At 38.6% G+C, this 288,358-nt stretch overlaps 1 protein-coding gene across 11 annotated transcripts; it reads left to right on the forward strand.

The window, feature by feature from the left end:
* The first annotated feature begins 34,352 nt into the window (after positions 1–34,352).
* MEF2C (myocyte enhancer factor 2C) lies at positions 34,353–170,257 on the forward strand. Of its 11 annotated transcripts, none has more exons than XM_082301759.1 (13): positions 34,354–34,530; positions 44,230–44,328; positions 57,613–57,663; positions 59,838–60,083; positions 92,719–92,916; positions 105,127–105,330; positions 133,038–133,175; positions 139,438–139,624; positions 140,727–140,774; positions 155,179–155,351; positions 157,505–157,634; positions 158,548–158,683; positions 165,521–170,257. In XM_082301759.1, exons 5-13 carry the CDS (start codon positions 92,863–92,865, stop codon positions 165,840–165,842), a joined length of 1,392 nt encoding a protein of 463 aa, XP_082157885.1. In that variant the 5' UTR covers positions 34,354–34,530; positions 44,230–44,328; positions 57,613–57,663; positions 59,838–60,083; positions 92,719–92,862; the 3' UTR covers positions 165,843–170,257. The 11 variants fall into 11 exon arrangements, with proteins under 11 accessions (XP_082157882.1, XP_082157885.1, XP_082157883.1 ...); XM_082301757.1 differs by having other exon boundaries at positions 59,861–60,083; XM_082301758.1 differs by having other exon boundaries at positions 59,861–60,083; positions 92,722–92,916.
* Positions 170,258–288,358: the final 118,101 nt, after the last annotated feature.

Below are 288,358 nucleotides of genomic sequence, written 5' to 3' on the forward strand. Positions count from 1 at the left end.
ACTACGTGTTAGTGTGTTCTTCTGTGTGCCAAGCCCACAAAGACAAGCAAGAAGCAGCAAATGACACACTTTCCACTGCTCTTGTAGGTAAGATCTGGCTCACAACTGACTTCAGAGTAGACAACCCACCCAAAATCCTGCCTGCAGACGAGAACATTACCAGTCCACAATGGTGTGAAGAGTCCTAAAGCAATGTCATGGCTTTGGGTCACACCAGCCAGCAGTGTTCAGCTTCAGAAGAACTCCCCTATACATAAATATGAAGAGCAAGTGCTTGATTAGAGGTGCTTCAGCCTCAGGTGAAACATGCTGCTCTCATTCAATCCTGTCCTGCTTGTACTTCTGCATGGGGTCATCAAAAGCTTTTTGTGATGGGTCATAACCCTCTGTTGACTCATTTTCAGCTCATGGTGGAGCAGCACTCAGCTTTCTATTCTATAGTCTGGGAGTATCAATATAACCAAGGCTGTGCACTCTTTTCAGGTCTTTTAAAATTGTGGGATGAGTCGTTAAAGTGGCAAATTTCCTTTTTCTTTGGTGCTAATGCTCCTAACCAAGAAAATGGCTGGATATTTTTCATTTTTTCCTTCACGCATGGTCTCCACTCCCTCAGACTCAAATGACTCAAATATATTCTCTGTCTGCTGGACAACAGTGATTTTCTGGCAAAGGTGCTGACATTGTCCTGCCCCTGGTAAGATTTTGCTGCCCAGAAATTACTAATTCTCTGTGTACTAATTCTGGAAAATTGCACAGGGTACTTACTTGTATGTGCTGAAGATGTGAAAAAACATTACTTAACCCTCTCTCTGAGCTAACATGAGGAATTACAACACCTTTACTTGTGTGAAGGTCTAAAAATGGAATTAACAGCAAAGAAGTGTGATTTTGGCTGGTTCCAAATATTGCTATTATTTCTTTTCTGTCATTTCCATAAATTTGCTTTGCAGTATTTACTGCAGTGTGTCACAGCGACATTATGAATCCTCATTCTTTCCTTATTAGTACAACTTGAATGTTTTGAGAAGTTCAGATGAGAAGGACAGCAAAAGGATGTCCTGAAATGTCATTTTAATGGAATGGTTTGGAAACTATTACTATTGTATAATTTAGAGGCCATTCTGGTCTTGAACTGCTGGTATAACCATTAGGCATTGTGAATTTTGCTTAATTATGGCAGTATCTCACCACATACAGCTTATATCTTCAAGTACAGTAGAAAAATATTAAATACTAGTAGATCTTTCCATTTAGGAGATTATACGGAGATTAAGCTACAACGAGATTTAAAATTCAGATCATCTCTGATCCAACCAAGACAAAATACCACTAAAATAAAATTGTGTATGACATCTGTAATTCCCCTTTAAGGTCTTTTGGTGATTTCTATCTTTTATATACAGCCATTTTAAAGTCTCATGAATAATTTTAAAGATTTTCTCATCTCTCAGATTAACTCTCCACCCCCTGGAGGGGACAGGGCAACCTGCCTTTTCTAAATATTTTCCTGTCTTCTTCCTTTTTGCCTCCCAAAACCACCTTTCTGCTTCTCCTTCCTACCTCTCCTGTACTCTTTGTGCACTCACCCCACATATATTCTCATTTCTTTGTGCCAGAACTAGGTAAGTTTCAAAAAAGATACTATCTGCTTTGACGGGTGACATTTAGGATTACAAAGTTAATCTGCAAACAATTTTTGGACAAGGGTGAGTGGGTTTGTGCTCTGTGATGCCTCAGAGCCAGCCCTCATAGATTCCCAGCTATCCCACCAAGCCATGGCCAGGGTCAGAGCAAACACATGAATATCATACACAGGGACACAAAAGGCTCGGTTACTCTCCCTATGAAGTCAATTGCACTTTCAGGAACTGCACTGGGATTTCAATAATATGGCCCCACGCAGCTAGGAAGTCACATCCTCCATGGTTCCCTGATCAGTGATGCCCCATCCCAGCAGAGCTTCTCATGGCTCCAGTTACCACATCTTGAAACTCATTATTAACCAGAGTTCATCAAGCAGACCATATCTTGTTCTCCCTTTGAGCAAAATAGAGTTAAAAGTGAAAAAAAACATTGGAGAGAGTGAGGTAAGTGACAAAAATTCTTTCTCCATTTTTGCCAACCTGGCATCAGAAGAGCTGTCACCACCACTCACATTGTGTCCAGGATATGGGATATGCACACAGGCTGAGACACGTTACTGAGCCTTCCCCAGGCAACCTTGAAGCTGACAGGCCTTTTTTGGCCATTCTTGTGGTCTAAGTGTGCATGGCACGATGGAAGGACACATGCAATGGCACAAAAGATGTTGAGTCAATATTTTAATTTTATAGAATATTGATTTGCCATATTTTATTTTTATAAAACATTTAATTATTTTTTGCCTTCTAGCACAACTGCACTCAGATGTAGCAGTGCCCAGTACCAGAAATGTATCCAGAGTGAGCTGTCTTCTGAAAGAAAAGTGCACATGAGAATTCAAGTTATTTCATCTACCACAGATACTGCTTGTACTCTTAAAGGACAACTGCAGCTGATGACAAGGTGGTGTGGAGTGTGACACCTCTGCTGGTCCCCCTTCAGGAACACCAAGGTGGTCTGTGACATGTGATAGGTTTCTTAATTTTTGATAGCATGTAATTAGGGCAACCTAACCCTTGTTTAAAGATTGCAGTATATAAAATCAAAATGCTTGGATGGCCTTTTCTGGTATTAGAGCAGGCAGCTGCAGAGTGAGGTGGTATCAACCATGTAAAACAGAATTCCTCCTCAGTAAACCACAGGACAGGAACTATAGCTGGACTTGTCCTTTGTGTGCTTCTTTCATCATCATGACCTTTGGGCTTATTTTGGTTGGTAATAAATAATATTCAGATTCAGCCCTCAATAGAGATTTGATGTATGCTGGACACATATGCTGAAACCACAAGTGATTGGCAAAGATGCCTTCAATATCTCAATATCATCAATTACTTTGACCTTCTCACAGTCTACTTTGCAAATAGTAGTAGCTTAAATACTCACATGATTCAGAATGAATGATTTCAGCCACATTTTTACAAAATCTTTCAAGATATTACCATTTGCAAGACAAAGATATTTGTTTACAGCACAACAAAGTAGAAAAGAGGTGAAAAAGACTATATAAGGAATAAAGATCTCTTTATTTATTCATCACATACTTTCTAGGGAGTTTTGATCTTTAAATTTGTTCTAATATTATCAGAATTGATTTCTAGTCTCTCTGATCCCAGAGGAAATGTTTTCAGTGAAGCTCTCAGTGGATTAACTGTAATGAAGAATCAGGTTGCAGAGCTGTTACTATGGTGCTCTTAAGTGTAGAGCTTCTAAAAAATTAACTGATAAGAAAATTCCAATGCACTAAATTTAGAAACATTTCATTTTCTAGCTTTTGACATAAAATAATTTAGTAATTGAAAGTCTACATAGAAATTGTTTATTTTTTATTATATCATGGTATCTTCTGATTCTCTTTTCTGGCTTTATTGGCTTTTAAATAAACACCAAATTTAGAAAAATAATTTAAAAATATTCTCAAAAAATAAAATTCAAAGAGTTATGTTATTAGTTTCTCTGAGGGTTTTTTGGGTTTGGTTTTGGTGGTTTTGTTTGGGGATATTTTTTTGTCATTCTGAGAACCAAATCCTTTGGGCTCTACTAGAAAATATTTCTTTATAAACAGCTCCACTTGAATGTTTACCTTTACTTTACAGTCTAGAAATACGTTTTAAACATACTACTTTCTGACTCTTGGAAAAAGCCCGGGTCTATTTCTAGATGCCAGCATCCTAAATTGTTTACTGTATCACAGAGCACAGTGCAAGAAAAAAGGTTAAATTCTGCTTCCTATTTTTTTTTAGCACAAGCCACCTCTGGCCCATTTCAGCAGGACAGCCCAACTAAAAGTTCTCTACAGTCACCACTGAAACCATTACGAGGATTGTTACAGGAGCAACTGTTATTTCACATATGCAGTTTAACACCACCTGAAGAAGAGTGAGTGGAAAATAGCTGAAAATAATACCAATACACACATACACCTGTGCGGAAATCCCTGTACTGTTATAACGAATCCGTTTATATTAACACTGATGTTCAAATAGTTCCTACTAAAAAAAAAAAGAAACAAAAACAAAACCAACAACAAAAAATCCCCAAATCAAACCAAAAAAAAAGAAAGGTAAAAAAAAGGAAAAAGTCACCCCTTTTCACACTGCTTATAACGAATTACCTGCCAGCTCATAATTAATTTCCTGAAAACCTGCTCGGTGGTGCTGTCCCCACTTTGTAGGCCCAACAGCTGAGTGATTTGTTGCCATAATGGCTTTCTTGTACCACTTATAAATGAGCTAAAATGCTTGACAATGATATTTTTTAGTGCTGACCACCTGCACTTGTCTGCAAACACTTCAAACTCTACTCACAGCTCTGGCAATAAGATTCTACCCTAGTGATGTTTCATAAATGCACAGATTCCCAAGCAGTGCAAGCAAATGGATATTAATAAAGCTACTGCTAATAATTAGACTGAAAAGATAATTTGAAGGAAAAATCTACCATCCAAATGACACTCTCTGTGTCTTTTCATCTTTGCAATACATCTGACAATAATTTTACATTCAGCATTCTCACCAAAAGAGGACATCTCATCATAAAGGTTTTGCACTTCTGCAAAGGTTTTGTATTTTCAAAGTCACTTGAAAACAAAAATCAACTGCATGGCTTTGTAGCAGCCAAGGGAGGCAAGCACTAGCAAGACAGGAATGTCCTGTAAAAAGCAAAAAGGCATCTAATTGGTGGTTCGGATAGTATTACTTTCCTCCTCTGCAGAAACCTGGAAAACAAGAAATTAAAAGGTCCTATATAAAAGATTATCAGTTGAGTATATTGCCACCATGAGTATTTTTACCTTGTTATGAGTTATGAATTATTCCATGCTGTTTTCCCTTCACTAACTATTCAATAAGAGAACTGAACTGCCATTTGTAATTGTGTAATTATACTCTTCACGAACAAAATTCACCTATTCTCCCCTCTGCTTACCCTGAAAGAGATACAGTTTTTGAGGTGCACACAGAGCAGATCACAGAGGCCCTGCTTCAGCCCTCTCCATGCTCCCAGCCTGGATAAAACTGTATTGTGTTACAGCATGTTTTGCATGGTTCAGAAGCACCAATGCTGTCTGTGTGATCACCCTGCTCTATAGCCTGTGCTATAAAGATCATACTGCATTTTCCAAGCTCACTTCCTCTTCCTACTCATTAGCCTAAAATATTGGACCTTCTGAAAAGACAGCTTTAACAAGCTGTGGTTTTTGTTTCCAGTTTCTAGTGCTTTGCATAAAGAAAAGATGTGAAGGACAGTTATTTGAATGTGGAGAACATAGTAGGGTGAATCACAAGATTTTACGGCTAGTACTCATTTATATTTATGTGTGTGTATATATATATGTGCATATGTATGTTGGTATGTATTTGCATGCAAGAATTTACTTTCTATCAATTTTTATTATCTTAAAATTTCTTTCTTTCTTTAAATATCTTTTCTTTGGTATCAGAGAAGAGAAAAAAGAGGTTGACTTTCTCCTTCCAACTTTTTGTCGAGCTTTAAACTGGTCTTGCACTAAAACTGATCCAATTTATGCGGAATTGATTGTAGTAAATATCACTAAGAGTATAAGGTTTCAAAAGATTGGAATCCTAGAAACTACAGCACAGGATAGAGAATCAGGAGTGCTTGATCAATCTACTGTTGATTTCTTAACTGAACTTCTGAGTAAAGAGTAGTTATTTCACCCATTTCTCAGTTATTTCACAAGTCTGTTGTAAAAATTGAGTTTTGTAGTCTCATGAGAAAGAGGGTTATGAGTTTGCCAAGCACTTTTATGGTTTTTGTAACTTTCAAGAAGACCAAAAAACCAAATCCTTAACAAGTACTTTTCCTTCATTATTTTTCCACATTGTTTAATTATTCCAGGGAGTGCTGAGATGTATACACCAGTGGCTTTCTAAACCAAAGTTTTGAAAGTTTAGAGGTTTTGCAAGGGGAGAAAGACAACAAAAAAAAAATACATAGGTTCATACAAAAACACAAACCAACTTTTTTAGGGAAACTTTTGCCTTCATAAAATGTAGCTTTTGTTCCTGTAGACATAAAGAAGTCTGTGTGCTCCATACATGTTGCTGTTCATTCTGCTAGCCATGGAAAATGAGCACCAAGCCCAAGTGCTCAGGTCATAATATCTATCTATATGAAGATTTTTTATTTTTTGAAAAAAATAATACTTCTTCCTTCCCTACAGCAAGCCTGAAAGCTTTTACTAGAAAGTGGAAGATATTTTTCTCCTGCTAGTTTTGAAGATTTTTTTGAAAGCCACTTTTGGATCAGCTGTTTTCAGTGGCTGAGCAAGAGTCTTTTTTTCTTTTATTTTGTGCACTTCATTTTGTTCTCTTTATTTTCCTCAGAGTTCAATGCAAGACCTGTGCTTACCAATGGACCACAGAGTATCCCATCAGATCTGTCTTTGACATGGGAGCACAGTGATCCAAGATTCCAAGCCTACCTTCCCTGATCAGCCTGGTGGATTTTTGTAGGAAGTCTGCAGATGATGGTTTTTGATGAACCATAATTGCAGAAACACACATGTATACACTCTGCCTCACAGGCCTGGCTCCTTCATCAGCAACGTGCACAGTTCTCATCACATCCAGGGAGAGAATAGACTCCCGGGTGTATAAATTCATTGTCTGCTTCCTCCTCTTTGAAATCTTACATTTTTAGAATCTTGGTCTTAAACATGCACTATAAATCTGACAAAAAGTGTTACTGAAGTTCCATCTCTAAATAAATAGTTTAAAATAAAAGTTGTATAAATACCCGTCTGTGCCAACAATACGTTTGAAAAGGAGCATGGTAAACACGAAGTAAATTAAATGGGATTCACTTTCATGAGGTGGATGGCTACTTAAACCAGTTATTATAAAGAAGATTTTGTTGTGTGGTGTGACAGCACGTACCCATGTGGCTAACCAAGAGCTGGTTGAAAAACAAACCCCACCCATACCTAGGAGCAGTGCCATGACCAAATCACAATTCCTGTGAGGAATAAATTTAATTTGCTGAAAATGAAATACAGGCACTATTGAGTTCATTAGGCAGTAACAGACATATTGCAAGAGAAGAAAGTGGAATTTGGTGGAAGCTCCAAGTTCTACATATGCTATGAATAAACCAGACTATTGTTTTTTGATAAAGGAGTATTGTTTTGAATGTGCTAGGTAACTAAGTAAAGCCAGCAGAGTTTTTTTGCCAAATATAGTCTCTTGCTCACTGCTAAAAATCCTAGCTTTTAAATTAGGAGCTGAAGTCATTGAAAAAAAAGTTTACATTCCTGCAGCCTGCTGCAGCAAAGCCAACCAAATGTTTGGCTTAATATTCATCTCTTTAATGAACTTTTCTTAAACATCTAAGACAGAAAATACCATTTCTAATTTTTAGTAATTTGATGCTTAAAATTTTGGGTTTCTTCCCTTCTTTTTCTGTTTTTATATTATGTTTTCTAACTTGTTTAGAAAAGACCCAGCAGGGTCACTGCTGTGGTATTAGGCTATGTGAAGCATTTAATAACTTAAAGAAATCATGCTTTCAGCTTCGGGCACCAGCTCCAATTGTAGGACACAGTTACTAGCAGTATATTTTTTGTTGGTTCTTTTTTGTGTTTTTTTTGGTCATAGACCAAGCCAGTGTAGAGGAAAAGAAGGTTTTGTTTTTCACAGTAGCTCAATGCAGTGGTGATATGGGCCTAGAAAACCAGCCAATCTTAGGAGACCTGACTGTTAAAAACAGCACAAACTGCTACAGTTCTTTAGGGTAATGCTGTGCAAATGATACACTGAAAAATTATTAAAATGGATAGAGCAACTGCTGGAAGATTGCATTATCTTCTAGTCCTTGGATATATTTGGTGCTCGTTGCTTCTAGCCATTCCAGCAGGCCAACATGGGGTTTTTGGATCCTGAATCTGGGTCTGAATGGGCCAGCCCCTTCATGTCCCAGCAGCAGTGCCAGAACCAAGAGGGAGGGATGCAGCCTGTGCTTTGTGCCTTCAAGAGACATAAGGGAGTGTTTGACCCCATGAGGTTTGCCCCCACAAACTGTAAGAGCTGGCATCTCTCACTTCCTTCTTCCCACCCACAGGCTGAGGGCATCACTCAGGAAAACAAACTCTGAAGTAAGTTCGGTTTGGGGTACATTTCTATCCAAACAAACAGTAATCAACTTATCTGTTAATAATTTCATCTACTTTCTCTACACAATATTTCACATCTGTAATACCTATTTGTTCTACCATTGTTTCCCCCAGAAGCAAGATGTGGTGGGACATTCAGGGTCAACCCCACAGGGATCACCAGTGCAAACACAAAGGCAAAACCAAGACCATGCTGGGGTCCAGCCGCTGAATTTAGCTTCCCTAAACTGCCAGAAGCATGACTGCCACATGGAGGAAGAGATCAGCTGAAAGTAGCCAAATTTTGAGGCATTTTGGATGCTGTATTAAGGCAATATGCAAATAAACATGTTGGTACTTTCTAATATAATTGGGTACTGGTGTACCTCAATTGGTGTCTTGCTTTTCTTCTTTCTTAACCATACTAGAATTGTTTGATGTCCAGGTGATGGGTACTTCTCCATACACAGTGATGGACAAGAAAGGGAATAGAAAAGGTGGATGTACATGACTAATCCTGTTGATGGGATCCAGTTTAGTAGGGAACACAGAGATTATCTCAGAGGATTCACATGGCAGCAGGCAGACCTGTTTTCTAAAACAGGCAGGTGCAATCAGAGCAGAATCATCTTTTTTCAGCTTTTTCTGATGTGGCCATACCTCAAAAGGGTGGAGTGACTCAGCCAAGCCCTCTGACCCCTGTCACCTTCTATTGCCTGTTGTAACAGAGGATAACTTGTCTTCTCATGTCTATCAACTAATTTATCTACGACTGAGATGCCCAAGTATGAGGGACACTTATAGTGAACATTTTCATAAAATAACATAATAACATTCTTAATAACATAAGAACTCTTTAAAAATTTTAACTGACATATTTAGTAGGAATATTTAGTACATATTTATCTAAATGTGTATTGTAAGTAGGGAAATCTACTTCAGCAGATAAAGCTGGGATACCATTTTATTTACACTAATTTCCAAAAAGTATACAGTTGACTCCCCTTTGTTTCCTCTTCGCCCATTTACTTTCCTTTTCAAGATGCATGAGGTGCAAAAACATGCCTGAAAATACTGTGTCAAAAGCCCACCTTATAAGCTTATATCTTCTAAAACACCTTTTACTCCAGGCTTGGCATGTGTATTGTTAACTCTCCCTTACCTCACGTGCTTGATTGCCAGATTTGAAGTCTTGAACTTATCAGGTTTTGAAGATGTTCTTCAACGTATAATAGTTTAGGTGGTTTTAACGAAATTACTTCAATATGTAAAGAAAGGTATCTGCATAAAATATTTCAACAATTAAATTTTTAATAGACACCACAAAAGAGACACTGCACATGCTGAACAGTTTAATTTTTTTTTTTCTGCTGTAGGGAATAGCTTTTTTCCTGGACCCTTTATGTCATCTGTAGAAGGTAGGATCATTTAAACACCCATATCTTTCTCTTTTCAAATGATACAAGGGTTACTAATCATGACTTTGACTGAGAATCACAATGAGTATAAAAAATTTTCCTTCCAGTTATATTCAACACTAATCAAAGAAAACAAAATACCCAATGTAATGAATTAACTAAATTAATGGAATAAGTTTAACCTAATCAGTATTGACAGCACTTGGAGATTTATGACCAGGCACTGAATATTAGGAGGATTACATAAAAGGAAACCTTGGAGAATTAGATCCAGCATCTTTAAGTCTCAGCCCCTTATAACTATTGAAAAATCATGAGTACTAACAAGTGAAAAACTAGAAGACAAATTTAAAAAATGATGAATGCATGGAACAAAACACTGTCATTTCTGGCTTTGACTAGCACATCATAAGGTTTCTCTCTCTATCTCTCTTTTTAATTTGGTCATTACTTTTTTTTTTTATTCTAAAGCCAACCTCACATTTGAGGATCTAGTCTACCATTTCTGAAAAACTGGGAATTGCAATGCCAGTAATTTAATACCATTTCACTGGTTTCCACCCTCCTTTTATTATTTTGTTTTAATTTTCTCCCTTTGATCCTTCTCTCCCCCTCTGTCTGCCCCATTTCCAGGGCCAGCACTGAAGCTTCCCTTCTATTCCTGCAATGTCTGATCAAAGACCCAGCGAAAAGCACCAGTATCTTAAAAGCTCAAGTCACGTCAGATTAAAAGTGGCACCAAGATAAAACCAAATGCTTCCTGTGCCACCCACAGCCACTGTCACTCATGTCAAACTTTCACTGACAACAGCTGATCTCTGACAGGCAATGGAAAATTCAGAGAATTCAGAAAGAAACCCAAGCCAACAACAAAAAATCCCTCCTAAAAACTAAAAAACCCCAATCCACTATTGTAAAGATCAAAAAAAATGATAGTGACATGGATCACTCGTGTTGATTCAGTATATTGCCCTAGTTTTTTAGCATGGATGACTTTATAGCCACTGCTATCCCAGCATAGCTATTATTGATCATCTGCTCTGCACTTTAAGAAAAGTAGGACTTCAGAAAGAGGGATGGTGGAAATTTCCAGAATGTAGATTATCTGTTTGGATAAAGACAGGCTTTTTATACCTAATTGCTAGGCCTGGGAAGCTTAGTTGCCCTGCCCACACTCTCTGCCTGAATACACTCAAAGGGATTCATGCAGGTGGGATTCCACGTGAATAGGAGCATTTCCTTCCACTACTGCCACTTGCTTCTTTCTTCTTGCTGTACAACTATTGAAAAGGAAAAAAAATTCCATCAGCTTTGTTGCTAACACTTCTGGTCTTCTTAGTTCTCAGTGAGGAATGGTTTTTTTGTCTTTTGAGGAAGGCAGGACAAAGAATCAGCAAAATCAACACATCTCACGTCATTTTAGAAATTAGCTCTATTAAATATTTAGGTACTTTTCAAGTGTTGTCTGAAGAAAATAACTTCTGTGGCATAAACAGGACTTGTCTTAAATGTTCTGCAGAGATAAAGGACCTTCATCCATCAGCAATTAAATATGACAGGAAACAGTCTCCTGAAGGCCATGGCATATTTGCATGCAAAGGATTATTCCAAAATGTATTAAAGTTAATAATGTATTTTCAAATATGCTTGAGGATTTTCATGAATGCAGTAGGTAACACAGTTGCAAGGTTCCAACCTATAACAGCTCTGGATTATCTAAGAATAGACCGTCAGGTTCTATTTGTAACAACAGTGATGCAAATCCAAAGAAAACTCACTTAGTTCAGACTAGAGGTTTTGTATTTACACTTGAATTAAAGATGTCAAGTCATCCTCTCTTTTATTGCTGCACACTACTAGATGCAAATCTCTGATTCTGCAAACAAAATCTGTATTAATTCACAAGACTGGAAATTCGTTAATTCTGTGCATCAATATAATAATATTAACATTCTTAGGTAAAAAAAGGTGAATGTTCTTTACGACTAGTCTGTTTTAATAGTATCTTGTGGATTGGGACAGCTGAAACAGCAATTGCTCAGAATGCTCTTCAAGCCACAATGTTTTGGTTACCTCATTTACCTCAAAATATTTTCTTCTGTGAATTAGAAACTGTCTTATTCCTTATGTAGTTTTCAACGATTTCAAAGATTCCTTTGCAATGCCAAGGTGCAGTAAAATCCAGTGTAATGCAAATCACTCTCTAATCTTATTTTTCCCTTCTCTTTCTGGATAGAGCTATAAATGCAATGAAAAAAATATTATTTTGAATGGTACCAGTGGAGAAATTGGTATCATAGATGGAGTTTAAAAGTCATATCATCTTGCTAATAGCTAAATAAGGTATTTTCTGTTGGGGAAGATGAAACAGGAAAGCCTTATAAATATGATTGCCTGACAAAAGATTTTGGGAATATGAAAACTATAAGCGACATTGAAATGAAAGCCACCTTTGAGATACCAAATCTTAGTTACTGAACAACTGGAAAACAATGGTATGGCCGACTGAAGGTAATCCCCTCTTGATTGAACAATACCCTCTGCTTGCAGGCAGGTCCAAGGGTCAGAGCAGACCCTACTAGCTCAGCAGAAGGGGTCCAAAGAGTAGTTTTTAGAAGTTAAGATGTAACACTCTATGGTAATATAAGAACTCTTACAGGCTGTATGTAAATGCTATAGGATTTGTATCTTGTATTAGATTGGTTAGTGACAATTAGAATATTCAGTACAGAAGATGATTTATTGTATTGTAACCAGGACTTCAGACACTCTTACTACACACACTCTTAATACACACTCTTACTATACTCTACACACATTCTCTCTCACTACTTCTTCACCCTCATTCCTCTCTCTCCCCCTCTCTCTCTTTGCTTACCCGCTTACTCTCTTGCTCTCTTGGGCCTGCTCAGAGCTGCAGCTGCAGCTCTAAGCAGTGCCCCTGTACCCACGCCCTTTGCAATAAACCGCATGTTCCACGATCTGACTACAGAGATCTCTCGTCACCGTCTCCATCCGTCTACACCCGGTCCAGACTGAACACCCTGCACCTACAATTTTCTAAGTTGGATTTTGGCTATGCTACTTTGAATATTTGAAAATTTTTAATTTTAATAAGGAGAATATTTTGACTGCTGAAACTGGGGATAATGTAACATTATCGTCTTGGCACATTCAATAATACATACTAATGCAGCCTGTACTTCCAATACAACCCCTCTTCCTTGTCTAGTATTATTGCTTCAACTTGACATATTTTTCTGAGCAGCAAACCCAAACAATAATGTGGTCATGGGAAACTGGAACAAATGACCACTTGCTCTGGAAAGCAGCACACCACAAGTTTGAAGTCCTTCATGTTTACACAGTGGCTTGACTCTCAGCAACAGGTCATAGCCACGAAACAAGAGCTGCATGAAATATCATGTAGAGCCTGTAAACCCAGGAATGTGCTACGTGATGCCAGCTGTGCCCTACAGGATCTCAAGCAGCCTGTCCCGCACACCTGGGAAGACTGCAAATATTTCTGACCAGACCTGCTGGGCTAAGCTGGCTTTGGCAGAAGTCCGCTCATTAAGCTAACAGGGAAGCCTGTTTTTAAGTCTTTCAACTGCTAAATATTGTAGTAACTCCAAGACAAAGATGTTTCGCACAACAATAATTCCACTAACACTGTTTCCCATGTAAGAGTTAATTAAAAATTAATGCATTTTGTTTTGATGTCTTTTTTTTTGGAAAGCAAATAACTCGATCAAACTTTAACCATGTTGATGCTTAAATAAACCAAGATACCAGTCTGTGCTTTCTCACCAAATGGAAAGGCAAAAAAATCACCAGATTGTATCCAGTGAGATATGTGTAATAACACAGACAGAAGGTGCTATATTGAGACTTTGAATCAAAACTCCCCTTTCTTAGACTTCCCATGTACCTTTATTTCCTGTTTAGAAAGCAAAAGAATGACAGGCAATGCAATACTGATGAAGAGTGATTCCCTTGCAATATGCGGACCCCCAAGACATCATCTCTGTAGAGCTGGTTTACCTGTAGATGTAGCCAATCATCTCAAGCATTCCTGCATCTGTTCCCAAAAAACCCTGCCAGAAACCTTGTCAATGGCCTCAAAAACCAAGTCTTTGGTGCTTTGGAAAACATCATTTCTAGTTCCATGGTCTGTCCTAAGCATATCAGTAGATCCATTTTACTTTACATAGATATTTCTACTCTCTCCACTCACACATAAATCTGACTTTTTATGGTTAGCTACCAATTGGCATTTTCAAGTGCACCCATCTCCACCCACCCACAAAGTAGTCCAGGATAGTAGGGTACCTATTATGCAAGCCAAACCAGTCAATCTGTTCTAGGGTGTGAAATCCTGAGCTGGCACAGATTAGTAGCAAGGAATTATTCAGAAGCACCCCAATATACACATTTTAAATAAATTTAAATTCTCACCTCTTAGAGTTGCAAAGACTACGCTGAGATGTAATTAAATAAGAATACTGCTGTCCGTAATTATAAATTACTCTTTTAAAGATTTTCATTTAAAGCCTAACTGTGGTGGCCTTAAAACAACCAACAATAGTGTGCATGGATTGATTTCAAACTTCTATAATTACACAAACAGAGATCAGAAGAAACAAGGAACCTTGCCCCTCTTTTTGTGCCAGGTGAAGAATGTCCAATCTCATTTCTACAATAAAATCGAAAAGGCATATTATATTCCTTTCCATACGGGGGCTTGAAGGAGCAGACTAGATGGCAAGGGTAAGCCCAGAACGTGTTAATTTTCCTCAGTAATGTAATGGAAGAAAGCAGTACTCTTTATCCACTGAAATTAATTTTGCTGACACGTGTTTGAAGAACTTGGCCATTAGGTTTTAGTCCTTGGTTTTCCAAACTGCGCTTGATCCTTTGAGAAAAAAAAAGACTGTAACTGAGTAAACTAAGTACTTTCAAATAGTTGATGTCAGCCTAGTTTTCTATCAGCTTATTATCTTAAATGAAAATATAGGTTTTGCCATTGCTACAGGATCCCTTGTACCCTTAAAGCGCTACCTATTACTGTTCAAGGTACACTATTTAGATTTAACAAACAGATAAATTGTATTCTCCTTAACAAAATGCATTAGGCTACACATTAATAAAATACATAAATAATAATGAAAACACCTTACTATGGACCAGCAAATCTTCCACTAAAATTAAAGGATATCTGTACTGCAGAGCCATAAAATACGCATTTTGTACAGGATTCCTTCAAACCACAGCCCAGTGAAATGCATGGATAAACTTCCATTGGCTTTAGTGACTTTTACATCAGGAACTATGGCACTGCATACATTACATCCTCTTAATGAAGAATCACAGAGAAAGAAAAAATCAGATTTATTATAAATGAAGACGTTCTGAAAGCATTTTTTTACCTATATTAGAAATCAGCAAGTGAAAAGTAGGTTCAGCATAATGTGTAATACTTTATCTTACCCCAATCAACTGCTAACCTGATTCTCCATAGTTTTGTCAGTCGCCTGAAGATTTGAAAACTTAAGTGAGGGCACAAGGTCTTGAATTGCCAACAAAGACAAATTTGTAGCATGCCATTTTTAACAAAGAAAAAAGTCATTATCAAACCTTTCAGACAATTGAAATAAAAAATCACTTCCATTTCAATTAGCTTTTCTGTTCTTTGTAAGGCATGTCTTTGAAAATAGATAATGCTAAGTTTCCCTACCAAAACTGGGTGCGCTGGGACCCACTGCTCCATGTCCAGCCCTGCATACAGGCAACAATGATGGAACATAACAGCAACACTCAGACACATCATTAGTGCCCAGGTGTAAAATTAATACAACAGTGTGAAAGAGCAAAGGCTTGGAGCCTTAGAAAACTTCATTTCCAACTTGCCACACTTGGGGGAAAAGGAAAAAGTCATAAAAATTGTTTAATAATACAGCTTTCTGAGGTCTGAGGCTGATGAGTAAAGTTTAGGCTTCCACCTATAATCCTTCTGATACTTATTGCCCACTCAGCTACTAACACATAAACCACTCTGTGTTGTTGCTGTTACTTCAGGTGCATGTAGGGCACTTTGCTGCTAAAGAGCGATCTACATAGACCAGGGAAGTACAACATAAGTTTGCACAAAAGCCAAAACAAATCCTTTGTGTTATTGGCCCTGCCAGTTTTTTTGCCTGCAGAGGGGGCCAGTATCAGATGTAGCAAGGAGACATTCAGTAAAGGACAAGACACTCAGCACTTCATTTTTCTTAATCTTCCATCACCTGGAAGTCAGCTAAATTACTTGTCTCTGGTCCTAAAATGGCCTGAATTCTCCCTTGGATATAGTTCCTTGAAACCATGCACTGGAGCCAAGACAGTGTCTTTGAAACTACACCACCATTATTAGCACCATTCCTGGGTCTGAGGTGTTTTTCTTTTACATCAGCTAGAAAAGTTGGTGTATGTATTTCTTTCCCAAATTCATATATCCCCACCCACCTGATGGACTCGGATATCCTGATACGGAGCCTGGAGCTGCCACAGCTACACCTGCAACATGGGGCACAAACCCAATAGCACACTGCGTTCTGCAGCTCTGCCCCAAACACCCTCTTCCAAGCATCCCAGCAGGGCTGGAAGTACCCCATGCCCCCCAAACATGTGTTTTCCCTCACTGTCCATAGCACAGTTATGTTTTTACTACCTCCCAGGACAAATACTGTGATTTAAGCAAAGCTTCAACTCTGGTGCTCTGGGGTACTGTCAAGATACTTAGAAGTCCTGGAACCAGCAAAGCCTACCCATTGTATTAGGCTGTGCAACAGATCTGAAATGGCTTTATAAATCAGCATACAGAAATGAAGATACTTGAGGAATAATCTTCCAAAGATATTCTTGTGAGTAAGTGTGTATTTTAAGTATGATTAGATTTCTGAGGCGGAAGAAGTTCAATTAATTATGCAACTCTCTAAACAACAACAGATAAAACAAAAAAAATCATACACACACAAACCTCTCATCTTTTCCCTGCAGAACTTTTTTTTTATACTTTTACTTGGTCACAATCACAGCTCTTGAGGTGGAGGGCAGATTCAACAAAGACTGATACACTGTTTTCCAAAGTACATAGTTTTCAAACACGGGTAAAAACTGTGTTATTTTAAGATTCAAATGAATCAAGCAAGTCAAAGAAAATATTGAAACTTTGCCTGAAAACAGATACTTTCAAGCTTCTAAAGAACTTGTGAAAATGTAACTCGTGCATGTACCTTCCTCTTAAAAACACAAAGGAATATTTTTAGCAGTTGCTTTGTTATTTTCACTACCAGGATATAACAAAAAATTCCAGGTGTTCTGTAAGGAGGATTCTGTTTTAGTCTATCAAACAATCTGCCCTTCAGACTGAAAACTTGCTGCATTTCCCTGACCACTTTGGGAAAGATGAGGAGTCCAAGGATCTCGAAATCCATACAAGAATAAACCAGTATCTGACATGTCTGTAAGACCTTGATTTAGGGGTCACATAATTTATTTATTTTTCACACTTTATCTGAATCCATTTTATCAGTGTCTTAAATCTTCCTTGAATACGTGCAAAACTTTTTTTCATTGTGCAAAAGAATCCTCAGATTCTTCTTTTTTTCCGCACTGACAAATCCAATAAGAATCTGCTAAATCTGAAAAGCTCCATCTTTCCCAATAATTTTTTCAACTAATCACTATTCGGTCTATACTGTTCAGAGACAAATATAGAGAGGTTTCTCCTGGCCCACAGGAGGTGTATATTCTGGCCTTGTTTTTCTTGGGCAAATACCACTCAGTAGAAAAAATATTTTCTGGGCATAGGTTTACAAACATATATTCATTAAATCACCGTATATCTGATAAAAGTTTGGGGGTTGGTTGTTCTACACATTTATAACTGGTAAAATGCTCATGCTGCAGAAATTTAAGTTGTATTTAGTCCTGCCTTACCTGAGCCTGTGTTTGTGTGCAGAGTTGGAAGAAGAGGCACAGAGTTGACTAAGTTCAATTATTTACTCTGTGTGGAGAAAACCCTAAAATGTAGTTCAAAATATGTAATGCATTTTCTATATTTATTATTAAGCCTTAAAGTATGAGCAGCACTGATAGAAAAGGAACTCAAATGACAAGATTAGACTCCAAACTCCCCTGGTGAGAAGAATCCCATTAACTGGGTTCAAAAATGCCAGCAGTGGCTTAGCTCCTTTTCCACTGTTCCTGTGGCTTCAGCCAAAGAAAATGAACTGTAGAGGTGGAACATCTAAGCAAGGCTTTTGCAGGGATTTGTAGTGACTTCCCTGCCTTGCTCTGTAATGCAGGCTTCGTCCAACATATGTTAAAAGATTTGTCCCAGAGTTTTGGAAACCTAGCTTATCCAAGGCATGGAAAGCAGAAAATCAAAGAGAAATTTCCCTTATCAGTTGTGATAAGAAATTCTTGAATATTTTGTCTTTAACTTCAGGTATGTCCAGAAAATAAATATTTTCTTCTTTGCACACTGTTTCTTCATTATTGAGTATTATCAGTGTTATGTCTTCTAACCAGTCAGGCTTAAGTACTGAGAAAATTAAAGTCCATGGTAATACTGAAAATGCAGACTGACTGTGGTAGAGCAGAGGTCTGGAGGGCAGCTATGTCTGGTGAGGTCTGCTTACAGAATCAGGGCCCTATTTATCACCTTGTATGTTTGTATCTACAGTTGTTGTGTGTCAATCTTCAGCCCTCATCTTCCCAGTGGTATCTAGGCAGGGTAATTTGAGGGAGAACATAACGAGGTTGTGAGCCAAAACTTGTTCATTTTGCGGCAAAGGGGGAAAGTGACCCATGAAGACTTCATGTCCTGTCCCTTGAAGCCCATTTTTTTTTCCCTTTGTCTTGTTAGGAAAAGAAAACAAAAAAAAATTATTTGTCCAAAACTTCAGTTCTTTAAAATGTTTAGATGACAATTGCAGGGAAGCAATGTGTTTAAATACTATTTTAATTGCATCTACTTAGATTTCCCATAAACGAAATTTTGTTAACTTTTCAAATTATTCAGTGTTACTTTGACCTATCTTTTTAGATGCCTGAAAGGAAAATAAAGGGTCTGAAAGGCAGTAATTTTGGAAGTAAAGTTTTACCCTTCGATGCATTTATTTTTTAGTATATAATGTAACAGATGCTTAAAGAAGGGGGGGGGGGGGGGGAAGTAAACCTAGGTCAGGAATGAAAAAGTGTTGTTTTGGGAAAAGCAACAATCTCTTTTGGTTTAGTTTATTGCTCATCTTGTACTTTTTTCAAGCTGCATTATTGCTTTTTTTACATTAATCATTTTGTGGTATCATTTATAGTCTGAGAAACAAGGGCAGCAATTGCTGCTAAAGTTAGTGGGATTTCATAGTCTCTTCAGATCTTGTGAATGCTCTAACTGTAGCAAAGAAAGCACACACATGTTAAAGACAACAAGCTAACATAAAATGAAATAATTACTTTAAAATTCATTTTCAGAGCCATCTGACTTTCTACTCAAAGCTTGTCCCACCAGGCCAAAAATTATCTGGCTATTCTTTTGCTAGCCACTTGAGAAATATTTGGGATACAGGAGACGATTCAGGAGACAGAAGACATGCAAAGTTCTTGGAAACTATGTGTCAGCCTCCATGTCTCCAAATGGAAAAAAAAGTCTGCAGAGAAACCTGACCAACACCAAGCAACTGTTCTGAAGAATGTGGCTTTAGTTTTTCAAAGTGCAGTCAGCCTGGTAATGCTTGCAGCTGTAGTGAAGGAGAACACAAAACAGAGAGCACAGCGGGTACAGGGAGAAGCTGCCCTGTTTCACCAATTCTGCATGAAAGATTTCCTTTAGTAATAAGTCCAGATTGAAAAGTTCTTCATTCTAATTGACCTTAAATAATAACTGCTGAGAAAGAGATTTACTAGCTGATAATTGCAGCCCTTCTTTTATGAGATTTAGGTTTTCAACCTGAGAACAAAATATAAGTCAAACTGCTGCTCTCTGAGCTCAGAATATTGGGGTAAAAATATTTATCCAAAACAGTAGGGAAAAAGAAGTGTATTGTCACCCTGAATTTCACAGGGGGCACAAAAATGAATACATCTTCCTGCAATGTGGCTTTTACTGCACCACATCCTTTTACCCTAATGATGCAAAAGGCTAAACTAATATTGGTTTCTGTTAAGACAAAAGCCCTTCTTGTTACACTTGCTATTACTTTTATTTTAAACATGATAATTATAGGAGGCATAGATGGTGCTGCCTATGGTTTACCACAATAAGATTTTTTTTTATAAAGATGTTTACATTATAGCATCAAGTCTTAAAATACAGGGAAATACTAGAATTAAGATGAGAAGCGAATCTCTAAATTATCTCCTTCCCCCCTTTGTTGCATGTATTATGTCACGGTCTTCAAATACCTTGTCAAAGACTTCTGTTTCTATCAAAGTTCAGCCTCATTCTGTATAGAATAGACCATTTTCTAGGTTTGAGTTAGGCTTGTTTTTTGAAGACGACTTTTTTCCAAGGCATTTTTTTAGAATTCTGTTGGAGAACAGAGAATGTGTTACTGGGTTGCAAGAAGAGGAAACATAGTTTTGTAATTAGACACTATCAAATGCTACACTCTCAGATGCTGCCCTTCAGTACCACACTCTGTCACTGTATGAGCTTCAGTTCATAGCTTCAGTTCACAAATATTTCCGTATCACTTCCCTGAGACGTAGGCTTATCTAGATTGCCCGTGATGTGCAGAGCATCACACAGAGCATCTGAGAAATCTTGAACTGGTCACCCTGAGTCTACCTGAAATCTGTGCCTTTCTCTCCCTCAGGGTATTTTCAGAAATCCAGATTTTTACAAAGTGTTTTTAGTAGATACAAAGTGGAAATCTGAGTGTGTTTAGACTAACAAAGTCTACACTAATTTATATGAGAAAATCCCCCTGGGTTTGTTACGAGATTATGTTGTTGAAACTGGTTTCTTCTTACTATTTCCACACCCAGATTTATTGCATGGCAACAAATCTGCTGAGTCCCATGGCTTTGACATCTTACATAAAGAATTCAGGGTCAACAGGATGGAATATATGACTGTGTTAATTCAGGCCCATTTCCCTTGACAAATGCTAAAGAACTGAGTTTTTCACTCTTTTTATCTGGTTGATAGTGAAAAAAAAATGTGGAAAAGATGACTGATGTTCTAGATAGATCACAGGCATTGATTTTCATGTATAAATATGAAATATTCTCAGAATAGAATACAATATAGATTATTTGTCCAAATTAAATTCAACATAAGGTGGACATAAATTGCAGTGGCAAGTGACCCTAGAGGAATAATGGCATTTCACTACTGTAACGCTTAACAGAAGTATATCATGCTTTAGACTGTTGTCTAGACAAGTATCTTCTTACAAAAATACTTTGTTATATCCTTGGAAGTGCATCATCTAAACCAAGGAATATGAATTTGAGTTACAAATACGAGCTGCTCTTATCTAGAATTCAAGGTCAGTAGCAGATGTTACACATTCCTATAGATGTATGCCCAAAGACAAGGATTTTTTATTTTAATGGCAGAAATCTGCCAGCTATTCTTGCCTTGTCTGCAACAGCTGAGCAATCTTTCAGTGCCATGAGGAGATTGAAAACTTGGCTCATATCTAGCATGGACAAGCTTGCCTTAATCACATTGCTCTTTTACATGTGCACAAGGACATCAACATTGACAGTGCTACAGTAAAGCAGCCATTTGCTGAAAACAACTGTCAACATTGTCAAGTTTTTTGGAACCTTTTACAATGTGATTTCGGTGACAAAGCTTGTATAATTCTCTTTGTCAGCTGCAGTAACAAATTTCCATAAAAGAGGTACACGTAGAAACATACTGGAGCGGGATTTTCTATTACTAGTTTCCACCTGACATTCTAAAGCAAATGGATTAGAACACATTACAAGATAAATGAATTGCAACATCCAGAGATTCCAGTCTTATTTAAACCAATTTCAAGATTTTACACAAAAAGTTGCAAAAACAAAGTAAAATATTTTGTCTATGGCTCGCAAGTCAGGCTTATTCTAAATTCTTCATGCATTTTTATTTTTATACTGATCTTGCCATTGAACCTGTAAAAATATGCTTGAAAAAAAGAAACATAATTACATTATGTTGTGGTGCTGACTGATATCTGGAATTTTTAAAATCCCAGCATGTAAGACTCAGAATAGTCACAGAATAGGTAAATACTACAAAGTGCATAGTAGAATGCTACACAGGGTAGGAGAGAAATATTATTTAGGATTAGATTAATTTAGGCTTGGGACTGGTGCCTAACCTGTGCCTATACCAGCTATTGGGAGTTCTGGTTCTTCCAGCACCTCTCAAGACCAGTCTCTCAGTATATGCCACTCTTTAAGTTACTGGACCATTATCACAAGTCTGCAAATAGGTCTTGGTATTCTTGGCACTATGACGGCTTCAGCATATTGTATTCTGCTTTCATGCTTTTCTAGGAGCAAGTATGACTTAAATAAATCATAAAATAAACAGTATTAAATAAACAGTATTAAATAGATAGTATTTTGTTGATTACAAAAATACTTACATGAAAGCATATGAAGTTATTTCCAGCCAAATTTCGTCCCACAGTGGTCTTTCTGATTACCCAAAGTCATAATTCCTCTAGCTTGCCTTACAGAAGTGGGATTTTTCTCAGTTTCAGTCAATCATTCTTCCTAGTGACCCATAAAGAAGAACAGGGTACGTTTGCTCAAGATCCTGTCTCACATCTGAGATAGGTTATGAGTACAGCTCTGTGTTTGTTCCTGCAGTTCTCTTCAGACTGAGCACTAATGCTGGAATTTACAAGCCCGTGAATTACCAAACTGTCCCTGTTGAATGCTAATGAGGGCTCTGAATGATGCTGTCAACAAAAAAATTTCTTTGTATCATCTTAATCACAATTTCTAAAGAAGATTTTTATGTATGTGTTAGCTGCCAATACTCTTAGTTGTTCCAGTTCATTTTTCTAATATGTACTTGCAATGCCTGGGAGATATCTCAGCACAAATGTTAAAATTACCGGTATTTATCTTAAATTAAAGAGAAGGAGGGGGGGGGGGGAAGGGGGGAGGGGGGTGGAAGAGGATGGGTTGTGGACACAGTATGCATCAGACCCTGGGAGTTTCATAACTCCCAGGAGAACCTAGTTCAATGTCAAAGTGAAGGGTGACTCGCAGTTAATTTGGTTGGTGGCCTGAGGCTACAAATAATACTCTTGCCCACAGCCCACGTTATTCAACTGTATAATAAGGCTTTCATCCTTATTATGGCTTCGGCAAAGACTCAAAATCATTGATACGGTTTTGCCATGCAGGGGAAGCGTTAAGTGATACAGAATTGTATGTGTGTTGCTCTGTGCTTAGGATGTGTTTCTAACTGTTCCTAAAGTTTAGGAACACTAAAATAGTTAATTTTCATGATTCCAAAAGGAAGCAGGAAAATAAAGTGACACCCTTGAATGAACTATGAGGAAATAAAATACACAACATGTGATAATGCCATTACTCTCTGTTACCATGTATTTCTGGGCTGAAAAGATATGGCTTGATGGGTAATTTATCATGCTGTGCAATAGAGAACAACAGTAAAGAGACTTCAGACAGAAGAAAATTACACAAATAGTAGGGTGGAAAGGTATAATTGAAGATGGCAAGAATCTGAAAGAAAGACATTTAAAATTATTGTACTGACCTACTAAATGCAGTTGGGCGTGGAATACTGGCCTCACAAGAAGAGGCATTAAATGACTGCAGGCTGTGACATGACTGCAGGATAATGTCAATCTTGTGGAGCTCTTATAAAACTTTTTTTTAAAATTGTTAGATTAAATAAATTAAATCCTTGTTTTACACTTGCATGCACAGCCTGAACAAATAGCAAACTTACAACAAGGATAAAGTTCCCTATGGTCAAGCTCGCAACTGGCACCCAGATGCATGGAACCAAGACCTCATCTTCTTCTCATGAACTGCACTAGGATTCATTTTCCACCACTAGGTTTGTGTCTGTAGACAGTCCTAGATGTAAGTGAGCATTTCTGCTACTTCAGATGATTTTTTCACTTGTCTCTGAAGAGAGAAATTATACCCAGTGATTTCAATGCTCCAGAGAAGCCAGCAGAGGCAAGGACCACCAGAAGTGTGTCATTTTCTGCTCAACAGGTCCACTGTTGCCCAAACTCTTGTTTCTTTATCAAAAGCTGTTGAGAATCAGAAATTCAGAGAATCAGAGAAAAAGAGAAGGGACCTGTAAGGATCATGGAGTCCAAATTGTGGCCCTGCACAGGACACTCCAAGAATCACACCATAGGTCTGAGAGCATTGTCCAAGCACTTCTAGAACTCAGGCTTGGTGCTGTCACCACTTCTTTGGGGACCCTGTTACAGCTCTGGGTGAAAAACTTTTCCCTTTTACCTAAACTTACTCTAACTCATCTTCATGCTATTTAGTCAAATTCTGTCAGTGGTCATGACAGTGAAGGTATCTGTACCTGCTCCCCTTCTTTCCTTCAAGAGGAATTTCCGCTCAGTCCTCTTCAGGCTGAACAGACCAAGTGACCTCAAACACTCCTTATATGGCTTCCCCTTCAAACCCTTCATCATCCCCATGGGACTCCTTTGGACACTCTGCAATGGCTTTATATCTTTCTTATATTAAGGCACCCAAAACTGCACACAGGATTCGAGGTGAGGCCACACCAGTGCAAAATAAAATAGGACAAACACCTCCCTTGGCCAGCAGGCAATGCTGTGCCTGATGCACCCCATTAAGAAGTGTTTGAGTCTCTCGCTCAGACATGGAATCTTGCGCTATAGAGACAAAATCAGATGCCTTCCCATAAGGTATCTACAAATGACCTTCCTTTCATCCTTCTTTCTCTTCTGCTTCCCATACCATCCCAGCACATCAGTGAAAGTGCTCTAAAGGAAGCAGAAGGAGACTTTGCTTTTCCTTTTGATTTATTATGTGTTACTTACTCATCTCAGAGAGATGCTGTGATCTGAACCCTTCAGAAATATTAGGGTGAAGTAGGCTACCAAAGATTGATATGACATCTATTACTGACTGCTCTGTGTCTCCATGAATGTGAAATGTTCATATTACTAGCCAGATTCTTACCTTCACTGATGCACTTCTGTGCTTCACAAAGAATACCACTAGCACACTAATAGCTTTGTCTCCTCTTCAGGATACTTTTGAATTCTGTTTCATATCTGCATACTCTTTTATTCAAGACAAATCACAGAATACATCTCTTTCTCCCCTCAGGCCTACGTGAAATACCAGAAAATCATCCTGAAATGAGCTTCAAAAGATTCCCTCATTGTGGATACAGCACACAAGGAGAAAATGGAAAACACTGCTGAGTCAACAGTTTCCCAGCTTCCTGAAGCACCCACTCTGCATGAAGCCTCAACTACAGAGAGACAGAGCAATCGCAGAATGAGGCACCATTCCATTGCAGAGATACAATAAAACATTTTACTACAATACAAGCATTTTGGCCATAAAAATAATCAAAGATGTGAAACTGCAGGTAGTCTGCTTTCAAGTTAAATAAACAATGAAGCAATCCAGATACTCCAATAGCAATTGTTCCATGATCTATGATATTCAAAAGGCTAGTTCCCAGGGCATTTAAGTACTAAATGAAGATAATACTTCAGTGAAATAAGTTTCTGTGTTTGTTCATCACACATCATTTGGTAATAGTCAAGGGCTTGTGTGATTCTGTGGCAATTAAATTTGCCAGAGAATCCATCCACTGCTGCAGGCTGCTGCAGGAAGCAGATTGTCATTTTTAAAACTAAAATAGGGCTTGCTAGAAAAGAAAATCTTCCAGATGTTAGCTGAAAAAAAGTCATGGGGAGACACTTGCCCAAGTTTTCAGCAGTTACATAGTATCTCTAATACGCATGAATTGCCCTTTGACTTTAATTTTTATTAAACCAAAAACTTCATAGCCATTATTTTAATAGTCAGTGATGGTAAGTATTTCTTATCTGGTTTCTTATCTGTATCTGTACTTCCCAGACCATATTCATATTCTTGACAAATTTGATAAATTTCCCCATATCCACTCCTCAAGCCTTCTGTTTATTGTGTTGACAACTCTTGGTAACAACATTGCAGTCTGCAGCTTGCTTAAAATGAAAAGTTAAATCTGGCATAAAATCAATAGGATGCAATATAAGATAAAATGCCACACAATGCTGAACTCATGGTAACATTTTTTGTAAAGACTTCAATTTTTTTAACTTGTTTACAGCAGTGACCAAAATCTCAAACTTTTGCAAAAGAAGACTGCAGCAGAATTTAGGGCAAGTGAACTGCAGCATAAGATGGGGTTGTAAAGAAAGAATATCATAGAATGCCAGTCATAAGTAACAATTCTGATCAAAGTCTTGTGTAAAATGGGTACATTTCACTCATATATTATCTCATCCATTTCAAAGCCCATGTGCTTTATTAACATTTGCCAAGCTATGGTATAAGAACATTTTCATTTTGTTGAAGAAAACTTCTTGTAGTCCAATGGAACTGTGCATGAGATGTGCCCTCATGACATGTGCAGCTGTGTCATCAACACGTATTTTCTCCCAATTTGTTGTTGTGGGTTGCAGCCATGCTTGAAATAAGAGGAACTGAGGACTCTTCATCAAATATGTGACCTTTCTCACTCAAAAAAAATAATCTAAACTCCTCAGAGTCTGCATGTGTGATCTGTACTGTACTTCTATGAACACACCTGCAAGATGAGGACAGCTTTGCCACCCCCATTTGTAATCTCAACCTGAACTCTTCCAAAACACATCACTCCTTAGGACCACCATGAAGAAAGTGAGAGGCAGATGCATTTGGTGAACCCTGTGTGTGTGAGCATTGATACAGGAAAGGGAAAGGAAGAAGCTGTCAAGGCTCTGATTGTCCTGACAGGCTGTATTATGCCGATAAACTTCCCTTTCACTCATGGTCCCAGACATAGGAGCTCCCTTTAAGTTCAGTCCAGGGCCTTAATTAATCAGAGCTATGTTTTAAGTGTAGTAGTCTCTGAATGGACTAGTAGGCTTAGCTCTGGGTAGCTGTTTCCTGGATAAACAGACCCCTGCTTTTTTACCAGTCCAACTTCACTGTTCCCTGAATGGGTTAATGAGCCATGGTGTAGCCTCATCTCAGCCCTGTCCCTGGTCCACCTCCTCCTAGTCCTGACTGTGCTCTCAGAGTGATCCGTGGACCTGAATGATTACCTCACCCTGTGAAGACTCTCTGGACTACTTACAGTCTTCACCTGAACCATGTGACATTCCCTTAAAATCTAGTCAGAGCAGCTCATCAGAAACCTGGAAGCTTTAATAGCCAAGCAATATTCACCCAAAGTAAAGTCATTGAATGACCAAGTAAGATGATCACAGTAAACACCTGTTTCCATTTTATGCATCTTATCTAATGTATTTCAACTGCAGTAAATAATCACTCCAGCTTCATGCCAGGTGATGTGCCCTATATGTTTGAGAGAGTGATATCAATTAACTATGTTATCTATAATGCCCTATCAGCAATTACTACTACTTCACAACTTATCATTAATGCATTTGATCAGGGTTTTTCCAAAGTAGCACTTATTTAACACTTATTTAGAGGTTAATCAAAATTCCTAAAACTGCTGTTTATTATAATCTGATTTTAGATAATTGTTCAAATCAGTGTTCCTAGAGTCATCAGTTTTGTTTCAGTCTCAATGAATATGGTACATTAATGCCAAGAAACAACAGAGGATTAGAATTATATTTTTGTACATACAAGTGCCTGTTGCAGAACTCAATTCTTCAGAATGTCTGAATTCTACTAGACATTTCTCTGCCTACTGCTGTGGAGCACTGGACAATGTTTGCTGTCATACTAAGAACTGGGAAGATGGGACAAAGAGAGAAAATCAAGGTGAAGTTAGTTCTCTGTATCATTCCAAGGAGCAGGAAAAAGGTGCAAAGAGAGAAGAAACAATGTGTATATTACTCCTTTTGTACTAGAAACTGTGACCAAGCAGGTAGGGAGCAGCCAGCAGCCAGCACATCAATCCATACACAATGCAAAACATACGCACCTTAGTAATGCTCAGATTCTGTGATAATGTTAGGTGTTTAGAATACCACAGATATCAGAATTAGCTGCCATGCGGCTCTAACCAAGTTGGCTCTATGCATACAGGCATGACAACAGATTTTAATCACTCCCCCTCTTTGGTGCCAGTTTTCCAACTGAAGTCTCAGACAAGCATACACAACCTGATGTTCTCCTGGCAAACATCTTTTTGGCAGACACACTATTTGAGCAGACAGTAGGTACATTATTAAGACTATCCCTGAACTTCTTCCATTATTCCAAAAATCTGTAGGTATTAGCAATTCCCAGTGAAACAATTTTACAAATTTTCTTAACAGACATAATCTAGAATACCATTCCTCCTGTTCATTTCAAATTACTACTAAATCATTATAGAAAATCCAGCACAAGGTACATACCCCAAAACAGTAACTTTAAATTTGAATGGTTGAAATTTGACAACCCACAAAAAATGAAAAAACTCAGTGCAACTTGTGTATGTCTGTGGTACTGGAACCGCCTCAAATGGTAGCTTTCAAAGCAACTGTTCATGTAGAATCAAAGCACTAAAAATAAAGGAGGCCCACTTACTCATTTATTAATAAGCATCTTTTGTAGTCACCAGGACAAATGCAAAATAAATCTCTTAACTATTGAACAGAATGTACTTATAAAACTGTAGCTTTTATGAGTTTGGGAGACAACAGAAAAATATGAAAAATTACTTGTGGGAAGAGGAGTTGAATCATTTTTACATGAAACTGGGAATGTTTAGTGAAACCCCTTATTTCACTGATCCTTTCCAATGTTTATTATAAATATTCCTTTTCAAATAATTAATTTGACAATACACCATATTGCTGATTTGCACTAAAATGTTTTCATTCTAAAACCTCGTAACATTTTGAGGATTTTGTTTTGTTTTTAGATACTGTCTATGAATCACTCCCTATTATATTTACATTTCAATTCTTGGGCAACTATACTGGCAATTACTATGTAAAAGAGTTATACAAAACAGCATATCAGTCTGTAACAAACCATACTTTGGCAGAAAAGGTCACTATTAATTTATTACTTTAAAGTAACTTATAATCAGTGTTAACTGTTCTGCAGTAAACATTCCTGGGGAAGTTTTCATGTATTTTCTCTGTTGACAGAATCCTGGAGTACATTTAAAATAATGGCATATACATACCCAAGTTCCTCCTGACTGTAGCTGTTCACACTGCTTTCACTCCAGTGGCATAGATGCATTCATATTTGTCTCAGAATTGTTTTTCATTATTTTTATCTTAACTGTGAGAGAACATAACAAGACAGGCTTGTTGTGAGTTAGGTATTTGTAGTTCCTGGAACCAGCTTTCTTATGGCACCAGTCTGTCACCTTACAGGTGTGTACCTAGTGTGTATCCTCTATGTGAACCTCATGTGACTGAGGCAGTGCTACAGCCTTCACAGAGTTGCACAGAGGCTGCTGCAATTGAGATGCCAAACTTGGGCACTGCCATGTCTTCTCCTCCCTTACTGCCCTTGTCCTCTCATATTGAATTACACAAGCACACTGGCTAGCCAGTATTCATGCATGTGTCAGAAAGTACTTCTGACTACATGAATAAATTCTGCCCATTGTTTCTGTTACGCTTTTTAAACAAAATCTGCAAATAGGAGCATTTGAGGTGCTTGCACATATGTGTATACATTTGTCTCAGCATTTCAGTAGAACCAGTAACTCACTGAAAGATCAGATTCTTCTCTCTAATTCACTCGCCTATACTTCCCCTACAGTGCTTTTATTTTTCTTTTTTGAGAAGTTGTTCTCACTTTAGGGCATAAAAACTGAAAAAGTAGAGAAGCATGTTCCAAAGTTTTCTTTTTCTCCCACCCCCATAGACATGCTTTTTCCAAGACAGGTTGGGCCAAATGATCCTTGAGGCCCCTTCCAACTTGGTATTCTATGATTCTGTGATTATCTTTTTTCCTGCCTTCAGCTACATTTATGCCAAATCTGACTGTTTCTGCTGCACAGCATGCATCTGCCTCTGCCTACAAACAGCCACAGACATGAACAGAATTATTCCTACTTAAACGCTGTCTCTTCCCTCTGTTTCCTTCTCTACCTCACTACATGAGGTATTTCATAACCATTCTCTTTCATAACTTATGGACCTACCTATTTCCTACATTTTACTATGCAACTTCTTTCCTAAATATAGATCTTCATTGCAGTGAAATGTGGCTCACCACCATTGCAAACAACCACTTAAATGGACAGATACCTCACATTATCTACCTTAACCGTGCCCTACATTCTTTTCTCAAAATTGTTCAGAATGCTGCAGCTAAACGGACCCTTTTCCTACCATACCTCTACTGTCTATATACCTTTCAATTTACTTTTTCTTTAGGAAAAAAAGTTCAGTTCCTCCTCTGTATCAGGAAAACCCACATAACCTTGCTCTCTCTCTCACTTGCCAAATGTATATTTACATCCTCTGTCCTTTCAGAGTTTGCACAGTGATACAGGGGAGGCCACATGCAAATTTGTCCATGTATATTTACTGCTGTATTACACCTGTTTGAGTAAATTTATGAACAGGGAATTGCACACTCCATCACCTTGCTACTGTAACTGTGTACTTCCCTCCTGGAAAATCTCTGCTCCTACCAGTGGAAGCAGACTCCCACCCATTTTCGAGCCCAAATTTGAACCAATTTTGTTCTGTGCAAGTTCCTCAAACATAGCTGCTTTTTAGTCAGTCAGGTTTCTTTCTCAATCCTTTTCATTTGGGTGTGCTTCGGGTATGTAAGGTTCAGAATTTAAGGCTTGTTTTTGCTGTGATAACTCAAAAATAAGAGGAGGATATTCTATTCCTTGTAGAATTCCTTGTACACATTTTATTCTGCTGATGATCCATAAGAGCCTTCACACAACTCAGCTCACTCTTCACAGCAATACTACCTACTTCTTTCCCATATTCCTAAATTTTTCCTGTTTTTTTTCCCACTTATTTTTATTTGATCTATAAATTCATAAAACATTAAATTAGCCTTTATTTTTCTAAAGTACATCTAAGTTGATGTACTTCACTAGAATAGTGATCTGTGGAAAACTAAAATAGTAATAATAAGTTAGGCATATGATGATCTAGAGTTGTATAATATGCCCATTATCATACGATCTGTGCAGTTTTGTCATAGCTTTTTAGCACCTGAAAAACTGAATATAGGCCAAATGTTGAATCTCTATTTTGCGTGATGGAGAAGGGAGACAGATTTTATCTGCAATATGCTCAGGCTGACTTTCTAGCATTTTGGAAGTGATTCTTTAACAAATGCTAGGGGGAAAAAAAAGACATCTTGGATTAAAAAGCTAAAAATCATAAAGCTGAGAACATTACTTAGATGAAGATTTATGTGCCCAAGAGATACCACTACCAATTTTCCTCATCCCTTTCTCTCCCCAAGGTCTGTGGCTAAGAAGAATTATATTTTTGCCAGTTACCTAGAGTCAACAGGGCAAATCTAAGTTTCATCATTTCAAAACAGCAGGGTTAAGCCCAACTTTCGCTGTATTTTGCAGTGCACCTGAGCAATCCTTCAAGTGTGTAACTGAAGTTTTATTTGTTCAGGATGATGAGCAAGGTCAGAGCTTGCTCGTCCACCTCAGGCTGAACACATAGAGGGCTGAGTAGAGATTAGGTTCTCTTTCTACTTCCCCATTTAGTACCCCAGAAACCTTGACCTTGTAACGAGGTCAGGCACACGATGAAAGGGAAATGAAAAAACAGCCATGTGTGCTGCATCCTTCTCTGGAGGCTGAAAGTTTCACCTCTCTGATATGCTTAGTTGGCTCAGAGTAAAAGTTCTTGAGGGCAATCACAATCCTAGGTCTCATGTGGCAATTTGCAGAGCAAACAGGCCAGCCCACAGGAAGATTACTCACTGAGGTTTTCACAGGGGGTCAGGCTGCTTCAACTTGCCTACACCATGATCGTACTTCGTAAATAAAATGATTGCACATTTGTAAACAGATATCCATAAATAAAAGTATAAACCTGATATGGAGAATCTGTCATGTAAAAAGGTAACAATTTTCATCATATAACAAAGTTTTATAGAATTTCTACACAAATACTACAGCCTAATCAGTGGAGAAGTCATTTGTGTTATCTGCACTCATCAAGGACTGCATTGTGGACACAATGGGGCAAATAAAAACAGTAACAGTGGTAAATGAAAATAATATGCAGGGATACAAGCTTAGCAAACCAAGATTCTAAACCCAGTAGGATTTCAGTGAGAAGTGCTGGATCTTTGCAGACAGAAATGTGTTTTACTGATAGCAGTTGTAGTTAATAAAGTATTCTATTGTTACAGCCTGGCTCAGGTGAAGAAAATGCTTTTTATAAACAAAATTAAGGCAGGATTTTTTAAAAATACATAGAAGAGGTTAAGTAATGGGTAGCAATAACCGATTTTCATATTTTTTAAATCAAAGTACATTAAAAATGTGCATCAGTTGTACCAATTAATAGGTGGAATTACAAGAGAGTCTTGAATTTGAGCCAAGGCCATGTTGAAATAGCTACATTTGATCTGCAAAGGATCTTCTTCAGAATGATAGTTTTGAAAATAAATGTAGTTCATGCCAATTTTTCTTTTTCTGCATGGAAATATAGAGACATAAAATCCTGTATTTCTCTTAGCTCTATGCTTTGATATTTTAACTAAGAAGTGTGGCAGACACATCTTAAAAGAAAAATTATTATTTTGCTTTTCAATTATTTCTGTGTAAAAACCCAGAATAAGCTCCTTTGTTTTCATTCTTTTGGTTCAGTTTCAAGACATTTCCATGACCTACTAAACAGTGACATAGGTGGGTATGGCTGTTGCCAAGAGAAAATAGTCTGATTTCTTATTAATTTTCCCTATTTCTTTTTCAGAAACACAGAAAAACCAGACTAGTTTAATGCAATGAGAGCAGTGATTAAGTCTGATGATAATGTGAACTACGATCCTTGTTTTTCAAAGAGTAATGGATAACGAGAAGTTTCAGAATTTCCATTCATTAGGACTCTTAGAACATTAATTTTAATCTAAGAATTAGAGCAGATAGGAGACTTGAAATTAAACACTTGATTTTAGCAAACATGAAGAAAGTACAAGATCTTTATTATGACAGATATGAACCCCACAAAACAAGCTTCCACAAAGAAAATAATAAAAACACTTACTTATTTGGTACTCAGCTCCTAAACCCTGAATAAGGGAAGTACATATTGAGAGAGAGGTACTTAAATGTTTCCATGGTTACAAGATGATGCCAATAAGGTCCATGTTTCTATCTGAAAGGGTGCCCCTGCAGAGACATACAGCTTGGTGAGTGGTTGTTTATACAAGTAAATAAATAGGAACCTTGTTTTTCTTACAAAGAGCTCCTGACCCACAATTTTTGTCTCATTTGTTAGAAGGAACATTTTGCTCCTTCTAAATAGCATATTAGAGCAAAGTAGACACTATGGAAATTTTCCCTTTAAAGCCACTTGAGTTTATGGCATAGTTTTCAAGTAGAAAATGGAGTATCTAGGTATGCTACCAATCCTGGCAAACCTATGTTGGTGACTCTTTTTAATTCTGTGAGAAGACACACTGGTGCAAATTACACCTTTCTCTTTCAATTACCAGAAGCCATCTCCAGGAAGAAAAAAAGGAAAAAAAAAAAAACAAGGGACAGATATAAATTATAAATACCCCTATTATGAGTAAATTATAGATATCCAATAAGGACAAGCATAACAAGTTTTGATCATTTCTCTCAAAAGAGCCTCCATTTACTTTAACTCCCATTTTAAAAGTGGCTGGTTCCTGGATAACCACAATATAAGTATTACAAACATGTAATTTTGAAATTCAAACTCTCAATTCTGTATGCTTTCTAATTTGGGGAATGAGATTAATATCTTCTACATGATACATTTTAGTTTTCTAATACTTCTTGGACAAAAAAGCACAATGAGTTACAGAAGAGAAATACAATCAATTTTAACACCTAGCACAATTTAATAACCTGAATTGAAATTTCTGTGTGGTGTGTTCCCATTTTAAAAAAGTTTTTTTCCAGCCACATTTAATAGAACAAAATCTCATCTTGTTCATAGATTCTCCTTGGAATAATGTGATTTTAACATCTATTTAAAGGAGGAAACTTTTTTGCCATATACAAGCCTCGTGTCCTTTCTTCTTGAAGAAGCAATTCCTGGTTACTGGATAAGACGACCGAGTAGATATTTTCCATTTTAACTTGCAGGGTACTTTTGAAGGGGGATGGCAATGCTCTGTTTATTTGCCAGCACTGACAAAGGTCTGCTTGTCAGTGATACCTTTTACAGCTAAATTTACTTGGGAGTGACAGAAGCAGGTGCACCTTGGCCTGCCAGACACTTGTGCGCCCACATCATGCAGCCTACAGGTCAACATCCAAAGGAGAAAAAGCCCGGGTCTGCAGAGCAGAGGGTGAGTGAGGCAAACACAACCCAAACTGGGGGGGCTTCTCTTCAAAGCCAGCTGGTCTGGCTTTATTCTACAGGAATTTTTTTTACCTGCCAGTTTGATCAACAAAGCCCTCAGCAGGTGCTGACGGGTACAACTTCCTGGAGAAGCAGAAGGGCACTGGTGAGTTTTAATAGAAAAACTTATTAAATAATTATTCTTATGTCTTTGGAATGTTCTGCTTGCCACAGTGATTCAGCTCCAGGCTCATGGTTACTCTCACAAAGCTTTCTTCAAGAGAAAGCAGATAAGCTTTGTAGCGTGCTTTCATTTAACTTGATACAGTGCTTGATTTTAGCTTCTATCGCCAAGAAAAGTTTATTTAAACTAAATGCATACTTATAGTCCCTTTCTTTCAAACTGTTTCTATGATTCTGAATGGAAAGGACATAGAGGATTACATGCAGGAACAGCAGAAGCCAGACAGTGCTGGCTGAGGGTGTACTCTGTACTCTCCATCTTCCTCCTTAAAAATAAATGAGTTATCCTGATAATTCTCAAATAAATCAAAAGGATTTGTTGTCTGTAGACTGCTTGGAGCTTCAACAGCCATTCTGAGCTTAGACATTCCTTCAGAACATCAACTAAGTTTCCTTTGTAATAAATGAGTGAAATTAACACTGTTTAGAGCATTTTACAAGACAATCAAGGGGTTATCAAACAAAACCATTGCCTTATACTAAAGTGAAAATGTAAGTTGCAAGCTAGAGGCTTCATGAGAGCAGAGCTTGACATGGTGCTTTTTAAAGATATCATAAATTTACACATTCCCTTGTTTTAAAACCACAAATTATGTCTGTGTGTGTATTCTTTAATTTGAATAAGATTTGGGAAACTACATGATGGGGGAAAAAAAATTATTCTTTTCCTAGAACAATAAGATTTCAATTAATGCAAAAATGCAGGAAAATGTGACCACATGTTAAAATAAATATTTTCAAGGGGAGAAAAGCATTTTTATTATTACTTCTATTTCAAGAATTCATTCTTTTAACTGTGTTTCACAGTATTCATTACAAATTGTTGTGTTAAATTGAAAACATTTATTTGAGCAAACAGACAGAAAACTTAACCGTATGAATCTTTTTCAGCAAACAGATTACATAGGCACAAGTCACTGCGCAGCATAGAAGGCACTAATGGGGGAGAAAAAGGAATCACATGTCAATATACTTTTAGATTATTTCTGTAGTAGGTCTTCCCCATAAATCAAAATAAATTATATATCAGCAATGCATAGTCTAAGATTAGGCTGAATAATAATGACCTTTCAAACACCCATGACCTTTGATTTTGTTTCTGCTAGGCTGGTTGGTGTGGGACCCACACAATTGACAGGGAAGTTCTACCTCAGCAGAGGTAAATCAGGCATAGTTTTCAGAGACCAGAAAATGAAGAAGATGTTGTTTCTGTTTCTGGAATGTGCTATATTAAAATAATCACAATTTTGTTTGCTGCAAAGATATCCTGCTGTATGTGAGAATGAAAGGCCAATAGCTTAAAACATTACTAGTCAAAGCATAAAGTAAACTTCTAAATATGAAAGATACACTTTAAGATCAAGTATGAAATATAGAACAAAATGAAATCCCCAAAACTAGATCAGCCTTTAAAATGAGCAGTGCCTGTAAAACACTGCTGTTTCATGCATAACATGTAATATATGGAAACCAAATCCCCTAAATAGTCATTAAAACCAAGCACTGTTAAATATGAACTCAGTAAATAGTAATAGCAGTTCCTGGAGTTAACTAGACTTTGTACATGCCACACTAAACACGAAAAACATACAGCCTGTAGTTTAGAGCCTTTAGTTCTGTATATTCTAAGTTCATCAGCATTTTACCGTATTGATTTAAAAGGCTTAGAAACAGTAAATAAAGTGACAAACTCTTGGATAATTTCATGAAATTACAGGTAAATTATTCTGTATTTCACTGAGGGAAAAGAGTATTTTGTGAAATGAAAGATGCTTTCCTTCTCTAGAAAAAGATTGTTTAATGCTTCAAAAGGTAGAGATTATCACCATTAGACCATTATATTTAAATGACTGTCCTTAACTGGACTTTCTGGTTTCTTATTTCTGTCATCAACAGATTTCAGTATACTAAGTGAAATTCTGAAATTATTCTGTTATTAATGAAGTACTAACAGATTAAGTAACAGAAAAACCTAATTTAATGCACTGAAACTTTATAACTATTTCAGTTAGAAACAAAATTACCCCTAAAATGCCTGGTACATTCCTTTATTTTTGTACCAACTATTCCCTATTAACTAAGACCTCTGTGGTCTGTTTTGTAAACTACGACAATTTCTTCTACAACTATCTTTTTATCATTTTTATTTTGAAAAGCTACAGTGTAGCTCAGCTTTCAACCACATGTTTGTCTTTTCCAGTAAATCCAAGTCTTAGTGGCAGGAGGATATCTGTATTAGTTTTTTCCATCGTGCATGTAAATAAAAAATGGGATTTGACCACAAAGCTTGGCCAAAAATCTCTTTAGGAGATCCACAGTCTGGATTGTGCTCTTCAAAAGTTAATTTAAATTTTTTCATATACTGTTATGTGGTATTTTAAAAGCATCTCATGACCTTCCACTTACACTGGTGAAAACTGGACACTTTCCACCAAAGACAATGAAGTTCTATATAAAAGTTAGATAAGAAGATGAGATACTGATAAAAAATCAGGAAGGGAGTAGAATGAATAGCCTTAAGTACCTCTTTATACAAGAGTATTTTAAACATGAAAATTTTCCATTTTGTATTTCTATTATAAAGTGTATTTGCATATATACCTGTATACGTGTGCATATAACGTGTGTGTATGCACAAATACATATATGAATGAATACACACTTTAAATTTATAATTATTTTCCCTTGGTACAGTAAACAAAATCTTATTCTAAACGAGGCATGTAATTTTCTTCTTGGACTTTTGTTAATTAATGTTTTTGTTCAGAAATAATTGGTTATTTGTCCAAGACAGTCACCATGGAAATCAAAGGATCAGACTACCATTAGGAGTAGTGGAGAACTCTCCTCTTTGCCAGTGTGCTGGCAACATAGGGAGCCACTTGGAGCCTTGACTGAGGGCTCCATGCCCCTGAGCTGTCCTGGTGACTGCAAATGGATGGCTTTGCAGCTGTTCTCCACCCCTGCACCCCACTGTGGCTCATTCCCAGGTGAAGATGCATTCACACACCACTCTCCATGACTGCTTGGAGCTCCACCCTCCTATCCCATTTCAAATATGCTGTTGCACTCTACACTCACCATAAACTAGGTAATGAGGATAGGTCTCAAAGTACACCCCTTGTCACAGTGTATAGGTACACAAACAGTTAACGGGAGTTGTCTTCTCCAGTTAAAGTACTGACAACCTATTGCATAGTCAGATATGGGTTTGTTCCTTTGAAAGCAACTAAGCATTATGAGACAAGCTCTGAAAGCACCACTTAAGAAATCTCCAATAAAGACAAAAGCACTGTGCTTTCTATGCATAACTCTAAAGGCACTGGATTCTAAATCAAGTCCAATAAATACAAAGAATAAACATCTAGATTTAAGATAACATACACAACTTTACTGGAAGCACATAAAATAACTGCACAGGAAATAATTTTTAAAATAATAAAATAATAGATGAATAAAACAGCAATTACAGCTTTGTTCGTAAGTATAGCTATATAGCATTACTGATTCTACATAGGTACTTAGAAGTTGTACTTATTGCATATGAAGTTCAATCTAATGTTAATGTAGCTGATGCACTGTATCCCAAAACACAGAATCATCTGTCAGGGCAAAAAAATTAAGAGCTGAGCAGTATGATAACCAGTTGCTAAGGACTAATCCTGCAAAATAAACCTTTCTGTTTATCGGTCGCTACATTTGATGTTCTGTTTTGGCTCTTTTTTAACAAAAAACTCTCCCCCAATAATTTTCATTTCTCTCTATTTTATTGCTACAAAAATAACAATAGAGAAGTATAAAAAATGGGTGCTTCCTATAGTTTTTGCTATAGGTACCTGCACCATTCATTCTTTTCCTTTACTTTTTAAAGTCCTATATAACTATATGCAAATAGCCCTTTCCCTAATATCAATCCATCTCCTGAATTTAAAATTATTGTAGAAAGAATGCTTGGCAATAACAATTTTTTTATGCGTGTAATAATTATAAAAGAGTACATTGATACTGAGAAAAATAGAAGAGATTGTGAAACAATCTACCTGTGTATCAGGAGATTGTTCCTATCCTTGTGAAAATACATCTGGCCATTTAATTTTAAGTCCTTGCACTAAATCAATTCATTAGCCATTTAATACCCCACCTCAATCTCACTGAAATAAGAAAATACACAGGAATACAAGAGAACTGGCTCCCACTTAGGGCAAAGAAGCACTTGGTTCCTTTGTTCCCAGGAGAAACCACTCCTTAAACACTTCTAAACTGCTAGTTTAATCTGCAAAAAAGGATATGTGAACTCCTCATCCAAAAATTCTTAACCCTTCTATCTCCACTAGCAACAGTCCTCTTGAGTTACTTCTGCCTATATTCCTTTTGTCTTATCTTCCCCTGCATGAATATGTAGACTACAAAAAGACCCTTTGGTCTCACTTAGGAGCTAGAAAATTTTCCAAACCCCTTCCAAATATGTACCTGTTCCCCAGCTCCTGCCCCTTTAGCTGAGCAACAGCAAAGAAAACAATTCAATCACATCCAGAGACAAAGAGGTTTTACAGCACAGACCTTCCAACTGCTGTAGATTTAAAATGTAAAGAGAGATACTAGGGCCACCATAACATATTTATTTGTCACTGAGTGCTTAAAACTAAAAAGGCTAACAATATAATAGGTCAGTTCAAGAAGTTCCAATACATATTTGGATGAAGTTAATTGAATTTAAAAAAAAAAAAAATTCCAAATCAAGGAACTTCTTGGATTCAGTAATCAGGTTTCTTCTCCTTTAGCCATGTTAGGGTAGCTATCTGTAAAGTCATTGCTGAAATCGGATCTCACTGGTCTGATTGGTGCAGGCTTGCAAGAACATAACAGACCAGAAATGGGAACTTAAATCTGTCTGCATCATACATGAGCTGTATAAAGAAGCTCAAACTAGATCACATGGCAGTAACAGCAACTTCAGATGAAATAAATCTGAACCAAAATACATATCCAAACATGACCTGAGGTTTTTTTTCCTTTTAACCTCAATAATATCAACTTTTAAAGTACTTCCATGGGAAGACTTATAACCAATGACATCACAGCAGGGGCTCATGGAAGTTTTAAATAGATGTACGTAAGTGGCACAATCACATCTAAAAGCTGACCCAACTCTTGTGCAATTACATTTATTGTCACAGAAGTTACAACTTCTTCTTCCCTTATCAAGAAGAGCTGTCAACTTTCAAAAGGCCTCTCTAAATCATCTAATAAAAATTTGTATTAATTATTGTTTTTACAGCAGAGATATTAGTATTACAGCAGCACTTAGAAAACATATTTATAGATCAACACTTGGGTTTGGAGCTGTTCAAATGCAAAACAAAAACATGAATTCAGTACAGAAGAGTTTGAAAACACATAAAACCACTGCATTTTGTCAAAATATCAACAGAATAGCCTATTAGTTCTCGATATCTGCATGCAAGCATATCTGTATAAAAAGTTTGAGACTAATACCTTCATACCCTCATTCCATGTACTGATCTATAGATATTGTATTCTATATTCAATTTATGGTGTAAATATCTCTGTTAGAACAGGTTGGATCATTGACCATTAAAATTTGTACATCATTTACTCCAACTTTGGTTCCAGAAAGTGGTATGAAATCTGAAATAGAGGGAAATTGTCAGAGAAACAGCAAAAAAAACCTGGTCACTTACCTAAAATATAGCTCAAAGTCTAATCTGGAAAACTCCTGAAAATTATTTTTTAGGGAAAAAAATCAACAATTTTGAATACTGTAAGAGAAATGTTTCATGTGTGACATTGGAATACACGTCTAAAGCCAGAACGGGAAACCATAGTGGCTTTCAGGAGATGAAATTGACCAACCTTTTTTTTCTCATGGAACATGTTTCATTCAGAATTTTGTTTGAATTGTGGCTAGGGGTCCAATCCAAAACAAACCTCTATTTTGCTTGCCCCTCAAAATTACAGTGAATTTCATTGTCTACACAGATGCAGATGCTGATCTAATTTGTAGCAGCTGCAGAATACTTAATTAAGGCCTTTCTGGCCATCTTTGTCTGTCTGCTTCTGTATCACATCATCGCTCAGTGCAAAATAGACAAAAGCTTGAGTGTCACACAATGAGCAAGGGGATGCAATCATATTTTTTGGTTTGGGTTGTGGATTTTTTGTCAAAATATCTGAAAATATCACAATACCTTAGTCAGGCAATTCAATTTCTGGAAAAGAGAAGGAATGCGCAGCCTAAAAAAAGCTTTTCCCTGTTCCCTCCCAGCTTTTTCCAAAATGAAAGTGAATCACAGAGACATTTTCCTTATTCAACGGCACACAATCACGTGGACAAATAAATGTGGTAGAAGGAATAAAAAGGGTGGTCCTTACTTAAATGCTAATTCTGAAACAATTTCTGACAGCCTTTCCCCTTAGAAATAAGTAGAAGGAACTGCCCCAGCAGGAACTTCTTTAGAAACACCCAGCTAATGGTGCAGAGGTTTAAGACTTCTAAAGCCACATAAATTAACAATGAAATACAAAATTATCTTCCTCTGCATCAATTCTAGAAGCTGTGAGAGATAGCTCTGCTATATTAGCAATCAAGTTGAATGGTAAAGATACTGTATTTCTTGGGTGAAGGCTGTTTAATAATCTAGATAGACTTTAATTACAGAGGTATTAAACCATAAAATAAATTAGAGTTCCACCAAATGCTTTGCTTTCAAAAAAAAATTCTGATGCTTCTGCATATGAAGATGCAGAATTATCAGACTGATGAACAGCAGTTCATGAAAATGACAACATTTCCAAGATTATTCTTCAAATATATTCCTGTACTTAAACCCTATTAAGATGGGGAATTGACTCCAAAGTTCCACTCTAAGCTCATATTTGATCTATTTTTGTATATTTGCATAGGAAAAAAGAAAGCCCATTTAGCTTGAAATTTTACCTAATTAACTTTATGTCAGAAGAGACTGGGGAAGGGATGTAGAACTGAAACTAGTTACGGAGCTTTTGAGTTTGTCTGAGACTAAAGTTTTGCTTGACAATTTCTTACTAGCACTGAAAACTTCAAAACCCTTGATGCTTTTCTTTCAGGCAAGTCTAGACCCAGATTTTTAGAGTCCCTAAATCTCAGCAAGGGAGAAGTTAGTAGGTTAAATTCTTCCTTTATTTACACTTAAGATCATGGGCCACAAGAGTTGTGCCCCTAAGATGCATATGTATATATACAAACTCCACACATTTGGTGGAACATCGTCATACCATAATAAGTATCTCTGAATGACTTGCAGAGAGAAAGTGGCCGGTACAGGAACTGGAGTTAGAACATACCCTCAGATTAATTTTGAAGCAGAAGTGGGATCTGGGTGGCCAGTGGCATAGGGCTGAGCTTCCATTGTAGTATCTCAGCCTGTCAGAGAACATTGGATTTCAACAGACTTCAGGGGACCTTTGGACACACCACATAAGCTCCACAGCATCCATGTTCCACACCAAGCAGGAGATTCAGGATTTCTATAGATGTTAACTTCCTTCAGGTGCAATTTCAGTCTCATTTTGAAGAAAAATATAAAAAGATACATAGCTTAAGTATTACTTATTTCTAAAATGCATGTGTGGCAAGAGTGGTTATCACTAGACTCAGATTTAATTCTAATATCAGTCTGTGTTGTCATTCAGAAAGTAATAAATACTTTTTTTACACTCTTTAGGATAATTTTAGTGATGCCTAATCCTTGAAAGAAAATGTATTTATCTATGAAGAAGTTATCTCCTATCTCTAGTCTGAAAGCAGTTTTAAAAGAAACTACAATTTTAAAAAGTCTTGGATAAAAATAACCTTTGGGCGGCTGTTTATGAGGTATTTAAAGGACAGTATGAACTTGCAAACTACAGTTTCAGAAACTGCCTTTAGTAACAATGAAACACTGCAGATTACTAGAACAGGATCAATTTAGCAAAACAAACAAAACCCCTTTTCATTGTTGACTTAACGCATTTGGCAGCCTTTTTCCCTTAAAATCAATCTCTTCCCTGCAAAGGTCCTTGAAAATATCAGCAGGAGAGCATAAAAAAAAATCTTTTCCAAAAAAAAAAGCCTAGTAGAGGACAGGGGGAGTGGGGAGTTGAAAAAACATCTTTCCAAAAGGCTGGAAACTAACAGATAATGCCCAGTATTAATTAGTCAACCTCCAAGCCCTCCATCCAACATCAGTCCACGGCTTCAACACTGGCCTGCTGGACACTGATCTGTCCCCTTCCCAGGACTGCTATATGCTGCTGGAGCTTCCCGAGCCTGGCCCTACGTGTTTGGCCACTTCAGCCCTCTCTGAAGCCCCGGGACCGTGGCTCCGACCACTCACCACCCACCTCCTGTGGCTGGCGGGCAGCAGCCCCTGCTCCAGCCTGGCCCTGAGCTGGCAGGATTGGCAACCCGGGTCCCGCTGGCACTGCAGAGCTGTGTCTAGGCCTCCCATAGTGGCGACACCCACTTGTTCCAGAGGTCGGAGCCGTGGGCAAAGGCTCTGAACCGGCTCCGGAGGGGCCCGATAAGGGCAGTTCTACCGGGGGACGCGGGGCAGCCTTCCCCAGAGCCACCCTTTGGTCTCGACTTCCCAACTCTTTCTTAATCCCTGCCAGTCCCACACAGCCATAGCTGCAGTGGAACAAACACCGTTCCCTCTGGCCCTCCCTCGCCGGGACCACCCGCTCTGGCGTCAGTCGGCGCCCGGCCGGCCTTACACCGCCGCCGCACTGCCCCAGCGTCTTCCCGTCGGAGCAGGGACGAGGAGAGGGCGGTGGAAAAAGCACCGGCAGCGCCGGCGCGACCCGGGAGCCCCTGGCACTCGCTGTCCCGGCCGGCGCCGCCAAACCCGCGGAAGAGATGGGGTAGGGGTCCGGTGTCGTACCTGTTCCTGCCGTGACTCACGACCAACGCACCTAGGAACGCCCCAGCACCTAGAAATAATGAGTCAAAAAATAAATGATGAGAAGCCCGGGGTAGTGATGTGTGCAGGTGCGAAGGGTTAGGGCAGAGGCCAGAAAGGTCGCCCCTCAAGACCAGTCGTCCTGGTTGGGACCCGCTCTTCACAACTACAGGTGCAGAGAAAAAGGAATATTTGAGGTAAAAAAAAGTTCTGCAGCTGCTACCTGGTGTTGCCTGCCTGAAAGCAGAGCCGAGGAGATGCATGTCTGGTGTTGGCATCACACGTACCAGCCCTTGATAAAAAGAAAAAATTAATATTCCAAGTTTTACTACTTTATAATTCACCCTGGCCTTTTAAACAGGCATTTATTAAACAACGAGATAGCTGTGTTTTCCAAAATGCATGTCAACGCACAAATACCTATTGGAGGATAAGTACAGCCTGTGATCAATAGTTTTGTAATTTTATTGATAGTGTAGCATCCCCAAGGTAGTATTTAGATGGCGTTTATAACAGCTTCTGAAAACATCAAGTTACTTACAAGTAAGATAGGCCTAAGTGCACATCAGCAAAGATTTGTATCCTTTTTATAGAAATTGTTTCATTAATTGCTTTAAATATATTGAAGTACTATAGGTTTGCATTTTAATAATATGCTACTTTTGTGCTTTTAAACATCCAAGGTGCCGAACAAGAATTGTAAACTCCGAAGTAACTACTATGGGAAAGATTAAGTAAAGCATTGGAGGTGGATCATTTTGACAATAAAGAGGGTGTATGTGGTGAGTGTTTAATATTCCTTACATTTAATATTACCAAGTGCTATTTATTATTTTTAGGGTTTTGTTCAAAGCAAAACCTGGAAAGCAAAACTCTATTATATACTTACAGATACACCTGTGACAAAGGCTTTCTGTAATCATTGTTTGATGTGTATGACACCATTTTAGTAATGGCATGCCATTTTATTTAAAGTTAGTATGCCAGCTGTGCCTACCTTGCAGATTTTTTTGCAATTAAATTATTTTGTGAAGAATCATGTGCATGTCATCTCACTGCAGTGGTTTACAAAGCAATTAAATTATGCTCTTGGAATATATATCCTATTAGCTTTGAAATTATCTGAGTTTATATATTTTTGTTCATTATAAAAGCATATAGATTGAGGGAATATTCTGAATGAATGAAGAACAAATACAATACTGTTGAATAATCTTGTGGGGTAGATTAATCTATAGCCTCGATTTCTCTCAGGGTGGGTTGCTGTGGCAACCGCCCCAGCTCACTTTAAAATAATTTCATAAAGCTCACTTCAAGAGCTGCACCCAGCGTGGGCCAAGTTTAAAAGCAGCCAGACATGGGAAGAAGAGTTATACTGCATTGCTCGTACAAACAGGGAGGTGGTGGAAGAGAGCGAGGTGTAGAGTGGAATGGGTTTGAGCAGAACTTTAAACAGAAAATAGAAACAAAGCCAGCCCAGGGTTAAGATGCAAAGGAGGTGGATCATTTCATAGTAACCTCGCTGCTTTTCTGTTTAAACACCATGAAAGGATTTAAACTGGCGATCTCATTTCTCCTAAGGGAAAAATATGTTCTGCATCCGCAAAAGAACAAAAACGGACTTTGATAATCATCTTGAAAGGAAATGTTACCTTGAGGTAATCACACTTGTAATGGAAAGAGATACTCGGATACACTCTTTAATAAACCTTTGGAGATCAGATTTTATAATTATTACATTTTGACTGATGTCTCATAGTTTAAAACACTGCATGCCTCAGGTGGTAGATTGGGAACAAAAAACTGTGAGCGGACCTACACATGGACTGTGGACAGCAAAAAAGTCTAGATTTGAGTCTTGTGCCAGAAATTTGAAAAGGGTGCATTTATGGAGAATCAGTACAAGAACAGACACCAGAACAAAGGTTTTTTTACTGTTTGAAATTATTCCAGATTTTTAAATGAGATGCAAAGATAGGGAAAAAACTCCTAAACCTTTCAAATTATGCTGCATAAATTCATGCCTTATCTAACCCTGAGATGAGTGACAAATTTTGATCCCTCCCCTTATATCTGTTTGTCCATCTAGCATCTGAATCCTGTTTTAAAAATCAAGATGTCCTTTACATGAATTTGATGAATTGTACTCATGACAAAAACTTGGCATGGCTTTAAGGTGCTCCAGTACGTGAAGGTCACAACTATAAAAAGATTAGACCACAAGTGCCCACATGGAGGTGTAGTTGATGTTCTAAACTGCTGTATACTTTTATTTTCTGAAATACTTGCCTACTGTAATAATTACTTTCAAAATAGGGCAGTGTTCATGTTCTGTCTTGCCAGTTGAAGGCCTGTGTTACCAACTAACCAGAAACCAGAAAACTTACACATCCTGCACAAAATAAAGCAGATGAGAGTAGGTTTCAATTAGAGCACAAAAGTGCAAAGTTTTAACACAATTTTCTATTTTTGCCACTAAGAATATACAAATACTATTGGATGGGTGGCCACACTGAGAGACCAAAATTGTCTGCAGAAAAGGCATAGCAAGGGTACAACCTGTGTAACTGCTGTATTTCTTTCCTGCTGCGCTTCACAGCAGACCTGAGCTGAGAAAGTATTTTTTTCTCAATGTTTTTTGGGTTCTGCTGCCACTGCCAAGAGTATGTGCCTCTCTCCACCGTGTACAATGTGCTTGGCTTGTATCTGGCTGCCAGGTGACTCTGGGCACATCAGTATCACTGTCATTATTGGTGTGGGTATATTTGTAGCATGTCACTGAATGGAGAGTTGTGCACTCTCACCCAGACAGACCAGGAAATGATGAAACCCACAGTATTCTCTAGGGATTTGCAATGCGATCAATTGCAGGGTGCTTGTTAGAACTACCTGAGCTTTGTTTTACTCCGACCAAGCTTTGAGCATCCATCTTTTAAAATGCAGTGGAACTGAAAAGGTATTTATTCACTGTCAAATACTTGGAAGTAGGTCAGTGGCCCAATGAGATGATTCTGGGGGAAAAGAGTGTAAGACCAAGGACTTGTATTAAAATAACCTAAATATATATTTATCACTGTGCTTGAATTCAGTCATTTGGTTTTATCACGTGTGCTGTTCCTATTTCCAGTACCTTAATTTATCATAAGAAATAATAGTCTGAGCCTTTACAAACTCCCCTGCTGCTCCCAAAGGATCATAAAAGTTGGCTATCTGCATAAAAATTAAGACAAGTATGTGCAAGGTCCAGTCTTACTCACAAATTACTGCATGTGCTTAATCTGGATTCAAACTCACATACAGTGCAGTCCTTTCAGTCCAGTTTTAGAAGCAACTGGACCTATTAAAAAAATAAAGCCCTGTCCACACAGAGCGTGCTGTCAATGCTGCGTTTCTGCGAGTGAGTCTGAAACGAGACTGTCTCCGGCAGCCGCCCGCGGCCCGGACTTGCTGGAGGAGGCGAGCGGGCCCGGATCCGGCCGCCGCTCTCCTCAGGGGAAGCACAGCTGCACCGGCGCTGCGCCGGGACCGCTCCTCACGTCGCGGGACGCGGAGCCCGATGAGTTGGGGAAGTTGGACTGCTCAGCAGGCGCAGGGCTCGGAAGGGGGAGCCCCGCCAAGGTGCGAGGGGCTGGGCAGGAGGTGTCGGGGGGAGGGGGCAAGTGCCGGAGGACGGCAGCCCCGCTCCACGCCGGAGCCGGTGCAGGGGTCGGCGCCCTCCGGACTGCGCGGGCCGCCGCGGGCCGGCTGCCCCCTCTCGGCGCCCGCCCCTCCTCGCCGGAGGCGAAGCCACGCCGGAGGTGACGCCTCGGGGGCGCCGGGGGTGAGACACGCAAGGATGTTCCGGACCCTGGGCCTCGCAGGTCCCCGCGTGCAGGCGGGCTCGGTCACTGCCCCGCAGCCGGGCCCTGACCGGCCACGCTGACCGGCCGCAGATGCGCTGCCGCGGGCACTGCGCGCCTCCCCACCCCGCAGCCCTTCCTGCCAGCCCCCGCACGCTGCGGTACCTCGCCAGGAGGGAAAAAACACGCACCGGCTCGCCGCCTTGTCTTCGCTTTGTATAATAAAAGATGTCATTAGGTTTGCGTGTGGCATATGCCATTACCCCCACCGTAAAACTAAAATTAGCAAAATGTCAGGAATGGAAAGATTGATTCACCCAAGATGCAATTATCATTTAAAAAGTGCTTGATTGAGGTGCTGATGCTCGGTGATTTATTCTGCATACCATATACATAATTAAAGTAGTGTAGTGGAGCAATTTATCAATCTAGTTTAGACTAGAGGGGCAAGGAGCTGCTGCTGCTGCTGCTGCTGCTGCTGCTGCTGCTGCTCTATGTTTGTTTTATTAAAACGCTTTCGGGATCTGATCCCGCCCCCTTTTTGCAAGAGTGAAACTGGTTATTTCTCCGTCTCGGGAGGAGAGAGTCATTCGTTTGGGATTGTGCGAGAGGGAGAGAAATAGAAACGCGGAGAAAGAGAAGAAAAGGGAGGAAGAAAGCAAAGCAGAAAAGGACGCCTCATCTGGCGTGTAGTTTGAATCCCTTTCTCGCCTCCCCCTTCCCCTCCGCGATGTTACAAAGGCTGTGAGCTGTTCGCCTTTTCCCATTCGCTCGCTGTCACTTCCTTCCTGGACGATCTCAGGACGAGTCCGGTTACTTTTAATCCGACCAGCAGCTCAGCCACTTTCTCCTCCTCCACGCCGCGCACACACGCGCACCACACACACACACATACACACACACACACACACACACCAGGCATCTTCTGGCTGCTTATTGGATTGACTTTGAAGGTTGTGTGTGTGATTCAAGGCGGCTGCATGTTGAACCAGGTGGTGAATATTTAAGGCTGGAAGAAGTAAAGGGATTTTTTCTTTTTCCTATGAAAGAAAAATATCTGAAGGACTAGTCTGATCAGCCAAACGGCTAACTGTTTATAATGTAAGTACATGTGAAATTCAGCGTCGGAATGAAATATAGTGGGCATGGTACAGAAACCCTAGGTACATTTCCTATCACCGTTTGAAGAATGTATCAGTCATTTTATGTGAACTGGGACTGAGATTGCTTGCAGACTTTTTAGTGTGTGATTGTGAAGTTGCTTAAAAGTAACTTGTTAGACAAGTAACATAGTTAAATCTCTGTCTAGTAAATTACTGCGGACTTGTCTCTATCAGCGTCATAAGTGTTTTAACTTTGATGAAGTTAGTTTACATAATTTATGTGCTTGATATTATGAAGTATTGGAAGCTTATTTGATTTAGATGGTTCTTTTAAAAGCTATGACCTTGTAGTGCTTGCACTCTGATTTATCAGACTAAGGAAACAAACAGGTTTCAGTGAAATGCTCTTAAACTTCGTGGTACCACAGGCTCTTCAGTCCTCAGTTTAGGTAGTGCATGCTTGCAAGTGTTTAACTTTGTGCATCTTTCATCTGAATTACTTACATTTGAGATGGAAAGACCCCTTGTATTTATGTGGGAACTTAAGTCATGGGCTGCAAGCCACTTTTGGAATAGCATGCTTTGGTCTTTACACAGTACTTTGAGTAATCTTTAAATTTTTTAACAAAAAGGAGTAGAGATAATCAGAATTACATAACTAGCTGGTGTAGTTGCAGTACAGGCTAATCGCTTACAGGCTAACTTAAAGTTTAATGTACATGAGAGACTTACAAGATTATTGTTGCATTACTTTATTATAATACTTAGTATTTCCCATAAAACTTAGTGTGACTTTCTGTCAGCCTGAAAAACAAAACAAGTATAAAGACAAGCAAATAATCCCATTTCAAAAAAAAAAAAAATGAGAGAGAAAATAATAATAATAATAATTAATAATAATAATGATTAACAAAAAAAGCAATGAAGTATGGTGCAAAACAAAATCTAATGAATCATTGTGGGTATCTAAGCATTGTCTTTTATAGAAAAGTTCTATTTTCTTTATTGTATATAATGATTATTATTACCAAATAATTGCATACTTAAATAAATACTGTAATACACAATTTAAGACTACAGATTTAAGAGAATTAAACAAAGAAAAGCACTTTACCGATACTTTACTGGTGATCAGAAAATAACTGCTTTGACACAAAATTTTCCCTGTACATATCTGACCATCACCTTAATGGCAAATGTCCTAGTTTCATATCTTTACTTTAAAATGATTATAAGATGAATGATAAGCCGATTGTTTTAGATGTAACTGTGATTACATTTCTTTCATTAGCGCTTTCCTGGCTATTGTGTTTGAAGAGTAAAGATGTTTATATGGAGTGTAATAACTAATCCCTAGATGCTGGGCAAGGCATGGAAATATTACCACCTGTGAACCAGTACTACAGCACTTCTGTATTGCATATGTACTGATTTTCAATTCAAATGATAAGACAAATGGTTTCTCTGGGGATTTGTTATTTTGTGAACTACATTTATTACAGAATTTCAATTACCTTACATTAAATCCAAAACCTGCAAAACTTTCTTACTTTATCAGTTTTCTTAAAATACCCATTATATTATTCTTTCTATATTAATGAGTACATAATTCATAACATAACATTCAATTCATAACACTGAAATCTCTGCCCACACTTGTGTTCTTTTGGAAGTAACAGAAAAATTCCTTGTAGAACAACCTTAGACAATGGGCCTTAGTTCCAGGTGTCTGTGTTCCTGATTGTACACATACATTTATTTGAAAAACTTGTTCATACATATTTATACTAATATGCTCTATGTAGTATGAGAAGATGGTTCTGGGACCTGAACTTGGAAAGGCTCTTTCATGCAAGCGGTTCTTACACAACTAGTCCTGCTGGCAATGCTGAGACTACTTGTGTGAAAACGAGCAAGTCACAGAGATAACAATTTACAGGATCAGGACCCAAAGAGACTAAACCTCTCGCCTGTCCCAAAGCTTTCACAGGACAAAGATGTAAAGAATGTCACTTTCAATGTCCTCTAAAAGCATACAGGGATCAGATACTGTCTGTATCTTCTTAAGATTATTTGACCAACAAAAAGGGAAATTTAAGTTTAAGAGCCTTATTAAAATTGGTAGTAAATGATGAATAGTTTGGGAGGTTAAGTTTTTTACAGTTATGTTCCTGAGCTTCAAGTTTTGGACCATAATAAGAAAATTCATGCAAATACTTTCTTACTGTGAATTTTCTTCCCATACGGGATCAGGAAATTTTTCTTCCTTTTTTTAAACCTTTCATCTACCTGCAACATGTATATTGAAAACCAGAGGTAACTTTCTTAAATGGTTCTGTCTTTTAAAACACCTAAAATATTTTAGACAAAGAGAAATGAAGCTTCCCAAAGCTTCTCACAAAAGTTTGACTAAGAGATACTTTGGTAACTCATTATTCAGTAGATTAAAGTAATTATATAGAAACTTAGGAACTGGGAAGGAGTTGTGAATAGAATACTTTTGCCAACTTAATTTCTTTAATTTTACTTTTCTCTATAACAGGTAAATTTGTTGTTCACCAGGATAGTTTCGTTCATCTTCAGGGACAGCTAAAGTTATGTCGTTAAGGAAGAAGTCATTAATTTCTATTATGTTCTTGAAAGAAAAAATGTTTGGTGTTTGATACACTGCGACCCATTTTTACCTGTTTGATATTGTTATTCAAAATTACATGATAATGATTCCAAAAATCAAGTAAGGTGTAGTGGTATTTTTTCGAAAACCCTGATGACGGAAATGAATCTACATAAGGTGCTATGTAATTTCAAAGAGTTAATAGTCCTTGCTTCAGCATTCTGAATAATAACTGAAACACTTATATTTGTGATGTATTCTAAGTTTTTTAATTTCGCTATATGATATCAGTAGAGAGATTTTGCTATATCCTCATTTATTCTCTGTAATGACTTGGTACAAAATATTTTAAAAACTATATATTTAATTCCAAAAGCTAGAAAACTTCAAGCTTAGCAGCAGAGTTAAAATTCTGGTATTTGAAAAGGATGAAAATAGAATTTTGCATCCTGGTTCAGAAGCAAAATGGATTCAGAAGAACTTTGGTCAGCAAACACTGGTGGTACAAGTGAAAATTTGAAAACCTGCATTTTTAAACTATTTTTAGAAGTAATTATTTGAGTTCTCTGACCAACTTTAAGGTCATTTTCTTAGAACTGATGATCAATGTACATGTTGACAGGTGGTTAAAAGCTAGTGTCTTCAGCCCTCCACTTTAATGTCACTGTCTCATTGACTGCAGTGCAGTAGAGCTTGTCTATTCACTGAGATCTGTCATCTTTAGGAAATCAGACCAGCTTATAGGGGCGATTCGCAAAACCAACAGTAGCAACAAAGTCTTATGTGCCTTAGAAAAGAGGATTAGGCAGTTCACATGTCGTTTTGATTGGGCAGAGATAAAAGCTGATTGCTGCTGCATAGCAAGGCACACTTCAATTTTAAGTGATTATTGTATGAGACAATTATAACTCTATTGCTTAGTCATTGTTAAGGGCAATTTGAAGCAAGCAAAGCTCAATTTTGACATTAGTGGATTTGTATGACTTTATAGTGAAAGTACAGCCACTTGTAGCATTGATACACCAACTTTATAAAAAATGTTTAATACACCACTATGGGGAATTAAAATTAAAATGTAGTAGATTATTGTTCTGGGATTTGTTTAAAAATATGCTTCTCTAGATAATATCCTGTAATCACAATTAAAAGTTCTTAAAAGTGCCTAGCACTTAAAAAGTGCCTAGGCTCTAAAAAGTGCCTAGGACTATACTAAATTAGCAGCACTTAACCCTATTAAGAGCTTACAAGCCGAGAAGAGTGCCTAAAATGTGCCAGGGCTTTGCAGATTTAGCAAAAATTATACACAACTAAACCATCTTACTTTATTCTATTATTTTTTAAATGTAATGTGTTGTAAAACTATTGTGTCGCGTGTGTGCAGTTTGATTTGAAAATAGCCAAGAAATTAAGTGCTGTCCCTATATTATCAAATATGTAATTTATCAGCGAGAATAAAGAGTTTTTCCTATTTGCACAATTTAGTTATAACATACAGCCTTTAACATTTAGAAGTATGAAAGTAGAAAGCTGATAACTACTTCTATGGTAATTTCTTAGCATTTTTCAAAAGAACTACTTTTTTTACCCAACTGATGCCTCCTAGTGTTTCACATAATAAAACACTAATGAGTCAACCATAAATGTAAACATTGTTCTTTCATTTTCTTCATCTTGTGTGGTACATAAAATTAATATTTATGTATTTAATTTTGTATGTTTTATTGTAATCAGGCAGGAAACTCACATAAATTCAGATGTCTCATTTTAATGCATACTGAAGGTACATTTTTAGTTTCTTTCATTATAGCTTTGCCTAGCTGTGTTTTGAAATGTTTAAGTTATATAGAGTACATTTTCTTTTTTTCCTTTTGTTTCCTATGTACATTAAACAAATTTGTCAACAATGTCTTATTAATCTCAAATGGTAATTTTAAAGATTTGCTAGAATAATGCTTTGAAAAGCAAGCCCTTCAAAGTAGGCAATTAATGCAGTTATAGAAACGTTTGAAATATACTAAGGGACCTCACAGCCACAAGACAAAAAACACTGGCCAAGACATACACACTGACTACAGTCCTCAAAGAATAGTTATCATATTTTGTAGCTGTTCCTGATTATTTTACTGTTGAATAAGCAAGAAAACTGTATTAAGACAGTTTTCAAATTCACAACAGGTACACCTTGCTCTTTTGTATGTATGGATGGATTATCAGTACTTCTGATAAAGGATTCATGTGCATAAAATACTGAGTTGGATCTTGAAGTAGTAAAGACAGTGTCCTTTTCTTACAACAGCAGTCTGGTCATGTAACTCCTGAATGCCACAAAAAACCACATTGTCTATCATACAACAGTAGAATATTTTACCTTTTATTTTATAGGAGAGTTTAATTTTCAAAAAGTTAGTTAGCATCATTGTGCCAAACAAAACCTATGGACCTCAGCTCTATATTGGATCTGTCGGGTATGCTCTTCTAATGATAAAGAAGCAGCCAAGTCTGAGCATACTTTGGCACAATTTAGTGGCACAGTTTTATCTAAAGTATGAGATCAAGTTAATGAAAATTGAATTGGAAATAAAGCCATTATTCTAAGACTTTCAAGAAAAGCAATGAAATTCCTTGGTACTTACTCTATTCAGGACATTTTAAAGCAAAGTCAAGTCAGTTTGCAATTAAAAAATCAAAGTTTAAGCATTAATATGGGTCATAAAAATTTATGTGTTCTTCTCAATGTACATATGGTAAATTTAGGGGCCTGCTTACAGAAAGATTATGACTGAATGCAGAGAGTTAAATCTATATATGCAGATCTTGGGAATTAGTATTTAATTTTAGAATATTTAAAAAACGCATATTTTAGGATTGTGTTTTGCCATCAGCCCTGTTAATATAAATTTTTTCTCCCAGTAGTTTTAAAGTGCAAAGAGATCTTTTTGAGATCAGTCATTTATTTAACCCAAGAAACATCACATAGAAGCCTAGCCTTTAAACTTTCTCGCATCTTGAAAGTGTTTCAAAGTATGCAAATGACACCTGGTATTCTGCCAGGAAAGCTAACATGCTATTGATATAATTTTCTGATATAGCTACATTGCAACTTCCATTGTAAAGAGAAAGCAAATGTGGAAGAAAAATAGAGGGAAGCATAACGAAAAAAAATCTTTGAGTCATTTCAATTATAGGACTGATACTCTGAAATTTTGCCAAAGAGAACCCCACCCAGCCTTTTTTTTTTTTTTTTTTTTAAAACAACTGAACATTTAGATTGCAGAAATATGTCCTAGGAAAGCCTACATGTGTGTTATCTGACTTAGAACAAGTTCTGGACAAATTGTCTGAGAATTATTTTAACACTGTAATATACTCTGTGACAATATGGATTCAGTAATCACACCAGTGAGGTCTGATAGACTATGCTCCTTTTGTAATCTTCCAAACAGGTGCTTTAGCAGTTACCTGCTCCAGCAGGGTAGATGTACTTATTTCTGCCTTCTGGCACCTTCCCCGATATTGGAAGCCTGCAAGACTTTGAGTGAAGAGAGCTCCAGAGATCTTGGCCAGTACAGTTGGTCCTGGAAAGTCAGTCAGTATCTGCTGCCTTCGTTTGAGTTAACCATAAGGCAGCCCACAGATTAAGGACAGAATTGAGCAGATGGTATAAAGCTACTCTGTCTGCTTTTCCCAGGTTATAAGCTGATACAAAACTTAGATTCAAATCTAACAAGTCTTATCTTACTCTATTTTCTTCAACTATGTAATTGATTAGGTGATGTTTATAATAATTATTAACCAAATACCAGTGCAGGAATTCACTTTAAATATTACCATCTTTTATTTCTTATACTGTAATCAAAAGATGTAATTGAACTGAATTAGAAACAACATTATTTATGTTTGCTTTTATAGGTATAGGGTGCATGCCACTTGTGGAAACCATGCTCAGTTAAATTTCACTATTTACTTTTAAGTTGTCAATCAATAACTGTTAGCAAAGTATGTACAAAGGGCAAGAAGGGAGGATTGTGAAATTGTTTATAAAACACATCTGCACAAGTCCACAAAGTGCAGAACGTTGTCCACGTGGTACATTAATTTTAGCAGTATAAAAAAACAAGTAACACAGTAGCATGTGCTATTTATGTGGTTTTGAATAAATTCTTCCCCCTAGTGAAAAATATATTTTGGTATGACATTATATTTGAAAAAGTTGTGCATTCTTTTAACCACATAGGGTAGATATTGTTAAATCATCAGAGAAATTGTAGTGTTTCAGAAGATGTTCACACTGTAAGAAGCTTGACTGCAGGACTTTTCATTTAAAAATTCAATATGGACTTCATGGAAAAAGTTGTCCCTAAAGATGGGAGCTAGGAGAGGAGGACATTGCAGAGAAACAACAGGACACTGAGGTTCTGTGACCATCCTATAATGCTGGCCCATATATCCCCTTCAGACTGGCATTTAGCTTCAGACTTCTACTGCCAAGAATTCCCCTCTGATTGCCATATCCCATGGGAATGCCTAGGCAACTACTATAAAAAATGTTAATACGGTCTGGGAATATTCTGTGAAACCAGCAGGAGACAGTATGTTCTCTAGACTTAGCCTCAGGGCTGCTTTATGTCTGTCTATCTGTGTCCTGAATGTGTTTCTGCCTATACTGAGTATGATAAGTGGGAGAACTGCAAAAGAAGAAGGCCTTTAGCAAGATTAAGAGGAATGTGGATATGGTCTATTTGGTAAGATGGGTTATAAATGGAGGAGAGTGGACAACACATGATAGCCAAACTTAAAACATTAATCTTGGACAATTTTTTCATTAAAAATTCCTGTTGAAGTGTATTTAATTAATCTTGCTGTGAATAATCTTTAACTGTTGTAGACATAGGGCAGTGGTCTTAATGACTGTTGATTGAAATAAATCGTATAGTTGTAAGGAATGATCTTTTGAACAGTATTTGATGAGAACCTGTTTTACCGACAGTCTTGGAGAAATCATCTGTTTTTCCTTCATCTTGTTTATGTGTTGTGATGGAGACAAGGAACTGATATAGCAGAGGAATGAGAAAAATTCTGTGTTAAGACCCCAGTGCAATCTATGAAATAAGTGTGAATTTGCGTACTTACTAAACTTCTTCATGACACATTTTTTTATTTCAGAATACTGGGCCAGAAAATGCATCCATGCAGTGGCATACAAAATGTATAACTTTATCCAAAACACATATATACAAATTTTAGAAATTATAAATATGACCATAAATGTTGGTAAGAGCCTATGAACTGGTATGGTCATTTAAAACTAAAACAAATTTCATTCATGCTCTTGAGTATACACATTTAAAAAAATACAGCCTAGGTTAGGTGGATTACTAGTACTCTTAGCTCTATGATGAATGGTTAGCAATTGGAAATAATATGGATTTACATTTAAAATGTGTGTTAAGTAGAAAATAGATTTTCAGTTTATCCTTAAAACATGATTAAATGATTGGCAAGCTACCTAATTGAAGCAGAACTTCCCACAGTTGTACCTGTATCCTGGGTAGGTAGAAATTTGCATATCTTCACAAGGAAAACAATAGGATCTGGTGTTTCTATTTTATTTTTGATGCTGCAGTAAAAAAGATTATGCGTAGGATAGAAACAGAAGAATATTCTACATATCCTGTAATATTGGCATGCAAGTGGGACTAATATTTTTGTGGGTTTTCCAAAAATTGTTATTGACAAAGTGAAATGAGAATCTATTTTCAGTACATGTTTCAGTACTTAAATCCTCATCCAGAACCTTGCATTTAGTTCAGTTATGCTTCCAGTAGAAATTGTCACAGGCTTAGTATTACATTCAGTGGTGACCTGCAAAATAGTCATCTAGAAAGCATCCTTCCTGGGTGCTATCTTTTCTGGAATTTCATATTTTTTAAAATTGTGTAAGGGGTGATACAGTAGTGATAGGCATAATGTAAATCCTATGACAGATACAAAGCAAGCAATAGAAAAATTACTAATTTTGCATCACAATTCTAAAGCTATTAGGATTTCTTCCCCATGTTCCTAATCGCATAATAATATACATAACTGACAGGGCAAGGATTTCTCAATGGAGGCAGGGCGTGTTTTTTATTTTACTTTTTTTTGTCAATAAATAACAGTATGAAGCAATATCTTATGCCGCAAAGAGACATGACATAAAAAGAAAGATATTCTGGTCTGGTTTTAGGAGCAGTACTTGTCGCATATCTGGACAAATGGTGATTTTCTTGAGCTGCTTTCTGTTACAAGTCTCTAGAAGTCACTAGTGTAAAACAGTAGCACTCTGTTCTAACATTTTTATATACATAAAAATGTATATGATTACAAGCAAACCTGTCATGAGACCACTACTTATTTGAATACTCCAATGGGCCACTGAGTAATGCTTCTACAGATTTCGGATAAAAAGTAATTTTAAGAATAGTCAGGAAGAAAGTATTCATTCTCTCTTCTTGCTTTATTGTTTTCCAGATGTGATCAGAAAGAGAAAATTGTTTCACTAATGGATCAGAAAATTGCCCTGTGAGTTAAATATCATCTAAAAATACAGGTCCCATGCTTGATAGCTATAAATTCAAAATATAATGTGGATATATCAAAAAGGCCTCTTTAAGATCACAAGGAATCTAAAGACATATCGTTTTGTGAGATTCTGATGATGATAATTTGTGAAAGAAAGAATCATCACCATTCTATTTTCATATGTTGGTCTAAATCCTATTCTTATATGCAGAATAGTTAAATCAATACCCACTATTATGTCCATTCACAAAGACCATTTTGAATATCTCATGATCTAAACTAGATATCTAAAACTAAAATACAGGTTTTCTACTGAAAAAGTGAACATAAGGCACATTCTGTTCCAAAGTGTGCTCCAAATTTTGAACAAATTTCTTGAATGTAATAATTGCCAGCACCACATGTAACCCATTGGTTACAATTTCTAAGACCAGGGAGGAGAATCCTTCAGTATGAATTCCAAAACCTAAAAATAATGGGAGCATTTAAAAAATTTATGTTTATTCTTAATGTACAATTCAGTAATTATCATCTCCCAAGAGATACATGAACTTTATTTGAGGCAACAGATGTGAGGTAAAAAAATTGCAAGTGAAGCGCAGAAGTGAACAACAGCTTAATATATACAGTATAAGAGAAGGGAATCAGAAGCCCTAAATGTAAATTTTAATTGGAACTGCATACTTTTTTTTTTGGTGCAAGTTCATTATGCAATGCCTCAGTTGAATGAAATAATCAACTTTATTAGAACCTTAAATTTGTGCTGGGACTTACTAAAAAAATTAGAGAGGACTTAGGGCAACACCTAAAAGGGGAATTTAGGTTTTACTTTGCTGTGTCCTGTTGTCTACCAGAATCCACAACCCTAGATTAAGTCTGTAAGTCCTTTATAAACACTAGTTTAATTTTTACAGCAGAAATTCAAGAATTGAGAAATCTGACTGGAAAGACTTCCTAACCTTAATATAGAGCAGTTAATGGCAAATTCTGTCTTCCACTGGTGGTAGAATATTCTGGGTGAAAGCTACTCTCTGCTTCCAAATGTCAGGCCATTACATTTTTGTATAGATAATGAAATAGTAATTGAATGAAGGACTGTAACTGAGTCATGTTTCCCTGGAATGTCATAGTTCCTTACCTATTGTTTAAGTCTCTTGTTCTCTTTTATCTCTCTTACTAAAAAATGCAAGCCTTTCTGTGTTTCTAGTCTGTAATATAGCTTTAAACTAGTTTAAACAACAAATTCCATGCCATTTTTGCTGTTGCATTGTCTGAAAAGTTTTACTTTATAAAGTACAATGTATAAGAAAAAAGTTCTTTTGATTTTATCTTTAAATTTGCAAGTCCATTCATCTAAATATGTAAAACTAGATTTTAATCACCTCTGTGATAGTATTTCATAATTTTTAGTGACCTCATTCTTCCATTTGAGTTTGTTTTTGAACAGAGATATACCATGCCTAATGAGGCTCTGAAATCTAGGATAGGAGTTAGAAACATGAAGAGGTGTTTGAATATGAGGACAGTGAGCATGCTGTAAGTGAGAAATGGATTGATTATGGGTTGGCTGAGACAGGAAGTACAGCTTCAGAGTGTGATAAATCTCTCAGTCTACCTAGGAGTGTTTAATAAACCTATATGAGAAAAAGTAGTTAAAAAATAACCATTTTTTGCATGTTCTCTCTCATCTTCAGCAGAGTTTGGGTGGTCCTTTAGGAAAGACCTTGTGGCCTAGCATGCATGCCCTTTCAGCCAGTTTCTTGTGTAGTTAATGTGCCTGTTGAATGTGTGGGTGTGAGTCCAAAGCTAATTTCCTGACCACATTATTGTGCTTGAATTAATGAAGAATAACAACTCTGGTTAAAAAGTTACGCTGATATTCTGCCTTGACTAGTATTTATCCAAGATTATGAAGCAGCTCATAAGTTATAAAAGCATGCTGCTGTTTCCTTTTCTTTTACTATAATTTGGAACTTCTGATTTCAGAAATACGAAGAGAACTTACATCCACATATAATATATTTATGTAAAAGTATTTAAGATATAAGTAAATACATGGCACTATGTCCTTTGCTCATGTATTCGAACATAACTTCACTGACTCAATGGCCTACTAAAAACTGCTTTATATACAGACTTCATGCTATTAATTAATATCCACCTCTTTTTCTCAGTTCCACTCTGACTCTTTTTCCAGACTCATTAGAAACAAAGATACCATTTGAATAGAACATTTCAAAAGAAGATCTTCTTATCTTCTCTTCTGGACCACCTTGGGAAGAATGTATAAAGATCTACCACTTCTTTGATCAAGAACATTATAAGCAGACTTAAGCAGTTTTCTAAGTCATCCTTGTGGGTTAAAGTCTGCGTATGTAGGCTTGCCATTCACACATCCTGAAAAGAGATGGAATGTGAAGGTACATTTTATGCTGTTCTAGAGCTCTTCTCTAATTAGGAGAGTATACTTCAGCTTCTGTCCGCTGGATGTTAATTATATTATGTAATGATCTGTATGAGTTTTATAAAGTCCAAATCATTCCATTTTTCTAATGTTATTCTGAAGTACTGGCAGAATACCAAATAATCACTGTATATGGTATACATATACAGTATGTATACTGAGACTGCTGGCCTCATGAGAATTCCAGATGTTTCACATTACTTGAGGTGCTCAGAACATTAGATGCTGTATTAGTCTTTACTCAATTGGCAGTCCCATTTTATTCCTGATGTATAAGACAAAATAGTGTGTAAAACATCAGAGCAAAATTCAGAAGTGTTAGTACGTTCTTGTTACTGGAACACTATTTTCTTTGGAAGGAAGGAATTTGGAAGGAAGGAATTAGGAATTCGGAAGGAATTCGGAAGGAAATCGGAAGGAAGGAATTAGGAATTCGGAAGGAATTCGGAAGGAAATCGGAAGGAAGGAAGGAATTCGGAAGGAAGGAATTCGGAAGGAAGGAATTCGGAAGGAAGGAATTCGGAAGGAAGGAAGGAATTCGGAAGGAAGGAAGGAAGGAAGGAAGGAAGGAAGGAAGGAAGGAAGGAAGGAAGGAAGGAAGGAAGGAAGGAAGGAAGGAAGGAAGGAAGGAAGGAAGGAAGGAAGGAAGGAAGGAAGGAAGGAAGGAAGGAAGGAAGGAAGGAAGGAAGGAAGGAAGGAAGGAAGGAAGGAAGGAAGGAAGGAATTCAGAAGGAAGGAAGGAAGGAATTCGGAAGGAATTGGGAAGGAATTCGGAAGGAAGGAATTCGGAAGGAAGGAATTCGGAAGGAAGGAAGGAATTCGGAAGGAAGGAAGGAAGGAAGGAAGGAAGGAAGGAATTCGGAAGGAATTCGGAAGGAAGGAAGGAAGGAATTCGGAAGGAAGGAAGGAATTCGGAAGGAAGGAAGGAATTCGGAAGGAAGGAATTCGGAAGGAAGGAATTCGGAAGGAAGGAAGGAAGGAAGGAATTCGGAAGGAAGGAATTCGGAAGGAAGGAAGGAAGGAATTCGGAAGGAAGGAATTCGGAAGGAAGGAAGGAATTCGGAAGGAAGGAAGGAAGGAATTCGGAAGGAATTAGGAAGGAAGGAAGGAAGGAAGGAAGGAAGGAAGGAAGGAAGGAAGGAAGGAAGGAAGGAAGGAAGGAATTCGGAAGGAAGGAAGGAAGGAAGGAAGGAAGGAAGGAAGGAAGGAAGGAAGGAAGGAAGGAAGGAAGGAAGGAAGGAAGGAAGGAATTCGGAAGGAAGGAATTCGGAAGGAAGGAAGGAAGGAAGGAAGGAAGGAAGGAAGGAAGGAAGGAAGGAAGGAAGGAAGGAAGGAAGGAAGGAAGGAAGGAAGGAAGGAAGGAAGGAAGGAAGGAAGGAAGGAAGGAAGGAAGGAAGGAAGGAAGGAAGGAAGGAAGGAATTCGGAAGGAAGGAAGGAAGGAAGGAAGGAAGGAATTCGGAAGGAAGGAAGGAAGGAAGGAAGGAAGGAAGGAATTCGGAAGGAATTCGGAAGGAAGGAAGGAATTCGGAAGGAAGGAATTTGGAAGGAAGGAAGGAAGGAAGGAATTCGGAAGGAAGGAAGGAAGGAAGGAAGGAAGGAAGGAAGGAAGGAAGGAATTCGGAAGGAATTCGGAAGGAAGGAAGGAAGGAAGGAAGGAAGGAAGGAAGGAAGGAAGGAAGGAAGGAAGGAAGGAAGGAAGGAAGGAAGGAAGGAAGGAAGGAAGGAAGGAAGGAAGGGAGGGAGGGAGGGAGGGAGGGAGAAGGGAGGGAGGGAGGGAGGGAGGGAGGGAGAAGGGAGGGAGGGAGGGAGCATGCTGTTCTGGTGCCATGATGAGTCAAGAGCTGGGGAATACTTTTAACCATTAGTGAAGATCAGGTTCTCCTATTTTTGTTGCCAGTTCTGTACTGACAACTGTAGCTCAGTGATCCTTTTTAGGGCCATCTTGGATTCTCAATCCATATATTCGAGTGAAACTTGAGAAGATGCAAGCAGCAAGAGCAAAGCTGACTCAATCACCATTTATGCTAATTCATATGGTCAGACACTCTAGTCCTGTAATGCTAGAGTACTAGCAGGCAATTTGCTTAGTATCAATTTTAGGTATAATGCTACTTTTGTCTGAGAGCACAACTAAGCAGAGGTAGGATATTCTAGCATCTACAATGGCAGCCTGGATTTAGGCCGTGTGGAATTAATTCTTCCAGAACCCCTTTTATATCACTGTGAAGATTTCACTTTGCTCATGCATCAATTCCCTGTCTGTAGAATGAGGTGATATTTCTATGAGACAAATTCTGTGGGACACAGACACTGCTGTAACAGTGTCCATATAAGTACCATAGGGAGTAAACAAGGCAATGTAGACTATAAATATGTAGTGACTTTTAGAGAATTACAGTCTAAAGCAAAGCAACAGACTCTTAGATAACTTCACTTTTGCTAGAAATCCATTTTAATTAAAGTTCAGAGCTTTCTACTTCTTTCTGTCCGTTCTTCTACTTCTTTAGTAGTTGTGCCAAGGTATCCATGTGTGTTTCTTCCACTGTCATCTGGCTCATTCCCAGCAGATGCACACAATCTGTTTTGCTGTCATTGACAGGACTCAGTTTATGAAAAAAATGTGGCAGAACATGCTGCCATAGTCACTTATACAGGATTCTCTTTTCTAAGTAACTGAGAAGAAATTAATTCTTTTTGGGGTTTTTTACATATTGTCCAGTCATAGGATTTTATCCGGACTACTTTGCATTGGGTTAAACAGAGTGTTTGTTTAACATCTTAGCTTTCTTTTTAAATTCCTATTTAGTAAAATTAAAATTTGCCAATAATACGAATGTATAAAATCACCACAGAATGTTGACAGACCTAATTTCAAGTGGTGGCAGTAATTCTGGTCATTCTGGAATACATGTGCTATTCCCAACTATTTTAGAAAATATTATAGTATTTCCTTTAAATTTTATAATATAAATACAAATTTTCCAATTTATAAATAATCCTGATCATCCAAAGATGGGGACTCTTAAGTATCCTGGATATATGTGAATTATAGAAAAGGATTTTGTATAAGGAGATGTGTGCTCCTTCTCATGCAAAGTTCTATTCAGTAAGAGGCTGAGTAGAAACAAATCAAAAAATGAATTTTTTTACTTCATTGCCTACAGAAAAAAAGCTCTAAACCTTAATGTTATCACTTATTGTGATATTGTGGTAACAGGTCCTAACAGAGATTAGGGCCTATTGTGCATGATGCTTTGCAAACACACATTAATGAGCAGCTCTACCTTTGGACTTAACAGCATGAACAAACAGGATAATAAAAAAGATGGTAGATGAAAAGAAATGAAGATTTTTTACTATTACAAATGTCTTGCTGTTCTTCTCAGTGTTCAGTAAGACTTGGTGTAAGTAATAAAACTTTATGGAAAGTATCTAACCAAACAAATACTATTTATTAGATGCCGGGGTGTTCCCATTGTCTTCACCAAAGACAAAATTAATCAATAGCTCAAATTTTGTGTTCCTTCTTTGCTGCTTTCTACCTCTATCCCAACGAAAGCAGGGATGACAACAGCACTTTCCACACTGGGCTACTAAGCTTACAGCCTAAGCCATTAAAAACCCGCTAATGTTAAATGTGTATGGGCACTCTACATGTTTATTAAAAAACAGAATTTGCTTTACAAGCTGATGTTGTCTGTAATTCTTTTATTTTGATCTAAATTTTCTCTTTGAACTGTACTTTGTTTGGATGGGTTGATGGCTCTGGCTTCATTTTTTTTACTCTACAGCTAAGGGAAAAAAAATCTTCAACAGCTAGAATCTCCATTAATTCCCCAACATGACAACTAGTGTAGTGAGTCTAGTGCCTTGGCTGGCTTTGAAATAGCTATATATATATACATTAACACAAATTAAATATATTTAAAGAAAGTTTATCTGTATTTTCAGGACATATTTTTAAACACTATTTCATTTTGGGAAATGCCTTTAATATTCTTACGACTCTCAATTCACGCTGTTGTCCCTCACATAGGTGTTTGGTTTTGTGCCATTAATAGGGTATTATGCTAAAAAGGCTACCTGGAACTATGCTACAATGGCAGACTGACGTGTTAACTAGGCTTGTGGGTTTTTTGTAAAATTGTTTCTTATGAATATGTACATATATTTATACGTACATACATTTCTCTGTATATGTGTGTGTGCTTTTTATACAAATATATATGGTTTTCAAACTATGATTACATGCTGCTGGGTATGCCTTAAACTGTAAATAAAACTGTCAAAATGTCTCTTCACAGTTAGACCTCAGAAAAATAATCAGTCCATAATCACATGGTGTTCTTTCTTCACATATATACAGTTGCTACATAAAGTGAAAGACTTTCTTCTATTGTTCTAGACTTGAAATCCTCTGTATTATGGGTTAGAAATACAGTATTTTTTAGTGGGTTCTTCGTATGTGCTTTTATATATGTTGGTGTATGCCAGTATCAAAAAAATAAATGTAAGAATACCAAACATAATTTCTCTTGATTTTATAGACAGGGTGAATTAGAAGATGACTGTAACCCAGTTTTTCATTATAATATTTTTAATTTTTTTCATGTTTTTTGAGGTGAACATTTTTGTATTTTGCGGGGGTCTATTACAAGCTAGACCTTTAATGTTTCTGGAATTAATGTCAACTTTTTAATTAGTCCTAAAATTACTTTAGGATGCGATTTGTAATATGGGCATTTCTAGGAGACAAATACTATCGGTGTATCAGTTATGACACGTAATGTAAAAAGAAGACAGAGAAAATAAGATCCTTAGATGATTTCATTTGCTACCTCTATGCCTTGATTACTAGGCTCGGTTCAACTCAACAAATATCATTACCACTTATCTATTACCCTTTTAAGACCCTGATTACAACACACTTATTAGTTGTTTGGGCAACAAGAAGTGAAAGGAGTAATTTAATACATTTGTAAAAGACTAGAACTTATATCCTGGTATTTGTCACAAGAATTGATTCTTCTCTGAAGTGTCAAGAAAGATGGCAAAGACCAAATGAAAGAGTGTAGAATGCAACACTTTCTCATTATATCACCTGTCAAACTTCATTTTTTTAAAACCACTCTGTTTTAAATTTAAGCATATTGATTATGCTACCTTTGTTAAAAAAAAAGCCAAAACAAACAAGCAAACAAAAAAAACCCAAACACCCTCCCCCCAAAAATAAAAACAAAAACAAAAGGAACTGCAGCTAGCATAGCAATATATTGCTTTTAGATCTAAATGCTAAGTGCCAGAATCTCAAAACCGTTTGCCTGGTATTTCATGATCTTACTTGGAATCTGATGTGATAAAAAAGATGAAATTTATACACTTCCAGACTGGACAAATTAGATGATAAATTCCAAAGCTGAAGACCTACTATATAGAACTCTGTTCTATACATTAAGCAGTTTCAGATTCTGTTTCAGACATCAGTGCTGATCTTAGCCATAGATGCTTTGCAAGTAAGAAGATGAAATAAAGAGGATGTTTCAGTTTTTTCTTCATTTTACACAGCTGATCATTTTCCATGGAAAAACAAACAAAGAAACAACTAAAAACTGTAAGAAAACTGGTAAAATTAGCAGAAAAACAATAGGCTGAGAGCTGCTTTTTCATAGGTGCTTCGGATTTTAGTTTACATAAAATAGAGCACTTAGCTTTGTATTCCATTTATTTTCACCACTGCTGAATAGGCACTAGCATTTTCAGACTCCCAGTAATGTTTCAAAAATAAATATTGATACTTAAGTGATAGTATTGCATATCTTCAGGTAAAACAATATATAGAATAGGTCAGTAAATCTTGTACATATTTCCATCTTACACTTGAATAGTAACATAAATAACTTGCAGATATCATTAAAGGTATCAGTTTTATGTATGATTATACACTGGAAAATTAGGATAAAATTAATGTTATAAGATTACATTTTCTTGCTGTTTACAAAGTAGGATAGTTGGGGCTTTTTCCCTTGAAAATACTTTCCAGTGCCTTGCCAATAGCATGTTTCCAATGGGAGGAGAATCACCCTCTCTAGTTGACCGAAGCAGATTTTTTACCTGTGTCAGGCTAGATGTGCACTTTTCATGAGCAGAAACAGCCTATTTTTGTGATGTGAGCTGGCCTCAAAAATGTATTATTCATAGAGCTGGGTTCTTCACCAGTAATGATAGTTTGGGCTAGTACAGCCCTTCTGAAAGCACTGTTTGTACGGGGAATTTTTTTCCCTATAAAAATACACATATCCTTTTTTAAATCTGTTTGCCCCCAGATGCAGGAGAAACACATAACTTAAGAAAAAATTATACTTATCCACAGTATAAGAGGGAAGGGGACTGTCTGGATGGAGACAGGGCTGACCACTGACTCTTACAAGGCATACAGACTTTGCTGTGGTATACAGTCGCACTCCACCTGCTTAAATCTCAGAAGCTGGTCTCAGAATCTCAGAACTGCATCTATGCAGTGCAAGAGATACCTTAAAAATGAGTAATTTTTAATCCCATCACAATACTCAATATATGAAAATGTCAGTAATAAATTATATGGTCAATTCTATTATGGCCTCTGTTTCTGTTACAATTTGTCCTTGGCAAAAATACAGACAGTGCTTTAATTATAAATTTATCATTTTGAAGAAAAGTACTGTAATTTCTAGTGTACTTTTTTGCATTATTCAGAAAATTTAAACATGTTGACAGTGTTAATATGACTGAGGACAAAGCAGTTCTTTGGTGGTAACCCTTCTAAATTACCTTAAATTGAGCTTAATTGACAAAGCTATCTAATAACATTTTATTTTTTATTTTCATTGGCAGTGTCATTAAGCCTTCAAATACACTATCTCCATAACTGTTTCAGTTTTTTATTTCTGTTATCTAAAAAATGTAAAAATATGAATGGACAGAGAGCTTTGTTGTTTTCAAGGCCTTATAATTCCGCTTTAGTTTGTTTGAAAATATGAAATGTAAGTAGGTGAAAACATAAAGTATATTATATCTTCCTGATTATGTAGATTCTGTTGTGTAGAAAATATACATTTGATGTGATAGAATGAAACCTCTCTCTTCAGTATGTTAGAAATAGCAATTTAAACTGCAATCTGCTGTATAACTCCACTTTCTTTCACTTTCAATGACAAGTCAGCAGTAAGACATAGAACTCTGATTCCAAAAAAAATTCAAGCCATGAAAGCTCTTATTCAAATGCTCAGTTAAATAATTTGCACCCCACTTAAAGTAAGGCCTATACCAGACCCACTGGGCAATTCAAGCACTGAAAGATCCTGACATTTTGTTGAACAAGAAGAGGCAGGACATTTCTGGAGCTGAGAAGAGAAACAGTTCAATACAAGAAGGCAAAGCAGATGTTTAAGGAGCAGATAGTCCCTTGGCAACATGAACACTTTCAAATCTTCAATATTTTCTTAATTTTTATTGTGTTTATCTTTATAGGGCATGCAAGGCAAGGGGTTTTTCGTCTCTTGTGCATACAACACGCTTCCTACAAGCAGAAGCTGGGTTACGGGCAGAAATATTCTGTATTTTTAAATTATATATAATATATATCATTTTAAAATTATATATAATTTATATATTTGTTAAAAAAAAAAAAAAGGGAAAGCATCAAGTTTGTGTCATCAAAAAGATTTTTTCCACTACAGCTTTCAGTCACAATTGCTGCATACAACAGCTTCTCAGTAAATCAGAAAATTTTAGCTATTTCAGCATTACATTGAGCTAATATTTTCCTTCCTTTAATACACACTGTTACATAATAACACTGAAAAATAGTCAACTTGTTTACACAAACTACTTCTCTGAGAGATCTATTCCTTTAAGCAGTAAGGCCTGGTGACTGTAAAAGGTCTTTTTCTGAGTGAGTAGAATTTATCTGATTTTGGTTTCTTTGCCTATCTTGCTTAATAAGAAAAAAAAAAAAAAAGCAGATTTATACAGCCTCTATTCTGAATTGTTGAAGTGTGAGAAGACATTCTATGAGAAGACATTCTATGAAAGCCTCTTCCTAAACTGGACAAGTGGGACAGGCTGTTAGTTGCACAAGGAAACTTGTGTTGCTATCTCCTTCAGCATCTTCTCCCATTTACCGAAGTCTTTCTAACTCAAGAGAAACTCTTTTCCACATCAGAATATTCACCAAACATGTTGTATTTTCTGGCATCCTTAAGTGTGACATTTTCACACAACACATCACAGAAAACATTAGACACTAAAACCTCAGACCAGAAAGTTTCTTCCCATCTGCATGAAGCCATGGCAAAGGTACATCTTATGAAAGCGTAATTTTGTAGCCTACACATGTACAAAGCTGCTCTAAATGAGGTTTAAGGAACGCAGTAATCTGGGTATATTGTGTAGTTGTGTTAAGATAAAGGACCAAATTTTTAGTAGAAGACCTGAATTCTTTTCCCATTATTCTCTAGACCTGCTGCATGACTCCAAAAATTCCATTTGAAAATTCCTACTTTTGCTGTAAAACTTCACCAGCGTCTGTAGGTTATAAGTGAAAAGCAGCGAGAGAAAATTTTATTATATACATTATTTTATAATCAGTCTACTATTTTCAGAAGCTTCCGAAAAAATAGCACTTGTCATTTGAGAGCTGCAGCTGTTAGTCTGTTGAGACATAGAGGGGATGGGGCAGATATTGAATTATTCATGAAGGCTACTGCTATAGTTGACATAAGTTCACCAGCTAATTCCCCCCCTCCATTATGAACTTTCTTTCAAATTTAGTCAGGCTACAGGGGTACAAGCTGTTACTTTTAATAATCATGCTACCAGAAGTTTCATAAACTGTATCTATCACATAAGCTTTCTCTTTTAAGAAAGTTACTTACTGTTATTTGGGGGCTGATAAGTGCTTAATTTTTAATACTTTTAATTCATGGATAATGTGAATAATCTGATGTGCTTTCAAAATGTAACTGTTACAAAAATGTTTTAAAAATGCACGTAATCATTTTCTTACCTTAATTTAGTTTGATGAACCAAACCCACTGGCATTTTCATTATATGCTTATTTAAATTTTTTGTGATTTATGAACACAAGGAGGTTTTGTGTATTGTTACTTACAATACATTTTTCAGTTTACAGGCCAATTCAACATGTGTAAATGCAAGAAAATCTTAGTTTGCCCAAGCATGAGGAAATAAAGTACTTTATATTCCAAATGCTAATTCATTTGCTTGCATGAGGGAGTTGAACTAGACGATCTCCAGACGTCCCTTCCAACCTTAAGTATTCTGGGATTCTGTGATAAACCAACTATTTTGTGGCGCAGGCTATCAGACTAATAATAAAATATTTTATGCTCCTGCAAAGCAGTGCTGACATTCAAGGTTAGTTTGGCAGACACCAAAACCATGTCATGAAGTCATGGTGGGTGTTGTGGGAATGTTAAACATCAAAAACTTTGTCCCAGTTTGAGCAATAAGGAGCTGGGTGACTGTCACACAAAGGATTCCACAAATGTAACTCTTCACATAGGCAGTATTATCAGCTATCTCTGCCTTGGCCGCAGCAAAAGGACAAATCCTACCAGCATGTATTTGTTTTCTTTAGGAGATTTCTCTCTCCTTTTACACGTCACTACAGTCTGATTTGGGGATTTGAGAGCAGTAAGAAATTGTAGTAAAAATTTCATATCCAGTTCATCCCCCTCTTCTCTGTGGAGATTTCTGCAGTGAATGAGATTGAAAAATGTCTTTTTAGTGGTGTGCTTGATGCAGACAGTGCCCTTATTTATCCTGTGATGACCTCATAGCAGCAGCACATGCCCTTTTGATGGAGAGGATTATTGTAATTCTCTCCCAGAAAGGCTTCCAGCAGCTCAGCTCTGTCACTTGCAGCCTGTTCAGAATGCAGTGACACACTCTCATCCTGTCTTGAGCAAGTACCTTCGCTCATTTACTTAATCTGCTATGAAGTAGCTGTTTGATTTTAAAGTTTGCTGCCTTAATTTTTAAATTCTTAATGGTTTAGATCCTGGCTATTTTCAAAAACTCCTCCACAAACATCATCTTGACAGATATCACCACCCCCACAGCACATTTTAGGAATTTCAGCATCACATCTTAGGTTGGCAAGTTATGTCCTTTGCCGTGATAGGTCTTCAGTTAAGGAACTCCCCCAGGAAATCTGTCTTGAACCATATCTCCTTATCAGAAAACATTAAAATTAAATATACATTCTTGGCTACTTTTTCTTCTCTGTTCTTATTGTTCAGTGTAATTTTTATTAGGATCATATTTATTCCAGTTTCTCTCAGTAATTCTTGGAATTGTTCTTTCAAATTTTATTTTTCCCTTATTTGCAGAGTAACCTAAGGCTTTTTTGTGTTAACATAAACCATATGTCAATATAATTGCTTATTAAATAATACACAGGCTGCTTTTTAAATTTAATGTATTTTTTTAAATTGTATTTGAATCTTTATTCCTCTTCTTTAAAAGGAAGTATGCCTTTCTTCTTCCCATTATGCATTGTAAGTCTTAAATTATTTCTAATCCTTTGAATTTTACATTGTCTCATTGGTGCAAGTTTCTTAAATAATCTGATTTAAATTATCAGGGTTTAGAATATTTTCCAGATTGTAGTATTACAAAGTGAAAGCCAGTCTGAAGTGGGGAAAGAAAGTTATTGGTAGGTGGTTTCTTCTTCTTACATCAAATTTTACAAATTAGCTATTTTTCAAAAAAAAAAAAAAAAAAAGAAAAGGAAGTGAGGGAATTTGGCATGCATACCTGAAGCTAGCTTCATTACATTTAGATCTTTCTAAATTTTACTTCAGTGCAAACTCCTTGCTCTGTAAGATTAGCATACTGATGATGTTTTTCACTTTTTTTTGTCATGTTATTTTTAGTAATCTTCCAATGGATTACAGTCAATGGCAATGCCAATGAACCTTTTAGCCCAAAAAATTTTTGAAACAATCTAGAAGTGTTACATATTATTAAAATGGAATTTACAAATCCTTATTATTGGGTAGTCTTGAGGGTAACTTAATCATTAAGCTTTGAGCCACAATCCCAGTAGAATGTGGTGTTTTTAATAGCACTGGTTCCTATGAGCAAATTTTATTGTGGCATCATGGAATACCATGCATTCTTTTGCTTATGATTTATTCTCCCTAGATACAAAATGGTAGAAGAGATGTGTTAATCTATTTTTATTCAAAGGACAGAAATAGCTCTGTTACAGTTCAGGGATAGAATAACCAATATTAACATACTACTTGTTCATAGTCATGCTATACCTGATCCTCACAATGAGAATATTGATCAATTACTAGGAAAGATATAGACCACATTTTACAGACTATTGTTAAATGTTACTTTCTTCCATTTCAGTGTTTCCTAAAACACTGCTGAAAATCAAAAGCATAACAATACTACATTCAAAAATAGATAATGTGTTTCAGTGCTGGTTGCAACTTTGTGCTAGATAAAGAATCACACTGAGATGACCCAAAATTATCCTTAAAGAATGACAGTATTTTATATTATTTTCCCTCTTGTCTGGATACTTAAGTGACTTTTTTTCTGGTGTGAATATGCCCTACATATGTATAAATTCATACAACTGACAAAGAAGTGTGTCAGAATGCAAAATTTATCTCAAACTTGAGGGAAACTGTTACTTGATTACCTGTTTTTCAGCATGCCATTAGAAACTGGATGCTAAGCAGTACAGAAAGGAGAAAAAGGCAGCTTATCTTGCTTGTCTGGCACTTAACCAGTCTGTGACTGATAACTCAGCCTGACCCTGACCTTGGCAGCATTGCACAAGTAATCTTTATGAGAGGATAAATTTTTAACAATTTCTCTAATATCTTAGATATAAAAAAAAAAAGCCATTTTAACAAAGGAGTGCGTATTTTCTTTTTTCTTTGTACATTGAACGAATGTATTTGGACTAGCATCTGCCCAGGACTTTAAATGCTCTGTTTCTCATTTGATCTCAATCCTTATTGTAGTACCCTGGGACTTGATGAAGTGCATAAGTGAAGATTACTTCTGAAGTCTTTTTCTGTCATTAATTTTGACACGTTCAGATTGTGTTGCTTAGTGACCTAAAGCTGGAATATTGCATTAGAATTAACAGTGTGGCAGCAGGGACATATTTTTAGTCTATTCAAGATGAACTAAAATGATGAACTTATCTCCTTTATCAAAGGAAATGCACTACTACAAACAGAGAAGGTAGGATAAAAGTGGTGCCGTGAGCATTGCCATGAGTTCAGATACTAAGATGGAAAACATCAGAAAAGTCAGTTGACTCTAAAAATCAGATCTGTTCAATTGCTTAAACCTGTATATGTTTGGTGCTAGTGGAAGCTTCATCTCTTCAGGACATTGCATATAATGTTCATTTAAACTCCAGTTTTACTTAAAATATATGCAAAAGTTAGAACATTATTACATGTTTTTGAAGTGTTTTCCTTTTCTGCCTCATTTTATTTAGCTAATGTGTTTATCTTTTAAGGACAGCAAAAGGGTAATAAAATACATGTGCATGGAGGCAAAAAGTCAGAACCGATACTTTAAACTGTAATAAAATCAAGGTAACCTGCTTCATAATCTCAGATCAAATCACTGATAAGCAGCAAGAGATTAAAAGTGGACTCCAGTTGTAGAAAATATTTTCTGAAGAGCTGTGCTAATCTTTAAAAATCTTAGGTTTCAGTGAAGACAGAAATAGCAAAATGTTATACTGCAATATTATCAGATTTTCTGTTACAGAGACTACATAGTCACTCCTAAAATGCAAACTAGGAATTTTTTCATTATTTTCTAGCTGGCAGAAGAGAAAAAAGGGTGTAGAACTAAATCACTTATTACCAATCATTATTCCATGAACAGGGAAGAATTTAAAAAATCATTGCACACTGCAACAGGTGCACAGAACTGTTGAGATGAGTCACTATTTCTATGTAATGCACATATTTACCCTTCACACTTCTTGTTTTCATAATGTGCATGACATGTAATCCTACTACATAGCTACAAACCCCACAGCTGTGACACTGGGCCTGCTTTCTGCAGTAAAATGTAAAAAGTCCAGCAGTAGTCGAAACCAACGTGACAGTGAATTTCACAAAGGATTTAAGTTAATAATACTTATAAAAAATCAATCTCACAACATATATTGACTAAAGTACATGTAAATTCTTGCTAATAATCATAATACACTGAGTATGTAGTACCATATTTTTCACAAGTTACTTTTCTTTCAGTGAGACAGGCTCAAAACATAACCGTCTTCATGTAATTTTACTTACTGTATTCCAAAATTATTTTTACCTTGTCAAGTAGAAAGTTTCACATATTTCCTTTGAAAGATGGCCAAAATTCAGGGAGAAAACTCCTTAAAAATATAAACAAATATATCAATACATTCTCATACAGATTTAACAGCAAACCAGAATATAAAATGTAGTGATGATTTTTTTTGTATGTGTGAATTCTGCCATGTGTACCTTGGAAAATGGAAGACTAATTTGGTTACTTACAGGCTATAATTTCAGGCTTAAGTACAGCCAGTAGCAAACATTAAACAATCTACTCAAAGTCAGTGTCTGTATTTGACAAAACTGGACAGACAATTTTAGGTTTATTCAGAAAATGCTCAAGAATTAATTAGGTTTAGTCTATAGTTTTCTTTCATGGCATTGTTATAATCATCCATAAGTTGGTATTTCAAAAAACTCCGTGTTGTAATCAGTTTTATCTGAATGTAGATATTAATTTCATTGTTAGGGGGAGGTGGATGCAAAAAATTCATGTCTTCACTAATGTTCATTAATTTGAAAGTAAGTTCTTATAAGCTTTTTTTTTCTGTTATTTTTCTAGAAAAGTAAAAGAGAAAGGCTGTGCTCACTTCAGATAAGTTGAAATTCCTGTTAATAAAAAAGCTCTCTAATTGCATATGAAATAGGCCTCTACAAAACTTACTGTAGGCAAAATATGAGCAAGGAACAACATTAGTTCACCCGATTCTGAAGGCAGAGCCGTGGTGAAGTGTTAACACTTCAAAGAGGACAAAATATTATGAAATCTGTCTAAACCAAAAAGCAAAGAGTGTCTTCTTCATCTGCATTGCAATTTGTATGACAGAACAAATTCCAATATGGAGTTTGACCAGTATGTTAGGCATATGAAAATCATTATAGAATTAATTGCTATCTATAACATTCTCAGTGATCAGGATCTTGGTTGCAATTCATTAATAACACACTCTTTTCTGTTCGCATAGTGCCTTCAAAACATCATTGGTTGAAACGTCTTTAATTTTATTACCTGTACAGGTTTGAAGTCTAATGACTGAAGGCCCATTATTTAACCTGTTATTCTTTGCACCACTGGAGTTTATAGGAAGATACTGTCCCTGTCCTAAAGAACTTGCAATACATAAATCTGACCCAGATTGACCCTGATTAGTCAGGATCAACAGGGTCACAGCACATGCTGGTTTGAGTGTAGCAACTCAGGGAAGTGTCTTTTTCATTAATGAGGGTGGCCATACACCATACAGTTTAAGAGTATTTGACACCTCTTTGATTGAGGTTGACAAGTCTTAAAAAGATGAACATCTAATCTCACCCTCTTACATGGCAGCAGAGCATGGCTCTGACTTAGGGTTTAGGAAACAAGCAAATACTGCTACTCTATCTCTCTTGATGAAGAACATACTTTGTCTGTGGCAGATGCAAAGCCTGTTTAATTTTGAAAGAATCCTTACATTCTGTTCCAGGTAGTGTAAGACTCTCTGTTCTTGCTGCTCTTCTGCTTTTTATCAGATAAGTCAGGCTGAGCAGAGTGAGCTGTTTTAAAACTTCGCATTTTAAATCCATCTAAAACCAGCCTACCATGGACATGATTCTGTACATAATGATCAGTGTATTTTTGATTGATGAAGGGAAATAAGTGGTACAGTAGCTTAACCAAACTTGCAAAAGAACTCACAATGTCATGTTCCCTTGTTTTTTTAGGAGACAAGGTATTGTACAGTAAGGCTTACAACTACCAGTCTGTACACACCTGAATTCATACCACAAATTCTTGCATATGTCTTGTCAGTGGTTATTTCTACAGACTTATGCAGCAGTGGGGTTTTCAGAAACAACCTCATAGATTTGCTGCAAGCTCTATTTATCCCTGCAAGAGGTTTCAGCAAGAGCTACAGACATGCTAACGCATGGTTCTCATCTGAAGAATCTGCTCTGTGAACTGGAACAAATTATTCGGGAATCTAACATCAAAGGATGACAGACAACAAACAAAAAAATGCAAAAGTAAAGACTTTGACCTGAAAAAACAGCCCCAAAACCACACTAAACTTATAAACCAGCAAGAGATTTGCCTCCATTTATTGGAGCCAAGAAAAAAATGACAACTGAACAACAAGGTCTAACATGGGAAATAAATCAGCTAGTTCTTGTCTCAGGGTGATGGTGTTGAAAAGTAAATTCATGAGCTGGTATGGGAAAATGTTGAATGATTAAAATTACATGACAGTATCCAAAGTATCCCAGTAATTTTATCCCAAATTTCTCAGTAATTTAGACATTTTAACAGCAAAAGCTATAGTTGTTAAACTTTCTAATCTATTCTTGAATATATTCAAACTATTTTATAGCTGTTTCATGCAAAATTGCAGAACAGAGCCTTTGATTCCTCAGTGTTCATCTCTAAACAACATGAGAAGAACCTTTGTAGTAACATTGCATGTAGAGAGTAAGAGGATGATGATGATGATGATGATGATGAATATTACTATTTCAAAGATTTGTGCTCAATTTTTGTGATGCTTTATTACTGTATAACACTGCTGTAATCTGTGAGGATTTAGAGCCTTCCACAGCATGGCAACTCATCTCTCCCTTCCAGAACCAACCAGTTGACTTACTTGAGAGAAGCACCAACATATTTTTCTTTTATTTAAATGGGATAATACCATAGAGATGTGTGGGTTAAGCCCATTTATAGTCTGCAACCTTGATACTAAAGTGATCTTGGGCATTTAATACGGTATTTCTCAATTTTTTTTCCAAAGTCTCCACTTGTAAAAATCAGTAGAAAGATTCCAACAGAATTCCATATGCACAAAAGCAATCAGGAAGTGGGATATTATTTTCATGAACTCTGTTTGCATGCTCTACATTCTGAATTTTGAAATAATTGTAAAAACATATTGAATTAGGTTATGGCATGTTGTTGTCATTTCCATTTAGTAGAAGCCATTACTGACTCAGATAATTTTCACTTTTGCAGCACAACATGGATAGATAGCAGGATGAATGTACTTACAGTATTTCATCATGCATAATTTGTTATATCTGAGATACAAAAGAGTATGCTGGAGATTTTTTACCTGGAGATATAGTGATAAGTAAACCACAATTTGATACATTTTCTTGGAAAATATGCTGTTTAGTAGCAGTGCACTGATACTTACTGGTCATTTATGCATGAGCTAGTTGTAAAATTATCTTCATATTACCTACAAAGAGAGGAAATTTAGGTTTACATGCTAGGAAATCACTCTGACACAATATTTCCATACAATTAAGAACTTGTTATAATTATTCTGCTTTTACTGTTTGCAGATTTTAAAGCAGATTTATTATCAGGAAGACATATTAACTTGAATCTGTCTTATCCAAAATGTGGTTTTATTCTAAAAGAACTGTAAGAAAAAATATACAGTTCTCATCTGAATCTTGTTTATTGTATCACTTGTAAAGTACTGCTTGTTTTGCACCTTGAATATTATTACTTACCCCAAGCTGTCTCTAGGACCAAAAGTGAATTTTCTGTTATAGGCATAACAATTAATAGATATGGAAGGTATTTTGTCCAGTCTTTTTGTCGGTTCATTTCAAAATTGAAATTAATCTCTTTTGCTTGAGGCTTCATAGTTTACTGTCATTAGTTGGGGACAGTCCAAGTCATGAATTTTCAGTAGTAGAGAAGCCTTGGGATTTTCAGCTGTTTCTGAGATCTTAATCAAAAATGTTACTGATTGCTTGGGAATCAATGAAAACCCTCCTGAGGAAAAAAAAAAAAAGGCAGCATAACCTTAATATTATTCACAGTGTTTTGTTAAAAGGGGCAATGATTCATAATGATTATTTTTTTATCATAATGTAACATTGTGAGGAATGCCAAAAAATATTATCCATTTTTATTCTAGGTGAATGGGTCAGAAGTATCAGTGCTTTTAATCTTTTAGAGACAGTCTTGCTCACATGAGCATGCTCACATGCTCACTAGCTTTAAACACGTAGGTTTTCCGTTTGACCTCTCAACATATTAAGTTTTAGCATATTCAAAAATCTTTGCCAATTCAGGGGTTGTGAATCCACAGCTTTGTAGTTACTGGACACTTCAGTAACAATGTAATAAATTCTGGTTTAAGAGAATTAACTTTGTGCTGATGACAGAAATTCCAGCCTGTAACATTACCGGAAACAGCATTTCTGAATCATTGAAGAACTTACAAGGTGAGAAAAGGACCTTAAAAATAATCACATTTCACTTCTGGAGAATACCATTGTTATTATACTATTCTTGTTAGCACCAACTAAAATTTGTCTGGTTTTAACCATGTATAACTGAATAGAAGTTGAGCGTTTTTAAAAATACTGGACTAATGTCCAGTCAGATTACTGAGTTTCAACTTTTGGATCTCTTTCAAACTCAGAAGCGGAAGCACTTCTTTTTACAACACCATGTTAAGACAAGGACACACTCTCACATATGCACACACATACAAAAAAGGTACTTTTCAAGTTGCTTCAGAATTTGCTGGTTGCTACATGGTATCCTAAAGGATAGCAGGAAGAAAAATGCATAATGTTTTGTAAAAAAATAGCAGCTTATTTATGCAGTGTTTCAGGAATTAAAATATTGCTGTGCAAAATACGAGTAGTAAAGATAGTTGTTCAGATTAGGCATCACAGTCAAAGTTCTATCTTAATAAAGCAACAGGCTTCACTTTCCATGCATATATATGTGTAAACTATTTTAAATCCTTCTCTTTATACAAATAACTGTTGCAGGGAGCATAGAGATTTCATTTTCAACAGTGTAAATACAAAATAACAGGACTGGCTAGGGTGTAGTTTCACTCAGGGCCATGCAATTGAATAGCCAGCACCACAATGCTGGCCCTGGGGCTACAATGCGCATCTTTACAGTGCATTTTTGGTAGAAATAAGGAGATGCTGTGTTTTCGGAGGATTGTGTTGACAGCAAAGTACATCAATGAAGGCCACCTCACTCACAGTGAAGGTTTGCATTTTAAAACAACACTAAAACAAAATAGTCATTGTGTTTTGACAAGGGTCTTAACTATTTACAGCACAACAGCCAGAACTGCAAGTAGAGCTGGATCTCTCAAAACTAACTCCAAAGCTGAAGGTAGTACTATTACTAGGGGCCTCCTCTTTGTAGCTTTTTAAAATACAGTCTCCATTGTCAATGTAAACATTCGGAAGCCCAGGCTGATACTTCTTTTTAAAATGCAGACTTGATTTATGACAGCTGCATTGGATCGTTAATCATATATTATCTTTATGGGAGCTTTTTTCTAACATATGTTAATTGGCTGTTTTCTGTGACAAATTATGAGCTCTTACTTTGATGAGGTTCAATTGCAATCATGTTGGAGTAGAGTATGTAGAGTTTCCAGCCCCCACTGGCTCCTTAGACAACTACAAACATCTGCACATCACTGCAGTGCTGAGTAATGGCAGGATTTGGGTTGATCTGATCTCTGTACTGAGTTTTTTCCACAGGATATTTTCAGCTCATGACACTAAATCTGTTACAGGGTTTGCTGGTTTCAGCAAAAGGGCTAAAAATAATATCTGATATGGGATTATTAGAATACAATGAGAAATAATTAGCAGTATACTGAAATATTTTTTAATATTCAGAAATTTCAATGACTTATTAGAACTCAACTTTATTGCATTCAAGTTTACTGATGTCATATAGCATTTCCAGAAGCAAAACTGCTGCCTGCTCTTTGAAACCCAAGTTTTTTAATTCCTAAATGTAATATTTGCTAGTTTTAAAAAAAGAAAAATATTTTACTTGGGAAGTGGTTGGCCTCACTTTAATTTTTTAAATTTTTACCAAAGAAAAGTGTACTTCCCAGCTCAACAGGAAATGTATCTAATTATGCCTTACATAAAATTGCACATCTTTCTGTTAGTAAAGAAATATTTGCACTGAAAGTTACTGTCTTTCTATCTTTTTTATGTTAAGGAAAATCATGCTTATATTTGTTCAGTATGTAAATTAAGGAAATTCAGAAAAAAAATCACCATAATGAAAGTTGCTGTGTTTTTAATTTGGTACTTAATCTTTTAATGATACCTGTACACATAATCTTATTTTATACAAAGTTTCATTGGAATTACTGAGACAAAAAATGTGTGCTGTATTTTAATATTTTTACTCAAAGCTGTACTTAGGGTGAATGTGCAAAAATATGAAATCTTATATATTGTAATAGTGAGAGAGCAGCCTGGTCATAAAACTGTGTCAAACAATATCAATTACATTGCAATTAATTTAGCGGAACACTACACAGCTCAGCTTTGACCTAAACCAAATGGCATTAGATAAATCTGTCCCATTTGTTCTTCAGAGAAAAGATGGGAGTTAAATTTCCAAGCAGGTGTTAGAGTTTAGAATAAGAGCCAGATGTGTATGGAAGCTACTTCAGTCCCATGAGGGTGGTTTTAATTCAGCTATTTCCCTGGAGTACCACACAATCAATGAGTTTCAAATCCTCGGGCTACCTGCCTTTGTGTGAAAACATTTCTTCGCAGATTATCACTGAACATGCGTGCAAAAATTAGAGCAGAAATTAAAGGTAAAAAATTTTAACCTCAGAATTTACATGAATATCACATTTCTTTGAATTTCTGCAGTAGAAAGGCGACAACCAAGTGGAAATGTTTACAGAAGAGATGTATCACTATAAAGATAATTATAAGCAGTGCAAAACTCAGACCATGGGTATTTAATATGTTTCTCTAGTGACCGCTTGTTGTAGGCAGTATTTTACAAGTAAGCATATGTAGGTCACATGCAGCACAGTGAAGAGCATTAAAAATAGGTGAATTGAATTAGAGAGAGGTTTCAAAATGATGATTTTGAATGTGTTGGCCCTGCTTCCAAATGTCAGTGAAAGTAAAGTGATGCATTGAATTAGTCTACCAATGGCATTCAGTTCTACTTGTTAACATGAGCTTAGTTGGCTTTAAGAAAATAAAACAAGGTAAAGGGAGATATACATGTGAATGACAGGGCTTGGCACTTTCTTGAATTTTGAGGCCTGTGAGCCATGTGTCTTAATTGGGGCCAGTTGGGATCATTTAATAATTGCTGTCAGAAGATCAAATTTAATTCTCCTTATAAAACGACCACAGTGGGATAGAGTTAAAGAAATTGTCATCTGAGATTTCAAATGAACTAAGCTTTAATTAGGTTGATTAGGATGCTGTAAGAGAGAGAGAGGGAAACAGGAAATTGATGCATCTGCTGCGTATCATGCTGGACCTTATATGACAGTACTGCCAAATGTCTTTATTTCAAGAAGATACACATTAGCATAAAGGATGATAGAGCTAGAACATCATGCATATATAAATGTGTTAGGTATGCAAGGTAATTATAACTTTCTGAAATTAGTGGTTTCAAATACAGGTATTAATGCTTTTACAATCATAATCTTGGCCCTTAAGATTGCTTTTATACATTTTCACATACTTTAAATTATCTTCTTTATTTGCTTACATACTCACTGGTTATGCCAGAGGAGAAGTACAGCCCTCAAAATTTCTCTATTGCGTAATACATATTCACTGTACTTAGTTCTCAGGACACTTGCATGACCAAATCCACAGATTCCAACAAAGAAACTGAGTAAAACATGAAGGTGACATGAAATATTTTTGACAGAAAAAGGAGCACACCTCAGACATGCTTGCATTCCCACCTTGAATCCAATTCTTTGAACTATGCTGCCTGCTACTTTTGCCACAGCCACCTGTTTCTAAGGATATATTTTATCAGAAATCATCTTACATATCAATAGACCTCAAAAAGTGCCATTTCTGAGAAAATGTAATGCACTTTCATGGCCACAAAAAGATTTAGCTTGATTAGTATTAGATTTAGTATTGATTACGTTTTTGCTTTTTTTGCATGCTTTTAGGATAATAAGATGAGCAATGCTGGCAGTGATCCTGTTAGAAAAACAAAATGCTCATTGAAGATAGAATGGAGACTATCAAGCAAATTCCTCTGTATTTTCCTTCTGCAAATTAAGCATATTTTGTATATTTCTGTTCTGATATTTGTTAAGAGTGTTGACTTTCTGCATTGGCTTCTGCCAAATGCAGTGTGTTGTATATAAATAAGAAATAAATAAATCCAGCTGCATGTGCTAATGGAGTGGTTATAGCTGAGGTTCTGTAAGCAGGGTGTCATGCTCACTTGTGGCTTTTGTAGTTACAGACAGTAGCAGGGGTACCTCTGTGGTAAACACCATCCCTTTCAGTAGAAATTTTGCTTTTACAAGGCTTGAGGTGAGAGCTGTTAGACTCCAATTCTTCAAAACATCAGAAGATCAAATCCTCATGTGGAAAGTATGAATTAGTTACCTAGCACAGTTTTCAAAAATTACATATGAACTATGATGTGGTTGAGCAGCACACTAAATTAGACGAGGCTATTTATGTCTTTGTAACTAATGCAGATACAAAGCTGCAGCTCTTCTAGCTCTTTATCATATCACAGCATAATTCCTCAGTGTGTTGATTATCTTAGGTTTCTCTCTCTATTTTCATGTGAATATTTTTAACAGAAATATATCTATTGTTTGCCTAGTTTTTAACCAGTAAGGAAAAAAATGAAATTTATAGATATCACACTAAGCTAGAACAGAAATTTTTTTCCCCAGTAGAGATTTTAAGCCAATTATTTCAGACATTTTTTCTCTCATAAGGCTTTTTTTTTTACTTTTTTTACATGGAAAATTCCATGTTATCTTTCCTTTCTTACAAGCAGCTTTATCTGTTTATGCATTTTCCTAGTTTCAAACCAGTGGGAATCCAGTTCAGATCTTCGAGCATAGAGAGATCCTTCTTGTCAAGATGCAGCCAGGACGTAGAAAACAAATAGCTTCAGCCAATGATTTGTGGCGTGCTAGCACTAACAGATATGGCCACATACTTTATTTCTCGGTAGTCAAAACATTCCATTTTTTCCATCAGATGCTTCATCCTGAACATGCAGAATTGCAGACATGAGGCACAAGGCAATATATGTGCAAGGTTTATTTCCTATCAAGTGGCTTGTGAATTTTTTGTAATTGTAAGTTCTTCATTGCTATAGTGCCACTGTACATTTTTTTCCTTTCTTTCAGAGCAAATCCATTCCGAATTTGTGTGTTTCTCCTTAAATTGTCTGTGTTTTGTATGTTTAACAGCAGTAACCTGTCCTAATTTATGAGCTTTGCCATTAGGAAGGACATATATTTCACAGGGGTGGTTCCTCACTTCTCTGCAGTGAAATGCAGGTGTGGAGTTTCTTTTTTTTTATTAGCCTTATTATGTACCTGACATACATTTCATCTCCTTTTGTCCTTGGGAAAAAAAATTATCTGAGTGGGATTGGAAGAATTAATGTAGACTTTTGAGTTGTCATGGTCATTGGGAAGATAGATATATTTTCCTTGCTTTTTTTTTTTTTTTCCCCTTCTTCCTCCTTCTCCTGCAGACAGCCTGCAGCTGTCTCTGGGTAAGGAGTTGAGTTCAGGGAGTGTCATAGTTCTTATACTCATATTTATCATATTAGCATTCTCACAAAAAGACAGCTTAGCAGCTCTCCACAATGTTGTGCAGTCTACATTTCAGAAGAATCATATTTAATTCTTGACATTTCTGGGAAGGTCAGGAATTAAAGCAAAAAAGATGTGTTTCTATAACCGAATACACAAAAAAGAGAAGCAGAACATCTCTGTGTCTAATCATTCCTCTTTAAGAAATTACCAGATGAAGGATATACTGATCTGAGGTTGCATTAAAAAACTAATAAAGGTACTTAAATATGAGTTATGTGTTTAGGGCTATATTATAAGAAAACAAACCTTTTGTTTCTGTGGTAGTATAGTTGTAGCTAAAATAGTCTAGTACCATGGACAAATTATTTCTAGACAGAGATAATATATCTCATTTTCCAGCTTCTATAGCTGGAAACAAAGGATCAGTTTGGGGTACACTGAGGAGCCAAAGAATTATACAACATAAAGGATTTTTTCCAAAATTGTTAGTCTTCCTGAGGTACTAACTCTGCTTACATGTTTACCTGACTTCATTTTTCAGTACTAGTGGTGGATCTGTTCTAATGTTGGTATGATTTAAAAGGCGTAGAAATAAAAATCATTAACATAGAAATCTGTAATATTCTCTAAATTTAAAGTCACGTCTGTCTGAGACTTGTTCCATCTTTGGTGAGTCAGTGATGGATTTGGATGCCTGGTTGCATCATACAAGATCTAATAGCAAAAAGTAAATTAAAAAATATCTAAGCCATTATAATCAAAATTTTCAAGCCTGGGTAGGTGTTATCATACAGCAAAGTACTATCAATTAACTTGAGATTCTGGCATACACAGATTCCATGGGACTCCAAATATTTGTACAGATTTAGTGGAATTTCAGTGGCTCAGGACACCTGTGAAATCTTTCATGTTTGATTACCTCATTTCTCTGGTAGGAAGCTGAACCATGTTAAGAGTCATTGTCCATTTTTGGCTTGAGTAGATAACCAAATTCAGGGTATTATACAGGTGATTGCCATTAGGGCAGGGAAACTGATAAGTGACTCAAACATTTCCATAATACTGTTTGTTTACAAAGCTTTACTATATCTCTAAATGCAACAAGCCTTGAGAATTGATGTCCATTATCAGGTATTAATGTTTGAGTTCCCTATTCTATCAGCTGAGCCCTTTTCCAATGTTTCTATATATTCAGCTTCTCCTTATCATCACAAATTACAAACCTTTACAAACTAATACCTAGTAGAGCTCTTTGCTGTATTTTTTTCAAGTTTTCAGGACTATAAGATCACAGAAATTATGCTTACTAGCAATAACCTTATAAGTTCTATCTCTTTCATCTTCCAGACATTACTCAAATTACTCTTAAAATGGCAATACCATAAGCCACACTTCCAATTCAGAAAAAAACGTTATGCCACCCCAACATATTTATACAGTTTTCACATCAAGATATTTCCCATCACAAACATGAAACAGTTTTAATTTGGTTCAAGCTTTACCTTGGCAATTTTTGTCACCTTAATTATGTTGGAAAGGATTCCTTTTATTAACCCCATTGACAATGTTTCTATAGAGTCTGTTTTCTGGTAGAAGTATGTATTTTCTTACAATGAGGAACTTATTTGCATCTCAGTTTTTTTCTCTTAATTTCTACATTCATGTTCCTGGTTTTATGGTATTTTCATCCACAGTTTCTTCCTCTATTCTACCTCCTTAGATCATCCTCCCTAATTTTCATCTTAAACTTTGAACCAACTATAGTCCTCAGTCATTTATTTGTTTGGTAATTTAAAGACACTCTGGGTTCTTATTGTGGTTTTTTTCTATTTATTTATGCCACAAAAATAGTTTCTAAAAGCATTCTCTTTTCTCTAAAATCTTCCTGTGATGATTCATTTGCAAATGTGTAAGATATTCGTTTTCAAAATATGATTATGAGGTTCCTGCAATCCAAGTCTTTGTTCCTCCTCACAGAGATGACGTGGTAGTGCAGCACAAACCTGGAATAGCAGAACTCAGCTACGTTGTTAAACATAGATATGTATGATTACAGTGAGAAAAGGGAGGATTCCTTTGGAGGATTCCAAAGGAGGATTCTTTGAGTGAGAAGAGGATCCAGGGTCAGAGTGTGTAAAATTTCTCTGAAGCTTGTTGGATGAAAACAAATGAGACCAGGCCTGTGTAGATCTTGACAAGTCCACCTGTTCTATCCAAAATTTACTTCTCTTCTCCATCCATTCCATCTATTGCTTCTAGGCTAATCATTGATCATAGTTCAGACAGACACTGTCTAAGTGCATATACCAAGCTTCCTTGCATTACTGCAATTCAGCAAATTATAAGCAGAAAGTCTTACCCCTTAGGAATCTCTTCGGAAATAATCCTTTTCAGAATTAATCCATAACTTCTTCAATAGAGGAAATCTAAAATTGCCTGTTACTGATATTGGCATTACTAAGCACTTGTACGCAAGTTCAGACTATGATTTGCTATTGTACTATACAGCTTTTTCCAATAATACCTGGAATTATCCCCTGATTCTTAAAAGCTGCTTTGGGGATATAAGTTACACAGACTTCCTCACATACAAACATTACTAACAAATCTGTACATCTAGATCTAACCACAGTCAGAGACTGCTTTCAGGAGATGCAATAACTTAACACTAGAGATCTTACACTTTTCCTGTAATAAGCCAACACTCTTTAAAGTCCTTTGTGTTTAAGAGTGCTCCCACATTGTAGCACTAGTATTTTACCTTGTGTGCAAGATGTCTTTCATTACAAGTAGACCCAAACCAGAGTAGCTCCAAGACCTTTTCAGCTCACAAGATGCTGAACCTTACCCTGATAAATGCTGAAGTGCTTCCTCTTTTTAGCTCAGCAAATGACAGACTGAATTTGTGAAACACCTTTCATTATATTCTTTATGCCTCTAGTAACTATAATGCAATCCAATCAAATTATTAGCTCAAAACTGTCAAGACTCCTATGTGAATTTGCAGTGGTCCAATTTCTCGACTCCATTTTCAGTCAGGTTTCTATTCGTAGCCAGTCTCCATTTCAAAACAATTAGATGATTCACTTTTCAGGCCTTTATTTTTTCCCCTTTTATTATTAGCATGTCTAATTGAAGAAACTGCTATGCTTGAGCCAGTCTCTGAAGTACCTTATGGATCTTATTCCATTTATATTGGTCACACTCCCATTATGTCCATATAGCTGCTAAGGGTACATCATGAATCTAACCATAAACATGTAGACCTTTTCTTCAAACTATTTACTTTAAATTTTTTCTTTTGGGTGATAGGTACACATGCAAATACCACCCAATAGTCATTGTAGTTTTAAAATTGACTCTTCACAGGTATATATATTTTATACCATCATTTGACTTAACTGCTTTCCTTAAAATCTGCATTAGTGTCTGCATTCTTTGCTTCACAAATCAAATAGTCCATTTTAGCCATCTTTAGAAATGTTGTAAATTAGCCAAGTCTTCCTTTCTTCATCAAGCATAGCAGGCACATATCTTATGCCTGGAGTCCAGGCAAACAGTTTTCATCTGGTGGTTGCTTCTTTTGGTGTACTGCTGCAAGGAATGACTCACCATCTGTGGCAAATTCCACAATCACTTGGATGTATTTTGGTCTTCTGTCATGTTTTTTTACCAGCATGACCAGGTTTGGTATAGCATGCATGCAATATTCATAAAATCCTTCTTCACTATGCTGGATGGATGCTTCTCAGCACATTCTGTGAAAGGTAAGATAAGTCACTCTTTTCCTTTCATACAGCCATGAATTGACTTAAATAGAGAAGCAGCTACAGACAAGGTATTCTGTGTCTGGATATCTCAGTCTCTTGAAAAGCAGGTTCTATGGCATAGAGAAATAGGGCAACTGTTAAGTATCATCTTCTCCACTGTTTTGGCAATGATATTTAGTTTTGCCCCAGAAAAATTTCAGGGGATCTTTGCAAAACAAGAAACTCTTCCACCCATGCTGCACAAGTTCTTGCTCTGTGAGATAACTTGGTACTGTATCTGAATTATAAGCTACATAGACCACAGCTGTCTGAAGCATTCTTACAATGAGTCTTCAAAATGTTTAATTCCAAATTGAAAAAAAAAAAAATGATAATCACATTGCAAAATATTCTCATGGCTTTTCCAAGGCATAGAAAATAATGGTATTGATTAAGCCAGTAACTCAGCTGCAAGAGAGGAATTTTTCTGCAATTCATTGCTACATTGTCATTATACTAGGAATATGTTGAAATGTAAACAAGAAAATAAGGTATAACTCTGGAAGCTCAGATTTAAAGTAAACACTTTCTACTATCCTTTATACATAAACACGCAAACTAATAAATGGAGTGAAATAATCTTAAAAGTCCAGTAGGTGTTTTCAAAATCAGTTGAAAAATTAATGAAATATTAATTCAAATCAAATTATTTAAGTTTTCTCTTAAACTTCTAAGTAACAACTTAGATATAGGGAATGATTTTGTAGTTTGCAACTTTATGAACATTTTACTCCAGCTGTGGTTCAGAACTTCATTGCCCTTGAATTATTCTCCATTATAAATTAAGCTCATGCCATAAGTCAGAAGTCAGGTTGGATAACTGAAATGATAACAAGCCTTGGTAGTTACAGATTACAAATATTTTCTTTGTGTACAGACTTTTTGGTTCGACTTACTGTCTCTCCAGTAGTCTCTAGTACTTCATCTATTATAATATATTCATTATGGTGTAAAAGTTTGTTTTATATTTCCTGGAGCCAAATGATCTCTTGAGAGTTAAATTTAGTAGATTAAAATGAACTCTCTTCCAACCTTTTCATATGGCAGCCTGCCCATAAGATCAAAACACATAAGTGTAGGTTATGTTTAATTTCTAAATCAGAGTGTTGTGGACAGATGTTTGAAAGCTTAAGATGACTCAGATTCATTTTTCATGGCTTTCTGCCTGGAAAACCATACTGTAGATCATACCATTTTTGCTTTATTGGTATATTGCCATGGTGATGACATATATAATTTTATCATAACCTTCTGTTAATGGCCCAAACTGTATCTTTTGTAATGACCATGCAACAAAACCACCATGTAAATGTGAAGAACCACTTCTCTCTTTAATGTCAGCTGATCTCAGTCAGATAACATGATATATGCTAATTATTTTCACCCTTCTCTGCATTTCTTTAAACTATATCCAGCTCAAGGTGACAGACACAAAATGAGTAATGTCTTCAATTGATGCAGTATGCCCAGCTGTTTCTTCACTGTGTAGCTGTCTTTGTCTGTGTGTGGAACATAGCCGGGGATTTTACAGAAAAATTTGAGTGACCATTTTATCTTAATATGTGTCCCTCACTGTTGATGTTTATGGTTATGTTGCAGTTTTTGGAGCTAATTTTTCATCAGAAAAGTCGACGATGTGCGCTTACTTAGTACATTCACATTATTAGACAGAGATTCAAAACTTGTTTGAGAAAACAGGTTTGCATAAAAAGATTTCATAGACCTTTAGAGTTACTTATATACATCAAGATAAGAAAGGGAAGAGAAAGGGAACAGCACTTTTTTGTTTACTTCCTTATATCAGCATAATAAAAAAAATATTGTTTTGTTCTTCAGTTTTAACCTAATTAATCCACTCAGAATGCAAGCTGTTTAAAGTAACAAGGACATCCTTATGACAAGTTTGTTACTTTTGTAAAGCCATGAATATCCTAACTTCTAGCACATTTTAACTTGGTTTTTCTCTGGCTGCCTTCTTGTTTATAAATTAAATATTGTTACTGTCTTGTTTTGATACTCCTTATTGCTCCTGGTGTAACTTCTCAAAGGACTCTCTGTCTGGGGTGTTGCAGCAGAGCAGATTCAGACAGTTCTGCGCGGAGAAGGAAGTGGACAGTTTTGGTTCCCATTTTGCACTTCTGGAACAGTTTAGGGAAGGAAGCACCTTTACACCTTTTATTGTTCGTGGTTGCTGACATAATATCCTTCCCTGACTGCTCTGTGCGTGCTTCCTGCCATTCTGTCGAGATTCTTCTGTGCTGCAAAGAAAGGATAGCGGGTGTGCATGTGTGTATATGTGTGCACCTATGTCTGTGTGTGAGTGTTCAAAAGAGAGACAGGAGCAGTCAAGTGATTTGCTGCATTTTTCCTTTAGCTCTTTTCCCTTCTCAAGGCTCAGATCAATCTTCTGTCAGCTACCACTACCTCTGCCAAATCATATAGTGAACAGAAGCCCGCCAAAAATGAAGTTCCTCTTTTTGCAAGCAGTCTGTTTTGGTTTGGTTTTGGTTTTTTTCCTTGCTGTTTGGCTTTGCAAAAAAAATGCAGAAAACTATAACACAATAGCATCTAACTGTGTTTCTTTAAATGCAACTTTTTTGCATGTGATTATATCATTAAGTTGGAAGGTTTCTTTTATGTGGAGCGACTTCAACAAAGTTTCTTTTTAGATTCTGTTGGATAATTGAAGCCTGCAGTACTATTTGACTTTTATAGTACATTCAGCTTTTCTAGTCAATGTGCTTTATTAGTGTTCATGAAATAAAAATTTACCAGTTAACAGGAACTTTAAATACTTAATACTGCAATCGTTGATCCTGCAAAAACTTTCAAAAGGTATTGAGAGCACTGATGAAGTCCCAAGCAGCCATGGGGATTTGTTGGTCTCCAGAGTTCTTTACATTCTGTTTGACTTGGAAATTACCAGCCTTTGAAGGTTACAGCCCTTGCATGAGATGGCTTGATTTACTTATCTGAATTTCACTGAGTGGGAATCAGTCCAGCTATCTTTTTAATGTATGTACTAATGAAATATATAGAACTATGAACAAACGCATAGTAAGAATAGCGCTTGAAGGACTGTGTGTTGATAGGTGTGTGTGTATATATATATATACATCCATATATGTGCATGTCTGTGTCTGTGTGTCGGTGTAAAAGACTGAGATATAGAGAATGCCACAGGCTTCCCAGTTTGTTTGCAGTAGTAGTAAGAATAGCAGAAATGTGGGGGTTTAAAAGGAAATAGATTTGCTACAAAAATTGAAAAACTTTTATTTGAAATTAAACTGGTAGGAAAAATGCAAACTAGGACCTACAGGAAGACTTCTTTTTTTTTTAATCCATGCAAGGAAACTTAACTCACTGCCCGTTTAAGCAAATTTATGTTTCTTTGCAAATTATATATTTTATGCGGATGACCTAATTATATGTTATATGCAAAATTCTGCTTATCAAGTCTTGCATGAATTACTTTAAGATAATTTTGTGTAGATCACAGGAATTTTAAGGTTCTGACTTTAAACTGTCTGTAAAAGCTGTTGTTGTTTGAAGACTGGTCTTAAATATGGAACTGGTAATTGTGTGGGAGGGACTCAACACACTGCTCCTCCGCTAAGATTTTTATCCTTCCTGACAAGAGTTTTCTCAGTACTGAGTTTTTTCTGAACTCACTCAGCATCAGCATCTTGATCTGCAGAGCAGCTCATCCTCACTAACCTCACCACTGCTCTAATCTGCCCACCCTGACCTTCCACCCTGCAGTGAATAGAAGCTTAGGCAGACAGAGGGCTGTAAACCGATAGCACTGGCCTCAGCTAAATGAAAGGAAAGGAAGTTGTTTCATATGCATTTGCTGTGGATTAGAGAGTGGGTTTTCTGCTACAGGGAAAGCCTTTTAGGCTCCTTTGAGTCCTGCATGTGCACGGGAAACACCATTCTAACTTGTGATTTGTGTCAGGGGTAAGACTATAGGAAAAACAGGAAAGAAACCCAATCCAAGGAAATCTAAAATTGTTTCTAAAAATACACTGGGTTTGTTTGTCAACACTGAAAATCAGATAAGACTATCTCCTAGCTTTGTTTGGAAAAAGACTTTTAAAAATACATTTAAAAAATAAATTTATTTCAAAGTTTTGGACTTTTTAAACTCTTTTTTTTGTTGTTGCAAATATAACCACAACCTTTGTATCTTTTTAAGCAGTGAGAAGTTATTGTTTTCAAATATAAAAAGCAAAAAAGAATTTTTGCAATCTACATTTTATTATATTTACTGTATGAATTGTTCAACATTCTGTGTTCTGCATTACAGTAATGATATATAAATATGCCCAGAAAATAATATAAAAAGACATTCATGTACAGAAATGCAGTAAGTATTATACTTGAACATTTGTTTTGCTCAACAGATTTATTACATCATAGTGGCTAGCTAGAAAACTCAGACTGACTGCTTATTCATCAACCTTTTTTTTCTTAGAGTGATAAAACACTTGAGCAGCTTAAAGTTTAACATATGCAAGGAAAATCAAAGGAGAATTGAGGATCAGAAAGAGTGAAATCTAGCTTTTCTACCTCAATAGCTTTGAATCAGAGCCAAATAATGGATTAAATGACCAGGATATCAGCTTAGTGTTATGTAGCATATTGTGAGAATCTATCAAGTTGGCTGAGAGATGAAATAGGATAAATAAGGAAATACCAGACTCTGTTTTAAAATTACTAATTTTTTATTTCCAAGGCAATAGTTTTACTGCACTGTGGAGCTAATACAAAAACTTCAAAAGAACAGTTAAATTCATGTTATTCAGATTTCTTTTTCCTCTTCCATGTTTCAGAAAACTTTGTGCTGTTCTATTAAAAATATATAAATATACAAATATGGTAAATTAAGATTATAAATGGGAAAAAACTTGTGTCTTTTACCTTATAGTAGACTAAATATTTTTTGTATTTTTTTTTATTTCCATGGGCTCTTGTATGGTTAAAAATACTTTGTATATGATAGAAATTAATTATGTGGTTTATAACATTTTGTGAATATTTTCCTGCATGGTGTGTTTATATATGCTGTACGTATCTCTACAAGCTCTGTGACAGAGCCAGTATTGTAAAGCTCATGCATTAATAAAACAGTGAAAATATTTTTCAAAACATTCTTAAATTGTTGTCTGCCTCTATTATTCTGTTTTTATAGAAAATATATGTTTGCAGGTTATAAATCCTTTGTCAGAATATTTTAGAATTTACACTGAAATGAAATGAGGGAAAAGTGCACTAGTGTTTTCTTCAAGTATCTTCAGTAATACTTTCACTGATTTATATCCTTAAAAAATAAGGTTAAGAATTTTGGATTTAAAGTAGGTAATATCTCTTATATATCAAGTAAGGCTTTAATAAATGTCCATCATATTTGCATAATGAGGGAAATTATCACCTCTGCTGTCAAAACACAAAATTGTTTTCCCTTCTGAAATGAATTAGCTGTCCTGCTGAGCATACATAGATACAGAATGGTTCATTAACGCTCTGATTTAGGTAATTTGTCATATTAGAGCTGTGAATGATATTTAAAGGAATCCAATTCCATTAAAATTTTTTACTGTGTATTTCAATCTTTTTCTTTATTTCTTGATCTATTTATGTTTGGGGCTTTCTTTCACAAAAATAAGCCTTTGAATAAAATTTTTTTCTCCATGCATTATTTATTTTATAGGTGCAGTAAATTTTTATTATAATTTACTTGTACACTAAATTATAATGAGGATGCTTGGCCAGCTTCATACAACAACTTTCATGTGGTTATCAGTTTCATAGTATCATTTGATTTCCTTTCTGTGTTTAGCAGGAACGGATGCAGGAGACTGTGAACTGAGTAGTGCAAGTGCTGAAGAAGGAGGTTTGTTTTGAGGAAACAGGAAAGAGGAAGAAAAGAGAAGGGAAAAATACGTAATTTTAAGGAAGAAGGAGAGAAAAAAAAACGGGGACTATGGGGAGAAAAAAGATTCAGATTACAAGGATTATGGATGAACGTAACAGACAGGTGAGTTTCAAAAATACCTGACTTGAACCTTATGTTATATTTATAAGGTGACTTATTATCAAAAGTGATTAAAAAGTTGATAACTTAGTGTATTATGCATATGGTAACATATGTGTATACATATACAAAAAGTATTTTAAAATACCAAAGAAAAAATACTTTTGTAAACAACCTGAAACACAGTGTTTTCAAGTTTAGTAACATGCACAGAAAGGAAGTTTTTACTTGAGGACCTGATTCTACAAAACTGCGGTGTGTGCTCTACTGCACACTTGCTTTGACTTCATTCTGGAATACACATGGTTAACCATATCTGTGAGTTGTTACAGAATACAGGCTTTTAGTACTATATTTTGTGAACTGTTATAATATGATTTATTATAATATGAGGACTTTCATTTAAATTCAGACATCCCAATTATTTATGCTTCTTCACCTTTGCAATGTCTTTATTTTTGTCTCCTTCATATAAAAAATTACACTGCTTCATAAAATGTCTCATCTTTTCCTGTCTGAATTTTTAAAGGAATTTGAGTAGCCTAACATGTTCTAAAATCCACATACAATAATATTAGCCTGTTGTAGTTATAAAACCAATCACTGTTTAACTAGGTCCAACAGGACCGGTTAATTTTTACCTCTGCTTTAAAAAAAAAGGCTAAGGAGCTGTCCCATATTATCAGCACTATGGCTGCTAGTTAAAATATGGTCATAAATTAGAGAATTTGCTTCCCTGTTTTCACAAAAATGAAACTCAATAGCTGACATCTTCAAATATAATCAGTGAAAGTTGCTGCTGTTTACAGCTGGTGTAAATGAATGGATGTTTTGTTGAAACTGGAGATTCACAATTATGAGAATCTCTCCGTATAATTATTTAATACCATGATTAATGTTCTTCATACACCTGGCTACAATTTAGAAATAATCTTCAGTAGCTGATTTTTAAGAGCTTGATACTGAGTTACTATTAATATAGCAGTACTACTAATTTGATCTATAAATTTCTTCATATATTCAGGGATTTTTTTAAGAAGCTGTTAGTCTTGGAGGATTTTAAAAAGCCATAAAATCTCAGCCTAAGCATAACAACAAATTATAGTCCTTAAATATGCTTTCCAAGAATTTTAAAATTTTGTGGTGTTAGTAGTAACTTGTGATCTCCATAGCAGAAAATCATGTGTAACAGCAAAATGTTCTTTATGATGGATACATTTAGTGTTTTCCCTAAAGGTTGGCTGTTCTTGTGAGACAAGCTAAAAAGCAATAATTCTAACAATATAGAATTATCGTCATATTTATTTTGATTGTCTTATAGCTCGGAGTTGAAATTGGATTTGAAATATTGAACTTAATCTATTATTAAATATTAAGTCAGTAGTTGTTTGAAACTTGCCCATGCTACAATGGTTTCTTTTTGAAGGGAACCTGAATTATTCTGTAAATGATAACACAAAATTTTGCCACTCATAACATTAGTTCATACAACAGCTTCAATCTCAACTTGTTTACTCAAATACAGGATTCGTAGAGATTTTAGCTCCACTTTTTTCAAAAAAATATCTTTCAAGGCCTTAAATATACTTTTAAAAAAGAAGACACCTAGTCTTCCAAAGCTTTCACAGTAGAATTTCAAGAATTCCAGAACCAGCTTTCAGACCTAATAATTATGAATAAAACCATAACATTAGAATGCTAACAAGTGCAGTGTTAATGTAGGAAGTGTTTGTGTTGCTAGTATTTCTTAGACTCATAGAATCACAGAATGGTTTGGGTTGGAAGAAACCTTAAAGACCATCTAGTTCCAACTCCACTGGGCAGAGAGTCCCTCCAAAAGACCAGGTTGCTCAAAGCCACACCCAGCCTGACCTCAAACACTCCTAAGGGGCAGGGCAGCTGCAGCTTCTCTGGGCAACCTGTGCCAGTGTTTCACCACCCCCACAGTAAAGAAGTTTTTCCTAATGTCTAATCTAAACCTACTCTCTTTCAGCTTGAATACATTCCTTCCCATCCTGTCACTCCATGCTCTTGTAAAAAGTGCCTCTCCATCTTTCTTGTAGACTCCCTTCAGGTACTGGAAGGCTGTAGTTAAATTCTCCCAGCCTTCTTTTTTCCAGGCTGAACAATCCCAACTCAATATTTGCTAATGTTGATTTGCCACTATGAAGCTGGAGGTATAGATTTACATTATTTTACTCTCCACATCAAAAAACTGGCTTGATTCTTCTTTTTATTTTTACTAATATATTAATGATAATTTAAAAAATATTTCTACTGACTTTATCTTGCATTTAGTGCCCTGATAAAAAGCTCAATGAAGCCAGTGAAAAGGTTTTGGAGTGTGGGATCAGGCTTTTTAATTGTAGTAATATATATGTGATCAAATAATATTTTCAATAATAGTTGATTGAGGTTTTAACCACTTATATGAGATGTACTCTTTCACCAGAACCTCACTGTTTCTTAAAATATCACAAGGCATTGCTGTTTTAGTGTAGCAGCATCAGTTTATTTGTTTTCTAACTTGCACACTTCCAGTAATCTTAAAATATTAACTTTTTTATATTTCTATATTTTCTTCTTATTTGATTGCATAAATATATAAATATATACAAAAAAAAAAGATTAAAAGGTTGCAAAAGAAAAAAATTGTTAAAAGTTTTTGATTAGTAAAGCTAAGATAACAGCTCAAGCACAGTTCTACAAAGCCTCTTTTTAGCTCCATTTACAGATAGAGACATTTTCTTTCTACCTCACCAAAAAGTGTTTGCAAGAATGGCAGCAAGTTAGTTGGCTAGAAACTGCCTTATTGATGTATATATTTAAACATAGTGTGGTTTCACAATACAAGGTATGTTACATATGATATACCTGGATGGTGCATCCTCAGCTGTTCCCAAGCACGTAAATCCTCTGCAGTACTGCACATGCTGGTAAAAATATGTGGAACACATATCATATGAGGAGATATAGCAGTAGTTTAATTATTCTGTCTCCTCTCCCAGTGCAAAGGTGAGTCTGTTTGGAAAGCAGGACATTTGCAAAAAGGTTCAAGTTGTTAAAAGACCTGGGGAACAAAATTTTTGTCCTTGCTTTCCCAGCCTCCTGAATAGTTATCTATGTCAACCATTTAATGGTGTATTTGTTCTATCAGTGAAACAGCTGTTTCCTTGCACACTACTATCTGCTACAGTTGGAGACTCCCCTATTCTTCAAAGGGCTTGTATGAGTAGATTGGGAAGGACAAAAATAGTGTTGATTTCCCTTCAAGAGAATTTCCTCTGAGCAAGTCTAGTTGGTTGGATTTGTGTACTTTAGGGATCATCCTGGTAATAAATAAGTTCAAATTATCCAGAGTCAGATTTCTCACTGCAAATCCCACAGAAATATGCAATATGAGGATACAATCTGTGCTTTTCCAAAAACTATTTGAAACTTTGATTTTTGGGGATAAATTAAAGGAAATCTACTGCAACCTAGTCATTAGAGGCCCAGTCCTTTTACCCTGGCCTGCTTAAGAGTTCTCATATCAAGTTTAGTGAGTGCAGAATTCAGGCTTCTAACCTGGAGGAGCCATTAATTTAATGTTGTTTCATGTGGGCTGCAAGTTGGCTGTATTTTTCTAGTGCGCATTGTTACCTTGTGGTGACAAAGGTGGCAAGAATGTTTGACTCTATGAAGGATCATGAATTCTCTTTGGTTGTAAAAGTTTCAGAGAAGCCTATCTGAAAAATTCCCTTTTACCGCTCTTCGGCACATGTAGAATGGGTATGAATAACTGCCAAGGCTAGATTAAATGTTTATTTATTTTGTTTAGTTTGGTTACCACCACAGTATTAAATGGAAATAAAAACTCTCAAGTGAATCCTGCTATAAGCAGCCAATGTGACAAAATACTTTCTTTTTATTCCTGTGATAATTCTTGGATAATATAGTCTTCATAAATGTGGAATGAATCCCTGGTAATATTGTTCAGGCTCATGAGGTTGTGCTAGCCTTGTCAACAGACCATTCAAGTAGACTGTGACTGCTTGCATGATATTAATTGCAGCATCAGCAGAATCGATAGTCAAAAATAGCATTGACATCTGATGCTAGATGTTTCTGACTACTACTACAAGTTCTTTATGCAGAAATTTCAATTGAACAGATTGGAGAAGGCTTCTGTGAACACTTCTACGTTAGTTAAATAAAAGGAGGAGGGTCATTTGGAAAAAATGTGTGAACTTTATTTTCCTGTGTTTTCTTAATTGAAAGAAATAATTCAGCTACCTTTACCATGGTAAACACATGAGGGTGAAATTGTATTCATCTGCCTCAGAAAAGTCCTTGTGTTTTTTCTGTGCTTTTATAAGTTTGAAATATTTTGTTAGTTTTAATGATAGCCTTTTGCGGTCTGCTTTATATGGGGACAATCTGAAACTCTCTTTGCAGCCATCCAGACAGGGCTGTCCAGGCCTAAAATAAATAGGTGTAATGACATAAATGATATTGTATTACTCTTATACAAGGTCTCTCATAAAATATCTCATTAAGTCAATGGTCTGAGACCTAAATCTAGAGGTTTGACCTAGGAATGAGGGCATATTGACCCAATGTTTTTTGGTGTCGGATCTGGAACACTCTCTTGCATTTGATCCCCAATTTTTTTCTAATTAGTATTAGGAAATATGAAGTCTTACAGGGTAATGCACCATTTTTTCTCCCTATGATTTTCTTGCTCATTAGTTTTGCATTTTTTTCCTGCTTGTGAAAAGTCACAATTAAAACTGAGTTTATCTTATCTCATGATTCTGCGCAGTGTTCATTTATTTCAATTTTTAATGAGCTGCCTGGGCCTTAATTATTATTAAATACCATAGTAAGTGTACACTTCAATATTAAGGTGTTTAACATTGAGACACCCTTTTTAAAGCATCATGTCTGTGTAATTCAGTAGGGTATAACAGTAACAAACACTTGCTGTTTAATTTTTTGATGCCCAGACTTTTTACCATTCTTTAATTTCAGAAAATCTGTAAAGCTATAAGTTAAGAATTACTGAGGTATAAATCAGCTCAGTAGAGAACAAATCAAAGCAGATAAGTAAAGCGAGGTTATGGGTCAGGGGAAGAATATCCTGGAGGGAAATGACCATTTGCAGGAAGACCTAGATTTGTTCTACTGACTTCAATACCTAATGCTGCTAGTTTCAAAATTAATTTCAGCCTCATGTATCTATTTTCATCTGTGTCTCAGCACTATTTAAAAGGAAAGGATAAGAGACTATCATCTGAATCGGGAGCTTCCCTGTTGAAAGAGGGAAGAACCTTGAATATTAATGCTAACATGAGCACAAGACAGATAAAAAACATTTTTCCCACCTATTTACTTATATTTTCGGTATTCTTTCACGAAGCATTTTCATTTTATCTAAGATATGAGATTTCCCCATCTGCCCCCAGGGAAGTGTTTTCACATGAAAACGTAACTGCTTGACTATGCAACCAAGCATAATTTTCATCAAGGAACTTTTGTCTTAAACATCACATGCTTTATCTTTTACACATTTTAATTCATCGCTAATATTAAATTACACACAGATATATACTTGAAATATAGCATTAAAATTAGTCATTGGCCTTGGTTTTTTAGAGGTAAAGTTAGGTTTCAGCAAGAAAAGAATTGCACCCCAATTTTTCAAGACTCCTAATTTGTAGTGATCTGTACAACTCTGGCAACACTTTTCATGTTATGCCAGACTACCTGAGAAGTAACATTTTAAGAGAGCTACTGAAATGAACCGTGAATTTCTAGAATGCAATACTTTAAGGTTAAATATGCTTCTATTACAAATTGATATTCTGAGCATAATTTAGAGTGAATTATCATACGGTAAATATTTAGTCAAATTACTTTTAATTTGAAGTGTGAGCAAAAAGCCTAAGTAAAGAGAGTGCAGTAGTGAATGAGACATCTGCCAACACAGCAGAGCTAAAAAATAGTGCAGACAAAGGCACAGCCTTGCTGTCTTGCAAGGAATAGTTTAGAAAACCCTGGGGGAGAAAGAGCTGGAGGTGGTAAGCAGAACTGAAGCCATTGTGGAGAGGAAGAAGTTACACTCTTCCTGTTATGACAGGAAATGCAGACAAATGTGCTTCCTGACCATTTGCTCAGCAGGGAATGAAATATTCTTTGACCTTTACCTTATGAACATTTCAGCAGCACAGAACTAGTAAACATGTTTTTTACAATAAACATCTGTTTGTACCTGCCAGAACTAGTGATAGCATACCAAAAAAAGAGTCAGCTTTTGTGTATATTGTATTAGCTACTGTGTTTTTGAGATTATGTTTTTTGCCTAGAATGTGTACATATCTGTAGATCTGTCTATAAAGGACTTAATCATGTCTCTCTGGTTCAACAAAAGGAAGTGAAGCATCAGAGATTAGCTGTGATTATTCTTTCATTCCTGTTTGGTCATAGATCCTAATTTATAAGTTAAAATGGGAAGCTTACTGATACTGGCTAACTTCCTAATTTCTTAGATTGCTGGATCATCTTTAATTAATACAGCTTTCAATTTTATCCCTCCTTTCTTTATTTTACACGGGAAAAACTTACAAGATTGACCCTCGTCTTGGATTTGGGCAGATTGAATATTATCACTACTTTAAGGATTCAGTCTGTTATTTTCGTACAAAGATTCTAAAAATGTGGTGCAACATAAAAAACCTTCTTTTTTATACAAGTTAATCATGAATATTTTATTTGTTATGCCTATAATTTTACGGCATCCTCTTAGAACTCCTCTTTATCTGGACTACTTAGCAAGTCATAGCTCAATATGCTTGAGGCTTTCTGGGGCAATAGCTCATTTACCAGCATAAATCAATGCTGTCTTATCCCTGTAAGTTATGTTGGAGGTTTGTAAGAATATGGAAGCAGTCTGATGAAAGTCTTTCATTTAATATGGTATGCCCAACTATTGCATAAAAGAAGGTTTGTCTAGGTCAAATTCTGCACTGGTGCTGTTTGACAGTCCCATTTGAGATTTATTGTAAAGATAGTTTCAGCCAGACCTCTTCATACGACAAACAGTTCTAGACAAAAATCAGCAGAATTTCCTCAATAAGAGGAAAAAGGGAAGAGAGAATATGACAACAGCTTTTGCCTCTCAGTTATTTGAGATTTTGAAAGGATAGGCTTAGGTGCCTGGCAGTGACACTTCAGTGAAGAGCCCCTGTGATTATACATGGCCAACTTGACCTTATGTTTGAAGTTGGGTAGACTGCTCATGTAAGTACCTCCTGTTTGTCACATACATCGTATCTACTGTGCTTGCTCTAGTCCTCATATCAGAAATTTAGACATTCCAGATGAAATAAGGAGAAACAGACAACACTTCTTTTTGACAACATGGTGCCACTATCAGATATTTGTGTGATCCCTCTTCTTCACCTGTTTAATGGCAGGAAATGTATTTGGGAAGGATTGTGTGAAAATTCTGTTTGTCTCATTTTCCTATGTCAGCAGCTATATATCTGTATAGCCAGAATAGAAAGAAGTAAGGAGAGCACTGATATTCTGACACTGGCTGGACCGAATTACATGAAACATCACCAGACTCCTACTTTGAAAACATAAAGTGTTAGTACATATGCTGTGACTATTAGTGACAAATAAGGAGTGATGTTATGGTTCAGCCTCTCGTAGTTTGTGAGATTTCAGAAAAATTACTAGAAGGATATGAATTAAAACTAAAACTAAACTAAACTGAACTAAACTAATCCCAAACCAACTCCCACCATAAGAAAGAAACAATGACCACATGGCAAAAAAGATAGATAATGTATCCTGAAGCCTGTGTTCATTAAATGAGAATATTTTTGGATGCATCTGTTTCTTCACTGATATATTAAAATCTATAAGAAGTAAAAAATTGTCATTACAAATTTAGTTAAATAAAGACTATTTCCAGTGGCCAGCATCCCCATTCACAAATCCAACACAGCTACATTATAATTTCAGCAGATGAATTTGTAATTGCAAACAAGCAACAGTACCTTTTAATTAATATAGCTTGAGTAAGTTTAACTTAATAGTGATTAAATAAGAAAGTCTTCTCTGCACCAAATTACCCTATAAATGGAGCATATGAGTGTGTGACACACACACACTTGAATTGAGGCTGTTTACACCTCCACTTGCATATATATCTTAGTCTATTTGAAAGTTGTTTGCATGGAACTGAAGAAAAGTCAGGGTTGAAATGGAAAAACATCCTTTTTAACAGTTCTCTTTTTTCGATGCATTTCTTTTAACACATGTGTTACACCTTTAGTTAGAACTCCATCCAAAATGCATGAAAATCTCACCTTGATTTATATCAAGGAAATTGAAAGTTGGCTACTTCACTATAAGTATTTTATAATCAAGTAACATCTTGATTAGCTCACACCATAAAAAATCACCAGCATTAATGCTTATTCATACACAAAAATGCTTCAGACTTCAGTAACCTACCTTCTTGGTACCACCATTCTTATTAGGACAATTACATTTAAAATAAATAGATAGAAATTAAATAAGTAGAATGACCATAGTTCTAAGACAAATATAAAAGACTAGTGGGTTTTGAGTTAATACAAAGGGATAGAATTAAGTTATTTTTGGTAGGATTCAGAAATAATTTTGGTGTTATCCACGCCCTACTCTTTTTCCAGTATATGTAAAACAATGCATTCAAGCATCTCATACAAGTATTTAGAAATTGCATAGTTGTTGAAAACCTTGTATTTTATATACACATGCTTAAAAAGGTTTTAAAGACCCTTGAATGTTACCCTCCTATCTATTCCACTTTCCACTCCACTTTAATTTTTCATCATTTTCATGCTGTCCTTATAAAATATTCTATCCCAAAAGGAAAACCTAAATTGCTTATCTTTCTCCTAAAGAGAAGTAGGTTTGTTAACTGGAAAACTTACAAATTAACAATTATTTAGATAGGGGGTAATTAAGCATACATTGACTAATATTGTGAGGAAATGACATGTAGTGATTTGATTCTTTCTGCTGAAAAAACTAAATATTAAAGAGATATTGAAGTGTATGCATTTTTGGGGGTGTCTTATTTGAAATATGTAGATGGATTTTCTCACTGTGTGTATGTTTTCCTTCAGTGTCACTAGCATTGTTTATGTCAAATGACAAAGTGACATTGTCAGTTGTTGTAAGACACTATCAAGACTGAGTAATTTGAACACAGTACATAATTATAAGACTATGTGAACACGTGAATTTTTTGGTGATGTAGCTACAGTTTGTGCTCATGACAATGTGAGTGTCTTGCTCATTCTCAGCACTAAATCAGTTCAAGGGTAATCAGAGCTTCTACAATTGAGTTGGAAGGCAGTTGCACACTGCCTTTCAACTAGACAAAAGAGAACAAATCTTTTACATAATTTTTGCTAATTTTTACCGCTCAACAAATCTTGTTCAGTACTAGAATATTGTCTGCTACCTTAGAGAATATTTATTAGATACCTTTAGTGTGGACGAGTATAGTTAACATAGCAAATAGTGAACAAATTGAAGAAATAAAGTTAAGTAATAAACATTCTGTTTACTTACATTGCTCACAAAAGTATTTTAGCATATGGCATATCCATCTTCCTTATGTAGCCACATAGAAGAATGTATCCAAAGAGGTAATTTTGGTAATTTTGGCTTGAAGAGTATTCATAATCTTTTCTGAAGTTACTGACAGGACATTTCACTATAAATTTGAAATGTTCTCTATTATAAACTCTTGCAAAAGCATAATAAATTTACATCTGTGTATATGGATAATGTATATGTAAAGATAAACCACTATGAATGACATATTTAAAAAGAAGTGGAACAGTAGTAGATACAATTGCCTTTAATTCATTAATCAGCAGTTACAGAAAGGATTATCTGGTACATTCAGAAAATATTAGGAAGATCAAGAAACTGAAACCAAATTAAATTCAGAGTAATTAAGATTATGTTTTAAAGAAAGAGAAAAGGAAGATCTAGATGATTTGTTGTTCTGGTTTGTGGGGTTTTTTCACTGTCCATAAAAAGGAACTCTAACCAGTATCATTCTGGTAATAAGTATTATGAATTAAGTATCTGCTGTGCAGCAGAGCTGAGTGGTTTTTCAAAATGTGCAGGAATTTTACCTAACAATAGACACAAACAGTGGCTTTAAGGATATTGTTGTACTGGAGTGGACTTTAATGGTGAAAAGCATGCTAAATGCAGAGATACTCCACCTACAGCACGGTGGTCAAAAAATTGATTGAAAGGCATGTAAGATGCAGAAAAATATGTTGAATTAGTATATTTTATTTTCTGTATCTTTAATTATTTCTAAAACAAGCTTTTATATATATATATGTATACATGTATCTTTCAACCATTGCATTTCATTTTTCTGTAATCAGAGAAACCATTAAAGGAGTATTTTGAAGACAAGGATTTTATTATCATTATTGTTATTATTATTATTTAGAATTTGAGTGAAGTTTTGTTACCTGTCTCATTATTCATTCCAAATATCAAAAGCCATGATTAACAAATTTAGAAAGAACTATCAATTGTGCATGCTTGAGACCAGTGCTGTAGAAAGTGGTTTTTTAAAATGTTTGAATAATTGTACTTAATGGCAATCCATCTTTTCTTAACAGTATGTTGACAGAGGCTAAAATGATACAATAAAAGGAATAACATTCTGTATGCATTTGGGAGAATAAGTGTTCACAGTATGGGCACAAAGCCTCATCTTTCTGAAACAGTCTAACAAATAGGGATTAGCAATACTTAAAAAGTCACGTTTTCCTTGGCCTGACATGCTGGGATTTTAAGGTAGTCTGTGGTTGCACTTAGCATTAACTTGTATTAGAAGTGTGGCAAGCTAAAACAGCACCCATCTGAATCACAGACAGACAAATGTTGCCTCAGCATTAAAGAGCAGAGGTGCCACAGTTAATGGGTATATAAGGGATGGTAGCAACAAATTCAGAATGAGGCAGACCAATAAACTTAGTTGTGTGCTTGTCCTTGACATGCAAAGTACCTTGACTACGTTTTAAATTTGATTAATTGTAGGCTTAGCAAAACCATTTTTTGTCTTAAAAATTCCTGTAAATGAAAATTATTTAATAGAAATTGCACATATGAAGAAACAGAGAAGAAAAATTCAACCACACAATTTGCTTAAACAGCTCTTAGTAGTTTCTTATTTCAAGTCACATGTCTTACTGGAACTTGTAAGCTAGTAGTAGACGAAAAAAAGTCATTTGGTGTGTAGGTCTTTCATTGTCAAAACAGTCCCAGTGGAAAATTATGGTTTTGTAGACTATAATTATAATTTTCATACTGCATGGATTTTGCACGATGTCAAGGCATTAGTTGGCCTACTGAGAACTTGTAAACACATCCCTATTTCTTTCCTATATAACATGATCTAAAGCCCTTTGTACTTAAAAACGCCAATTCACATTCCTAAGCATATGGCTTGAAATGAAATACGATAAGTGTCTTCAGAAAAGACTTTGTTTCAAAGGCTGCTGACCAGCTATTGTTTTTTCTTCATTCATGCTTTATAATTCTCATTTCTCACAGGTGTGAATTTTTAATACTAGATATTTCTTTAAAATTATTGTGTTGTATTGTGAGCAATGTATCTCTTTTGCACTACTTAAATGCTTATGAAATAATTTCTTTGCTTCGAAGCTAGCAGGAGTTGGGGGGCTTTAAATCAAAGTCAACTGCTATCAGAAAAAAAATCAGAATTGACTGCACTTGTTCAAGCTATTTACAGCTGCTAATCTGAGGCGCAGTTTTTAAATATTGATGGAAAAGATGTATGCAGTCTAAAGGGTATCTGAATTTAAAAGTTACAGAGAGACATGCAGTATCAACACTTCATAGCACCACTAAATGAAAATACCTCATAGTCCTAACCTGTATCTCAAGTTTCATGGGGTGATAATTACATATTACTTCTCCCTTGTGTAATACATACACACACACATATATAATCTATTTTGGAGCTGTATTTGTATTTATGCATTTGTTTCCTGAGCATACTAAATTCAAAGACTACAACAGTTCCACATTATATTTCAGAAAAAAAGGAGAAGGACTAAGAGAGCAACTGGTGGATTTCTGATGGACGTTTTTTGCTTTTTTTTCCAGGTGACTTTTACAAAGAGAAAATTTGGGTTAATGAAGAAGGCTTATGAGCTTAGTGTTCTATGTGACTGTGAGATTGCTCTGATCATCTTCAACAGTACCAACAAACTGTTCCAGTATGCCAGCACTGATATGGACAAAGTGTTGCTGAAATATACTGAGTATAATGAGCCGCATGAGAGCCGAACGAATTCAGATATTGTTGAGGTAAGTCTTCATCTTTTGCTCTGAGATGGAGGTGCCCCAAGTAGATTATACCCTCAAGAGACATAACAGCAGGAGAGCAGAACAGGACAACAGGGCTTGGACATTGGAGTCCATGAAGCCAAAGCTGCAGGAAATCCATGTCTTTTGTGAGCAGTTTTATCCTTCTGAGTCTTGCAGAAACTTCTGCAAAGGGATTTCTGCCTCCCTACTGTCCAGCTTTCTGTGCTGCTTTGTCAATTTGTCCCATTAATCCTCCCCATGCCTTGACCACTACCTACCAGCTGAATCTCCCTCTTGTCTTCTATTATCTTCCAGGCACATGGTCTCTGGAAAGCATTGCATAATTTGTCTCCACAATCCAAAAGTTATAATATTGTCTGTCCAGAAGGAATTAAGAATAGATTGTAAAAGATGTGGGAGAAGATTTAGAACTACTTGTTGGAGGCGTTTGACTGACTTTTTTAGCTTTTTGTTTGTTTACAAAGAGTGTCTAAAAAAATGCAAGTTGATTTACAATCTGCTCAGTAAAAATATATCAGCTACCCACACAGAATATTGTTACCATAATATAACAGGAACTGTATCAAAGCAATAGTGTCAGAATGCTAGAAACACTTTTTATTTTTTTTAAATTATAAGGAACAATTTTTATTTACAATTACTGAAAATTATTAATTTAAATTTAAGATTTTAAAAATTAAGTTTATAATATTTGAAGAAAAGTCAGTTTACTTTACTTTAATTTGGATTCAAACCATGAAAAGTACATGAAGCCTTCAATGATTTTTTTGTTATTAACAAAGCACACTATCTTAGACAGATATCTAAAAGATGGGTTGTGTGACCTACACAACTCCCATTTCTAAAGCACATGACTGATTAGGGATCTAAAGGCTCAATTAAAAATGTAGTGGAAGGACGACAACCTATCTGGAGGGTCAGTGAAAATTTATTCCTGAATATATTAGTGTACGCCTAGTTTACTCCAGACCTTTATAAAGTTAGTTTCAGATTTTTGAATGATCTGGATGTTGTCTGAAATGATACTTTGATGCTTTTAGAATCTTCACCAGGGTTAGCCATGTTTTTGAGACTAGCAATGTAAGAAAGTGAGTTATTTCTATATAAAATGTTTTTAAAGGATAAAAGATTCTGCATAATTAATAGTTAAACTTGTTACAAGGAGTTCCAGTCACACCACCTTAGATGGGCAAAGATTACACAAACGAATATATATCTCTTCTGTCTATCCTTATGTCAGTATCTAGGAAGTTACTGTTTTGCTTCCCTCATTATTTCCCTCCGGATTCTCTCCCCCATTAGAAGAAGGTGAGGTTCTGACAGCAGAATAAAATTTAAGTGAGGTATGACCAGAAGGAAAGTGCATAATTTCTTCTTCCTCTCCATCATCTTTCCCCTCTTATTTCAAATATTTTGTACAAACATGAAGCCTTTCCTGTCACCTAGATCTAGGAAGTCATGTCCTGTCCAACAGAATTCAAATTTTATGCCCAAAATAAAGTCCTGTCCTCTTTTAGTGGCAAAAAGCCAGAATATTCTTAGCAGAAGATATCCTGTGATATCTTTACTTCTTCCTGCAGGCTTTCTTGTGAAAATAGGTGACTAATCCAGTTAGGGATTTATTACTTGCTTTACAATGAATGAATACTTTTGATCATAAGGACTATGGCTTTTCAATGAACTTGAATGAAAGCTTAAAATTTCAAATAATGTTGACATTTTCAGAAAGAGCGCTCACTGCACCAGTAAAATCCCTTTCTGCATAAACAGTGGGCCAATTTAGATAGGCTGATCAGCAGTTTTGCATGCAGATGTGTAATTTTCTGGCTATACCAAAAGTTTGGTGGGCAAATGTTTTCATTTCTTTAAAAAAAACAAAATAAAAGTAGGTAATTGAAATAAATGTTATTTAAATTGAACAGTAGACATAAAAGGCCAAATGAAATGAATGTTCTATCAGCTCTGAGTTTGATTTTCTACTTGTCTATGTTCTCCCTGTAACATAAAATACTTAAACTATATCAATATTTGTACAGTTTCAGAATCCAAGGAGTACTTCTCCAGGGTGTAGGTTTGAACTAGAATTCCATATTAACATGCTTTTACTGGATATTGAACATCACAGTTACAAGTACAGTAGAGGACAGAGCCCATGAAAATATGCAATCTGATAAATGGCTTGACCCTTAGTGTAGTCCGGGTATAGTTTTAGGTACAGGATATAAATCTGCCACACATTTAAGTATTTTAATTGATCAGTTAAACTGACTACATTACGCATATTTTCCTTGTAAGGAGTCCATCTTCTTTTCACTTTCAGAGAGCTAAATTTCACACTTACAATTTTTAATCTTGTTCTTCCAGAGCAGTCAACAGAAGCTGAGAATAAGACAGCATTATTAAATCTGATAATTTTCAACTAAATGTCTGTTCTATAACTATATTTCAGCAGAAGAAAAGGGCATAGCTGTGCTCATAGATTTCTGCACAGTATTAGAGAAAGAAAACTTTTTTAGTCAGACCTATGAAAATTTGAAATTTAACTGAAAACCATATAAAAGTCTTTAATTTAGAATCCAATTTTTGTTCACATTCAGCATAATATTAACTATTTTGTTACTTTTCAGTTTTGGTAGAACTGTGTAATCAGACATTAGAATGTGGTGCAACTTCTTTGAGCTACCTATATTCAAAGAAAATTAAAAGAGCAACTCTCTAATATGTAGTTAATTACTTTAAAGTTAAACCACTGCTATTCAAGTAGAAAAATGACATAACTTTTCATGTAGATCTGGATGAAACTGTTAATTTTATAAAGCAAATATTTTCTGTGTAATTACTAGAATTAATTATATTTAGCATTTCTGAAGAAGTGAGTATTCAAGCCATAACTTGTTATTTAAAGTATCAGAAGAAAACAAGGTCATATATCTAACAAACATCACACTGTTTTTTAATGGAAAATTAGTTCCACCCAACTTACAGGTATATGATCTCAATAAATCTATCTTGATAAAAAATGGAATGCTAATATTAAGAGAATTGTGTGGCCAATTACTGCTCTTCGAGCTTTTGTAGTTTAATGATTTAAACAAATAACACTTTCTTTCCATATGTAGCAATTTTATTTACATGTAATAAATATAACTGAGATGTTTTCCCCTTACTTCATCAAAATGGAGTTGATTAACATGAAATTTGATATATCTGAGTTTTTCAGGTCACAAAAATTGTCTACCAGCTGAATGTGTTTCAGTTAACACGTAGTAAATATACTTACAACATACACAGGGAAATAAAAGTCAGTAGACACCCATGAAGGAGAAAATATATGCATTCTATACTCACATTTATCCATTTCAAGCAACAGTGACAATTACTGTGAGTCTTACCAAAATCTGCATGGAAATATGCATACATTCTGGGAAACAAACAAACCAAACAAAAAAAGCCAACAAAACAAAAACAAACAAACAAGAAAGGTACATTCTGAAACTTGTGTTTAGCATATAACTTGATTCTTAAAATTGAAGCTATTATGGCCTCACCCACCAAACTACTCATACTACAGTCGTTCATTCAATTTTCCTTCAGTTAAAAAGTGAACATTAGTTGCTGGATTTAGTAATTTCTTTTAAGGAACAGAAGAAACTCTGGAGAGTTCATTCAACACAGAGAAAAAATATAATATTTCATCTTTGTGCTAACCTCCAAGTGTGTATGTAAATTCCAACAATAATATATTCAGCATAATTGTATAAGACTAGGCAATAACTCTTTTGTCAGTAAGGAAATGGGGAACAAAAAATGTCAGCATTTTACAAAGTCAAGTATATGCATTATGCTTTCTTTGGATTTATTAGAAATTAGGCCATATCCTTTTCTTGTTTCTGTAAAACAGAAGTAGATATAACACAACTTATTTTAGTGATATCTCACCGCCATACTGCTGTGGTTAACAAGAATCTAGTTCTGAAGCACTATAAGACCACTACTCAGAAGCTCAGAAAGGACCTCATGCTTGGAGTAAAGGAGGCAGATTTCAGAGCAGGAATATGGGGAAATGTTTTGCTGCAAATATAATTAAAAGTCTAACCATGCTACAGAACTGCTGTGATTCTTCAGCTAAGCCATCAAGCCTTTGCTGATTTAAGGTGAAACTCCCTGCCTGTTTTCTTTCTCATTGTCCCTTTTTCCTTCTCATTTCTTTCATGTCAAAGCATCAGCTACTGTCTCAGCTTTAGAAAATCTCTAGTGAGTTTTCACTAAGTCCTAGTTTTGATTCAGTTTCTGGTATATTGAGTTTAATACACTGAGCCTTGCTCTGGGTGTACATAAATCATTCCTTCACAAATCACTCACTATTTTATCTTTCAGCTCTCTTTAAACCCCCAATCCATCAATTGCTTTGGCCCTGGTGCTATTATTGTCCCTCTTTCTCCAGCCGACTTCTATTCATCTGCTGATTCAGTGGTCACTTCCTTTAGTCCAAGTTCTCCTATTAGTAGAACTTTCAAATTCATCCCATTAAACATATCTTCTATTTTGAGGCAAACTCATTTCCATCTCCTCAGTGCCCCTTTACTATACCACTAATCGCTAGTAGAGAAAAAAGAGAAACACAGACTTCATTCATCCTTCTCATTGCTAACTGAGGTTCTAGATCATGAATGCTGATCATCCACCAAATATCTTAATTTTGCAAAGTTTGCTGCATAAAACCACTAATTTGTACGCTTGCACAAACATCTGTCTGATCTTTGCAGCTCTCCATTACCTTACAAAAAATTCTCCCATAAACTCAATGTCTTTTCTGAAATGTCTCTCTTGTTACCAGCTTTTTGATCTGTCTTTTTCTGGCACCTGTCTTCAACTGCTCCTTCATTTGTCTCTCTCTCTCTCTCTCTCTTTTTAATCAAGTCTTAGAAGGATTTAATGGTCCTCAACATAGATTTGTACATATAGGAAGATATCAGCCCCTGCAATATGCGGTCGTATCTTTCTGCTTCAATAGAACCTTAATCTCACCTGGCTTCTCATCTATGCATTATCTTACTCTGTTAGGGATTGATTTTCCGTTACACTTGATGGTACTCCATCCTCTCTTGCCTCTTCTTTCTCATGGAAATTAGGTAAGTTTGGAAAACTTGAATTCAGTGAACTCTTGCTTTTAGTGATAGTGAAGACTTAATCAAGAATTAATCTGAGCTATTCTAGGAGTTTATTTATTTTAGGGACATTTTGATGGGGTTGCAGGTTTTGCATGGCAAAAAAAACCCCAAAAATGTAGTTTTAATTTGCAATAATATGTCCCATTTTAAAATAATTTGCACATTATAGATTCTTTTTCATGGATAATGAGCATCTAGCATGGTCCTTTTAACTTGTGTTGCATAGGGTCACACATGTTCATTCTCTAGTAACTGCTGCTGAATTGACCTTTTACAGAGTATTTTTCCTTTTCCAGTGGACTTCTGTATTTGGTAAGCAAGAACAGTCTGAACATAGAAAAAGAAATATGTGCCATTTGCAGCTTCATTTTCCCCTAAGAGCAAGAAGTGAGGTTTTGAACATGTGAAACTCTCCCTGCAGATTGCTCATCCTTTGTGTTTTACAACACATGGAGAAATCTTCACAGACCTTAATGTTAAGAAGGCAAGGAAAAAAGTATTACCAAGCCCTGTAGAGTGGTGGAATTCAGAAATTTTTTTATTGTGTGCTTTTTTGTTTGTTAATGGTGGAATTCAGAATTTTTTTTATTGTGTGCTTTTTTGTTTGTTAAACAACCATTTTTACTTTGTGCCTAATGAAAACATGCAACTAGTGATAGACAGCAGTTCGTTCTTCCACTGATCTGTAGAAAAGTTAGTTTGAACTGAAAATCTGGCCGTTTTTTGTATGGCCAGTCCCAACATGTTAATTGGCATACTTTTAAATCTCCTTGAGGGACTTGAGAGTTAACACTTAGTACAGCTTTAGCACAGTAGAAGGTTGGAGTTGATAAGAATGGCACTCAGGTGGCTATAGGCAGTACTTGTGCCTGAGAGGAATGCCGCAATCCTGTTTTGCTCATGGACTTACTGCACATTATCCCATCAATCCTTACAGATGTGCTGTGGGTCCTATAGCACATGTAGTCACTGGATGTGGAAGTTCCGAATGAGATAAAGAGAAAAGAAAATTTCTTCTGTCAATTATTTCTAAAGGTCACAGAGCTAATGACTAGCTGGGAGGTTAATTAGATTCTGAAAGCCTCTTCATATCAATTAAGATTCTTATCTGTTTATTTGTGGTAAATAAGCCCATACAACACTCTAAATGTTCTCTTTTTAGGAAAAATAAGGCAACTGTTGTAGCTTGTTTAATGTAATAAGTGTATTTTCTTCTCTTGTCATCATAACATAATACTGGGTATAAACAAGCCATGAAATACACATCAAGTCAGCTCCTGAGCTGCTGAAATCAGGGGATTTCTTTCAACTACCATGGGCTGAAGATCTGGGACAGTATGGAAAGTAAGCCTGTATGTAAGAAAGGTTATTCAGGGTGATCTAAAGACAGTACAGTGTATTGGATACTGCCCTGGACTAGGACTCATGAGACCTGGGTTTTATTAATAGCTTTGCCAAATACTGTTGTGTGACCTTGGGTAAGTCACATTTCCTCCTAATGCTTCAGTTTCCCTATCTGTGAAATGGGGATAGCACTATTGATTTCCTTTGTAAATTGGTTGAAGACCAGTTGCTGAAATAACAGTTACCATTTACACAGGACAGATATTTGGAAAGAGTCTGGCCAAAAAATTTCCTTTGGATGATTATTTAGGCTTTTTAAATGCCTTTGTCTTCTCTCATTTTTTAGAAAATACAAGCCAAACCACTATTGCCAACATCATGTATGACAAAACCATGGGACTGAATTCAAGATCTTCAGCATTTTTCCTTTGTCTTTGTTTGCCAACTGAGTATTGAGTCTTTGAATAATATGTTTGTAAATTAATGTGCTCTTCTGAGTTTTTTCTGGTTTTTTCCTAACCATGACTGGTTAAAAAGAAATCTCAGAGGGAAAAATATCTTGGTTTCAAAAGTAATACAAGGCTGTCCATTTTATCAATCTTGAACTAATTTTTTAAAGCAACTGCTTTAGAAATACATCTTTTCCAAACAAAATCTGATATTCTTACCTAATCTTATTATTTCATCAATTTGGGATTCATGTAAATAGTAGCTATTACAAGACCACAAGAAAAACTTCAAAGCTGTAAAACTGTTTGGTAATTCTACTCTGTCCAAAGTAACCTCTCCGTGGAACTGCTGTTTCAGTCAGTGAGAATGTCCAAATTAGTCCTTCTACTGCACCCAGTAGGTAGCAATTTATTCCCTTCCTCCCAATTATCCTCATGAGATTTTTGATTCTTTATCTTCCCAGGCTATTTTCAAGCTCTCCTTGATAATTCTGCATCTTCCTGTTACTGTGCATTTAATAAGTCAGAAACTTTGGTTGCTTTGCAGTCTAGAAGAAGACAAGTAGAGGGTCAGGGTTTTTTTCTAATATTTCAAATTAATTCAATACGTGAAAAATGCAGCTAAGGGAAAGTTGCATGATGTGTTGTTTAATTTTGCTTTATCTCAAAAAAAAAAAAAAAAACGTTTTCCATTATGATTTATTTCAGCAAGGATTTGGTTAACATGAAATAAAGTTTGTAATCTGTGTTGGTTTAACAAAACCTGGTTGGTGGAGGCAGGGAAAAAAACTCTGGCGTCCCCCCCATATATATCTCAAATGAAAGCAAAGCCACTCACCTGAGAGCTACTTTTCCATATGTGGAAGAAGAGAGAAGGGACAGAAAAAATAAAATGGATCCAGAGTTAGTTATTCTGAAGCACATGGCATATGAGAATCATCTTTTGAGTGTATTTAGGGGGTGGTCTGGGCCTCCTATTTTAACCTTGTTGTGGATCGTGTCATTTTATTTTTCATTTATTCTTCTGTACTTTTTTAATAGTTTTTAAAATATTTTAATAACTTAATAAATTTTTGGATTAATTGTTGCAAAAATACTGAAATTAACAAGGTGAAAAATATGTGCAGAATATAAATATGTTTCAAATTGTTCATTGCCTTTTTTTGTCAAACTGGGATTTACAGCTGTATTTCTTAGAGCAAAGTCTATTTCGCAGATCATGTTTTGTTTCTCCAAAACATGATATATGGAGCTGGAAATATCTTACATGTCTGTGTAACATTCTTAGAACTTAATAGCTCCAAAGTTTTATCCCAATGTAACCACTGGAGAACGTTCTTTGTTTTTGTAATCACTGTTTCACATAGTAACAGCTTGTTGTATTTTAGTCTGTTTGCCAGAGGGTAGGTTTATTTTTAAATGCCTGAACTCTTTTCTTTATTTTTCCAAGATTGGAAGCAGCTGAAATGCCTGAAGTTACAGGTTGAAGGGCTTGCTTCACAATATGAGATGAGAAGCCTTATTCCCTCCTCCTTGTGTTTTTCTTTTTTTAAATTTTTTCCTAACAATGTCTCTTAACTGATATTTCTCTAAAAATAGAACACTGTCTAACTAAAAATAGCTTGGTGCTCAGTCTTGCCAAGGAAAATGGAGAGGAATAGGCGTGGAATAGAAGGCTGAGTAATCCAGCTCTATTCATTCACAGATCCCTTTGAGAATATGGGCAATGATAAAGTGCCCTCAAAAAACCACAGGCCTGACTTGCTCTCTTCAGACTCTTAGGTGCCAATAAACATTTTAGCCCAAGGATATACTTTTTTTTCCTCATGGATCGTAAACACTTTCTGAAAGACAAGGCTTTGTTTCACAGAAACTAACTTACTGTCAAAAATAGCTGACTTTCCTAAGGTCCATTTTTTTTTACATTCCACATGTTTTTAATTTATTTTAAGATAAGCAATGACTGCAATGCTCTGTCAAGAATTACCATGAAATGTCGCGTATCTAGCATGAATGAATGAAAAAAATAGACGCTTTTCAATTATTTCATGTGCCCTCAAAACTTCATATATCAGTAAGAAGGAAAAATTTATCACTCTGATTCAGAGCAGCAAAAGTAAATTGGTAGACATTATTTATTTCACTGAAAAATCAAACTTTAGCTGCAGAGCACTTCTGCATATATATAAGCTTTTTAATTTCTAATTGTTCTGAAACTCAGATTTCACCAAGAGAGTATGGAAGATTGGAACAGAAAAGGGCAGGATCTAATTTACTTTAAAATAAACCTGTTGAGAACCCTGCAAAGCAGGAACTTTTCATTTGAAAAGCTGTCAAATTAGAGAAAATCGATCTTGTTCTGTATTGCAGTTTTTCGTTTCACATCTCCATTCTGGTATTGCAGTGTGAGATACCAGTACTACTACATGGCAGAAGAAACAGCAGGAATTGTTGAGCATGTTATGTAAAACAGGAGTGTTTGTTGTTGTTCTGCATGGAGTTTTCTTCATTTGGGTTTTTGGTTGTTTTTTTTTAACCTGAGTAACCTGGTCAAACACAGCAACAGGGTGTGGAAATGTCAGCGCAGTTCACAGGGTTATTTGAGTGTGAGTATTGTTTTGTTTTGTTCAGTTCCTGTAATGCTGCTTGTGATAAGACTCTGGAGACAAAGGACGATAATTGATGGAAAGGGACTTAAATCACTCCAAAAAGAATCAAGGTCCTTGTATTTGGGTACATGGACTCTTCTGGTCTCCTTCCTCCTTGTAAAGCATTTTGTCTTCTTGCATGTTGGCCCCCCTCTGCTCTTTGTAATGGAGGCAGGCCACAAGTAATTCCTTTATGCAGTACACAGGGTGTTATTGTGTCTGTGTGGTGTATTAGTAACTACCAAGGCTGAATTCTACTATTGTATCTTCACTTCAAGCACAGAAAAATAGGACACACTACCCTGCATTACCATTTTCAGCCTAGATAGTGAGCTACTTATAGCTGTGTTCCAGACACAAAGATTTTTGTAAGCAAGTTCGTTTTTAATTTTCATCATTGAAATACCCCTGCTTTGTAAGACAAATACAAAATATGGTTACTACCCAGATTTGTATGCAGTAGTGATAATGACAAGTGTAAAAATACTACATATTCTCTTACCTCATAACTGTTTTTAATATAAATTTCTGACCTTGCCCTCTTTTCCCCCAAGATTTTTGTTTTATTTGTTTTCTATAAGCTCTCAACTGTTCTTTGTTAAATCAATGTTGAAGATTATGCAACGTTGAGTTTCTAGCAAAATCAGTTACATGTTGCACAGTTCTTCATATGCTTACACATGAGTAAGGGGTTTTTAGATGTATAAATATTTCCAGATGTGGGCCCTTAGCTACCCCTCATTAGGTTAAAAGAGCCGTATGGTATCAAAAGCCAGAAAATTCTGCTATGCAAAGCTCACTATTCATGTTTTATTAGATCCTTGATTAAAGCCTAGAGAGGTCAATGGGAGCATTCTGACTAAATTCACATCTGCCTTGTTACAGTTTCTAGCACAGACAAAAATTTCTATGGATCCTGTCACCTTTTGTAGTAAGCAATACTAGAATAGGTCTTACTTCTAAAAAGATTTATGGAAGTCACCTTTTAGACACTGAAACTTGTCACAAAAAGAAAATTGAATGCTCCTGCAAATCTCTGCAGAACCATGGCTCTTTTTCTGAAGCAGTCAGTAAAGGTGACAGAGCTGGGACCTCAACAGTTCGTAACATGAGTGGCATTTATGTATCAGTACTCAGAAGTAAAACTCCCTGCCACAGAGTTGTGAATTATGTGAGAAACAAAGGCACTCTGAAGTAGAACTTCATCACCAAAGAGGATAGAGATGAAAAGTCAGTCTAATCTTGGCTTTATGCCTACTTTATTCTCCTGATAGGGAGCCAACTCTTAAATGTTCTGCTCAGGATGGAACACCTTACTTACGTGATTTGTATGAAGCAAAATACCTGCATACCTCTCCTTCCCTAGACTGCACACAAATAACACTATTTTTGTGAGATGCCTTTCCACAGTTTTCATGGCTGTGGCAGAAGTTCTGTTAAACTTCAAAATATGCTGACTTTTCTTCCTTGTTACAGTAAGATGGTATAAATTAATTATTTATTTGTGTATTATAAAATTTGCATCGATCCTCTATGCATTATGTACTTCATATTGATTAGACTCCATTTGCCCTGAATTCAGAGAGGCCTCTATGTGTCTTTTTATATGACAGGTGAAATTAATGTAAGTTACCAAATTTGAAGTGCTATAAAACCTCAAACACATATGCTTTGTTGTTCTACATTTTTAATAATCACAAGTCTATAGTCAGGTATGAATCAATGTCCATATTCCGGAACTGTTAAACTTTGTTAAAATCTTAAATAACCATTGCTCATTGCATTAGAAAAGAGCCATTTAAAGAGCTTCAATCAACATTTTCTTTATGCAGCAATCTATAAATCCAAAACTTTATGTAGTTGTGTTTTCCTTACTTAGTTTTGCCATGAACATTTCTATATATGGTTACCATTAATGGAGAAGTAAAAACTGTTAAAAATTGCATCATCCATGTTCTAAACATTTAGTTAATTTTTTGTGTAATAGACAGTTATGTAGAAAGTAAAAAACTGTGACATATTGGATATGCTTGCATTAAAAAAAATCTCAAACTCATTTATTTATATCATCCTGTGTGATCTATAGACAATTATAGTGCAGAGTTATAAAAATGATCATGCACTTTACTTTGGATTGTTGAAGCAACTGTTTATTTCTTTGATCAAGTGTTACAGCACACAGGTTGCTCAAAGAAAACAAATTATAGAAGAATCAATAAGAGTACTTTAAACAACACACAGGAATTGGTTCAAAAGAGATCAAAATCTTGACAAAGAAGCAGTACCTATTGGAACATCTCATTTAAAGTATATTTAGGTTACTACAATATAACCGTGGCTGTAACACGAAAAGCATAAAAATATAAGAATTTTCCTTTCATTTTTATAATCCAAGGCATGGTTATTACATCTAACTTGTTCAAACATATATCAGTAAAGTGGAAGCTATATGGATTCCTTCCAATATGTGCCTTAGCATCTGAGCTACATTTCTGTAACCTGTCTGAAAAGAAGCTTGCCATCCTAGACATAAATTTTCACATGACCCACATATATTGTTTAACTCTTGAATAAAAGCTTGTAATTATGCTCAGTATTTTCCATCCTGTATCTGAAAATGTTTCACAGGAGTGACTAAACTTGCCTACAATATGGCAACTTGGTCACTTGTCCAAAAAGCTCATCCAGAGGCACATGAACATTGTGAAGGATCTGTTACTTGACCTTCAAGATTACTAGGGGCCTGTACTGTGCTTAGTAAGTATTGACGCAACATGGGTCAAAATTGACAGTCTTTCCCAGTCTTAGTTTAAGACTCAAAGGATTTCAACAGGTTTTCCTCAAACAAAAATGCTGTTACAAGTCAAAGAGCTCTGTCTCCTGTCAAGTTCTGTTCCTCTGGCTGAACAAATGGTGCATTTGTTAATGCTCAAAAGCAAAATATTACAGTGAATGGTATATAGGGTTAACCATCTAGAACTGTCTAGAGCATAGGAAGCTGAATAAATCCTATCCCTTCTAGGAATACAGCGGGCAATAGTTTTGAGCCTATTCAGATAAAAGAAGAAACAGAACCTGTGTTTGCAGTTAGCATGCTTCTAACCACTAGCTGTTATATAGATAAAAGATCAGGAACAGCAACGTTTTCTTAGAAGGGAAGAATGAGTGTTCCTTGAGCCTTTGAAATGTTGACTGTAGGAGGGGACAGTAAGTTTCAGTCAATACCTGAATATCCAGTAGGAATGTGGGTGAAGGCATTTCTGTATCTGTGGGTAAGCACCTGATGCTTCTGATGAGGGATAAGATTTCTGAAATCCCATTTGCTTGGTCTGGGTCAATCACAACTTCATCACATTCTCCTAGGTTTGGACCTTGTTCTGCAGCACCAAACCCTTCTGGTGCCTCAGATCCCAACACAGTGTGAATTCCACTGTGAAGATCAGGTGCCTAAATAGTTAGTATTGCCAAATTGAGCTTTCTATGTTCCTAAACCCTTTATTAGACCTATTCCATAGCCCTTTCCTATAACAAGGCGCTTCTTTGCAGCAAGGCAATCGCAGCAGGGCGTGGACTGCTCTTTATGGTTTCAGGGTAAGCTCAAAGCAAGAAGGAACACCCCTCATTGACTGTTTTCCTACCCTAACACTTTAAAAATTGCTTCTGTTCCAAAGGATGCTTAGAAAGAAGTGCTGTCATTTCACTGTCCTGGAGACATCTTCGCGTATAGCTTTCAAGTGGAGGGCAGGAAGATGTGGGAGTTCTTCCTAATTGGCTACATTAGTAGAACCCTTGAACAGTTAGGACCCCTTTAGATAACTACATATATGTAAATATAATATGACAATTGGGAAATGGCCTTTATCAATAATAAAGTTTATCTAGTAGGACCAAACCCACCTGGTACTAACACTTATGAGAGATTCACAACTCTAGCCTGAACTAGGGAGATCCTTCTGGGCTTGGATTTGAGGTGAGACACTGGATACCAAGGGTTATAGAATCTTCTTTTTTCTGTCCCACAGATTAACTTTTTCATTCCATTCCCATTAAGGAGTCTGAGAAATCCACCTACTCCTGTACAGTGTTTTTCATGGAAGAAATTTTCTTAATTCCACTCTTTCTTCATGAAGGGTAATGGAGTTAAATCACTGACTAAACCTAAAAGTTCTGAAGTTAAGTCTGCTTCCTACTGATATCCATGACCAACTGAGTGGCAGGAACAAAAGAAGTACTCGTTGATTCCTGCTACTGCTATTTTATTTGTGGTCTTGAGATCTACCATACCCAGGGAGAAATAGGAATTTTGCCAGTTTTACAATCTATGTAAGTAAGCTTTTCTGCAGTTTATTTGGAAGTTTCACATTGTTGAGAAACTCTAGACAAACCTCAGGACTTTGAACCCCTCTGCAGATTCTAGGACCAAAATTTTGCACTTCTGAACTGGAGAAATTCTTTGTACTAGTCTGAAAGCAAACCAGTGACTTCAAGTCAGAGATACAATTTAATAGGAAAATTAAAATAAATGCAATAGTACAGAAACATCACACCCTGTTGGTCAGGGTGGTGGTAGCAGTCTGATTAAATGGTGGCTGCAGTCCTCTTGAAGTGATGGATATGGCTTTGTCAAAGCCGTGATCCTGTAGAAAGGTCTGGTCTTCCTCTGAAGGTCCAGTGGTGGTTATGTAGCTCTTGTCCTCTGGGAATCCAGTAGGTAAAGGCTGAGCGTGGTGTTACAAACCTCAGATTATATCCAGGTAGGAATGCTTGGTTGGAGGAACATCTCACAATGGGACGATGTAATTTTATGAATCATGCAGTGAGGCTAGATGGCCCATTAACAGAAGATATCTACAGGAGAGAGTTATCAGGGATGTGTCACGAAAGAGATAAAGAACCCTGCCCCACCTGGCTTTAACAGACAGTGATACAATACATACTTTTAGTTACATCTTGCATTGTAACTTAAGGCATTCTTGTATTGTGGTGTATATGCCCCTTGCCCCCTTCACAGAAAGGGTTTTCTAGCATTACTGAATTGAAATTTTAGTTATTTAGGAGATTGTTGGCTTCTTTCACTAGTGTCAAGTGCTGTGTGAAAGCCTGAGCCCGCTAAAATCAGTCAGGATCACTTTGCCAGACCTTTAATTGTAATATATCAAGAGTAAGAGGCAAAGCCATGTGTATTTTGAGGTAATCCCAGCAGGCAGATGGCTGCATACAGCTTAGAAGATAGCCAAGATAGGGGAATAAGTAAATGAACTCAGTTTTCTTGCTGAAGAAATATCAATAGGAAATGCTATTTTTCCATCTCTCATCATAATGGTTTCAAGATTGGTCTGTAGTTTTGTAAAGCCTCCAGCACAAGAAGACTGGGAATAGTGCTTTTGCCCTTGTGGATTTCAACTCATTGCTGGGTAAGAACTCTGTATGGCTCTTCCTTATACACAGGCTGAGCACTTTAGAAAAAAAATTGGAATGCTACTGGCTTCTGAATATTTTTCTCAGAGAGACAGAAATCAATATTTACCTTTTTCTCAGGAACACAATCCTCAAAACACTATTCATGTCCATGGTGCCAAACATTTCTGAAGTGACTTATCACATAGGTCAGTTCACTAAAACAAATGCAGACCACCAGGCTGCTCTGGATTTGGGATTTTTAATTAGAAAAACTTTCTCATATAAGAAAAAGTTCTTATATGTGACATAACTTTGTGAGGGTCTGAAAAAACACCTGTGTTATCTAGAGTACCCCCAAGCTATTTATTGCCTTTCTTGCGTTGGAGGTTGCAACCTTCACAGCAGAGTCAGAGGAAGAGAATGCATGCCTAACCCTTGACTACTCCATCTCCATGGCTCTGGCATGGGGTGAGTAGTTTCTCATGGCAGGGCAGAGCAGGCAGCCCTGTACAGTGATTTATGCTGCAGTAGCAAGAGACATCATAACCGGTCATGAACCCACACATAACTCTTCACCAAGTGAAACAGTATCTGTTATATCCACCTTCACAGTGCTCTTCATGTCTACTTCTACCATGTCTACTTCTACCAAAAATTAGGCGGGCTGAAATCTTGTTCCATTTGTTCATCTCTCCCGTGGAATTAGGGGACCCAAGTGGAGATGTCTTTTGTAGCCCATGGATCTGTCTCTGTAAATACCATATGATTAAAGATTTTAGATCTCAGACAGTAGATTTTGCCAGGCCAATATACCAATTCATCCTACAAACCTATAATTTTGTCCAAAAAAAGAAATCCAGTTTTACAACAAACACCCTAACATTTAAAATGTTTTAGCTGTGTCCAGAAGAAGCCAGATTTTTCAATGTTATATTCTGAATTAAGAATTTTTTTTCCCTTTCATTTTCTATTCTATCTTCTCAGCCATGATTTTTCTAGTACCTGTGTAAACTGTGTCCTGGCCAAAATTTCTGACTAGATCTTGAGTCTGCCTCTGACATTCCTGTTTCCTCAAGCAGTGATAACAACTAGAAGCTGCTCTGTTTCTAATGCTTTCTTCTTTCCCAAGCAGAGCACTGAAACTGGCCGTCATGTTGTTAATTTGACAGCTTCAGAGGGCAGAATGTAAAGACAGGTTCTGCAGGTGTATGTGAGGGTCAGTCTGTTTCTCTATACCAAATTTAGACTCCTGACTGAGTATTTTACCACTTGCTTGGGGTTTCCTTCTTATAGTACCCCAATTATGGTAGTGGTAACTATTATCCAGCTTTTTATAGAGGGAAAACTATAGAAAAGTGAATTTAAAAAAGCCCATGCAGGAAGTCAGTAAGAGAAGTGGGAGTTAAACTGCATCTTCTTGGGCTATACAGTAACAGCTTAATCCTTGGATAATCTTATGTAAAGGGGCTTCTGCCTCCATGATGGCACAGTTTGTCGTAATAGAAATTTAGAATACCCTTGACTGGAAATTATCAAAAAGCTTTTCAGAATCTGACAACTTTTTGCTAACTTTGTCATTTCTGATTATCTTCTTTTGAGAGAAGTACTTACTCATCTCAAGGGAAGAGCAGAGTGATAGGAGAGTATGACTTTTAAAGAAGTTATGCCTGAGGAAAACCATTGTTTTGAAGAACCAGCTTTGGAAGATAATCATCCAGTTCCGGAGTTTCACTGAGCTTCTCCATACTTCTGACTGCACTTTCTCACTCCTTTTTTTGGCTAGTGTTTAGCTAATGTATCTGCAAATTTCAGCTCGTAAAGTTCCTGTCTGCATCTTACCACTCCTGTAGGCTTTTCCATGGGAAAACAAAATCCAGTTCTTTGTTTCTATCAGATGACACTTTGATAAACTGACAAATACATATCATAGTCTAGAGATTTTAGCAGCTGTTTAAAGATAGATACAATTTGCGCAAATGTTTCTGGTAAATAACAGAACTTACATACAGGAAAAAAGCCATCTTAGATATGAAATTCTGCATCATTTGAGTTATCTGTTTTCATAGTTAAAATCATGGGCCAATTTGGATCGTGAAATCCTGTAACTTGCTTTCTCTAAACTTAGTGAAGAGCCTTCCTTCTCTTTCTCCTTGGTGACAGCACTCTCAGCAGAACACTCAGTTGATGGTTGTTGTTTTGTGCTATTTAAGGCCTCCGTGCTGCAAAGAAAGAGGAGGCCAGAGTTTCAGGGATCTAGCCTCTATTGTAATTCACCATTTTTGAAAAATATATTGGTATGGGCATTTTTACCAATGGGTAAGCAATTATAGTACTATGAAGATAAAAGGAAGCATTTTTTTTCCTATAGAAGAAACTGCTATTCAGCAACATTTACTCATTGTCATGCTGGTACCTTTTTTTTTTTTTTTAATTTAGTACCCTGTCATTGGATCTGTTATAAAATAAATGTTCCAATTTTGAGAGGAAAAACAAACCTGTTCAGAACATTGATACATTCAAGATTTTTTGGGAGACCTCCAAAGAAAACCCAGGCGCTGAAGGAAATGGTGTTCTTGTCTCACTGGGTGGCATTTTCACTGCTGAGCCAGTGCTGCAGAGTTCAGTGCTGCTGGAAGTGTTCTGTTTCATATGAAATAGAAAAGCAAAATGTCGTAGTCACCTGGCCCCATGGTTGAGGGTAAAGGTGTTTGCCTCATAATCTGGGAAAAATTGCATCCAAAGTAACTTACATTATATGTTACACTTTTATTTGTCTGAGGGATGCATCATTTCTACTCCTGAAAACTTCAGTGGCTAGTGAAGCTACACAGGTTGGCGATATATTCTCCCCAGGATGGTTGCATTTTAATACTGTATGAAGCAGTCACTAAAGATATAATTTCAGAATCTCTTATGGATCTTTTAGAACATAAATAATGCTCAAAATATATGCAAAGAATAATTCCTTACAGCTGTTATTCTTTCACATAACAGGCTTTTGTAACAAAAAAAAAATTCTTTCAAATATATGTGTCCTTCTGTATGCCACATTTCTCAAGTTCTGTATTTCACTTTTCTAAAGTATTTTGAATATGTCATTTAGTATTAAAGGTTACCATTTATATCATGGAAAACACCATCTGCCTTTGAAATAGTTAATTTTTTCTGCAGCTGTTTATATTAAGCCCTGCATATTTCAAATACTCTATATTTCAAGAGCTAGCAACAATGATGTAACAGACTTGGTAACACCATTGTACATCTAGAATATCTTGACTGGTATCTTTACAGCTGTTCCAAATTCAGCTATAAATTTGCACTACTGTAAGTGAGATCTGACTTCAGCCTTGTATTTGTGTATATGTCTGACTAAATTAGACACAAATGAAAATGTTGAGGATGGTGCTCCATCTGGAAGGGCTGGAGCCAGAGGACAATTATAGATAGATGAACATAAAAAGAAAGAAGTGAAATAACAACCTGTTGATGATTACAGTGTTTATTTTTAAGGAACCTCATATTCCCTAATGAAACTGAAATTATTCTTCTGCACTACTGTAAAGTTTCTTTTTCCATTCATACACTTTCTGTGTCTGACAGCAAAACCTAGTACAAATCAAATATGCTGTGTCTCACCAATATCTTGTTCTCTTTCAAAGATGCTCAATAAAGCTTAGAGAAAACCTGGCCATTTAAATACTTTGTGCATTTCAATGAGATTGAAAAATCAGTCAGGTATATAGTGAACTGATATTTTGCAGTGGTCAAGGGCAAAAGGTGACTCAGGAATGCAACTATTCTGGCTTTAGGTTATCTTTGCACCCCTCAGCTTCCAGGTCTGGCTACAGAATGGTGGTGCTCCTGCCAGTGAACTAGTTGAAGCAGTTAAAATATAGAAGCTTTGTCTTCATGGAGTTAGTTGTTCTGCAAATATTGTATCTGAAAAAATAATGGGAGTCTATTTTCTGTAAAAAGATAGGGGATGCAAAATGGAGACATTTGCCACTAGGCTATGATGCTAGCCTTCATTCTTCAGAAAGCATGCAGTCATGGGAGGACACCATGCAGAAAGAATGGTGGGAAATACAGGAGAGTAACCTCATGGTTTTTACCTTTACCTACATCTTCCATGTTTCCATAACTCAAAAGAAGTGCCTGGGCCTTTGAGCCCTCAGTAAGGAGTTAGAATCGCTGGGGTACTCAAAAGGCACTCATAAGTATTTCATCACTAAAACAAAAATATCCTGAGAATACCTGTCATAAGGTAAATAATCTGCTAATTTTGTGCATAACACACTGACAGCCAGTCTCTGGGCTGTTGTCCGGTGTTTTTAATACAACAGAACAGAATTTGAGTTTCTTTTCAAACACAGATTTAGAATACATCTGCACAGAAGTTTCATTTGAATGCCATCTTTAGGTGTAAAGAGTGCATTTTACAGTGAATTGTTACTAACATTTATGAGAAATTCTGTTCATTGAAAGCTGGGGGTTTATTTCCTTTTTAACCCTCAGATATTTACAGAGGGGATTGCATGAGAAGCTGTAATCACAACTAGGTCAGTATGACATTTATGTCACTAATCTTAACACCTCCAATTAATCTCACATGTGAATCCATTATTCAGAAAATGCCAGTCTTGTCTGAAGAAACATATCCCTTTTTTAAACTCCACTAATGCAGCACACCAGCAATATTAAGGTAGTATTATACTGCATCAGAGCAAATGGAAGCTGGTCATGCAAGTGTGAACCCTTCTAAAAAAATCCATCTAGATTTGAACAAAAAGGTGCTGAGATGTGATTTAGTAGAGGGTATGCATATATATATATTATTTTTTAATATATATATAAATGTATAGATACACACGCATATATTTATGTGCATATATTTGTAAGGAGCAAAGACTGCACTCCTGTAGCTGCAGCCACATGAGAACTGAGAATTGTGACAGCACCATGGGTGAAGGAAAGACGAACTCAAGCAGCCAGGAGCGGAGTGTCCCCAATCAGCACCGCAGCCCTGGGAACAGCCATCTATGGCCACAGGGCAGCAGCTGCTGGCACTGACAGGTGCAGATGGCAGGGCTGCATGACATTTCTGGGGACCCGCTCCCTGCTGGCTGCAGCCACATCATGCCAGCCAGCACCACTGGTCATTTGATGCTCCTCTCCCCCCGTGGATTCCCGGGTGGCTGGGATCAGCAGGTGTTGCTGCCATCTCCTCTTTCAGAGCCCAGGAAATGCGATCCCCTCCATTGACAGTTGGCATAGGAATCCTACGTCAGCTGCCATGGGGGGTCTCTGGGTTGTCAGACCTTTTGCACCATGATGATGGATAGGAAAAAGCCCAAATGATGAGAAAATATCCTTAATTAGAACCTCAGGAATTATTCAGATATAAATTCTTTTAAAAACAGTTTACAAGTGATGGACAGAAATCTTTTGCGTGTCCCATGAAATAATTGTGAATATAGGGGGCTGTAAGTTTACAAGGAATCACAGAATAAGCTGAATTGGAAGGAATCCACAAGGGTCATCAACTCCAACTGTGGTCCTGCACATCACAGACCTAAGAGTCACACCATGTGCCCAAGAATATCGTCCAAGCACTTCATGAACCCTGTCAGTCTTGGTGCTGTGATGACTTGCCTGAAGAGTCTGTTCCAGTGCACAGCCACCCTCTGGGTGAAGAACATTTTTCTAATATCCAAACTAAGCCTCCCATGACACAACTTCATGGCAGTTATTGGAGTCCTGTCACTGGTCACCACAGAGAAGAGATCAGTGCCTGACCCTCCTCTTCCCCTTATGAGGAAGTTGTAGACTTCAATTAAGTCTCCCCTCAGTCTCTTCTTCTCCAGGCTGAACAGACCAAGTGACTATGCATTAGCAGAAATTTTAATATAGAGCTTTAATGCTGGAGTCCTCATGTGATTTGCTTTTGTTTCTTTCAGAGAAAACCCCAAAAGATATGTGGCTTTCTTTATCCACTGTGAGATCTCTGAATCTGACGTACACTTCTTATACTTAAAAAGCCAAAGTTACCCAGTCTAATTTAACTCTATACTAAACAAAAAGCACTTGCAAGTTGACAAGATCGAACATTAAAGAAAGGGATTTTGCATGATCTGTTTTAGAGAGCACACAAACCTCTGCCATCTTCCCATCTCCAGCCTCACCAACTCTCCAGAGGGGAGATGTAGGCACAGCAGCCCAGCAAGGTGAGTTCTCTCATACAGATAAAGGAGAGGCACTGCAGAGAGGCACTAGCAGATGTGGTGGTGCTGACCAGTCTGCTCCAGGCTGCAGGGTCAGCACAAACAGATAAGTCCTGGATGCTCTGGGGCTGCCCCAGGTGCACTGTCTTCCAAAGGTCCCCCATACCCAAGTTAGGTAGCAGAGCTATAGGTAACAAAGAAACAAAAATCCCACTATCCCATTGCCCTTTTGAAAAAACAGATTTTGTTTGTACCCACACTGCAAAATGTTGTAGAGATGCCTTGGTACACAACAAGAGCATGAGTGGAAGAGGATTGACTGAACTCTTTAGTCAGGTAGAGATCTCATGCCCTGCTGAGCTTGCAGTACACATGTACTAATACTGTCAATCCATTGGCTGATCGTTTGTAAGCAGAGAGAAGCAGGTGTTACTGGCAAAGGCTGTTGGTGCTGTTTGGTTTCACAAGAGGTGTGATTAGAGAAGGTACTTGAAGGAGGAGAGAATAATCACTTAGCATGTGAAAATCAAAAGCAAATCCAAGCAGAGGATTTGGTGTATTGTTGTGAAAAACACATTTACATGTATTCATTTGAAGACAGACATATAGTACCAGACAACTGAATTTTTTTCTTTGAAATTTGGTAAAAACAAAGTAGTAACAAAAAGATTAGCATGGAGCTATAGAAGTTCAGCTTAATATAAGCTCTGTAGCTTGTTTCAAAAGGAATGCAAACCACAAAAACATTTTATGATTTTTGGAAAAGAGGTAAGAAATGTTCCATTTTTCTGTGTTACTGGTATACATTTTTGTGTGCGTGGAGTTTGATAGATAATAATATTTTATGTGATTCTCCTAAATATACAATTAAAGTACATTAGTACCAGCATACTAGTTTATGTCCATTATTAAATGTAAAAATTTATGAACTCTATGTTAATAGAACATAAAATATGAGACTTTAGTTACACATGTTAGGAAATTCAGAAGGGTGGTTCCCATAGCAACCCATCTCTTCCTCTGTGTTTTTCATTTGAGTAGAACCTTTCATTACTTGATTGCACCATACATTGTATCATGCAATTTCATCATAAAATTTCATCATTGTATAACCAAGAAGATAGTGGAGGTTTTCTTCACTCAACACTTTCTAACTTTAATATCTCTGTTGCACAGAGAGCAAACTGATGCTTAAATGAATCACGCCCATGTCTAAATATTTTCTGCTCTTTTGGGCCACCACCATAAATGTGGCCAGGTTCTTTGAAATCATAGAATGATTATAAATGATACAGCAATTGAACACAATAGCATATAATTCCTTTGAAATTGGCTATTGTCTTCTTTACCACGTAAATATGTAGGTCCAGTGAAAAGAAGAGAGACAAAACCATTTTTCATTTGTGGCTAAAAGATTTATTCCATCCAGATATGGGAAAGAAAGCGATAGTGAAAATTGAGGGCACTTGAAGGTTTTTTTCTGACAGTGAAATGGCAGTGAAATGTCAAATGTATTTACAAAATTGCAAGTCCGTGGATTGTCGCCAGTCAGTCTGTCAGTTAAAGATCATTGTGGTGGCTTCTAGACAACATAAAAGATATGGGAATTTGTAGAAGTAGACATGCAATTCTGAATTTTTCCATACTGTAAAGTTTGATTACAGATGAAGACCCAGTGAGATCACACTTTTTATTACACAAATGAAGATAGTGATTAACCTAACCTTGTTAGGTCTTCATTGCAGAGGATATCAGAAAGGAACATAGTGGGTTGGTCAGAACCTTTTGGGAGCCTCATCAACTGACCTAGCCTTTTAATTTGGCAGCTACACTGTGAGCAGTTCCAAGCCCTGGAGTGCAATGAGAAGCACTTCCACAGCAGATAAACCTATTAAAAATATGAATGAACAAACCAAATGATGAGAAGGAAAAAAATAAAATAATTTCTAACCTTCTCCACTCATTCTGTTAAAGAAATGTTAAAAAAAACAAACAGAGGATAAAACTGCAGAAACAGAGACTAGATTAGGAAAATGAAAGGCTTTTCCTCCTCAAAAGTCTTCAAAATTACAATGATTTGCATTGCCTTGAAAACATCAGACCTGGGTGTTACTGCCATATTTTCTTTTGAGCTTCCATAATGATGATAAGTTTTGCATGAAATGAAAGAAAATAGTTGTTTATACTTCATTTTACAGAAGTCAGCATGTCACTAAGTTAGTACTTCTCCTCTGAGGTTTACAGAGTAGGATTTAGACTAATTGCTGGCAATGGAGATTTCAGTCAAAGGTTGTTTTCCTTTAACCATTTTGTTTTTCATATGCTTTGGCTGATTTTAGGTTATTGGAGTCCAATATAATTACTTGTTTGATTGCTTGGAAGAAGTGGAGCTTCCGTAGTTGAAAAATGGCTTTCTTTAAAAATAACTGAAATCTGGCTTGGAGCTCTCTAGAATGCAATGTGCTACACAATTGTGCTATTTTATCCTTTTAAAAATTCCCTGAATAGTCATTAAATCTTTGGAAACTAGCTAATCTCTAGGAGAATGTGATAAGTCTGGCTATTTTCCAGGGTTTGCAAAAGGCTATGACAGCTTAACATCATAAGAAAAAATGTTTCTAAATCACTGCAAGACTGGGTCAAAGACTCCAGAACCAGGCTCTGCTTTCAAGAGGTTACACAAAATAGGGGAGAAGAGGAAAACTTGACACAAAGTCCAGAGAGCTTGTGAGAAAGGATTAATCAGCTTAATATTGGTCAGCACCACTTTTACTTGTGCTGTATGAACGTGTGTTGTGTTGAAGCACAACAATAAATGAAGAAAAAAAAATGAGAGATTTAATGTGGTAGTTAATGATGTGAAGGAGAGTAAAATAACAAACAAGGTAATACGATAGGGAAAACTGTAGCCTGCATGTTGAGATGCCAGAGATAATACTAAGATGTTCAGGGTCATTATTTCTGTCCTTTCTGTCTGATACAACTCATTGCCTTAGTGCAGAGTTTGTCACTTCTAGCCTTCTCTCCTCTCCAGTGGAGGACTGTGATGTGAGTGTGTGTGTTCCAGTCCCTGTGTAATCTATCAATCTGTTCTTCTGTCTTTTCCCTTAAAACTTCAGTTTTTATTCAATGCCAAGCAAATCTAGTGCAAAGAGAGAGGTCTCAAAGACAGTGAAGTTTCATGAAAATTATACGTTCTTGTGCAAAAAAAGAGAAACCAGAAATTACTCCCAGAAAGACTCCCCACTGGAAGCAGCATTGCAGCCTGAGTCCTGACAGAGAGAAGCAGCAAAGATCAGCAGAAGGATGGGTAGAGGAGATCTTCTCTGCATATTGCACTTTACCCCAAAATGCAGTTCACAGGAGACCAGACATTAGTTCCAGCACTCACAAAGCTAGGAGCTGTGCCTCTGAGTCCAGCATATATGTGGAAATTCCTGTTGCTTAGCCTTAACCCATCTCATTGAAATATGTCTTGTTTTAGTTTGGGATTTGTGTGGTGTTTTGTTGGCAGTGGCTGGGGGATTGTGTCTGTGTTTGTTTGCTTGTTTGTTTGTTTTGATTTTTTTTTTTTTTTTTTTGAGATGTGGTGGTCTGCATTACTGAGCTTGATTTGCACCATCAGCCAAGGTACCAGCCAAACACACTAGACTGATGTTCTTTGCAAGGAAAAAGTTTGCCTCTACTCTTTAGGGCTAAAGTTATTTTTGGGTAGAATATCAACACAATTTTATTAAATTTGGTTCTTGTCTTTTCTGGTGAAAATAGAGATTGGTTTTTCTCTGCCTTGTGTGGCAAGCCACCTGCTTTCTAAAAGCATGAAAATAATGTAAAAGTAAATATGTAATAAAAGCATGGGAGGGATTCCAGTCTCTTTGGAAATTGTTGCAAGACATATGTTGGCTCACATTGCCTTTCCTCTTTTGAGCATCTGAAAGGTGCAGTGCATCCCTGAACCTCTACAAACCATAGTAGCAACTGTTTCACCTGAGTGCTACGTAATCGTTTGCAGAGCTTTAGGTCATTGTGAGTATGCTAAGGACAAGATGCATCTACTTCACCCAGACACAGTCTTGTGAATGCAGTAGACAAGGATTTGCGAAGGATAGGAGGGGAAAAGATTCAAATAGGCTACAAAACATTCCTCCTGTTCTTCTGTTTTCATATTTCTTTTTGTCTGTCATCTCAAAGCCTGGAGTTGAGGAAGCCATTTAGTCCAGCTCACATCCTCATCAGTCCTCAGGGACTCCATGGGAATCAGCAGGACTCCATCAGTGAATCAGATGAGCTCAGGAAATGGTCCCAAGTGCGCTGATCTTGGTTTCATGTCTGGACAGCTTGATCTAATCTTGAAACAGAATATTGTATGTATTTAGAGGACAACTGTTTTGTCCTTACATGAAGAGAAGAATGTTAGTTGAGATTACAATGAGACATTTTGCTTTTACTATATCTTGTTGTGTCTATTAAATGTATTAAACAGCAGCTGATTGCAAAACCCTCTTTCTAATTGGCTTGTTTCAAGCTACTAGCAGTAGATATCATGCACAACTATGTCTGTTTTGCTAACTGAACATTTAACATTTAAAAGAAAAAAGAGAGAGAAGAGGGAGAGAAAAAAGTTGTAGGGAATCATTCAGGTTGTTTTAGCATCTCAAGGTTTTATTCCATTGGATTATAATTTTATTGGTGTGTCAGAAGTAGCTTGTGGAATTGACTTGAAGTGTCTATAGACATGAAGTTTGAAAAGAAAGACCTACATTAAGCCATCCTTCCACAAATGTCTAAATCTGTTTCAGAGGTCTACAATGTGAGATTGGAAGGGTCAGAGCTCTTAGGGCAGATCACTATGACTTTGCTTAGTTGATGAAAATGGAAGGTTCAGGGTTTTTTCCATAGTATGAGAACAAGGTATGACATTACAATACTTAAGGGTAGTAACAGTAGCAAGCCAAACATTTTCATAAAGAAAATAATTATGAAATATGCCATTCCTGAAGGAACAAAAAGCTCAGATGATACACAACCATTCTAAGAAGGCAAAAAGAAACCAGAGTATCCCACACTGACAGACAGCACAAGCATAGCCACTTATTAACACACATTAGGTGTCATGTGATATTTTCGTTGTACTTGATATTGCTCAGCCAGGTTTCAACACAGAATGGACTGCAAGCTGACTTTAAAAGTTTGTAGACAGCCAACTGGACTTTGAAGAGTTTTTGAGTGAGATATTCTTGAACCTAAATATGAGAATCATTAATATATTGGCTTTATGTACTATTGCTTGTACTTGAGGAGTCCACACTTTTTTCTCATATTCTTTTACCTTAATATGGCCTGTGGCTGTTCTTTGGTGTTCTGTAAAGGTAAATCACTTAAAACCTATTTGAAGCCAGACAACTATTCTGAATTGCAAGCTACTGATTTCATTCTGTTTTTAAGATTTTTCAACTCTGCTTAGTGATGATAAACATGGTCGTGAGTATTTGAGTAGATGAACATGAAATTCTTTCATTTTGACTTCTCACTAAGCATCTGTTTTAGCAGTGCTTTTCCCAGTACATTAAGCTTCAGCCCTGTGCATTTGTAGCACTGTAAGTGTAGTCAATAAAAAGTAAACACTATGTCTAGAAGATCTTCATTGTTATTTCATAGCCATATTATCAACTCTGCCCTCCCTCTTGTACCATCAAAAGCATACACACTTAGGAATGACATTGCTAAAGTAATTCCTAGAATTCAATTTAGGCAATTATTATTCTTCTCTGAAGAAATCTATTCCTAAATCTGTTGCAGGTTTGATTCTTTTTTCATTTCCTCCTCCTGCATCCTTCAGAAAAGAAAAGAAAAACATCAGTGTATTCCACTGTAAACAGTATGGATAGATGTGTTAGGTTTGGTTTATGTCAAAATAAATTTCATTCTGTGTGTTTAGCTTAAACCCTAAATGCTGTGGGATATGGTGATCATGGAGCAGGGGAGATACTAGCATAGGTACTTTGCTCGTTGCCAGATTCATTCTTTATTGATTGGCTCCAGCTTCAGCAGAAAGGTCCTGTATGGTCCTCACTTGGCACTCATAATTGGAGACCTACAGCATCAGTGTGGTGGATCATTAGTCACCTTCTTTCCTTAAAGCATAATGTAAAACTTTCCTATGATGAGCCGTTTGTGTTTCTTTAACACTACTGAGTCTTTCTTGCAGCCTGTGTCAAGGATGGAACTTTCCAAATTATGTATTTCAGACATTGAGAAAGAAAGGACTTAATGGCTGTGACAGTCCAGACCCTGATGCAGACGATTCAGTAGGTCACAGCCCTGAGTCTGAGGACAAGTACAGAAAAATTAATGAAGATATTGATCTAATGATCAGCAGGCAAAGATTATGTGTAAGTACTCTGAGCTCCTTTTCATTTTTTTTACTTTCTGATATTTCTCTGAACCTGGCAGGCATTGCACAAGAAAGAAAACAAAGGTTGTGAAAGCCCTGATCCTGACTCCTCTTATGCTCTCACCCCACGCACTGAAGAAAAATACAAAAAAATTAATGAAGAATTTGATAATATGATCAAGAGCCATAAAATACCTGTAAGTACCAAAGGTTAGATGGCTGTCTGCTGGTAACTGCTGCAGTAACAAACAATAACCCTTTCAGTTCTGGCTTCTTAAGGAAATAATTTCGGCTAGAAAGAGGCTTTAATAGCCAAATATGTAACTAAACACTGTGGTCAGAAAATTTCTCACAGCATACTTTTCTTTCAAGTCTCTAACTCTGACACACAGACAAAGTCCATTATGGGTGAAACCTACAGAAGGAAGTGAAATATACATATATGAACTATATTCACTTTATTTACAGAACTGTTTTACCACACCACTTGCCCAAATTATACCTAAAAAATAACAGTGGAAATCTTTCTTTGTGGACAGGCTAACAAATCCACACAATACTTTCTGTGGTGATACAGAAAAAAACAATGTGGAAATGAAATTCCTTTTTATATAGTAATTAGTGTGTTTTGTGTGTGTAACTTCAATTCCCAATTGTCTCTGCTAAACTCAGTTGCAGCACTGAAGGGTTACAGCTACTTGCTCACTGCAGAGAAACAGACTGCATGAGAGCCTAATGGCAGGATTCAGACATGTTTGTGTGTTGGGGTGATTTTACAGCTTTATCAGAGAATTTGCTTTGACCTCATCAGCATTTCTCTAATGCTTTAACATGAGATAAATTTTGTTTTAACCAAGTCAAAATTTCTAACAGTCATATGCCTTGCCAGATATTTAAGAGAAATAACTCTGCATGTGCTATTTGGCTTGCACAAGACATACAAAGGATGAATACTTGGTCATTATGTTTGATATTACATTTATAAAGCAAACAAAAAGAATATGGAGGTTTGGAGGTTATATTTAGTTGATCTTCCAACTGTCTGCGGAAGTAGGAAACCAGATATTGACTCAGATCCAAAGAAGCATTTGAATTTGCATAGGTAACTGCTTATTTCTAAAAGACAAGAGATTATTTGTCTGTGTTCACTCGTCATTCCCATACAAAAGTTGCATGGTTACCTACCAAAAACATTGTCTGGATACCCAGAATGAGCAGTGTCTTCTGTAGTGTTAGTCATTTGCACATACAAAATTTGACACCTAAGATGAGGATACTTCTTAAGGAGGCTCAGATTCTGTCTCAAGCACTCTAAGTGTTCTTTCCATTAATTCACAGCAGAAGAATTTTTCACTCAAGGTAATTAAAATTTGAAGGAGTTCTCACATCATGCCAAAAATATTTTGGAAAAAAATAAGAAGACTAAATAACACTTTCCCAGCGATCAGAAGGGCACCAAATTTGATAAAGTAATATTTGAAATGGCTGGTTAAGGATGCCCAACATGTATATAGAATATCAGGAAGGAATACAGATATGTCCCAATCTTTTTACGTCCTTTTTTATTTGCTTCTTTTGGAAAACTGTTTTTCTCATAACAAAAAGCTCTAAAGCTGTCACCGTGCATTTGGTTTCTCAGGATAAAACTCAGTTTGACAAATGACGACTGGAGCATTTGGGGAGACTGTAATAAGCCAGAATGCTTACCCCTTTTTCACATCAAAATCTCACCAATTGTCATTCTTCCATTTCTTTTCTCTTTCAAGGATGACTTTTGGCTTTTTCAAATCAAACTGACAGAGTTTTCACCAAGCTACTTTTCTGCCTTAAAAATGTACTTGGGATGACCCTTCAGAACCTCTGTTTATCTTATGCTAGCTGCTTCTTTTCTAACAAAATAGACATGCTATAATCATCTGAAATCTTAAGACAATTAAAAAAAAAAAAAAAAAAACCTTGAGAAAAAACCTTCGTTCCTGTAGTAGTGAGTTCTGTCACTCCTTATCTCGATAAACATTTTGGGAAATGGTCTTTTCTGTAAACTCAGGAAACGAATAAGATTTGGAAACAACACAGTTAATCTGAGCATGATACATGAGTTTTGTTTTCCCAAAATTAATAGGATTTCCTACTGGTTGCTTTCATTAAATGTAACTTTTTGACATAAAATATAGTCCTACTTCAGCAATTATTTGGTGATTTAGGGTATAACTTCCTACCTTTTGGGATGTTGTGAGGTGCAGTGTATTAATATTTTTGTGAAATTACTTCAAAGATGTGTCAGAGATGAACTGCCAAAAGTTAGCATTTTTTCATGTAAGACAGAATAGCCCTTCTCTAAATACTTCATATGCAGAGCTCAGGGTCTGTATCCTCCATCAAGCTGCTTACCTCAAAAGGAAGAAACAGTAGATATACTCTACTAATGCAATAGGAACTCCTTCTCTTGGCATAAGCTAAGATGTAATGGGCAAGATAGAGCTCACAACTAGTGCATAACGGAAATTTGTAACTACCTGGTTTTACATATATATATACATATTGTATAGAGTAATATCCTTAACTGGACAAATCAGAATAACTAAGTCAGGGAAGATATATTCATTTACTTGTGATCATCAAAGTTTACCAAGAAATCTGTGGAGAAGAAAGCAAAATTAATCATAAAGTCACCAAGTCTCTAAATCACTACTGACAGAATATATGAAGCAATGCCTTGCCTGGGCCTGGTCTTGTAATGTAAAAAAGCTGCTGCCAAATGAAAACAACATTGGCTTTTGCTCCTAACAGCCAAGCCCAATAATGCTCCCTCAGATAATTTTCTGGGGATAAGTATATTGTTCTAAACCATCTGATAATAATTAGACATTTATTTGTAATTTTCATAAGAGTGATGAAAGCAGAGGAGACAGAAATAGCCCTCTAGAAACCTATAAGTATCTCTGTCTCTGAATAAATGAAGGCCTGGTTGAACAAGGGAGGAATAAAACCAACATTTAACACAGAATATTTGGTTATTAACTTCCAAGGGGGTTGAGTGTCCAACATTTTGTTTTGCATCATGTACCACAGCTTGTGGAGTGTGCATTTTACACTGTGCTGTACACTGGCAATATCATCTCTGGTGAGCCATCTGCCCCTTTGGCAGTGGTGTCCAAAGGAGAAAAGACAAAGGGAGGGGGAAAAAAGGCCAAATGTGGCCAAAAAACAAAAAAGCAAACATGCTGAAGCAGTGGGAAGTGTACTTATCTCTGAGGTGCATCCTTTGAACAGTACCCAGCAGGCTTTTGACACCTTTTGATGTCAAATAACAGTCTCACAGACAATTTCTTAGCTTTGTTTGGTTGTTAGTTCAGGCCAGGAACAATTCTCAGTAGTCAGTCTATATGCAGTTATGATTTTTTTGAGGTTGAGAAAGCTTAATGGTATGGACATGAACTGCTCTGTGGCCTCAGCCGGCCTCAGTTCCTCCCTAGTTCCTACTAATACAGATATTACACAAGTGCACCAAAAAATTTAACGTCCATCAGGCTGAGATGGAATCAATGTGTCCTGTGGTTTACCACCAGGAATGACTAGGAAATCTGCATGAGGTTGCAGGTCTTGGTAAGAGACTTGTAAGACTTTATTACAGTCAGACAAACAGAGCAAACTGTAGTTAGAGGTGTAGTGTTTAATACTGATGTTTATCCAGTCAAACTACTCTCTCTAACTTTTGACTACGTAGAAGAAAAAATAAAAACTACTGTATTTCAGATATAGTACATACTGTGCTGAAAGGCAAAGAGTAAACTGACTTCGCCCTGATAAAATTGCCTATGAAGTGCTAGGTAAATAAATGTAAGTAGATCCAGAGAGTAGATAAAATGATGAAAACTAGACTATTAGTACAGAAATTAAACAAATAATTCAACTACTTTAAAAATATGTTTTTTAAATGGCAAAATGAAAGCTAAGTTTCAGATGACTAGGGAGACTGGCAACCTCAAAAGCAACCAAGAGTGGAGTTCTTTTGTGCTGTACTAATGTACAAAAAGAAGAATCTAGCTCTTGAACACTTTGGTTTGTAGATGGAAGGAAGAGCATAGTGGTGAAAGCAAACAAGCTTGTTGAATTCTGGCAAGACCTTCAGTTCTGCATTTGTTTTAGTTTATATAACAGAAATTTAGATGAAGAAAAGATGTTAAGAAAATAGAGGCAATAATAGTCTCTACCGCTACTCAGAGGGCAGACTACATAGCTTTTGTGACATGGGTGAAGAAAATATTGTGCGAAGTGCTCTCCTGTGGGTAACAGTCAATGCAACATGGACTGGCACTCAAGCAGGCAGGACCATGGCCTCAAAGACACCAGGGAGAGAACTCCATCACAGCCCTGAGTGCTGCAATAACAAGAAACTCCATATTGGCTTATTCATGTCTCACATAAGGCTGTAATTCGGGCTGAAACATGAAGAGCTAGTCAGATCCTCCTGTGAATTCATGGGCTAAAACCTTTTGAAAAGGTAGGAATTAGCAGCAGCTGACTTTGAGCTCCACAAACTGTCATGTGCTTCTGACTAACATGAGATTTAGGAACCTTTTGGGTCCTTCTGTGGCCAGTAGAAAGAATGACTTGCTTCAAAACATACCTTCAAGCTGATAAAATGCTTCAGATTATGCTATATGAACCTATTTCCAAGGAGCCTAAATCTCAATTATAAGGATGCAGATTGCATGTAGATTCTTACATCTGTAGATTAGATGTAGAATATGAGGATTCCCAAAACACCTCGCCTTCCTTTCCTACCTCTACTAAAATCAATCAGCTCTATGAAATATACAGGTCTTGGAGTGCACTTCAGCTTCTCAGCAAGGGGAAGCAAATTCCCGTGTGCAGCCCCCAGGCTGGGGAGCAATGCCAGCAGGCCCATCCACTGAACTACTGTTATAGCCATCTCTTGCAGAAAGGAGGCCACAGGCTACTGAGAAGGTATCAGAGATAAATTAACGCCTTGAAATAATTCAAAGGCATTTGTGTAAATTATCCTTAACCTCATAACCTGAAAATTTTGATCTGTGTTTCAGGGGTTAGGCAAAATAATTCCTCTATATTTAGAGTAAAATTTTCTTTGTCCCTAGAGAGGACCAAGAAAGAAAAAAAATAAGCTTAATTGATAACTGTAATTTGATGGATAGTGCTGTAATACACAAGGCATAGCCAACAGCTCCAGCCAGAGAAGAGACATGGGGGGCACCAGGTCAGGGCGCCTCAGTTGCCTGACTAACAGATAATATGTCCAGCTCTCCATGTATTCCCTCCAGGTTCTTGAAGACACACCAATACTACCAGCTGCCAACAATAAAATTAAAACCTGTGATTTCCTCCCTTGGAATATATTACCAGGCTACTTTAAAGAATTTTTTTGATATGTTTAAGCTCTTGAAGCTTATAAGATTGCTAAACTGCAAATCGAGGGGTACTTAGCTTGCATTCAGGTATTGACTATTTAAAATCTCAGGTAATTCTGAAAAGGTTTTTCTGATCAAAAAGGCAAAAAAATAATAATTTTTAAAACAAATAAATTAAATACAAATTTCTAATGTAATCATAACTTTTATAGAAATACAAGCAACTGCTACCTGAGAAAACCCCAACCAACCAAGGAGCTTCCTGAGAGCATAATCAGATATGCATCTCCTCACACACTCTGTTAGTGAGGTACATTATTTGGGGTTTTTTTTTGAAAAGCACTCTTGCAAAGGGAAGTGGCTCAGGAGAAGATGTTGAATTTAAGTATGAAAAGAGTATATTGAAAACGCATCACTAAAAACCACCTCCTCCCCCCCAAAAATAACCCCACAAATACTAGTGTGTATCTAAATTTCTTGTATTTGTTAGCTGTCTCTGAGGAGAACTTTACTTCTTTTAAGACCTTACAAGCTAAGATAGAAACTCAGTAAAAAGTGATTTGTTGGTGTCTCTTATGTGATTTGGGGTAATTCTGGTTGCTAAAACAACACAAGCTGAAATTAAAGTCTTTCCTTTTGCATTCTGCCCCTTCTAATGTTTTTCCATGCAATGAAGTCACCATTGTCATGTACCCTCAGTCTTGCAGTCATCTGTGACACTAGATTAAGGTATGACAAGTGAACAGAATTTCTTTCACAGAATGAAAGAAATAGAAAATTAAGTTGCATTAGGCAGAAGGTTTTTTTAAACAAGAAAAATAGAGAAAAAAAGAAAAAATGTTTCCACTTCTTACAAAGTAAATATGCAAGCTGCATTAAAGGAAGATAGAATCATGATTCGAAAAATCATATTGAAAAGCCTTGGTAACTCTTTTGAAATTCTTTTCTTGAGTCTTGGGGGAAAGGGACAAGCATAAATATTTTAACCACCAAGTACAAAAGGCTGTACTTGAAGTCTGTTGCATTTTTGTACTATCCTCGTCTTTGTTTTCCTTTTTTCCTTGTACAGGCTGTTCCACCACCAAACTTTGAGATGCCAGTTTCTATCCCAGTGTCCAACCACAACAGTTTGGTGTACAGTAACCCAGTTGGCTCACTGGGAAACCCCAACCTTTTGCCACTGGCTCACCCTTCTTTGCAAAGGAATAGCATGTCTCCTGGTGTGACACACCGGCCTCCAAGTGCAGGTAACACAGGTAGGATCTGTTCAATCCTATCCCTTCAAATGCTCTACTGTCAGCTGCTTGCATGCTTTGGGTCACTTTAAACTGTACTCCAAGAAACAAAAACTCTATTTTTAACAGTCGTAACAGTTTGTCTAAAATTGCTGTGTTGAAAAATCAAAAGAGACAAAAAAAAAAAGAAAAGCTGAATGTTGACTAAGACTGAAGAAAATCAATGGAGGTAAAAAGGGTAAAAAGGGAGGGTAAAAGGGCAGACAACATGTTCTTTCATAAAAATCAGCTTATCTATTTAATTAATGCAAGAACTTACTATACCATAAAGCTGAGGAGAAAATGTAGCCAAAGCAAAAAAATTGAAGCAAGTAAATTAGAACACTCATTACTTTAATAATCAGTCTACAGGCTAAATGCACAATTTATTTTTATTGATTCATTCACAAGTTCCTTGATGGGTTAATGTCAGTTGAGCTCTGTAGTTCAGGCCCTTACATAGCAAGAGGTTGTGCTTTGTTCTGGTGATGATGAGGGCACATCTCTGAATAGGATAAATGGGGATTAGGTTATTTCAATCTGTCTGGCTCCAGCAACATCAAGACCCTCAAGTACACCAGGTTCAACAAATCATTTGAAGTCTCCAAGTGCAAAGAGAAGTTTTAAAAATCCTTAGTGTGAATGTTTGTGAAAGGCTGAGGAAATTAAAAACTATGTAAATATATATACCTTCTGAGTTCCGTTCTTGTCCAGGAACCTTCAGCCTCTTCCTCCCAATCATTTGCTTTTCTGACTAACATTCAACTAAAGACAGTTTTCAAATTAAGGACTACTATACATATCTTTCAAAAATAATTTTTCATATGCTGTGGAAGTATGAAACTAAAATAAGGAAATTACGGGTACTCCATATTTTGTGTGTCCTTGAAAGGCAAGTGTCTCATACAGGTAACATTAAACTTTATGATATTATAATTATGGGCTGATTCAACTGCCTGTTGAAGTCAGATGAAAGAAATGGTGGGTACTGCAGCAGGCTGATTGAAGGTAGAGAAAATGCTTTGAATGTTTGAGTGTTGTAATTTATTATGCTCATTTACAGCATTTCATTTCAACCCCGTAGGTGGCCTGATGGGTGGGGACCTCACAACCGGTGCAGGCACCAGTGCAGGTAAAGAGAAGAGAGTTTATATTTATTTTTCCAAGTGAATAAAGGACTTACTTCAAAAGCTGAGTTCTAAAATAGCTCCATTTTGGAGGTGGGATATTAAAAATTGATTGGCATTTGTTTAATTCCCTCAGCTGGGTTGTGGAGAGTTCATTGATATTTGTGCTTCTCTTATTAGTAGAAAGAGCCTTGTTTTCCAGCAGCATCAAAAATCTTGCACCTCAACAAATTCCACAGAAACAGATGTCTAGTTTCCTTCACATTAGCCTTTACATAAAAACTTTAAGGTACATTGCTTTGCCCTGTTCAAGGAAAACTCCTAGTGGAGCCAGTGTTAGAAACCCTGATCCTTTTTGCATCCTGGGAAAGTTTGCCATTGACTTTAGTGGAATTGGTGTTTCATTTTATGAATTTAAGCTTGAATTATGATTTCAATATTGAGTTGCTCATTGGACTTCTGTGTACTGTGTGAAGATTATATTTCAAAGCCCTGCTCTAAGACCATTGCTAGTCAGCAAAATCTGTTAGCATTTACTTAAATAATTAGTAATTAACTTAAGCTTAGTTATACATGTTTGCTTAACTGGTTTGAGACACAATAGGTAAAGGATTTTCAAAATACCCAGGCAGAGAAAAAGATTAGCCATTTAGTCCTGCTCACTTAGAACTACTGAGAACTGTACTTGCTAAGGTCTGTGTTATCAAAGCAATGTTATCAGAGTAGTCCCCTTTGCTCAGTAAACTCAGTGGTTTGTAAGAAATATCAGCAATGTTACATTTGACAAATACACATTACAAAAGGCAATGGCAAAATTAATTTTGCAATTTGAGAAGTAAACACATATGTTCACAGAAAACAAGCTGAGTGGCAAAGCATGGTATTTTGCTGCGGTAACTGCTCTCAGAGAAAATTGTGTGGGAAAATAGTTGGAAGATTCATTTTGTGTCCTATAAACCAAGGCAGATATAAATGGCAATTCCAATATTGTCTCTTAAAATTACTGATAAAGAAATTTTGGATATAATGATTTGGGTTTTTTTCTCCTTTGTCTATCCTCAACGTGAATTAAGGACCCCCACTCCCCTTTTATCTTCACACATAGATGAGTCACAGATATTTGTGCGGTGCATTCATAGTATAATTAGAGCTGCACAGCACTGTACCAGAAAGGCACTTTCTGCTAAAGTTTTGAGGAGTCATTTTGTATTAATTTTGGAGTAGGGAAAGCAGACCATGGAAACTTCACTATCAGTCTCCGTTGTTCTCAAAAAAAGAGAAAGCATGACAGAAAATTATAGTTTTGTTCATTATCTCTAGTTAACCTGCAAAACAGAGGTAAAGAAAGATTCATTCTGCAGTGTTCGCATTTCATCTTACTTTTAACCTTGTGTAGAATTTCAGAAACAGCGGCAGACAGACTGGCGTAGGAATTGACCGCCCTATTAAGGGGCTCCCTCTCCTGGCTCATTTAGAAATATCATCACCTCGTTACTGGTCTCCCGTTCCTTTAAATAGACGCTGAAAAGCCGTCAGTAAAAGCAATGTTTTCTTTTAAAACACGAGCATACTAAAATTAAAATTCATCTGCTTGTGCGTTTCTCATAATAATCCTTGTGCTTAAAAAAATCTGAGTATCACTACACCAGTTGAAAATTTATATTCTTTCTAAATAATTTTTTCTTGGAAATATATAAAAAACATATATAAGCATAGAAGACAATGGTTTGATTGTTTACCCACAAATTAAGAATTTGCATTATGCTCTCAAGCAATGTAACTTTGGAGTAGGCAATTGATTTGAGGGGCATATATATGAGGGACATTGCTAGGAATGCATCATAAATATTTAATTGCAGTAATAGTCTTTGTTCTTTGTTAGGCAATAAGAGCTTTAAACGTCATTGAAGAAGAGCTTTCTAAATCTCTTCAATGCAGAACAATAGGAAGAATTTGATAAAGGGCTGAAGGAAGATGGAAAGGTCATTATAAGGTTGAATCCTCTGTCTTAGTTGCATCATTCCACAAAGGCACTATTTTGGACAGTCATCTTTCTTTAGGGTGCAGAAGAATAAACATCAAAAGTTCTCTTTGTTCATCATTTTTCACAAGAAACAAAGAATTCTCTGTTTTCTTCTATTTAGCATCTGAGAAGCTGGTAGCATGATCATGTTTGGGTTCATATTTCTGGCCAAATTAGAACCTTCTGAATTTGCATTTTTCCACAATATCCAAAAATAGCATATATTCAAAATAATATACTCCAAGAAGAAGAGTCTCAACAGTTTCATTTCTGCTATTATAAAATGAAACTACTTTTAGTTACTAACACCAGACCTCAGTTTCTGCACTACTTCAATAAACTACAATAAAATAAATTGCACTATAACTGCAATATCAGAGATGGAAAAAGATTATTTAAGCCTGTGTTTTAAGAAGTATGTTATTTCATTGGTTTGGATTATTTCAAATAATAACCCTGGAATCATCCACAATTTACCTTGGGAGTCAACCTAAGACAAAAACAGATCTTAAAAAGCTGACTATTTCTTTAATATATTACACAACTAATTACCATCTATGGTATTTTTAAGTTAAACAAAGGTTGTCTCAGGTTTGTTGGAGGAAATTTGTTCTTAGCCAAACACTGATTGAATAGTTTCTATCATGTGATAGTAGCAACTGCCAACAAAATTGGAGAGAACTTCACACTTATTATCATTGCTAAATTATAAATACAGCAATGTCTTTGACACTATCCTCTCAAAACAGAGGCTTTTGATTGAAAGACAGAGCAAGAACTTTTTGGACCCAAATAGCCATGGTCTAAATCCATTTTAGTTTACTCTATAACTAATATGAAGGCTAAGTGATATGTTTACCTGTTTATATAGTAGAATATGTGAAGTTCTTTTAATTCAGACCAACAATTGCCTTCTTATCTTCTGACAGCTGAGGTCCTGAAGTGCCAGCCAGTATCATAATTTTCTAGCACTTTTGTTCTCTTTTTTCTTTTCTGGGTCGTGTACTGACTGTGGGTGAATGTATTATATATTCTACTAGTATTTCAAGCCACATGGGAATATGTGTAATAGTAGCAGTTTTTAATTTATATGCCCTCAGGGTAGAGGCAATCTGGATGTTATATCCTCAAAGAAGTGTGGTTTAGTAAAAAGATCTGCAATCTGCCCAATTAAGCTGACCAGCAGTACCAAAAATAAGCAAGGTTTTCAAAGACATCTAGCTGCATTAAAGACTTTTGGAACTATAAATACAAATAAACAAATGAATTTTTTTAAAAGAAATTAAAATGTAACAGGAATATTCTTCACTCTGCCCTGAAATCATGTTTGGCATAGTCAAGAGAAGGTAATTCTTGGACTACAAGTGTGGAATATGTTAAAAATACAAATGAGCTTGGAGAAATATTTCTCAAATCACAGTTCATGGGCAACCTGTTAGTAAGACAGAAACTGGGTTTGCCAGGAAGAGCATGACAAGTTTTTGCCTGTCCCTTATTACTTGATGAGTGCAATGACCCACAGACTTCTGATCCAAAGACTGGAAAAAATGTGGTACAGAAGCATAGTAAACAATACTTCCTGTCCAAGGAATCTCACAGTACAAAAGAAAGGACACACAATCATTCATAACAGAGTTTGTGATGCAATAGTGCCAAATCCAAACAATAAGAATTCATAAATTGGCACATTGACTTAAAACCATGGAGGGGATAAGAAATGAAAAACATAACAGCTCTGTTTTTCCTTTTCCACTTGTATTATGCCTTTAAGTGATCTTCTTCCAAGCTTTTCTCCATATAAGGAGATATAGATAGATAGATAGATGATAGATAGATAGATAGATAGATAGATAGATAGATAGATAGATAGACTTTTTTTCTTCATTGTGTTAAGGGAAGCACCTACAGGTAGGAGATTATGTTAAAGCAGGGAGAGCACTAGAACTATTTGACAGGTCTAATACATAGTATGAAGGAAATAGCTATCTACTGAATTTCATATCTAAGTAGGCAGTCAACACAGGTTTTCCCAACTCTAATTCCATGTAACAAAAAACCACATGAAAGTCACATCAGTGAAACTTTGAGAATAAGTCTGAAAGGCTAGAAGCTGCTGTCCATATAAAAATAAAAAAATCTTGCAATGTGTGTCATATGCAAAGGTTGGATGTGTTCAGTTAACATATGTGGCCTCTTACCAAAGAAGAGATCCATGCAAGGCTATTCTCAGTAGACATCAATGAAAATCTGTAAAAATTTGGCCTTTATTAGTTTTCCGCCAGTTGTGTAATTGTTGCCTTAGTAGTTTATTTAGGTATTCTCTGTCTCTTCATCTCTCTAATAACAATGTTTCAATATTTGTATTTACCAAAAGACAGCCTGAAAGGTTCAAAAAGGAGAACTCCCTAAGTTCACATGTAATGAACAATTGAGTGAGTCATACGAACTGGTTCTTTGAAAATGGGATTTTAAAGACAGGCATGATTTACTTCCTTTATTACGAGAAGTTTCAAATGTTCCTCAAGACTAATTTGGGTTCTTTAGATAAAATCCCTTTCCTAGTGAAGTCTGGGGGAATTTTATGCTTGCTTTAAATGAGACAGGGATTTCACTGTTTTTCCTGTCTGTGCATTCTTGCTCACTAAGACACAACACTATTTTCTGTTGCACACTGCAGTACATATTCTTGTTCAAATTCAGAAAATAGAAGGCAGCATTGCAAATTAGAAAATGTCTGGATTTCATGCCTGTCCTGAGTTCTGAATGGGATAGCTGATGCCTCTTGGGTCTGGACTGCAGCAATGACTTTGCTGAGAGAAAGAAAGCAAGAATTGCTTTTAAACTTTGGAAGCTATGACTGCAGCCTCACATGGAAGTTCCTGACAGTATTAAGTTAACATGACCCCTGCCCTTTAACTTTTGACATGATTCACCAATTAAGATTGAATCCAACAGTTCCATTTGTTTTCCAAATCTCTTAAAAGCGGATTTTTCCTGTGCTAACAGTTGGAGCAATCTCCCAGTAATAGAAGCCAAAGGGTTAGTTACTGATCTTTTCAAATAAGGCATTCTATTTATTCTTGTCTTGAAACATTTTTCATTGAAAAAGCAGTTTCTGCAAAATGATGATTTCAAACAGCCCAAAAAGGAAATCATTTGTTATCAGCAAATAATTTGTTAAAAGCAGATGATTGACAAAGAGGTCATGGCTTCAAACTGAAAAAGGGCAGATTTAAATTAGGTATTCAGAAGAAATTATTGACTGAGGATGGTGATGGTTTGACACAGGCTCTCCAGAGAAGATGTGGATGTCCCATCCCTGTACGTGCTCAAGGTGGCAGCCTTGGGTGGAGTTTTGAGTAACTTCTAATGAAAGGTACCCCTGCACTTAGCAAGGGGTTTAAAACTGGGTATCTTTAAGGTTCTTTCCAACCCAAACCATTCTGTGATTCTGTGACATGATTTGTCAAAAGCCTCCTGCCGGCAGTCAAAAGATGTAAGTCCTCTTTTCTTCCCAGGCATATATTTTTCTCCTATGTATTTTCAGAAAGCAGTGTATTTTTCAGCCACATAGTTTTCTCTCTGACGTAAGTCACATTCTGGTGTTGCTTTTTTTTCTCAATTACTGCATATGCTGAAACAACCCATACTAAAAAGAAAAAAACACCTGTTTATTTTTTGCATAAACAGGACTAGAATGGAGAATCTTCTCAGCTAGCATACTTATAAGAGTACCATTAAGTCCTGAAAACATATTTAGGGTAGATGGTTATCTCAGACCTTGGGGGAAGGCCATGTACGAATTTTTCACATGTTAAGAGATCAGGGCTATGCCAGTAACTGCAAGATTTTTGGAAAATCTGTGATACAAGATAAGTTTCTGATAAACATGCTCAATACTTGGCACTGACCTCTCCTATTAGACTACATCTTAATGTGGAAGACAAGTGTATTCCTAGTGCAGAACATGGACTAACATTTGCAAATGTCAAGCAAGAACAAAGAGGGAGAACTATGCAAGGTCAGGGACATTGCGCTGTGCCAGCTCCTCATGGTAGCAGGTTTGTACCACACAAGTGGTAGGGGCAGGAGATGTGTTTTACCTTAGTAAGAAACTTTTTTACCATGGTAAGAGCCATTACTCTCTGATCCCTGACATTTTGCTTGGACCTTACAAAACTATGACACAAGAATACATTCCTGTTGCTCATTGTGCAGTGCCCATGTGTTTAAACTACAGCCATATTTATAAAGCACTGAAGACCACTGTATAATTAAGCAATTTTTCTCAATAACTGCAACTTAGTCACTCTTTTGATTAGCTGAAGTTTCAATCAAAACAAGATAAGGTGAAATATATGGGTTCTGAAAAGACCATAGCTATTCATAAATGTGTTAGAACAAAATAGTGGAAATGGAAATAAATTAATCAATAAAATGAGAAGTAATGATAACAGAAAGCTAGTGTTTCTGCATGAAAGCTGCGTGATCTAAGATTCCTGAAGTGAGATGCCATTAAAGAATTATGAAAGCAGATAATAAGATGCTATGATTGGGCATTATATTATAAGAATACTGGCAATAGTAATTGTAGTTCAAGATTAAAAAAACACAAACAGGACCTTGATTTGGAGTATCTATTGCTCTGCTTTGTTGAGTCAAAACAAAACAAAACAAAAGGAATAAGGATCATCATCCTTGAAGAAGAAAGTACACTTCCCCTTCACTCAGTGTATAACTTAACTACAGACCCTCGCTGTCTGTGATATACATCACTATTCCAAAGGTTGCAAGGAGGGAATCCACGTGCTGAAATACCTGCCTACCACTTGGGAAAAATAATTGCAGTGAGAATTGTTTTGAAGGGTTTCTCACAGTCACTTGTGTGGGTAGCCACAGGCTAATTCAAAACAGTCAGGTGCCACCTTTACATTTATTTTATTAAGGTGTGAACTCCTAAAGTGGGGAAATACTTACTGCAAGTACTAATTTAGAAACATTTAAATACAGACCTTATTATAGCAATAAAACATAACTGCAGTGTTGGTGATCAGGTTAGATTGCCATGCACTTGACTCAGCAGTGAAGTGTTTGCATGGGGTGTGATGCACAAGTCAGGTTTCTGTTCTCATCGTCTTTCATGGTAAATCTAAATAAGCCCACCTATTTCTCCATTCAGCTGAAAAATCATCTCAAATTTCTAGCCACCTAAATTCACAGCTTGCTCTTAGACTTTCAGAAATTTATTTTGCAATATGTCTTGCATTGTCAAGTGACCAAAGAGCCGCTTCTTTTACTTTGAACCTTCCTTCTTTTACTTTGAACCTCTGCCTGAGAAGCAGAGGTTCAAAGTAAAGAGGTTCAATGTCCTGATGGAAATCTGGGCCAAATTTCTGCATTATGGGATAAAAATGACTTCTTGCAGCAAGAGGTTTGTGCACCAGCAAATACTCCACAAAGACTAGATTGTAAGGATGTTCCAATTGGGTTAGAAATAATTTTGACTACTTCATCCACATAAGCAGTTCAGTAAGACAGCTGGCAGTACTCAATATGAAGCATTGATGATGTGAGTTGGGTTTTAATTCCTATGCGAGGAACATGCCACCAGGACACACTGGGGTCAGAAAGCAGCTGGAAGCCTGGAAGAGCAGAGGTTCCTGGGGCTTTGCAGCCAGGACCCATCCCACTGCCCCAGGCAAGGAGCAGGGCCAGTGAAAGTATGGAACAGACCCAGATGACATGGCAGACCCAGACCCAGGCATCCAGAACCTCCATGTGGATGGGGTTGGACCAGGATGTTAGCCTATGGATGGGTATCTGGTCAGGCAAACCATTACACTGGTCAGAGGACTATTGGCACCAAACATGTCTTTCAGTAGTAAGACACATGTCACAATACATAGCATCTGAACCTAAGAACTTGAACCAGCACAGGGACAAAACAAAACTGAGTAACTGCACAGAATCACAGAATAAGCCAAGTTGGAAGGGACCCACAAGTATCATCAAGTCCAACTCCTGGCCCCGTAAGTCATGGAACATAGAAGTAACTTCCTTCATAATATACGGCAAATATAAGCAGATAATACACAGTTTTCCTAAGGAAATTTGAAGACACCATTTACCTCAGCTGCAATGAAAGAACTGGAGATTTGCTTGACTTCCAAAATGAGACCTCACCCAGAATAATCAAATGGGATGCACAATGTGACCTTTAGCTTTGTTCAGTACAGGTGGCATGTACACCTAAATTGCCTACAGTATTGGGAGTATTTTAGTGGTTCCCAAATACCCTCTCATTTCCCAGCCAGGACAACTGTAGTGCCATCAGAGAGAGCCCTTTTCATCTCTTTAGACTTAAAGAGCAAGAAGTTCCCATTGACAGTTATAGAACCTGCGTGTCAAGAATGGATGAGTTAGAGAGAGTTGACTTAGATTTCTGTTGATGTGGAAATCTCTACCATTTATTTATATTATTTCTAAGTGGTTGGTTCTGAAACTAACAAAGAGTTGTTGAGATAGTTTTCTTCTCATTCTCCTCCTATTCTCCCAAATGTCTGTGTGTTCTCTGAACTGCCATCCTGTTTCAGTCTCCTCAAAAAAGTAGCTGCTGCTTTCACAAGATGTTTGAGAATTCTTCCACACAAAGTCATTAGGTTTTTTATACCACATCTCTCTGAGTTGGCTTCCCATAATTCAGTAAAGAAGGTCCATTAGTTCAGTGCAGTGGGAACGGGCAGCTATTTTAAAGTGAAGATTTTCTTTTTCTCTGGATTAGGGTAGCAGCATATCGGTTTTCTTCTCCCATTTGCAGCTAGTAACACTTGTGTGCTGTGAAATGTGACACACATGTGGCATATGAGCAAGAACTTTCAATTACCTCTTTTTAAAATTATATTTAGGTGAACAACAGTACAGCTTCCTAGCATTAGTTCTTTGTTGTTGGTATCTTTTTATTTTGAGTGATAAACCGTAGCCTGTTTCAACAGTGTGTATGTGTAAAAAAAAGACACATAAAATGTAAGAGAGAAAAGGAAACTTTTATTGCCTTTTAATTAGTATTAAGAATGATTACCATTCCTCCAGAAAATAGGAAAATAAACCAAGTGATGAGTGCAAAACTGGGTGCAAATTTAGCAAAATTTCTATTGATTCTTTCATATATATGCATATATTTTGAAGTTATAACTTCTGTCGATAACTTGCAGAATAGTTTACTCTTGTGTTCATATAGATTAATTCCATATTTAACATTCTTTTTGAGAGCCTTGGTGATCAGTCAATGGGGGAACCCAGAATACAGAGAATACTTCTCTGCCTGTTTTGAAGGGTTCTACCCCCCTGGACAATACTGGTTTTGACCTTCATCCATGGAGAAAATTACCTACCCTCCGGGAAGAATTAGAATCTACAATGGTGTGAATTAGGTGATAGAATATTATGCAAGATTGTCACAAGGTGAAAAATTTAGTGTTTTTGGTTTTAATAGTATAGTAAGTAGATAAAAGCAGAAAACATCAAAATGGAGGATTGTTATTGTTCTCCAGACCTTCTTCTTCTTCTCCATCTACTCCATATTCTGCGGTAGAAGTGGTCTGGGATGATTGGATAGAGAATTCCACAGTTCCTGCCTGTGTGAGTAGAAGATTTATTAGACATTGGTAGAAAAGTGAAAATATCTTGCATTTTAAGATTTCATTGGGCAATTTACCTTTAAAAAGGCTGTGTAATCTTGATAATTCGGCTTTTGCTGCATTCTCTGCTTCATTCTATGTCTGGGTTCACATCAGTGGCTTGTACTTTCCTGATAAGACTTAATAAACAACTATCTGAAGATTGAGAAAGCAAAAGGTCCCGTTCGTCTCTAACTCCTGGCAAAGACTCTAAAAAGTCTCTCCCAACAAGGGGAGACACAATTAAAGGCACAGACTGCGTCAAATCAACATATCGTATATATGGGATATGCATTTAATATAACCAAGCAAGAAGCAGATATCCTCCATGAAATCCAATGTACATATGCATCTTGGAAGAAATATGAAAGTTTTCACAAGAGCATACACTTATTGGAAACTTGAAATGAGCGTAAGTATTTATTAAAACTTCTTCAAGAATTTGAAAGTTCACTTTCTATTAAAATTAATCCCAGGTTCCTAAGGATCTTGTAAATTCTCAACCCATATGTTCCGTGAAAAGCACTAGAGTAAACAAAAGAGAGATCAAATAAAGGACATATAAATTGTGTGTCTTGTTCTTCGTTCTCCCACTCTACTTCTTCAGACTACCATAGAGGATTTTTCATTCAATATATCTCTATATCTTTGAAGTCACAAAAGATTAAAAACAAAAAGAAAGAGAAAAAAAAAAAAGAGAAGAAAAAAAAAGTAGGAACATGACAGTTTCAAAAGTTCAAGAAATCAAAATACTAAAATTTTCCAATTTTTCCAGACTTAAAGACTTTGAATTATTAAAATGATGTTCAAGAATGTTGAGAGGTAAGGAAAAAAGTTATTCTTTTCTCATTTGTGTTATCTTAACACGTGGAAACCTTCCTGGCTTAAATACTCAGTATAGAATTATTGTTCTAACTCTAAAACTATTAAGAATTGCAGTCACTTTGCAACCCCTGTAACACCAATGACCAAAACTCCTTAAAAGGTACAGGTGTTAATAATAGAGGATGAAAGGAGAGAAGTAAACTGCTTGCTCCCTGTTCTGTCCTGAGTAAACTTATGCCCTTCTGGTATCCTGAAAATCTTAAAATATGGAAGTGATTGTTTAAGGTGGTATTACATGAATTTGTAACATAGTTAATATTGTAGTTTTCCATGATTAAATGCATTTTTTTAATAATTCTTCCTGATTGAATAACTGTCAGTGCACAAATTCTGAGTTTTTTGAAAAGTGATATTACAGGGCTAATCATGCAGTTTATACTTGGACAGAATTCATTCTAAAGTCAGTGGCACTTGCACCTAAATGCAAAATGTGGGAGCATACCCAAGAGGAGTGTTCTGTGCTCAGAAAGCATTTGACTTTATATTCTGCCATTAGTCTAAATACAATTTCTGGCACTGCATTTCATGACACGTGCTGCTCCAACAGTCCATCTAGAAACAAGCTCTTTCCTGAATAAAATATTTTTGCTCCTACAATTCAGTATAACAAACAATACAAGGAAAAAAATTATTTTTCTGAAAATTTATGGAATTGAAAATGCTGTAAATTTACAAATTCTGACATATGCCCTTAAAAACTTCTGCATCCACTGTTTTTATTTTCGTTATGCATTACAGAATATATTCATAATGTTTAAAAATGTTCTATTCCATCAAAAATATGGCTTTTAACCAAATAAAAATGTAAAGCCAACTTGTTCTAAAATCCATCTGGTTTTCATTTTCTTATGATCTATAATCAGGAAATCCATTCATACACGACATATAATTTTTGTGCTTTCAAGTGGATAGTGGAATGAGATGTTCTGCATATGGTCACATCTAAATTGATAATTGTCCAGGCAGAGTGCAATTTTAAAGTATAGCATGAAGGAAGGTTTAATTTGTACATTAGAAGTCTTATACATTTGTTTTGCCTCTGAATGTAAATGAGGCCATTCTCTTTGGTGGATTTATCTGAAGGTGGGACAGCTGCCTCAAAGCAGGCCACAGCCCTCTCGAGTTAAAAGGATACAGTTTAAAGAGCTGGTTTAAATGCAGACTCTTCTTAACTGTAAACCACATGCATGCATTCATCACTGATTTCCAAATGATGGGTTTCTGTATTACTGGTTTAAGGTCCACAGTCTTACATTCCTGAATCCTCATTATACCAAAAGAATAACAAGTTGGTGACTGGAAAGAAGAACTGTTATTATATGGCTCCAAAATGCTAGCTGGCATAATATGCCATGTACAGCAGAAATCACCTGGCAAAGAAAAGATTGCAGTAGTTCTTAAAAAGCATTTGATGTTTTTAAAATATATATGTAAGAAATCTAATCATTGTTCAAACTATTTTACATCAGTGAAGATGTAAACTTCAGATGAAAGTTTCTGAAGAATAAAGCTTCATACAGAAGCATTCTTTCCCCTAATGTTTAATAGTAAATTATATTAAGTAAATCTTATGTAGGAAATAGGAGTTCTTTCTTGTAAGGTCCTTTGTTCTCCAAAAATCACAACTAGAAACAAACATACATTCTGTTTTGCTATATATCTTAGGTCCTATATTGTACAACTGAAAAAACTGCTGCTTCAAACAATTTCATTGTCACTCTGAACAATTCCTTGTCATACAACAGGTTTCACAGGCAGTTTTACGTCCTGCTGGTAAAATACCTCCTGTATGAAACTGACACCAGAGAAACCCTCCTTTTGCCTCAGTTTCTGCTGTTGAACACTTCATGCTTTGATTTTCAGTATTCAGTTTGTAAATGATGAACTTTTCAAAAATGCAGTGTGGTTTCTGGCAGAAAATATTGTTGTATATTCAAAATGCCCCTTCTAATTTCACTGCCTGTAGTAACACACAGCATTAATTAGAGCATAATAGATAGCTAATCTACATTGAGAACAATTGCTCATTTTGAAAAAAAAAAGCCTACTGACACAAAATGGAAAATTTTGACATCATTCTGCTGAGCTTGCTTAGCAAATCAAAAATACATTTCAATAACCCATTTTATCTTACTAACTGTATGATGTTATTAAAGAAATAAACAACAAGATTAACTAAATCTCTAAAGTCATTTTAATACAGAATATTGGCAGTGATCTGAGTGCTCTTCAGTTTTCATTGTTTTGCAAAGACTTGGGAGATCATGATAATAAAAAGCGTGAGAACAAACAAGCCAGGCCAGACCAGTTACTAAGGATACCTGACAAATACAGATTTCAAGCAGTTTTGTGATAATTTTCCTCTGCCTTAATCCTGGTGTTCACAGTTCAGGGTCTCCAAGAGCCTAAAGCGGCATACTTGTATTTAACAGCCTCTGACATATTTTATTTCCATGTATTTGTTGATTTGATAAATACAAGTAGCTGATGCGCTTGAGGATTAAAAACATTAAAATCTTAGTCATGCTTGGACACACTTCATTATCCTAACCAGAGGAGCAAATTGCTGTCATGTATTGTCATTTTTATGCCCGCCTTATAGACATTATCAAATTTAGTTCCATAATCCATTTATGTTCTTTAGGGCTATAAACCCCATTTCACATCTGGGGAAAGAGGCAGGAGGAAGTGAGATACCGTGTTCTTCACTGACTTTGGGACTACAAAGGAAATTTGAAGGTCCAGGGTTTTTGACCCAGACGGCTCTGCCACACTCACTAGCTCATCTTCTCACACAGATTCTAGGCTGTCTGTTGCAGCTCATGAACAAAGGCTGAGCACAGAACAGAAAGCCTTCCCTAGTGTTTCTTTGGTATTTACCCATGAAGGTTTTCTCTTTCCATACTAATTTTCATGCTATTCCCTCTCTATGACTGGGCAGTTTCTGTACCTCTCCTGAGATTGTGTAGACAGAATTTCAAGGTTACACTAAAAAGTCATCTTTTTCCGTAGATTTTATGTGGGTAAGAGGTGAAATCAAGTGAATGAAATAGGAAGGTCTCATTTTTATTGGTATGGTAGGTCAATAACCTTATGGATACATAGTAGTCAATACCATGCAGTGAGAGAAGAAAACCCTTTTTAAAAAAGGCAAAAGAAGCATTTGCTTGTCAGAATTGTTCCTGGGGCCTGCAGAAGAGAGATGAAGATGAAAGATATGGTGGTGTTTTCCAAATAAGGTTATGATGTGGCTCCCGTTGACTTTAGTGTCGACAGACCAGGTCCAAAAAGTGTAGTGAAAAAGACCCCAAAGCATTTATGAATCCTCCTGGTCCTCCCCCCGCCTTTTGAGGAAATTATCGTTTTGTTATACTCATCCTTTGTTTAAAAGCAAAACAAAATCATGACCTGCAAAGGGCTGAGTCATGAAAGGCACAATCTTCTGTAGTTGTCAAGAAAACATGGAATAGCTTTGACAGTTTTTATGCCCTTAAATTATCTGACTTTCCTGCTTCTTGTAAGGCAAATGCCAGATGTTGGCTGCTACTAGGGCATAGTATATCATGCTATATACGACAGTGCTGCAAACAGAGTTGTATCATTGAGTTAATTTCAACACATCACCGAGATGGCAGCAGCCATGAGAGAAAGCATTTGAAGACCAGTTGTTCCAAATATGGCACATGTTGTATTTTCCTATAAAGATACATGACATAGATATTTACCATGAGTTTTGTATTTCACAGCTTTAGAAAGGCTAAAAAAAACCAGTGGACTTTATCAAACTTCTCTCTCTTTTTTTTTTCTTTTTTTTTACCTTAATAGGAAATGGATATGGCAACTCCCGCAACTCACCAGGTCTGCTGGTCTCACCTGGCAACTTGAACAAGAATATGCAAGCAAAATCTCCTCCTCCAATGAATTTGGGAATGAACAACCGTAAACCAGACCTCCGTGTGCTTATTCCACCTGGAAGCAAGAATACCATGCCATCAGTGGTAATGCATTTTCAAAGCTCTTCTTTTTGTCTCCTTCAGAAAGGAGTTACTTAGGAATTTCAAGGCTGGCTCAGGCAAATAAATTCTTGATTGTTTGATTTTTTTGACTTGGGCTTGACATCAAGCTGAGGACATAGGCTGAGCCTCCTTGATTGCTTTTTTTAAGTCCTATTTACTTCCTACTTTTTGTCTGTTGGGTTGCTGAAGAGGAACTGCGCCCTGCAGAGTCTAAACTTCTGCAGTGTCTTTCCCAGTAGGTGAAAGAGTCTTTCCTGAATTTTTTATAAAGGGTGACTTTAACCCTGAGGATTCCTAACTTACTATGTTTTTCTTAAATATTTAGCCACACAGACTCTTAGCAGAAGGCATATTAACAGCAATAAATTAATCTGAGCCCTATCACTGTGAGTTCCAAATTTTGTAATGATAAGAGGTAGTAAATAGAGCAAGAGAAAAAGGAGTATGAAATTTCTGTATCTCCTGTCAGAACTAGTGAAATTTAGGCAATATACTATGCTAGAATGCTGAATTGGGAAGGTATCGTGTCCACGCCTAGTAGTTCCTTTCCAAAAGTCCGTTTCCACGTAAATCTTTCATGAGTATTTTAACATTAAAAGTGAACTTAATTTTAAAAGATGGTAATGTAAGTGATGCAGCTTTCCATTTTGTAACAAGCATTATCAAAACATCTTCCATGTTGGCTTCTTCAGCTTGATGCAAAATAAATTAATCATCAAACTAAAACTGTCCATAAATGTGATGCTGCCTCCTAAGTGAAAAAGTGACAAATAGTCCTACACAGCAGTACTCAAAGCTGACCAAGGCAGTGACAAGCAGTCTGCATCAAATGAATTATTCCAAGCCCTTTAAAAATTATATTTTCCAAGGGACTCTTTAAGTGGTCAGGTATAGCAAGACAGTCTGCATCCAATGGCACTGTGGAAGAAAAAATTAATTCTTAGAGAAAGTCTTGTGCTGAAACCTGGATAGGTTGTTCCTACAATTGAGACAAACACTCCATTTGAAGGACAAATAAGAGATCTATGAGGTGTATTTTTTCCAAGCTATGCTCAGAAGTTGTTTATTTTGCTGCCCCTATGAGATGAAACTATTCTGTAAGCTAAAAACCTACATCCCGGTAAGTATTTATATTTACTAATTTTTAACACTCCTTTCCTATGCAATCAGTCTGAGGATGTTGATCTGCTTCTGGTAAGTGGCAATGATGTTCATCTTAATAACAAGGAAAAGAAAACCAGTTATTTTTCATTATGTAAGTGAAATGTTGGTTGAAATAAAATGGAAAATGCTACAATAGCTATGTTGTAAACAGAAAATTCATCACAATTTTTAAATATAGCAATAGAACGCCAGATGCAGTTGTTGTTCATATTCAAATTATGCATGCTAGAATTAAGCTTTCATTTTGGTGGTGGTGGAGAGCATGTAAACTTACGTTGTTGAAGATGGTGGAGCCTTATGACATCTTTTTTGGTGGCTCTCTAATCATTTTTTCCTGCCAGTCACATAATTAGAGTTCTCTAGTGTAATTTTTACAGTGCAACATCTAGTGCCCTGGAGTTAAAGATAACCGAGTAACTGCTGTGTAATCTAACAGCCTTGAAGGCTTGGGGCTTTTTTTTGCACAAAACGAAGTAGTCAGAGCTCCATCTCCTGGTAAGAGTTCAGTGTTCAGCAATCTGGGGCTGCTCCTCACTTTCAAAATCCAGAAGAGCTGGGTTTGGGGGTTTTTCTTTTGCCTTTTTTGTTTCATTTTGTTTTGCTTTGTAGGTTTTATTGGTTTTTGTGGTTGCTTTTTTTTCCTATATGAGTGAAAAGGAAAACGATGGGAGTAGAGCTTATATATTTCATTAGTTTCTCACATGATCTGTTCTACCAACAATAAAAGCAATCTTACTAGTTCAGTTACCTAGGAGATACTGATGTAATGGGTTACTATGGTGACAACTGGTCTCTTGAAAGCTTATAAATGATAGGGTTGGCAGAGTTCATCAAAGCCACATGTTAAATGATTAATTTCTAGAAGTTTGTTACAGTCTGTATTTCTCATGCACAAAACATTCCCAGAAAGCAGATACACTCAACTGACTTAAAACTGGTCAATAATATGTTTATTTTACTTACTTTAAAAGAATCAAAGGATAAATAACTCCCAGTCTGCTCAGTCATTGGCTACTCCAGTGGTTTCCGTAGCAACTCCTACTCTACCAGGGCAAGGGATGGGAGGATACCCATCAGCCATCTCAACAACATATGGTACTGGTGAGTATGAGTGCAGGATGCAAAGGATTGGGAAGGGAGCAAGGTGCCGACAAGTGTTTATCTCAGTATTAATGAATTAGCTAGTGTTCCTTGGGAGAAACTGAAATATTCATAGCTGTTGTGCCTTTGCACTACATTTGCTTATTTTGTACCTGTCACTAACTACAGACATATCTATTTTAAAGTTAGCTGTCTTGTTTGAAGAAAAACTGATTTGGTAGCTTTATTTCATTGGCTTTAATTTAAAAAAAAAAAAAGTGAAACTTAAAACAGTTAACAGTTCTTAGTCTTCCTTGGAGATAATTTCATGCAGTTGAGTACACTAGTACATCCTAAAGCCATGAGGGTAGTGGGAATAAGCAGCTTCACTATCTCCACATCAGTGTTCAGTAACTGTCGGCTATCACACCTCCCTACCTGGGAGGGCGCAAAAATGAAGCCTCAAGGCATCTTTACAGTTCCTGTTGTGAATTGCTGCTGTACAGAGTGCACACAGTGACACACAGATCCAGTGATATTAGAGAACACGTGTTGTTCAGAAATAGGCTGCCTGCTGGATTCTTCAAGGAAGACTCTAACCAAAATGTTTTACTTTCCAAGTCTTTCTGACAGTGTATTTGTAGTTAATTTGTAGTTATGCATATGTAGTTATTGTGAATTTACAGGCCAAGAATGCTTTAGATCTGCCAGACCCAGTAAAGCCCTGCTAGATTCCAGAATAATTATTAGTGCATTACTTGCTCCCAAGTTAATGAGTTGAGGGAAGAGGAAGATCTACTTTTTCTGCTGTAACTTAAGGTGATTGTGTAATTAAAATTAAAAGGCTTACAAAGTGACATGAAAATTACTGTGTTGTTTAATTGCTTTCTCTTTAATTCTCACTTAATTATTGTCTTTCTGTTTTCAAATCTAGAATATTCTCTGAGTAGTGCAGATATATCATCTCTCTCTGGTTTTAATACAGCCAGTGCTCTTCATCTTGGTTCTGTGACTGGCTGGCAACAGCAACACCTACATAACATGCCACCATCTACCCTCAGTCAATTGGGGTAAGCAGTGTTTTCTTTACTTTACTGTCCTACTGTGACTTCAGTCTCCCCAGTAATTCCAAATGTGAAATATGTCAAGTAACATACCAGAACATAGTTACTGTGTGTAAAAACTAGATTTTGCAAAACTGGAACAATGCAATTCATGGAAAGTTTGCTAGGGAGCTACAATGAAATATTCTGTGTCCATATATTCTCAGTAGTGTATTGTTTATGTTTTAGTTTTTATTTCTTTAAATAGCATTTTATTTCACTACTAAAACCAAACACCTATATTGTACTGATGCTATATTTACTATTTATGCTTTTTATTTCCAGTTACCATCACACAAAGACTTACAGTAAACTAGAATTTTTTCTAGACATTTTAATAAAGTAAGATTTACATAATTAATTGACCTGAGATTAAGACTTAACCTTATATAATAATAACATACTCCCTTCTGCTCAACTCTGAAATTCAAGTTTCATTTCTTTGGAGATAATTTTTAGAGAAAATACCATGATTAGGCCAAATAACTGAGAGCTCACAAAACTTAATTTGATGTGCCTGTACTGAAGAGGACAGGTGCCCTCCTGCCCTCTAGTGGCTAATTTTACAATATTTACTCAAGTTTTGGAGAAACGCAGCGCTCTATCATCTTGGGATCTTTAGAAATGTGAAAATTCACACAGGCAAATCACCTGATCAAGCAACCTCTTGGCTCATTGAAATGAACAAGTGTATGACTTTCAAATATTCTGATATCTGCAGTTTCTATTGAGTAAGACCATAGGCATGCACCAGTGTGGCACAGTAGCCTAATGTATGGTTAGACATGTCAGAATTTTAAAAGGTTTAATCATAAAAATAGAAGCTGAAAACAGCTGGAGTGTATTTATGAGGAAAAATTTTAATTCATATATATTTGAAAAGAATTTTTCTTTTCAGAAAGAAGTGTTCCACATATGCACTCTTTTTTTTTCAAGATTGTTGCCATAATGTGGAACTATTTAATACTCTAAATGCAGCTTAAATTTCAAAATTCTCTTTCTACTTTATCTGACCATTTTTTGTAACTTATTTTAATGTCCTTACCATCTAGAAGATTTGGGGTTTTAAGGACAGCTATACAAGTGTTTCAAATGAAACAATTTTTTTAAACCTCATTCCTGTATGAATAAGTATATAGAGATACAAATGACATAAAAACATACAGCTGAAACATACACCTGCCGTGCTAGAAAAAATAGTCTTAATATCTTTCTCTTACACTTTTCTTTTTGAGTTTTCACTATTTCTGGGGCAGCATTCAGACTTACTGAACAATCAGTTATAAACTCTCAAATAAATTGAAAGCTCGCTTGTTAGATATCACTGTATAAACAATCGGTACCATACCAAGGAATGTAATAAGGCTATTTGGTTAGCCAAAAAAAAAAATATAAATTAACTCCTAAACTAACTACATGCCTTTTCAGATATGTCACACATTGTGATCTGTTTCTGATTCATATTGCAGAATGTCAAAGTGTAGTGACTGTGGCTGTGGATTACATTCTGAGTTGCTACTCTTATTACTATTCTTTCAATGATTTGTAAATGAATTCAGCTATGAAAGCTGCTTCACAGGCAGCTCTGAAGAAGTCTTCTATCACTGCAGAAAATCATAAGCCTTTATTTTATTCACTGAGTTCTACATGCAAAAACATTTGTTTTAACTTTTGGATTACTTGATAAACTTGAAATTCTGTAGAATATATTCAGTCCATGTCAACCTGATCTAGAATTTGCAAAAATATTTTTAAAATGAAACAAAATTATAGTCATCTTCACATACTTGAGAAAAAAACATCTAGAAAGGTTTTGACAACACAAATCTCTGTGCTGAGTGAGGTCATACACTGAAATATTTGGCAACTGTGAGATGCCTGTTGTTAACAGTAGGCTACAAAAGCCTGTGGGAAAACAAAGCTAATGGAAGAGACGTTACAGCTCTCCTTCAGGTTTTGTTTTTCACCAAAGTCTAGAGGTGAAAATCAGCTCTGCTTCCTCAATGCATGACAGAAGAATGTGGTTAGTAGTAGAATAAGATAGGTTAGATGTAGTATCTTGCTCCAGATCAGTCCTCAGCAATTTCAGTAGCACTGTCTGAACCATCTTGAAGGTAATTAGAGATCTCTGCAACCTAGCTCTTAGTTCTTCATGCTGACTGTGCAATTTGGAGCCACACTAGTGCTGGTGAGCTAGAGGGTAAATACATGAGTACATGGAGTAGTTCACTTTCACTTTCTGTGCACCTTTTGGCCTTCTGCTGAGCCTGGTGAACAGCATTACAATGTAGAGCCCGTTTAGACATGACTGGGACATTAAAACAAGCCAGACTTTTCAACTTTTTGTGTTAAAAAGCAAAATAGTATTTTCATGGTCTTTTAACTGTATCTACCTCTGGAAAAAATACACATACAAATTCTACTGAAAATCAGTCCCTCCCAAAGCTTTGGGATTTGGCCTGAATATTACGTTGATGTCTCTTACTGCTTATTTAACATGTTCCAAAAAGACTAACAGAAGTTAACTGCTGATAACCAGAAGGGAAATCCTTCTCAAACTTTGTAATAAATTATCAAAATTTTTATGCAAAAATCCAAAGTATGAGAAATCTTCCTAGCCTAAGAGACAACATTTTCATCTAAAAGTAACATCCACAGGTGAAGTTTTCACTTTCCTAAAATATGAATGCAAGCATAGAAACAACATTTAATCTGAAGATGCTTCAATATAGATAATTATTTAAGAGAAGTAAGAGAAGTTTCTCTAAACTTCTACACAGATGAACAAAAAGTTGTCCAAATTCATACATAATATTGACTTGTTCTGTGATCCTTACGCAGCAAGATTATTACTTAGCAATAATTACTTTTGATTAGATAATAACTATATCTAGATATAGGGAAATATTCTCCATTAAACAATTTTTATTGAAAAATTTGGAAACAGTTACATCATGTTTAATGAATTTATATCAGTTCTGACAATTTCCTTGCTTTTAATAAAACCTTATGTATTTCAGATTGAGCCTTCTTTTCTTATGCCACAATTATAAATAAGATGTTCTAGTAATTCATTTTCATGTTATTCTTTGTTTTAAAATTCCTTTTTAAAAAGTGTAAACCTTAACACATGAGAGCTAAACAAAATGTCCTGATACAGAAGTTCTTATTCTGCTTTTACGTTGATCAGAAAAGTATTAAAAAATAAACAAAACCAACTAAAAACCACTTAGCTTTTACCTAAAATAAAAACAGAGAGGAGGGAAGAAGTTGAATCGCTAGTAAGTCAAAAATATCTTCTCCTAGATACAAATTAGCACATAACTAAGGTTACATAAATAAATTTAGCCATGAATTTTCAATGTTCGTTTACATGTATTTATGGGAGAAAATTATATGAAGTAAGGAAATAAACTGATTTAGAGAAGCAAGTGTAGGCATAATAGAAAAGGTGCATGAGGCTCTCTTCCTTCAATAGACCACTTTCTCTCTCTAGAAAACCCTACATTGTCCATGTTCATGTCCTCATCACTTACTCAGACCTGCACTTCTACCTGTGTCATGCTGAGTTTCAATACCAGTTGGAGATTCAAGTAGAAGGAGATGCATACAGAGTTGGCATCATCCCAAGTTCATGGCACCCTGTGCTCCTCCCCACTTCTCACACAGCAGAGCTGCGTTGTTGTTCTGTGTCGAAACCAGATAGGAACCAACATTTCTCCATGTGGCCATCATAATCTGAATAAGCATCGAATTTTAACTACACTGGCCTCAACAGGGACCGCTGTGCCAAGTTAAAACATTAATTTTCTTCATTGTCCCCATAAAATGAAGTGTCTTCCTACCATATGTGGAAAAACGTCATGATGTCAGAATAAGTGGTCTGCCTGGCACCTATTCAGTGCACATAACTATATACAAACCTTTGAAATAATTTTCATTAGTTTCTCAGTAGTTTTTCCATATCCAAGACCTGTTTGTTAACGTAATTATATGAAGCAGCAGTGTAAAATATGCATTGATACATATAAGTGCAAACAGCTGTTTCTACACTCACACACACATATACAGGAAATTAAACCATTTTGCAGCAGACTGAACTCTCATTTCTTATGGCGCAGCTCCCATTCTAAATAGAGGTCAATCTTCTGTTTGGAATACAGATTTATAAACTGCACCTTAGCACCTATTATTTCACCATTCACATGTATGTGTAACACTATGTTTCCCATGTAAGTGACCATTTTAGCTTAGACGAACTTCTCATAAAAATGTTTCAGAAAATGTTAATGAAATATTGCAAATTATAATGAAATAAAAATATATCAAATCACAGAAATACTTTCAGCAGAAAAAGTTTATATTTTGAAAGAAAAAAACGGTGACTCAAAATAAGTGCTACAATTTATTTATATTGTTACAATTTGTTTATATTGCTCTAAATCTCAGAACTTCAGTCTTGACCTGCCAAAATGACTTCTTATCCTTTTTTAAATGTACAGAAAAAAAAGGGGGATTCAAAATTCAAATCAACCTGTAGCATTTATAGAACTGCCTCTAATTTGTATGCCAGGTGATTATGTAATAATGCCGGTGATTCCCAAGGAATCTGTAGAAAAGTCTATAGAGATGCATTCTCATACTCACTTCTGAGGCACTATTAAAAAGGCAATATTCCAGCACAGCAATACCAGCTCTGTATCAATGACACTCAGTTCATCCCTCTAGATCTGTTCCCTTGGGTGCTGTCACACAATAGAATGCTAGTATGTTCCATGTGAACACATTTAACTGAATATAGTTCTTTTTATCTATTTTTATCTTTTTTAATTATCCCCAGCTTTGCAAAGTGGCATGTCATTTGCTCAAATCAAACACTTCTAAATCAAATGCCCAGGCTCCACCATCCTTTATTACAGGACTTTCAGTTTAGCTATAAGCTTGGCATGTAAATTCATGTGTTATCTTATCGTACTAAACTGACAGCCTGTTTACTCAGGTGAAGTCCTAGGATCTCCTAAGCAACACAAAAATAAAGTCACTGGAAATGAAAAGAAAAAAAATGACAGAGATGTATATTGGATTCTCGTTGGATTGTTTTTAACAAATTTTCAGGAAGAATGGAATATTTCACTACGTTGGAATGGCAAAGTCTTATATTTACAGTTTCTTATATGTATTAATTTAATATTTACAGAAACAATACAAAGAAAATATCCTGCTTGAAAAAAGAAAAAGGTTACATGTTTTACTATTGAAGGTTATTATTCATGAACTTCGTAACTTAAGAAAGGGCTTATTGCAGGTTTGAGAAATACATCTGTATAAGACTGAGGGGTTGATGAAAAACTTGGAGGTAGAACATCCTGTTTACTTTATTTTCTAAAAAGATCCATTCATTATTAAACACTGCAGTAATTCCTGATAAAAGAAGATTATATCATTCAATATTGAAGCCTTATAGTTTCATTTTGAATCTGTCAGAAGAAAAAAAATTCATCCAAGTAGTAGTAAATGTTGTTTCAGTAACGCTTAGCTTTCAGTTGATGAGATACCAGGGAAAGTAGAGTATTTCAATAAATGAAAAGACCACACCTAAACTTACCTCTGTCTTCTACATACTTAGAAATTCCTTACAAATCCCAATATTGCATCTTCTTGCATTAAATAATGCCTGCATATCCATTTAGGTTTAAAATCTTGCAAAGCCAAGTGGTCTGTTGCCCTTAATGCCTTCCTACCCCTCTATAAATAAATATGAATAGAAACCTTGAAATGCTGTCTCTAGGGTAATACACTAACTTCAGCTGAGCAAATGGTCCCTGAACTGGAACATAATGGCAACTGCATGTTGAGAATTCTATTTCAATAGTGAAAAGTCAAGTTTTGCCAGGAGGTGGTGCTTTTGTACAAAATATTCTGCAGATGAAAGTAATCTCATTTCTCCCATAGAGATAAAGCATGTTCTCAGTATTCACTCTCGTCCCTACCTGTTTCCTCTTTCCTCTGCCACTACCTGCCCACAAAAATGCACAGGAAAAAAAAAAAAAAAGCTTAGAATAGTTATACGGCCTACCTTTGAAAAAGTTTCAGCATAGCGGTCTGTCTGCTAATATCATCCTTTGAGCCTGGCTTTCCAATGGGCAAGCAGAGTCGTCCTCTATCTTCTCCTATTCCTCTGCTTCCCTTTTGTAGTTTATCTAAATGCATTCTGGATTGAATTATGGATTTACAGATTTAAACCATAAATCATATCTAAATCCTTGCCTGCCTGTGCTATTTTGTTGATGTCAATCCTAGGACCAGTAATTTCGACTTTATTCTGAAAGGTATAAAAATTACCGGACCAGAATTTTTTGTTTCTGTTTTGCATCTGAAGTCACATGTCAAAACAAACCACAATAAAAATAGTTGTGTGCATTCAAATTAATGGGATTAAACCCAGAAGAAAGTCCATGCTTCCCCTGTCTCAGCTAATGCATACACACACACAAGTATTAGTTACACAGAAACCTGCAGGTGGTTCCAACAGTGCAAAGGCTCACCTTCCCAAATTTGTGATGACATTTGATTTAAAAAAAGGAGAGAGATTGAAAGTGAGACCTCTCTCCAAATTGAGGGCTTGTCTGTTGTGGTGCTTTCATCTCCTCGAATTTGTGAATTCTGCTCAGACAACAGTGCCCAAGCTCTCTGCATGTGCTGTTCCTGGCGAGCTTTTACACTGGTGTTTTGTGTGAGTGTTTGTGCATATCTGGGGGCTCCATGCCTCCTCCGTCTGTAACTGGGTTTCCTTTCCTCCTACAGAGCTTGCACTAGCACTCATTTATCTCAGAGTACAAATCTCTCCCTGCCTTCTACTCAAAGCCTCAACATCAAGTCAGAACCTGTTTCTCCTCCTAGAGACCGTACCACCACATCATCGAGATACCAACAGCACACGCGCCATGAGGCGGGGAGATCTCCTGTTGACAGTTTGAGCAGCTGTAGCAGTTCCTATGATGGAAGTGACCGAGAAGATCACCGGAACGAATTCCACTCCCCCATTGGACTCACCAGACCTTCGCCGGACGAAAGGGAAAGCCCCTCTGTCAAGCGCATGCGGCTCTCTGAAGGATGGGCAACATGATAGCATTATTACTATTAGTTGGGGTTTTTTTCTTGCAGTGTGTGTGTGCTATACCTTAACGGGAGGGGGGAGGGGGGAAGGGTCGATATGCATTATATGTGCTGTGTGTGAAAAAAAGTCAGGTACTCTGTTTTGTAAAAGTACTTTTAAATTGCCTCAGTGATGCAGTATAAGGATAAACAGAAATGCTGAGATAAGCTTAGCACTTGAGTTGTACAACAGAACACTTGTACAAAATAGATTTTAAGGCTAACTTCTTTTCACTGTTGTGCTCCCTTGCAAAATGTATGTTACAATAGATAGTGTCATGTTGCAGGTTCAACGTTATTTACATGTAAATAGACAAAATGAAAACATTTGCCAGAAATGGCAGATCTTTACTGAGAGAGAAAGCAGCTGTTATGCAACATATAGAAAATGTACAGATGTTTTGACAGACCCAGAAGTTGGGTGGCCATGAATTGATGCTAGAAAGAGACTGGGTCACCTAACATACTGAAAATGCTCACAAACATGCAGGCATATTTCTGGAGTATGGCACTCAGTTAAAAAGGATCAGACCATTTCAAGAGGCCCATACTTCTAAAAATGTTGAGTTCGAGGGCTGACATATTTAATTTTTAAAATGATGGGTCTGCATCATTTATTAAATAAAAAAAATATAAAAATATGTACATTACATTTTGCTTATTTTCATATTAAAAAGTAAGACAGAGTTTGCAAAGCATTTGTGGCTTTTGTAGTTTCCTTAAGCCAAAATGTGTTCTTTTTTCCTTGATAGCTTTGCTAATCTTTTAAACAGTCCTGAAGAAAAAAACAAAAAGGACTTTTTGTATAGAAAGCACTACCCTAAGCCTTGAGGAACTCCATGCTTTGCTAACCAAGATAACTGTTTTCTCTTTGCATAAGTTTTGTTTTTGAAATGTGTATTTCTAATTATATAAAATATTAAGAATCTTTTTAAAAAAATCTGTGAAATTAACATGCTTGTGTATAGCTTTCTAATATATATAATAATTATGGTAATAGCAAAAGTTTTTGTTCTCTTAATAGTGGGGAATTATATTTGTGCAGTTGCACATTTAACTATTTTCTTTCAGTTTTATTTTACTGGGTATATGTTTTACAGATCAAAGTCAGCTGTTGAAAGACTGATCTGTAAACAATTACACTTTACCCATGGTGTAACAACTTAAATCATTTTAATACAGCATTTTACAATCAGTTGGGTGAACTGCCATCCATTGTATATACTGATTAGTTCTTTCATGCTGTTTTGTGCATTGTAACAAGTTAAGGGCCCTTCTATTTCTTAACGTCCTGCGTATCTTGTAGTTTTCCATGGGTTAAATGACAAAGTGGCGTAACTTGGCCCTCTCATTAATGAAGCTGGTATTCTGCCTGTCAGAATTGAATGTACAGCTTTAACGGCTGTCAGCTACGTGAGCGCAGGTGAATATGTGCTGAAGCAGCAGGGGAGACAAAGGGAGGGATTGGCACAAACATGCCGGTTGTATAGATTCCTCCCCTCTCACAGACATAAAACTCTTAAAGAGATCATCAATTAAAAGGTCATTCAAAACTGGTTGATTTTACACAGCCAATATTGGCCATCTGGTCCTTGGTTCTCATGGACCTCCACACGTCATCTCACAGTGGGCATGTTGTTGAGCAACGCCCCCTGTGTGTTTACACCAGAGCAGGACTTGCTTCAGCACACGACATCCACATTTTCTCCAGCCTCATATTGTTCCTCTGACTAAGATAGCTTGACCAGAGGGAATGTGTCATTTTCAGTCCCTCTTTGTCCCTCTTGTATATTAGAAAAAATGGTATATTCAAGTGTTTCAGTTTAACCTTTCTGTTGGAGGGAAAAAGTGTTTAAGCAAAATGTTAGTGCCATAGTAAAAGTGTAATATTTCTCCTTTTTTCAAGAGTCCTTCTAGGTCTCAACTACATACATTGACATTATGATGAAGAATATAGCTGTGACAGTGAAATGTCAACACAAAATACTTTGAAGTGAAATCCACACTCTTTTTTCCACCTATATATGCAGTTGCTGTGCACTGCTCAGTGATAGAGTGTACCTCTCTGTAGTAGAGAATGATGATCAGACTACAGTGTGCATTAGGACACAGGCTCTTCACTTACCATGACTTTACAGAAGCCTGCCTTACAGGCACTTTCAGCCATGCAGGGGCTATAGCATCATCTGGAAACTCTTTAAGCAGAATACTGTGCTACTAATGTGTCCATCTTATCTCGTGTAGCAAACTGCAGGGTAAACAAAGATACGCATGTTTTAAAAAAAAACAAAAAATAAACAAAAAAAACCAAACCAAACCAAACCAAACAAAAAAAAAGGTAAAATGGGCCCCATAATTAATTTCCAAACACAAAACCCCTGTGTCTGAAACCACTTTCTTCACCCTCAGATTAATCTGTATTCATATTCTCGTCTGAGAATTTTGAACTTTGGTATGTCAAAAATATGCAAATATATCACAAATGTACCTTGTAATTTCAAGAAAAAATACAATTTTATTGGTATCGTAGTAGAAACTTGTCAGTGGGGAAGGGGATTTGGTCTATTGATATATTAAGAATAGCCATATTAAGAGTTTACCTTGCGATTTGCCTCAGCAACACATGAAAAAAATGAAAGGTATCATATTTAATGAAGATGCAGTGTAATATATTACTGCAAGTTACTAAGAAGAAAGTAGCGTGAAAAACATTGCCTGGGCAATTTATATTAACTCTGACAGTGATTTTTTGTATAAACACAAGTAGAACAGAATCACGTGAAAATAAATGCCAGTCAGCCCTCTTGTTCCTGCTGCAGAGGGCAACTAATTTATACTGGCAAAATTGTGGGGGATAATGCATATTTGCAAACTGATCTAATGATAAGAAGCACAACTTTGATTGTGAAGTCACTTTCTGTAAACTATAACTGTCTACCTTTCTTGTTCCTTTATCTGTACCTTACCATTTATTGTATTTGCAAAAGCTAATTTGGGTTTATTGTGTGATTCCTTTGTATTTAAGGAGTTTGGGGCAGAGCCCTGAAAGAGTATTAACATTTACTTTACCTTAACACATGCTATATGATGTTTTAGGCAACATTCTTAATTGCAAGTTCAAACACCTGAAGTGGCATTCTAGACATTTGCAAGTATTGTTATAGCTAAGCTAATCTCTATTAAAAGGTGTTGTCAGTTAGTGTTTAATTGCTGGTGACAATTATATGATATACCTTACCTGCACAACATGTACACTGTATGCATTGAGCCATTCACAGTAAAGCTTTGGTCATTTCAGTGTCTTTCAAAAGTTGTGTTTTATAACAAAATGGCTTATATTTTTCCCAGAAGAGGAATTTAGCAATTTTTAATGACTAATATAAAAACTATCTGTTGTCCTCAGATCTTTTTCAGGTAAAGTTAGCATAAGAATAGAACTCATAGGCTGTTTTCAAGGATGTCAACCCTTTTGTATTGTATGTGTTATCCTATATACCCTCTTTTATCTGTAGTCTAACAGCTGTTTTGTTTTCCTTCTTCCTTCACCTTGAAGGTAAACGCTTTGTAATTTTTTAAAAGCCACTTGAAACCTCAATAAAGGCTGTTGCCTAAACATGGCATACTTCATCTGTTCCCGTTTGTGCCATCTGCTGTGATGTCATCAGTTACATGGCATTAATTTCCTGCCACTACAGGTCTCTTGAAGGACTGATGGAACATTGGTGTCTGTTAGAATGCTTCAGACTGTAGATGTAATAAAAGGCTTTTGTTAATATATTTTAACCAAAGATGTGGAGCAATCCAAGCTTTGAGACACAGGCTTTCTGCATCAAAAATATCCATTTGATTATTTTCATAATCACGTGTTGCATTTCTACCTTCCCTTCTCATACCTCAGACTGATCCATACCTCAGTTTGATTCAAAAAAAGGTCAGTTAAATAAGTAATTTTTAAAAAAATTACAAATTAAAAATGCAGTACTAGAGTCTTTTGTGTATTTAATATCAGACCTGGGTTACTGCAGGCATTACACTTGGATTGCTTCAGATGGTTTGTTGTATCCTTTTTTTCTTTTTTTCTTCTCTTTCATGGGGATTTGCTTCCATAAAACAATGGTGATAAAAAAATAGCTTGTAAATGGGAGCATACAAGCATTTGCAACAAATATTAAAGTAGAGGCTCACAGCGGCATAAGCTGGACTTTGTCGCCACTAGATGACAAGATGTTATAACTAAGTTAAACCACATCTGTGTATCTCAAGGGACTTAATTCAGCTGTCTGTAGTGAACAAAAATGGGAAAATTTCAAAAGATTCTCCTGCTGGAAATAAGGTATAATTTGTATTTTGCAGACAAATCAGTAAAGTTACTGGCTTTCTTAGTGATATGGTGTCTGTTGTGCATTTTTTTATTAATTTAAATAGTGTTCAGTTTTCACTGTTTTGAATTGTAACACATGAAAGAATCAGCACTTTAACTACCAGCAGCTGCCTCGAGGTCCCTTACCAATTATTTGTGCTTGCTTAGAAAGCTAAGCAATGTTTTCTGGCACACATCACCCCACCAGAGAAACTCCATCACTCCTCTGGAGTCAGTGTCATTAGGAATCAGGCCATCTGAATCTGTCCTTGACATCTGACTAGCAGAGGAGCTTGATGAAATAATGCCTGGCTTTCAGGTGCTTAGTTACTGAAAAGGAATCTAAACTCCCACATGTCCTGTGAATTATATCCATGGGGACAACCATGCAAAAACCCTATAAAAAATGCATGTTCTGTGTAAAAATAATATATCATTGGATCTATTATTGTCTAAAAAACCTGCATAAGGACTGTGTCAGAATTAATCTATTCACCTTTCTATACTTTTTTCTGGGAGTTTTTGTTTGTTTGTTTGTTTGTTTGTTTGTGGGGAGTTACAGGGGGGTTTTCATACTAATATTTATATTTTCAGAATAAAATAATCACTTTATTTCAAAAAGATGCAGTTTTATGCCAGAAGCAGACAACCTATTACAAAGTTAAGGTGCTTGGTGAATGGGACAGTTTCAAAAATAACTTTACAAAGCCTAGTTCCTAAATATGTCTATGAAAGAAAACAACTGTGCTGTGTTGTTCCTTTTCACAACAATTTCATTTAGGAGAAATACTGCTAGTATTGCAGTGTTGGGCTACCAATGGCCTAGCAATTGGCCTAGCAATGAGATGTTAAAACTAAGATTAAATGTCATTTGTTTTACTACATATTATATTTTGCTCAAGTAAATTCCTTTATGTCATCATTGGCCAGGATTAACAAAATATTTCTGAAAATGTAGTTGGCTTAAAAAATTTATCTGGGAGTCATCTTGCAGTCATCTGTGTGATTAATACTGATAATGCTATACCTGCATTGGAAAAGAAATTACTTAGAAAATAGAGTCTGTTATGTACTTTGTTGTGTTATTTATTGCTCTGGAAAAAAATAAGCATAAACATACTGACTACTTTGCTGTAAATACTATGAACCATATTTATAAATAATTTTTTAAATTATGTTGCAATGGGAGGTGGGGGGAGAGTCAACAATTCTTTAAATCAGCTTTCTCACTTTAGGTTCACATATGTCATCCTAAAAAGCAATTGTGAAGTGTACAGTCTGAGATAATAACTAAGAGGCATACATCTTCCACCCAGAGCGTTTGCTTTACCTGAAAATTCCTTTCTTCTTTTCTTTAGCGAAAATCAACATAGCATCTTTGTAGAACTGGGAAACTATGCTGAGACAGTTGTTGCATACGTCACATTAAGGAGAGCAAGCCAGCAATGTGACTCATTCATACCTAACCCTTTCTCAAACACAATGCTTGCATTTCCAGAGGTAAAATACTGGGAGTGAGAGAATCCAAAGAACAGCAAGGAGGAATTATTTTAAAACAATCAGATCATTAAGTCTATAAGCAGCAAAAAGATATTGTTCATGTCTCTACTGACAGACATAGCCTATTCCTCATTAATTCAGTGGAAATTTACCAATGCAGCAAGGTTTTACCTGCTCCATCTAAACTGGTGCATGGAACTCCAGTTTTCTGGAGTCCCTGATTTTGGGACATTCAGACTGCTTAGCCTTACGACTACATTTTTTTTTATTCATGCATTGTACTTAATGCTTTACAGTAAGTATTGAGAGTGTCTGCAATAGGTAAATCTATACTGCATTCTCCGCAGTCCATGTAGACTCATCCAAGATAATTCTGTTGTGAGCAGATATTTTGGTTAACAGTAGTCTTTCTACTGATGAAGGTATTTCTTTCTCCTCTTCCAGCAGCTACTGTAGCAAGCTTTTGTTCCATTCTGCATCCCCTTGATTCCTAAAGATACTTGAAGGCTAACATGAGAATACTTGAACTTGAATGGAGTACATTGCTTGTGAAAGCTGCAAAGTGTGCTGTTCTAATTGTCCTTTCTACCCTCTTCCGGCTTTGTGCTTCTGTCTGTGGTTCATTTGTAGTCTGCCCTAAGTTTTCAGCTTGAAGTATCTGTCTCTATTTATCAGGACAATGATCTATAAGTTCTTTCAAGTTACAAAATGTTGCATCCTTCTGGGGGCAGGGATTGATCACCATTAGTTGTGAAGGTTTTACGTCTTTGACCAAAGAAATGAAATGATGTAATAGAAGATCTAACTGGGCAGGAAAAACTTAGAAGTGATAAAACTTAGTGTGTTTTCATGATAAACATAATTGGTGTAAATCATTATTTTGTTTTGGCAGACATTACTTAGATAATTATTTTCTGTAGAGTTGCTCAGGATAGGGTTTTCAGTCTCACAATGAAAATGCAGCATCCTGTGGGGCCCAAGTCACTTTTTTGCAACCCTTTACACTATGGTAACATTTTTTTATGGCAGTGAGAGCTAGAAAATACCACTATGACATCCTTTACCGTTGCATTTTACAGTGGGAAATCTTGACCTAATACATACTACTCTGTCTGTTCTGAATACAGAACAAGATGGGCAGGAGACAAATTTGCTTGAAAGGAGAACACATATATCCAAAGAAACCGTCAGACAGCAGATTCACAAGGCCATATGATGACCAGTGTTATGTGTAATTAAGCAGTAGGATTTTTGGCCATAAAAGATTCTGAAAGTAAACATCCTGGGTAAGTTCATAATGGGTTTGCTAATTTAAGAGGGCATAGTTCCAATTGTCTTATTAAGCATGATGATACCCTTACCAGCAAAAGCAAAGGAAGACTTTCCATGGCTTATTTTTTGAAAATAAGAAGCATTCTAGGGAACAATTCATGTATGCTTTTTGTGTGTGTGTGTGTTCTTCCCCTGGAAAATCCCCTACAGACTGCTGTAAGGGAGAAGGTAATGAGATAAGTGGACTTTTGATGTGATCCCATGTGGCAGTTCTTGTGTCTAGACATCACATTATATAACCATCCTAATTTTCCCTGCAAACCCTTTTTTTTCAGATTATGCATATTGATTTTAAGTGCTGGAAATTAATACAGTACAGATGAAGCACACATCATCAGCCAAGAGCTAAACCTGTCACCTAGCATGGCTTTGCTTTTGCAGGAACTCTGGGGGGAAAAAGAGAATTTATGACCTTTGAAAGAGGGGGCAGGCAACTGAAGAAGAATACAAGATGTTAGGTCATGTAGAGAGAAAATTAGAAAGGAAAAAGCTCAATTAGAATTCAATCTGGTCAATCACTGGTGTGAAAGATGTAAAAAAAGTGTTTTTATAATACATCAGAGACAAAAGGAGAGCCAAAGAAAATGCTTTACTGAACACAGCAGGGGACCATGTCAGCAAGGACAAGGTAAAGGCTGAAGTACTTAATGCCTTCTTTGCCTCAATCTTTAACAGTAAGACCTGTTATTCTTAGGGAAACCTGACCCCCGAACTTCTAGACAGGGAGCAGAATAGTCCCCCTGTAATCCAAGAGAAAATAGTTAGTGACCTGCTGAGCCATTTAGACACTCATAAGTCTCTGGGACTGGATAGGATTCATCCAACGGTACAGAGGGAGCTGGCAGAAAAGCCTTGTCAAGGCATTCTCCATCTTTTATATTCTGTCTTGGTTAACTGGGAAGCTCCCAGATGACCTCAGTTTGGCCAATGTGATCTACATCTCCAGGAAGAGCTGGAAAGACCTGAGGAACTTCTGGCCTGTCAGCCTGACCTCTGTGTCCAGCAGCATTATGGAGCAAACCACTCAAGTGTGATCACTCATCACCTACCAGACAACCAGGGGATCAGCAGAAGGAGTTTATGAAAGGCAGGTCCTTCCTGACCAACCTGATCTCCTTTTGTTACCATGTTACTTACCTGATGAATGAAAGGAAAGCTAAGGATGTTGTCTACATGGACACAGCAAAGTCTTTGAACTGTGTCTTATGGCATTCTCCTTGAAAAGCTGTCAGGCCACAGCTTGGACAGCTGCACTCTTTGTTGGGTTAAGAACTGGCTGGATGGCCGGGCCCAGAGAATGGCGGTGAATGGTGCTGCACCCTGGCTGCTGGTCACCAGTGGTGTTCCCCAGGTCTCAGTATTGGGGCCAGTCCCGTTAATTATTATTGATGATCTGGAAAAAGGGACTGAGTCCACACTCAGAAAGTATGAAACTAAATTGGGTGGGAGTGTTGATCTGCTGGAGGGTAGGAAAGCTCTGAAGATGGATCTGGACAGGCTGAACTGATGGACTGATGGACAGAGGCCAATGGTATGAGCTTCAACAAGGCCAAGTGACATGTCCTGCACTTCAGCTACAATAACCCCATGCAGTGCTATAGGATGGGGAAAGAGTGGCTGGGAAGCTGCCTGATGGGAAAGGACCTGGGAGTGCTAGTCAACAGATAGCAGGACAGACTGAGTTTTACCCAGGAGGCCAAGAAGGCCAAAGGCACCCTGGCTTGTATCAGCAACAGTGTGGCCAGGAGGATCAGGGCAGTGACTGTCTCAGCACTGGTGAGGCCACGCCTTGAGTGCTGCGTCCGTTTCTGGACCCTTCACTTCAATAAAATCATTGTGGTGCTGGAGTGAATCCAGAGAAGGGTAATGAAGCTGGAGAAGGTCTAAAGGGTAAGTCATATGAGGACTGGCTGAGGGAGCTGGGGTTTTCAGCCTGGAGAAAAGGAGACTCAGGAGTAACCTTATCACTCTACAACTCCCTGAAAGGAGGTTGTAGCTAGGTGGGGCTCAGTCTCTTCTCCCAGGCAACCAAAGTAAGGACAAGAGGAAATGGCATCAAGGTGTGTCAGGGTAGATTCGGGTTGGACACCAGGAAGAACTTCTTCACAAAAAAGGGTTGTTAAACATTGGAACAGGCTGCCCTGGGAGGTGGTGGAGTCACAATCCCTAAAGGTATTCATGAAACAATTGAACTTAGTGCCATGGTTTAGTTGACAAGGTGGTGATGACAGAAAGGCTGGATTCAATCATCTTGGAGGTCTTTTCAAACCTAAATGAATCTGTGAATCTGTGCTTTTCCAGTATTGTGCAGTATACCCAGTTGGCTTAAGTGTAAACATGCAACTGTTTATTTATTCCACAGCAGCCAGGGAAAAATGAGTAACTGCATAAATTATAGACACAAGGGTACAGTTAAGGATGCATGATTGATAGAATTAACATGCACATGCAGGAATGAGAAAATATCAGTGTGTAAGTATAGAGAGGGGAAGTGAAAACAAAGTGATGACATGAATGCAAACATGGGTCTGTAATTTCACAAACCTGCTGTTCAACTACCTACCAGAATTTTGCTGAAAAGATGGATTTGTAGTCGTCTGCACAGTGCCAGGTACAAAACTGCTCTCACCATGAAAAGGTTGCTTGCATGTGTAAATATGCCAGTATTAGTCATCAAACTTTAATTAATAAATCACATATACACAAGCAACAAACAATGAAATATTTTTTCAGTCAGAGTACCCAGTTACACAGAAAATGTCACGAAACGACATTATCAGCAAGTATACTCTGTGTGCTCATGTCAGAGCTTAAGACTGCTTTTGAAACTAGCCCATCAGACCAGCATGTGAATGGATAGGCTGGATTAGACATCCTGTGCAGACTTTGTTTACAGTATCTAGACTGACCAGTTTAACAAGGATGCTGTAGTTTAATCAGAATTAGAGTACTAAGTGCAGAAACCCCTGAGCAAAATTCCACAGATATATTACATGGATCAAAATCAAAGGCTGTTGGATGATGTTTTCTATTGCCGCTAATATCTCTGCATGTAGACTGGGATATTTTCAGAGTTTCCTAAAATGTTTTTATATCTCTGAGACAGTGAACTAATCAAGTTTAGTTATAGTCTAACCATGAAATCATTTAGTGAGGGTAATATAGCAGCTCATGAGAAATGATCATGACAGATGCAGTATAAATATAACAATCATTTTTTAAAACCTCTCCTATATTACCTTAGCATGCAGAGGCAGAGGCTGAGCCAAACACAACCTCCTGCAATGACTTCTTTGCTATTTATATCCCTCGAATATTAACAGAACAATTCAGTCTACCAAATTGTTCAATTCTTGCAGAAAAACAGACTTTGTCCCAAGGTAGAAGACAGATAGAAGAAGACAGCTGGACAAATGAAAAGCATACAAGAAAAGCAAATAGCTTGCGAACACCATTCCAGCGCCCTCTTTCTGAAATGTTTGAAATTTCAGCTGTTCTAAATTTGAATGGTCAAAAAGAGAAGTTACATTTAAACAGTGGTAAAATTAATCCTGACTGAGCTTTTCACATGTCATTGTGGGTGTCCCTCACAAGTGTAAATAGCAATTGGTAGGGAGTTTGCAGAACTGCAGATCAACCTGCAAATAGAGCAATGACAGTTACCAGTGCAATGACTTCTAATCCCCTTTAAAAGGTTAAAGGACCTTGAACAGAGGAAGAACAGTGGCTCAAGGTTTTAAGGTTTTCAGAACAAAAATGACTGATCAGCAAACTTCTGAATGTAGCCCAGGAATTATGTACCCTGCCTCCTGAAAACACAGGTAATTTCTCCAATCAAGTGTTTGGGGTTGATTCACTCTACATCTTCAGGAAGAAATGTGGATATACTTCAAGTGTATTATGGTTTGGTACAATTTTCAGGACTTTTCTTCTTCCAACATGCAACAGATACCTATCAATCACCTCCTGATATTTTCATGGACATTTCTTTCTACTGCTGATCTTTCTGAGCCTCACACTTCTTAAATAGCAGATGAATCCTGAGTCAGTGTATTAAATATCTAATATTTCCTCTCTTTAATTCTTTTTATTGTAAGAGTTTTTCAGGACACTGAAAAATACAGACAAAACCCATCTTATGTTAGTATGGCTCAGAGAAAACAAAATTCTTTCTGCCTCAGAAATCTGTGAGACAAACAGTAGCTTTTGAAACAACTGAACTGTTGTTTTAGGGAAAAGTATCCACAGGGAAGCCACAGAAAAACAGATGCTCCAGCAACTTGTATAGCCAATGAAGGCAATGCCATAACACACTTTCAGCTGTCCCTCTCTCCACTTTCCTGATGGGGAAAGAGTTAGGGTTAGGATTAGGGTTAGGATTAGGTTTAGAGTTAGGGTTAGGGTTGCTCAGCCTGGAAGATGCTGGAATGCGAAAAGTCTCTTCCTGTCCCCTGCCCCATTGTGCTGTACTGTAGATTTTCCCTTGATTGAATCATAAAATCATTTAGGCTGGAAAAGGCCTCTAAGGATGCCAGGTCCGGCCCCTAACTCTTCATTGCCAAGTCCACTATTAATCCACCTCCCCAGATGCCACATTGACACATATGTTAAGTCCCTCCAGGGTTGTTGACTCTACCACTTCCCTGGGCAACCTCTTCCAGGATTTGACATCCCTTTTAATAAGAAAATTTTTCCTAATATTCCAATCTAAACCTTCTGTGGCATAACTTTAGGCTATTTCCTCTCATCCTGTCATTGGTTTTCTGGGAGAAGAGACCATACAAGCTCTTTCAAGACATATCTAGAGAGTGACAAGGTTCCATATGAGCCTCCTTTTCTCTAGATTGAGCCCCCTGCAATTCCCTCAGCTGCTCCCCATCAGACTTGTGCTCCAGACCCTTTCCCAGTTCCATGGACCTTCTCTGGACTTACTGAAGAACCTCAATGTCTTTTGGGTCGTGAGGTGACCAAAAATGAACTCAGCACTCGAGGTGCACCTCACCAGTGCCCAGTACAGGGGAACAATCTCTGTCTTGGTTCTGCTTGCCACACTAGGTCTGACCCAAGCTAGGAAGCCATTGGCTTTCTTGGCCACTTGGGCCCACACTGGCTCATGTTCAGCCACTGTCAACTAACGCAACCGGGGGCTTGTAATCACAAGCCCCAGCATGCCCTCGGGCAGAGGGGATGCAGCATTAGCCTCCACAACTTCCTCGCTGGATGGCTCAGTGGAATCAGCGCGGGATGGGTGCGTGCACTGGCTCCTCCTCAGAGGAAACACGTCAGGCAGCCAGTGGAATAGGCTCGCATTAGCCCGGAGGCAAAGAAGGCGGGAGGGGCTTCTGGTGTCAGTTCCAACAGGTTTATTTGCAGGAGGATCCAGGAACCAGCGAAGCCCCGAGGAGACACGGGCTAGCCCCTTTATGGGGGGGTGGAGTAAGGCAGGGAAAGAGAAAACAACCAATGGGGTACAAGCAGAGGGGAGGATACAATTTTTCAGAACAAATGGGGAAAACAGGGAGGCAGGAGTCATAACAGGGAACCAATTAATAACTAAAAAAGGGAGAACTTTCTGGAACAGGGGGAGGTAATTTAGGATTGGGAGCCACCCAGGGGGAGGTAACCTAGATCTCAGTGATCTCTTCTGGTGACTGACATTTGATGATTTCAGCCCGAGACCAGGCTGACCCACCCCAACATCTCCCCCTTCTTTATTACATTGAAATGAGGGGAAAGGCTTAAGGGATTTCAAAACCAAACACTTAAAAATGGGAAGGGCTAATAAAATTAACTCCATAAAGAAACCCCATACAATGTCCTTGATAATTGAAGGAATCCAGCCACTGGAGCTCCCAGTGTACAGGAGGAGCTGCAGCAGCAGGTGGGACAGCAGCATGTAAGATGTCATCACGCAGTTATGGGAGATAACTTTAGGGACAGTGTAACATAAATAAAATTAATACAAATACAATTAACTTAAATAACAATGGCTCCCTTGGACTCCCCCTCTTTCAAAACAAAGGGCCACTTAGGGGAGGGAAACACAGAGAAGGTGGGAAAGGGAATGTTTGTTTTGCAGGCCTGGAGGAGGAGTCTTTTTTTCCAGGTGGCTTGGTTTTTCTTCTTTTCCAGACTGTGGCAGCTTCTTTTCTTTGCCTGGCTTCTGCAGGTGGTTTCAAAAAGGGTTTGATCCACTTCCCAGGGATCCATCTTGGACCCTCTGGGGTGGAAACACACCCATAGCCTCTACCGTGGGTGACTAGGGGGTATGGGCCACGTATCTGTAAAGTGTCAGGGTCCTTTATTAGGACCTTAGGTCTCTCAGTCAGTTTATGTTTGGCAGAGTTTGTGTAGTGTCTCAGGATGGGAGGATCAGGTTCCTCATAGGAACAGTTTAAAAAGTTCAAAGTGAACAACACTTCGGATAGTCTTATGGTGGGGGCAGAGATCTCATTGCCACCCTTTTGTTGTTCTAGCAGTCTTTTTAGTGTCTGATGTTTCCTCTCCACAATGGCTTGGCCTGTGGGTGAGTGAGGGATGCCAGTGATGTGATCCACACCCCACTCACTCATGAATCTGTTCAACTCTGCAGAGGTGTACACAGGGCCATTGTCAGTTTTTAATTTATTTGGTGTCCCCAACACAGTGAAGGCGTGTACTAGGTGGTTGATGACATCTTTGGCCCTCTCCCCATGGTGGGCTGAGGCAAAGGTTGCACCAGAAAAGGTATCCACTGAAACGTGAATATATTTCTGGCGGCCAAATTGGGGGAAGTGGGTGACATCTGTTTGCCATACCTCGCAACTGCCTAGGCCTCAGGGGTTAACCCCCTGATCTAACGATGGAAGCTGATGTTTTTGGCAGTTGGGGCATGTCACCACAATGGCTTTTGCCTGATCTCTAGTGAGGTGGAACATCCGGACAAGAGCTGGAGCATTTTGATGGAACATTGCATGGCTCAGCTGGGCTTGCTGGAATCTGTTAGGCAGATTCGCTAACTCGATGGGCATAGCTAGGGCAGCTGCTCTCCTGTTCCCTTCGGCAATAAATCCTGGCAGGTCAGTGTGTGACCTCACATGCATTACGTAAAAGGTTTGCTTTCGGTGGGAGACAATTTGGATTAGCTTTGAAAGCAAGTTAGAGATTTTTGGATTTGCCACCTCTCTGAGCGATGCTCTTTCTGCTCTGGACACCACTCCGGCTCCATATGCAGAATCTGTTACCAAATTAAAAGGTTCGTTGAACCGCTCAAATGCTCTGACCACTGCAGCAAGCTCTGCAACCTGCGGTGATCCTTCGACCACCTGCACATCAGACTCCCACTTCTGAGTGCAAGGATTCCTCCAAGCGATGACAGACTTGTGAGATGCCCCAGAACCATCTGTAAAGATCGTCAGGGCATTGAGGGGTTCACGACTCTGAATTTCTTTTGGAATTAATTTAAAGGCCGAATTGAACAATTTGTGTTTCAGGTTGTGAGCCGATATTTGTCCCGAATAACTATCAAAGGCAAATTGGAGATAATTGTTGTTTTGAAGGAGATGGTCCAGTGCATTAGTTGATAGTGGCAGGTAAACACATGTGAAATCACACCCTGCAAGGGTACGGAGGCGAGACCTAGCCTTTATCACCAACTGAGCTCCTGTGGCGTGGTAATACTTTTGGAAGGCTGGTGTGAGAGGAAAACCCACTCAATAATCAGAAGGGGATCCCTCTGCACCTCGTCCCACTGGAAAACCAGCCCATGGAGGTATGGCATTTTCCCCAACACTATGAACTGAAAGGGCAGACCTGGGGCATAACGATGGGCTTGGCAAGATGACAGCACCTCCTGGACTTTGATGAGGGAGTTTCTTGCCTCTTCTGTCAACTGCCTCGGAGATTTGAGATCCTCATTCCCACAAAGCAGGTTGAACAGAGGCGCAAGGTCCTCAGTCATCAGTCCCAGGAGCTGCCTCACCCAGTTGATGGACCCGCAGAGTTGATGGAGTTCCTGCAGAGTCTTGGGGTTATCATTGATCTTTAATGGTTGGAGCACCACTGTCTGCTCCTCTATTTTGAGTCCTAGATATTTAAAAGGTGAGGTCTTCTGGAACTTTTCAGGATGGATTTCGAATCCATCAGCCTCTAAAGCCCTGATTACCTCCCCCAGAGTCCAGTCCAGGTACTGCTGCGTGGGCGCACACACCAAAACATCGTCCATGTAGTGTAGGAACACAGCTCTAACTGCCTTTTTCCGGACAGGGGACAGAAGGTGAGCGACATACCACTGGCAGATGGTGGGCGAGTTTTTCATGCCTTGCGGCAGAACTTGCCACTGGTAGCACTGCATGGGAGCCTCCCGGTTGAGGGAAGGCACCGAAAAGGCAAACCGGGGTGCATCGTCCAGATGCAGGGGGATATGGAAGAAGCAGTCCTTGATGTCTATGACTGCTAGCTTCCACTGCCTAGGGAGCATAGAGGGTGATGGCATTCCGGGCTGCAGGGGTCCCATGTCCTCCATGACCTCATTAATTTTCCGCAGGTGGTGAAGGAGTCTCCACTTGTCTGTCCCCAGCTTCCGGATCACAAAGACCGGGGAATTCCAAGCGCTGTTGGAAGGCTCAATGTTCCCCTTCCCCAGCTGCTCCTCCACGAATGCAGCGAGCACTCTCAATTGGTGTGTTTTTAAAGGCCACTGATCCACCCAGACCCTTTTATTAGTGAGCCAATTCAATTTCTGGGTGGGGCGCTCCACAGTGGCCCCTACTAAAAATCCCAGGGTTGAGATGGGATCTCAACCCGGGCTCCCCACTGGGACATGAGATCCCTGCCCCACAATGTAAACCCAGAGTCAATAACAAATGGACGGACTGTTGCAATCCGCCCCTCTGGACCCTCAATCTGGACAAGAGTCCTCCTTCTATGGGCAGCCACGGATCCTCCCACACCCGTAACAACACCTTCTGCCAGCTGCAACCCCCAATGTGACAGCCAGTTGTTGGAGGCGATGACCATCACGTCTGCCCCCATGTCCATCATCCCTGCTAGGCTGATGTCTGAGCCCTGGCATGAAATCTTGCAGCTTAGCATTGGCTTGTCCTCCCCTACTACCTCAGCCCAGAAGACAAATGGGTTGTAGTTTTCTGGTGAACTTCTGGGCATGAGGATGGCCTGGGTGAGAACCTGGCCAGCTGCAAGAAAGAAAGGTGGGTTAATACATTGGATGTTAATTGTAAAGAGTCCTTGTGATCCTACTTGAACGATCTCTGGTGTTATTGAGATCTCTGGTGGTGTACACATGGTGTCTCTTATAACAAACAAGCAGCAGTCTTCCAATCCTTCGCAGCTCACGAGGACCCATCGAGGTGTGATAGAGTCCATCGTGGTTGCAGTAGTGGTAGTCAAAGTCTTTCTGGTTGCTGCTTCTTTATTTATGTCGTCACGTGGGACCACAGATCCATGCTGGGTCCTCAGTTTCCCGGCTGTACCTCCATGGGAGTGGGCGATGCTACTTGCCCTGGTGAAACAGCTCGGGAACTTTGATTAATTGGGGCTGGAGCTCTGCAGTTCTGGGCTATATGTCCTGGCTTGCCACATCTGTGACAAGTCCAGGTTCTGTTTGTCATCCTCTTGTCCTGAGGTACCGTTGCCTCAGCGGCACCAGCAGCTCCTACCACATTCCCCCTCGTTTTTAAATTTGGTTGGCCAATTGGAACTAAGGTTGTGCAGTGTCGAATCATCTGCTTTAATGTTGGTGGAGGATCAAGTGGAAGGGTCATAATCACTCTCTTACAAGGTTCATTTGCATTAGCTTTTGCTATTTGAGTGATTATGCTTTCTCTAATTCTTGTATCTTCCACTTGCTTCTCTGCCACTAATTTTAATTTGTCAATAAAGGCAATAAATGGTTCATTTGGGAGTTGCCGAATTTCACTAAAATTTAGTAGAGGCACCGATTTAGGGGGCATCATTAAAAATGCTTGCTCCGCCGCATGTTTAACAGCATTTAAGACTGGCTCTGGGGTGTTTTGGGCCTGGTCTTGTGGCTTGGCAAGCAACCCCTCACCGGTAAGGTGGTCCATGGAAAGCCCTGCACTATTAGGGTCTTGCAACAGGATCGAGAGGACCTCTCTTAGTTGCTTTCTCCACCCGTCATCCCACAACTCGAATTCAGCTGGAGAAAGCAAGCAAGAAAAAATGCTTTGGAGGTCTGCTGGGACCAACTCTGTATTAGTGAGGGTGGCCCGCAGGAGATTCCGGAAATATGGACTCTCCCTCCCAAACTCTTTCTGGGCTTTACAAAGTTCTTTGAGCCCAGCAGGGTCAAAGGGTTTCCAGGCAGGGTTGCCTATAAGTAACCGGAGTGGTGAAGGGACTGGAGGAGGCTCCCGGCTCCAGGTTCAAGATGGCGTCGGTTCCTGTTTCCACAGCGTGGGAACAGGAAGACAAGGCATGGGAACCAGAAGGCTCCTCCCAGTAGGCGGGGGCTGAGGACAAAGAGGAGTGGCCACAGGAAAGGCGGGGACTCCCGACGCAGGGGGCGGTACCCAACGTGAAGGAGGAGCTCACAGATGTCAGTTAGGAGGGGGCAGGGCCAGGACAGGGTGAGGAGGGGGGAGAAGAGGATTTTGGGAAGAAGAAGGAAAAAAGGTGGGCTGTGCTCCATTTTGGGGGAGTGCAGGAACAGCAGGGAAAGGGGACAAAAAGGTGGACGAAGAAAAGCTTTCGCCGTCATTTTCAGGGCAATAAAACTGGGAACTGCTTTTTGGGAGAACAACCAGGGAAGAGGGCATAGGAGAGCGGGTTTGGGTAGAAGCCAAAACAGCCTGGCCAGGGCTATTGCAGCAGGGCGGCTGAGAGGATCGAGGAGAGTCAGGGAGATGGTGGCAGCCCTGTGCCTCTGGGCATTTTACAACTCCCAGTCTTTTCAGCGAAGGGGTAGTGGGATGAGGAACGTGAGGTGGGGGAGGAGGGACTTGGGAAGAACTGGGGAGAATTCGGGGCTTCTCTTTTATTTTCCGATTAGCTTTGTGTATATCTCTCAAAGCCCAGACCATGTAGAGAAACCTCTCTCCGGAGGGATCTCCCCTTTGGTTTAATTCTAATATTTTGTCCCCCACAAATTGCCAAAACGTGGCTGACTTCAAATTAGCAGGGGACATCGGGGGAAAATAAAAGAACAGCCACTTAACAAACCTTTTCAAAAACCCCTTTGATAACTTTAACCCACAATTCTTCAGGGACTCCCCAACTTGGACATAAACCTCCCGCTGAGGCTGGGAAAGCTTAGCTCCCATCTTAACCTCAGCCTCAAATTCACCCACCACCGGCAAAAAGGAGAAATTAAACGTAATTTCCCAGGGGCCGGGAATCACAAGAATACTCACAAGAAGACACAGGCATCCAGTCCTGGAAACAAAAAGGCACGGTGGGGTCCTCCGGGACAGGCTGCTCTCCTGGCAACCTCCTCTCGGAGCGCGGCTTTTAAAACAGAGCGCACTGCCGCAAGAGGCGTCGGCGTCTCCGAATCGCTGACGCTCGCAGCCTCCTGGCAGCGAGGACGATGCAGGAACGCACGTGTGTGTCGTCCCTGTTCGGTGCGCCAACCTAACACAACCAGGGACTTGTCACCACAAGCCCCAGCGTGCCCTCGGGCAGAGGGGATGCAGCATTAGCCTCCACAGCGTCCTCGCTGGATGGCTCAGTGGAATCGGCGTGGGATGGGTGCGTGCACTGGCTCCTCCTCAGAGGAAGCACATCGGGCAGCCGATGATCAGGCTGGCGTTTGCCCGGAGGCAAAGAAGGCGGGAGGGGCTTCTGGTGTCAGTTCCAACAGGTTTATTTGCAGGAGGATCCAGGAACCAGCGAAGCCCCGAGGAGACACGGGCTAGCCCCTTTATGGGGGGGTGGAGTAAGGCAGGGAAAGAGAAAACAACCAATGGGGTACAAGCAGAGGGGAGGATACAATTTTTCAGAACAAATGGGGAAAACAGGGAGGCAGGAGTCATAACAGGGAACCAATTAATAACTAAAAAAGGGAGAACTTTCTGGAACAGGGGGAGGTAATTTAGGATTGGGAGCCACCCAGGGGGAGGTAACCTAGATCTCAGTGATCTCTTCTGGTGACTGACATTTGATGATTTCAGCCCGAGACCAGGCTGACCCACCCCAACCGTCAACCAGCACCCTCAAGTCCTTTCCACCATAAAAAGTGAAATCTCACCAGTTTCACCAAAGTGAAAGCTTTCCAGTCACTCTTTCCCCAGCCTATAGCACTGCAGGGGGTTGTTGTGACCCAAGGGCAGAATCTGGCACTGAGCTTTGACTCTGAAACACATGCTTTTTTACTGGACCTTGGGTGTTGCTTACTGCCTTCTAACACATTTTAAGATGGAGGACAGAAAAGCGACACAATTTAATGTAATAGGATTTTTGTATGGATTTTTCAGAATATTTCCTCATGCAAAGTGTTTTCCCAAATTTCTCCTCATTTGTCATAATTTCTTTCTTTTTTCAATATGCCAGTTATACAAGATACCAGTTTGCTCCTTTCTAATTTTTCCTTGTAATAATCCTATCTAACTTATCAGAACTTAGGGAAGAATGTTATTAGAAAGAGAATTTATGGGGAATTATAAGAGAGAATTGAGTAGTGAGCTGTAAAACCTGCCTGCAGAGGCACATGGCAGCACAAAGGAGCACATGGCAGCACACAGAGACGCTTGTCTCCACCGGGCCCTGGGGGGGAGAAGGTGTCACATGGCAGACCCCTATAGAGAGGAGCCTGCCAGGAGCTGACAGACGGGTGAACAGCGAGTGATCATCCTATAGAAGGACATTGAGAAAGTGTGTTGCTGATGTGGCAACACGGGATAGGTCATGCCATATAAGGAAATATTGTGCCTCGGAAAAGTGTATAAAACCAGCTCATTCCTTTGAAGAAACGATTCAGATTCTCTGCTGGTCTGGGTCTGTGATTCAATCGCCGACAAGAATTAGTTATATATTTCTATAGAGAGATATGATTTTAAAGAGAAAATTTTAGCTGAGAATTCATGGTCAGTCTACGTGTTGCTGTTTGGATATGTTGTTGTTTACTCCCAGGCTGAGTAACATCTGAATGAGGGTATTGAAGGAAGAAACATGGAAAGTATAAACAACTGCTTATAATTCTAAGGCTTTTCAAGGGTTTTTTATAAATTATGATGTAATTTTCTCCTATAAGATTATTTCTTTGACTGGGTTCTCCCTTCTGCTGCTGCATCACATACCCCAAAGGTGATACACCTTCTGCAGCACGGAGGTGTTACCTGCTTGCAGTTTACTGTATGCTTTGTTTGAAGGACTGTGAGAAACCAACAGCTTGCTTTACCATGGCTCTTACTATTTTAGGCAGTCAAAGTTCTCTGGAAAAACAGGGAAACAGAGCCTCTCCAGGGGGAAAAAGAGCAGAGGAATCTACAGTGATATACAAACTCCAGTCTTAGCAGGGGTGGGGTACGGATCATGTACCCACAAGAAAACACCCACACAGGAAATACTGAAAAGAAAGAGGGAAGGAATGTTTCCTAAGAGGCTGAGGGGAATTGTGTAAAGATTGTACAGTGTACGATACCATGAATTGCTACTGGAATGGAGCACAAGACCAGTAATGAAGATTACAAGATTACAAAGTACAGAGGGAAGAGGGAGTTCACCTATTATCATTTAGTATCTCTTCCTGATACCCTGTTATTTAAAGTTTTCATGTGTTTAAGGATTAACTTTTTAAGAAAACCTTGCTTGAGTGATAGCATTAATAAGAATGCTCACAATAAGACAAATTCAGAGAGTGCCACCTGAAAGCTCAGTTCAGCCAAGGCTCTCATCATACACCTCTTTGAGGATATCAAGACTCAGCTTCTGGCTTACTGTGGCTGTATAATAAAAGAAATTATCAATTTGTTCTCTGTTAATTCCTGTGATTCCTTATGAACAGAAAAATTACTTTCCCCTAGTCAGAAGCTGGAAGAAAGAACACAATAAAATGTATTTACCCTATGAAGAGGCAGTTTACATCATATTTGTTCTGTTTGCCAAACATGGAAAGATAAGGCTATATAAAAGACAATTAATGACACCTTAATCTAGGGGTAATTTTTCAGTAGGCACTGTAACTCTCCAGGTCATTTTTATCCAATATGGTCTCTTATTACAAATGTTTTTATAGCTGTGAGAGTCGTAGCTGCCCACTTGCACTTATTTCTTCTGACAAAGCCAAACAGACCAGCTGCTGTTTCTAAGAAATTTCTATGGCCATTCGGGCAGCTGGAAGGAGGCTCTGTATCTGGGTAGTTTTTCCACTGATGTTATCATCAGTCTTCCTTTAAATAATCTATCAATAGCTGCTGAAGAGACAGGCATTAGCAAGACCTTTTCTCTTCCACTTTCTGAATGGCAAAAGATTTCTCCAGCCTACTGGATTATAAGGAAGATAGTTTTGCTAGTAAGGAGAAGTATCTGTCTCTCCTATACAGTTTTTCTACTCTGTTTTTTGGAGTCACAGGATATTAGGCTTCAGGAAGACCCTTCCTTTCCATCTCCCAGGCATTTGGATTTCCTCTAATCTTTCTCTTTGACAGCAGTGACCCCAGACAGTTCCTCTATTCCTTATTAAAAAAAAAAAAATTAAAAATTAAAGAAAAAACTTTAAAAGCCTCTTCTACTCATTGTGATGCAATGATGATTTTTTGCCTTTTTTATATATACCTTTTATATACCCTTTTATATAGCTTTTAGGTATCCCCAGTGCTTTTAGCATGCATACTTACAATTGCTTAAGTCTGATAACTTAGCTTAGACCCAGTATTCCATTAAGCCAGGAGACCAAACATCCTGGAGGCCTTGCAGTTGTGGCTAGAAAGCCCTATGCTATCCTGAGAAACCAAGGTCTTCCCTAGAACATCCTGTAAACTAAGATAGGCCCAGCTAGGGGGGGCTTCCTTGGGATGGGGGGCTTCATTTGAGCCTCTCAGTGGGTAATCTTTGATAGATACGCTAATTTTCAAGGTCATATATTGCATATGTGATCTATCATCAGGGTGCATTTGGGTGTGCATTTCGGCGCATTCCACCTGGGCAAGCTGGTGCACCTTAAGGATCCTTAAATAAATACCAAGGTAAAAACCCCTTTTCCCTTAAACTATGTTTGGTTCTTAATTCTAAGACCAGAGAAAGGCAACAATTGGACTACATCCAGTTACTTTAAAGAAACCTCATACTTCACCACTGCCTCCCTGATTTTTGGAGAACAGGTCCAGACATGCTCTACATAAGTAAGTGGTCCCACTCCTTTGCTCACTACACCGGCTTTAACTGATAAATGCAAAGAGTCAGCCAGAGATGGACACACAGCTCTTGCACAGCAGCACATTGTCTCAGCTTCACTGATGGGTGATTTAATTTCGCTAAGGTTAATGCTGTTTTATACCAGGGTACAGGCTAAGCAGGACTGAGTTTAATTTACAGTGTAAAACTCCTGTCTGTGGCTAGAATATGTGGAAAAATCTCATGCTGTCCTCACATTGCCCAAAGGAGAAAAAGCAACTTGCTTTGCTCTGTTGGGTACTCAGGTGATGGAGGCGTAGGTAGCATTCTGATACCCTGTTGTCTTGTAAGTCCAAAGTAACTTTCTATGAATACTAGAGGACTAAAATTACAATTTTAATAACAGAGTTAGTGAATAGACAAACAACAAGACAGAAATAGTCTTCATTAAAAGACTGTGAGCCTTCAAAATCATGCCAGGCCACAGCTTATAGGTGTCACCTTGAAGTTAAGGTTGCACCAATACCTTAATCTCTTCTCTGTTGTATAACATGTCTGATTTGGGTCTATCCCTTTTCTGGGCATGTTGCAAAATATAGCTGATCATTAATATTTCTTTGGAGAACAATGGGAAAATTCTTCCTGAAGTGACATAGGACAGCAACTAATCTTTTGTAACTAAGGCTAAGATATTTTCAGATCAGAGGACTTGATATTATTACTAACTATATGTTAGATACTTAGAAACTTTTCTAGGCAATCTTTTCACCTTAATTACCTTTTAAATTTAAAGGAATAAAAATTCTGCAAATCTTGAGAGGCAAGCTGTTCTTTCTGCATCTCAGTTTTCTCCTGTGTCAAAGACACTCCTGACCTATTCAAGACCTTTTCAGCTGCAAATCTCTAAGTAAACAAAGACAAATGAGGACATACACACTATGTTCTTGGTGAAGGGGGATGAAAGGCTTACTATGGCTTGCATGCTGAGATGGAGAAACCTCTCTGTTACTGGAATTTGTTCCATCTCTGTGAAGGAGCACAGAGACTGATGACCTGGCATCACTTGTGTGACTAACAATCCAGCTGTGTAGACAAAAAAAGGTGAAATTCAAGCCTGATCAAAGCATTTCATCAAGACACCCCCACACAGTTTTATAACCAGTTTGCTTGAACTGACCAGGCAGATCTGCAGTGCATGTTTCAAGATGAAGATCACGGAAGGTGTTGGAAGGGGTCTAGTTGCCTTCAATGGGCTTTGGAATAGGACTTGTATGTTCAAAGGCACTTCCCTAAGGTTTATCAGTGACATCAGGAGCTGCCTGACCACTGCTGTGAGCAGACAAAATGTGCCTTGCCTAGCAGCACTCAGGCATCTCCCTTATGCACCTGCCAGTTTTGCTGCACAGACCCTATTAGTCCGAACTGTGCCCTGAATGCAGTATCTGTCCTTTTACCGGCTAACCCCAGCTCCTTGTGCATGAGCTTCACAAAGTAAAAAATGGCAAAGCAGTTAAAGAGTGATTTTCAAATCCTCTTCCTTCTGGTGGGAATTTAAACCTGCGTCTTGCCTCAGTGCTCCCATTCCTAGCTCGTGGGCGAGCAGCAGGACCTCCTTTTCTTCTACAGGAGCAGGTACTTTCAAAGTGAGGGAGACGAGGACAGGTCTTGTGACACAAATCCATTGTTTGTATGATCAATCAAGCACTCTTCTCTCTTTGTGTGGTTGTGTTAATAACTGTGTTTTGATAGACACATGGCAGCAGCTCCCATCAGATAGAGTAGCTATAGAAACTGCTAGTGGTGCATTGCTGATCACAGCTCACAAGGTTTTGGTAAAAATGTAGCTCACATTATCTTCCTCCTACATCTTGGAAATAAAGACATCTGACTATGCCATACAAATGGTTATTTCTGACCTCGAATCTCTGAATGTAGAGATGGAAACTGCTGTTTTGTTTTGATTTTTTTAATGACTTGACGTTATCTTCTATTCAAAGAAGCCTGTGATGTATTTGAAGACTCCTAGAGGATCACTCATAATTATGTGTGGGTTTGCAGTTAAACATTACATGGCCAATATTTTCCATCATTTACTAAGCTTAAATAAGACAAATTAAGTGTGTAGTTATGCTTAAGTGTATAGTTGTGTTATACCTAAATTTATATTTATGATACGCAATAATGGAACTTAAGTATAAACCTTTACAAGACTATGAACTGTCCTGGGTTGCAGTGTATTCTATTGCCATCCTCAGGAGCTGTTGAAACCAGGTGGGGCAGTGTTTCCTTGCCTCCTCCCCCCAGACTATCTTTCTGTTAATGGCCCATCATTGTCCTGCCCCATGACTCAGAGATAACTCCCTCCGGACTATCTTCTGTTAACGAGTCTAATCAACACTTGGCCTCATGACTCATTACCCCACTGTGAGATGCTCCACCCAGAGGGAGGAACCAAGCATCCCATCGTGAATATAATCTGGGACTCTGACCACCAGAGACAACCCTTCCCACTGGATTTCCAGAAGACAGGAGCTACACAGCCACCACTGGACTTTCTGAGGAAGAGCAGACTCTTTTACTACAGGATCACTGCTTCAGAGGACTGCAGCCACCATTCTATCAGACTGCTACCACCACCCTGCCTAACAGGGTGTCAGGTTGTACCTTGACTCTGTCAGTTTGAACCAGTGTTTTCTTTTACTTTTTTTCCTTTTCTTTAATTTCCATTAAATTGTTATTCTGACTTGGTGCCTCCCACTGGTTTGTTTTCAGACTAGTACAGAACTTAATAAAAACCCCTTCTTTTGTGCAAAATCAGTAGCAGGTGAAGGTTTATCATCATTGTCTGGTTTTTTACCTCCATAGTGTTTGTGAGATCGTGTTTTTAAGATAAGTCACCAAACAATCCATATCAAAAAAAGCTGGCTACAGGGAAAAAACTAGTTCAGGGATGTTCAGGATGTTCACCTGGTTGTGTTACGCAGGTCATAAAATAGAACAATCAGCTAACAATCTGAATTGCCATCTCTGTAGGCCAAACCTGAGAGCATATTGCTGCATGTATTTCCTCAGGGCAAAGCTAGGACAGAGCACAGGACTATTTTGAATTACAGACACTGCAGTGGCTTTTTTCCTCTATCCTCTGATATGCAGGGAGAGGTGATGTGTTCTGACAAGTTTCTATACAAAAAAAAAAAAAAAAAAAGACAGAGGTGACACTAAAAAATAAATCCAAGTTGGGAAGCCCATGTCACCACAAAGATGTCATTAAAGATGAAGAAAAAGAGTGAAGAAGGACTAAAAGGAGATGACAAGACCCTCTTTTTCAAATATGTCCAATTTCAGAAAGCAGTAGCATATATTGAAGAGAGATCTTAAGGGAGGACGTCTAGTGGAAGTCCAAAGAAGTGACTTTTTTCTACTACCACCATCTTTTAACATCTTAAGGTAGAGTAGAATGGGAGATGGTGTTGCCAGCTCACTTATTTACCATGTGGCTTATCAAGTGTAGCCATGGACAGTACTTCTACCAGGTCCTGGTGCTGGCACTGGAGGGGTCATCAGGCCATCCAAGGTACTGTGAGGCTCAGCCCCAAACTGTGGATTGCCTGTAACCTGAAAACACAGGAATTTTTGTCAGTGAATGTATGCACATTTTGATTTTTGATTTTTTTTTTTTGATTTTTTTTTTGATTTTTTTTTTGATTTTTTTTTTTTTTTTTTTTTTTTTGCTGTATAGAGGTGCATGCAGTTTGGCAGCTGGAATTTCTGCTTCTTCAGGAACAGAGTTTTACTTCTTGGTTTTGCATGAAGAGAAGCTGGATTCTTGCTCTCCTACCAGCTTTTGTCCCCCCTTTGTCTCCCATTGCCTGCAGCAGCAAACCACTTCCCCCAAAACAGATAGACATGAGACTAAACCTTCACTGTCTAGCTATCTGACACTCCTGTCTCAGAAACTGATGCTGTGGAGCTGGCATCCAAACAACCAGGCACACCATTCATACTGACATGTGTTCCAGAGCGAAGTTCAGTCTCTCATTTACACTGTCTTGCTTTGTTTCTGTGCAGACACCACACCTGAAATACCACCTGCTCCTGGTCCATCCTCTTCCTGGAGACTGCTTTCTGGGACACTTGGAGCATCACTTTTGGGATATTCTGTCCAACTCCTTGCTTGCATAAGCACTTCTTAGGTGCCTCCAGCTGCTGAGCAGCAATGTACACCCACCCGCACTGTGCCACCCCTGCCTTACTGTTGGTGTGACCCAGCCCGCTGCGGGGCTGGGGCAGTGTGATGCCAATCAATCCCAGCCCCTCCCCTGGATCGAGTTTCCCGAAGAGGCAGACTCAGAGGGTGGGTCGATGGGCGGCTCAGAAGCCTAAGCTGCACCCCCCTGGGCGGTACCCAAGTACAAGCCGCCTCCCCCGGTTCGGGAAAAATCTCGGTTACTCGGTTGTTCACTGGTGCTGTGTTACAACTCCCGCCTCTCGGTTTCCCCCAGTGGCTCTTGTTAATTTGTATCCTCCCCTTGGCTTGTAACTCATTGGTTGTTTTCCCCTTTCACCAGGGTTTTCAAATTCCCTATAAAACTGAGGACGAGCCTCAAGGGAGGATCCCATCATTCCCATCATTCCCACCATTCCCATCACATCGGATTCCAGCCTTCCGAGCTTGTTCAGGTTGCGAAACTTCTAACAATAAACCTGTTAGAAGTGAGACCTGAACAGCCTCTCTCTTCCTCTGTCTCCGAGCTAACGTGAGCCGATACCATCTCGGCTCCTGCTGTGTTCCCCCTGCAAAGAAGCCAGCTAGCTAGCCCAGCCAGCAGCTCTTTTCCTGACACCGAAGTCGCTTCAGCGACGCATGGAAGTAACATAGCTGGACTCCCTCTGACCTGGGGCATGCCAGAGCTCATGCCTCGAGCACAAGTACTGCGTTACCTTACTATCAGGAAATAGTTCTCTTTCTGGACATGCTGTACAGCTGTAACAGAAAATGCTCCATCTGAAAACAGTCCCTAAATACTCTCACAGAGGACTTTGTCTCCCTCCAGTGACTGTTGAGTCCCTACAGGGAGTAGCCTCTTAATTTTTATAAAGTTAGATGGTTTAAGTGAGCCCCTTCAGATTAGAAAAACAGACCGAATCTGAGATCCTCTCAGCTGACTTTTTATGTCTTGTGGGAAGTAGATTTTCACGTCACCTTACACTGAGCTCACTGATGTGCCAAAATACACCTTTGAGGTAGGATAACAAGGCTTAAGTGCTTCACTTCCCTTGTACTTGTGGCATCCTCTGTCCATTAAAGATTTGTGCCTACTCTTGATAAATACAAATACTTCCCTCAAGGAAGACCTCTTCAGTGCTTTACAGCCAGTAAAGCTACTTTTGTTACATAGACAAGACTTCCTGTGGTTGTTGCTGTTGCTGTTGTTGTTTTTAATATACATTTATGTACCTGTCTTAGACTTTTGTTTTCCCCAGCATTCAAATAGCTTTTAGATGTGGTCTCCAATTTTTCAGCTTCTGTTTTTAAAAATGGATCTAAGAATGTGTGAACATGAGGGAGTGTTCCCCCATGAGGGAATGTCCTCATGTGACATACTGTTCTTGAGTTGTACAAAAATGCAAAATAAACTTTCTGCACATCACCTTTTGAGAACAAGGGGTTTTGGGGTTTTTTTCTAACAGTCTCAAGATGAGAATTACTGTAGATGCTCAACAAGGTTATTGCTTTTCAAAAGAAGCTCCACTCTGCTGGTGTCTGCAATCACAGACCCATGATGCATGACTTCACATTTGACTTGCATGTGTTAGAAAATGCTTTGACTGACACTAATCAAAACTAGAATACACTCTGTGACTTCCATATAACTCATATTATTTCTCTCTTGTCCAACCAATCTGCAGTTGCCAGTTGTAGGGTATTTTGTTTAGTTTCAAATAGTTAATAAAATATTGGAAAGCACAGAGCTATCCACTGAGCAATAAGATTTCTGTCAGGAAAACACTTCATTTGAGAGTTTTTCCACTGACACCAATTTTTGAGGTCTACTGGTTGATCAGTTCCTAAGTCATTACAATATGTGTTGTACTGATAACGTGATAGTCTTCACTCACTGTCAGGCATTGCTAAATCAAACTGCCCTGCTGTGCCAGTTTGGCCAAATTTAGAAATATATCCTCTGAGAGAAGGCAGGTTACAACCATCCCTCCTCCACCAGGTTCGGGAAAAAAGAAACTTTTTCGTCTAAGGAAAGTGAAAGAGATAAAAACTATTTATTTAACAAACACACGGGAAAAGGATAATAATGCTAAATAATAAAATCTCTCGCTGTGGAGAAAAACCTGGGAAAATGTTAGAGTCCTCCCTTTGGTCTCCCTCCTCCTCGGAGCTAGGACTTGGCCCAGGGCCAGGCCCTCTGTGCTCAGTGGAAAGTCCTCCTGATGTATTCTGATATTGAAGCAGTCCAGCAGAAAAGGGAGAAAATCCGAAATTCCAGTAAAAAACAAAAGTTCAACTCTCAGTCTCTCTCCAGGGAAAAAGAAGCTGAAAAACTGGCCAAAAGCTGGCTGGAAAGCAGCAAGCCGGGTGCTTCCCTTCGCTCTCACTCTCCTGCCGCAGCTGAAAAAAAGTTGTTATGTCTGTGTGACCTTGAGCAAGCTGCAAACTGCTTTGAAGAAGTTTTGCTCAGTTTTTCCTCCCCCCTCTCAGGCTCAGTTTAAAGGCATAGAAAGGCACAAAATTAATTCCTGGGCATAGGGCAGTGATATGGGATACACATCATTAAGTCACCCCTAGGACACCTGCGTAGAACTACACAGTTGCTCTTATCAGTAAACCCAGATATCTTATAAAATCATATTTTTTTTATTAAAGTCATTTTCCATAAAACTGTTACTTGGCACTCTGTGTGCTGCCATTCTGTTCTTCACTGTGCTGTGTCAGATTAATCATTAATTATTTTTTCCTTCATAGCTTAATGTCATAAAAAAATTTAAGACTACACATAGAGACACAAACCTTATCATGAGTGATTCAGGACTGTCCTTGATACTTTTGTCGAGTAGAAAAAGGGTTTTTTCTGGCAGTAATATACACCTTTCAAGAAATGTAAAGTGATTGCCATCCACAACCACTCAAGATCTTGCTGACAAATGGTCCTGAGTTGTTGGGGTCTCCCCCCCTGCCATGGAGCCATGGGAGAGTGGCCCTGGGGGGGAGACATGGGGTTTCCCTGCCCCTGGTCAGCCTCATTCCCAATTGGTTGGTTTGTATTTCCCTGTGTGGCCAAGGACCCTCGGGTCCCATGACTGGGAGCAGAGTCCCGGCCATGCGGCTGGAGAAATAAACATCTCTGAAACATCTACGATGAATCTGTCCATATATACTTCCTTTCCACGGGACTCCTGGTTTGATATATACATGTTACAGTAATTCCCGCTGCAACAAACTGGTGGAGGATGTGGGCTCGACACCGATCCCTGAGGAAAATTCGTGAGTAAAAACACACTCTAGACCTCTCTCTTCTCATCTTGGTTTGGATATTCTCTCTGGACTATGGAAGAATCGTGGGAAATGGGGCTCTCTGAGCCACAGAAAAAAATGTATCTAGAAGTAAAAGGAATCCTTGAACAACAAAACAAAAAGGTATTGGAACCGGGAGATCTAGAACATTTTTTTAACTGGCTTTTCAAAAGGTTCTCCTATATTTCCCGAGACTTACTTTTTGATATCGAACCTCCTGTATCTCGTGAGGGGTGTTTCTGGGATGAGATCTGGGATAAGGTAAGGGATCAAAGAGAAGCTTTCCATGCATACCTAATCAGTGAAGCTCTTGAGGAGCATTTTATGGTCCCATTAACCCTAAAGCAGAAGATCATACTTATCCCGTGGCCGAGACTGCGCGGCTGCCACCCTAGGGGCGCGTGACCGCAGCAGTGCCGGCGGAGGTGCCTGCGCTGGATGCGCCCGGCCCCCTCGGGAGCGCGCGCCTTATTGCCGACCCCATCCCTGTCTCAGGGTCCCCAGCCACGCAACCACAAGTGAGGGAGCGATGCCGCAGGCGCCGCGGGTGTCATGGGTCATGAGCAGCCAGGAACCGGGCATCGGCGTGGCAGCCCGCTCTGAACGACTGGCTCAGAGAGCCCTGCGGAGGGAGAAGCGGCGGTTCCCACAGCAACAGGAGAAGCCGCGCAGCGCAGCGCCGAGCCAGAACAGGGCCGCTCTCAAAGCAGCGTGGAGTTTGCAGAGCAAAACCGCTCACAGGGCACGGAGCCAGCGGCGATGGCGACGCGGGGCCGCGCAGAGCCCAGACACGCGCCGGAGCAGCGCCGCTCGGAGAGCGCGGAGCAGCCACAACGCGGGGGCCCGGCCGAGACATTGGAGTCGGCGAGGCAGCGGCCACACGGGACCAGCAGCCACGACGAACATGCAAGCATGTGATAGGAGGAGTTATAGCAACAAAAATCACAGGAACTGTGAAATGGTACAATGTAAAAAACAACTATGGATTTATAACACGAGATGATACAGGGGAAGATTTCTTCATCCACAGAACTGCCATTAAAAGGAATAACCCTAAAAATTACCTGCAAAGTGTAGGAGATGGGGAAGTTGTACAATTTCATATAGTGCAAGGAAAGAAGGGTTTACAAGCAGCAAATGTTACTGGGCCTGGAGGTATTCCCGTCAAAGGCAGCTGTTATGCACAAAATTATAAACAATATCCATCCCAGCAATTTCCCTACCCACAGCCTACTTCCCCCTTTTATCCTATACCCAGTATGAACCCCTTCCTAAGTTTACCCTATCCCCAGTTTATTCCTAATCCGTTTTTCACCCCATGGCTTCCCTATGCAATTCCATTTCCCTACAATTCCTCTCTGCTGCCGAGGGGGGGATGAAAAGGGGGAGGGAAGAAATTAAACCCTCTCCTGCCTCAGTTTCCCCACAAAGCATGCCCGGAGAGTTCTGTCTCCCTTCTGTCAGCCCTAAGATGTTCCAGAGAATCTGTTTGGACATTTAAAGACTCAGGAGGGTGGCTTGTTTTGCCTTGAAACTGTTCTTGTTATGTTTATCCAGTTGTTTTCATTCTCCTTTTATTAAAATAAAGCGGGTGAGATGTTGGGGTCTCCCCCCATGCCATGGAGCCCTGGGAGAGGGGCCCTGGGGGGGAGACACGGGGTTTCCCTGCCCCTGGTCAGCCTCATTCCCGATTGGTTGGTTTGTGTTTCCCTGTGTGGCCAAGGACCCTCGGGTCCCGTGACTGGGAGAGCACCTGAGCTGAGCCTTGGCCATGCGGCTGGAGAAATAAACATCTCTGAAACATCTACCATGAATCTGTCCATATATACTTCCTTTCCTTGGGACTCCTGGTTTGATAGATGCGTGTTACAGTAATCCCCGCTGCAACACTGAGTAGTGTCAATTATGCACCTAATATACTTTAAAAAATTATCACAGGAAAAGCACTGAGTTTTACAATATCCACTCTTGTTCTATTTGCAGTCAGTGTCATCTGTGTTCTGAGACTGAAAAGATCCAAAAATCTATATGTGAATTCAAATCATTTTCCCAGCAAAGCATCAATTTTTGGTCACACAGAATGTGGCACTGTCCTAGAAAACTACTCATTTCAAAATGTATCATGAGTGAGATTTTTTGGTGGGTCTTTGTCGACACAGTAGACAACAAATATGGTTCCAAAAGCAGAGCAGACAAGATGAATGTAGACTTAATTAGTTGGGATGGGTGAAAGTGAGGAGGGAGACAGTGAGCAGTTCACTAAAGAAACACAATATTCATGTAAGAGAACAGAAGGGTGATCAAAGGACAGATGCTTGTCATCTCTTTGAGGCACACAAGCTGCATCACCCCTGCCTTCCAGACAAGCTGTGGGCAACAGGAAAGAAAATTCCATGCTGAATGCTAAGCATGTTATATATTTACCTAGCAGTAGCAAATGTGAGAATCAGTGTTTGGACAATTCAGCAGTGAGGATTGCTGCTGTTGCTTTGTATGGCTACAATAGGGTGGGAAGTATTGAGAAGCTACCTTTGTCACCAGCACAATAAACTGAGGGAAGAAAAGTTTTATAGGGAAATTTCAACAGTTAGTCTTTATCTGAAAACCTAACCAGGAGTACCATCTAAAAAGAATGGAAAATGCAAACGGACACTGGAAGGAAACAAGGGTTGTCATACACTGCATCCCTCTTTTGGCAGCGCAGTGGAGGCCATTTGCAAACAAACCAAGATCTCACATGAGCTTGCTTGTCACAAACAGAGCAGTAACAGTGAGGTATTAGGGAAAATGTGTGATATATACTTGGCTGATTCATTTATTTCTGCTGCTGAAGGGAATCAGTGCCCAAAGCTCAGTCTGTGGAGTCTCTGAACCACCCCTCCTTGTAATTACCATCATTGCCAGAATCCCCAAAATTGTCGGGGACAGACCAGGCCCTGCCATTCAGTCCCTCCAAATCACACATACAGGTGCACCATGTAACGATGTTAAATTTCATGAGTGAAGGGAGATCGCTGTCCTGTTGCCAAGAATAAAAACTCCTGTGGCCAGGAATGAAATTAAGAACTCTTCAGGGACGCCTGAATAGCTCAGTCCTTCACCCTATTCTCATTTTAAAACACTGAAGTTAGGCTATAAGGACAATGTGTGTAGCAGGAAATGTGTATGATTTTGAAAATATGCCTATGGGTATAAAGGGTAGATTTTCTTCATTTTTCCTTTTACTAAATAAGTAACAAACCAACCTGTTTAACTCAGCACTGTCTTCCAGTAGTGCTGTATATACAGCAATGTTTTAATTACTTCTTTGGGGAAAATTGCTAGTAATGTAGCTATTTGACTATCTGCTCTTTCCCATGTGAGAGCACAGAATGCAAGTAGTTTTATGTTTTACTCACTGTTGTTTTCTTAATCACATTCTTTTCTTCCAGGTTTAAAAGGTGATTTGTTTTTAGGAGTAAGTAAGGAAGAAAAGTAGCCACTTTTAGGAAATTAGAAGGATTTTTGTTTGAAAAATGGGTTTTAAAAGAAAAAACCTTATATTTTTCTAAAAGGCAGGTGCTTGTTTTTGTTAACCTCTTCTGGAAATTGATAGATATTATTTTATCCAATGCAGCCAAAAAAGTAACATTTATTGAAATACTCAGTTATACTACAAAGAGTAGTTTCTGGCCTGCCAAATATTTGTCAATATGAACTATATCAAGGATTGGGAAGTAGAAAAGACAATGTAATTTTACTTGTGTTTAAAATAGTTCTTTCTTCCACCTGAGCTAATTCCATCAGCAAAACTATTCATCTCTTCACTGCTGAAATAAGGTGTTATGAATCAGTCTGACAGATTCTCACTCTCCCATTGAAATCAACTTGGAGATAAATTGCTGCTTTCATCCAGTTCACAAAATCACAAAATACCTGAATTTTTAAATGTGTGCCTAATAAATTTTTTAATCTTGCAAATGTTTGTAAAGTGCGTGTATTAACTTTGAAATTATTACAGTTGTGGTCTCTCTGTGCTTCTTAATTCTAGTCCAGTGTGTCCAGTCCACTAATACTAGTGGATTGCACTACTAGGAATGAAGCTCCTCTTTTGATTTTGGGAAGTTTAGTGGAAGCCTTGTAATTGTTTACGCCCCAAGTCAAGAGGCTTCACTGCATTCAGAAAAGAAGTGATCTTATAAAATCACCTCTAAGCCAGAAAATGAAGCTCTCAGGGTGACAATATGCCATAGGCATTTTAGCGTTACATCTGTACAGGACAGCAAACCTGAATACATTTGGGTTCTACATTTTTTTTTAAAAATACATAATCTCAGTATTGCTCAACATTTTAAAAGATATATAGTCCGCAGCCTGTGTAATGAAGTGAATGGAAAGAAAAGGAAGTATAAATTTAATTTTGATATTTGTACCCCTGTAATATATCAATTTATTTGATAAGTGACTAATGGGTTACAAAAACAACAGTGGTGGTGTTATGTGCTGCAGAGATTCTGGCTGACAAAGTGAATGTCTATATAAGAGTCTAGAGTTTGTTTTATAAGGAAACTGTAAATATGTGGAAAACCTGAGGAACCTCAAAACTAGATCTAAGAATGGAGGGGGCAGAAGGCAAACAAGGTTTTGATATCTAAAACCTAACATTTACCTCTATTGCTCTGGACACAACAGGGAAAAACAGTGCATGTTACTTCTATCCATTTTAATCTTGTTCTTTCAAAAGTGTCCAATTGAGAATGGATTTTGAGTTTCATTTTATTAATTGTCTCTTTTCTGTTTGTCAAAATTATATGATAGGTATTTAGGTAGAGTTGAGGAGCAGTAACTGAGCATTTAACCATTTTACTTAACAACTGTCAAACATAAAGTCACAGAGAAAGACTGTTGTATGCATCTCTGTGAACAAATAAAATCTTAGCCTAGAAAATAATCCTGATTACAACAATCCTTAGGCAAGTGAAAGATGCTTTTATTTGCAAGTAATAAGAGCTTTATTGTAAATGCACTTGCCTTTGAATGTTGGCTGCTGAACACCAGATGAAATGTTTTTCATGTTTTTAGATTCATCTGAAAATTCATTCAAAGCGAAACAAAACCCCGTAATATTTTAGGAATAAAAGCTATCTATTTCACATATTTGGGGTCAGTAATCACAAGCAAAGCAAAAGGGCAGTGTGAGAAGCAGGGTCTGCAGCTAAAATAAGACCCTGATTCTTCATCACAGCCCCAGTGAAAACAGTTTTTAATGGGTCAGCTGATACCTTGAATAGGAGTTTTCTGCCCGTCTCACAAAGCTTTTGTTTTACTCTTAGTAGCAGCAAAACTCTGCCACTGGGAGGGGTCTGTTAGGCTCAAGAAAGCTAATGTTCATTAATAAACATGGCTTTCCCTTCAAGGGTTACTTCTGCTCAAGGTTTAGTTTCTGATGCAAGTGAGAGTTGGTAACCAGTGACAAAAGGGATGGCTGGTGGGAACTTACCTCAAGTTGTGCTTCCTGAAGGAAGCTTTCACATACGGAGATTCGAACCTACAAACTCTCACCTCTTTCTCTGGACAGCTGCGGAACCTTCATGGGGATGTGCGGATCGGGGTAGGGAGGACAAGAAAGCAGCTGCTCCGGCTAACAGAACCACTGCATGCCCCTAACAGGGAGAAAATAAAATTATTGAAATAAAATTTTAAACATAAATAGATAAATAAAACCCAAAAAAACCCAAACCAACAAACACACACACACAAAAAAAAAAAAAAAACACTGAACATATACATTACCAAAAAAAAAAATAAATAAAAAGGAGAACCAAAAAACAAACTGAAAAACACAACACTTCCCTGCTGCAGGTGTTTTCAGGTCTCATCTCTTTTTGTCACATCTTTTTCAGCAGCCCTCCTGTCTCCACACCCATTTTCAATACGATCCCTCTCCTTGGCCTCGTTCCACCGCTTTTTTCTTCAAATTTTCTCCCCCTTTCCCTCGCATTCTCCCCTCACCCTTTCCAAATTTTCACCTTTTTACTGTGTTTTCTGCTTTGGGCCCCGGCTGATCCAGAGGGACCCTCCGCAGACTCACCACCGCATTTCACAGCGATTTTCTGAAGTTTCGAGCATCTCTTAAGAAGCAGAAAGTCTCCTTTATTTTCAGACTTATCCCGATTTTTATTTTTTCCTTGCAAAGCACAGACACGGACGGCGGCAAGGCTGCGCTTGCTCTCTCCCGTGTCGCTGCCGCGTGCTTTACCGTTCCTATCACTATTTTTCCTGCCTATTCGGATGTTGCCGCGCTTCTTGGGTCCCCGAGGCAGCGGGGGCGGTGGTATGGGACCCCGGAGGACGCGGCAGGATGCGGGATGCTCGCGTGCCGGGTGAGACGCTCCCGCGCGGTGCCGCCAGGGAGCGGCAGCGCCGCATCCGCCGCTCCCCCCGTCCCTCCCGATCCCCCGCCCCCCGTCCGCAGCTCCCTCGGGATCGCCGCTGGTACCGGGTCCGGCACCGCCCCACGCACCCACGGCTGGCGAGCGGTGGCTCTCACCCAAGGGGGAGGGGTCTGCCCTGTTCTCGCTCCCTCTCTGTCCGTCTTACTGTCTGTCCGTTCCGGGGACAGTGCACCACTCTACCTCCGCAGGTTGGTTTCTTCGACCTTTTTTTTAGTAACAAGGCTAATGATGATTATTAATAATCATATTTATAATGGTAATAATAACAGGTGTAATGCAAGATACCATTTGGAGGCTGGTTGTTTGTTGGGGGGGAATTATATCTCTCCCCCACCAGACGGGTAAGGCGCAAGCATCGATCCGCTCAGGACAGCTTCAAAACCAGGCAGAAGCAATTATGTCATGATGAAAACCCGGTATTAACCCAGACGGAGGGGATGAGGGCGGACAAATATGGTTTTTGTAGTGGTTTTCCCGAGCCCTGAAGGTTTTACTTGGCGCTGGCTGGTTCGCTGGCGATGGCGGAGCGGACGTGGGGTCCCGGTGACAGCTAGGAAGCAGGCGGGGTCTCCATCATACTGCACGAATGTCTGCTCTGGATGGCGCTGCATTTGGCACAGCAAAGAGAGGTTTCCTGCTCTGGGAGGTGTGTCCCTACATCCTGCTCTCCTTCCCGTCCCAGATTTGGACAACTTGCCCATGAGGTAAAGGTTGTTTTTTTCTGGAAGTAGGAGAGAAGGAGCTACGTGCAGCCTGTGTATGGGGAGAAGCTGTCCTCGCAGGACGAGGGTGTTTCCTCACCTGTCAGGGACTGTGCCTGAGAACCCTTCCTCAAAGCCGCTTTGCGTTTGGTGACCAAAGCCCTCCCTTCTCACTGCATCTATCTACCCTTACAAGCCAGCCGCAGAGCTTTGTGTACCGCAGGTTACGGGGGTGCCTGCAGGCACATAGGGACACCTAATCCATGTGATGGGGTGTGACACCAACGTGAGAGTTTCAAGTTTGCTCCTACACGCAGTTGATTCCCACCTCCGGGTGGATCCTGCGTCACAGGTCCACGATCACTGTGGGTTGAACCACTCCTATAGATAATTTCCAACCTCTTGGTCTTTAGCGAGTGTGGTTATTCATATAGGGGTTAAAAAAAATTTAATCCTGTTGTTCCTACAGTTCTTAGAGAAAATTATTCCCGTTAATTATGTCTGGAAAACATACATACTCACCTAACAAAAAAGAAAGTAACTGAGGCGATTCATATCAACTTCTCGTTTTCCTCTAACGGGAATAATGATCCCAGCTGAAACGAGTCAGTGGAGCTCAGGGAAGAACTGCCTTATGTTCCTCACGTAGCTGATCAGGATGAGTCTATTGGTACCTTCCCAGCAGGGAAACTCCCACCTCGGTTTTGAGGTCGGACAGGCTCACATCTCCTTCCTCACCCACACGGAAAACAGGGAGCTATCACTGTGTCCCTCCCGCCGTGGACGTCCCGCGCGGCTCCGTGCACACGCCGCACTTCCCGATCGTAGAATCATAGAACCTTAGAATCCCGGAATCAGAGGATCATAGGATGGTTTGGGTTAGACTGCAGTAGGAGTGGGATCTTACCCTGTTTTAAAGACTTAAAGTAAAACGTGCCAAGCCAAAGCATGTTCCGAAGTTCTCGTTTTATTACTTAGGCACATTTTTATAACATTCCTTTCAGAGTTTAAAATAGAGGGGGGCGGGGAAAAAAAAAAAAAAAAGGTCTCAGTTTCCAAAGAAGACAGAAAACTTTCTATCCTCGTTTTTGAGAAATGCTCAGTCCTCCACCAGAAAAAAGTGTCCCGTCCCCATAACGGAAGTTTTGGCTAAGCAGCAGCCACAGGACTGGAGTCTACCTTGAGTTGTTCAAATAACTAAAGCAAAAATATTACATTTAATACTTCCGATGCTCTTGAAGTGATTTTGTGTGGGGAAGAGGAGCACGAGTGTGTCCTGTTTAAAGTCGAACTCTCTTCAGGAAATGCCACAGACCGAACATCCCGATTCCGGCTCTCGTTGCCTGGACAGACAGTTTTCAGAATGTCCTACTCTTTTGTCAGAAATGTAGGTGTGCTATTCGCGATAAGAGTTTTGAGAAGAGAAAACCGTTAGAGGAAAGACGAAAACAGAACTATTTCCCTTGGCCAGAATAATTAAGATGGATTTTAAGTTCTTCATACACTATTGTATGGCTTCAGGCTCTTAGCAAGACTTTTTTATCTGATAATTATGTTCAGCACAGCTGCATGGGTGGAACAGTCATTAATAAATTTGGAAATAAACAAGTTTAACTTCAGCAGATTCTCCGCCCCTTTAAATTCCTTTGAAAAAGCCGAATACCTTGCTTTTACCTGCCATATATTTATACGTCAGCTAACAAGAGATAAATTTGAGAGCTACTTTTTAAAACAAGCAGCCACACACCCTTGTAACTTAAACAGCTGGGCCAATTCTCACTCTTTAAAAATCCGGTGCACCGGATTTCAATGGCCTTAGAATCAATTTGATGATTTCTTGTCTAACAATCCACTTTTTATCTCGCCTGAATTCTTAGAGTTCAATAGTAGCTAATGTCTGGAGCTGACCTGCCCGGAAAGAGCTTAGCTAGCTTAGCTGATTTCTGAAGTCGAAAGCAATTTTCATGAATCCCTACCAAAAAACAAAACAAAACAAAACAAAAAACCACCACCAAAACAAACAACAACAACAAAAAAAAAACAAACAAACAAAACCACCACAAATTCAGGACCTTCCTTCATCAGGTAGTGGCACATTACAGACGTTACAGCAAGGATAATACCAACTCTTCTCATTGTGAAATGAAGTCAGCCCTAATACGTTTTAGTTTTTATTTTGGAAATAACTAAATTAAAAGGAACATATTTCTCCATTCATTGAAATAATAGCATTATTCGAAGGACTTTATTTTGGTAATTTAAATAATAGTAATTACAACGTGGTCTGGCTTAGCTGTTTCTGTTATACTAATAACTTTATATAAAACCATAATCGATAGAAACTGAAGACAATTTGTGAAGATTTTATAAGATGCTTAAAACGCATCTTTTTGTGCTTATGTTACATTTATTTTCATATTAGTAGAATCTGGTTTTAAATATATTTTAATTCTTATTAGTTTAATTCGGTAGCATTAACACAACTTCTCATTACATTATTTGGTTTTTGGGGTATAGCATATATTAGACATAAGCGTCCAGAAATGTGTTGACAAATACCACTGTTAGCTTACTTTCACTCTGTTTAACAAAACTTGCATAACCCCACAGAAACCACAGTGTGGTTGATGCACTCTGCTCCAAATAGCTGTATGGCAAATAATATTTTATCGTCATTTGTATTACAGAGGGAAGAAGGCTTATAATTATGCCATCTTGGCAAATGGCACGCAAGTCGTGACGGATGTCGGAGTCACAACCGTGGGGACGTACCCGCCGGGTACAGATACCAACAATTTTCGGTAAAGCTTTGGGAGAATATGGCCAGATAAAGGTCCAGCCAAGGAATTACAAGGGCCATCGGTATATCTGCAGCAGTGAAAGTTTCGAGGGGGTCCGAGTCGAGATGCTCCGACCCCAGACATTCGGACACCGATGTGGCGGAGAGGAGCAGCTGCCTCTCATTGGCTCCCGATAACCGAGAGTGCCGGGCACCGCTGGCGCTCTAGCAAAGACGCTCAGCATTCTTCCCGGGTCCACTATCCTCCTGGGGGCCTTCCCTCCAGCAGAGCTCAGCCTGCCCGAGAAGACTCTTCCCCATGCCCTCTGTCCCCTCCAGCCCCGCCGCCGGCCTCCGTTTGCAGAGGACTCTTAAATTTACCATCAGCATCAGTAGGAACAGTACTGTTAATAACGACAGCCAGGGCTGGCGCGGGGGTCGATGGCGCGGGGAGGGCCATGCCCACCCCAGCCACCAGCGCACCCGAGCCCCGGCCGCCTAACTATCGGCGTGGGACGCGAGCAGTCCCGGACACCCTTCTCCTTCTCTTGGCCCCAGTCTCGAGTACCCCTGGGACCCATAGGCTAAGCTCCGAGTCCTCGCCTTGCCTGGCAGGGCTTCTGAAGGAAGGCCCCCTCGAAAGACGTGTCCCCCGTTCCCGACGGCTGTCTGTCTTGAGGCGGGAGCAGTGGAGGTAAGTGGGTGGGAAATACCGGAGCGAAGGGGAGGAGTGAGCCACGTCGCAGTCCGGTGTGAGGCAGCACCCGTGGCCGCCGCCCTCTCTCCAACAGCGACCGGCCCCTCCTTCCCCCCCGTCGCTTCTTCCCGCCCGTCCGAGCGGGGGTGGGCTGGAGAAGCCTCTCTCGGCGTCCCTGCGAATAATGGTGCTCGGCAGGCGGCTGAGGAGGCAGCGCCGTGAGTACCGGAACGGGGAGTCCCCAGAGAGGGATGTGGGGGGAGGTCGGAGCAGTCTGCCCGTGCTATTTCACCACGAGGTGGGAAAAGTGTGTCCGGGACTGGGGGAGAGGCGGGAAAACCCCGCCGTTCCCTGTCCCCTCTCTGACCTTCCCGTCTCTGCCTTCCGAAATAACGGGCGAGGGAGAAAGTTGGGGTCCAGGCCAAACGGAAAGAGGAAGACGATCCAGCAAGGCGTCTCTTCCGGGCCGAGAAATTTTACCGCCGCACCCCTTTTCTCTTAAACATCCTCCTGCCCCCTAATTTCTTACCGTCGGTGATAAAACTTATTCACGTGAAGGGAAGCTATTGGATTTCAAACCTGATCAGCTGATGTGGCTTCACCCATGGGCTCGTTAAACATACACACGTGCAGGGGCCCGTGGCATATCCGCACCGCGCTGTCTGCGCCCTGAGCATCGCTCCGCACCACTCCGCACAGGCTTGAAGGATTAGGGAGCGGGGGCAGGCCGTCGAGTGCCCCTCGGGATGAAATCAAAATCAGTGGTGTGGGAACCAGGTGGTGGGCACTGGTGGTTCCTGTAATTGTTTGGGTTGTGACTGTGACTGTGACAGTCTGTACTGGAAAAGGATGGGGCACACCCTTCGCCAGGGGACAATATACAGGTTTGTGTATAGGTCTGTCTTCTCCTGCCCAGCGTCCTCTTGGGGATGTGAAAGAGGGGATCTGAGGTCCAGTAAGAGTGGAGGGAGGTGGGGTGACAGCCTTCCATCACTCTTTAAAACCGTGCTTCCCCGCCAGACCTCCCCGGTCCCGCAGCGTGGGAGCTGAACAGCGGTCTGACACCACCCTAGCTCAGTTTCTAGATTCCCCTGTTGCTACTGAAAAGATGGAGAAGAAAACAGGAGTGGAAGCGGGCTGTCAGGGCAAGGGGCTCTGCGTGTCTGCCCTGGTCAATGTCCCGAGGGTGGGATGGGTTGCCCGACAAGCCCTCCTCCCGATGCTCAGTTCGGGGAATGCGCTGGGAGAGCTCTGAAAGGTTTTGTCAACAGGCATATAAGCATCCAAACTGCGAGGTCTTAATGAGGGTGTTGCTGTCCCAGCTCCGGGGGAGGGTGCTCCGGCAGCGTGGGAACCGGCGCCATCAGCGCTGTCCGTCCGTACCTCTGCACGGCGCGGCACAGTGGGGAGATGCGGTGCCGCCAGAAAGGGGGTGGGACGAAGACGGCGATATGTTGTACAGGGCAAAAATGAGCGAGAACCGTCGTTTTAGTGTCAGAATAGTCATCGCAGTTCCGGGTGGTACCAGAACAGAAGGACAACATCCTTCCCAGAAGGACCAACAGACAAAGGCCGCCACCACGCCTTCTTCCCGAGAACCTCCGGAGCCCGTCGGTTCTGTCGTTGCTTTTAATCCTTATTTTTCCACCGCTCCAGTTGAAAGCGGCGCTCAGATAATCTACTGGGTCCTTTGGCTGAGAAGGTCCTTAATGCTAAGAAAAACAACTCGAAATAGTTATCCTATTGACGGGCGGAGAAATTTACACTTGGGTTTTACTACGTGGGAGATGTAGCCGAGTTTTGTGTTTTCCTCCGTGTGCATCGCTGATACCTGTCGGTACGGCAGCTAAAACACCCGCGGGGAAGGTACGTCGCGCGTGATTTTGCAACTGCATTTAGCAGCGACGCTGCTTTTAAATTTAAATATTTTATATACGAGCCCACTGGGAAAAAAAGAAAAAAACAAAACAAAAAACCAAAAAGAAAACAAAAAGAAAACAAAAAGAAAACAAAAAGAAAACAAAAAAAAACCCACCCCACATCATGTTCTTATATTTTTTTTGTCGAAGAAGAAATCATTTCCTGGAGGTGCAGAAAAAACGTCCTACGAGAGATAGGCGGGTTACTTTTCTATCTGTCCACAGCCTGTTAAGATACGAGACAACCGCAAATTCCTAAGAGGAGATGTAGGAAGTCAATTATAGAAGCACACTCTCTTGGAGAAAGTTCAGCTAATGAACTACCAAAATCGAAAAGAGACAAAAAAAAAAAAAAGAAAACTCAAAAAGAAGGGACGGTTAATCCAATCAAACACAACCTCTAAATTCTCGGGAGTGCGTCTTCTTCCTGAGAGCCTACTGCGTTTAGAGCTCTTCACCGCTGTTCCCTCTCGTAAAAATTGCATTTCTCTAACATCAAAGAGTTTTCATTACTTTTATTAAAAAGAGGAAGGGAGAATCGAGGGAAGGCAAAAGCCTGCTATGATCAGCTAACAAGAGCTTCCGAGAACAAGGTCTTTCCACGCAGCACCGGTACAAATTCAGTAAAGAACGGACGGCCATTCTGCAGGGAGGAATAATAAAAGATTGCTGTTCCCTGAGATGTTGCAGCTTTCCTCCCCCGCCCCCTGCGTTTCGTAAGCCCGACTTCTCTTCAAACAGGCACCCGCAGACCGACACCGTATTTTGATCCCGACAAATAGCATGCGAAGCGAGGTGTGGGGAGGAGAACGGGGCGGCAGTTACACACCCCACCCTCTCTGGGGACGAGGAGTAGAGACGGGGCGGAAAGCTGAGAGCACTCTGACAGGCAGCACTGCCTGTCACCCGAGGGGTGCTCTACCTGCAGAGCATCCTTGTTCTGGGTATCTCTCTAATTTTTTTTTCGTACCACTTTAAGGTTTGGTTTGGTTTTGGGTTTGGTTTTTTTTTTTTTTTTTGGTGGAGCAGAGCCCATATGCGATGGCCAAGAGTATCATTAGGAGGGCACTGGGAGGAGACGTGAGACGGCACACGGTGTGGGTCCTGCCCGCGGGCGGGCACCGGGAGGTGGCGCTGTTCCCCCGCTGCCGAGGCGGATGAGGGGTGCGGGGTTCGGGGCGGCCGGGCCGGGCAGCCCCGGGCACTGGGCGGGACCGACCGCCCGGAGGAACTGGATGTCCTCCCGCCTCCTTCCTGCCTTTTCTCCCCACTGAGAAGTGAGATTCGGCCTGCCCAGGCATTGCAAACGGGGTGGGGAGGGAGGTAAACATAAACTTCGCACCTGCAGGCTGAATTTAAAATCAAAGCAAAACATAACAAGGACATGAAAAAGGCAAATAAAAACAATCCCTCCCCCCCAAAAAAAAATCAAGTTCTCTGCACTGCAAGAGACAGTATTCATGGGAAACAGCGAGATAACCGTGAATTTCAAACCTTGTCTTTTCGATGAGTTGTTTTACACTTAGGTATAAACTGGACACTAAAATAAAAGAGCAGAAATGACATAGCGAAAATTTGGTTCATTCCTTTTCAGCCTGTGCTGAAAGTCAAAACCGTGCCGTGCACGGAGACTCAGTTGCTCTGGCCGGTCATCCCGGGCTGGGATACTGAAGTTGGCATTCTGCATTCTCGCCAAAACACCCCTAACGAAGAATTTGCTGTACTTTAGCCTCTGAAAACCCCAATATTTAGTGATTATATCAAGTCTGGACGAAGGAATTGCAATTTCCACACCCTCTTCTGCTGCTCCCCTTGATTTCTGCCTTTGTACCTCTAATAATGAGAGATGTTCTTAACCACAAAAAAATGGGCATTGGATTTTTATTATTATTATTTCCAACGGAGGTACACAGTGAGGGTGGGTATGCACTGGAAGCTTTTGTGTAAGGAATTCGATTTTTTTTTTTTTTCCCCACATATGCAGAGAGAAAATTCTAAATTCAGTTTTTTCTCTTACGGAAAAAAAAAGTAGATTGTCATGCCAAACTTCCAGTATTTCACCAAATATTATCTGTTTGAAATTCTACATTTTTTGATTTCAATATTTAAGTGTTGCGGGGAAACCAAAAAGTAAAGAGAAAGAGAAAAGGAACGAGAAAAGAAAAAGAGAAAAGAAAAAGAGAAAACAAAGACCTTCCACTATACCCACAGTACCTGCACCTCCACTTTTCTAAAAAATAATTCTTACATGTAGGGCAATATGGAGTTCGGATTATTTATATATAGTATAAGAAGACAGGGATGAAGAGATGAGGGAGAATATTTAAGTGTAAAATGCTGAGTACTGGGTTTAGAGGAGGATAGGTATTAAAAGCATTGGTGGGAGAAAAAAAAACCGGTGATGGGGGGAAAATGAATGAGAAGATGGAGAAATGGATTTATTTTAGACATTTATTATTTATAACCCAGCACTCTGTCTCATCTCCGTGGCCACAGCGACCACCCCAAATCTGGGCATCGTTAATGCTGTTATGAATTCATTTGTTTATCTATCCTTGGACGAGAATCCGAGAAATCGCCAACTTTGGTGACATTTGGATCACCTTGGATGATCCGTGCAGATGCGCAGCGGAACACAGGCCTGTTTTCAGCGGTAAATCCGATATTAGACCGGTATTAGGTAATGGGTGCGCGGGGGGCTGAGGGAGGGCGGGGGCTGTATTTATTGTTCCTATTCCACCCGTCATGTTCAAGTGTCAAGTGTCTGGGATGTGGGGGAAAAAAGTAGCTCTCCCCACGCTGCCCGTGGCACAGGCAGCCGCGCAGGCAGGGCGGGGGAGTGGTGTGCTGCTACCCCACTACCCCCGGGGCTTATACAAAAGCGACTGTTGTGATTAGCGGGGCCGCTGTGCAGTAACGCGGGGCGAGGAGGGGAGAGGTGGGGGAGGGATGCTGCGAGGCGGACCCCCGGCATCCCGCCGGGGGGGTGCTCCAGGGGCGGAGGCGGCGTCTACGCCCGTCCCGTCGGGGCTGCAGCGAGGCGCGGGGTAAGCCACCGTGGGGTGTGGGGGATGATGCGGCATGCGCTGCGGAGACGGAAAGACGGACAGACCCACGCTCACTTCTGCCTGCCTCCCTGCACACGCTAATGGAGGTCCGCGAGGGAGCGACAGCTGCACGTGCGCTCATTAAAAGAAGGAGGTGGGCGGGGGGTGGATTGCGTCCGCGGGCCGGCAGTCCCCGGCACCCACTATTGGTAAAAATGTGTAGAAATGGTTTTTTCTTGATGGATTGCTGCTATATGTGGTAAGGTAAGAGCTAATCTGAGGGATGACCGTGTCGATTTCCGTTTTCGGAGAGTATTACTTTTTACACGTTTTACGGGTAGACACCTGACTATTTTTTACTGGATGACATATCAGTGTAGGGCTTGTAAAACTGGAGCGAGAAGTAGCGCTGGAAATAACGTAAGAAATGACAAGGAATTAAAATATACTTGTGGTGAAACGGGCACTGAGTAAGAGACACTCCACTCTTTATTTAAAAAATACATGCGTAACAGTCTTTGGGCAGGGCTAACTCTTGCCCGATATGTCCATTCAGGTAAGTCATTCATAGTGTAATTATCTACGCATGCACATGAGCTTTTGTAAAAGAAAAAAATATTAGGCACGCGCTTTTTTTTTTTTTTTTTTTTGGTGGAATAACGTTATTCATTTAGAAACATAACACTCGTGGACTGTAAAAAACAGAGTAATCTTCTGGTTTTAATATTTAAACTACTCTTCTTTCTTATCATTACCCATTAAGGTAAACTGAAATGTACTAATAGTGTTTGTCATATAATTCAAGGCCTATGGATTTTCAGATAAAGCAAGTGTAAGGCCACAAGCAGTATTTTAAAAAATAGTCTAAAATAACACTTTTTCTATAAATAATTAGGTGCATGGATTCAAATATGAACATGTTAAAAACGATATGTAATACATTTAATAATGCGTACCTATGACAGAAATTACAAAATGTCTCCCTCGGAGAAAGCTCTCCGTACCTCGCTTTGCACATTTTAAGAAAAATATTTTGAAATAAACCATTCCTGAAATAAAAGCAGATATAAGTGCATTTATAGGCTGTAAAACAGCAATGAAATGTTTTAAATCCATTTAAGCAGTCCCCATTACACGCTTTATCTATATTGCCTTATACCTTAAAACGGGGCGGGAGGGGAGGGGTGTGTTGGTGATTTCTAAAATTTCGTTTTCTTAATTTAAAGTTAATTAGATAATCAAACTTCCAGTTTCCAGCTAGCAGTGTGATAACCGAGCAGGATAATAAGATCCTCCTGTCTTTTTAATGTCCAATAAACATCTTGTGCACCTTGATTTATAAAACTAGCACTGTACATAATCTGTAATCTTATATAGAATAGAAGTATGGAGGCAACTAGGTAAAAAGACACATACACTGCAGAGTCTCACCAAAACCGGGGGAATAGGAGAGGGGGGTGAAAAAAAGACAAGTATACTTAAAGAGATAGAAAGGAGGGAGCGAAGGAAAAGTGATAGGCTTCAACTTTCAGTAAATTAAAAACAATGCAAATATACCTTTACATATGCATCAGTATTAAAAGTAACACACCCTGGAGCCAACAGGAGCAGGAGGAGAATGGCGCAGCGGTGGATCCCGGCTCACATACCGCAGCCGCCCGCGCCCAGACGGGCTCTTCTACGCGCCGCAGCCAGGCCCCCATCAGTCATTTCGGGGATGTTTGTTTTGTTGATGATGATGATATTTGGAAGAAAAGGGGAGGCCCCGCTAATTTTCGCTAATTAGGATCTTCCGAAAATAGGGATGATTGCTTCGAATCCTCGATCTCTTCTCCGAGCAGGGAGGGGGATTTGAATATTCTTTTCTTCTTCTTCTTCTTCTTCTTCTTCTTCTTCTTCTTCTTCTTCTTCTTCTTCTTCTTCTTCTTCTTCTTCTTCTTCTTCTTCTTCTTCTTCTTCTTCTTCTTCTTCTTCTTCTTCTTTTTAATGCCCTAATTTCTTTAATGTGTGTAAGTGTAGATGGACGTGCAGAATGCCTTCAGCTGACGTCAATAGACGCGACCTCTCCGCTAAACCTTGAACGTGAAGCGGGGATGGGGGGACGCGGGGCGAGGGCGCAGCCGCGTGGGTGCTCCGCTCTGTCCTGCGGGCGCGCAGGCTTCCGCCCGCGCTCTATCCCATGAAATAAGCTCCGGCAGTAGCAGCAGCGCTGCCCAGCCCAATGCCTGACCCCAAAAGAAAGCGCACCTCACCGCAGCACCGCCGACTCCGTCCAGCCTTTTTCTATCTGTTTTCTTCCCATTTTTTGTTCCTTATATATATATATATATATTATTGTTGTTGTTGTTATTATTTGGACGCTATTTGCTGCTTCTTTTCATCAGGAGACGAGTGGAAAATAGAAACTTCCAACCAATTTAAAAACATAATAAGAAAATTTCCCCCTCCCTCCCCAAAACATTGCATGACAGAGGATCGTTGAGCCACTGAGGGTGCAGCCTCCATCCGGGCGCTGCTCCATAGCGCATCGCGGGCACGGGGCTCGGACAGAGGAAGTGAGGGGAGGCTAGGCGAGCGGCCGGAGGAGTGGGGTGGCCCTCATCTCGGGTCGCAACTGCCGCCGGTCTGGTCTGAAAGTCCAAGTCGCTCTCACGGCTTCGCAGTGATGCCCCCTTCCTCCACCGGGAGGAGGCGCGGTGTGAGGGAGAATTCGGTGAGCGACAGATACAGTGCTAGCGGGCAGTAGATTAGAGCGTTTTGTCCTCCTCTTTCCCTTCCCCCTCTCCTTTTGGAGACTGCGGTGTATCGTGATGTTTGGGAGAACTTTCACATCCCGGGGAACTTTAGGCGGCGAGGCGGCAGGATGAGATGCAGCCGGTGGCTTAGAAGCGAGGGGTGTTCTCTGTTAGCACCAGAGTTTCTCTCCTTTTCTGCTGACATTATATATGCTTTTATCAGCCTTCTATGAGCTGTTCCAGAGTACCTCTGTGAACAGCCGTTCCTTGGGCTGCACGCCGCATACTCATGCACTGCTTCTCCCTTCAAGCATCTCAACTAAAATGAGATACCCTCTCCAAGAACCGGAAACGTGAGTGTGTTTCTGACCGGGGGGGCGGTGTCGACTCTTTTTTTTTTTTTTTTCTTTTTTTTTTTTTTTTTTTTTTCTTTTTTTTTTTTGGTACGTGCAGCCAGGGACTCTTGCTAAATTCCCTCGATTCCCTGAGGGCTGGCATTTGGATCCTCACAGAGGTCTCTTTGTCCTCCGGGTCTCTGGCGGCTGTACCGGTAGGGGATGCCCGTCTGCTCGGGGCTGCTGCGGGGCTCTCCCCGCGGAAATCTGCGCCTGGGAACAGTGGAGCGCCTTCCTTCTCCCTGGAGCCCAGCTCGGTGGGGACACACGCCTGTTGTTATATACATGCATATACGTATATGATAACAGGCGTGTGTCCGCCATCCGTCTATATATATATGGATGGATACCTACACATGCATACACAGACACTACGTGTGTCTGTGTGGAGGCGTCTGTAGGATGTATATATGTGTACGTATGTATTTATTAATTTCTGCGCGTGGCCCCTCCTCTCGCCCGCCCCAAACCCCTCGCAGCCTCCTCCCCTCCTTGAAAACTGTCCACGCGAGAAGCCGTGTGTAGCCGACTCGGAGTGGGGGGCCGACACGACATCGGCCTCCCTCGGGCACACCCCACACGCCCCCCAGACGGGCTAGAGCAGGGGCGCGCCATCATGCCGCCTCCTCGTCCTGCACACCTCCCTCTATCCCTCCTCCATCTCTCCCTCCACCCCTCCCTGCACACCTCCCGTTCCGGCGCTAACCCAAACTCCTTCCCGCCAGCCCCCGCACCCTAAAACCTAGCCGGGGCTTTCACGGGTGTTTTCATGCCGTTTTTAAACGCGGAGAGATGGATGAGAGGGGACAGAAGGAACCGGCAGCGCTTTGGGGCATCGTCCTTCCAGTGACGAGAGGTCACGCTACAAGTTCACCTGACAGCGGGAATGGGAAGAGTGTTTTTGTTAACACCATAATTTTTCCTAATCCCTCCCCTTCCCTTCCCCTTCCTTTCCCTTTCCCTTCCCCTTCCTTTCCCTTTCCCTTCCCCTTCCTTTCCCTTTCCCTTCCTTTCCCTTTCTTTCTTTTTCTTTCTTTCTTTCTTTCTTTCTTTCTTTCTTTCTTTCTTTCTTTCTTTCTTTCTTTCTTTCTTTCTTTCTTTCTTTCTTTCTTTCTTTCTTTCTTTCTTTCTTTCTTTCTCTCTCTCTCTCTCTCTCTTTCTCTTTCTCTTTCTTTCTTTCTTTCTTTCTTTCTCTCTTTCTTTCTTTCTTTCTTTCTCTCTTTCTTTCTTTCTTTCTTTCTTTCTTTCTTTCTTTCTTTCTTTCTTTCCTTCTTTCTTTCTTTCTCTGCTGTTGGCCAGCTGCTTGGTTTGGACAAAAATTGCACGAAATACCAGTGCTTCCCAAAATCAAGACTCAGATGAAACTTCTTCAGAAGTTAAGTGGAGGAAAACACCTAAGGAAACTCGATCTTTTTTTTTTTTTTTTTTTTTTTTTTTTTTTTTTTTTTTTAAAGTTTCCAAAGAAATGCGGGCTTCCCTTCTTCTCCCGGAAAAAGTAGCCACTGCTCTTCTTTACACAAGACATTTCTAATTTGTTCCGTCTGTCAGAACGGGACTATGAAAGGTTTTGGTGCAAATTCATTATCTCTGGCAATGCATAACGTATAGTAGGAACTGAAAAAGACCGTGGCAATGGATGAACAATAGGGCTTCAGTTCATCAGCAACAAAAGCGTTGGGGAAATTTGTTGAATTTCAGAGCACGTCCTTCTCAACAGAGAGGGCTGGACTAGACCTTGGCCAACCCCTCCAAAAAACTTGCAGAGCCTCACATACAATAGTTCACTTTCTACTCCGGGGCGTAGGAAACAGTGTGGAAAAAGAAAAAAATAATGGCAAAGCCAAGCCAACTTTCTTGGTTTCTCTCCCATTTTCACGGATGGAAGATTTTTAACTATTTTTGAGCCGTTGGAGCAAGAACAACACCGTGGAGCTAAGTGGCACTGTTAAATAGGAATGGCGAGGGGAAAGACGTGAATTTCTGGAGACCTGAAAGAGCTTTTTCTGCTCCGAGGGGGCTTGGCCGTGGGAATCTTTGTTTGCCGCCAGAGGTTCAATTCACCCCCTACATGTGGGGCAAAATCTTTCCCGATTAAGGCGAAGAAATGTAAGTACCTCAGTGTTTGTGTATGTATGTGGGTATCCTGAATTCCCTGCAAAATTTGGGGAAGCTGAACCCCGAGCAGATGGAGGTTTCCCACCTGCCTGTGAGCCCGCGATGAGGCCGGCTCTCCCCGGGTAGTCGGAGCGAGTCGCTCGGCATAGCTCTGTCGGCTTCCTCTAGCTCCCGGCGAGGGACATTTGATTAACAAGGCAGGGTTTATTAGTGGACACAGCGGCTTACGCCGGTGAGCCGATTTTATGTGTCTGATGCTAAACCTGTTGGTCGTGGGGCTGTATTTAGTTGCGGGAAATGTTTATTATCTATCAGACTGCGAGCGGATGCTGAGCTGTGGCTTCGCAGGGAATTCGGTTTGCAGTGCCTGGGTACCCTCGGAAGGTGTGCAGGCACAGGAACAAACACTCACGGGATTGAAGTATAGCCGTTAACAAACCACAAAAACAAACAAAAAAAACCCCACAAAGTGGCGGGGGATTGGGAGAGGAAAGGGGGAAATGAAAAAAAAAAAAAAAAAACCCAAAAAAAACCAAGGGGGGAGGGGGAAGAAGAGAAGTCGTAGGAATAAATTGCAGCTAGTCAGGGTTCAAGGGATTGTTCGCAGAAGTTAGTCCATCCGCTGCCTCCCAGGTAGTGGGTTACTCGGAGCAAGCAACCATCACTTCTCGGGTTCTCCAAAATGCATCCCTGTGAAAATGGCTCTGCTCAGCACAGGAACGCACCTGGCAAGGGAGTGTCGGGGACAGGACAGTTTCAATGGAGTTGGGGGAGGGCCAGTGAACTGCGGCCCGACCGCTCACCCTGGCCCGGGGGTGCCCCCCTGCATCACTCTATCCTTTCCATTAAAGCAATGGCATCCTTCGACAACCGCGGTCCACTCGTGTCCGTTGAACGGGTGAAACTGCCTCATCGTAGCATCTAAGAACACTGTTGCTGCCTGGGGAAATTTTTTTTTTTTTTTTTTTTTTTTTAGCTGAGGCTGTTGTGATCAATATAATGCAATGAAAACCAGCAACTTACGTTGTATTTATTTACCACCGCGGCCCTTACGGCAGAGCTGTAAATAGAGACTATGCCTTCCCGGTAATTCCAGTTGCAGGACATCATTGGTCAGGAACATATGGGAAATCTGGCGGGGAAAGGCTGGTTTAATATGTTTTGCATGTTTTGAACTGAAGGCTAGGTGGAGCCTCCAACCTTCATTACGTAACAGGTATCTTATATTATACAAATCCCAGATCTGCTTCTATAGTTTTTGTCCCTTCCGTTCAGCAGCCCCAAATAATATTTTTAGCCTTTTATTTTTAAGTGTAATTATCCAGAAATAATGAAGCAGTTTAAAAAATATATATTATTCGTATTATTTCCTGTAAACATTGATAGCCGTCTTTAACCCTGCAGATTGTGTCATCCTAAATCATCTGCAGGAAATGTGGCTAGCTTTTTCCCCCTTTAATCTAGGGTCAAGCATTTTAATGATTTGTCTAATAATCCCCAAAGTCAATATACTCAGCGCCCTCTAAACACATATCTTTCCGGATTCACATATCTTTCCGGAACAAGAATCAAACATTGGAAGTGTTTAAATTATGATCCTTTGCTTTTTGGGGGCCTATTTTTCAGGTTTAAACAACGCAGACAGACCACAGATAGTGACAATTGCAACAAGAAACGGTAATTTTTTGCTTGTTTGTTTGTTTAATAAAAGTCAGAAGGTATTACATATATTACCTACAGAATACATGTCCTTTAACGGCACACGGTTCCCATGTGTAATCACTGACTCTTTGTGGGTTTTTTCTGTGACTTTGAATCCTTGATACACTTTCTTTTCTTATTTATGAATTTGGATTTGTAGTAGATATCCCTTTGCATACTCGATGTTCAATGTAAGAGAAGTATAACCTTCAGTTGCCTGTAAAATGAAATTGTGGTCACAAAGGAATGATGAGGCACCTTCATTGGAAGGCGAGACAGTCGAGTGACTTACCTGGATAGGAGAAAAGGGATGCTGCTCTGCCGGGGAAAATGGCTTGGACTGTACTGGCATGCTGTACTGTTTACCTCTACATTAATTTTGTCACAATTTAGTACGAAAAGGGAATTTATGTAACACTATGCCCCTCTTATATACATCACGGCAGCTTAAGTGGTGGTCCTGTGTGTCTTTCCAAAGAAGGTGGGGATGCCGGAGATAGGATGGAGGTCTGATTGCAGTGATTAGAGAATCATAAGCATTCCTCTTTAAAGTCAGTGGAGGCGGTTTGCTCTTAAGAAATCTATGCAGGATTTTTCTTCTTTACGTCACAGCCATCTGGAGCCCTATAAAAAGGTTAGAAAATAAGCATGACGATCTACAGGCCATTAGCAGGAATTTATTAGGGATCTAGGAGTAAAAAGTCAGTGTTTGTATTCCATAACTTCCAATAGACAGGTTTTTCTACAGTGACTTTGGAATAAGTAAGTTTTATACAATTATGTAAACTGTAAGAGAGCAAGAAGTGTTAACAGCTGCTTTTGACAATTCAGGTGATGTTTTGGGCAGAATTTTCAGAACTGTGCATTGCTTAAACTTTCCACGTGCTAGGCAACACTGCACTTTTAGAAAAGTGCTTTACAACTGCTGCATATATTTTTGTATTCAGAATAGGCAAATACGTAAACAACTTATGATGATTTTATAGCTCTAGATGTCTGAGAGCTAGAAAATGTAATTGGTAATAAGGCTAATGAACAGCTAGGTCATAACCATTGCGTTGCCTCTTTTGATGTGTTTAAGCTCCAACGATTAATCAACAAAATATGTCAGGTGTATTGCAATTACTTCCCAAGTTAATTCATATGTGAGGTGGCTGTGAGAAGACAGCTTGGTGTTTTAGAGATATGCCTTGTGTCTTTGAAAAAATGCCAATTTGCAATAAGGTACTTTGCATTTACCTCTAAATCTGGTAGTGTGACAGCTGGTGACATGCATGCACTTACCATGTACATATGCATCAGTGTTAATATGTATTATATATACACATATGTACATACGCTCTTTTATATCTACATATGTACCCGTATGAGCATAGATGCACACACACATACATGATCACTTGTAATTTCATGCCTCTGACTGAAAGAATTCAATGCATAAGCTGACAAGCCTGTCCGTGCAACACATGCGTGATCACCAACAATACTGCCCCTAGCTATTGCCATAAAAAAATTCTTTCGCCTATCTGCCAATTCAGAAAAACTCACATAAAGCCATTAGAACTTTATATAATATCACAGTGATCATGTGCCTCTGGTTGCTTGAGATATCATACTCAGTTGCCCCCATTGTGCCTGAACAGCCCAAGAGGTAATGAAGAAGCTCAATAAGTCATAATGAGCATTATAAAAATTCTAACCATTTTGTGCCAAGAACGCTGGCACAATTGGATCAATTAGGAAAAAGGCACTGGTGGTAAAAAAGCTGTCTATGCCAGGATATATAATACCTGTTTAAACCAGAAGTGCTCCGCTTCAAAGTCTTAGAATCTGAAAACACAAATAAATTAGAAATATCCCTGCTGGATTCAGATTTAGCAATTAGCAGATTAGCAATGTCTATGTGCTATTTCTTGGTGGCAGTATTAATTTTGGGCCGTGTCTGACAAATGGGATTGTTTCCCCATTTTCACGCTTTCATAATTGCAATAAAAATGGGCTTGTTGATACAGTTGTTATTTTACAGTGTAACCACATACACCTGCATATATATATTAGCACAAACACATAGACACATTCACCTAGACTGACACATATATGTATGGCTCCCCTGTGTACACGCAAGGGGATATAAGATTTATCATACAAGCAAGCTCTGTAGCCGACACAGAGCATCAACAACTTCAGTGTAACCCCTTGCATTAAAAAAAATCCACCTAAAAATAGCAATGCATGTAAGCGCAGGTTAATCGACTAACAAATGTATTTAAATGCAGTGTGGCCTGTGAACTGTGATTGTACGTGGACATGTCGTGTTTTATTTTGCACCTTAGAAGAAGAGTAGCAACATGAATTTTAACTTGGTATTCCTTTAGGAGTTCTGAGCAGTCCATAGTCAGCCTGTACTTAATTTTTTGGTGTGTATCTCATAATGAACACAGCACACAAGAGCTGTTGAAGTGCATTTATTAATTTATTAATTTAATTCTACCAAATTAATGGTAGATCGCAGTGAGAAGGTTCATTTTATCACACGTACTCGAGAGACCTTTAATGTTTGCTCTTTAGACTTAAGAAAATTCTGTACAAATCATATTGTTAAATAATTCAAAGTATAATGTTCTTTTAGCGGGCAGGGGTGGGGGGAGGAGGAGCTGAGAGACTGAAATCCTAATACTGTACATAACACATCCTAACAATTTAGAAAGACTTGCCTCCATTGGTTCCATGAGTAACACCAGCATGCAGTTTTTCTTAGTACGAGGTTAATAAAAATAATCGATAAATCAGCGTTTTTATTAAGGCGTTTCGTCAGATGATGCATGGTCGTAGATAAATACTGCTGCAATGTTCACCTGTGTTGCATTCTAATACAGACACAGATACGCACAGGCTGGGAGGGAGTGGGGGTGGGAAGAAGGGCGGCGAGAGGGTATAGATGCTACAGAATACGCTGAGCCTGCTGCTCGCAGCTTCTCGCACAGACAGGCAGAGGAAAATGCCTCGCACGACAGTCCCGCTGTAAATACCTGCGAATCACGATAGGTGCGAACCGCGACAGAGATGTGAAGTTAAGAAGAAATGAAAATCCGCACCCCTTCTACCCCCAAAGCAACTAACCAACCAAAAAAAACCTCATAGATGCACAACGACAGAGCAAATTGTCAGTGTAATTACACATCGACTCACTGCGCAGCCCCCCTCCCGGCCTCCAAGCGCAAGGCCCCGTTCCCCGCCGCGGCATCTCTCCGCGCCAGCGGGGGCTGCCCGAAGAGGAGCGCAGCAGCGCTCCCTGGGATCGGACAGGCTGCTTCCCGGCCCCCGGGAGAGCGTCCTCTCTCCCGGCCTCTGGATGTTAGAGCGGTCTGTGCTGCAGAGGAGGTGGAAGGTAACGGCGGCGAGTGGATCCCCCTCGCCAGGGCGGCGGAGGTGGCGGTGCTGGAGGCGAGACCGGACTCGGTCCCGGCGCCGGCCGCTGGTGGCTCATGCATATCAATAGCCGTGTGTACTTGAGGTTTCTCATGACATCATCATTACCTTGGTCTCCCGCGGTCCAAGACCTCTGACCTTGCCGGGCTGGCCCGCATTTTGGCACTGAAAGCCCTCCAGTGATGACCCTTTTCTCCTTTCAGACCGGGGGCAGCAGCAGCCGGCAAGACCGCCGTCTTCTTCTCCCCAAGCTCTAGGAGCTCCGAAAAAGCGAGAATCTACGCCCTCACCCCCCTCTTACCCCCCCTTCCCCCCCCCCCCCCCCCCCAAAATACACACGCAGGCAAGATATTTGCAATCACGCTGCCACCATTTCGCAAAGAGGTCTATGTCGTGCATAATCTAAGGGATCAGGAGCCGCATCCTCGAGTCATGTTGTTACCTCGTACTGAAATGGATTTTTCCCCCCTTTCTTCTTCTTCCTTATACTGCGCTGGAAATTGCGGAAGGTCTTACATCTTCATAGAAGCTAAGGAGTCTTTCGTGAAAACGAAGCGATTTACAATGCAAATAGGGGCCTGTAAAAGGATGGATGCTCCTCTCTCCTAACGCAACTTGACTCAACATATTAGCTTGTTTTTATTTTCTGGTATTAACATACGAATTGTTGGCTATCCCTCCCGGAAATTACTGGCTGAAACAAAAAGTTCGGAATAAACTTTGAAGGCAAGAAATCGCTTTTGGAAGTTATTAGCTGCACATACATACAGACATACTTACATAAAAGGATGACATTTTAAAGCAGCACTAGTGCTCTTGGAGGAAACAACATGTTTGCCAGAAAGAATCTGGATTGTAGCAAGGACTAAAAAAAAAAAAAAAAAAAAAAAAAAAAAAAAAAAAAAAAAAAAAAAAGCTTTGAGGGAAGCGAGTTGTTATCTTTGGTTATCTAGCTGTATGAGTGTTTTGGTCTTCATAAAGCTAGATAACCGAAAGTAAAAACTCCTTCAAGATCATCGTACAGCGTGTGAAAATGAAAGACTGCTGCGAGAGACAGTAATAATCGAGATGAGTCAGGAATGCTTCTATTGAATCTAACATTTTTACAGCTGAAGGTGAGACTGGAGGAACTTAAATGGCATATTTATTCCAAAATATGAAGCTGTCACATGGCACAGAATGGATATCTACCCGCTGCAGAGAGAACATGGTACTGATGGTAAACAATGTATGTGCAAATATTGCTGTTGAATAAATAAATAGAAACCCAGAACAGTCAACGTTCAACCGGACTAAGAGGATATACATGATTTCTTTTTCTATTAGAAACCTAATGCTGAGTTTCATTTTGCGAAGTGATTCATTGCAATGAAATGGCCTAAAAAATAAAGATGGTTGCTGGTGATCATGAAGATGGTGGTGCTGATAACACAGAGCTGACTACTGAACTGAGGAAAAAAAGAAACCAAAACAGAAAAGCAACAAACCAACTCAAAACCTGTCTGTGTGCATCTGAGTCAAGGCATCGAGGTTACTTTCAAATTATATGAACGCCGTCTTTCAGAAAAAGTTTACACCGAAGTGCAGACAAGCTTAATAATTTATATCTACTTAGAACGCGGCGGAGCTGGACAAAGATGGGGGGAAAAAAATAATGGCCGATTTTTTTTTTCCTCTATTCAAAACGAGAGCATAGGATGCTTCTCTGTTTCGTGAGGGTTTCCTTGAGGAAGCTACTGAAGCAGAAAGACATGATGGAGACAAGATAGCCTCCCCCCTGTCAAAGTGTTAAAAAATGTTCTGTGCCTTGCTCTGAGCCTAGCATTGGAAATGAAAGTGACATTTACTCCAAAACCCACGTGTGCGCCTCCTCTCTTTTTGTTTAAGGATGATCAGATCTATCCGGGAAACAGCTCTGGCATCCCATACCGAAATAATTAGGACGTATACAGACCTGACAAAAACACGGGGGGGGGAGGGGGAAGGGTAGAGGGGAGGGGATGGAGAAGCGGAGGGTCTGTCTTGCCTAATTGATTCCGTTAAACGACGTGCAGGAGATGTGAACAGCTGGGCGCTCCCATTCCCACGCTCAGGGCAAATGGCAGCGCCGTGCCCGGGCGGCCGGTGACAGACAGCCCGGCGGGGGCCGGGGCCGGGGGAGCCCACCGCCAGCACCCGCGAGAGCATTTCCCACCCGCTGCCATCCCAGAAATGCTGGACGAGGGGACGGGGCTGCAGAACACGCCTTCCGCGAGAGAAGGGCGGAACTTGCGCCGGGGCGGAACTTGCACCCTTCTCCCGCGGAGGGCGCGGAGGGACGCGGATTTTGGTCCCGATAGAGGAAGGGAAGGCCAGGGCAGGCGTGTCGGGATGCCCCTGCAAGAGTCCTCTGTTTTTATCTTTATAATTATGGCGGCTTAGGCGCCTCTCGCAGCGAAATCGAGAAGGATTAATTGCTCGGGGTAACGTATTTCCTTTGGACTTGACCTAAACGTCTTCCCAGAGGCACGCTGGAATATGATACTGTGTTAGTAACCGAACATTCTCCACGGCAGATTAAAACAAGATCAGCGATAAGGGAGTGGGGCTCAGTGATCTCCATCCGTCAGGGACAAACCTCTGCACGCCACTTTTAATAGTTATTGAATTTTCTTTTGTATTTTCACTTTGTTGTTGAACTGCTTATAAAACGTATTGGTTTGGGGCTTACAGTGGGAATATTCACCTTCACGCCACACACTGCACTCTAAGAAGGATGCAGCAGGCGTACTCTGTAGCTAAACCAAAGAATTTTGCCTCAAAAGTTAGCCCATCCTCACTGTAGCTGTTAAAGCAACGTTAGTTTCGGCCAGAGGTTCCCGCCCGGTGGTTGCCGGCAGTGCCGCCCGGGACCCCGACCAGGCTCTTTTGAGGTTAAACCTCCGTTTTGGCTGCGCTACATGTGCCAAAGTTTTACTGCTGCAGCGCCCGGCGAGGGGAGCTGTGTTTATTTAGGAACCGTGTTTGAGCCATCAGCCTTTCACCGCAAAATGCCCGACCCTCATTTACTGCTTGTCTAGGGGTGCTGTTTACCTAGAGCCATTGTCTACCAAATTAACATTTACATGACAAAGTGCGCGGCTTTCTTTCTCAACGAGCTTCAATTAAGGCGATAAGCTGTTTTCTGGGGAAACCCATTGTTTACTTAGGCATGAATAGTGTCAATTTACTTAAGCTGTTGCTTGCGTCTTGGTCTTCAGTGTAAATTTGTGAAGGAAAACATCAGAGAAAAATAGCAGCATTATAATCGCGTGTTGGCCATTGTCATCTTAAATTGTTTTGTACCTTATTAATGTCACGTGACTATCAATCAATAAAATATCGCTGGCTATTATTGCTATTATTAATATTACTACTCCTACTCCTTCACTCCTTCATTTCTCTGCACCTTTTCTCCTACACAGTAAACTTCTGACTTGGGAAAAGACAGCGTATGGAAATGTGGTAGCAGGCCCTCATTTTTATGCTTTAAGAGGCTCATGCAACAAGTAACTAGGAAAGGTAATCCTTCCCTGGGATTACCTACCTGTTAAGTGTTGTTCCGTCAAATCTTGTAGGAGAAAAAAGTCAGTCTATCAAGCAAAGGAAAAGCTTTATGTAATGGGATGAAAAACCAAACCCAAAGACAGAAAGCTGAAATTTCGGTGCCCAGTTCTCTCCAAGCTACTTCTAGCACTGGAGGAGACCGGATCAAGTTTATTTAGCATACCAGTGCATTGTAAAACAGTTGGAAGGCAGTTGCAGGTTTCGTGAGTGTGCATGTTAACTAGCAGGGACTGGAGCTTATTCTTTGTGAAAAGAGAACAGCAGATTGCTGTGCAAGGCCAATGTTAAAAAGGCAGCTGAATTTAACACCATCTGGAAGAAAAGATCCCTTCACGACTTTCTCACACCGTCAGACAAAACTAGTGTCTCTTGTTCTGAGCCCTTGTCTATGCAACCATACAATACTGAGTCATTATACTTTTGCTGAGAGAAAATTTGAGAACACAATATGGGTAACCGGTGAATGACCAAGTTTCATTATGCCCGCTTAAGTCGATTGAAATCTACGTCTAGAGCTATGAATGGCAGCATTGTTTTCCTCACCGGGGCTGTACTAAATGTCAGCACAGTGTAAAGAAAAACTTGAAGTCTGCAAATAACTTACCAGATCTCAATTATAATATTTTCCCACACTAGAACTAATATAATTGCTAGCGCCTACAATGCCTGAAGTACAACAAAAAAAAGACAGAGGAAAAAAAAATTAGTTCATTTACAAGTTATTTCAGCCAGACAAACACTTAGATTTTCTTAAAATGAGTTCAGCACATAGAGTTGAATAATCACTTCCTGAAAAGTTCAAGCAACCAAACTGCTTCTTAAGAAATTTTAAAAATAAACTGTGCAAACTAACTTGTATTCAGCAACCATTTTAACTCTCCAGCTTGGGACTGATGAAATATTAGTAGACGTACTTTACAGTACACAGATCACTTTTTCTGAGTCTAGCAGACGATTTTTTCTTTAAAGTTTAGCAGAAATGGCACAAGCAAAGCAATGGGAAATGCTCCAGGAGCTGGAGGAAAGCCAGCAGGGCACCTCAGTGTTGACACAGGTACCAGAAGAACAGTTTTCAGTTCTCTCAGTTTTTAACTACTGCTTTTTTACCCTCACTTTATAATGGTTTCTGTTATGAGTGCTGTTCAGGTCAGTCCTCTGCTTAGCATTCATGCAGAGTGCAGACTAGGAAACAGTTCAAATGCATGGTGAGGGGTTAGTTGTGTGTGCTTTGTTAGAATGTCTGTATTTTAAACCTGAGTGACCAAGATTCTGCCTGTGATTCATAAAGCATGGTACAGTTCCTGGCATAGAAACTTGAAATGGTGAGCAACTACCCTTGTGCTGAATAACACATCCCTTCAGCAGCTCCACTTATTGCATTTCCTAGCAGTTCTGCTGCCTACAGTGGACACTGGGAATGCTGGTTCATGGGGCAGGCAGAGGTCTGGTGGGGTAACTGGGCAGGCATTGGTGTGAGATAAATTCTTTTCTGACTTTCTCATGCAACCACTTGTGAGTGAGGGGCAGCTGGGTCCTTCTGGATCTGGAACAGAAACAGGGCAGCACAGGCAGTTGATAGGGAGATTTAAAGAGGAGCCAGGCCTTCACCAGTCCCCTGCCTGCTGTACAAAACCTGGCAGCTGTTGGAGGAGGGAGTTCCTTTCACGTATCAAAGAAGAGTTGTTTGTATGAATGGACATATTCATGTGCCCACCTCCCCTTTCCTGAAGTTTCCATTAATATGCAATGGCATGGGGTAGATTCATAATTTTGTTTCAATTAAAACAGGTGGTGTGAAATATTTCATTTTGTAGAGAAGCCAAGGACACACTGCCTGTTAGGCCAGATCCCTCCCTTCCCATGTGAATTAAAAATTGTTTTCTGTTTTCTTTTGTCTAGAAGGATGGGTGTATGTGCATAACTGTCCCACCGAGGCAGGATGGAAAAAGTCCGTTTAAATTTTTAAAGCATACACCCGTTCCATAGATTGCTCACCCTGGAGTAAGCACATTTATTACCCCTTACGCCCTCCATTATATTAATTTAGAAGAAAGAAAATGTCAGACTTTGACGATTAGATTTCCTATTTAAATGGCAAGTGCATGAGGTAAGTATTAGGGCATTTCTTATTGCCCTTTCTGGGAGTGGGAAAGGAGGGGAAAGGAGGAGACAGGAGCCCTTTGTGACTGTGCTTTTGCCTGTCAACAGTTACCTGGTTTTTTCTTCCTGAAGCTCTCACTTGTGTAAAAACAGATAATTATAAAGATACATTTTTGTCTGTATACATATACATCCACAGTTTATGGTGTAAAGCTGCTGTGACCCTGTCAGGGTCAGAGTCTGACATGGATGAACTTGTGCCATCCACTTTGTGGGGATCAGGACTGACACCAAGCTGTACGGCCTGACTTTAGGGATATATGCAGCAATGCAGTGGAAAGAGAATGTGGTGTTCAGTCTGTGTCTTTAAATCTAATGCTCAGAAAGCTATTTTCCCCCTAATTCCATACAACTAATGCTAATCCATGCTTGCGGGAGTGGGAAAGGGAGAGGAGAAGGGACAGAAATTCCCCTGGCAAACGAGGAGGCTGCGTTGGGCCCGCGGGTTCCCTGCCAGGCCGAAAGCCCCTCCACGGCCCCCCAAGCCGATCCTGCTGGTTCGAAGCCCAAGCCACGGGCCCAGATCCACGGTGGCGCGGCCGAGAAGCATCCCTAGCGCCCGCAGCCTCAGACCAGCCGAGGAGATGACGCGGTCCAGTCTCCGGGCTCTGTTCCCGCTGCGCGGCGGCCACTCTGATTGGAGTTTCCCAGGAGACCGGTGGCGGCGCACACGGGATGCGGCCGGATGCATCGGTCCGCGGCTCTGTGTCTCTCCTCTTTCCGCTAGTACCTAGCCGGTGCAACCCCGCCCGGCCTCATCCCCTGTGCCCTCTTTCCGGCCGCGTGGCGGCATTACCGCTGTGAAATGTCGTGAGCAGTAACGTCTAATTAGCACTGCCCGCCGAGGAGCCGCCTCTGGCGGCAGCCAGCGCCCTCTTCCCCCCGTTTCCGAGTAACTGAGTTACTATCGCGACTGATGCGCCGCCGCGCCGGTGTGTTCCTCTGACGAGGCAGGTTCCGGAAAAAAAAAAAAAAAAAAAAAAAAAAAAAAAAAAAAAAAAAAAAAAAGGGTCCAGGTCTTAAGCAGTTACTAAAGCCCATTAATGACATCGTGCATGGGCATTTAAACTTGTTGTAAGTTGCAGAAAAGATTAAGAAGAAATCACGCTGTGCGGGGCTAATGATACCATCTTGGCTCCGCAGCATTGTCAGGTGCAGCTCAACCCTCCTGCAGTGGTGACTGCCCTGCGCCCCTCACTGCAGTGTCATGTCGCAAGAGCTGCTCTGCATAGGCCACTAAAAGGCTCTTTGGAGGGCCCTGCAGTTACCTGATACTCAAGGTGCTTTGCTGTTACTTAAAAATCCATAACCACCTGCCTTTGAAATTTCTGTGCCTGGCCTACACCATAAAAACACGTTTTAAAAGTGGTTTGTGCCAGAATGGTAAACACTCATATTTAATGTAGGAAAAATCATGGAATGCACTGAGATCAGGGCAAAACTGATCTTTCTCCTCCAGGTGTAGATGTTTTGTTGCCATATTTCTCAGTTCCTTCAGCTCTTACTTAAATCTGAGGCATAGAATCCTAGAATGGCCTAAATTGGAAGGTACCCACAAGGATCATTGAAGTCTAGCTCCTGGAACTGCCCAGGACAGGCCCAAGATTCACACCATGACTAACAGTGAATGGGTATTCATTCTTCCTAAACATGGATGGTTTAAATATCTGTGCTGAAGTGCAGTGTTTGATAAGAACCCAGATCTTCTTCATTTGCTAAATGACTATTATGGCTCTGATGGTACTGTGAGATGAGTGAGCAAGGTTGCAGAAGGGAGCAAGATCAGCACACCCATGTAAAAAAGAAAGTATGGAAACTGCCAGTGCACAGGAAATTGTGATAAGGAATCACCTTCTGCTTAGCCTTTTGACCTCCAGTTTGTACCTCAACGTGGAGAAAGTAAAAGCTGGGTCAAAATGAACTTTGTGAGTAAATGACTATGCAAGACAGTCAGCAGTTTGTCTTCTTTAGGGTCTTACAAGAGTTTGTTGGGAAAAACTAATATTCTGTGCTTTAGGTCAAAAATGGGTAGGTCTATTTTTGACTCAAATAGGAGCAACATTTCACCTTTTGAAAAAGAACCTTTATAGTCTGAATGGATCATTTTCCCTTCAGAATAAACCCTATGTCAGTGAAGAGGGACATATAATAGTTATTTAACTATGATTTTTTAAAAAGATATCTCTTCAGTTACATTTATTCTGTTAATACTGTCAGTTGTCTGAAAGGGACACTAACATAAAAAATACTCCAGTATCATTGTCATGTAGAATACAATCTTTAAGAAACAAGATTTTAGGGTGTAATAAAATAGTACAATTATCATCAGATTAAGACTACTAGCTTCATGTAATTGGAATCTAACATACAGTAACTTTGTATGAGAAAGCTGGAGTCAGTAACAGAAAACCTTCACAGCAAGGATGGTATCACACATATGCAGTTTCCTCTCACCTGTCTTAATTCAGCAGCAGTTTCAGCTAATTCAGTTACTTTTACCTATTCAGTGGTACATCAGAATAGGTAAAACTAGCTTTCTTTCATATATACATATATATATATGAATTAATGTCTTTAGCTATTTTCTGTCACAGAAAACAATTGCTGCTGTAGCATCTCAGAATTCACTCTAGGTGTTTAGGAAAGTACAGGCTGGTGGTAGTACAGGCTGAAACAGAGCCAGAGATAATTCTTCACTTATTTTACCACATTAGATAATTGTTTCAAAATAGATGATTTATACCTTCTTCTCTATGGCTGTAATTGGTATAAGCATACATTGTAGAGATTCCTGTTCAGCTGAGTACTTGGGATTTTATGAGTTACCAATGTTTTACCAGTGGGCATAAATATATTTTTGGGAAATTTATGAATATAAATTTTATGTTGTCCTTTAAATTCCCATAATTCTCATCTGGCTGGGCTCATATAACAGCTATGTAGATCCTCTTTTATGTACATGGACACAGTTGGCATATGCAAACTTGTGACTTTGAATCTGGAAACCTATGATCTGTGTCATCATTTACATCGTCATGAATTGAATTTACTATGTTCCATCGTATCCATACACTCTACCTCATTTGTCTCCAAAAGATCTTTCGCAGCCTAGTTAATTTTGTGATTCTCTGAGTCTGTGACTTCATGTGCTGAGGGAAGATCCATAGTTAATGCAGTTGCATAGTACAGATCCTTAACACAGTTATCAGGAGTTAGTCACCTCTGTCCCCAGTCTGTGAGTATTGACAGTACAAAAAACTGCCATTTCTTCCCTGCATTGTCCTTTACCACTGATGATTGGTGGGATAGACTAAACTACACAAAATCAGGTAGCCATTTAATGAAATTGTAATTAATTTGACAGTTCCCACACTAACTGGAGGAGAGAGACTCTGGGATGATATTGTAAATGACATTTAAATTTAAATTTTCTTCCAGTCTTGCAGGAATAATACTTTATTTCCTACAGAATGGTTTAATTCCTAGTCTGTGTTCAAATATTTTCTTAAAATAAAACTGAGAAGAGAGAGCGATTATTTGCTTTCATCTTTTAAAAATAATTCATCATATACAGCTATGTAGTATATTAACATCTTGCATAGCACTGTATTATTAAGTTAATCTAATGCCCAGAGTCATTACACACATTCCTGGATGTCCTTCTGATATCTCTCCAGTCCACTGGATTTTGAAGTGCAATTATGTAATTTTTTTTACTGATAAATAAATTTCTATAATTGTAGTTGAAATACCACTGAAATTCACAAAACCATTGCATCTAAATAATGTATTATGCATTTCTTAATTATTTATCAAGACTAATTCAAAATAAGTGTAGGGAAAAGCATACATTTATTTTTAAATAGTACCTTTTCTGTACCAGGTCAAAAAATGTTCCACATATCAAAAAAGAGAGAGAACAAAGTTTCCATCCTTAAATGTAACGAGTTTGTTTTGGATTAATAATATTGCAACAATGGTGCCGTTCTTACTGTGAACTTGCAATTAATTATAATATATTTTGGCTAATACATAGAATTTCTATTAATAGGAAGACAAGAAGGGAAGAGTTAATATGGGTGAAAGGTGAGTGTATGTAACAGTAAGAGAAGAACAGCAGTTTTAACTTACACTGAGGAACAGTTAGTATTCAGTGCTAAATGTGTAAAGCCTCAATAAGCAGCATGGTGGTTATTAGAAGCACTAGGCTGTTCTGAGGGGTACCATTTAGCTATACTTGCAAAACAACTTTATTTTCAGTCTCACCCAAATTTTAAATCTAGACTGGGTCCTAATCATCAGATAGAAATCATCCCAGGCATCATCAGATCTCAGTGTACACACAATAGTTTTTATTTTCCCTTTTCAGAACAGACCTTTATCTGGCTGCTAATGAAATACAGGAGACTGATTGCAGAAAGCCTGCAAGGGCATATTTACTGTACCAGATATAGCAAGCCCCATTTGGTGCATTAGCATTTAGTCATTTTATGCAAATTTAGTGAGAAAATTACTCCTGTATATGATTTAATATGCATCAGCGATAACTCATAATGTCCTTATAAGAAGAAAGAAATTAAAAATTCATTAGAAAACTAGACTAGTGATGCTACATGGTTAAAACATTATTAAAGCATATTTCAGTGTTTTGCTTACACTAGTGTTCTCATCATGGTGCCACCATTTCATGACAAAGAATATAGACGAGAAAACATTCAACTTAAAATGTCTGCTGGCACACATCACTGGATTTGTATGTCACTAAACAATGAACGAGCATAGCCTTGAATACCAGCTATTTAATTAGCACTTTTGCCAGCCATGCATGGAAAACAGCTCATTTACATGTGTCATGCTTACTGATTATTCCCACAAAATCTACTGGGGTTTTTTTAATGTATATTGCATTGCATTTATTGTATGCCAACACAAGAAAATCAAAACATCTGTTATTATCTTAAAAACCTTGAAATTCAGAAATAGAATTAAAACATGTAAAGTTTTATTTCTCTTGTACATATATTTTAGTTATTTAATTTAACCTTAAGTGTGGCATAAAAGACTGGATACAACTAATAATTAAGAACTTCAAAGGGTAACAGAAACCCCCTAACAGTCTGCAGTTTAATTAAAGGCTATTATTATCCTCTTGAACATAGAGCTACATTTAATGGCAAGTGGTGACTTGTAAATGCTTCATTTGAAAGGTACCACTCCTGTTCTAAACACTGTCGATAGACAGTGCTGTAAATTCTCCCTGAAAAAGTCTCCATTTTGAGCATAAATGAGGTACATTTTAAAAATATTTCTGTCACTTCGAAAGTATACAATTTTGAAGTATTTTGCTTAGAAATAGTCACATGTTTTGCTCATGTCTCTCAACATCTGCAAAATGAATAGAGTATCATTGAAGAGATGTGCCAGTTCATAGAAATGAAAGTGAGCCATTTGATCACATTTTGCTAATAGCATACAGTAATACAGCATACATTGCCTGACTGTAAACACAAACATAAGGTACTATATATAACACAAAGGTTTAATTTCTCAGTGAAATTTAAAACATTAATCCAATTTCATCTATGGAAAAGTAAACTTGTGTATATTTTATGAATATGTCGCAAGCAGTATATAATCAAGTATATCTGGGAATGTAGGCTAAAAGGCCTATCAAATAAAAACATGTTGTACTGACTCCCAGTCATTGAGCCCAATCCTGTAAGGTGCCTGCTTTTCAGGCAGTCTTTATTGTCTTATGGTGTCTTTTAAATTCAGCATCTCCTATAATTAGGAGCTGCTAAAAGAGAGTTTTAGGTTCACCCTACACAATTGGTATTTCTCACAAATGGATACAATCTTCTATGTTTTCACTTTTAAACTGGATTTTGATCTGGTTTTAACATGTTTTAATGCCTTAGCTCCCTCAGGTGAAGCCCAGTCCTGTGTCTAACTTGCCACAAGTTACATAGTGTTAAACATCACAAGATATTTGAGTTCTCAGGCACAAAATGATGAGTTCACCTAAAAATGAGCTAAAGAACATGCACTTTTAATGTTCTAATAATTAAAGAAAATAATCATGATCCCCCCTTCCTCCCCCCCCCCCCCCCCAAAATAGCTTAAATAATTACAGACACTTTAGTAATATTAAGGAATTTTATTATCTTGGTCTATGATTACAGAATTTAAAATCTGAATTTACTTATTTACTAATAATTTGGAGTGTGCAAAAGAAAAAGCTCATGCTACTATATTTGGAGATACTATAGAAACTTGTGGGAAAAGTAAATGACTAAGCACAATTAAAACAGGTTAACAATATTTTATGGAAACCACAATGTAAGATTTAATGTGTTAAAAGAAAGGTAATGAACATATGAATGGCAAAAATATCTGAAACACAAATAAATATTCAATAGATACAGATACTGAGTAATAGAAAGAGACCAAAGGGTGAAGAGAACAAGTTACAGGGATAAAATTTGACTTAAAAAGAAAAAAACAAAGACAAAGACAAAGTTAGAAATAGCAGCAATGCCTCATATGCAGTATATGTAAAAGCATCCTGTTGGGAACCCATAATTTTGACATAGGAATATTAGACTACCTAGAATATAACTCACCATTAAAAAAGACCTATGGTAAGTCAAACTGAGAAGATACTGAGAATAGAAGAGGAAAACTGGTAAAGTAACAAAATGGAGGCATTTCTTCAGAAGAAAAGCTTGCAAGAAGCGACTAAGCTAACGGATGATCAAGGGAAATATGTGTGGGTGCTTGGATAAGGAATAATTACAGCAACCAAAGGCTTGCATTATGTGGGTCATTTTTTGTCTGCACTCAGAGTTTTCTTTGACGTTAAACAAAGCCTGGCCAATGTAACATAAAACACAGTGTAATATGCTGATGTGATGGACTATGTACCTAGGAAAGGTAAATAAGAATATGAGCACAGGAGATCATTGTCTGAGTATCTGAAAAAATTCCTAGTGAGGAGGTGGATGGTGGGTTAGATTGAAAGGAAATAATGTTAACTCCATAGCCTGAGCCCTTTAGACCTGGAGTGAAGAATACTCCAGAGAAGTTACTGCAGGTTACAATCCTGTGTTCTTGAGAGGATTGACTAGATCACCTCTTAGGTCTTTTTTTCATCTCTAAATTTTTATGATTAGGTAGTTCTATGATTCAAGGTGATGCTTTTGCCTAAGGGTAAATTTTCAAATAAAATGTTTCCTAAAGATAAATGTGGGTAGTTTGTCTGCATACTCATTTTGAGAAGCACACATAATAGACACTTACCAAGATAGTGTTTGCTGCCCTGACACCATCACCATAGTAAAAGGAATACAAACACTATCTTGAAATACAAGTTTAAAAAATCAGAAATTAAAAGGGTTGGCTTAAGATGCGTAGCTTTATGCTGAAGATCCCGAAGGTCTAATTATATTAGATATTGGCACATTCCTTTCATTTATTTGACATAGGTAGATATCTATTGCCTTAGCCTTTTTTTCACAGTTTCCTGTAATACAGTGTGTGAATTATTCCTTTCTGTGAGCGTGTTACAAATATAGCATATTACATATGATTATATTATGGTCTATGGCAACATGCTTACAAATAAAATGGTCAAAAAATGTATCTTTAAATTTTTGTGGTTTAGACAGCTTGCACTGCCCTTTAAAGACGCTTGCATCTTTCCACTGAAGTCAATGAACGATGTTGGTACTATTGCAAAATCAAGATCTCTTTATGAATGTCTGTAGAACGTTAAAATTACTGAGTGTCAAATAATTTATAAGTTATTGTCTTTGAGTAGACACTGACGGAATACCAGGCCGGGTTACTTTCAGAGGGGCCTGCCCGGGTTTCATCCTTAATTTTCAGTTTGAACATGGCATGAACATTCAGCCACTTTGTTCAATAAGAAGGATATAGTTCAGCCTGCCAAATTCAAGCACTTTGACAGAATGATATGAGAGCTGATTTGGTGTCTCTGAGTTGTTCTCTATGTCTTACTGGCACCATCACTGCCGTGCACCATTTATAGTCATACGTATATACATATATCTATATCTATATCTATTTTTCTATATTTATACACATATATATATGCACATATATATGTAAAATATATATACTGTATGCAATATAGATGATACTTTATATACAATATAGATGAACTACCTAGAGAGCTTTTACTCCAGAGTAGAATTTCTTTGTGTCATTGTTTGCTAAATTAGAGAGAAAAAAGACTTTTCAAAAATAATAGAAATTATATTTTTTAAAAAATGGGGTAAAAAAGAGCTGTCAACACCAAATCACAGAATCACAGTATCAGAGAATATTCTGAATTGGAAAGGAATCCATTTTAACATTTTTTTTTCCTTATAATTTCCAATACTAACTAGGTATGATGAAGTCAGTGGGTTATCCTGTATGTTTTCTTACATGGTCTTTTTTGCTCAAATACTGCCATGCCATTTCATGATGCCAGCTATATCTTGGTGTGTATTAGATGTCGCAAAGGGTTGGTGCAAGTGTGAGTATAGCCTTGACGTGATCTGTCTCTTGCAGTTTATCCACAGTCCTTTTCTTGCTTTTCCTTTCTTAGATATTCTGTGCTTGCTGTCTTTTCCTCCATACCAGTGCAGAGGAGGATTTGGCTGTCAGAAGTAAACACAGAGAGCAAACACATATTTGCTGCTCTTGGAATGTGAGCTTTGCTGTCCTTTAGGGTAACTGAGAAGAAGAGCTTTCTGCAATGGGGGTATCAGTGTTAGAAATCAGCCTTTACAAACCAGGACATTGCCTGACCTACTGACTTTGGTTGTTCCCAGTGAGGTTAATAGAATTAATTCATATTTGCCATGATTTAAAATGAGAACAGAATCAAACAATTTTTATTCTTCCCTCAAGTTTGCCAGCCTGTTTTGCTAAAAATAATACTACTAATAATAATCCTTCATGCATTTTTGCAGTATTTAAATGAGAATTAAGGTTGTAAAGTTTGTTTTCTAGGGCCAACCTAAGTATGGTAGGGGATTGCAGAAGTAAGATGGTCAAAAAATAGGCCCGTATATATTATGGACATCCAGTTTCTCTGGTTGGTTCACTCTACCAAAGAGCAGGAAAGGATAACTAGTACTTATAGAGGAAAAAATGTGCAGTGATGAATAAAATTAGAATCTCTTTAGCCAATCAGAATATAAAGCATTGCAAAGCCAAGAATAAACATTTTACAGCAATTGAAGATATCTGCACAATAATTTACAATAAGAAGTCAATTTTATTATAATTTTGCCGTGAAGACTCATTCTACTATGTATTTGTGAAATTTATTTTTCATAATCTAGGTTAAAGCTCCAGATAAATTTGTATTTAGTATATCATAGATTTGGGTAGAAATGGATTATTACAATAAAGTTTGTAGAGTTTTGGAAGTGTTGTTCCAAAATGCTAAGGTCTGAAACTTAGTAAGTAAAGAAAAAGGTTGGGTTTTTTTTCCTTGAGTAAATTGAACAAAACGTCATGATTTGTGGTTTTGCTGCATGATTTCTCTTCAAATTAGGTATAAAATGTGTGTATAAATTAGTAATAAGCCTTTCTTACAATAAGTTTGGGGCAGATTGTAGATGGATAAACTATATTTTAACAAATATTTCACAAAACAAGCAATTTAGTCTTTCTCACAAAGGCAGAAAATTTATTGAAGGAAATAACATCAAATCTCCCTTAACCAGTTAAGAGTATGGGAAGAATTCTAATATCTTTTTAAACTTGTCTTTGTATGATAATTGTGATGTAAAATACTCCATAAAATGTAAATTTCAAGTAGCAATGGAATAAAATGTAAAATTATGGAGTATTCTAAAATATGTAAATGTGATCTGTTGATCTTAACTTATAAATCAGGATGAAAACAAAACCCTTTTCCTATCTTTATTTGCACAGATATTGCAAGTAATACAGCATCCTTACAAAATGCTTAGCATGTATGTATGTGTATGTGAGGAATTATATGTGTAGTCTCCTATGTTTACATTAATGTAGAAGATGTATAGGTATACATATACAGAGAGAAGGCACTTCATATATCAAATTCTTCATAAATGCTTATTAATAATAAAATAAGGTACACTTGATTGTGAAGCTCACTACTTGGAAGCTTTTATTATTTTTTTTAAGAAGGGTGATCTCTCAACTCTGCAACTGTCTTTCAGAAGACCTTGAGAGATGACCTTCCATCATCAAAATTATATGTCTTTTTAAAATTTATTTTCTATATATTAAGAAAGCTTGAGGGAATTATTGTTCTTTCAAAATATTTTTTTTTAATCTGAAATTCTCCATGAAGGACTTAAATGGACATATTTTCACTGGGAAATTTATCATTTGCCATCAGCTCGAGTCAAAAATGGGCACAACTGAGTTGGTGCTGCAGGTATCTAACTTGGACTTTATTTATACACATATAATTAAGGAATATTCAGAATTGTTTACAAATAAAGGTTTTTAGTATGCTTTAAATGTGTACATCTGCTGTATTATTTTGCCAAAATGGATCTTCTGTTTAGACATGGCCTCGAAGCACAGATGGATCAAGAGCATATTCAGCAATGCTTAGGAACCAATTTGGACCTTGCTCTGATTTTATGTTTTATCATTCTGAGTACTGGAAACTGCATTTTTTTTCTATGTTATCTGCAAATTTCGGTGACAACTCTCTTCAGTGAAGAGTTCTATAGCTATTTGCCAGCTAGTAGTATGATGACATTAGACAAGTAAAGAAGCTGAAAGCAGAGCAACTTGGAAATCAAAATAAATTTGAGTCAATTACACACAAACATTTTTACTTATTTTGAGAAGTCAGGTGATTTCAATAACTAAGAGACATTTTAAGAAGTGTCTTTGACTTTTGGATTAAGAGCTGCTAGATGTAAAGTTTCAATAGATTATTTAAGAGAACTATGGAAATCTAAATATTCCTATTAATGGTCCCAATAGTTTGGTATGAGAGAAACAGTTGTCCAACTTAATGTAAAATTAGGAAGCCTTAGGGTTGGTGTTCTTCAGTTCAAGTATTCCCAGAAAGCAGAACTCCTGATTTGCATTGGCAGTTAACTCCTAGTTAAATAGATCATCTTCACTAAGTTTCAAACAAGCAAAAGCTTATGCAAGCCTAACTTGTATGTCAGTGTCTCATCTGATCAAAAACTTTATTAAAATTCACCAAACCTTCTTATCCTGAAATTCATTCCAGAGAAGTATCTTTGGAGATCTTCTGAATAAAATCAAGAATTATTAGATAAATGTTCATTTAGAAAGCAATGTACTCTCCTCTAGATATTAGTTTAGTTAAAGACAAAATTAAAATAAAATATTTATCTGCAATGATTATTAGAAAGGCCATCTGCTTTTGGAAAGCCTAGATACTACTTATTTTAGAAAAACATGATAAATAAATTGAATAAATCTACACAGACTATTTTTTCTTCAGCGAATTTCAGCAAATTTATTGAAGCAGACAAGGAAAATTCTCAATCTGATGTTACTCTAAAGCATAGCTGACCTCCAGGCAACTGGTAAAATGATTTTGTACTTCATACCTACAGTGGTGGTTTTCAGAACTATAAATTTTTTTGATAATTTTTCAGTAAGGATCACAACTGAAATTGTATTTCAGGATAAGGGTGACAACTGTATCAGTAACTTATATAACAAAAAAAGTAAGTGCTGAATCTCCCTGGCACTACGGTCAAGCACTGAATTTGGCATACCTTCACTAAAAGCCTATATCAGTATAACCTTTATGTCAAGTCTATCCAGGAAACTCATCTTCAAAAACAAGAATCAGAAAGAAATTTTCTTAAGAATCAGTTTGGGGTGCATCAGACTACCTTACTCCTAAGTTTGACCATTTAAGACCAGTGTAGCAGGTTGAGTTCGAAACTGGGCAGAAAACACCAATTAAATGTAGTGGTTTTGGTTCAAAATATTCATTACTTACTTGTTTTCCTTCTGTGAGATAAGAATTAGGAGAAAAGCAAAGCAGGCACAAACCTTAAACAGTTGCAGTACAATGAAAGAGTTTTATTACTAATAGAATTAAAAGTAAAGAGACAATAACAAAACAAAATTAAAGCAAATCCCCCCCCCCTCCAGCCAGCACTTCTCTCCTTTTACCTAGCTCACACAAGGGATAACAGAACATGGGATGTTAGTCAGTGTTCCAGTTCTTGAAAAGTCTCTCTCTTATGCTTAAGGGAAAAAAGGGTTTTTCCTTCAGTTGCACGTGGTTCCCAAACTGCCACTAACAGCAGATCCGCCCGGAAACAAACAATCTGCTGTGTGTAGAACATCTCTCCCATGAAAAATCTCACAGTTCTTTCACACTGCAAAACATGGGCCATCACATGGGGTTATTCATCTTTTTAAGGATAAGTTCTTTTGGCCTGCACACAAAGGCTCTTCTTCGCCACAAGTCTCTAACAGCCTCTTGCTACTATAAAGCCTGGCATCGGCATTCTTCACAATCTTCACAGGCACACGAAGATACTCCATCCCCCCATGTTCTTCAAATGGATTAAAGAGACAAACAGTTTGTGGTATTACAATTTCTTACCACGGCATGCAAGAAGGTTTCTTTTAAGCTGCCCGCCAGAATCGTGGCACCGCCCTCTTTTCTCCCAGTCGCCATGCTCAGCTCCGTCCCATGTGACTCACTTCTCTTTCTCTCTGACTGACACCGCCATGCTGAAGAGTGTTCTTGTTCAGCCTTTACGATGGGGAAAGCCTCGCTCCCTTTGTGCTGCTGGCTGCGTGGTGTCTTCTTCAGTTCAGCACGAAGTGTGCTGGCTGCAGACAGGAGGCTCTGCCGGCTCCCGCTGGCTCCGCCGGCTCCACATGGAGAGGAGAGGGACCCGCCGGTCCCCAGAAGCCGCGCTGGATGGGCTTAGCTGTGAGCAGTCCATGGCTGGTTTTAGCTGCCTGTGGCTCTGAGGCAGTCCCCCCCAGCCACCCAGGGTCCGTGCCGCAGCGTTGGGAAAGGGGGAAAGGGGCAGTGGCCCCGGCCCGGCCCGGCGGGGCCGGGAGGCTCCGGAGCCCCCACCTCCCAGCAGGCGAGCTCCGACCAAAAAGGAAGTCCCGCCTTTCTGTGCGGTTTAAATATGTAAATTGTGAGAAGCGTAATTGGTCTTAAAGACTGTCCATCAACTCAGGGTCAACCCAATACAACCAGTCCCATATTGATCTGCTTTAGTTCAATCTTGATGGCTCAGCTGAGGATTTTACATCTTTGTAAGCAAATTCTGAAATTAAGTCATAGTAAATGCTTTATACTTTTTAAAATGGATTCTTTCTCTCTCACTCTCTTTCTCTCTTTTCTCTCTGTCTCTAAATTTTAAATAAAGGTCTGTAATGAAGGGAAAAGAACCCAGCCAAATGTGGTGTGCATAGGTTAGGTAGATCAACTGTAGTTCTCAAAACATTCATGCTCTGGCCAGGTTAATTCCTGCCTCCCCTTCTCCCCTCAGAACCAAGCAAAGATACACCCCTGCGAAAAGCTAACTGCCTCTGTGATATGCTGATTTTAACAGAAGCTGAGACTGTTCAGCATCTTGTAGTAGACACTCAGCGGCTGAAAAACCATCATTTCCCTTCTCAAATGCAGGGGAAAGAACAATAAAGTAAAATCTCGAGACACAGTCAATGGTCCCTCAAGGAAATTTCTTTTCTGACCCAAATCCAGCAATCAGTGAAACGTTGTGCAGGACATCAGGAATTTCTGACAGAACAACCTGCAGATAAAACCTGACTGTTCCTTTTTGAGGTTTAATACCAATCTCCACAAAACCAGAATAGATCTGGAAAACAGGTAAGTGGGAACTTTTTAGTTGACTGCCATCAGTGGAGCTGTGATATGCTTCCATTTTCCATCCAAGAATCTCAGTCTTCTGACAGGGCACCTCGAAGAGATTCATGTGAATATGAGCAAATACTACACAGTGGACAATCAGTCAGCTCTGTTACTGGACGGTTAAACCTCCCATCAATCTGGGAGACCTTAGACGGTGCATTCCCTATGTAGGCAGAAAGTGGGGGTTGTTTTACAACTGAGTCAAGTTTTTAATTCCTGATCTTTTCTTGGTGCTGAACCCTTTATCCTAAACACTGCACAGAGATATACACTCTTTTTCTATACTGGGCTATATCCTTGCCCTAACAAGAAGGACATGCTCTTTAAGTTTTAGTTTACTAGATGAAATATGAAAATAACCAAAGAATTCTGCTTTGCATTTGTGATTATTATTATACACAAATTCTGTATGTCAAAAAAATCGTCCTGGATGTATAGTAAATGTCAAGATTTGTATTTGATTTGCTTTTTGTAAATATTGTTGTAGTTTACTAGTGAGCAATGAAGTGGCTTTTCTATCTCCTCTTTATGAAATGTACTATGTCAGTATCTAAACTCTTGCAATATTGATGATAAAACAATCAAGCACAGAACCTAAATGCTGAGCTGCAGGGTATCAGAAAATACCCTGGATATTTGCTATATGTGGTGCTATTCTGCCTTTTACTGAAGGATTCTTCCTTTCACTGGGAACAAGCACTGTGTCTTTGTTGAATGAGGCCAGAAGAGAAGAACATAAGAATGGAAGTGCTTAAGAACATATCTAATGGGAAAAAAAAATTACTTTTGAAAACTTTCATGTCTGCTGAGGCATTTTGATTTTCCTCAGGAAAAAAAGAAGAAACCAAAATTTTGGTCTTACTGTTATTAAAACATATCTCTCTGCATTCTAATATTGTTTCATGTTGTTGAAGGTGAGGTTCCTTCTCTCCTGTCTAACCAAGTTCTACACATGTCATTGTAGTTGCATAGCTGAAGTGCCTGTACACGAAACAATCTTGTATGTAAAGGAAAATAACAGTACTGCAAGACTTAAGGAAATGTGTTGCAAGATCTGCGTGTGGGAATACCTGATATTACAATTAGACTTTAAAATGCCAAAAAAAGAAATAATGCGAAACTTACTTTTTTGATTAAATTCTAGAACTTAGATGATTTTGCAGTTGCATTTGTGTTCTAGAAACACAAACTCTTATTTCTCACAAAGAAAATAATCAGAAATGGCTTTAAATGACAGAAAGAAATCAAAAGGAGTTGAAAAATTATGACAATTCAAATGATAATTGAGCATGCTAGTTAGCATAATTAGTTTAACCTGGGTATAATACAATAAATGCTAAATCCAAGAAAAAAATTCTCTTTATTGCAGTAATACCTGGAATATGACTTCAAATTTAATTTCTTTGTGTAGACATATCCTTGCCTAAGTTAATCAGAAAGCTAAGCACCATTTTTCCCATTTTTTCCAGTTCCTCAATTTACATATTCACTTTTATCAGTATGGACAATAGAATTAAGTCAAGACTGGTGACTAGTGTAGAAAAAAATGTAGCTGAGTAATAAATTCTATTATGACAATGAGCAGTTTAAGCAAACCCATTGATTCCTCTGCTCAGAAAGTTGGCAGATTCTCAGCCTATGCAAACAAAGAGCTAAGAAACATTGCGTCTCTCTTGATTTTAAAAAGTGATTTTAGTCACCGTCAAGTTTGGCAATATTTTCTGGTAGTCTCTAGTGAAAACTGAAATCAAGCCTGGATTTCTAAATTGCCATCTATTATTCTATACAGATAGCATACCCAGTAGTGCAGACCTCAATTTCTGCATTAGTTTTATTTTTTTAAGCTTACATCCCTCTATTGATAACATTTGATTCTCCCTGCACAGCACTTATGTACAAAGAGCAGAGTCCCTATATTTTTCGATTGAAAGTTTGAAATTGCTGTGGCCATTTTAACTCATTAAAAGAGCTTGTTCTGAGCCTGAACCTAAATGATAAAAAAGAAAACAAGTATCTCCAAGAAAACAAAAGCAAGCAAACTAACAAAGAAAAAATGCCCCCCCCCCCCCAACCCAAATATCAACCAGAAAAACCACAAAATAAATCCTGCTTATTTGCTTTATCAGGTGACTTAATACAGTGGAAAAATATTGTTGGAAACATGCTCACCTAAGACTGCAGTGTACCAATCTAAAATAATGAGAGGAATTATTTTTCCAGTTGAATCACAATATTTTGTGAAGCTTTTTTCAATGTCTGGCATAAAAGAAACTTAAAATTATAGATATTCCAGTTCAAGAGTAAATAAAAAGATTTAAAAATTTGTTGCTTCTGGATATATGTTTTGTCAAAGTTTAATTTCCAAATTAATCTTTCAAAGGAGTGGTTTAGGTATTCTAATATTTCTTCCACTGTATTTAACTCAATATGTGGAAACTAGAAAGATCATTTTTACATAACAGTGATTTTTCTAACTTTACCAAGTATCAACAGATTTTAAAATTTAAAAATTAATCTCAAAAATGAAACTACAATGTACTAAAATCAGCATATATATCTATCTATTACTAATTTTAAGCCAATTTCTAAATAGTATATTAAAAAAAAGTGGTATTTTTGAATAGTTAACAGAAAAATACTGCAACATACAATGTGAAAATAAATGTTGGTGAATGTGATATTGTCAGTGGTGTGACAGTTGTTTGAAATGAAAAGTACGTAGGAACATTTAAGAATGTAAATTATACCTCTGAAGTAATAACAATTGAAAAGGAATACTTGATATTTGCATTCTTTTTTTAAGCATGAAATGTATGGAACAGAATGTAGCAAAAATCTCCACACAGATAATTGATATGACTTTGTTTTTTCTGTCTGTTTCTCAGTTCACTTATAATCTGATTGTTTTCCCCTATGTACCTGGAAAGTAGTCAAAAGCCAAGGAAAATGCATACGCTTCAGTGTTCCACTTTTAGGAGCTCATGCAAAGCCTCCCATTTTGAATCAAGGTGTCATTTATTTCTTGACTTTCTCAAAGACTTTTTCTCTCATTTTGGGTCAAATTGTAACATGGATTTTTAATCAGAATTAGAATTTTCCACTCACTCTAATAGGAGTTTCTGCTAAAAATTCAGTTACCTGGTCAGGATCACTATGAGATTCCTGCAGAAGAAAGAATCTGATTTCTCATAAAAATAGGATGATGTGGTAGCAGTGTGAAAGTTGGGAAATGAAAGAATTGATACAAAATGATACACAGAAATAGAAGCCAAGCTAAAGGCAATGTTTTGGCTGTTGGGTCTTCTTTAGACCATAAGTGAAAAATTAATATTTTTCTATTTCTTCAGCCAGAGCAAAGCCTCAAAGACTTGCCTCCGATCTAGTTTTGTACTTTAGCGTATGTTTTAAAAAGTAGAGGAATATTGCTGGGGGAAAAGTAACAGAGCAGATCAGAAGAAAGCTGCCATTATTTTTTGTAAGTAGACAGACTCTGAGAACTATACACCCAGAGTTGTTCTAAATTCAGTATTCTGCCCAGGGACACTGCTGGTGAGTAATTAAGACTGCTACTAGCTTAACTAAACCCAATTCTAGACCTAAACATTCCTCTAAATATCACTGTCTAAACATTTCCCTAGTGATAGTGTTTCATGCAGAGGACCTGTTTCAGCCATCCTGACTGTCATGGTATGATATTATGTGCGCATGGAGTTTAATTGAGGTTAAAAGGCCAAATTCTAATCTCATCTGTACAAGGGGTACATCTTGAGTAAAGCTATTAAGTTCAGAGGAGTTACTTTAGATTTACAGCACTGTAAGTAAAAGCTAATAGGGTACATTCACATATGATTTTTTACGCTTGTAAAGGTTACATGCTTGAGCACGTAGGTTTTCTCTTAAAGATAAAAATTTTGGCTTTTATGTCCCATATTATATCCCTATATAACTTACATATTCCTATAAGTTAGTGGTTTATAATTCATATATAAATGCAAACACTTTAAAATAAGACGTCTTTGAAGCTGAGAGATATTGTGTGGAGAGGAATAAAAATATTAACTTTTTTTCCCAGGTAAGGAATGGCACTCTATTTCTTCTCAGGGAGGTCTTATATGGACTCACTCCTGTAGTATATTTTCTAGCATCCTTTGCTAAAAATGGTTCTGTCTTTGACAGATGTGGCTTTAGGCATGCAGAAGTTGTGACATTCATAGGCATAATGCATGAAAGCCTAAAAACCAGAGGATGCATCTTTCTGATTCCCTCAAAATAAAGTGAGGGAATCACGCTGACTTTGTAAGGGTATATGCAGACTTCAGAAGAAACCAAAATATTACTTTTTTAGAGTTATAGTAATGGCCAAAAAAAAAAAAAAATACTTGGCACACTTACCATGTGATCTATTCACAATATTGAACAAACCTTAACTAATGTATCAATAAGATAGGTGATTTGACAGGATGTTTTTCCACTTAATATAGCTATGTCTTTGGGTTAAAAAAAAAAGTATATATACAGTATATGCTATTGAACAAAATGTAAGAGAACAAAACGCAGCTATGAGTGTTTCCATGACAAAAAATATACAGTGTCATGTGGAAGGCAAGATAAGGAGGGGCCCAGTGGCTTAGGACTATTCTATTTCCTCCTAGGCCTAATTTGTTTCAGTTAGGTTGACTGGAAATCTTTTTGTTGTGTGCTAAAAGGAGCTGATTTTTTAAACTGAGCATAATGTTTTATAGAATAAAAAGGACCAAAGGAAAAACCCCACCAACACTCCTGGAAAGTAGGGAAGTGACCACTTTGAAAGCATGAGACAAAATATTTTGATAGATAAAGAAATCTAGAGCAAAATAAGAAGTGAGATTTAAAATCTCTAAATATAACTGTATTATAAATTTTTGAGATAACCAAATATCTCTCACAGGGGAGAGTGTCACTAGCAAGGGCATGAGGCTTACAGTGGGTTTACATTGCAAACAAGGGAAGCACCCAGAAAATGCTCTGGTAGGTAGAAGTGGAAACTAACCCAACTGGCAATGAACCAGGGTTACAGAATGATAACGTACATGTAGCTGAGATTCAGAGCTGTTTTTCAAGTACAGTTATTAGGATTCCAGGTTTTGGAATAAATAACCTTGAACAAAAGAAACTGAGGAAAATACCATATATGTATTGAATATCAATACACTGGGGACTAAAATGAATGGTGCTTGCTGAAATGCATATGGCCGCCTGAACAAGTTTCTTAAACAAGAATTAGGCTATGTTTAAGTATTGCCAGCTCTGAAAATGTATTTTGCATTGATTTTTTACTATTTATTTATAAAATGTAGAGCATAGTTTTTCATAGAATCACTCTCAGTTTAAGTTTGAGATGCTTTTGTGTTTTTTCTGATATTAAAATTTTACTTAAAGATACAGATTGTTTTGGAACGAACTGTAACTCGTACCCCTCATAATTCATGTCAATTCTGCCGATCCATTAATGTCTTAAAGTAACATACTAGCACACAAACTCTAAAGCAGTGTTATATTCATTTCTCTGTTATTGGGGTTTAACTGCTCCTTTAAGTAACCTTGTCAAATACCTGTGTATAGTTGCAGAAGTGAAATAGTCATGGGTGTTGTATAAGAACTCCTGCCATAGAAAGCAAGGCAGACTGCACTTAATAAATGGGATAATTATCAAAACCTGAAAGGAATATTTTAAACCGGATGAACAGAAGTGGTGTTTCTTAAGTTAAGGCACATAATTAAAGTGTAGAAGTCACTTCCAAAAGCAATAACCAGGATGACACTCCAGCAAAGTATTAGATATTCTGTGACAATTCAAGTAGCCACAGTTACGTTATATGAGAAGTCAGCTGCATACAGATAAAAAACAAGTCAAATAACAAAACTTTTCCTCTGGACAGGTAACTTCATCATGGGCCATTTCTATTTGTAAATTATTTTTATTCAGTTTAGATAATGCTGGCCAGCCAGAGAGTCAGGACGATCCGATCCAGGATATCAATTCCAATTCTTTTTGCTACTGGATACCTAATTCCCACAGAATTAATGGAAATTACATGTGGGACAACAGTGATTAAAAATTCTTTAGGATTGTGATTAAAGGTTTTGTATGAAAAAAAGCCAAACAAAAAAAAAAATCCTTAGAGAAGCTGCATTTTTATACAGAATGTAAACCAAGGTGGTCCTTCAGTTCTAGAAACTGCAGACATCTTAAATTTGATGATTTTATAGGACATCAATAATTGTATAATATTAGGGCTGCAGTGTTTTAAACCTCAAAAAATATGATTGAAAAAAGGCTTCCTTAAGTTACTTTCAAGGTATTCTTTCTTTAATATGGCTATTTATTAGATCAAACATTCTACTAGAATTTAAAAATGAAGATTTCTTTTTATCTGTAAGCGTGTTGTAAAGGCATAAAGCCCCTTGTTCTGTAAAATCTGATGTAAGCTCTGCATTTGTAGTCCTTTTCTGCAAAATTTAATCCACTCTTTTTGAGACAGAGGGAGACTCCTACAAGTCTTCTGCATGTATTTTCTTTCACCATTCTGGTTTCTTTTCTGTCTGATTTTCATATAGCTTTTTTCTTTATCTCTTCCAATATGTATAATTTTTTTCTTCCCAAGTCTCAGTGAAGTTCTTCTGCCTCTTTCTTCCATAGACCCTTTGACTTTCCTACCCTTATCATTCAAGTATGGTGGATAATCTTTCTCTTAAGTCAGTGAAGTATCTCTGTGTCTAGACTGCTTGTGCTGTGAAGTTATATGCTTATCTGTCACACCAGCCAGCTTTTCCAAATTGGTTTAGTACCTTAAATAAACAAACTGGCATAAATAAGAGAAATTCCTGCTCTTTTTTTATGTGAATGGGAAAACCTGTATATTGCTGGAATCATTATTTAGAGATTTTTACCCATTATGATAAGGAACACAGAACCAAAATTAGAGTGCATTTTATGTGTGCTTAACCATCATAGAAGCAGTAAAAGGCAAGGGAAATTTACAACACTGCATAGTATAAAACATGTCAAGATCATCTCAATGTGTGCACATGCATACTGAGACTACAGAATATGGAGATTTTAAAGATGGACTAAATCATTTTGGCTCTATTCAGTCCAGTTTCAATAAAAAGATATGTATACCTAAGTTTTATTAATCAAGTCTGCTTATGTACATATATACACATTAATAGGACATTATTGCCATCTCAGGGCTGGGTTTAGGGTGTCATTTATTGCTCTTTCTTAATTAGACATAAATTATGAAGTCATGTCTCAGAATAAACTGGTCTCATTTTAAGACCTGGGAGGCATTATTCTTGTTACTATATGTTTCCCATTCATTAAGAATTTTTTTTTTAATTTGGGCCATCTGCTTTATATGCTAAATAAAAATAAAATGAAAATGAATGAAAGTGTCTGCTGAGGATTTCAGACCTCTGACACAACACACAGTCAAGTACAAAGTGTCCATAACCAGAAAACACAGTCATTAGATGAACTAAATCCTTTTCTAGCAATCCCAAGGTCCTGCTCAGACTTTGTGTCACACCAATGGTTTGCTGAGATGCTAAAATATTTTATTTTCTACTTTTTTTTCCCCTTTCAAAGAATAGGGGAAAAAAAGTTAAAAGTCCTTAAAATTTAAAAGAACGATAATAAACAAAAAAATCTGTTAACCTTGTATTACCTACACTCATATTACCCTTCCTTGACCAAAACACTTAATTCCATTTTTTTTAGAATGTTGAGAAACAGTGTTTGGTCAGTGTCAAAAGGCTCAAGAAGAGTTTCTGAAATGCGTTTATTCACAAAGGCCAAGTCAGCCTCAGTATCAACCAAAAACCTTTTAGGTTGCTATATAATTTTTCTCTAAGGCAAGATGTTCCTCTGAAGCACTATCACTCATAGATGGAGAGAGACAAAAAATGTTGCACTAGAATATATAATTTACCATCTTTCAACTGCTCTGGCTCAGTTTTTGGCCTTTAGTTTTGCTATGTGCGTAGGGATTGAGCATTTATTTTAAAAAAAGCATGCATTTTATAGATTTAGTTCTATATTTTGAAATAAAAATATCAGATTCCAACAATAAAGGAATGCAGAAACAGCCTGACAGCATGTTTCTGTAATAATTTTCCTCTATAGAGGTTATTATTATAGAGTTGTACTGGGATCATGAACAATATCTTCAGTGAAGATAACAGCAATAAGAAAATCACTGTGTTAGAAACAAACGTAGTCTGGACCTCTGTTTTAAGTGATTGTATCTCCAACTCCTATGGCACTATGTAGTATATAAACATATGACCAATGAGGGGAAAAAAAATGCATGCAAAATCAAATACAGCAAATCAGTTGGGTGTTGAAATGTTATCTGCAAACTTCTAAGTAAGAGAAGGTGTTGAAAATGGAATGCAGTGACTATGGAAAAAATCTAAACTTGTCCCATTAAATACAGATTTTCAGTTACAGTTTTCAGAAGCATACAAAGAACAGTGTTACACTGGGAAGGCAGCTGCACCCACTTTCAGGGAAGACCCCTGAAAATTTCTTTGTGGTATTTTTTGAAATACATGTGTAAGCAACATTACAAAAGGGCAGAGCAGGATGAATACTACATATGGTGTGCCACTGTGAAGGTTTCTGGCTGTAACAGCAATCAGGCTCTTGCACTGTTTGCAATTTTTAGCCTTTAGTATTGATCATAACACTTCTCCGCTCATACCCTTGTCACTTTATGAGCAGGCATGGGACCAAACGAGTTTTTTACTTGACTTTTCTTACAATATTCTCATGTAGAGAATTATCAAAATAAAAACTTGACACTGAAGAACAGGGTGATAATGGTTCTGTGTAACCACTTCTTTGCTCCTACAATAATATAGGGTTTTAATTTTGGAAGATGGAGGGAAGAGCCAAACTTCTTTTCATAGATCAGAACAGCGACAGTGATGAAATGCAGCATAGCAGTGTTCTTTTTTGCACATTTTACTTTTCTGTTTGAGGATTCTGGTTGCAAACCTGCAGATCCAGGACAATAATATAATTACTGGACTTTATGCCAAGATTTCTTTGTTTCTTCATGTTGTATCACAGGATTGACTATTTTAATATTATTAGCACAATAATATTTTAAAAATATTTTTTCATAGTATTCTGTGAGAAACTAATCATCAAAATTGCACAGAAAGTACTCAAGATGAAAAAAATTATACAAAGATGAATAAAGTTTTATTAGGGCTTTTTCTTCACAGTAATTTTCTATAAAACAGTACTATGCGCAGATAGTGCAGGGGATTATTCTCAGGCATTTGACTGTACTTTCATGCAAGTGCTTTATATTCTAATTCAATCCTTGTGTTGCATAGCGTGCAGTATTATCTTGCTTTCTTGTTATGTTACCTATATTATTTCATGAAATTTCATGCTTCTTTTTTCATGAAACTAGGAGTTTTCAAGACAGATATATAGTTTGTTCTGAACAACATCTGCATTAACACATATTTGCAAAAGTACCAATATTAGAATTTTTGGCACTTCCACTTCTGTCAAGGTAGCAAAGACTTACCTACCTGCATTTTCACAGGTCACACAAACATTGATGGAATAAGGCGTTTTCCTAAAATAGTGTTTGTGATTTCTTAATGCTGCTCTATTGCTTTGTCTCTTTCATTTCCACAGATATGAAGCATGGTGAAGACCTAATAGGTTACCTAATTTTTTATATGCCACTGGAGGATTAAAAGTATTTTGTCTTGCAAAGAACAGGAGTCCACTACTTCCCCTGGGAAAATTTTCACCAGTATTATAGAATTCACTTTGTTCATCTTACATTTGTTTTTTCTTAATTTCATTCAGATACTTCTATTTAATACTTGTTTCTATTTAATGAAAATAATCTGAAAAACAGACTGTATCATTTTTCCAGATACATTCCCAAACACTTGGGAACTAATTCTGAAGTCATTACTAATGTACAGTGATGAAAATTTAGTCTCCAAATACAATTCTGCAAGATGCTGGGCATACCCTGCAAAGTCTTGCATGTCTCTCAAATTCATCACCTTGTGGTTGAATTCAATGCTCTTCTGCCTTTGTATTAAGACTTCCTGATAACATTGTCCTACCTTACTTGACCTAGACATTTGACCTTCTTCTGCCCTCTCTTTTCTACTAATGATGTTACCCGTGGTGCCCTGGCCTCCTACTTCCCTCCTGATTTCTGTCATTTTGCCTCCTCCCCTTCATTCATATCCTCAGCAAACTGAATTAGGAAACATCCACCTTCTTCTTAGCAGGACTCCTGGCTGAATTCCAGGTTTTGCCATCAAAATTAAAGCAAGGTGTGTGTGATACTTTTGAATGTTTGTTAATATATTTATTTTGCAAGTTATAAATATTGAAATAATCAACCATAAGGCAAAGCTGCTTTTGCTAAATAACAGAGGTTATTTACTTTTTGCCATGATGTTTGCATCACTGCTCTCATTTGATTCTGTTTTCAAACTTGTGATGAGATTGTAGTAAAAGTAAACTTCTCTGGGAAAAAAAAGGTGTTTGCTTTGGAAGTACAACGCCTAAGAAAAAGAAAAGAAAAGTTTAAAAAAGTTTAAGAAGGTTAAAAATGCTTAAAAAGTTACAATTTTTAATGTCAAAAATTTAATGCTTAAAAAATTAAATGTTTCAAGGAATTTTAATGCCTAACAAAGGTAAAAAGGCAAAGAGAAATTATGCATTCTTAGTAGTAAAACAGTAATAGTGGTAGTACTTTGATCCTGAAATTCCAATAGAGAAAAAATTCTGCAATTTTCTATAGGCTTCATACTTCAATATCAAATGTACCCTGGGCTTCAAGTAAATTAAGAAATAGAAACAAATTAGAGGAAGACTTAATTTTTGGGCAGAACACAAAATTTATTTTGAGTGGAGGAAGCAGTATTCCCCTGTATTTGCAAATCCTTCTGAGTTGTAAAAATATGTGCAAAAAGTTATTTAGGATGCTGAAATGACAGAAGTATTTTCAATCAGTGTGGGCAAGGCTTTGAACTAAATCTTCAAATTAACAGTCATTTGCTCAAGTGTTTTGGATGCCTTTTTTAAGCTCTGTCAAAGCTGTTTGTTTGATAAGTGTGTATCTATAGGTCTGTTGAAAGCATCCTCAGAGTTCCTAGGCTGATGTGCATATTGAATCTGAATGTAGCCACATGTGCTGTAAAGGATTATTTGTGGAAGGTAAGGCAGAAAAACTATTAATGGTACGTTGAGTTGTCCTGTGTTGAATCACAGTGAAAATTCAGTCAAGAGCCATTTCAATTTGATTTATAAGACAAAAAATAGCCCAACTCTTTCCCATGTTCTTTCTGATCTTGCATGGAAACTAATCTGGGAAGACCATCTTTTCTTAGTTTTAGCCTAGATCTGTTGCTGTCTTTTATTATCTTCTGCTACTCCATTGGGAACAAGAAGACATTTATTTGTTTCACTGATATCTAAATTTTCTTCTGCTATTTGCCTCAGGCCTATCCTGTATTTCTATGGACAGAAGCCCACGCATCCTTATGGCTCACCCAACATGTGAGCACCATCTTTAAATTATCATCGCTTAAGAGTTTGGCAGAGAAGTCCTGTGTTCTTAGAGGAGTCTTCTGTTCTTATTTGTTCTACAGTTGTTATTTGTACACCAGAATTCTCCTGTGCCCCTAGACTATGAAATAAATGTGAAAAAAATATACAATTCTGTATTTTATTTGAAATTAAACCGAAGTGTCCTTTAAAATATTTAATTATTTTAAAAATCTTTTGATTTGACATTTTTGCCAAATCTGCTCACTAATAAATCAGTCCCCAACAAAATTATGATTACTTGAAAGTGAGCTTGGTAAAATTGTGCAACTTCATGTCTTTATTACTTATCTTTCTCTTTTGTTTGAGCTACAGAAAATTTATGTTAAATCTTTCCCCTATGAACTCAGTTTTAGGTGCAATGATATCCTTCTGTATGGAATAGAGAAACTCTCTTGCTGTCATTCTTAGCTATCTTAATGTATTTCTACAAAATCTTAATTGAGAAAGTGAAATTTTATTCCTTCATTTATTGACACTGTTGATTTGCAAAGTGAGAATCATAGCCACAAAGAGAGAAAATCCCTTATGCACACTCACAGTCACATCTACCAACTGCCAGATAACAATCATATATTCTGATTTTCTTCATATGCATTCTTGGTTGTGTTTCTTCACCCACTGATCCTACTACTCAGCTACATCCAATCACTGCCTTCTTGTGGGATTGGGTCTATGCAGAATTCAGACCCTTCACATAGGATTTCATTGTTTAACACTGAAAATCTGCTCTGCTCCAGACTGTCGCATTCCACCTCAGAAAGAGCCTGTCTTTCACTTTTTCGGATTAAACACTGATTGTTTTTTTGTTTGAGTCCAGAGAACAGATCAGAATGGGGGCTGATTTGTCAGCTGAGGAATCCTGTGAACAATTGCAAAGTTCATGCCTACATTTGCAGTAGACCCTCTGCTGGGAAAATTTGACTTAAAATGTATTCCCATGAAATTAAAATTTGAATTTTAAGCTTAGAATTCATGAAGTACCAGATGAATAGGAAAAACTCTGACTATTATGTGTATTCTTACGTGATGGTGACTTTCATACAATTCATTATTATGTTTGGAGTTTTTTAACCAAGTAGGTACTAGGACTTGGATTTTGTTCTGAACAAAGACATTTGTTCTGAACAATTTCTGGCAAACTTGCGCAACTGACTGCTTATTTGAATGTCTAATTTAATACCCACTTATGCAGAACTATGCCAACTACTGATGCATAAAAACTGCTACTGGTACCACCTATCTCTTATCTTAGTCACTGACGTGGTCCAGCTTTACTTAGTTTGTGAAATATGAGCACCCCGCTTGACTGCAGAGAAGTACACATCCTTGTATCACTGAACAGCACTTTTCCCAGCCTAATGCTTACAACATTTTATTCTGGTTTCCTTGGTACAATCTGTGCTTTTACAGGATCTTCTGAGTATATTATAAACTTTTCCCATAGAGCTTTTTGTTTTACTGTTATTTGCAACTTTGCAGTATTGTGTTACTGATGTCATGCAGTAGCAAACACACTACTGATGAGAATACTGGTATCTTTCACTCTACACAGAAAAGATACAGTACTTCTCAAGCCTGGGATTTAATGGCATTCTGTGGGAAACCAAAGATAGCAGAGCTTGGGTTTGGGATTTTTTTTCACCCTGCCAAATTGCATGGAAAAACCTTACTTCAGATTTTTTGTCCAATGTTTTCCATTTTTCCAGAAATGATAAGCACTTATTCTTGCTGCTGAAATAAATGAAAAAACACAGAGCTTGTAGAAAACAGATTTTCAAGTATTAATATATTAATGCTTGTCTTTTTTCCGTGTAGTAATTATCTATGCTTCATGTCGTTTTGTTGTTTATATTACTGTAGAAATTATAGCAAAAAATAAAGTCAGATCAGTCATCTTACTAGGAGTTGAGACTTCTTTCTTCTGTTTTCAGACTGCAGAAAATGGCACAGCTGCTTGAGGGGATTACTTGCAAGAGTATTTGCACAAAATGGCACAGCTGCTTGAGGGGATTACTTGCAAGAGTATTTGCAGTGCCATCTTGAAAAAACATTTTGGAAAGTTGGGACGAAAAAGTGTTTTGACACAGAATCTGGGAGGAAAAACAAAAATATTTAAAATGATAGTCAGCATTGATAACTCAATGAAATTGCTGGAAGGGGTTGTTTTGCTTGCAAAAGTCTACTACTTCTGGGCCAGGAAGCCATTTCGTCACACAGATGCTGCTGACAGCACACTATGATAGTGGTGGTGAAATAATTGCTGCATCACAAACACCTGTGAGCATCACCTGGAAATGGTGAGCTCAGGAGAGTGCCTGGCATCACATCTGGGGAGAAGGGGGGGGTGGTATCATTGCTAAGCTTGTGAAGGGAGGTAGGTGGTACTTCTGCACAAAAGGAGAGCAAAGCAAGGATGCACCAAGCCATGGAGTGCAAGGGGGACTGTTTTGAGCAGCAGTGATGGAAGAAGATGTGTGGTCTCCTGGGTAACAGGGCTTACTGGGAGCTGGGCTGTTGCAGGGTGGTAGAGATGTGAGCAGGAGAAGGGGTACTCAGCAAGGGCTTGAGGCTGCTGTTAGAGCAAGAAAAAGCTCTGAAGGAGGCTCAGCATCAGCTGCAGCAGCGTGCTGACATACACAAGGACGCTGAAGAGGCCTTTGCCTGGGGGATGGAAATATGAGTCAGGTAACTCTCTCCTGAACCTGCTGGTAATGGAGAGACCATTGTTAAGCAGCCCGGAAAGGGCACTTTTAGTGTCTCCGCTGAAATGGGAAAGTTGTTTCCTTTGGACTGGAAAATATGACATTTATTTATTTTTTAATCAGTCTTAAAAATTACAAGGTAGAATTTCCAAGAGTTGCAGCTCTAGCTTATTTATTATTTCTGTCTTGCTGGGATCTATAATGTGGCACTTGCAGCTAAAATTGTTAATGAAAGAAAGCCTTTTTGTGAGACCTTAATCAAGTTCTAAAAATTGTTCTCCTATTTAGTCAAGGAGTTTTATAAACACTTAGTTTATAAAGCCCATCAATCTGTGGGAAAATACTGCCTTGACCACACTGTGTTTTCAGAATTTTGAAGTTGTAACAAGAATTTAACTTTTCAAGAAATTTATTTTCATACTCGATGGAAAAATCTTTAGAAACTTAATTTTCTTCACTCGGTTCATAGCAGGAGAATCACATATGCATATTATAAAAAGTTAGCAATCCCTTAAATGCTGTCAGTAAGTGAAATAAGTCTTTTTGTGTGTCTCCTTTACATGAGGGAGAAATTATAGTGTTTTGCAACCTAGCATATACCAAATTAATGTGCATATCTATATGAACATGTATACATATAAACATTACACTTCTGTATATAAACAGGGTATTAAAAGTTATAAAAAGGGTAGATTTGACACTTCTTAACCTTATATATCTGTTGATCTACTGAATGGACCCAATTTTCTTCTCTCTCTTTCTCTCCCCCTGCCACCTCCACCACCCCACCTTTTCGTTTTTGGCAGAGAGAATGAACCAAAATTATCCCTGTTGTCTTAGCTGTATGGCATAATTCATCAGACTAAAGACTAGGAATAGGATCTTGTGAATTAGTAAAAAAAAAATAAAAGGAAGAAACCCAGAACAGCAATAACTTTGAAACAAAATTCAATTCTGTTCCTTCTTGTCCATCAAAAATATGTCACTGTCTGTTTAGCAAATGTTTATGCATGCAAGAATCCCCTATAGGGTCTTTAGATGGCTCACATGCATAAAATTAAATGCAGATATTTTAGCATTGAGATCTTGCTTGTTAAATTCCTCGTAGAAGGTCTTTTATTCACATAGAAAATGTGCTTCACTATAGACAGCCCTTAATCAAGTGTAACCCTATTGTATCTCAGGCTAAAGAAGTAGTTACTCCAATGAGATAGTAACTTATTTTCAGTAGTAGGATACTGGACCAGGTTTGTGAGGACTGCAGTCAGAAAGTGCTCTTTGTAGAATGACAGACTGGTAGAAATTATATAAGGATAAACACAACAAAGTAAAAGAATAGTACATTAGTGATTTAACCTGTATTTCTTTTTTTCAACAAGTGAGTTAGTTTGAGATAACTCTGTTGAATGGTCTTTTTTTTCCAGCATAAAGTCTTTTGATACTATTTGAAATGACATTACTAGGAAATGAAGTAAAATGGAGTGAACAGGTTTTTTATGAGTTTGTTTAATGGGTTACTATGAAAGCAGAGTTGAACTGCTTTGCGTTTTCATTTCTTTCAAAGGTCTCTGTCCTGGAAACACCTTGTTTCCAACAGTGGCAGGCTTCTGTGTTCTCATACTGAATCCGGGGGGTTCTGCACAGATTCACTTCCCTGCCACTGTGCTAATGTTTGCTGGCTCAGAACCGAATGCACATGCTTAACTCCACATGCGTTAGTCATACCAATGAACTCAAATGGGGGAGGTGACCTTATGAAACAGCTACATCAGGGATATACAATACATTATTCTTAAGACTGTTCTGCAAACACATCTCGCATTGCAGCCTGACACAACCTGAAAGACAGCTAATGGGTAAGAACCTCTAATTTAATATAAAGGCAAATTAATAGGGTGAAGGATTAGCAGCTCCTAACTATGTAATGCAGCCTTTGGATGTGATTCACTTCTTAAGGGAAAAAGGAGAAAGGCCAGCAACTAGTATGTTTCTAACATGATTAGCAAAGAACTTCTGAGAAATGTTTTCTACAAAAATGTGCTGCTGTATTTTATGTCATCACATACTTTTAAAATGCAAAATGAATTCACTTCAGAGAATGACAGTATCTGGAGGATATAGATAGCGGATGTCCTTGGCTATAGTATGTTTACTTATCTTTGAAACTTGAAAAAAGGTATTTTACATAGCTTCATTGAATATCTTGAGTTTTTGAATGGCACTGCCTTGAAGTTATAAATTATGTCTTTCCATCTCTCTTTTCTTTAGGCAGTCTGAACTTTGTTACAACTTCAGAATGGCAATTGTGCTAACCACAGGCATAAAATAATTCAGCACTCCTTCTATCAGAAGTGTATTTTTACCAAGACACGCAAAGCGTAGAATTTGTATGTTAAGGCAATATTCATATGTAATATTAATGTTCTGATAATTTTACCTAATGAATGCTGGAAAATATGCGCTCTCATATCACTCAGGTTAATGCACACTCTAAAAATAATATTTCTTAACTCTAAATTTCCTTGTATATTTGCATCTCTGTATTATGCTTTCCAATGCTCAACACTCGGCCACAGCATGCAGCTAACATTTCAGTAGCCTGCTTCCTTCTTTTTTTTAGCTGAGGTGCTTTGGAGTATGTCTTGACATACTCCAAAAGCAATTCTGCTTTATGTGTGTGGGATGTACACAGCTGAATTTAGAAAGGAGTGTTGGTGCCATCAGATGGACTTGCTGCTGGAAGTTGTGTTCCTATGCTCCTGAATCAAAGTCTCCATCCCTTTTTCCCAGTTCTGCTGGGGCTGCTTGCAAAATTGCTGATATATTTGGCCTAGTGCTAAAGACAGATAAGTCTTATGTAGATCTTCAGCTTAACTCTCACAAAGAAAAGTACCTAAATATTGTGCCAGTGGCATGATCTGCTCTGTCCTGGCTAGCAGAAGATGCAAGTCAGCCATCAAGCCATATGTGATGCTTTATTGTGAGGAAGCAGTGAGACAGATATTGGTCTGAAACAGTCTGCAACCTATCACCTGGGCCATGGAAATGACAAGGAAAGCCAAGCTCAAGCTGGATTTGAGGCAAAATGGGACAGCTTCAGTGCAGTCCAGATTGTTAGTATCTGTGCACTTGAAAAAGAGTTTATTCAGTCTTTTTGGTAAAGATACAAATAGTTTGGAACTTCAGGTGGTAAAATGGTACCAAGCTATGTACTAAAAAACCCAAAAAACCACTAAGTTAAACAGATGCTTCTCACTCCTGCAAAACTATCTTATGTACTGCTCATGCCCTAAGCTGATATTTTTGTCTAGCAAATATTTTCCTAAAAGAGATTTATTGCATGAACCTCCACTAGTAGCAATACCTATCATGCAATGCCTTAAAAGAGTATATCTGCTTTGAGTAAAAATCCTCAGAGTTTCCCTGGCAAACAGTAAGTTACGCTTTTACTCCCTTTTCACAGCAATAGAGGTATACACAGAGGTAGAGTTTATTTATAGGTCAAGTACAAGATATTATCAGAACTAGGGCTAAAACTAGGGGAGTTTCAAGAGCTTTTCATTTTCTTAAGGACTGCATATTTCTATTTCATTTGTCCTTTTACTCTAATACAAATGAATTTATTAAGATAGGAATCTCAAAAAGCCAAATATCTGAAACATTATTGTGTACGTTTTTGTGTGTCATGCTACCTGTAAAATTAGTGATTCATCTTTTGGTAGAGGTGCACTCATCTGCATCAGTGTATTGCACATAGAATCAAAGAAGGGAGGTTTTGTCATTTAAAGTTTGATTTAAAATTAAAATAATGAGTATGCTTCATAGCAAACATTTTTCTAATGCTCTTAATAATTGTATGTTTCAGAGCATGGCTAGAGTCCTATCTTCCTGATGAGAATGGCTGAGATGTCTGTTTGAAATTATTCCTGGAATTAGACCAGCATGAGGTGTCCTCTACCAAACTGAGGTAATACTGCTGAAAGGCAAGAAATCTGAAGTGATATATGTCCAACTGTCTGTGCATTGACAATGTCAACTGTGGAAGAAGTTCCATATGCCGAGGGCCAAAGGAAAGAGTCAGAATGGGTAAACCTGTGGATATCAATCTCTTCTGAGGGATATTTTGTTGGTGGAGCCAAAAGCTTTTCTAGGTAATTTCTAGGAGCAGGTTTTATTAACAATTACAGTCCAGACTTATGCCATAATGAAGCACCTTCTTGAAGGTTAACCAACTAGTTATTTACCTAACAATACTCAGCATAATAGCAAATACAGGAGTGGTGTCACTTTTAGTTAGTTTGTAGAGCCCTTAAAACCTCAGAGACTCCACTACAAGAAAATCAGACAATTTAAAATGATAGTGTGGGCAGTAATATTATTTGGCATATGGCTACTCAGGCCTAAGCCTTCTGCTAGAAAATTCACAAATTCTGCTTTCTTTAACTCTTCACCAGAACAGGTTTTGGTTACAATTCTTTTCTATCAGGGTGAGCCTGACATAAAATGAGGACAAAATCAGCCACATTAGGATGTACATAAATAAGACATGTACAATTTGCCAGTGATATGCATGAAAACTAATTTCCTTGCTATGGAATGATCTTTTGAAATGTTTTCTTTAAATGGTAATAGCTAAAAAGCAGCAGAAAATATGCCTGAGTCGGAGGTATATCTGTTTCATTCTGTTTCATCAAGGTTACATAAATTGTGAATGGCCTCTTCATTATGGATAGTAGTCTGGCCTTGGAAAGATACTAATTATTATGAAATATCTTTCACTAATTGTTTCTCCCTTGAGAGTATTTAAAAAATGGTTTATGTTGAAAATAGTAAATGATAAACACTGTTTGTTAAGATGTCTGCAATGCAAAATAAAATATGGCTTCTGTTAATAATTTCAGCAAGACAGAATCAGTACGATTTTAATGATGTTATAGGTACATTGTGCTTCTGCCACCTTTGGTGGGAGGCAGAATAACTTGCCAACATTACTGTTGTTTATGCAACCTGAAAAACCTGCACCTGCAAAAAAAAAAAACATGGCTCTCAAAGTGTTATCAGAAAACAAATTAAAATAACACTAAACCCTTTGCAAACAATGTACTTCATGTTCCAAAATTCCATTTACTTAAAAAGTGTGACCTGATTTCAGTGGAAACTCTGTAGACAGGGGGGTTGAAAATCTAGGTTCTTAATAATAAGAAAATCCTAACTCCAAAAAGACGAAGGACAAAGGACCATCAAAGACTGATTTTTAAGAAAAAGTGTGAACAAAAATGTTTTTCACAAGTTTGTCAATGTCAGTCATTTCTTTCAGTTGTTAAAACTCAACTTTGAATTAACTTAAATGTACTAGGACTTGGAAGATTTATAGGTATCTAAACATCTCTTAAAGCCAAATGTTTCTTCACTTCCTAATAACTGTCTCAATTGCACGCCTCTTGCAAAGTTAAAATACGTCAGTATGTTATATATACAGTTCTCTTTAAGAGGAAATATGCACAAAATTGTGTATGTATTTCCATACATATATATGCATATGCCCCTCTAGTTTCTAGTGGTCTCTAATTCTAGAAGTAAATGACATGCTGTTGAAGGTCTTTATTAAATGTACATTATTCTATAATGCAAGTACCACCTCATTTAAGAAATATTTTATTAATTTGAAGTTCAACAAAATGCTTAATCTCTTCAGAATTTTTAGTTCTATCTCCACTCTGTGAAATCATTAATAAGATCTCAGACTGATTTTGCTGTCATTGCTCACCTCGGTCTTTTTTTAGATATATGTAACTCAGGTGCTGGTCTTCCCCGGTATAAGCTAAAGACAATGGAAAAGGTAGCTTATCTAGAACAAGGTGCAAAACAGTATTTCATTAAAATTAAGCCTCTTGGAAAGCAGCAAATATCTTAAGTCAAGGTATCCTTAATTCATTAATTTAAGAACCTGTTTTAATTTAAGAACCTGTTTTAAAGTGACCACTGGAATGCAAATTACCTTGCAGTTCTGTGCAACTGTTCGTCAGGAAAGCTTTGATGAGATTTCATCTAAATTCCAGTGTAGTTTCATCCCAGTTGTTAAGGATACAGCAAGACTCACCAAGCTAGCCAATAGCATCAAGGTGCCTTCCCCCTGCAAAAGGGTTTGGATAGGACAAATTTTGTGTTCAGCTCAGCTGCCTTGGATCAGTAATATGGGTGTAGCTGATGTGGTGTTTGTTCATATTTCATATTCTGAAGAATAGGGATTTTTGGATGCAGTAGCAACAGGTGTTTTTTTACTTTTTAAAAATCATAAAACTTGTACTGCAGCAGCATTACCTGCTCTACTTTTTTGCCTCTATGGCCTGATGAATCTGAAATATTCTTTGTAAGTTGAACAAGACTGAGTGCCCTCATCTAGAAACTACACATTCCTGGTGAAGGGGGAAAGTTCTGACTTTTTCTGCAGAGATAAGAACTAGAGGCAGCCAATAATAAGGACAGGCAGAAGAATTTAGGTAGAATTTAGGCTGGCTGGATCAAGGCCAGCTTGATCTATGTAACTCCTTCGTTTTGGCATCTCCTCTAGCTCCACCAGATAGGCCAGAGTCTGGTGGTGAATTTGACATGTTTGGAGAGTTGCACACGTCCCCAGTAAGGCAATTTTTTTTTTTTTTTTTTTTTTTTTTTTTTTTTTTTGGTGAAAAGTGAGGGTCCTGAGCAAAGCTTTGTCAACAGTATCTTCCACTCTCTTGCCACCACTGTGACCCATCACTTGATGATTTTATGCTTTGAGGATTTTTAGGTTGGTTTGAGGGGGCGGGGGGGGGCGGCTTATTTGTTTGTTTTATGCAACTTTGTGATGAAATGGGCTCTCCTGTTCAGAAAGGTCTAGATTTTCGTAACCAGGATGAAAGCTAATAGTAAAATACATACCAGCAGCAAACGCATACACCTCTTTACCTATTGTTTCATATCATAAATGCTGTTCAGTTTTAATTAACTGATCAGTGCAAAAAGTGATAAATAGTCTTGCCATTCTTCCAGGGTCTACATGTTAGTTATTTTGTCACCATTTTACAGAAAAAGCATGTTGGGCAACGGAGCATATATGGAAAAGAGAAAAAGACAAGCCCTTCTCCTTGCATTAGAATCCTGGAAAACTGTCAGTTTGGGAGTTTTGTCTTAGTTTTACTAGAAGAGAATTGTGCAGTTGAGCTTTTGAAAGTTTGGCAGTGTAAGAATTAAAGCTTCCTTTGAAGCCATTATGGTGCTGTCACATAGTGTTTTTCTCAGTTATTCAATCAGCAGAGGTTGAAGGTAGAACTTTCAAAGCTGTAGCACAAGTTGCATTCATTTGAGCCAACAGAGTAACCAATAAGGTTACTCTTATTATTAAGAGGTCAGACAGATTCCTGTAAGTGGGCAGTGCTTGGAAACATTACACGTGTTTTGCCTCCAAGGATAGGTAAACTGCTGGGCTCTGCATCAGGGCTTGGTAGCCCTGCAGTTCTACAAGAGCAGTAATCCTATGGGAATTGTATTTGCAAAGTGGGTATTTGTTGGCTACCTGTGAAGGGAAAATCATACTGAGAAATAAGGCTATAAACTGAGCAGAATTCTTCTGAGCACAATGGGAAAGTGTCTCAGTTTAGAGATAAGTTAAGGAGAAAACACTCTGGAATGACTGTTTCCTCTAAAAGAGTTCCAACAATCCCTGGTAGTGGATGAAAGTGAAAAAACCCCAAACAAACAACCATTTATTGACAGACAGAGTGCCCACATGGCATGGGGAAAAGGTAAATAAATCCTAGATATTACATTTTCAGACCCCTCCCCCCCCGACACACAAAATCCCAAAATGCCAGGGAAAGAAAAAAAAAACCCACAGCAATTTGTCACATAGTGGATAGAAAATGGTGTGGGCTTTTAGGGAAAAAACAAACAGAAAACAGGAGATTCAAGCAGCAGTTCAGGCAAACAGATGTGAACCTGGTGTCATGGTTTGACATTGGCCTGATGCCAGGCACCCACGAGAGTTGCTTGCTCGCCCTCCTCTGCCACAGCTGGGCAGAGGAGAGAAGGAAAAAAATTCATTCAGGCTTCATTAGTTGCTGTAAGGACCAGGAGAAAGCACTTTAAGGGCAAAACAGGCTTAACTTAAAATTACAAAGTGAATTTATTGCTAACAGAATCAGAGGAGGATAATGAGAAGAAAAATAAACCCTTAAAACACCATTTCCCCCCAGCCCCTCCTTCCTTCCCACTGACTGCACAGGGAGACAGGGCACGGGGGTTTGGTCAGTTCATCACTGAGATTTCCTTCCACTGCTCCGGGAGAGGAGTCTTCCCCGTGAGGCTGTGGGTCCCTCCCACGGGAGACAGTTCTCTGTGAACTTCCCTGGCGTGGGTCCACTCTCAGGAGCAGCAGCCACACCGCACCTGCTGCAGTGTGAGCCCCTCCCATGGGCACACAGTCCTTCCAAACTGCTGCACTGTGGGTCTCTCTTTCCATGGGGTGCAGTCCTCCACGGACAGGCTGCTCCACCCTGGAAGGAAGGGCATCTCCACCAGGTCTCCCACTGGATCACAGCCTCCTCCAGGCATCGACCCACTCCAGCACGGGCACCTCCCCCACGGGCTGCAGGTGGATCTCTGTATCCCCATTGATCCCCATGGGCTGCAGGGGCACAGCTGCTTCACCATGGTCTGCACCATGGCCTGCAGGGAAATCTCGGCTCTGGGTCCTGGAGCACCTCCTCCCCCTCCTTCTTCACTGACCTTGGTGTCACCATGTTGTTTTCCCTCACATGTTCTCACCTCCTCCTCTTCTCTGACTAGAAGCAAAACCTAGTGGCTTCCTTTTGATTTTCTTCTTAAATATGTCATCACAGAGGTATTACCAGCCTCTCGCATTGGCCCAGTTTTGGCCAGCAGCATGTCCATCTTTCAGAGCCATCAGAGATTGTCTCTGCTGGACATGGTGGAAACTTCCAGGAGGTTCTCACAGGAGCCACCTCTGTGGACCCCTGCTACCAAAAACCAGGCCAAGCAAAACCAATACATCTGGTGACTCTGGCATCGTTCCCCTCTTCTCAGCAGATGAAGCAGGTGAGCTTGGTATGCTTTTTCTCACCAGCTTGGCTTTTTCCGAGGTGTGGAGCTGAAACAGAGCAGCCTCTTGCCTTTCCCACGAGTCCCAACGGACTCCTCTCCCACCAGTAATCCTCTCTGATCTTGGACCAAATCCAAACTGTCCAGTTCACTTCCAAAAAGCAGCCAAAGGATTGCTGCTGCAGCCTCTTCAACGCTAGGGAAGGAAAGAAAAACTTCTTGCCTGGGCTAACAAAAAAGCCAAGCTAAACAAGCCAAAAAATAAAACCAGACCTCACAGCACCCTGGATGCCTGGGGAGTGAGCGTTTGAAAAAAAAACTCCAAACAGCCCAAGGCTTCTGGTTCACCCAGGCCCACCTTAGAGATACAGCAACCATTTTTGGGCATAAACCAGAGGGTTAGGGAATAGAATATTATCATAAAATCACCCCAAGACAGAAAGGAGAACAGTCCTTTTGTTTCCCAAATCATATCTGAGTGTATTTTCCTTCCATAAATCAACTTTTTAAAGCTTGTGGTGTTTGGGGGTTTTTTCTTCTGAGATGCTACATATAAATTCCAGATGCTATATATAAATCCCTTTTCAAGAGTGTGCAAAGGAGTGCTATACACATATACATATAAGTATGTATGTAAATAAAAGTAGGAGACAGAATATAGTGCGTTTTGAAGGCACAGGGCAGCAAGAACACCTTTGGAGAGCTCTGTCTGAAGATTGCAAGGTTGGTTCTTATTCTCAGCGATGCTCTTTTCAGTTTTCACTCATTCTCTGGAGTAAAATCTTTTTATTAAAGAATTAAAATTTTTTTCATTGCTTACATATCCTGTTCTAGATAAAGCTGTGAGAAAGTAATTGACAGATGTTTAATTTGGATTAATTCCAAATCCACTGAGGATCATGGCATCAGTGTTTTTGTTTACAGCTCAGCCACCATCAACATGGTCCTCTGAAAAATCAGCATAAAAGTGTTAAAGGCCCAGTTTGAATCCAGACCAATATTAGGCTACAGTTTATGCATCAGCACAGAGGAGTGTAGCGCGGGGGGGTCCTGGGAGCAGGGGAATCCAGCCAGAGTCACGATATGAACACTGATACGATTTGAGCATCGTGCTCCAGTTTTATTATTCAGTTATACCAAGCTATACTTTTTCCAAAGTTCACGCCCCTTTCCCATGAGAAAGCCTCTAAGCAGTGGGGGAGCTGACCAGTGTGTACCTTTTCCCAAGGCTGTTCAAGGCTGCCAGCTAGCAGGTGCCTTGCAAGCCTGTTTTCAGCCTGAGGCCCCATCAGGGGTACTTCTGCAACAGCCCTGGGATGCCCAAGCCCTCCTGGGGTATCCTATATTCCACAAGGAATCCCTCTACACATCCCCCCTTTTCTTTTTGGGCAACCAGGTCTGGTCGATGATCTATTGCAGCCCCGCTTTAAGGCAAAACAAAATACACCCAAGTATTATTAAGCCTAATATAACTACAAATAGCAATCGGCAGCCTTCTACTTCCAAGGTACACAGCCATCTGGTGATACCCAGACCCTTAAGCCAATCTCCAATAGGGTCGTTTGTCTCCTGAAGGTTGTGCAGACCCCTCTGGAGGTCAGAGAGGTGCTTGTGAATTGGGACAGAGTGGTCAGAACGATTCATACAGCACATACCCTGGAACTCTTCACAGCCGTGGCCATGAGCTAGTAGTAGAAAATCAATGGCTGCTCGATTTTGTAATATTGTATGTCTAACACTAGTAACATCTGCGCTTAGCTCATCAAGCATCTGCAAAGTTATGTTTAACTTATCCCTCTCCCAGCAAGCAAGTTTATGCAAAATAGCGTGATCCCTGGCTGCTGAAACACCAGGTAAAAACATAGATGCTAGCCAAATTGACTGCCTTCACTTGATCTAAATGGGTGGACAACTGATTGAAAATGTCCGCTAATGCTCCTGTCTCAAGACAGTCAAAAAACAATCTCTCACTCTACCTCTGTGTCTGGTGCTATACCCAAAAATTTATGCAATATACCCAGAAATTTATGCAATTCTCTTTCTTAGTTTTGTCTTTGGAAAGGATTCTCCAACACCCACCACAAGTCACTAGCAACCACCCAGGGCAGCTGTTAGATTTGCCCCAGAGTCTCACTATTTCTCCTGCTATGGAGAGTGGTGGATCTGGCAAGTCCTGAGCTCCTTCACTCAGCCACGTCTGCAGCCTCTCTCAAGGCTCCTCGGGACAGGTCTCAGAGTCCCAGCTGTTGAAGTAGTTGCGTCACTTTTCTCAGGAGCTGATGCTGACTGTGCCTTCTCGTTTCGGGGTCCTGTAGCATGGCAACCCTTTGCTGGACACAGCTCTGGTTAGTGATGCAGCGATGACTTGTCCCTGTTGTTGCAGGACATTCTGTAGCATTGCAGTCCACGTGTGTTCCCAGAGCAGGAACTGTGAAGGGGTTAATAACAACTGTGCGATGTTGATGCAGTCCTTTGAACACAGGACATCTGCTGTAAAGATAAACTGCAAAATGCTTTGTGTAGATAAGTTAGCAAGCTTTTTGATTACTTTTTGTATCAGTTCTTGGTGTTTCTCCCCGTCCCGGGGCCGCTTCTGGGCCGCTTTGGCTTTGCAGGAGGCAAAACCGCAGAAGCCGCTCTGATGCCGGACGTCCCGCTGTTCGGCGGGGGGGGGGGGGGGGGGGGGAGTGGGTTACTCTCTGCCGCTTTTGGCCGGGTTTTAGGACCTCTGCATTGCTCTGCCGCTTTCAGCTGGACAGCAGGACTGCCCGTGTCTCCTTGGCCCGCCTGCGCCCTGCCCCCTGGATCGGGTGTCCCAGCTTCCGCGTTCGCAGCCATTTCTCTCTCGGTCGTCGGAGGGAGAACATCCTGCCCTGCCGAGTCCAGCAACTCCTGCAGTGAGCGGACAGGTGCTGCTGTGCCCTTAATCGGTCTTCTCGCAGCCAGCCCGAAGAACCGTGCTACCCTGGACTCTGCTCCGGTCTCTGGCCGCCGCTCCGTAAGACCCCCGTCTGTTCCTTTCCCAGAGCTGCTGCCCTCTAAAGCCTCTATGGCAGCTGCGGCCACTGTCCTCTCTGTGTTCATCTCTGAGAGAGTGCCAGTTACTGCCCTCCAGATTAAGCTGAAGGCTTTAGCTTCTTTAGCTTCCTTTCCACCCTCAATCGTGGACAGCCACAGTTCGTTTCCAACTTCCCCCCATGCTTCGGTTGAAAACAAAAGCGAAGTGTAACTCAATAATCCATGTTCCCGGGCCCACGTAATGAGGGCATTCAGATCTCGGTCTTTTACAATTTCGCCTCTCATAGAGAGAATATTAGCCAGGAGTCGAGGTCCTGCCCCGTAGTCCATAGCTTCTGTGCTGCGGGTATTCGCTCGGCCGCGCGAAAATACGGTCTCCGGCCACTCAGCTTTGAGGTTTAGCCCCTGGCTTTACTCGGCTTCGGGACTTATCCTCCGGCTGGCTATCCTGCTTTGAGACCGGGCCCCCGGCTTTACTCGGCTTCGGGGCCACCCGCTCTGGTTCCCCTGGCTCTGCCGCACTGATATGATGAAATTCGGAGTCTTACCGCATTGAAGCAAACCTGCCTGAAGCAAAACTCACCCGGGTCCCTGCCGTTCGGGCGCCACATGTAGCAGGAGGGGTCCCGGGAGCAGGGGAATCCAGCCAGAGTCATGATACGAACACCGATACGATTTGAGCATTGTGCTCCAGTTTTATTATTCGGTTACACCAAGTTATACTTTTTCCAAAGTTCACGCCCCTTTCCCATGAGAAAGCCTCTAAGCAGTGGGGGAGCTGACCAGTGTGTACCTTTTCCCAAGGCTGTTCAAGGCTGCCAGCTAGCAGGTGCCTTGCAAGCCTGTTTTCAGCCTGAGGCCCCATCAGGGGTACTTCTGCAACAGCCCTGGGATGCCCAAGCCCTCCTGGGGTATCCTATATTCCACAAGGAATCCCTCTACAGAGGAGGAGCATGGAAACAGCCATATTTTACGACTGAAAATATCTACTCTGACTTCTAGAAAAACCTTAGCATCTACTTGTATGAAAACAGTTTAATTTATTTTTCTATAAATTTTTTTTGTAAAAAGTAGAGTAAATTTTTTAAAATTTCCATGAGAGAGAAAATGCATGTATTTTATTACAACAGCACAATGTGAAAATGTGTGGATCTGGATGAATGTTTGTACATATATAAAGACAAATCAGATTTTGAGAGCTAAAACTGAAACAATGCTTCCATTCACTATCACCAGCAGTGGAAGGTAGGATGAAAGCAACTGCAATGGTGAGCCGCCCAAAACTGACAGCAACCATCTCAGAGCAGGTCAGTCAGTCCAACTACATAATCTACCTGATGAATAAGCCAAAACCAACCCTAAATAGGTTTATTTTCTTGTTTGAAATCTATTGAAAACTTCAGAGATGACTTTAAATGCCTGTAGTTGTTGCATCTCTTCTGCATTAGAGGCAGATGAATACCTTGCATCATTGTTAAGAAAATTGTTTGCTTATATCTTTGAGTGATTCACTGTAGTTGTCTCTGCTCTTCTGTGTTTGAATAGTCTTAGAAAGTAGTTTACTGGAGAAAACAGTCACTAACAGAAAATTTTAAACAATTACTAAGCACTTATGACATGGAAATTTTCATTCATACCCATGAGCATTAAAAGCCTCATTCTAAAATATTAGCTTAGCAAGAGAAAATCTTATGTTACTTATATAGCCAAATAGGGATATTGATTTGGAAATAATTTTTTTAGATAAAAAGTATTAGTTATTTATTAAATAACTAAATATATCAAATATGTCTTTGATGTAAGTATATCAAAAATAATGGAAGAAAATTTGCAAAGGTACTTGGTGTGATCCCTCGCCATGAGCAAAACAGACTTGACTTGAGGAAATTAGTTTTATTTATTACCAGTCCAGAGTACAATAATGAGAAAAAAATAACAAATCTTAAAACACCTTCCCTCCAACCCTCCCTTCTTGCTACCAAGGAAACCCCATGCATTCCTGCACCTGACAGTCTTCAAGACAACTCTTCAAAACTGCATGCCTATGAAGGCAATTGCTTTCCCTGTCTTGTGGGTGTGTTCTGGAGATGGGTATGGAAAGGCAAGGTATGAATAGGTTACTTTTAGGTCTGTTTTCCTCATCTCTAGTTTATTTTCAAAATTGTCAGCTGGGATGGGTATGATGACTCATAATCTTGTTTTCTTTAGAAATCTTCCACAGCTGACTGATTTCTGTGAGCTTCATAAATGCCTAATGGAGGAAAAGCACCCTGTTGACATTGCTCCCAGAAGTTTAGGCTTCCTGTACTTGCAGATTTGCCATCCAGGACAGTTTATTTGTGTGAAAAAGCACCATTGCAAAAGACCGCACATTACAGTGCAGATAGTGCAACATGATATATTTGACAACGAGGCCTGTGGCAGAGAAATATATACGGACTGATTCTTGATAGATGTTTCAGAGAGATGTTTATTTCTCCAGCCGCATGGCCAGAGCTCTGCCGGGGAACTGTTGCAATCACGGGACCTGAGGGTCCTTGCCCGCGCAGGGGAACACAAAACAACCAATGGGGAACGAGGCAGGGGCTAGGGAAACCCCGTGTCTCCCCCCCGAGGGCCCCTCTCCCCGGACCCCCTGGCGGGGGGGGGGAGGGCCCCAACATTTCACCCATTTATTTTTAACAAAAAGAGATTTAGAACTTAACATTGAAAACAACTGGATAAACATAACAAGAACAGTTTCAAAACAAAACAAGCCACCCTCCTGAGTCTTTAAATGTCCAAACAGATTCTCTGGAACATCTTAAGGCTGACAGAAGGGAGACAGAACTCTCTGGGCATGCTTTGTGGGGAAACTGAGGCAGGAGAGGGTTTCTTCCATTTGTACCTGTTGGAACTCTAAACAATAATAGTTAATTTCTTCCCTCCCCTCTTCATCCCCCACTCGGCATTGGAAAGGGATTTTTGGGGAAGCAATTGGCAAAGGCATGGTTTTGTGAGGGAAACCATGGGTGAAAAAACAGATTGGGAATACACTGGGGGTAATAGGATATAGGATAAAAGGGAAAGGTGGGATTAGGAAAGGGAGACTGCAGGGGGGGCTTATAATGGAGATATTGTCTAACATGACAATTTTTAGCATATATACTGCCTTTTAGAGAAATGCCATCAGACGCAGTGACCTCTGCTGCTTGTAACCCTTTTCTACCTTGCACAATTTTGAATTCCACCACCTCTCCATCTCCCAAGCTTGGGATGCATTTTTCAGAGTTATTCTTTTTAATAGCAGTTCTATAAACAAATATGTCTTGCTGGTTGTCACATCTCATTATAAAACCATAATTTTGTTTAACGTTATAACATTTTACTATTCCTAAAACCTTAGCTATGGTGATTTTTTCCTTTTTCCAAGTGGCTTCTGTTTTCTGTCTCACAGCGTTTTTGCTTTCGCTCGCTCCCATATTGGAATTGTCCCGGCTGCTCGTGCATGCATGCTCTTCCCAGGGTCGCATTCAAGGCCGCACGGGCCAGGCCGGGCCACGCCACTCAGCTCCCTGCACACTGCTGCTTCTGCTCTCAGCTGCGCTGCCACTGCCTGCCGCCACACCCATGTCTCGGCCAGGCCCCCGAGCGGCAGCCCCCTGTGCCCTGCTCCAGTGCACGTTTTTGCTAGGCATGGCTCTGTGCCACTGCTGCCAGCTGCCGCCCGCGTGCCGCCCCTCTCAGTTGGGCATTCACGGGGCTCGCTCCACCACGCACTGCACAGGGCCGGGTGGGCACTGCCAGGTCGCCCCGCTCCCGCCACACCTCGCTCCATTGCTGACACTGCAGCTCGCGCCGCTCCGCCTGCACATGGGAATTGCCTCGCTGCTGCTCGCAGAGGGCTCGGTCCAAGTGGCCTGGGTCGCATGGACTCTGAGGCACGCTTCCCTTCACCAAGACACAGCTGACATTGTTTAACAGTCTCGGTAATTAAATAAAATTCACAAAAATATTCTTCCATCGGCATATATTTTGACTCAGAAATTAACTGTGTCCAAACAGTCTTCCAAAAGTCTTTGGTAAGAATTAAATCCCATGAAACATAGAAAACATTCTTAAACAACCATGCCAGGAAGTGTTTCAGTTCCTTTTGAGCTTGCATTAAGCTAAAATTTACAAATTGTTGTTCTAGAATCTTTTCAAGATAAATGTCCATATGTGGCTCTGAGAGCCAAGAGTCTTTCCGTGGTTCCTCCATAATTTAGAGAGAACATCCAAACCAGGGCAAGAAGAGAGAGATCTAGAGTGGTTTTTACTCAAAAATTCTCTGTCCTTAGGGATCGGTGTCTTGCCAGCATTTCTCTACCATTTGTTAGAGTGCAGATAGTGCAACCCGATGTATCAGACAACGAGGCCCGTGGAAAGAAATATATATGGACCAATTCTTGATAGATGTTTCAGAGAGATGTTTATTTCTCCAGCCGCATGGCCGGAGGTCTGCCGGGGAACTGTTGCAATCACGGGACCTGAGGGTCCTTGCCCATGCAGGGGAACACAAAACAACCAATGGGGAGCGAGGCTGACCAGGGGCTAGGGAAACCCCGTGTCTCCCCCCCAAGGGCCCCTCTCCCTGGACCCCATGGTGGGGGTGGTGGGGGGGGGAGGGAGGGCGGAGGGCCCCAACAACTGCATAAGTTAAATATTTCACTGTGGAGTATGGGTTCACCTTTGAATCTCTGCCAGTGAAACCCACTCCTGCAAGATCTATTCATAACACTTTGATCTTATTTCTCCTACATAGGAAAAGTGTCTATAGTGAGATCTTGAAGGGATTCTTAGGCATCTCACATTAGGAAAAGTGAAGGAAAAGACTTTTGCTGTTTAAATTAATTCATGCTTCCCCCGGGTGGCCCGGCTGTGTTCCAGTAGCAGCCAGTGGGAGTCTCTTTCCTTTTAGAGACTTTAAGGTCTCTATCACCTGCTTTTGGACAGAAACCAAGAAATTATCTACTGAAATCTTCCCTCTCATTGGCAGATCCATGAAATTAGTCAAAATCTGGGTGAATCAGACATAAATTTCCATAACACAAAATACACTTGCTACCGTATAAGAACAACCAGAAAGTAATATAATTAGGGGATCCAGTATCTTTATTTTCAGATGTAAGGCAACCAGGAATCTTTGGAATTGAAACCTGGCTGTCCATGTTGAACCTTACCAGTCAAATTCAGCACTTTATAATATTATTTTCTCAGGCTACATATAGTTAGGCATATAGCAGATATCTCACTTGCCATAAATAAATAGGTTCTTCTTAATTGTTACCTACCACTAGTGTGTTTGCCTAAACTCTTATCAGCAGAAAAATTAAATGTTTATAAAAGTGAACGACTTTTGGAGGCAGTTTAGACATTGACTTCTTATTTTCTCAAGCAAAAATAAATCTGTAAGTATTTTATAAGCAAGAACTTACATCTGATTTAATGTTGAATTATATTGATAAATCAAATGCTAATACTGGATAGCTGGAACAACTTTAAAGAAGAGAAAATGTTTTCTCTGTTTATAGGTTTTGCTTTGTCACTGTGCTGCACTCTATATCAGAACAAAGGCTATATGCATAATAAGATCTTGCAAATGAGGTGAAATCAGCAAAAGTATGGTGGGGAGAGAACAATGTAAAACATGGCCATAAGCATAATGACCAAGCAGTAGAGAATTTAAATGTTTAGCACCAGCATGTTTCAGTTTATTTTTCTGTCATATTTTTGAATGTGTAGACCAGGGCTCTTGAAAGACCAGAATGAAAAGACCTCTGTTCTGGACCAGAAGGATTGATAGTGTTATTTAACAGACTGTCCAGATATGCCTCCCTGACCTACAGCTATTTACTTTTATTTTTTAAAATAGAATCAGCATGGTAATAATTAGCAGCAGTAGTGGAGGAGAGAGAGAACCTGTGCTCTGTGTTTTGGTGAGAGAAGTTATTTACAGCACTGCTGCACTGATGCCAGCTCCCCATTTCAGCCATGATGGAAGCTCTGAGTACAATAGAAGCAGAATACCGATATGAATTACAAATACATGTATATGTTACTGCACTGCCTCCCTCCCCCTCTTCAAATGAATGTAGTCTAAAAATATCCTCCACTCTAAATTGCTTTATTGCTAAGGCAATGTCTTGTGAAAGCACTATGGTTACTTACAGAAGAAAACAAAACCTCAAGCCCCAGACTGAATAAACTTCAAGACGCAAACAGAATAATGTTAATGTGAATTGTTCTGCATTTGACTGCAAATTAACTATCTCTTTGACTTAATAATGTGGCGTGCATGCCCACATTAAGAGCAAAAGTATTTTACTTTTGGAGAATTTATGAGGAAAAGCTTGTTGCTTGAAATAAAAATGGGAGAAAAAAGTAGATGCTACATATGTACATGGTGTGAGATTTTTTTATTGTTGTAGCCCAGTAAAAGTAATTTATATCAGCTTTTGGAAAAATAATATCAATTATTCGTTCACAAGTGGATCTTAAAGAAAAAAATGGGAGGAGAAAATACACGGAAATAGTGCATGGAATTAACATTAAAATTATTTTTAAATTTTAGAGCCAGATTCAGCAAATTTATTTAGAAGAAACTACTCAGATCAGTAATTTATTGGTATCAAGAGGTTTACTCAGATACTTGCAAGGACTTGCAGAATAAAACCCAAGAATGTAAATATTTAGAAAATAAGTCATTGATGAAATCCTTCTTTTCACAAAAGGAAATATTTATTTGGCAATTGTAAAATGTACTAATGAAAGGCTTTCTTTAAGAAGTGAAAATCAGCTAAGTAGGAATTGCTTCCTTTGAACTAGTTAAATCCTTTCTCTACTCTCTACCAAAAGAAGAATTAAAATTAATAACTCTATCTCTAGAATTTTAACTCCTTTGCAAAAAAACTTATCACTGCTTAATCAGCAGAAGTGACAAGGATTTATGAACATTTTCATTTCAAGTGCATTTACATACACACATATATATGTGTACATAAATTCATTTTATTAAAGCTGTTTTACGCAAACAGAACCTTAAGTAGTTGAAGTACTAAAAGCCAATCAACATATTCTTCATATATCTGTAAGTCCATAAGCCTCTTAAAATTGTGGAAATACAGAATATTTTCTAGTTATATCTTGATTTTTATTCGAAGTTCCTGCAAGGATATAGGCCTGCCAGTAATACAAACTGTAGTAACAGGGAAAAAAAAGCAGAACACAGGGAATTGTATATAAGTCCATAAATAACAAGAAGCAGGGATGCTAGAATTATGTATTTTACCACTACACTCCTTTGCCTGTAAACCACAAGGTAGGCAATTGTGAGATGCAATACTGCCAGCTCTGCAGAGTGTGTGTGTGTGTGTGTGTGTGTAAGACATTAAGGAGGGAGGAAGAAGGGAGAGATGTGGGGGAGAGGAACAGAGGTGGGGACATGCAAACACAATAAAGCATAACATTGCTGAGCATCTACGTCTGGTCTGTCTCTCTGTATCCTACTGATATCAGTACTGCAAGCAGGGCCACAGAAACAGGTGATTGTCCATCAATAGCTTGTTCTTAATTCAAGTACTTTTTGACAAAGGAAAAAAATACTTGTAACTTCGAGTACAGGGAAAAATGAAATGTTTACTTCAATCTAATTTTCAAGATATGGCAGTGCCTCACATGTTTCACAGACTGTTTACCAATTGTAAAATACTGGCATACATCTTAGTTACTTAGCACAGCTTCTTAGGAGTGAATTAATATTAATAATTGCAGTTTATCTTTTAACAACAGCATATTTTTTAAAATTACAGTTTTAGGGATATAAGATGCAGGTGAGCCCAGAGCTAGCAGTTCCTTGGTGTTATTTGGCTCCATGGAGACTATTTTGTGAAAGTATAGGATATTTTTTTTCTTTATTTGATGGAAGCTGGGACATTAACAAAGAGTGACTGAGTTGGCTTAACAAAGAGAAGGAGGGCTGAGTGTGTTGCTTGCAAGAGAATAATCACCTTCCAGAGCTCTTAAATCCATAGTATAAGTAGTACGTGTCCTGAGTGGCTTTTGTTTTCCATGTCTTTTGTAAGCTTTTAGCATTTGATTTTTTTTTTCCCCCTGCATCAAATGTCAAGTTAATTTACAGGGCACTATTACTGATATGTTTCCTTGGTTTGCAGTTTTTGGTGAAATACAGGCAGCTGAGACCAAGTCTCACTGAGGGTGAGGGGGAGGTGCAGGACATACAGTGTGTGCCCAAGCCTGTAAATTGGCCGCCCATGTGACAGCAGCACTAGGGAAACCTCCCGTCCTCATTTGCATCCTGAAGACTATCCAGGATTAAACCCAACTGATTTCCATATGGGATTTAGACTTGACATTTATAATTTGGTTCACAGATCTCTTGAAGGAAAGTTTGTTTTCCACTTACAGATGGAAAAATCTTCTAAGATAAATAAAGCTGGCTTAGCAGCAGCAGCAGCAGCAAATAAATATCTTTGTTATATTCCTTAAAAATTTATCTTATGTGATTACCAGACAGAGTCATGCCACCAAATTATTATGTTTTTCTCCACAGCCATTCAAAAGAATTATCTATCAAGATCTACCATGTTTCAGTTGAAACATGTCTCAGTTTAATTCCAGAAGTTTACTTACCATAAATAAAATTATAAATAATGGTTTTACAGGCAAATTAAAACAATCTTGTAAAGATATGTAACAAAGATTTTACACCTTTCTATCTTTATGTAGGGAGATGCAATTTTCTACCTGCTCTATGCATCAGTTAGTGTTTTCCAAGCAGCATGAAAGATGCAAGTAACTCTTACATGTGAGTGTGCATGTAGTGAATTTATAACAGAGAACTAGCTCATTTTTGTCACCTGACAGCATCAAAAATATTTTGGTGATGCTTAGCACTCTAGTCTTAATAGCTGGTACTGATAAAAACCCATAAACCAATATTTTAATAAAATTTTAAATAAACCAGACTTTAATTTTTATTGAGAGGTAGTAGAATGCTTTGACTTCTCACTAATTTAAAGGAACACATTACTGTTTTTATCAGTGCTGCTGTCCAAAAGGCTTTCCTGGTAACTCTGATGCAGGATGCCAATACCTTCTGTGAGCTGTTTAGTAGCTTTTCATGATCAGGGTTTTAGCAGGCATATCCACTTAAATGTGGCTTCCAAATCTTCAGTTTTTGCTGAACAGCTCCTGAAACTTAGCTTGGTCTGAAGAGTGAGAACAAACACCAGCTCAGTCTCCAGGCTGATCCTACAAGAGTTAGAGTACACTAAAACAAAAAGTATGCCCTGAGAGCACACAGAGACCCAGCCTTAGTGTTTTCCTATTATGTTTTATTCAATGAGTTTGTGATGATATAGATTATCCAGAAATCATGCCCTGATGTTTGTTTTGGCTCCATGCCTGTAAGGCATTAAGCGTTTTTGGAGGACCATTTCTGGTGACTGCGTGGAGGTCTCTGAGCACAGAACCTTTGTGAACAGGGAGCAGATGGTGGTAAACCTTCTGTGGCTGATAAAAGCTCAGTATCTACTCAAGCAGAGAAAATTCCTATGCTTACATCAATGCATGTCCACATTTTCTGAAAAACATGTTTAAGACATTCATTTGATCTTCACAGATTCGCTGGCATATTATAAATTTTAGCCATTTTGAAAATGCAGTGTTTTGGGGGACCATATTGGGTTGTGCAGCTGGGAGGCACACATGAGCACATCCATGAGCCTGACTCCTTGGGTGCAACATTTTGCCCTCCTTTCATATGCAGTAAGACAGCTGTAAGTAATATTTGCAGTGTGTCGCAGTCAGATTTACACTGTGGATATACACAGTCACAAATAAATGTAAACTGCCTGATTTGGCATCCCTGTGTAATGCAAAGTGAAAGCTTCCCACATTTTTTTATTACCTTCTTGCTAATTTCCCCAATTAAATCTAAGACCTTGCACAATAATGAAAGACAAGGCTTTCAGTGAGCTCTTCTTCCACTAAATTTTTATGCAAGGAGGACAGGATTGTGTTTGTGTCCATTAAAAATACCATACAAAATAGCTTAGAAAAAAATTAATGAATAAAGCAGAAAGTACATCTGTTTTTCAAAATAAAAATGCAGTGGTGTATTTATGTATTTAAGAGACACAATGAAATGTATTCTTGAAATTTATGAAGAGTAAATAAGTTCTATTAAGAACATATACAATTAAAATTGTGTTCTCTCTTTTGTGCAGCCTGCAATATTTTTTCTGTTTAGGCATACGAGAATAGAATAATTTCTCTTAAGATGGAAGGTTTCATGGAATAACGATCTTGCATGTTTTAGTAGTTAATATTCTGAGGCATGTGGCAGTGTAAATAACAAAGATTTTATTTTGCAAATAATGAAACAATATCCAGTAACACTTGTTATTTGCAATGTAACAGGCAATTTAAATATTTTTTGTAAAAACCTAGATTTCTCAATATTTCTGTTGCATGCTATTGTGTGGTAAATATCCACTGATATTTTGAGGTCTCAGAGTGCATTGCACCTTCATTTACAAGTAACTTTACTAATCTTAACCGAAATCATGTCATGAATTTGAAGATATAGCTGGTGTGCTGGCCACTCAATACCAGGAACAAAAATGCTCATAATTGGTAATCACTATAAGCAATAACTTTTTAGACCCCATCTCCGTTGATTTCTCTAATAAAATGTGTATCCAGACCTCTATGATGGTCAACAGATCTGGAACATAAACGTGGTTTGCCATAGCAGAAAATCCTTGTCATTGTGGTTGAAATAAAATGAGAAGAAAATATTGGTAAATTTTTCTATTAGGTGGGTAATCAGATTATTGAAGTAATTAGACAGATCAAACTCATTTTCATAAAGTAGCCCAATACATGAGATATTTTACTCTCCATTGTTATCTGTGGGGAACAATAACATGTAAAATATCTATAGAAACACCTTTGCTCATTGCACGTGAATAATCCGCATTAAGATTATGCAGTTTTACACGCACGCACACATACGTACCAGATATGCATTAAAAACATGAAGCTTTAAAAAGTAGTATGCTAGTAAAGTATTTGAATTTTAAAAGATTTTGTTCAAATACGTACCAACTCACACTGTTCTCAGGAGAGTTCAAGGAAATATTAAAAATACTGTAGAAATAAAAAGGATTAGATATTTGTCACTTTCATTTAAATTGATGTATGCTCCTGTCCTATAAATGTCACATTGGATAATCCTGAAAAATTACCATAAAGCTCGACAATTATGCATATTTATGATGGTATTTTGCATAGCACTAATAGTGATTTGCATGGCGGGGCTGTGAAGGGAGGCAGGTGAGTAAAGACTGAATGGTCTAGAGGACTAAATTTATTATCAGTGTCCTAGAAACAGACTCAGCAACAGTTTTGTTTTGCTTGTTTTACAAAACAAAAACAATTTGCCTTGCACCACTCTCATGATGCTTCCAATTTGCTGGCAGTTTTGTGCTCCATACTTAGCTAGAAAAAGTTAGCTTGGGTAAGTTTCTGAGGGATACTCATGCTAATTAGAAACATCTTCTATTACTGACAGTTGTAAAGAAATCCAAGAATAAGAAATCAGAGGAGTGCTTTTTCAAAATTGCTTTTTTTGTTGGAGGCAGAAGAGTTGCATTTTCAGCAAATATTCATCAGCCCATCCCAGATTCAAGTGCATCCTCACTTCTGCAGATGAGGCCCAGAAAGTATTCAAGCAAACTATTAAAAGACAAGGAGAGACAGGAAGCTTGTCCTGCCTCTGGCTTAATAGCATTTTGGGCTGAAAATGGAGAACAGAGTTAACCAGAGACTCTAGAAGTAATTATTGTCAGGGTTTGGCCAGCACAGGTGCTTGGGCAAGCAGTGATTGTTCTTCCCACCGGTTCCCTAATAGGAACAATAATACTGGCATTGTCCTCCACTTCATTGAGGGTCTTTGGAGAGGGAGTTGGTTGCTGGGAGGAGGGTGGGAAACTGACAGTGAGACCCTGCTCCAGAGGAGCCTCTCCTGCTCCTGCTGCAGCAGGCTCCAGCTTTTGGCATCAGCGGTGCCAGCTGAATGGGCAGAAGCCAAACCTGTCATACCATCTTCTCATCAAGACTTGGGGGCAGAAGTGCCATTAGAGCCTAACAAGGAAACAAACACAAAATTAAAGATTAGGCCTCTTTAACACATGTGGGATTTGCCCCCATGAGATCCCACCACAGAGGGACCACTGCACATGATGGTTCATTTGTGGGGGGTTTTGTTGTTGTTTGGGATTTTATCAGGTTTTTTTACAGCTGAGAGCACAACATGAGCAAGGTGGTGTTATATGTAGCTTTTTAGACATCATGTCATGACCACCTAGCCCGGCAAATTGCAGTTCTCTACAATTTCATTTGCAACAGTCTGTTGCACAGTGCTCAAACCTGTGCTTTGAAAACACTGATATTGTCAATACTGCACGGCTCCCATCCAAAGTTCTCTTACACACTCTGTTAATGTGATTACATGCTTTTGGGTGAACAATTGTGTGCATCTTTTTGTGTTTCTAAACTCAATCTACTCTTCAGGATCAACATCAACACATGGTGGCCACAAGTTACTCCTTGACCAGGTTCCAGGATCTTCTCCCTGAATGTTTCACTACTTCATGAACCATTCCACTGATCTACCAGTGCTTCTTTTGGGGCCAAATGCTGCTCACCATGAGCACAGGACTCAGAAAGTAATGAGGTGTTAGACTCAGTCTTTTGAGTCCCTTCCAACTCAGGACATTCTGTGATTCTAATTCTGCAGTCCCATTTCATCCTGTGTTCAGAGCAAGGTGGCCTAATCATGGCCCCAATACAAAAACCTTTTGTATATCATATTTGTGGTGGAGCCAGTGGAAGTTGTGTGTTTGCAGTTTGAAGAATTAAAGCCCTGGTCTGCAACTGTGTAAACTACACTATCTGCACAGAAAGGATGTCATTAAGCAATGAAAATCTGTGTAACATCACTTGCAGAAGCCACCTCAGCAAAAACTCATGATCTGGCTCTGCATTAGGCATGTTTAAAAGTATAGATACACCTAAACCTGTGACAAATTGTGTACTTGAATGTACATCACCAAAATAACAAGCTGGGAGAAAATACACAGCCATTTGTTGAATTTGTATGACTAGAAAATTTGGAGTCTGGAGGTTATTTAAATGTTTATAGTCATAAGTTATGAAGATACAGGTAGATATGTGTGCGCAAAGAAATATTTCTATTTCTGTGTTAGTGATTTCATGTCTTCAGAGCTGAGCATTTGTGAGAGGGAGCCACACTGGAAACAGTTCTCAAGTGTTTCTTGCACAGACATGTGTACATATTTACCTGAAAGTGGCCAAGAAGTTTGGTATGATGGTGCAATTATTGTCATTGCTGTAAGTATTCAGGCCTTTACAGAGGGGTGTGCTCTTCACAGACCCAATGTGAAGTTTCCCTTTGTTTGTGCTGCCTTTAACTACTCTGTCAACCACAGGATGCTGGTAGAGTCTGTTTTAAATGTTAATATTCTAAAGAAGACATGGGAATCTTCATTGAATTATCTGTTTGCCAAGCTGCAGGGTGTGCATAGAGCCTGAATGAGAAAGATCTATAATAAATCCCTATCCCAAAACCCTAGGTGAATGTTTGATGAAGGCAGACTGACTATAAAACAATGGTGCAGAAGGCCGTAAGCAGTCTTTTATATAGAGAAGTATCTGATTCTTAAACAGCAATTTTGCAAAACAAAAAATCCTTTACATTTTGTGCTTTGTACTGCCAAATTTTGTGCAAGGATGATTTAAGATGTTTTTGCAAAGTTCAGTTCCTTTCAAAGTATGCTCTGCTACCAAAACAAACTGTGTAAATATTTGAAGTATATAAAAAAACATAGTTTTATGAATACTGGCATGTAACACAGGGTCTCCAATAGGCTAAAATACTGTTTGTATTTTTATGTAAAATACTGTTTGTATGTTACATTTACCAAAACTTGTATTTCAACATGTTTCTAAATACTGATTCACCCCTGACTAGGTGGCAAGAAGAAAAAGTGTTTATAAGGCATTTGATTTGCAAAACAAGACCTATTTCACAAGAATTCCACCCTCTGCAATCTCAGGTAATATAAGCCCTGTTTCATTTTTGCAATGCTTAGTATTGTTATTACATATCATTAATTTAATTTTATTTCACAAAAATTAAGGAATACCTTTCTGTTAGGAGGCTTAGTGTTACCTTTTCAACACATAATGGTCTAGTGTTTTGTCCGTTTTTTTATTAAGACCTATTGAAATAAAACGCCTTTCTTTGGGAAACTATTCTGCAGTTTCAGAGAAACCACAGACAAAAAATCTTACTTTTAGTAATAATCCTCATTATATTTTTTGGTACTGTGTTTACTAATCAGAAGCCCACTGTCATGATTTTGTGCTATTTTTGGAGGCTGCTTATTGAGTACCATAATGATTTTTTTTTTGTGGTGATGGTTGTTGTTAAACTGAGCAGCACCATTTTCAGGGTAGGGCAAAAGAGGTAAATGATGTCCCTAGAAATACAATAACATAAGGCGAATAGTAGTGTAGTTTGCAATACAAGATCATATTTTTCTTTACACAAGTAAGTGAAATTTCTAACAACAAAATCTAAGTTTGTTATCTATTACAGAACAGCTAAATACATTCTCAGAAGTGTAGATAGTGAAATCAAGTATACGTGAGAATTAGGCAAAGTACACCTGCACTGTCTCATGGGCCCCTTCAAGAGTCTCTGATTAAATATAAAATTATAATATTGACATGATGCACGAGTCAGAGGGGGTGGAAAGAGCTTTGCGTCTATCCTGATCACATCCCTGTTGGAGCAGCTCCAGAGGGTGTCTCACAAACACACTTGGACACACTAACACACCAGAGCTGGTGGATACTCACAGCCACTCACACACACACAGAGTCAGATAGCTCCTGCAGTGTCGCCAGGGACAAAGAGGCGGGAGGGGTCCTTTGTATGGAGATCCGAGGGGTTTATTGGGGTCCCCGCTTGAAGGGATCCAGGGACAAAGAACAAAGAACACTGAGGGGTCCGGGGTTTTATCCAGATCGGTACTGGGGGTGGGAACCTATCATTTGGGGGCCAGGGATTGGAGAGGATGTGAGGTGACAGGACAGTGACCGCTGGGGAAGGCAAGAGGTGGAACAAGGGAACCAGGAATCAGTGGGGTATCAAGGAAAGGAGAACTATCTAGAACAGGGACTTAAAAAGGGTAAAAGGGTCTTATCAGTCACAGCTTTAGACCTCTGAGCCTGCCTACCAGCGGACCTCCACTGTTTTGGGGCTCTGTGGCTCCTTGGTCATTCCTACAGTGGACTCAACCACTGCAACAATTCCCCCTTCTTTACTTAAAAAGAAGGCTTTTCCCACAGCCCTCAACAAAAAACCCTTAAGACAACTAAAAAGAAATAAAACCAGAAAAATAATCAAAAATTACCCACCCATAGGGCAGGTTTGATAATTGAGGCCATCCAACCCGACAGTCCCCACTTCCCCAGGAGTCCGTCAAACCATCTGCCTACATCTTTCTTTAGGTCTTTTATCTGGTCCTGCATCTTCTGGATCATCATGTGGATGCTCTGACTCTGCAATGACAAATTGAAATAACAGAGTCCTTCAAACTCCTTGCAGCCGTGTCTGCGTGCCAGTAACAGGAAGTCGATTGCAGCCCTGTTCTGGACTGTGGCCTGCCTGGTGGTTTCGTTGTCTTGGAGGAGCTGGCTGAGTGCACTCGATGTTAAATTGGCTTGCTTACCAAGCTAGCACTCAAGGTGACCAGTATCACCTAAGGCCTTGGCGGTAACCACCCATGGAAGGAATAGGGATGCCATGGCCTTCTTTGTATGAGACCAATCGACAATTTTGCTATTACAATTTTCATCCAATTGTTGAATAGATCTTTTTTCACGGGCCAATTGAGTTCTGTTATGTTAATTGATAATTTGGGTTTTGTTGGGTGGTAGCAGAGTAAGCTTTCCAAGAGTGCACGGCCCTCCTTGAAGACAGGAAGGGATTCCTGCCCAAACCCTGTTTCCACAAACAAGAAACATTCCTTGGGGGTGCACTCTGGGTTCTATAGTGGATGCCGACAGTGTGGGGCTGGTGTAATTGCTAATACTCTCTTTTCGTGGGGTTGGCATCTTTGGTGTAACTCTTTTTGTGATATGCCAATTTGAGCCACTCGAAGTTAGTTAATTTTTATCTTAATCAGACACAATAAGTGGCTTTGGAGGACCCCAGTAAGGTCAATTCTTGGGGCTCCTCCGGTGCATGTGGCAGTATCTTCGTCCACTGGTGCCAGGTGTCCACCAGGTTGGGCCTCTTACCGGCAAAGGGGTAGTTGTTGGGCTGGAGGGGGATCCCCACCAGGCAAGTGGACAATGGGTCTTCCATGCTAGTCATTGAAAGGCACATGTGGTCTTGGTTAACGGCCTTGGACAATGTGAACCAAACGTTGGCCTTCGGCTGCGGGACGATCCACACAATCACATATGGTGTTATGATGCAGGAGATCATGATGAGGTGGAGGTAGGTCTCCATCCTGGCAGAATGGGGTTTTCTGGGCAGGCTCCTCTGTGGGGTTATAAATAAAGCTAACATAAATAAGGATCAAAAGCATTAAAAACCTTACAACTTGCTGGTTCCCCTTTTAACTTTTCCTTCCCCTCTCTTTCCTCCCTCTTCAAAAAATAAGTAAGTAAGGGGCTTAGGGTAAGTGAGAGATCATGGGGTGGAAAAGCACATGAGGGAAGGCAACAGGGGCACACTGTCTGGAGGTGGCGCGAGTTAGTTGTTGCTGTGGCCTGTCTACTTGCACTGACATCTCCTCCAGGCAACACTTGTCTCGTCCTGAAGTGGTGTTGTTTCTTGTGTTTTGTCTCCAGTCTCCTAAGGGGTCACTGCTGATGGTCCTAGGTAGGGCTTTACATTTCTGCCCGGCACCCACTTCAGTCCTGTCAGAGTGGAAACACAAGCATACCCCCTCCCCCAGGTAATAAGCTGGAAGGGCTCCTGAATCCAGTGGGTCTCTGAGATTTGATCAACACCGGTGGTTGCTCCTTTAATTTGGCTTGGGTCGAATTAGTAAAATGCCAGAATACAGCAGGGGGTTGGCTCTGAAAAAGAATTATTCAAAAAATTTATTGTGAAGAGACCCTTACAGAGTCTCACAGTTGAGAGAGTTAATTTCTGTCCCTCCATGTTGTTGATCAAGGACCTTCTTGATGGTTTGGTGGGCCCTCTCGCCAATGGACTGTCCTGTGAGGGAATGGGGAATGCCCGTGTTGTGCCGGATGCCCCATGTACTAAAAAACTCTTGCAGCTGTTTAGAGACATCGGCAGGACCATAATCCATCTTGATTTCAACGGGCACACCCAAGGTAGCAAATGCAAGGAGAAAATATTTGGTGACATCTTTTGCCTTTTCTCACGCATGGGTGGAGGCAAACATGGCCCCTGAGAAGGTGTCAATGAAGATGCACACATATTTAAGTCTCCCGAATTGGGGAACGTGTGTCTCATTGGTTTGCCAGAGTTCACGACTACATAGGCCTCGGGGGTTTACCCCTGAGCCTAATGATGGGACCTAGTTGCTCTGGCAGCTTGGACATGTCGCCACAATGACCCTTGCTTGATCCCTGTGGAGATCAAACATCCTGATGAGGGCGGAAGCATTCTGGTGGAAAAACTGGTCTCTCAATTTTGCCTGTTGGAAAGTGTCGGGTCCATTGGGTGTTAGTACCAGTATTGCCAGAATGTCAGTTCTCCTGTTCCCTTCAGCGATGGGGCCTGGCAGATCAGTGTGTGACCACATGTGAATCACGTGAAAAGGTTGCTCTCAGTGGGAGAGAAGATAGACCAGTTTCGAGAGCAATTGGTACAGCTTTGGATTTGCAACCTCCTTCAATAAGGCATGCTCTGCTCTGGCAGTTACTCCAGCCACACAGGCCAAATCTGTTCTTCAGATTGAAGGGTTCCTGGAACCTCTCAAAAGCTCTAACCATGCCTGCCAATTCTGCAATCTGTGGTGATCCTTCCACCACCTGGACATCAGACTCCCACAGCTGAGCCCAAGGATCCTGCCAAGTCATCACCAATTTTTGGGATGCTCCTGAGCCATCAGTAAAAACTGTTAGAGCCTTCAGTGGGGTTTTGCTTTGCAGTTGTTTTGGGGCCAAATTGAAAGTTGTGTTAAACAACTTATGTTTCAGTTTGTGAATGGAGACTTGGCCTGGGTAGCTGTCCAGATTGAACTGGAGGTGCTCGTTTATCTGGAGCAAACGCCAAGACACCAACAGTCAGTGGCAAATGAATGCACACGAAGTCACACCCAGCAAGGGTATGGAGTTGAGCTCTGGCTCTCATGATTAATTGAGCCATCAATTCCTGTGATATGGTGATGGTCTTGGATGGCTGATGGAGGATCAGGAGGATCCACTCTATGGTGAAGAGAGGGTCTTTCTGTGCTGCATCCCACTGAAAAATGAGTCCATAGTAATGAGGGAGTTACCCAAAATGATGTAGCTGAAGGGTAAACTCAGGTCTGTCCGGTGGGCCTGTCAAGAAGACAGGGCAAGCTGCACCTTACCAATGGCCTCCCAGGCCTCTGCGGTGATGGTTTGTGGCAAGTCCAGGTCCTCATATCCCTTCAGGATATTGAAAAGGGAAGCGAGGTCCTCCATCATAACACCCAGTAGGGGTCAGACCCAGTTGATGGAACCACAGAGTTGATGGAGGTCTCACAGAGTCCTCAGGTCATCCCAGATGGTCAGCTGCTGGGGTATGACAGTCTGTTTGCTGATGCGGAGTCCCAGGTAGGTCCATGGGCAGGTGCGCTGGATCTTCTCAGGATGAACTTCAAATCCTGCCTTCTTGACGGCTTGGACAGTCTTTTCCAGTGTCAAGTCCAGTAATTGTTCCTCCCAGTGCACATCAGGATGTCATCCATATAGTGGAGGATTATTGATTTTGGGAATGACTTCCAAACCGGGGACAGGACATGGGCGACATAACACTGGCAGATGGTGGGTGAGTTCTTCGTGCCTTGAGGCAGAACTTGCAAGTGGTACCTGCATATCAGGGCTTGCCGGTTTATAGATGGAATGGAAAAGGCAAATTGGGGGGCATCACGTGGGTGTAGGGGGATATTGAAGAAACAGTCCTTCAGGTCTATAGCGGCAAGCTTCCACTGCTGAGGCAACATTGAGGGCGAGGGTAGGCTGGGTTGCAGGAGACCCATATCTTCCATTACCTCATTAATTTTTCAAAGGTCGTGGAGGAGCCTCCACCTGTCCTTGCCTGGTTTCTTTAGCACAAAGACAGGAGAGTTCCAAGGGCTATTAGATGGCACGTTATGACTTCTGGAAAGCTGCTCCTCCATGAGGGACTTGAGAGCGCTCAGTTTTTCCCGAGACAGAGGCCACTGGTCCACCCACAGAGGCATGTTGGTCTTTCACATGAGGTGTGGGGTGATGCACTCCACAGTGACCCCGACTAAAAATCCTGGCATGGTGGTGGGATTTCCAGTCGAGTACCCCTTTGGGATAAAAGGTCCCTGCCCCAAAGCGTAAACCCGGAGTTGATGACATATAGCTGGATGGACACAATGTGACTGTCCGGGGCCTCGATGATGATGTTATTAGCACTCCACATGGAAGCTGCTGACCCCCCTATCCCAGTGACCCTCTCGTTTACTGGCTTCAAGCCCCATTCTTTGGGCCACTCAGCACTGGAGACCACAGTGATATCAGCTCCAGTGTCAGCCATTCTGCTCAGTTGGAGTGCCCATTGCACAGTTTGCAGTTCAGTGTTGGTTTGTCCCATCCTACTATTTCTGCCCACCATATGGACAGTGTCCTGTGGCACTACGGACAGTCTTTTGTGATCAGAACTGCCTGTGTGACCACCTGTCCTTTGGAGAGGAAACACAGGGTCTCCCATCACCAAAAGGTCATAATCAATGTCCATAGGTAAGTCAATCCTTGCAGTGATCTGCCACTGAGCCTTGGTGCTGAAGTGAATTAAAGAGGCACTCACCAGGGGAATATGCCTTCCTGCTTCCCTTTGCCGTGATGTCTTGGCGCAGTTACATTGGGTAGCAGGGCAGGGGGAAAAGGCTGGTGAATTTCTGTCCTCACGCGGGGCCGTCCTGCACTCTAGCATCCGTTTCCCTGGTTTCCCTGGTGGTGCCGTCGGCAGTTGTGCCAGTCTGTAATGGGAGGCTTAGGAACTGGGTTAGATCTTTTGGGCTCCCGGCACTCCTTGACAAAGTGTCCCAAGCCCCTGCAATTG

Source organism: Coloeus monedula (assembly GCF_965178545.1).
Source record: "Coloeus monedula genome assembly, chromosome: Z".
NCBI classification, from domain to species: domain Eukaryota; kingdom Metazoa; phylum Chordata; class Aves; order Passeriformes; family Corvidae; genus Coloeus; species Coloeus monedula.

Excerpts from the sequence above, each read along its gene's own strand:
- MEF2C (XM_082301756.1), top strand. The coding sequence starts at position 92,863 with ATGGGGAGAAAAAAGATTCAGATTACAAGGATTATGGATGAACGTAAC. Across the intron at positions 132,893-133,037 it reads ACCCTGATGCAGACGATTCA|GCATTGCACAAGAAAGAAAA; the intron begins GTAGGTCACAGC and ends TGAACCTGGCAG. Across the intron at positions 139,625-140,726 it reads TCCAAGTGCAGGTAACACAG|GTGGCCTGATGGGTGGGGAC; the intron begins GTAGGATCTGTT and ends TCAACCCCGTAG.